We start from the raw sequence: 288,358 nt of genomic DNA, 5'->3' as shown, positions 1-288,358 counted from the left end.
GGGCACATTTACTTACCCGGTACTTTCACCAAGATCTTCCGGCGAGATCCTGGATGTATCGCTTCCCCACTGAGGTCCGCTGGAGTTCACCTTCTTCTTCCCGGTGTATGTAAGTGCATTGTCTTGCGACACAATTTAAATGTCCGAATCCGCCCAACCCTAATTTCTGTCGCATGAAAGCCGGCGTCGATGCGGCAAAATCCGATCGCGAGTGCCACAATCCCCTGTTAATGAGGCACAAAATGTTACTCGTCGTAATATCTGACGATTGTGCGGTACGCACACCCTTAGTAAATGAGCCCCATTGTAGCTAAAAGCTCAAGGGTCTTTGTGCTAACGGGCAATTGATGATGGATTCATAAGTTTGGTTGTGAGTAACTCTTAAAAGTGATGTCTTAATGGCTTACAATCTTTAAATGAAAAATCTACCATTAAAATCAAGCCAGATAAACCCAGGCACTTCCTCATAGCTCCAGTCACCATGCCTGTTGTAATCTTCTAATATGTGTTATCCATGGCCTCCTTCCTTCTAAAATCAACTTTTCTAATTATTCTAATGAGCCAGAAGGTCTCCTGGGAGTGTTACATGAGCCCCTCTGTGCAGATTCACAGGCTGTTACACTGTACAGAACACTTCCTCCTTCCCACTGACTGCTGTAATCCGATGGCAGTTGTGAGTTTTAGTACACAGTGGGAGGGGGAAAGATTACCACAGGCATAGTGCCTGAATCTATGAGTACGTTTCCCTGGTTTATCATGCTTGATTTTGATGGTGGATTTCCTTTAACAGCTGAGCAAAGATCCGAACCTAAACACTTGGAGGACCTCAGCTCAATATCATTGGTGCTGAGCAGGAGGGGTCAGCCTAGTATGAAGTTAGGTACAGTTGGAAAAATGGAAATGAAGCATGTGAAAAATCTCAGGTACATAGAACTGGAGCAAGCTGGGGTCAGACACAAGAGCTCAACAGAACAAGGTCACTTATAAGGAAAAGTCAGGAAGCAGGCCAAGGCCAGATATGCGGATACACAGGCAGAATGCATTAACAAAGTCTATTGCAGGATCTAGCACGTTGGGACCCCATATTTCTCATGCAGCTTCCTGTGAAGAAAGCATGGGCATGGCAGTTAGCATTACAGTAAGGTCACTAGTACAATAAGTTACGTGAATACTTATTTCTCCTGATAAGTTGACTCTCACCTGGTGTTTGGAAGAATCTTAGCGTATCAGCGAGCAGTTATGCTCTTAGGTATTTTTTGGGCATCGGGAGACGCTGACAGCCACGAGTTTCAGGTTTTGGTCCGTTCTCCCAGGAAGATGGACCAACAAGCCGATACAATGCAATACACGTGGAATGGGAGATCTCGTCAGTCACGGCGTTGCGACATCCAAAAGCCACTCGCAAACTGTAAGTAGACTTTTAACTGTTTTTATTGGATCACTACGCGTTTCGGCCCCGATCCGGAGCCTTCCTCAGGTGTAAAAGACATATACAGGGTATATGTCTTTTACACCCGAGGAAGCATGGGCATGGCCCCGATCTGGAGCCTTCCTCAGGTGTAAAAGACATATACCCTGTATATGTCTTTTACACCTGAGGAAGACACCGGATCGGGGCCGAAACGCGTAGTGATCCAATAAAAACAGTTAAAAGTCTACTTACAGTTTGCAAGTGGCTTTTGGATGTCGCAGCGCCGTGACTGACGAGATCTCCCATTCCACGTGTATTGCTTAGACAGGGGCTATGATACTGCACCCTTTTCTGTAGCTCACTCCTCATAATGCCCCTTTTCTAAGGCCTATTCTGTGAGTTTTGGGGTACCAGTAAGAACACTGAGACTTTTGGGTACTGCGGAAGACTGAGACTTTTGGCTACTGTGGGATACCATGCATCTCCATAGACTTGTAAGGTGCGTTTTTTCACACGTGTGACTTGCAAAAGTACAGCATGCTGAGATTTAAACGCACATTAAAAAAAATATGCGCGTGTGCTTAAAAAAACCGAAAACTCCCATTTTTTACACATACACGTTTTTTTTTTTACGCGCGCTTAAATCTCAGCATGCTCTACTTTTGCAAGTCACTCGCGTGACTTGCGTGACAAGTCTATGGAGACGCATCAAAAACGCATTGCACTCTGAGACACATGCAAGTGCAATGTGTTTTTCACGCCGCAATTGCCATAGAAAAGATAGAGCTCAGTCGTGAGTCCATTTCACGCATGTTATCTGCGAGTGAAAAACGTATTGAAATTGCATTGAAAATGCACATGAAAAACTGAGACACTGAACAAATTCTGACTGAAAACTGATTGAACACTTATGCAAAATGTGCATTTTTCACTGACCAAATACAGATCTCACCCTGATCAGACTCTGACGTGATCTGCAACACAAGTGTGGAATGGGCCTAACTGTATTGCAACACTCTGCCTCCACCACCCCTTAGGTTTTATAGTCTGATTACTATTAGCTTAGCAAAGACAACAGGCAGGGTTTTTAATATTTGCTTTATACTGACAATGCTATCATGAGAAATCCTTTAAGTTAATATGGATGTATTAATTCAGCTGTAAATGCTGGATAAAGATTGAAAATTACCTCTTCTTAATGCACTGCACAAATGAATTAAACATCCATGTCTTTAAGTTCAGCTTTCCTAACTATTCTATTCATAAAGCCTTTTAACACAATCTGAAGATGTAGAAAATAGCTTGGTAAAATGGTAAATGTCAACGTGCAGAAAATGAGTGGGATGTTTTGGTATGTTTCAGCTCAAGTCATCTTCAACTGCTCAGCACTGTCCATGCAAATAGAAACAAGCTAATCCGCCTGCTCAGATGCACAAGGAACTGGGTAATTCTGACAGATGCACTACTAGAATATCACCAAAGGCAATTGTTAACTCAGGCAAACATTCATTGTGGATTTTGTTTCAGAACTAAAAATGTACTCATCAAGTCACGACTCTATCACTTCTCCAGGGTATTTGCACACCACCTTATGATACAGTCAGGAGAAAACATTGGTACAGCAATCTCTCCTATTTTATCATCTTACAAAATAGCCATTACAGTAAGCTGCGACACCATGTTTGTGTGAGAACAGAAGAGTTACATAATCATTTCCAGGGCAGTTTAGACTTTAGGAGACATGCTTCTGCCAAAAGGAAAATTAAATATCTTTAATTTTGTTTTTACAGATTTGTGCCAATCACTTTGCTACTAACATTAACCAACCTATTTCTAACAAAAATATACAGATGCCAACAAGTGTATTTTAAAAATGTACCAATAATTACATAAAAGAGTGGGGACGATCATTGTAGTTACAGCAGTTTTCTGCATACAAATGTCCCACAACTGCCAATTTGCAACATTTGACACTTTACTCCACTATTCACTTTAGCATTTCGCCAGTTTTATGAAATTAATCCATATGTTCAAGACAGATTTAAGAAGTGTGACTTTTCCAGTATTCACAAATTTCGCCGCAAATTAATTCCATTCCCCTCAAGGTGTAGGAAATACTTAGAAATTAATTTTCAAATTTACGTGCAAATTCATTATATTTCCCACAAAGGGTCAGAAATACTTAGGAATTAGTTAAACATTTGTGGCTTTTTTTCTGTAATCTGATGCATGCACTTATACTTTATATGCTACATTTATCCAACTGTCTCTACTATGATAAATCTGACACACAAATATCTCATAAGACAGTCTAAAAAATTGGTGCAAGACGTTTCTGCCCCCCATGGTAACTCTAAGACAGATATACTTTTAAGTTTAATAAAAGCTTAACATTGCGTGTATACTTGCTTACAGCACAATGTAATCACACGAACTGAGTGGCAAATGCACAAAGAAGCATCAACAATCAAGGATTACAAATAACTTTGAAGCACATAAAATATATGAGGAAAACACCATAGGACGGTACCTGCCATATATAGCAAAAACATAAGTACGAATCCCGCTCTCCACTGAAGTGTGTAAAAACCCTTGAAATAAAAACACGTAAGTGAACTAAGTTGAGATTCCATATAGTGACATCATACATCCAACATACACATCCATAAGGACTCACAGGACAGGACACACAAACAAGGGAGGACAAACAGAAGGGGAGGGGAAGGGGAAGGCTACCAGGTCGTTCCACAGGCGTGACTTTGTCTGCAGTGGTGGCCAAGGCGAGGTACAGAGGCGTTGAGCAGAATTGTAGTCAGGGACAGGAGTCGTAGACGAAGCAGAAGGTCTGGGCAGGCAGCAAAAGAGCGTAGTCAGGAACGGAACTGGGGTCACTGGGAATCCAGAAAACAAGCACAGGGCATCAGGAGCAAAGCTTTCTCAAAGGCACAAGGCACAAAGATCCAGCGGGGTGTGCAGGGAGAAGCTGAAATAAAGGATTCTGGGAATGGCCAGCACCAATTATGGTGCACTGACCCTCTAAATCTTCGGAGGTGCCCGCCCTAGGAGACGGGGACCCTCGCGGCAGCATCCATGGCAATGTCCTTTTCCACCGTGCTCAGCAGCGGAGTATCAGCCCACCGGCACCACATGAGTACCATGGAACTTGACAGTGAGGCCACCACCTGATCCAGGAGGTTCACATTAAACTGCTGAGTACCTGTCTAGTTCTTTTACTATCACTGGGACACTGGATTCAGGGTTCGTGACATACAACAATAATTCATCTGCAAAGACTGACCACTTGTGCCCAGACCACCCAACGTCATTGGCCAGCGATCCATGACTAAGCAGATATACTTTTATATGCTTTCATCTGTCTGAAAAAAAACAGACAATAGATCCTGTACTTTTCTCTCTTTTCAAAGCATAGGCTATAAGTAATAGATTGGGTTTGTAACTGCTGGAATCACCAACAAATACGCTGTGTGAACATGTAAAATGATTATGTAGACTTATGATTTAGGAAGATTTAAAGGAGTCATGGTCATGCATGACTATCACTTCTTTAACCCCATAATGACCAGGCCCTTTTTTGCTTTTGCGTTTTAATTTTTAACTCCCCCCCTTCAAAAATCCATAACATTTATTTTTCCATGTAAAGAGCTGTGTAAGAGCTTGTTTTCGGCATAACAAATTGCACTTCATAGTGACGGTATTTAATATTCCATGGCATGTACTGGAAAGCGGGAATAATTTACAAATGCAGTGAATTTGGTGAAAAAATGCATTCGCACCATTTTATTGTGGGCTTACACTGTGTGCCTCAAAAGATATGTCTCCTTTATTCTTTGTGTCGGTACGATCATGTGGATACCAAATTTGTATAGGTTTTATAATCTTATCTTACATTTACAAAAATTAAAACCTCCTGTACAAAAAAATTGTTCATTTTGCCATGTTCTGGTACTAATAACTTTTTCATACTTCAGTTTACAGAACTGTGTTTGGTGTAATTTTTTGCAACTTTTGATGACATTTTGCAAAACGGAAAAAAAGTGACATTTTTGACTTTGGGTGATATTTTCCGTAAAGGGGTTAAACGCCTTTTATATTTATATTGATATCAGTTCTAGGAAAGTAGAATTTTATTTTACTTTTATTTTTATTGTTTACTATTTTTCAGACCGCCTAGGGTACTTTAACCCGAGTTTGTCTGATTGATCCTACCATATACTGCCATACTACAGTATGGCAGTATATGGGGATTTTCAACATTATCTATGACAATGTACAAACTGCACATTGTAATAAATGTGTTAAAATGAGACAGCCTCGGGTCTTTGTATGACCCAAGGCTGTTATAGTACCAGATCACCACTCCCCGATGCCGTCAAAGGGAACAATCATCTAAGCCAATATGGCGGCAAACATGAGCCACCGGCCTTCTAATGCCGCTTGCAGTTTTGCCGGTAGCGATCAAAGGGTTAATAGCATGGATTGCGGGTGTTACCAGTGAACTGCTATAATACTGCCCCCTATATTCAAGAATATAACTACTACAATACTGCCCCCTATGTGCAAGAATATAACTACTATAACACTGCCCCCTATGTACAAGAATATAACTACTATAACACTGCCCCCTATGTACAAGAATATAACTACTATAACACTGCCCCCTATGTACAAGAATATAACTACTATAATACTGCCCCTATGTGCAAGAATATAACTACTATAATACTGTCCCCCATGTACAAGAATATAACTACTATAATACTGCCCCCTATGTGCAAGAATATAACTATGATAATACTGCCCCTTATGTACAAGAATATAACTACTATAATACAGCCCCCTATGTACAAGGATATAATTACTATAGTAATACATTGGGGGTCATTTACTAAGGGTCCGAATCGCTATTTTTTCGTTGGGTTTTCCGAAAATTACCGATTTGCGCTGAATTGCTTCGGGTTTTTGGCGCATGCGATCGGATTGTGGCGCATCGTCGCCGGCATGCCTGCGACAGAAATCAGGGGGCATGGCTGTCAGAAAACCCGACGGATTTAGAAATAACGCGGAATTTTTTAAAAAATAAGGGTCGCTTGACACGCGCTTACCTGCACCAGAAATAGGATAGTGAACTCCGACGGACCTCGACGCAGCAGCGACACCTGGTGGACATCGGGCACACTACCTTAGTGAATAGCCGGAGGACCCGAATCCTCGACTGGATTGCGACAGGACCGGGTAAGTAAATGTGCCCCAATGTACAACACAAATATCTGCACCACCACTGCAGCAGTGGTGTGCAAATTAAAGGAAACCTACCATTTGAAATGGTAGGTGTAAGCTGCAAATACCGAGCACCAGCTCAGGGTGAGCTGGTGCTGGAGCTTATTTTCGTTATTGTCCTAAACCGCTGTATCGTGGTTTAAACACCTTTTAAGCTTCATATCTGAAGCAGCTTCGGCGCACCAAGTGCATGACCATGCGCGCGCCTAAATAGCAAGTGCCAGAGAGCCGTTGACGTCACGCCGCGCATGGTCGCGCGCTTGGTGCACCGAAGCTGCATCAGATATAAAGATTAAAAAGTGTTTAAACCGCGATACAGCTGTTGAGGACAATAACGAAAATAAGCTTGGCAATTGCAGCTTACACCTACCATTTAAAGTGCTAGGTTTCCTTTAAGGCATTACACAAAGGAATCCTGCAATCTGTAGCCCCGTCTGTTGTTGCCTGCCTTTAATTAAAACAGACAGTCCTGTGTACTAGAATATAACTATGTTACGCCTGAACGCTTAGAACACATAGAAGAAGTGGCAGAAGTCATGTGTAAGAAAACAAAGGGGGTCAGGCTGCATCAGGCCAATGTAAAATATGGACCTTTGGGGTGCAGCATACAGGGCCGGATTAAGCTTGGTGGGGGCCCCTGGGCGCAAAGTCTGGTGGAGGCCCCCACTTAATGTAACATACACATCCTCTTGCTCATTATTGACTATCCCCAGTGCCATATCCACATACAGCCGCCGAGCCCCCCAGTACCACATCTCCATACACTTCAGTCCGCTCAAAACACACAGCCCCATGTAACATACACCTCATTCACCCCCAGACACGCAGCCCCATGTAACATACACCTCATTCACCCCCAGACACGCAGCCCCATGTAACATACACCTCATTCACCCCCAGACACGCAGCCCCATGTAACATACACCTCATTCACCCCCAGACACGCAGCCCCATGTAACATACACCTCATTCACCCCAGGACACGCAGCCCCATGTAACATACACCTCATTCACCCCCAGACACGCAGCCCCATGTAACATACACCTCATTCACCCCCAGACACGCAGCCCCATGTAACATACACCTCATTCACCCCCAGACACGCAGCCCCATGTAACATACACCTCATTCACCCCCAGACACGCAGCCCCATGTAACATACACCTCATTCACCCCCAGACACGCAGCCCCATGTAACATACACCTCATTCACCCCCAGACACGCAGCCCCATGTAACATACACCTCATTCACCCCCAGACACGCAGTCCCATGTAACATACACCTCATTCACCCCCAGACACGCAGCCCCATGTAATATACACCTCATTCACCCCCAGACACACAGCCCCATGTAACATACACCTCACTCACCCCCATGTAACATACACCTCATTCACCCCCATACACGCAGCCCCATGTAACATACACCTCATTCACCCCCATACACGCAGCCCCATGTAACATACACCACATTCACCCCCAGACACGCAGTCCCATGTAACATACACCTCACTCACCCCCAGACACACAGCCCCATGTAACATACACCTCACTCACCCCCATGTAACATACACCTCATTCACCCCCATACACGCAGCCCCATGTAACATACACCTCATTCACCCCCATACACGCAGCCCCATGTAACATACACCACATTCACCCCCAGACACGCAGTCCCATGTAATATACACCTCATTCACCCCCACAGTCCCATGTAACATACACCTCACTCACCCTCAGACACGCAGTCCCATGTAATATACACCTCATTCACCCCCAGACACGCAGTCCCATGTAATATACACCTCATTCACCCCAGACACGCAGTCCCATGCAATATACACCTCATTCACCCCAGACACGCAGTCCCATGCAATATACACCTCATTCACCCCAGACACGCAGTCCCATGCAATATACACCTCATTCACCCCAGACACGCAGTCCCATGCAATATACACCTCATTCACCCCCAGACACGCAGTCCCATGCAATATACACCTCATTCACCCCCAGACACGCAGTCCCATGTAATATACACCTCACTCACCCCCAGACACACAGCCCCATGTAACATACACCTCATTTACCCCCAGACACACAGCCCCATGTAACATACACCGCATTCACCCCAGACACGCAGTCCCATGCAATATACACCTCATTCACCCCCAGACACGCAGTCCCATGCAATATACACCTCATTCACCCCCAGACACGCAGTCCCATGTAATATACACCTCACTCACCCCCAGACACACAGCCCCATGTAACATACACCTCATTTACCCCCAGACACACAGCCCCATGTAACATACACCGCATTCACCCCCAGACACGCAGTCCCATGTAATATACCTCATTCACCCCCAGACACACAGTCCCATGCAATATAAACCTAATTCACCCCCAGACACGCAGTCCCATGCAATATACACCTCATTTACCCCGAGACACACAGCCCCATGTAACATACACCGCATTCACCCCCAGACATGCAGTCCCATGTAATATACCTCATTCACCCCGACACACAGTCCCATGCAATATAAACCTAATTCAACCCCAGACACGCAGTCCCATGCAATATACACCTCATTCACCCCCAGACACGCAGTCCCATGTAATATACACTTCACTCACCCCCAGACACACAGTCCTATACACCACAGTCTTCACCAGCTATAGACATACAAGTCTTGTTCCTGTCCTGTCAGGCCCTCACCTCCATACACATGGATAACACAGTTCATTAGAAGTTTCTCTTCTCCTGTAGTCACACATGGCAGCTTGTTCCTGCTTTTCGCGCGAGGCTCCGCCCCCTCCCGTGACATCACGTGATCACATGCTCTACACTTCAGACCCCGGAGGAGGGAGGATAAAGTTACCGGAGGAGACATCTGTGTCCCGTGTGTTGCCTTTGCGCTGACTCTCTGAGGTGGAGCAATGCCCTGCAGCAGCGCTGCTGACCATTGCTCCAGCCACAGAGAGTCAGCTTACAGCTGACTGTATCTGTATAGGGCTTTCAGCAGAGCGGCCAGCGCTGAGCACACAGGGAGCTCACGCAAGCCCCTCCCTACGCCCTCAGAACGATGTGCTGCGGCACCGCCCCACTCTCCCATATCACTAACAGCGCACGGCGCGCTTAAAGTATACAAATATCTGACTGACAGTGTCAGTCTTTGTCACCTTGTGGGGGCCCCTGTGGGAGCAAGATGGTGGGGGCCCCGGGGCTTGAGCCCCGGGAGCCCCGCCTATAATCCGGCTCTGGCAGCATACCTGTGTAATTTATATCATATGCAAGAATGCTGTAGCATGCCTCCCTATCATTCCTTCCACGGGACTTCTGTTGTTACCTCGTGTAAAGCAGAAAGTATCATAAGTTACATTTAGCTAATCACAGGTGATGATCTGCTCCATCAGGTATAGAAGTGCATGAAGATTCTCCAGGCCATCACTTGTCGATGAAGAATTCACGCTCAGATGTAGTAGGCTCCTTGCAGCACATCTGTGATCCTGAAGATACTACTGTCACTTACACTATTGTTTCACCTGGATAACACTCCTAAATAGCTCCTAAATACAGTAATATAATATATACCTCTCACACCACAACTGACTACACTGTGCCCTAGCAAAAATTTACTATGATACAATCAGCTCCCCACTACATTAGAATAAATACAATCTACATAAATAAATAAATATAATTCTGTATTCACAGTATATATTATTCTGTTATATTTCCAAGAGCTGTTACAATGTGCCAGTGGTACATTGTAATAGATCATGTGTTAAATCCACATGTGCTGCCATACCGCAGTAATGCAGAGTATGGTAGGATAAATCAGACAACCCAGGGGTGTGAAAAATAGAAAAAAAAATTTAGAAAAAAAGCTAAATATTCAAATCACCCCCTTTCCTTAGAACTGATAAAAATAAACAGTAAAAATCATAAACATGTTAGGTTCCTCTGAAACTTAAAGTATTATCAAAATATAATGACGGTAATTCTCAGCTTTGAACCCACTAGTGCAAAATAGTTCAAAGATGCAAATGTGCAAATGTTCAAGATGGCACTTTTCCGACAACAAGTGATCAAAAGGCTGTACAGTCCCCAAAATGGTAGCAAATAATTTAATTGTTTTAAATGTGTTAATACACAATAAACTCTATAAAAATGTAATATCTCCGTGATCGTACTGACTCAAAGAATAAATTTGACATGTCATTTGGGACGCACAAAGTTGTAGAAACTAAGCTCAGTAGAAAATGTCGGAAAAGCATTATTCCATCAATTTTGCTGCATTTGCAATTTTTTTCCTGCTTCCCACTACACAACATAGAATATTAAATACCATCACTATGAAGTACAATTTGTTACGCAGAAAACAAGCCCAAACACAGCTCTGTACACGGAAACATGAAAAAATTGTGAATTTTTGAAGGTGAGGAGTGAAAGATGGAAATGCAAAAATGGGCCTGGGCATTAAGGGGTTAATAACAATATATCTAGTGCAAACCTAACAATAGATAGCGTCCCACAATAACAATAAAGTGCTCCCTTTAATTAGTATTTGAAAAATTAGTCCCCCAGCACTCCTAATAATAATCCAATGTAGTGTAAATTATAAATAGTGAGCCCCTCACCTGCCCCAGCAGTGTCCCCTCCTCCACGTACAATAAAAGTTTCATATAGACAGATAACTGCTGCACAATAATTTATATTATGAAATACTTCACCATGCTGCTCCCGTCTCTGTGTCTGCCGTCTCTGCAGCTCCCGCTCGGTGGCTCTGGTCCCCGCAGCCCCGTCTCCATGCTGTTCCTGTCTCCTGCGGTTCCCACGTAGATTCGGCGGCCAGCCCGTGCACCAAAGTGCAGCACATACTGCACGCTGACACTCCTCAACGCCACACAGGTCACGCAATTACGACAATTGTGTGACCTTGTAGTGGACCTTGTAGAAACCTACAGACGCAGCAGTATCATAGTATATATAAGGCTGGAAGGAGACGCAAGTCCATGAAGTCCAACCTTTAAGAATTAAATAAATGTTTTATCCCCATAACCTGTGATATTTTTTCTCTCCAGAAAGTCATCCAGGCCTCTCTTGAACATGTACATAGAGTCTGCCATAACAACCTCCTGCGGCAGAGAGTTCCACAGTCTCACTGCTCGTACAGTAAAGAACCTTTGTCTATGTTGATGGTAGAATCGCCTCTCCTCTAGGCGTAGAGGATGCCCCTTGTCCTGGTCACAGGCCGAGGTTTAAAAAGATCTTTGGAGAGATCCTTGTACTGTCCGTTCAGGTATTTGTACATTGTAATGAGGTCTCCCCTCAGTCGTCTTTTTTCTAAACTGAATAATCCCAATTTTTTTAATCTGTCAGTGTATTCTAGTTCCCCCATTCCCCTAATAATCCTGGTTGCTCTCCTCTGTACCCGTTCCAGCTCTACTATATCCTTTTTATACACTGGTGCCCAAAACTGTACACAATATTCCATGTGTGGTCTGACCAGGGATTTGTATAAGGGCAAAACTATGTCTTTATCATGAGAATCTATTCCTCTCTTGATACATTGATACAGTGCTGCGCTGCGTCTGTGTGTGTGTTAATTAATAGTGTGTTTATACAGTTGTAGAAAGCCCGGGGAAGGGGAGAGCGGCCCCGACCGGCCCTAGACCAACCGGCCCACCCAGAGAATTCCCGGTGGGTACAATGGCCAGTCTCCCCCTGCTTCCCATTCAAATTCATTCAACATGTATAGCAGCTTTTCATCTTGGATTTATACACAAAGACATTTTTCTTTTGCATAAATAAAAATAAATAGTTATTATCATTTATAAATAAAACCTCATGTGCATACTGTTTAAAAGTTTTCTATCTTGCTGAACCTTGGGGTGTTTGCTTATGTGTTTCACACTCCTACCTGATGCTGTAATTAGTAGGGTTGTGAGAAATACTGATTGTATTTAATTACTAATCCATAGCAATGCCTTGAAGCAGCAGAGTTTATTAGGTTATTTGCTTTACTGTTTCCATAAAAGGGTCATCTTCTCCTCATATTACATGTCATGTCAGGGGCATAACAACAGGGGTAGCAGTTATAGCAGCTACTAATGGGCCTGCAGTGTCAAGGGACCCAGCCACACAATAGAAAGGAGAAGGTGCACTGTTATATACACATTGGGGCTCATTTACTAAGGGTCTGTCGGACGCACTTTCTTCGGGTTACCCGACAATTTCCATTTTGTGGCGAATTGCCCTGGGATTTTGGCGCACCCGATTGGATTTTGGCGCCAAATTTGGGGAGCGGGCCATCGGACAAATCACTGTATTTAAAAATACGATTGTGTTGCAAGATCAAGCACTCATGTGCACTGGGAAGAAGCAGGTGAACTCCGGCGGACCTCGGCGCAACAGCGACAAATGCAGGGACTTGGGCGAACGATCTTCATGAATTGCGCCGTACCCAAATCCTCGTCGGACAACGCGATGCGGGATCGCGACAGGACTGGGTAAGTAAATCTGCCCCGTTATGCTGCACATTGCTCAGCATAATGGGGCACATTTACTTACCTGGTCCCTGCGCGATCCCCGATCTTGACTGTCCGACGGGGATGAACACAATCATGAAGATCGTGTGGCCGATTTCCTGCATGTGTGGCTTCCCCGATCAGGTCTGCCAGAGTTCACCTTCTTCTTCTTGGTGCATGTAAGTGCTTGGCTTGCGACACAAATTTAAATTCCGGGTGTAGCCCGAATCCGTTGGTTTGTCCAATGGCCTGCCCCTGATTTGTGTTGCGTGAAAGCCGACTAAACGACACAAAACGATTGTGTGTGACACAATCCCTGGCGCGATCCCTGAAAAGTCGTGAAAACCAACGAAAATGCGGCAGCGGGACCCTTAGTAAATAAGCCCCTGTATGTAAATGACAGTGCACATATTCACAGCAGTATAAATCAGATGAGAAAAGGGACAACGGTTTGGGAGGAGTAGGGGTCTCTCATCTCTCCTTCCTGTCATCTACTACCCTACGTGGCCTGCAGCTACTGGGCTGCATGGATTCATATCTTTGGTCTCTGATACCCCGCTTGGATAAAAAGACTGGCTGACAATGAGTACATACTGTCAAGGGTGCTCCTGTGATCCAAGTTGCAGGTGCATCTGTGTACCTCCCTGTGCCCCAGTATAGCTGTGGCGGGCTGGTTTACCTTCCCGTGGTCCTGCAATGGTTCCTGTGTTCTGGCACACGCATCCCCGACTCTTAGGGCGCAGACCGGCTCTCTGAAATTTAAAGGGCCAGCACGCTGCTAATTCTCGCTGGCCATCCACTGATTTACAAATGCCCTCCTCTTCCTGTCACCCCTGTCGTATCTTTGTGCCTTTTTGCCATAGCTTGTTACCTATGCCCTGTGCTGATATTGCCATTTCCTGTTGTGACCCCGGCTCCATTATTGACTTTGATCCCATGCTGCCTGTCCTGACCTTTCGCTATGTCCCGACTCCAATCCCGGGCTGCCTGTCTTGACCTCCTGCCTGTCCCTGACTATGATTCTGCTCTAAGACTGTACTTCACTTTGCCTGCCACGGCGGACTTTTTGCGGCTGTGGAGCGCCCTGGTGGTACCACCTTGCAGCAAGTTAAACCCGCTTTGTGAAAACCTGGCTCTAGTGAAAACCGGGTGCCACTTAGACTCCACTCCCAGTTGTCGGCTAACATCTTCGTCCACAGTGGTCCAGTGGGTCCACTACCCATGGTGCCTGACACATACATCTGTGTATGAGTGTATAATGGTGTGTATGTGTGTATGTACATGCTGTGTGTGTAAATCTGCTATATGTGTTTGTATGTATATGCTGTGTGTATATAATGTGTATGTACTATACAGTATGTGTGCAAATCTGCTGTTTATATAGTAAATGTATATAAATGATGTGTATATACTGCATGTGTGTATGAACGTATGGATGTGTACATACTGGGGCACATTTACTAAGGGACCGTACACCGTCGGGTTTCCTGACTATTTCCAATTTGCGCCGCATTTAACAGGGATTTTTTGGCACGTGCAATCGGATTTTGGCACAATCAGGCTGACTTTATTGTGACACAAATTGGGCGGGGGGCAGGGCCATCAGACAACCCAACTAATTTGCACTAAGCCCGCAAGCCGACTCTGTAAAATTTAAAGGACCAGTGTGCCGATAATTGGCTCCTGGCCAGCTGCCTTCTCTGTTAAGTCCCAGCCCCTTCCTGTGTCCCTTGCCAGATCTTTGTGTTTACGCCATTGAGAAAGCTTCCTTACTACATTCCTGAGTATTCCTGTGTACCAGTGGGTCCCAGCTCCTGAGTCCTGTGTTGCCATGTTCCTGTGTTACCAGAGTTCCTCTGTGTTACCTTTGTGTTACCTGGTGGAACCTGCCGCAGCAAGACCATCCCGCTTTGCGGCGGGCTCTGGTAAAAACCAGACGCCACTTAGATTCAGGTCTTAGGTGTCGGGTAGTACCATCTCCCGCAGTGGTATAGAGGATCCACTCATCTGGAATCCTGACAGTAAGATCCGTCCATGGATCCCGCCGAGGTTCCACTTCCCGTTCGGTCCGATCTTGCCATCATCGTGGTCCAGCAATCCTGGCAGATTGCTGCTCAACGCAAACAGCTGGGACAAGCTACTGCCATGCTGCAACAGCTGCTGGCCATCCAGCAACGGTAACAGGTTCCTGAGACTGCTCCTTCGGCTTCTGCTACCCGGTCTGTCTTCCTGCTGCTGAACTAAGGCTACGGCTGTCTATGCCCGGAAAGTATGATCCCAAGTTGTGCAGGGGCTTTATAAACCAGTGCTCCCTGCACATAGAATTCATGCCGTCTCAATTCATCACAGAGTGATCCAAGGTGGCATTCTTCATCAGCCTCCTCTCCAGGAAAGCCCTGGCCTGGGCTACTCCTCTTTGGGACAGAGGCAACCCAGTCACATCTACTCTCACAGCATTTCTGGCTGAGTTCCGGTCTGTATTTGAAGAACCTGCACGGGCTAAGACTGCGCTATTGAATATGCGCCAGACTCTCTTCCTAGGAACGTATCAGAAGACATCAGGGAAACCTCTGCCTTTATTGTTCTAGTCCAGAGCACTTAATCGGGACTTGTCCATTACGTCCCCAGTGTCCGGGAAACGCCACCCCCTAGGGTTCTTGGGAGAAGCGTCCCTAGGTGTAAACAAAGCTTCTCCACGCCTGATGATTCCAGTGCTTCTCAGAATTGGCACAAGCACCAAGATCCAGGTCTTTGCTTTCTTGGACTCTGGTTCTGCAGGAATCTTTGTGGATGCCGCTCTGATCTGCCGGCATCACATCCCAGTGCTTCGCCTCGAGAAGCCGTTGGTCATCTCGTCAGTCATTAGCCAAATCCTCTCTGATCCGGTCCAGTACTGCAGCAAGCCTCTGTTCTTGCAGGTTAGTGTGCTGCACAAGGAGAGACTGTCCTTTTATGTCCTACCACAGTCCACTTCCTCCATTATGTTGGGTCTTCCATGGTTGCAGCTCCATGCAGCTGTTCTTAACTGGAAGACGGGGGAGATCCTTTGGTGGGGTCCTGACTACCAGTCTTGTTGTGTGAAGATACCTCATCCAGTGCCAGTCTTGGTTTCTCACCGCCCTTACGACTGTCCTGTGGATCCGTTGCCAGGTATGTCCTCTCCAGAGGGCCGTGTGTACCCACTTTCAGTACTAGAAACTACAGCCATGTCGGACTACATCAAAGAGAACCTGCAGAGGGGATTCATACTTAAGCCCTCTTCTCCGGTGGGTGCAGGTTTTTCCTTTGTGACCAAAAAGGAAGGGTCACTTTGTCCATGCATAGACTACCGCGGTCTTAACAAGGTCACAGTTAAGAACTGCTATCCATTGTCGTTGATCACGGAGCTGTTTGATCGTCTTCGTGTTGCCAAGATGTTCTCCAAATTGGATCTTCGAGGGGCCTACAACCTCATTTTAATACCCGTGATGGACACTTCAAATACCTGGTGATGACGTTTGGACTCGTCTTCCAGGAATACGTAAATTACATCTTTAGAGACTTGCTTTTGGGGGGATGGGGTAGGGAAGGCGGGGGGTGGGGTAGGGGAGGCAGGGGATGGGGTACTCCTAATCACAATAAGAAAACATAAAGAGATAAAATGGCACATTTTTATGCACAAAACATTTTTATATAAAACTGGTTATCCTAAGTATAAGGGAAACATATTGTGTTTAGTAAAACGGGATGTTTATGTTTTAAGGAATTTATTATTTGTAACTAGAAGGGTACATACTGAATATGAATTACATGGAAACAGGGAAACAATATGTATAAAAAGGGTTAGGTTTGAATTTGCACTTTGTATGGCACGATTTGTTGCACTTTAAAATACACCAGGGTTGAGTAAGGTGTTCTAAATAGAAAATAAAATTGGTGTAACACAATGAAAATATGTAAGGGAGAAACACTATGAGATAAATAATTCTTTATATGTTAAATCCTCCCTTGCCTTTTTTTTCCTTGTTCCTTGTCTTTTTTAAGGGTGGGGGGATGGTGTAGTAGGGGAGGCAGGGGATGGGGTGCTTCTAATCACAATAAGGGAACATAAAGAGACAAAATGGCACATTTTCATGCACAAAAAATTCTAATATAAAATTGGTTATTCTAAGTATAAGGGAAACACACTGGGCAGATTTATCAAGCTGTCTGAAAGTCAGAATATTTCTAGTTGCCCATGGCAACCAATCACAGCTCCCCTTTAAAATATTCATGAGCACTGATAAAATGAAAGCTGAGCTGTGATTGGTTGCCATGGGCAACTAGAAATATTCTGACTTTCAGACACTTGATAAATCTGCCCCACTGTGTTTAGTAAAGTGGGTTGTTTATGTTTAAGGAATGTATTACTTGTAACTAGAAGGGTACATATGGAATATGAATTATATGGAAATATGGAAATAATATATATAAGAATGGTTAGGTTTGAATTCGCACCTTGTATGGCACTATTTTTTGCACTTTAAAACACACCAGGGTAGAGCAAGGTATTTCAAACAGGAAATAAAATTGGTGTAATAAAATGAAAATATGTAAGGGAGATACACTATAAGACAAATATATGTTAAATCTTTCCTTACTGACTATTTGTTATGTTGATATGTTTGAATTTTCACGTCCCCCCTTCCCTCGAGGCGGAGGGTGGGGTAGGGCGGGGGGGGGGGGAGAGGGGGGAAGGGGTGTTTTCCTCTCGTGCCTGGCTCTCTCTCATCCCATCACTCTGCTTACTTATCCCTCCTTACCCACCTTCCCGCATTAAAGGGAAAAAAAAATGGCAAGATTCAGTTGAAGAGTTTAGATTTAAGCGACCTTGGCAGTAAGCGGGCACGGCACCGCTCCTTTCCATATACCCCCGGAATAAAAAGTAGGTTAATAAGATCCAAAAAGGAAAACCTACACGATCCTTGAGTTCTGTGGGATTGGGTCCCCCGATTGGGTCCCCCGTTTTTTTTTCTTCTTTTTTCTTTTCTTCTTATCTTTTCCTTCCTCTCTCTTTCCCACGCCTCCTCTTGGCCTGATAATCTGTTTAGCGAATGAACGGGCAAGGCTCACAGTCATCCCTTCTGTTAGGCTCCTTGAATGTCAAGGGCCTGCACAGCCCGGGCAAGCGGTCAATATTATGGAACTATCTGAGGAGGAAAAAACTCCAGGTGATATTTTTACAAGAGACGCATCTGTGCCTCCGTAAACCATACCGATTATCCTCCACTTTATATCCCCATGCATATCACAGTTATACGTCAGACCCGAAAGCCAGAGGGACTAGCATATTGATTTCTAGCGCACTTCCTTGGGAATGGATGGATACGTACTCTGATGAAGAAGGGCGAGTGATCTCAGTCAAGGGACGCATTGCCTCCCAGATATTCACATTTACATCTGTATACCTTCCTAATAGCGGTCAGGGTAGAACTTTGAGTAATATTCTGGATAGGTTAGCTGGATTTGAGGAGGGTACTGTGATTTTGGGAGGAGACTTCTCTGGACCCAAGAGTAGACATCTCATCAGGAGTCTCACAACATTCAGCCTCTGTACTATATTAGGCGCATTATTCATGGCCACAGATATGTGGACTCCTGAAGATTGCTGCATCCAACAGAAAAGGATTATACATATTATTCTATTCCACATGACGTATATTCTAGATTGGACATGATATTTGTCAAGCATCAAGATTTGCAGTTACTCCAGGACTCAACAATTGATACTATTTCATTTTCTGACCACACCCTGATTGATATAAGGGTATCTCTTGAGGTTTCCATGCCTAAACAGTGGCAGTGGAAACTTAATTTTTCACTCCTGGAAGATTCACAAATATTGAAGGAGGTAAAACAGGATATAGAGGAACACTTCGCCCTAACCCAGGGGAGTGACCTCGATCCTTATACCAGGTGGGAGGCTCATAAAGTAGTTAGCAGGGGGGTCTTCATTAAGTATGGTTCGAGATGGAAGAAAGAAAGAGATAGACGCTAAAATGCCCTACTCGAACAAATAAAGGTACTCGAAACAGAACATAAACGTTTACCAGATGGTGACCTTAGGGTACAACTAATACAAGCCAGGGAGGAGTTAAGATCCTTTCTGCTATACAAAGCAAAAAATACACTTAAAAAATGTCGCCACTTTTTTTTTACGAAAACGGGGACATAGCTGCATATGCAGATGATTTATTATTTTTTGTATCCAACCCAAGAGTTTCTATCCCTAATCTGATGCACCAATTAAGAGAATATTTCTGTTTATCGAACTTCAAAATCAATTTTTCTAAATCTGAGGCACTGGCAGTAAATATACCCCTGAAAGAGTTAAAAAGGTTGGAGGAACTGTTCCCCTTTAGGTGGCCGAAAGAGGGTCTATCATACTTGGGAATAAAGCTAACATCTAATTTAAAAGAAATATATAAGATAAATTTCCTTCTTTTATTAAGTACCATTAAAAAGGATTGTGAAAATTGGGGTAAAGGCAGGTTTTCATGGCTGGGCCGTTGCGCTATATTTAAAATGAATATCTTACCTAGAGTTCTGTATATGTTTCAGGCCCTCCCAATATATCTCCCAGATATTTTTTTCAGGACAATAGCATCGATACAGCAAAGATTTATATGGGCGGGGAAGAAATCACGGTTAAAAAAGGAGATCTTATACAGACCAAGAGACAAGGGGGGATTGGCACTGCCGGACCTTAAATCCTATTACAGAGCCTCCCACCTAGTAAGGGTATTAGACTGGTGTAGACACACTAAAAATAAACTATGGATAACTGTGGAACAGCAACTGTCACCAGTCTCATTATCTAGTGCCCCCTGGCTTGAAAAAGAACTTCTTCCCCAATTAATGAAACATCCAACAATTGGGGCAACTTTAAGGGTATGTACCTCCCCACAGGTTAAAAACAGTCTGATCCCGACATTCTCGTCTCTTTATCCGGTACTGGATAACCCTAGATTCTCGATGGGAGTAGAAGACATAATCTTTAAGGACTGGAATGCAATGGGGGTAAATAGGGTATTTCAATTCCGCTTGGGGTCAAGATGGCGCCTGCCAGGGGAAATGTCAGAAACCTGTGGGGTGAGAACATTGACCCCTTGGAGATCTATGTTCTTGCGCTCCTACTTATCCTCATTACCGCAGTTAGAATGTTTTGAAAGTGAAAAAACTGATTTTGAAAAATTATGCACAAGTGAAGAACCTGCCCAACACTCTCTATCTAAGATTTATAGCATATTAATGAGAGAAATGAGCCAGACACTGCCCACATTTACAGCAAAATGGGAGCAGGAACTTCAAATTAACTTGACAACAGAACAATGGGAACGAGTATTCCAATTTACGTATACTTCCCTTACTAGTTCAAGACATCAAGAGGGGAACTATAAAATAATATCACAATGGTATAAAGTCCCCCTGAAGATACATGCTATATTTCCAGAGGTTAGCCCATTGTGCTGGAGATGTGGAAGTGAGGAAGGCTCATTTGTGCATGTTTTTGGGTCCTGCCCCGTACTGCAGCCATTTTGGCAAGCAATACAACACGTAATTCTTCAGAAACGAAACATTAATTCTTCATTAATTAGGCCTTCGATCTGGCCTTTGTCCTTCTGCAACATTGTGAATTACCTAAACAAATGTACGTAGGGTCATTATTACAATATCTCTTATTGGCAGCACGACTATGTATACCAATTTTCTGGAAAGAATCATTAGCGCCACCCTTGTCCCTCTGGCTTTCAAAGGTAAATGACATTATGAATATGGAAGAATTAACTAAGTCCGCAAAGGGAGCAAAAGATAAATTCGATGCCACCTGGAGTACCTGGGTGAGATTCAGGAACTCAGAAGTTTATAGGACAATGTCGACTGAAGGGGACAGTTAGGGTTTGAAGGCATGTTTGTAATAAAAGCTGATACCGATGAGGATTTTTGAGTATGGCGGGGAGGAGTGAGTGGGAGGTTGCTGCTTCTGTCTAGGTATTTATTTATTAATTTTTTTCTTGTTTTTCTCTTTTTTTCTATTTATTGCTTGTATTTTGTAAGAGTGGATATTTCTTTGTTTGTCTATTTCGCCGTGGCTTGTAACACTGTGTTGTGTATTTTTGTGGTTTTGTGTATGTATTTATAAAAAAGAGATAAATAAAAAGTAAAGTTTCAAAAAAATAAAACACCAGAACTAACTCGCTACATAAAAACAGCACCAACTGAGATCAGAAGAAAAATTACAGCACAAAAACCCAGATCAGTAAAAAGAATACAGCACAAGAACCCAGTTCAGTACATAAATGCATCACCAAAAACAGTCCAGTAAATAAATGCAGCAGCAGAGCTTCAGTGCATTACATTAGAACCAAGCTCAGTGTAATAATGATGGGCCAGATTTATGAAAAGTAAGATAGTGAAGAGTTAGACTAGACAGTCTTTGCACCATATAAGCATCTGGTGCTGGGTGATAAATCTGTCATAAGACTGTCTAGTCGTACTTTGCACATACTATTAGTTGGCTTACTTTAGGCCAGAAAATTAGAATCGATTCTGTAATGTCAGCATTATTTTTGGCGCACAGACTTTGTTGGCGCGAGGCCACACGCTTTTGTCAAACTAGTCATAGGAGAACCAGAAAACTGTCTAAAACTCTTTATGCAGTGCAGACAGTTTTTAGCGCAAATTAAGAGAGAATTCTGTCATAGACAGATACATAAATCTCCCATTGAGTATTGAGTGCATATTTTGTAGCTCATGGGTAATACCACCACTTATTGTAAATTCAGCAACTCACAGATAATAGGGCAGATTTATTAAGAAGTCTGAAAGTCAGAATATTTCTAGTTGCCAGTGGCAACCAATCACAGCTCCCCTTTAAAATATTCATGAGCACTGGTAAAATGAAAGCTGAGCTGTGATTGGTTGCCAGGGGCAACTAGAAATATTCAGACAGCTTGATAAATCTACCCCAATATGTCTTTGATTAGAGACTCTTTTATTTTCTTTTTTTACTGAAATTTCAGCTTTTTGCACCCACAATTCTTCTCTGCAGATTGAGCAACACTCAGATTTTATGGCACTTTTTTTGCCATTTTGAAAAACATACAATATTCAAATAAAAGGTCATACAGTCCTAAATATGTTAGCATCGAAAACGTCATCAAAAGTAAAAAAAAAAACACTACCCATAGCTCTGTACACAATAAGTATGAAAATGTTACTAGCACCAGAATATGGCAAAATCAAAAAAATTAATTTTTTTCAGGAGGTTTTAATTTTTGTTAATGTATGAAAACATTATAAAACCTATACAAATTTGTTATCCCTGTGATCACACTGACCCAAAGAATAAATGAGACCTGTCACTTGGGGAGCACAGTGAAAGCTGTAAAATACAAGCCCACAAGAAAACTGCCCAAATGCGCTTTTACACCATTTTTTCCCATTTCCAAGTACACAACATTGAAAATTAAATACCATCATTATGAATTGCAATTTGTTACTCAGAAAACAAGCTGTCACAGAGCTCTTTACGTGTAAAAATAAAAAAAATTAGAGTTTTGAAGGAGTTTTGAAAAATGGAAATAAAAATACTCTAAGTCGTTAGGGGGCTAAAGCTGTCGGCAATGAAGGACGGGTTAACACCCAACACCAGTGCTACCAGCCCGTGAACCCTCTCCATTCACCCGAAGCCGACTTATGACGTACTAGTACATCACGTGTCGGTAAGGGGTTAAATTCTGTTAATACAGAATTTGATAATTTCAAGTTAAATATCAGGTACTGAAGAATTTCTAGATTTTAAATTCAGGTAATGCATAAATTGACAATTTCAAGATTAAATTCTGGTAATGTGGAATTTGACAATTTCAAGTTTAAATTACCTCAATGGAAATTTACAGTACTGTGGAATTTTAATAATTTCAAGTTTAAATTTTGCTAATGTGGAATTTAATAATTTCCAGTTAAAATTCAGGTAATGAAGTATTTCACTCTCTACCAACTAATTCAGACAAAGGCACATCCAAGTTGCAGCGATCCCTGTCTGGTTCATCTTAACGCCTTATCACCGACACTAGTTTTCAGCTCAATGACCAGACTCGATTTTTCAAATCTGACATGTATCACGATAATTGGTTATAACTTCGGAACACTTTAACATATCCAGGTGATTTTGAGAATGTTTTCTCGTGACACATTGTACTTTATGTTAGTTATAAATTTAAGTGATAAGTTTTGCGTTTCGTTCTGAAAAAAAGTGAAAATTTGGCAAAAGTTTCTAAAAATTCTTCATTTACCAAGTTTGAAATGTTCTGCTTTCCAGACAGGAAATAAAACTACCCAAAAAGCTTGATAATTAACATTTTTGGAATGTCTTCTTTCTGTTGAGATGATATTTTATTCGTCCTGTCATTTTTCTACGATGTTATGAGGCGCAGAACTTTAGGTGTGATTTTTCTCATTTTCATGAAAATTGCTAAAATTCAGATTTTGAGGGACAACTCAGCTTTCAAGTGACTTTGTAAGGCCTATATGATAATAAAATCCCCAAAATTACCCCACTATAGAAACTTCACCCCTCAATGTATGTAAAGCAACTTTTATTGAGTCTATTAACCCTTTAAGTGTTTCACATGGGTTAAAACAATATGGACCCGCAATTTAGAAACTTTTGAATTTTTGGGGAAAATACATTAATTTAGGCCAAAACTGACAGTTTCATAATAAATAAAATGGTGAAACGCTCTGCAGCGTCTAGTACCCAATTTCTCCCGAGTGTACTGATACCCCATACTTGGTGGTAAACTGCTGTATTGGCGCATGGCCGAGCATAGGATCAAAGCAACGCTATTCACAGCAGATTTGTATTGTCACATTGTACAAGCTATATATTTAAATATTTTTTGTTTTTTGGTAATGCGAACATATGAGGGCTTATTATTTGCATGGTGAGATACAATATATAGATAATTCATTTTGGGGGTCTATAGCTTATTCATGAGATTTTATTAACTATTTCAAGGGTGACACAAACAAAATCATCAATTTTTATTTTGGATTTTTAGCACTTTTTTCCCCCCCTCACCGTAACGTAAAAATAATATTTTATCTTTAGTCTCTGGTTCACTACGATTACGGTGATACCTCATTTATATAGTTTTTCTTATCTTTGCTCAATTTTACTGAGCAAAACCAATACTGGAGAAAATCGCTTTGTTTTTACTATTGACAACTTTTCAGGGCCATAACTTTTGTATTTTTCTGTTTTCAGATCTGGTTGAGGGTTTATTTTTTGTGAAAAGAGTTGTTCTATTCAGTCGTATCATATTAGGGAACGTAGCTTTTTTGATCCCTTTTTAGAACATTTTTTGTGATGGTGTTTGATGAAAAATTGTATATTATGGGAAGTTTTTCGTAGTTTTTTTTTCGTCGTTCACCGAGCGGGTTCAATATTGATTTATTGTACAGATTAATACGGACGCGGTGATGCCAAATATGTACATTTTTCGTGTGTTTTTGTGTTTTATATACTGTATTTGCATTATACGTGTAACTGGGGAGATTATGGGACTTTATTTTATTTATTTATTTAATTATTATTATTATAAAAGGATTTAATCTTTTATTTTTTTACTTTCATACATTTTCCACCTTTTGGCTTGAACAAGTAATCATCCGATCACCTATTCAAGCCTCTACACTGCAATACACTTGTATTGCAGTGTATAGTGTAAGTAACTGAGCAAGCTGCGCATGGAAGGCAGAACCTGGCGAGAAGAGGAGCCGGAAGCCTCGGGTCACTCGCCGGACCCGGGGGCAGCGGCAGGAGGGATCGGATCCCCTGGTAAGCACACCTGGGGGGGGGGGGGGGTCCGATCCACGTGGGACACACTTGCACGCCGCGGTCATACTCGAGTTTTTCCGATCCCGGGTGTTAGTGCCGGGTCTGGGCTGTGATATCACAGCCCGACACCAGCACTATACTGACCCGATGTCCCGAAATCTTCTTCTGATGCGGCGCCGTAGAAAGGCGTCGCGTCAGAAGAAGTACCCTTAATGACCGCCGTAGAATTCGGTCATTAAGGGGTTAATGAACTGAAAGATGTCCAGCACACTTGCCGCAGGACAGCATCTTCAAGGCATAGAGCGCAAGCTCTGGCCACCTGTCCAATTTCCAATCAGAAATTGAAAGGCAAGGACTCATCATCCAATGATGGTGGAGGTTGAAGAGAATTGAATATGGTGGCCATGCTCATTCTCCCTCCCGAGGTGGTGCTGGTATTCCTGCTCATTCACTCATATGTCAGTTGGAAGGTACACCTTGGGACTAATGGCATTGCACAGTGCACATCGGATTTTGTCCAAAACCTTTTGGTGCAGGACTGGGCCTTCTGGGTAAAGTAGTGGTGGCTGGGAACTTCATACTGTGGGACATCCGCTGCCATCAAGTCTCAATCTCCACCAGCATTAATGGGTGGCAATGGCCAGCAATTTGGAAATGCTCCTATTCAAACTTCAGCTTTATATTAATTCTTCACTATTATATTGGAACTGTAGTGTGGACAGACATGGTGATGGTGATTGTGGTGGAAGAAGAAGTGGTGTCACATCCTCACGATGCGGGAGAGACAGGTGGCCTTGTCACTGCAGGGATGGTCGTACAGGCTGAGCCAGCCGAAACAGATGGAGCTACAGCCACAGTACACTGCCATACATGGAGCTACAGCCACAGTACACAGCCATAAATGGAGCTCCAGCCACAGTACACAGTCAAACATGGAGGTATAGCCACAGTACACAGTCATACATGGAGCTACAGCCGCAGTACACAGCCATACATGGAGCTACAGCCACAATGCACAGCCATACATGGAGCTACACCCACAGTACACAGCCATACATGGAGCTACCTGCGCAGTACACAGTCATACATGAAGCTACAGCCACAATACACAGCCATACATGGAGCTACAGCCACAGTACACAGCTATACATGGAGCTACAGGTGCAGTACACAGCCATACATCGAGCTACAGCCACAGTACACAGCTATACATGGAGCTACAGCCGCAGTACACAGCCATACATGGAGCTACACCCACAGTACACAGCCATACCTGGAGCTACACCCAGAGTACACTGTAATATAATAAGATGTTTTCCCAGCAATGATTGGAGTTAGGGTGCATTCACACTGCCATTGTGGGGACGCATACCGTATTTTCCGGGCCATTAGGCGCACCGGAATATAAGGCGCAACAGTCCGATGCGCCTTATATATGTAATAATTCCATATATAAGGCGCATCGGACTATAAGGCGCAGGGTCGGGGGCGTGGCGGAGGTCCGGGGGCGGAGCGGAGACTCGACGCGACGCGACGGGACGCCGAGAAGAGACGCGGAACGCGGGGAAGGTGAGGGGGAGGTGGAGAATAGCATACTTACATAGGTCCCCGCTACCGGAGACAGCAGATCTCCAGCGGGAACTGCAGACCACGCGGCAGAAGCTGTTCGTGCCGCGTGGTCTGCAGTTCCCGCTGGAGATCTGCTGTCTCCGGTAGCGGGGACCTATGTAAGTAGGGTCTGCTGCCCTCATATAGGGCGCACCGGACTATAAGGTGCACTTTGGATTTCCAAGGAAATCCAAGGCTTTTAAGTGCGCCTTATAGTCCGGAAAATACGGTATATGGCTGCAACCTTGGCTGAATGCTGCAGTTATGTATGGACCTTGGTTCTGGCTCTGTATCTAATGTTTGATAGAACGTGATTTACACTTCAATTAGGAGTAGTCTGGTAGTCTTTCTTGTTACATGAAGGGTGGGCCCCCCAAAAAATTTTCTCTGGTGGGCCTAAGGTACTTCAGTCTGACACTGAGTACCACGGTCACTTCCCTGTCCCTTAATTCCTGCTTTTCTCATTTTAAAACACCAGCAGTATTATTTGAGAATATCAGTGACATAATAACAACCGCACTACAATGTACACTCACCGGCCACATTATTAGGTACACCATGCTAGTAACGGGTTGGACCCCCTTTTGCCTTCAGAACTGCCTCAATTCTTCGTGGCATAGATTCAACAAGGTGCTGGAAGCATTCCTCAGAGATTTTGGTCCATATTGACATGATGGCATCACACAGTTGCCGCAGATTTGTCGGCTGCACATCCATGATGTGAATCTCCCGTTCCACCACATCCCAAAGATGCTCTATTGGATTGAGATCTGGTGACTGTGGAGGCCATTTGAGTACAGTGAACTCATTGTCATGTTCAAGAAACCAGTCTGAGATGATTCCAGCTTTATGACATCGTGCATTATCCTGCTGAAAGTAGCCATCAGATGTTGGGTACATTGTGGTCATAAAGGGATGGACATGGTCGGCAACAATACTCAGGTAGGCTGTGGCATTGCAACGATGCTCAATTGGTACCAAGGGGCCCAAAGAGTGCCAAGAAAATATTCCCCACACCATGACACCACCACCAACAGCCTGAACCGTTGATACAAGGCAGGATGGATCCATGCTTTCATGTTGTTGACGCCAAATTCTGACCCTACTATCCGAATGTCGCAGCAGAAATCGAGACTCATCAGACTAGGCAACGTTTTTCCAATCTTCTACTATACAATTTTGATGAGCTTGTGCAAATTGTAGCCTCAGTTTCCTGTTCTTAGCTGAAAGGAGTGGCACCCGGTGTGGTCTTCTGCTGCTGTAGCCCATCTGCCACAAAGTTCGATGTACTGTGCGTTCAGAGATGCTCTTCTGCCTACCTGTTGCCTTTCTATCAGCTCAAACCAGTCTGCCCATTCTCCTCTGACCTCTGGCATCAACAAGGCATTTCCGCCCACAGAACTGCCGCTCACTGGATGTTTTTTCTTTTTCGGACCATTCTCTGTAAACCCTAGAGATGGTTGTGCGTGAAAATCCCAGTAGATCAGCAGTTTCTGAAATACTCAGACCAGCCCTTCTGGCACCAACAACCATGCCACGTTCAAAGGCACTCAAATTACCTTTCTTCCCCATACTGATGCTCGGTTTGAACTGCAGGAGATTGTCTTGACCATGTCTACATGCCTAAATGCACTGAGTTGCCGCCATGTGATTGGCTGATTAGAAATTAAGTGTTAACGAGCAGTTGGACAGGTGTACCTAATAAAGTGGCTGGTGAGTGTAGTAACATATGACACAAATAGTTCCAACACTGGTAGTGTAAGTTAACACTGACACAAATAGGTTTAAGACTGAGTGATCTAAATCTGGTAGTGTAAATGTACACTATTGCTTCTAAATCTGGTAGTGTGAGGTTACAGTGATGCAAATAGGTTCAACACTGTAAGTTAACACTGATGCACTACTTCTAAGACAGCTAGTGCACAGATAAACGAAAACAAATAGGTCTAAGTTTAACAGTGTTAGTTAAAACTGATACAAATACTTTTAAGACTGGTAGTGAGAGGTAACATTGATGCAAATAGATCTACATTGGTAGTATAAGTTAACATTGAAGCAAATAGAACTTAGCTGCATGCACACAATACTTTTCCCTGTGTAAGGAGCAGTATTGTGCTGCATGTGTGTATATACGCCCCCCCCCCCTTTCGGTCGTGTGGATGCAACCTTATACTTTTATTGTAAGTTAACACTGGCCCAAATACTTCTTTATCTGGTAGCGTTGAGTGAGACTGCTGCACATATGTCTCGTAGTTTATCCAAAAATAATCTCCACCTACCTATATAATACCTTTTGAATGTCACTTAGGGATGCCCTAAGACTATATTGACACAGCAAAGAGGCTCATTCTAACGAATCTGTAAATTTGCTGCAAAAATGCCATATACTGCAATACAGTAGTATTGCAGTATATGGTACGAGCAATCTGACCATCTAGGGTTAATGCACCCTAGATGGTCTAAGAAATAGTGAAAAAAAAGAAAAAAAGTTTAAAAAATAAAGAAAATTTATAAAATATAAAAAATTCAAATCATCCCCCTTTCCCTAGAACTGATATAAAACATAATAAACAGTAAAAATCACAGACACATTAGATATCGCTGCGTCCCAAAATGCCCGATCTATCAAAATATAAAAACGGTTATGGCCGGCGGTGACCTTCGAGACGGGAAGTGGCGCCCAAATGTCCGAAATGCGACTTTTATACCTTTTTGCATCACATAAAAAACGGAATAAAAAATTATCAAAATGTCGCACAAACCTCAAAATGGTAGCAATGAAAACGTCAGAAGAGAAAAAATCCAGCTTCAACGGAACCCACGTGAGTATAAAATGTTCAAATTCATTCAGAAATGAAAATCGGCATACAAAAAACCGCTCAGTAGATGTATGTACAGGGTAGTGGGGAGTCCAACAATCACCTACGCGTTTCAGAGATACATCTCCTTAATCATGGCTAATATGGAAATGCAAACGGGAAGTAGATATTCCCATTGACCACAGTCACGTGATGTGCAACGCTGTGATGTCACACATCACGTGCGTGTTTCCATTTGATTGACAACCCTTCTAAATCAAAACGGTACATAAAAACATAACATTGTGATTAAAAACAAACAAGGCAAACATTGTGTATACAATATGGAACATACTTAATGATGGCATGCAGTTGGAAAGTACAAACTAATATTGGTAAATTTCTTCTTGTCTCTTATTCAGACCTTCGGGAACTCGTGTTTGCAGTGTAAAGATCCAGAAGGTTTCTCTATTGAGAAGTTTCCTTCTGTGGTTACCTCCCCTGACAGGTCGTGTAACTTTTTCTATGGCAGTAACGGATAACCCTGAACAGTCACCCTTGTGGATATTTTGAAAGTGCCGGGATACCATGGAGACATTGATGGAATCCTTCTTTCATGCATCGGATATGTGACGGCGTATTCTTGTTTTAAGCGAATATGTTGTACAACCAACATATTGAAGATCGCAAATAGTGCAGGTAATTAGATATATAACAAAGGTCGTGTTACAGTTAATGTACCTATGTATTTTGTACCCTTGTTGTGTGCGCACTGATTTGAACTGTTCCTTTGGTGCAGAGTAATTGCAACAAATGCATTTTTTATGGCCACATTTAAAGAAACCTGTGACCCAAAGCCACCCGTCCTGAGAACCATGCTTAGAGAGAAATAAACTAGGGGATAATTGCATACCAAGGGTCGGAGCCCTTCAAGCCACACAATTAATTTTATTGGGAAGTAAGGACCCCAAATTATCCTCCATATAAAGTATAGGAAGATGCTTGTTGACTATTTGTGTAATTTCGTGAAATTGGAGGCTATACGTGGTGGAAAATGTGATTTGTGACATGCGATTTTTGTTAAATTTGGCCTCAGTTTTGTCTTTCTCATTTTTTTCTTTCAATAACTTGTTTCTAGGGATATCCTGTACTATTTTATGTGCTCTATTTAACATCCAGTTGGGATAGTCCCTTTGCATCAGATCTCCTTTCTTTTTATCAATTTTGTTATTTAATGTATCACTGTCAGTACAATTCTGTTTTATGCAAATCATTTTGCCCACCGGAATATTTTTTATGACATGCTTCGGGTGGCACGATTTCGCGTTTAAAGTAGAATTAAGGGCTACAATTTTAGTGTAAGGTTCCACTTTAACCCATTCAGTGATAATAAGGGTAATGTCCAAATAGTGTATCTGTTGGCTAGACAGCTTGTGAGTGAACCTAAGATTCATACCGTTGTTATTGATATACTCAGAGAAACCCCTCACTTCAGACTCCGTACCCTCCCACACCAGGAGGAGGTCATCAATATAAGGACCATACCACCTGATGTGGGAGAAGAAGGGATTGTCCGAGGTGAAGAGAAATTGTGATAGGGATGTAATATTACCACTATACAAGGCACTGGTTCGGCCACACCTGGAATATGCTGTCCAGTTCTGGGCACCGGTCCATAAAAAGGATGCCCTGGAGATGGAGAGGGTTCAACGTAGAGCCAAATGATAAGGGGTATGGAGGGTCTCAGTTATGAGGAAAGATTAAAACAACTAGATTTATTTAGTCTGGAAAAGAGACGACTACGAGGGGACATGATTAATTTATTTAAATATATGAATGGTCCATACAAAAAATATGGTGGTAAGTTGTTTCAGATTAGATCAAATCAAAAGACGAGGGGGCACTGTCTCCGTTTGGAGAAATCAAGGTTTAATCACCGGAGGCGACAGGGCTTTTTTACTATGAGAACGGTCAATCTGTGGAATAGCCTGCCTCAGGCGCTGGTCACAGCAGGGACAGCGGATAGCTTCAAGAAGGGTCTAGATGCCTTTTTACACCTAAATAACATTGATGGTTATGTTATATAGGATTGTTTCCCCTAAATCCCTTCCTCATCCAATCCCTTCCCTTCCTTGGTTGAACTTGATGGACAAGTGTCTTTTTTCAACCGTAGAAACTATGTTCCTCCCAAATTGCCATGTAAATATTGGTCAGCGATGGGGAGCATCGAACCTTCACGCTGTTACCGCATGTTCCACTACATCCAGGTGAGCTGACTACCTTTTCTTGTATTTTTGTACAATGAAAACGTCGGATCATTTCGCAAAAAATTACACCTCACACAGCTCCGTGCACCAAAGTATGAAAAAGTTATTAACGTCAGAAGATGTCAAAAAATTATTTTCTTTTTTGTACACATTCGTTTAATTTTTGAAAATGTATTAAAACACAATAAAACCTATATAAATTTGGTATCACCGCAATCGTACCGAACCAAAGAATAAAGCTGAGGTGTTATTTGGAGCGCACAGTCAAAGTCGTAAAAACTGGGACCACAATTTTTCCACATTTGGAATTTTTTTCCAGCTTCGTACACGGCATGTTAAAATAAATAACATTACGGGAAAGTAAAATTTGCTACGCACAAAATAAGCTCTCACACATTTTTGAAGGTGGAGAGCGAGAAATGAGCAGAAAAACCCTGCGTCCTTAAGGGGTTAAAAATCAAGATTTATTGAGAAACAGTCAAAATCAAATTTAAAAATATCACATTAACAGGTAGGATTAACACACAAAAAACAAGTTGGGGCTCATTGGGGTTCCTCTATGCTGCTTGTAATTCTTAGTATTAGTAACTCCATTGCACATGTATAGTAATTATTGCACTAGTCCCCTCAATGAATTGATTGCTAAGAGTGTATTGCGCTTTTCCCTTTGTATTAAAAATATCATTAGTCTATTTTATAGTAAAATGAATGCACTACTTCAGGACTATACTGTTAATGTAAGTTAACATTGACCCAAATACTTCTAAAATTGGTAGTGTGCGGTGAGACTGATGCAAATAAGTCCAACATTGGTAATGTAAGTGAGCACTGACACAAATATGTCTAAGGCTGGTAGTGTAAGTTAACGCACATGTAGATACTTCTAAGGCTGGTACTGTGAGGTAACACGGAGGCAAATAGGTCCAACACTGGTATTGTAGGTAAGTAACACTAACATTGGTAGTGTAATTTAACACTACCAAATACTTCTTAACCTGGTAGTGTAAGTTTACACTGCTGCTTCTAAATCTGGTAGTGTGAGGTTGCACTGATGCAAAGAGGTCCAATACCGGTAGTGTAAATTAACACTGATGCAAATACTACTAAGACTAGTACTGTAAGGTAATATTAATGCACATAGGTCTAAGACTAGTATATTAACTTAACACTGTATGATGCAGGAACTGCAAATTGTACCGAAACTGTGCCTGTACTGAGATTAGCCTTTAAGATATTGCTAAATTATTATGGAACTTCAAACTGTACTGAGACTGCACCTTTACGATATTGCTGGATGATGCTGGAACTGCAAACTGTACTGAGACTGTTACTATAGGTTAAGTGTGTGCCTGTTCTGAGATTATGCTTTTAAGCCACTACTGTAATTGCACAATTTACTGAGTCTGTGCCTTTCAGATATTGCTAGATTATTTGGGAATTTCAAACTGTACTGAGACTGTGCCATTAAGATATTGCTGGATGATGCTGTAAATGATAAGTCTGGCCCTGCACTATAGTAGCCTATCATTAGCTTAATGCAGTTCTTCTAAAAAGGGCAATTATTTCAGTATCTACAGCAGTCTTCTCTTGCTACCTAAATGCCCTGAATAGGACAATTAGTATTTAAAAAGTCCCTGCCTATCTGACTGACCCTATAAAGAGCAGTAACCTCTCCTTAATCCGGTCTACTGTCTTTTATGGCATCTGGGTATGTGAGCCTGCTCTTATATAACAGAGTCACATGTCCTTCCTGGCCAATCAAAGCCATGACCACAGAGGACATGCCTGAAATTAGATTAGTCAACTAGCTTGCCACATCTTCTGTGAACCGTGGCAGCTGTTTAGCTTTGAGTGTTGGTTTGGACCGTTCCTCATAATAAATGATCAATTTTTTCACTGACATAAAAAAACATGGACAAAACAGGTCTAGAATATCATTTGCATAATTTGCAGTCCATTGTGAAATTGATAGCACACTTGCATGTAAAATGGATGTTTAATTGAGCCCTATTTGTTCAATTATAACTAGGTAATTGTCTCTAAGCATGGGCAGGATTTTATCATGGCTTTGAAGTCAACTTCGTGGTTATGTTCTAGTGTCTCCCAAAACAGTTCTTCAGCCTGTCTCTCTTTCATTCCTGCAATGAATTAATTATTTGACAACCTCAAACTGCATCACCAAGGTATACTGCATAAGGTGCATTCTGTAGTGCAGTAATAGTTAACACAAACTAAACAGATACAGAATGTATTATCTTCTACAGAGCCTTAATTACCGTTGTATTCTTCTCTAGAAAATTGACCTCCGTGGTTAATGTTAGGATTTCTATTTTAGCCCTCACTTAATAACTGAAATGTTTTGTGTAGTGAGTGATGGCTAGGACTCTCTGCCCACAAGCATCAAGGGTTCCATCAGGGGCTCTTTGTAGCAGGTTTTGTTGTTTTTGACAGTAAAAACACTGCTGCGTGTTAAGAGAGTCTTAGTTGACTAATTACTTTGTTTACTAAACATGAGAACTCAACAGGTAATGAACCTAAAGGTAATGCATACTGTATTGTTAAAAAATGACCTATTGTATAACCCCTTAAGGACGCAGGGTATTTTCGCTCATTTCTCGCTCTTCATCTTCAAAAATCCACAACTTTTTCATTTTTCCGTGTACAGAGCTGTGTGAGAGCTTATTTTGTGCGTAAAAATTTTACTTTCCCGTAATGTTATTTATTATTCCATGCCGTGTACTGGAAAGCCGGGAAAAAATTCCAAAGGTGGAAAAATTGGAAAAAAAAACCTGCACGTTCTTGTGGGCTCAGTTTTTTACGACTTTCACTCTGCGCTCCAAATAACACTTCTACTTTATTCTTTGGTTCGGTGCGATCGCGGTGATGCCAAATTTATATAGGTTTTATGGAGTTTTCGTACATTTTAAAAAATTAAACGAATGTGTACAAAAAAGAAAAAAAAATGTTGCCATCTTCTGACGGTAATAACTTTTTCATACTTTGGGGTACGGAGCTGATTGAGGTGTCATTTTTTTTTTGTGAAATGAGCCGACGTTTTCATTGCTATAATTTTGAGGACTGTGCGACATTTTGATAATTTTTAAACATTTTTTATGTCAAATAAAAAGGTGTAAAAGTCGCATTTCGGACATTTTCGCACCACCGGCCGTAACTGTTTTAATATTTTGATAGATTGGGCATTTTGGGATGCGGAGATACATAATGTGTCTGTGATTTTTACTGTTTATTATATTTTATATCAGTTCTAGGGAAAGGGGGGTGATTTGAACTTTTAATACTTCATGAATTTAAAACTTTTTTTTTCTGTTTTTTTCCCTACATCTTAGACCATCTAGGGTACATTAATACAATTGTATTGCAGTATATGGCATTTCTGCACTCTGTACATTACAATGAGCCACTGGCTCATTGTAATGAATATGCAGAAGCCGTTAAGCCTCAGGTCAAACGAAGACCCGAGGCTACCATGGCAACCGATCGCCGCCCCCCGATGATGTTCGGGGGAGCGGCGATCAGAGGTAAGATGGGCCCATGCGCCACCATGCTTCCAGTGCCGCTGGCGACTTTGCCGGCGGCAGACAAGCACCGACCGCGGGTGTTAGCGATGGGACTTTGCTGCGATATGCAGCAAAGCCGATCACTGTATGAAGAGGGCTCAGCCCGTGAGCCCTCTTCATACACCCTTCACAGCTCCGTGGCGGATATATACACCACGGAGCGTGAAGGGGTTTTAAAGTAAGTTTTTATATTTATCATACAGTGTCAACCTTAACTGTTTCAATGTTACCAAATATGCCAACAAAAGTAAAAAAAGAACCTGTCTTTCATAGTAGAGGAACTGTTTTAAGGCTTTATTGTTTAGTGTTTTGTTTAACTTTATTGATATTTTAAAAATATTTTTTTTTTATATTCACATATATGTTCATGTGAATACTTAAACTCAACACAAGTGTTCAGGCTCTTCTGCGTAATTTTAAAAACCTTTTTTTGTAAAAACCAGGGCATAAGAAGATAAAATAAAAGCAGATCCTGACAGAAAGAGCACACACCAGCATGTTATTGGGCTTGGTTTACAACGCTTCAACGCTTCAACCAGAGAGCCGTGATGCTCGGATGAGATCAGAAAAGGCGTCACACGTTACAACTGCAGTACAAGGGACACTTGATATTGCTAATATTTCTCCCAGTAAAAGTATTGATGTTACCAATTTTATTGTGGTTACCAGTTGATTGTGTTACAAATCTGCACTTTACATCCTACAAGAGCAGGGAAGAAAGTCAGAAGTAGGGGAAAACATTAGCTGGCCATTGGCCTATGTATAGGAGACAGGAGAATGGGATGTGCCTCGGAATATTGCACAAAGATGTGAGTGATGGGAATACCGGGGGCACAGAGAGATGGGATGGGATTTTGGCACTTAAATATTCACAACTACCCCGTTTTCGTCTCTCTCCAATTATGGAGATTTTGATCAAAGGGTGAGCTACAGCCCATACATTAGCAACCCCCAAAGCTACTTTCGATTGACCTTGGAGAAATGACCTTGGAGGCAGTAGTATTGGGTATGCAAAATTAGAAATTAAACACATGGAAAGCTAAAGGAATTACTCATGTTTTTCAATTGCAACAGGATGGCGTTTTTTTGTCCTTCCCTACTTTAATAGCCGCCTACGATGTCCATACATCCTTACAGTTTGGATATACACAGCTGCAACATTTTGTCCAACACCATGATTTCGACAAATTAAAACACAGTGCTAACTTAACAAAGTCGCATACAAACGATAAGATAAAAGGCCTGAAACCATTCCATAACATATTAGATTCTCCCTAGAGTTCTAAAAACTCTTATCCATTCAAAATGTGGCAAAGAGACCTCCGAAATCGTTCACTCACACGGAATGGTCACAGGCTATTAAAATAAACTCCACATCTTTGCAATGCACAAAGCACTTGGAATCAGCACACACGATTATGCTTAGATGGTACTATACACTGGATGGGTTTCATAAAGCATACCCTTCAAATTCGGACATATGTTGGAGATTGTGTGGTAATGAAGGGCATTTATTACACATATTCTGGAGTTGTCCAGTAATTCAAACGTTTTGGGTGGAAATCAAAGATTTTGTTGTTAATTGGGAACAAGATACTTATCTCCCCTGAACTGATGCTTCTCCAACTCAATAAAGATAATATGCCAGTTAAAAATCAATCCCTTGTTTGCAAAATACTGACGTTAGCAACTATTTGCTTGGCTAAACACTGGAAATCAGCTGCTCGCCCCACTCTTCAAGAGGCAGTGTCCTCCATAACTTTTTCATTTTTACGTGTACAGACCTGTGTGAGGGCTTATTTTGTGTGTAACAAATTTTACTTTCCCGTAATGTTGTTTATTTTAACATGAAAACTGTGAATCTGAAAAAAAATTCCAAATGTGGAAAAATTGAAAAAAACGTTCTTGTGGGCTCAGTTTTTACGACTTTGACTATGCGCTCCAAATAACACCTCAGTTTTATTCTTTGTTTCGGTGCGATCGCGGTGATACCAAATTTATAAAGGTTTTATTGTGTTTTAACCCGTTCACGACCCGTGACGTAATAAAAAAAAAGTTAAAAAAAAATTATAATAAAAAACCCTAAAAACTCAAATCAACCCCCTTTCCCTAGAACTGATATAAATATAAATAGACAGTAAAAATCATAAACACATTAGGTATCGACACGTCCGAAAATGCCCGATCTATCAAAATATGATAACGGTTTTTCACTGCGTTTAATCCTGTAACGGAAAATCGCGCCCAAAGTCGAAAATGGCACTTTTTTGCCATTTAAAAATTTTTTTAAATTCTATAAAAAGTGATCACAAGGTCGAACAGTCCTAAAATTGATAACATTGTAAACGTCATCAAAATCCGCAAAAAAAGACACCACCCATAGCTCAGTACACCAAAGTATAAAAAAGTTATTAGCGCCAGAAGATGGCAAAATCCCCCAAACAATTTTTGTACAGGAGGTTTTAATTTCTTTAAATGTATGAAAACATTATAAAACCTATACAAATTTGGTATCCCCGTAATCGCACAGACCCAAAGAATAAAGTAGACATGTCATTTGGGGCGCACAGTGAAATCCGTAAGATCCAAGCCCACAAGAAGACGGCACAAATGCGTTTTTTTACCAATTTCACTGCATTTGGAATTTTTCTTTCCTGCTTCCTAGTACATGGCATGGAATATTCAATACCATCTCTATGAAGTGCAATTTGTTACGCAGAAAATAAGCCGTCACACAGCTCTGTACATGGAAAAATAAAAAAGTTATGGATTTTTGATCATGGGGAGTAAAAAATGAAAATGAAAAAACAAAAAAGGGCCAGGTCCTGAAAGGGTTAATACATTTTCAAAATGAAACGAATGGGTACAAAAAAGAAAAATAAATTTTTGCCATCTTCTGAAGCTAATAACTTTTTCATACTTTGGCGCACGGAGCTGTGTGAGGTGTCATTTTTTGCGAAATGAGCCGACGTTTGCATTGCTACCATTTTGAGGTCTGTGTGACATTTTGATAATTTTTTATTCCATTTTTTATGTGATGTGAAGCAAAGCAACTTATGCAACCTCAGAAAAAGGAAGCTTGTATGCATAATTATCTATTTTGACGATAGAAAGGAGTCTGGGGACGCTCCTCAATAACCCTGAAGTTTTATAGAGGTTAAACAGGAGTAAGTCTGACCTGAGACAACTAAGGGAATAAGACCAACGCACGTAACCCTAATGTCTAAACAAGTAATTAAGATAGTTGGGAGGGGGGGCCGGAGTTAATCTTTTGTTTCTTATTTTTGTATTGTATTGTGTGCATTTAATCTGTGAAGTCCCCTTGAGCTGCTCACACCACCTATTCAGAAACCATAACACGCTGTGAATCTAGTCCTAGCCATGCGAATGATATCATGGAATGTCAGGGGATTACAAGCCCTGCAAAAATGTATGATGATATTAAGATACTTAGAAAAAATTGCGGACAAACATAGCGCTATTGCAGGAGACATACCCGACTGAAGATGATTTTACAAGAATGTGTAAGTTATGAGTTGGAGCAGTATATGGCTCCCCAGCCACAGAGAGAAAGGCAGGGTTGACGATACTAGTACACTATGTACGCGTGTCTATATTATACATATGTGTAATAGGTATATGCTGTATCTATGTGAGTACATATTATCTACGTGCGTAATAGGTATGTGCTGTATGTAATGTATATATTATATGCATGTGTAATAGGTATATGCTGTATCTATGTGAGTATATATTATATGCGTGTATAATAGGTATATCCTGTATGTAATGTATGTATGTGAGTATATATTATATACGTGTGTAATAGGTATGTGCTGTATGTAATTGTCAAGGAGATATTAATTGTGAATGTATAAGATTGGTTTAACTATAGGGTAATTACAAACTTTGTTTAAATATTTGGCATCTATTGAAGCGTCCAGGCAGCTTTTATGACATCCTGGAGCTTTAACAGCCTGATAACCTCTGAACTGAAGACTGGTCTGTTCAGACCCCAAAGGACATTTGGTCTCCATACCCCCCCTCTTCTGCATCAGGATTTGGAAACAAAAGAACTGTTTAAATATTCCTGGACTCTCCCCCCCCCTCATTAAAACTTTGCCCAATCCTGAATGACCCTCTGGACTAATTCATGAATGGGAGGTTCTGAAACCTGAACCAAACTGAGAAGTTATAAAACAATATGAAATCCAAGAATTGGTGTTCACATTTTGGGGGCTGCTTGACAAGCTGAGTGTGTTCCTCATTTCTCCCACCTCCAGGGATCAGGATTTACTTTAAGTTTTTAAGTTTCTGTTATTTTTCTCCCTTTTTATTTTATAACTGTTTTGCCGTGTTGTGTGTCATTTTATTTTGTAATTCTTTTGTTTTTAACATCTTTTTATGCACTGATCAACTTTTTGTAATTAAAGCTTTTCACTTTAATTTTGGTCCCTGTATGCTCTGCGAACTCATAGCCTTGTGAAGTGTGCTTAGCTGTGTGACTGCTAGAGTGCTGAGTGTGCATGTCTAGTGGTGTGACAAGGTGACTGCTTGAGAGCAAGAATTGATGTAGAGTGGGATACTTATTGGTCCCAATATAAATGCAATAAGTGGTGGCAGCGGGTCTGGTTCTGGTGCTGGAGCTGTATGAGGTGTGATTTAGGCTCAATTTGTGTCCTGAGTGAAAGGTGAGCGCAAATTTGAGTAGGCTAGATTAACCCGTACAGTTGCACCCCACGTCACGTGACGAGGCGGCGGCGTCCTTCGCCGTGACAAATTGGTGGCAGCGGTGGGATAGATTCATTTTTGTCAGAGCATTAAGTGTTGGGATTAAGTCACTAACCCCTGCACTTAAGGACTAGTGGAATCCTTGCGAGGAGTACCCTAGTTTTACACGGACCAAATCAGTGCTGTTCTAAGACACATGTGCAAACAGTTTCCCTTCCCCGTTTTTCTTTTCTATCTTTTATTTGGCAAAGGTTGCACTCAGTGATGGCAACCATCTACAAGAGACAGAGCAAGGAGGCTCTAGTCCACCTCTGTGAGCAGAGAGGTATCGACCCGGCTGACAAGTCCAAAGAGCTGCTGGTTTGTGCTTTGATGGAGCAAGATGCAGAGCAAGGATCTGGCACGGCTCAAGGGAGCCAAGAAATGGACATTAATCCTGGAAGAGTTTCCCCTGAGGCTACCCACAGCAGGAGCCCTCAGGAAGGCATGGATGTGTCTCTACAAATGGCCCTACAGCAGCTAGGTGAATGTGATCCTAGCCTGCGCCTGCAGCTTATCCTTCAATTTAATCAGGCGGCCGCAGCGCGAGAGGAGAGAGCAGCGCGAGAGAAGGAGAGAGCAGCCGCAGAGCGAGAGAAGGAGAGAGCAGCAGCAGAGAGAGAGGAGAGAGCAGCCGCAGAGCGCCAGGCTGATAGAGAATTCAGGCTGGAAATGGCGCGTATTGAAAGGGGTATCAATTCTGTGCAACCCCAATCCCAGGATGTAGACCCCAAAAGACCTCGTCAAGAACGTTTTCCAGTACTGGACAAGGATGGGGACTTGGACATTTTTCTGCGGTCGTTTGAGAAGACCTGCAGACAATACCATCTGCCCCGTGAGCAGTGGGCACAGTATTTAAGCCCAGGGCTAAGAGGCAAAGCCCTGGAAGTATTTGCTGACCTTCCTCTTGAGCTTGATGAGGACTATGACGCTATAAAAGCTGCTTTGATTAAAAAGTACAACTTAACTCCAGAGGTGTATCGCAAGAAATTCCGGAGTGTAAAGCGAGAAACAACTGACAGCTACGCTGATACAGTAGGCAACTTACGGACTACCTTTCTACAGTGGACCCGAGGACTTTCTGTCAACAGCCGTGAGGACCTGGAGGATCTCATGATAAAAGATCAGTTTCTTCACATTTGTCCTGTGGATGTACGACAGTTTGTTTGTGACAGGGAGCCTAAAACTGCGGATGAAGCTGCGCAGATTGCAGACTCCTACACCGCCAACCGGATGCCTGAAGCAAAGAGGGAAACTTCCCCCCAAAGGTCCTCCAGCTGGAAGGAAAAACAAGCCAGGACAACATCACAACCTTCTGTCTCCAAAGTGGGTGAGAACATTACACTGAGGGAGTCTATAAATCAGGGGGATATGCGCAAATGTTTTAATTGTAACAAAGTGGGACATCTGAGGTCTGCGTGCCCAGAGAGAGGGGCAACTGTCTACTCTACAGTACCAGTAGTCATGCTGCTTTCTGGTGATATGGAGAAATTACAGCATCACATGCAGACTGTGATAGTGGGTGATAGAGTCACCCAGGGATTAAGAGACTCAGGGGCAAGTTATTCTCTTGTTCGCCCTGAGATTATAAACCCTGAGGACATCATTCCAGAAAAGACTTTGCCTGTGAAGGGGATAACTGGGTGCCATCCAGGAGTGCCCGTCGCCAAGGTTTTTATGGACTGGGGTTCTGGTAGAGGTATCAGACTAGTGGGAGTGTCACAAGAATTGCCTGTGGATGTATTGTTGGGAAATGATTTGGGAAACATGACAACTGTGTATGTGCCTGATGTACAACAATCATATGAGAAAATGGGCAGAAGCCCAAGGGGACTGATCTGGGAAGGAGGACAGGATAGCAAGAGCAAGGCTATGCCTGCTCCAGAACCAGAGGTGTCCCAGTATGAGGAAGCTACGGGGGAGGGGGTGGTGAACGGGCCCCCAGAGATAACCCTGCAGTCAGCAGATATGGTGAAGGGTGTGAGAGGATGCCAGGATGGAGTGTCTGAATCTGCACCTCAAAGCTCTAAGGTCGTGAGTTTGGATCTGGTGGAGGCCATTACTCAAGGAGAGGTCCTAGAGCAGACAAGAGGTGTCAAGATGAGTAAGGCTCAGAGCATGAGCCACAAAGATGCCTCTACTCAGACTGGGGAGATGCAGTGTGTCTATGAGCTAAAGACAGCGTGTACACTAGAACCAGTGCTGAGAGAGGAGACTGGGGTCCACAGTGAGGTCGGGTTCCCAGTGATGAGTGTTGCCAGTGCAGTTTTGGGGAGCGATCAGGAAGTGGCGCAGGGGCATAGGGACTCTCATAGTATAAATGATAAAGAGAGGGACTCTAATAGCTGTACAGCGGGAAAACCAAAACACAATGTAACTGGGTACAGTAGTCCTACACTTAACTCCATTGGCATTTCATCCAGCAGGGAGAGGGTTAACCATTTCACACTTGGGAGAGGGGACACAGAACTTAGTGTTTCTGCAGCACAAAGCCATAAAGTCAGCAGGGGGTCCCAGCACAGCAGTGTACAAGTGACCAGGGGAGATAGTACTTGGCCTTATACACAGGACAAAGGACCAGATGGTTGATGTGCCCAGGTAGTCACATCTTATGGCAATGATTTTTATGGTACTGAACTTCTGCTATGTATTATTGGTAATTGGCTTGGGAAAATTTAAAATGGCGTGGGTCATTTCAAATTTGCCCAATCTTGAAAGGGGGAGGTGTCAAGGAGATATTAATTGTGAATGTATAAGATTGGTTTAACTATAGGGTAATTACAAACTTTGTTTAAATATTTGGCATCTATTGAAGCGTCCAGGCAGCTTTTATGACATCCTGGAGCTTTAACAGCCTGATAACCTCTGAACTGAAGACTGGTCTGTTCAGACCCCAAAGGACATTTGGTCTCCATACCCCCCCTCTTCTGCATCAGGATTTGGAAACAAAAGAACTGTTTAAATATTCCTGGACTCTCCCCCCCCCTCATTAAAACTTTGCCTAATCCTGAATGACCCTCTGGACTAATTCATGAATGGGAGGTTCTGAAACCTGAACCAAACTGAGAAGTTATAAAACAATATGAAATCCAAGAATTGGTGTTCACATTTTGGGGGCTGCTTGACAAGTTGAGTGTGTTCCTCATTTCTCCCACCTCCAGGGATCAGGATTTACTTTAAGTTTGTAAGTTTCTGTTATTTTTCTCCCTTTTTATTTTATAACTGTTTTGCCGTGTTGTGTGTCATTTTATTTTGTAATTCTTTTGTTTTTAACATCTTTTTATGCACTGATCAACTTTTTGTAATTAAAGCTTTTCACTTTAATTTTGGTCCCTGTATGCTCTGCGAACTCATAGCCTTGTGAAGTGTGATTAGCTGTGTGACTGCTAGAGTGCTGAGTGTGCATGTCTAGTGGTGTGACAAGGTGACTGCTTGAGAGCAAGAATTGATGTAGAGTGGGATACTTATTGGTCCCAATATAAATGCAATAAGTGGTGGCAGCGGGTCTGGTTCTGGTGCTGGAGCTGTATGAGGTGTGATTTAGGCTCAATTTGTGTCCTGAGTGAAAGGTGAGCGCAAATTTGAGTAGGCTAGATTAACCCGTACAGTTGCACCCCATGTCACGTGACGAGGCGGCGGCGTCCTCGCCGTGACAGTAATGTATGTATGTGAGTATATATTATATGCATGTGTAATAGGTATATGCTGTATCTATGTGAGTATATATTATATGTGTGTATAATAGGTTTATCCTGTATGTAATGTATGTATGTGAGTACATATTATATACGTGCATAATAGGTATGTGCTGTATGTAGGGCAGCTTCTGTATTTTATAGTGGAAAAAGCAACTCAGACTGCTGGCATGACAGAAGCTGAGAAACTTAGCAGCAGGTGTAACCTTTATATTGTAGGAGACCCCAACCTCAGTTATGCTACTATTTGTGGATTAAAAGCAGCCTCAGAAAGCAGGACATGGCTTTGCAGCCTGCACAGTACAGCATGTGTAATTCACATGCTACGCGAGCCTAGACACAGCTGGTATCACAATGTGAGGGGGAGGTTGGAGGCACTAATGGGGGTATACTATGTAGGAAGGAATTTCTCTGCCGCAAAATTCGGGAGGTAAGGAGCACAGGGGCCCGCTGAGACTCTGTCGCCCAGGGGCCTCCTTAAACCTGGAGCCGGCCCTGCCTGGCAGATGTAAGCCCTAAGGGTACTGAATCTTATAGAGATTTCCCTCCTTTTTAACGAGGATGAGAACTTCCTGAATTTACTGCAGGGTTGGTGGCAGGAGTACCTAGCGAAAAACGGAGGGCCACTGACTCACCATAATTTTTTGTATCTCGTCTGCTGTGATTGGAGAGTTCAGTGCCTGTAGTTGGGCTGCTGTTAATTTGGGAAGGGATATCTTATCTAAGAAAGTTTTACCCCGCTCTCCGCTGGTTATGGGTCCCAAGTACAAGGATTCACAAATCTCTCCCAGCATTGCATTAATCTCAGCCGGGCCAGTTTTTACTACCCCTGTCCTATTCTTCATTCTAAGGATGTGTGTCCTCCTCCCTCTTGCCAAATTGGCCAGGAGTTTACCCGACTTATCTCCATACTTATGGAGATCTGCCTTTAATTAGGATCGTACAAAACTTTCTTACCTCTCTGCCCAGTCTGAGTACTCTCTCTGCGCTTGCGTCCACCGCTCTTTGCTGTCTGGTGTTGGTTGGGATAGAAACTCAGTATATGCCTTCTGGACTTCCCCACTCCCCTTTTGAGACTGCCTATGTGTCGCCTTTTTGAGACCCCGGTAGTAGGTGTCTATACAGATGTATTACACTATGTAATGTAACACAGTTTGTTACAGCCGGGTCCTGTCAGAAGGCAGGACCCGGCTCCCGGAACAGGACCGGGCAGCCCCGGGACACTGTCAGTCCCGAGGCTGCGATAGGAGCAGCAGACCCCCCGGTAAGCGCCGTGGGGGGGGGGGTCAGATTCACGTTAAATGCCCCTAACACGCTGCGGTCAGCGCAAGAAATCTCTGATCGCGAGTGTTAGAGGCAGGTGTAGGCCTACATAACCGACACCCGCAGCTTCTGGCGCCGGCTCCGTTCAGTAATATTACTGCAAATTGCGGGAATGCACCTCCCACGATGCAGTAATATTACGTCAAATGTTAAAAATCTGTCCAAACTGTACGCAAACAGACTGGTGCCTTTTATGCCCATGCTAATATCACCCTTACAGGTGGGCTTCACTGTGGGGCACTCAGCAGTAACAAACTTGCGCAGAGTGCTGCTGGCTTCAGATGCCACATCCCACCACTCCACAAGGGGGGACGGCACCTGCCCTGGTCAGTATTGATGCAGAAAAAGCATTTGATAATGTGTGTTGGGAGTGGCTGGGCCAGGTGCTCGACAACATGGGGTTCACAGGCTCATTCCACAATTACCTGTCGGTGTTGTTTAGTGGAGCATGGGTGAGGGTGAACAACCCTGGATTTATTTCCAGACCATATGCTTTATTGAAGGGTATCCGCTCTCGCCCCTGTTATTCAATATTTCGGTGGAGCTATATTAAAATAAACTTTTAATATGAAACAAAAGGGGCTGAGGGGCTCTGGTGGTTGTTTCCAGGGTCCCCAGTGATGTATTTTCACTGGTTGTTATAATGAGCAGAGCAGGTCTTCCCTGCATTTCCTGCTGCTGTTAGTTTACACAGGCAGAGGGAGGAGGGAGGGAGCAGGGGGAAGGAGAGACATATGCTACTTATTAGAACAGCCTGAGGGGCTCTGGAAACAGCCACCAGATATATGTATATTTTTGAAACCCAGACAACCCCTTTAAGTGTAAATATAACCAGTAAACTGGTAGGGTATTAAATATAATTTTTAGCATTACCTGTTTTTCTTAAAAAAAATCTAAATTAACTACAATAAATGGTCTCAAATGTTATATGCAAAAAAGTGGAAAAGGGTCCTTTTTGTATGGGATGAACCATGCTCACAGGCTGAAAGGAAAACGTCCGCAATAGCCCAAGATAGAGGGGTATGAAGTGATCCCCTCCTCTAGTCCCACAACATGCATGCAACAATTTACTATTTTCAGCATACGATTTTGCACTTCTGCAGATGAGTTTGGAGGCAATATTACATGAGTAAGGGGGTGAATTTTAACATAAAACGGGGAATGCTAAAAGGGATATTTTGTACCCTATTTGTGAGAGTAAGAGGTTTGCTTTTGTATTACTCATATATGTTATATATAAATGTAACAGATAGACTGCAGATTCATTCCTAGTTATGTTATTCTAGGCAAGTCATACATCTTATGATATCATATCTCATGGCTTCTGTTTCCAATAATTCCCTACGGGAAAATCCAATGTGTCTTGAATACGAAGGTTCTTCAACATGTTGGTTTACTATATGTGATATTTTTACAGAGAAAGTCCAATAATACAAAACTTTTAAGACTTGAACTATCAATTCTTTAGAATTTTCCAAGTGGCTGAGATAAAACCAGAAAGAAAAAAAAATCCGTAAAGGCCAAATGCAGTTACATGGTTCTGTAAAGCAAACTAATTTAATACTTGTCACTGTTGGCTTTAATGGACTGTTCCATTAGCAGAATGTTCATTACAATACATTTTGTAGCTTCATTGTGGGTATGACTTCTTTCTTGTCTCCTAACCTAGTTATTCTGATAATTATTGAAGACCAGTGCTAAACCACCTTGCATGTGACTTTATTGTTGTGGTGAGTGTAGTATATTTCAAAGGTCATTTAACCCTTTCAGGACCTGGCCCTTTTTTGTTTTTTCATTTTCATTTTTCACTCCCTATGATCAAAAATCCATAACTTTTTTATGTTTCCATGTCCAGAGCTGTGTGACAACTTGTTTTCTGCGTAACAAATTACACTTCATAGAGATGGTATTTATTATTCCATGCTGTGTACTGGGAAGCGGGAAAAAAAATCCAAATGCAGTGAAATTGGTAAAAAAACGCATTTTGCCGTTTTCTTGTGGGCTTGGATCTTACGGATTTCACTGTGCACCCCAAATGACATGTCTACTTTATTCTTTGGGTCGGTACGATTACGGGGATAACAAATTTATATAGGTTTTATAATGTTATCATACATTTAAAAAAATTAAAACCTCCTGTACAAAAATTTTGGGGGGGATTTTGCCATCTTCTGGAGCTGTGGGTGGTGTTGTTTATTGTGGATTTTGATGCATTTACAATGTTATCAATTTTAGGACTGTACGACCTTGTGATCACTTTTTATAGAATTTTAAAAAAAATTTTAAATGACAAAAAGTGCCATTTTCGACTTTGGGCGCAATTTTCCATTACGGGATTAAACGCAGTGAAAAACCATTATCATATTTTGATAGATAGGGCCTTTTCGGACGCGGCGATACCTGATGTGTTTATGATTTTTACTGTTTATTTATATTTATATCAGTTCTAGGGATTTGAGTTTTTAGGGTTTTTTATTATAATTTTGTTTTTAATCTTTTTTTTTATTTTTATTTTTACTATTTATCAGACTCCCTGGGGTACTTTACTCCTAGGGTGTCTGTACGATCCTATCATATGCTGCCATACTACAGTATGGCAAGTATATGGGGATTTTACTCCTCATACATTACAATGTGCTGATAGCACATTGTAATGCATGAGTTAATCCAAAGTAGCCTCGGGTCTTTGTGAGACCCGACGCTACCATGGCAACGGATCGCCGCTCCCCGATGATGTCACGGGGAGCGGCGATCCTTGAAAAGATGGCGGTGCCCATGCGATGCGGCAATCAGTGGAAAAACACCCGCGAACGGTGCTGGCACCGATCACGGGTGTTACCGGTAAGCCTTTGCTGCAATATGCAGCAAAGACTTACCGGCTATGGAGAGGGCTTAGCGCGTGAGCCCTCTCCATGCACCCGCGGCCGACCCGTGATGTGCTATTACATCACGGGTCGTGAACGGGTTAAAAAAGATTTTCCAATACACAATAAAATTTGTATTAGGTAACAGCAATTAGATACAAGCAACTTGTAATATGCTTTCAAGAAGCTAAATCCCCTTTAATCCATTACCAAATTGCCTCCCTTTTCAACAGAAACAGAACAATGCTCTTATTTTTATGGCATTTTTTCTGTTCAATCAGCAGTAAAGTGGGCAGAGACTAACCTCTCCCTGTCTTTTTGCATAGTTCCTATGATGTCTTGTGTTCTCTCATGAAGTAAAATAGCAGCAGGTCCAATGACATTCCAACAAGTAAATCTACTTAGCACACACTGTACATACAGTTTCTATACGGTGGGGAGCCTGGAAGCTTTTTCCACGTGGAAAAGTATGGAACGAGCAGTAGCAATAGCAGTCAAATAGTTACATAAAGTTTAGTCTGTGCTAAATGAGCACTTAGAGTTAACATCTCTCCTGTTGGGAACATAGGGCCGCAAGTATCATATTTTCGTCTCTCTGAGGTGAATTTTAGAGACTTCTGTATGATCCTGTCTTTTTACTTGTCATACATGTTCAGTTTTTCCTATCCTGGCAGGGGAAAATTTCGGCTTCTTTTTGAGACTTTTTGTTGCAAATGTCTGAAATCCACATGGACACAAGCCACGTGAGGTGATTATACACAGGAGTCGACAGTACTGTTAATTTGGGATTTAACATGTTGCATTTTTAATGCATTTTCAAACCTATTACAACAGCTGAGGAGACTTGATTTTCCTAATTACATTACTGTTAACATTTGAATTTACAAAACGCATAGTAACGCAATGTTAACAGTAATGAAATAAGGCAAATCACCTATCCTCAGCTGTTGTACATAGTTTCAAAATGCAATTAAACCGCTACGTGTGACCTCAACCTTAGAAGTAACCAATCGGCCTCACTCACCTTAATTTTAAAAGTGCCTTTATATAACTTTGCTTGCAAAGTCCCACCAAATATCTTTCATGTTTCTACAATTATAGTATATTCGGCTGAGAAAATCTTGACTAGTTTGTAAAGGGTGAAGAATCTTTAGGGTTAATAGTGCTTCTTTTTGACCTTTTTTATTTTGGCTTTGTTTCACTATTAGGTTTTGTTATAATTTATTGAAACTTACAAAAGCAAAAATAATTATATGTGCCTCGAGCAAACATAATTTGTGTTATTGGTGGCATATATGTGTAAGGAATAATGGGTGTATTAATTGCAGTATTGAAATGTATAGGTACAAAAGTACAAATGTATGTCAAAAGTATATGCTTATAGTCATACTTTAAAAGTCTTATAGACCATGCTGGTGGTGAAATAGTATAAAATATTTTACACTTACAAGTCTTGGTATGAGAATATTTACTAAACATCTCTGGCAGTGGCTTATATTCCCTCAGAATGAAAGAACCCTTCTTTTTCTGATCATCTGCCTAGGGGAGAGTCAGGACATTCTCATACTCATTAGATAGTCAACTGCCCCCACCAAAACTGTTATATGATACAACGTTGTTTATGCTGACTTCATTCAATTTCAATATAGGATAAATAATTTAAAAAATCATAACATACAATCAAACCTATGTAATGTAATTATTTAAAGGGGTATTCCCACAAAGACAAGATTGTTAAATAATCTCAGGATAACAAAATAACACATTCTCTGATTCACTGTTATTAACCACTTCATGCTGAGGTCCTTTATTTTCTATAACTTTTTATTTTTCCATGTATGGAGCTGTATGAGGGCTTGTAACAAATTGCACTTCATAGTGATGGTATTGAATATTCCATGCCGTGTACTGGGAAGCGGGAAAAAATTCCAAAAGGCATATCCGCTTAATTTTTTGGGTTGGTGTGATCACTGGGATACCAAATTTGGTTTTATAATGTTTTCTTACATTTACAAAAATTAAAACCTCCTGTACAAAAATAAAATTCTTCATCTTGCCATCATCTGTCGCTAATAAATTTTTCATACTTCAGTGTACGGAGCTGTGGGTGGTGTAATTTTTGCGAATTTTGATGACAACTTCAATGCTACCCTTTTTAGGATTGTACAGCCTTTTGATCATTTTTAATAAAATTTTTAAAAATGGCAAAAAAGCTGCATGTGAAGAGTAAATCTACAAGCTACAGACAGATAAGGTTTTTATCCAGGGGGGGGGGGGGGAGCACAGCAGAGCTGAATGTGTATGTAATGGCTGAGATGGCATAACTGAGAATGCCATGTGTATTATGTGCATCTCATGAATCTCATCATCTCTGATCTGTCTCATCTCTCTTTTTCTATGTATCAGATACTAGGGGATTGAAATTTGAGAATTTTCTTTCATAGGTAAACCCCTTTAATTATAATGCCCAATCAGAGGTAGCAACAGTTCCATGGTTAGTTACCATTCAGATACTGAATGAGTGTGCCATTCAACAGCATTAACAGTCCATGGATAGTGAACCATATTAACAGGGCCAGAGGTCCAGTTTAAAGGCCTTGACAGTTCCAGAGGTTTAACATAGTGGTTGAGATAGGTAGTTTGGGTGAGAGACTGGGGGAATGGATCGACCATTAACTGCAGCCCTTTGACTAGGGTCACTCCCACTTTTTGCAGGATACAAAGCATTTGCTGCAGGTCATGCCTGACTTTGAGGGTAGCGACGAGTACAAGTGGGCGACGTGTGACGTTGTCGCACTGTACCCATCTATTCCACATCATTTAGGGTTGCATTACTTGTGTATACATTTGGAGAAGTACAGTACATATGGGAAAGAATTGAGGGAATTCATTTTACCAGCATTATAATTCTTACTTACCATCATAAACAAAAAAATTATGTGCAATTATTATCTCCAGATAGAAGGATCCCCCATGGGGACAAAATTCTCCCCGTTCCTCATGTATATGTCACAGTGGGAGGACCAAGTGGTCTTCTGTGCCTCAAACCCACACACCGGGAATCTATAGTATGGCTGGGTGTGGTTTTGGAGGGACACGGTGTACTCCTATAACGATTTCATGACATTTATCAATTTGAGTAGCATAAACCTTAAGGTTACCCATTGTTTTGGAGGCAAATATATCATTTTTTAGATGTTAATCTATCAGGACAAGACAAGAGGGTACAAGTTTCTTTAGACAGAAAAGACACAGCCGGTAATGCTACACTTTTAGCTACATCATGTCACGTATGGCAAAATGATACGCCAGAGAAGAAATTGTAGTGAAGACAATCAATTCATAATAGAGATGGATTTGCTGAAAAAATGTTTGTATGTAAGAAAATATAAGAAACGGGTGTCACCAGGGCCGAGAGAAGGCTATCTCACATAAAACACTCTAGTGAGAGGCAATACGAAGGGCAAAGATAAGGAAAATGACAATAAGAATAATAAACCTATAGTGTTTTCAACCATGTATAGTGATCAATTCACTGATGTCAGTGAAATAGTTAGGATATTATATTATTCTACTACAAAACATAAGTAGATCGGGTATTAAATGTGTTGCTAAGAGAGTTTATCCCCCAGTCCATTCAGCAGTCAAGATCGCAATATAGGGAAAATATACTTGGTTAGACTTTCCAGGTACGCATAATTGTGGACATAAACAATGCAAGGCTTGCTCTTACATCAAAACGGATAATACAGTCATTTCATGTCCCAATAAAATTGCCTTTCCATTATCCACATATATCAACTGCAATACTTGCAATTGTGTTTATGTCATTGAAAGCGTACAGTGTAAAATACAGTATGTAGGACACACAACCTGTCCTTTGAAGATCCATATTAGAAGGCATTTGTCAGATATAGACAAAGAAACAGTCAATGTCTCGGCAGCCTTCAGGCATTTTCGGGATTGTCACCAAAAGAAACCAATGGGCTTCCAATGGATGGCCATAGAAAAAGTATCCCTTCCCGTACGGGGTGGGGACATTAGGAGGAAACTCCTAAACCGTGAATTCTATTGGATATTTATGCTGGGAAGTCGTGCTCCATTGGGACTAAACAGAAGAAGTGATATGATCTTTACATTTGAATCTGAGATAGACAATGGGGGTTTTTTCTTGTTTTAGGAAGTACCCGCATTTATGATTATATTTCCATGGTTATGAACATATGACTAAAGGTGGTCTTTTCTATATCTACTCTGAATTATGAATGGGTTTTGTTGTATCTTGATACAAAAAATATCAAATGTTACATTAATTGTATGGAGTAGGTTTCTTTGAGGTTTTGGGGGCCCATTCACATTGTTCTATATATCCTGTTAAAAGGTATTTTGTGAATTGGTCTCTAAAACGGTTTATGCCTGTCTGTTGTATTCGGTTATCAGTGCTATAAAAAGCTATAGTAATTTTTGGTTTTTTATAATATATTCATCTTGTATCATAACCCTTACTAGATCAACATCAAATAATTGATATCAATGTAAACAATGTAATGGTAAACATGATTTTTTTCTGTTGGTGACAGGAAATGGTGTCTCCTATGGGTTGCATATTGTGTAGCCCACATATTGGGGGTCATTTACTAAGGGCCCGGTTCGTGTTTTCCCGTGTTACCCGAATATTTCCGATTTGCGCCGATTTCCCCTGAATCCGCACGTGATCGGATTGTGGTGCATCGGCACTGGCATGCACGTGACGGAAATCGGGGGGCGTGGCCGAACGAAAACCCAACGGATTCGGAAAAACTGCCGCGTTTTAAAAAAAAATGTGTCGCGGAGCTTGCACTTACCTTCACTCAGCCCGGCTCGGTGTATTGCAGTGCGTTCCGGGGAACTTCAGCACAGCAGCGCCACCTGGTGGATGTCGGAGGAACTGCCTTAATAAATCCCGGCCGGACCCGAATCCAGCACAGAGAACGCGCCGCTGGATCGTGAATAGACCGGGTAAGTAAATCTGCCCCAATATGTCCCAATATACTTGAGAATCTTTGTTTATTACATGTTGTATACTTACCAATTTGGTTAGCGTCTCCAGGAGGTGTTGCCAGGGTTGACGTCATTAATACAGTTAGTTTTAAAATGAATGTATATATACAGTTCCATAAATAAAAAATCTAATTCATAGTGCAATTAAGCAAATAGTTGATACAGTTGGAGTATTCATTAATAATAAGCACAAAAATATATGCATGTTATATTCTAAAGTATATATAAACAAATAGTAAAGGGATAAATAGTAGAAAACAATATTTACAGTAGGTTCACACTAATCAGTGTTAGGGAAATTCATTACCATATTTTATTGTATGTTATTCTGGACCTGACAATTCGTCCTTGAAACGCGTCATCCACAATAGAAAATAAAGCCTTTAAAATACATTTTGGACTTTACCTATCTTTCCAAGCCATAGGGGCAGAATAGTAGAAGGACACTTTTTGGGTTGTCGTGAGCCTTTGTCATCTGACAAAAGCTCAGGACAGGCCAAACGGATCCTGCTACCATGCTACTAGGAAGTCATGAATGCTTTTGGAAATGAAGATAAGCTCTTACTTGAATCTATGTTGAAAGTTACTCCTCATGCACCACCAAAAACAGAGCGCTATCTACTACCTTGTTTTGCATGTTAACGCCATAAAACTGAAATAAAATGCAAGTACAATGAGATGCAATTGGGTCTACAATTTAATTTCCACTTCTTTGACCCAGGCCTCAAACGTCTCCAAATTCTTTCTTTAATAAAACATACCATATATACTTGTGTATAAGCCGAGTTGTTCAGCACAAAAAATGAGCTGAAAAACGACCCCTCGGCTTATACACGAGTCTATAACAAAATCCACTTTAAAAAAATAACCCACTTAAAAAAAACGTATATACTCACCCTCTGATGTCAGCGCAGGGGGGGGCAGGGTGTATACTACTAGGGGTTGGCTGTATACCACATGGGGGCTGGCTGTATACTACTAGGGGATGGCTGTATACTACTAGAGGCTGGCTGTATACTACTTGGGGCTGGTTGTATACTGCTTGGGGCTGGTTGCATACTACTGGGGGTTGGCTGGCTGTATACTACTGGGGTGGGCTGGCTGTATACTACTGGGGTGGGCTGGCTGTATACTACATGGGGGCAGGCTGGCTGTATACTACATGGGGGCAGGCTGGCTGTATACTACATGGGGGCTGGCAGGCTGTATACTACTGGGGGCTGGCAGGCTGTATACTACTGGGGGCAGGCTGGATGTATACTATGTGGGGACAGGCTGACTGTATACTACTGGGGCAGGCTGGCTGTATACTACTGGGGGCAGGCTGCCTGTAAACTACATGGGGGCAGGCTGGTTGTATACTACATGGGGGCAGGCAGGCTGTATAATACATGGGGGCAGGCTGGCTGTATACTACATGGGGGCAGTCTGGCTGTATACTACATGGGGGCAGGCTGGCTGTATACTACATGGGGGCAGGTTGGCTGTATACTACATAGGGGCAGGCTGGCTGTATACTACATGGGGGCAGGCTGGCTGTATACTACAGGGTGCTGGCAGGCTATATACTACTGGGGGCAGGCTGGTTGTATACTACATGGGGAAAGGCTGGCTGTATACTACTGGGGGCAGGCTGGCTGTATGCTGCTAGGGGCTGGCTGGCTGGCTAGCTGTATACTACAGGGGGCTGGTGGCTGTATACTATTAGGGGCTGGCAGGCTGTATACTACTGGGAGCTGGCTGACTATATACTACTGGGGGCTTGCTGGCTATATACTGGGGGGGGGGGGCTGGCTGTATACTACATGGGGGCAGGCTGGCTGTATACTACATGGGGGCTGGCAGGCTGTATACTACTGGGGGCTGGCAGGCTGTATACTACTGGGGGCAGGCTGGATGTATACTATGTGGGGACAGGCTGACTGTATACTACTGGGGCAGGCTGGCTGTACACTACTGGGGGCAGGCTGCCTGTAAACTACATGGGGGCAGGCTGGTTGTATACTACATGGGGGCAGGCAGGCTGTATAATACATGGGGGCAGGCTGGCTGCATACTACATAGGGGCAGGCTGGCTGTATAATACATGGGGGCAGGCTGGCTGTATACTACAGGGGGCTGGCAGGCTATATACTACTGGGGGCAGGCCGGTTGTATACTACATGGGGAAAGGCTGGCTGTATACTACTGGGGGCAGGCAGGCTGTATGCTGCTAGGGGCTGGCTGGCTGGCTAGCTGTATACTACAGGGGGCTGGTGGCTGTATACTATTAGGGGCTGGCAGGCTGTATACTACTGGGAGCTGGCTGACTATATACTACTGGGGGCTTGCTGGCTATATACTGGGGGGGGCTGTGCCCAATGCATTTCCCACCCTCGGCTTATACTAGAGTCAATAGTTTTTCCCAGTTTTGTTAGTAAACTTAGGGGGTCTTGGCTTGTACTCAGGTCGGCTTATACTCGAGTATATATGGTAATTAACAAATATCATAATAGAAAAATGGGCACATAAGAACATATACCCATCCGGGCGGTGAGTGAGTGCAAGGGCTAGGAATGTAGAATTTAGCATAAAGGCCCATCTGGCTTAGGTGGGCAGGGCTTTATGTACTAAATTGTGAGGCTCTGTAGCGAAAGTGCACCACAAGACGTAAACAAAATGCCAAAATACTTTATACACCCGTGGCAGATTTGCTGAAAAAAATCATGTACATGCTGCATATTAACCCCAATGAAAAGAAGAGAACTGGTTTTCAGTTGAAAAAATCTATGTTAAAAATAAATATATAGTCATCTATATGTTATAAATAACAATACTTAATAGAAATACATTTTTTGAAAGAAAAATTCTGCTGCACTAACTCCTTGCCATCTGATGCCATTCTAGCTACTGCATCCTCAATCTTTAATTCTGTAACAAATTATTTTGTATATATACAGTAATGTGGGTTGAACATAATGGGGGTCATTTACTAAGGGCCCGATTCGCGTTTTCCCGACGTGTTACCCGAATATTTCCGATTTGCGCAGATTGTACCTGAATTGCCCCAGGATTTTGGCGCACGTGATCGGATTGTGGCGCACCGGCATGCATGCGACGGAAATCGGGGGAGCGTGGCCGAACGAAAACCCGACGGATTCGGAAAAACCGCAGCATTTAAAAAAGGAAATTGTGTCGCGGAGCTTGCACTCACCTTCATCCAGGATAGGATCATGAACTTCATTGCATTTCAGGGAACTTTAGCGCAGCAGCGCCACCTGGTGGACGTCGGAGGAACTACCTTGATGAATCCCGGCCGGACCCGAATCCAGCGCAGAGAACGTGGCCCTGCATCGCGAACAGACCGGGTAAGTTAATCTGCCCCAATGTCTGTGTTAGATTCACATGTGTTCTATGAAAGCTAACTGAAGAGAATTTACCAGCTAATTCTTGTGAAACTTCCATTGAATGCATTATGTATGCAGAACTCCACTTAATGGTGTCATTTATGCATGACTAATACATTTATTCATTTACTCTGACATGTTTCTTGTTCATACAGTACAGAAAAAACCTCTCACACATGAAAGGTGTGAAACTATCCCTGGAGCCCACTTACTGGAGAGGGGAATTATGCTTTTGCTAGGAGGACACAATTCTAGCAATCCTTTATACAACAACACTTGATATAGCCGAGTTCATGAGATGATTGAATAATTAGCTATATAAACTAGTTTGTAGCAAATACACTGGAAACACCAACATGTACATAATAAATGTCTTCCCTAATACTTTTATCTCTGCAGATATAACTGATCCATTTTGTTTACAGATACGTTTTTGCCCTAACTCACTGATTCTAAAAAAAAGTGTCCCTAAAATATATGATAGATTATCAAAGAAACCAACTCGAACATGCATAAAAATATATATTAACATAAGAACATTACTTACAGTGGGCATTGGTAAGATGAAAAATGTAAGATCAATAAATGTACACTCTGCATTACATCATGACAAAAAAAAACAGAAGTATAGATATTTTTGCTAATTTATTAAACAAGTAAAACTAAAATATCACATGGTCACATGTTGTCAATTTCCTTCTGATCCTCCCTTAGCTGGTTCTATACCTTTATTTAAAGGGCATCTACCACCAGGATGGACTGTATGCAAATGAGCCTGAGGGGCTCCAAGTTTCAAAGACTATAATGGAATCTGGTGGTAGATCTCCTTTAAGTGTTTAATTAAACTGATTGGACTTGATTAGGAAAGGCACAAACCTGTCTATATAAGACCTCACAGCTCACAGTGCATGTCAGAGCACATGAGAATCATGAGGTCAAATGAACTGTCCATGGAGCACAGAGACAGAATTGTGGTAAGGCACAGATCTAGCCAATGTTACAAAAGAATGTCTGCGGCACTCAAGGTTCCTAAGAGCACAGTGGCCTCTTAGGATGAACCAGAACTCTTCCTCGACCTGGCCGTCCAGCCAAACTAAGCAATGATGGGAGGAGAGCCTTGGTGAGAGAGGTAGTACCCCACTGTGGCTGAGCTCCAGAGATGCAGTAGGGAGATTGGACAATCACTGCAGCCCTCCACAGTTGGGGTTTTATGGCAGAGTGTGCTGACGGAAGCATCTCCTCAGTGCCGGATACATGAAAGTACACACGCTTTATGCAAAAAATCTGATGAAGGACTCCCAGATAATGAGAAATAATAAATATGAGAAATTTAACTTTTTGGTGTTAATTCTAAGCAGTATGTGTGGAAAAAAACAAGCACTGCCAAATACAGAGATATCCTGGACAAAAACCTCCTCCAAAGTGCTAGGACCCTCAGAATGGGCCAAAGGTTAACCTGTCAACAAGACAATGACCCAAATCACACAGCTAAAATAACAAAGCAGTGGCTTCAAAACTCTGTGACTATTGTTGACTGACCCAGCCAGAGCCCTAACCTAAACCTAATTAAGTATCTCTGGAGAGACTTGAAAATGTCTGTCCACCAACGTTCACCATCCACTGGATAGGATTTGCAAGGAAGAATGGCAGAGGCATTTCTGTTTTCTTCTGTCAAGATGGGGTGCAGAGATTGCATTAATGAGAAAAAAACTGTTTAGATGTTACCAACTGGCTGCAATAAAAGAGTGAAAAATTTAAAGGGGTCTGAATACTTCACGTACACACGGTAGATGTATAATAGTAAAGGCAAACCACGTGGCCATCCATTCCATATTAGTTGGAAATGCATAGGAATGTGTGCTGAAAACCGGCTGTAGCTTGGAGATGGGAAGGGTGAGAACACGTCTGTAACAACCCTTGCAATAAAATCCTTACCAAACCCATATGGAGAACATCTTTAAAAAATTAATAAAAAGCACCACAAAAATTATGATTTTTGTGCATCCATCCAAACAAAAAACACATTAAAAAGTGATCACAAATTCATTTACCCCTGCATGATACCAATAAAAGTACAACTGGTTGTGCATAAAATAAGTACTAGAACATAAAAAAATAAACTCGGTAAGATAAAGCATTCCAAAGTTATAACTGCATATCTTAACAAATGACAGATTTGAAAAATTGGGCTGTGTCCTAAAAGTGAAAATAAGCTGTGACCTTAGTTTTGAGATAAAGTCTTTTCTTAAGTTAATATATTAGGTCAGTAGTAACATGACCATATTACAGAATGTATTCATATTGCTAATACTGTAGGAAATTTTTATTTAACACATTTTTTGCAGTTCTGCTTCTATCACAGTTTTGCAAATACCTTGAGGAAAGTGAAAATATATGCAAGTTTACTGTAAGTGAAAATTGCTATCCAAATGTGGTAAAATACTATGCAATAGAAAAATATTCCAAGATTTAAATGAAAAAGACTCTAGTGTGCTGGCAATGTAAAGACAAAAAAGCTGGCTTGCTGAATGAATAGCTGCACCACTAGTAAACATTTAAACTTTCTAATGAAGGAACTTTCAGGAAAAATGTGTTTAAAGGGAGCCAACCAGCAGTGTAGACTATACAAATATGCAGACATTGTTAGGTAGAAGGCCTGGAGAGTAGTACAAAACTGATAAGGTGTAGGTCTAAGGTACATTTCCTGGACACAACCATTTACATTAAGGACAATATCATACAAACTACAATATATCAAAAACCCACAGGTCTTCCAGCATACCAAAAATGGAACAGTTTTTATCTAAAACAAATCCATTGTCCACAGCCAAGCTCTGATCTACTCAGGATCTTCTCAGATAGTGAGGAAAGAAAGCAACACATTCTATCCCTTAAGAGAAAATTCTTACAACAAGGGTATCACCCACGGATTATAGATAAACAGATCCACAGAGCTACTAGGATTCCAAGTAGCAGCTTCCTGGAATACCAACAGAAAGAGGACAAGAGCAGAGTGCCCCTAGTGGTCAAGTACAACCCCCAAATGACACCAGATCTCCAAGACATTTTCATAAGGACAACAGACTAAAGTACATATTCCCAGACCAATCCCTCCTTGCCTACAAACAGCCACCAAATATGAGGAATCTTCTGGCTGGTAAGAAGTGCCCTCTCACCACCAACAAAGACGGGCACTTTTCCCAGCAAAAACAAAAAATGCAAGACTTGCGTCCATGTTCTATTATCAAGCACAGTCCACACCCCCAACACACAAAATCCTGGGCACATTCTCCTGCACATCCTCCAATGCTGTATACATGATATTGTGCATGAGATGTTGCAGACACACCATAAGCAAGGGGATGGATACAACTGTCGAAAACACTTCTCCGAACCAGGCTACAGTAGAAAGATTTAAAGGTCCGCATACTGAAAGGTGACTTTAACCCCTTAACGCGGCAGCCCTTTTTCGTTTTTGCGCCTGTAACTTTTTTATTTTTCCATGTACTGAGCTGTGTGATGGCTTATTTTCTGCGTAACAAATTACACTTTAAAATGTTGGTATTTAATATGCCATACTGTGTACTGCGAAGGGGGAAAAAAATTCCAAATGCAGTTAAATTGGTAAAAAAATGCATTCGCGCCGTATTCTTGTGGGCTTGGATTTTACGGATTTCACTGTACGCCCCAAATGACATATCTACTTTATTCTTTGGGTCGGTACGATTACGGGGATAACAAATTTATATAGGTTTTTTAATGTTTTCATACATTTAAAAAAATTAAAACCTCCTGTACAAAAATTTGGGGGGGGGGGGGGGATTTTGCCAACTTCTGGCGCTAATAACTTTTTTATACTTTGGTGTATGGAGCTGTGGATGGTGTCATTTTTTGCTGATTTTGATGATGTTTACAATGTTATCATTTTTAGGACTGTGCAACCTTTTGTTCACTTTTTATAGAATTTTTTTTTTTTAAATGGCAAAAAAGTGGCATTTTCGGCTTTGGCACGATTTTCCGTTACGGGGTTAAACGCAGTGAAAAACTGTTATCATATTTTGATAGACCGGGTATTTTCGGACGCGCGATACCTAATGTGTTTATGATTTTTACTGTTTATTTATATTTATATCAGTTCTAGGGAAAGAGGGGTGATTTGAGGTTTTAGGGTTTTTTTATTATATATATTTTTAGCAGTATATGGGGATTTTACTCCTCATACATTACAATGTGCTAATAGAACATTGTAATGCATGGGTTAACCCGAAGTATCCTCAGGTCTTCGTGAGACCCGAGGCTACCATGGCGACGAATGGCTACCATGTCATCCTAGTACAAAATTGATTAATCCTCCGCCTCTACGTTCATCCACTCCACATTTAGGAAAAAAGGTGCAGTACCTTTCCAACCAGAGATTTTTGGTACTCACGGGGACAGTCCTTAGTCCATACCCAATGTCCTCAGCGTTGCATGCCTAGGGCATGAAAAATCCTCATACAGGGTAAGGTAGCTCGGCACGGCGTCCCTCCTGGGGATTCCTAAGGCAGCTCGCAGCCTCTGTGCTACTCCCAATTGTTCCCGCCCGGGAACTTGTTCCTCCACTACTCGTTCCACTTTCTTCGTTCCTTCTTCTAATTACTATTAGATTTGGGAAGAGAAAGGAAACAAACGATGGTGCAGTACTTTTTAGATCGTAAAAATTGTTTTAATGGAAATACTCACAAGAGTAAAGATTAAAAAGGCCTTGTAGATAAAACAAACACGCTCGGTATACCGCCCGACTCCGAGTTTCGCCTGATATGGCTTCTTCCGGGGCTTCTTCCGGGGCTACCATGTCATCCTCGCCATCTTTTTGAAGCCGCCGGATTGGTGCTGACACCGATCGCAGGTGTTACTGTAAGCCTTTGCTGCAATACGCAGCAAAGACTTACCGGCTATGGAGAGGGCTATGTCACATGTCGGTAAGGGGTTAAGGATAGCAGAGAAAGGAAAACCTAGGAGTTAAAGATGATGATGACCTTCCAGTCACTGACACAAGGCCTCAATATTGCATCTGGGTTTATGACTCATTACATGGACTGACTTCAAACCCCACAAAAGACTGACTCTAGACCCCTGCCCCCCTAGCCCCCCCCCCCATGGCCTTTCTCTGTGTAACATAACCTCCAGTTTTATTGCCCCTGCTTATTTTGTGTTTTTCTATATGTGCTATTATATTCAAGTATAAGCCAAAATTATGCTGAAAAAACCTAACATGGCTACTGGAGTCTATAAAAAAACTCACATTTCCGACACTCCACGCAGGTCCTGTTCTTGCTTTGGTTGCTCCAGCTCCTCTTTGGGTCCCTGTACCATGCACAAACAATGACGTTGGCTAACATAATTGTGTGTGCTGGCCCCGCACGGGGACCCGAACAGGAGCCAGAGCACCCGAAGCAAGAAGAGGAAAGATAAGTATAGTGATATTTTTTTTAAAGGCTTGGCATACCCAAGGCAGGGGCAGGCCGGCTATATACTGGGGGTGGGCTGGCTATGTACTGCGGGGGCAGGGGCTGGCAAGATATATATTGGGGGGGGCAGGGGCTGGCAGGCTATATACTTGAGGCTGTGACCAATGGATTTCCCACCCTAGGCTTATACTCGAGTCAATAGGTTTTTCCAGTTTTTTGTGTTAAAATGAGGTACCTAAATATATTAATGATATTTTAAAGCATTTCTAAAAATATTTTTATAGATGATGGAAAGGGAAGGTGAGAAATGTCCCACATTACACAATATTTTCAACCTGTTTAAAGGTTTAGGATTTTTATATAATGCTTATAATATACTTCAGTGTATTTGCTTTGATGTGAAATATATGCATCCTCCATAATAAAGCCATAAAACACTAGATTTCTTTTCTGACCTATTAATTTGAAATCATTGTGTGCAGGCTTCCTATGACTCTTCAAAGGCCTCCCACAGCAGTCAGGTCTCAATGATATCTTTCACTTAGTTCTTTTAATTACCTACCTCTACACCACCTGGTGATGAAAAAAATTACCAGCTAATTAATGATGACACAAGCAACAGCAAGACAGACCAGGCTGGTAAATGTCTTGTAGAATTAGCAGTATATAAAGCTGTGTTTACTCGTGGCCTTTTGAATTGCACTCTGAAAACAATTGAAAGGCTCCACCTTGATCACACATTGAGTTTACATTTACTAAACGCTCATGAAATGCATGTTAACTTAATGAGTGATTGGGGGGTGAATGTGGTCTTTCGTACTGATGTTATTTTTCTTGTCCATGGTTCAGTGATTTTCACGAATGCCTTACTCAGCCGTAGTTTTCATTGGATGTTTTCACATTTCAGTCGTTTTCCACTGATCCGTTGTCCACGAAATACATTTTGAAACCTGTCCTATTTTTTTCATGGATTTAGATCACAGAATGCAATAGAGGTTTGAATCTATGGGCCGCAAAAAAGAACGGATGACAGGTGCGTTTTTTTTTAACTGATCAGGCTGGGAAGGAAACCAAGTATTATGTTTTGCGGGTGGGATAAAAAGACAATAGAAAATTGAAGAAAAACGGGAACTACATGCACATTAGGCTACATTCACACTGCCGCATGGAGGAAGTATATACAGCCGACGTATATGCGACCGATATACGTCCCCCATAGACGGCAATGGGGGCACCGTAACGTACCACTCTGTACCCCGTGAAAAGATAGGACATGTCGCCATATATCCCTATGGAAAGGGGCAGGGGTGAGCAGCACTCACCTCCTCTTCCTCTCCCCGCGTGCTGCCGTGTGCAAGCCATACTAGGGTATGGCGGGCAACGGCAGTGTGAATATAGCCTAGTCTGTAATCTTCATTCTGGCTCTTGGCTGATGCTGTTACTTTAGATTTAGTTTTTTGGGTAATGTAGTATAATGGCTTGCAGATGCCAAAATTGAATTTTTTGTTGCTTTTAAATAGATTTTTGATTTAAATAATAAAGCCTGTTAGATCCATGTAAAGTATAGATGTAAACTTTTACTTAAGATGGTTCTACTCCTTCATTGGAGTCCAGCTGTGTTCAATTTAACTGATTAGACTCTATTGGGAAAGGCACAGACCTCACACTGAAGAAACACTGAAATACTGAAATACAGTTGCACATAAATATATATCATAATATTGCAGTAACAAATACACCACATATAGAAATATATACCAGCTGGGAAAAAACTGCACATTACTATACAGCACCAAAAAATGACTGCACTATTGATGCCCCTATAAACACCAATCACTTACATGGAAAATGATGTGGAAAATCTGCATATACTGCTATACTTTAGTATGGCATAATATGGTAGGATCAGTCAGACAACCTAAGGTTAAAGTACCCTAGGCAGTCTGAAAAATAGTAAAAAAAATAATTTCAGTATCTAAAAATTTAAATACAACCCTTTCCCTAGAACTGATATAGATTTAAATAAGCAGTAAAAACTGCGTTCAAAAATGTCAGATATAATAACGGTTATTCCCGATGTTTAACCCTGTAATGGAAAATAGCACCCAAAGTCAAAAATGCCACTTTTTTGCCATTTTGAAAAATATACAAAATTCAATAGTGTGCTCAAAAGTGATGAAAAGGCTGTACAGTCCTCAAAATGGTAGCTATGAAAAAGTCGCAAAAAATTACACCACACACATAGCTCCATACTGTGAAGTATGTCCTACTGCTGCTGATTGTTTCCCTCATGAGTATTCCTTCCCCCTTGCCCACCTGCTACTGTATGAAAACCCCCTAGACCCTACACACTTCTGGTAATGTCCCCCCTACACACTTATAATAGCCTGCACACACTTATTATACAGTAACGGCCCCCTGCACACACTTATTATACAGTAACGGCCCCTTGCACACAGTTATTATATAGTAACGGCTCCCTGCACAGTTATTAGTGGTAATAGTAGTTTAGGTATACAGGCGGTCCCCTACTTAAGAACACCTGACTTACATACGACCCCTAGTTACAAACGGACCTCTGGATGTTGGCAATTTACTGTACTTTAGCCTTAGGCTACAAAAAACAGCTATAACAGTTATCACTGGTGTCTACAATGAAGCTTTATTGTTAATCCTGGTTCTTATGACAACCCAACATTTTTAAAATCCGATTGTCACAGAGACCAAAAAAATATTTGGCTGGGGTTACAATGATAAAGTATACAGTTCCGACTTACATACAAACTCAACTTAAGAACAAACCTACAGTCCCTATCTTGTATGTAACCTGGGGACTGCCTGTAGTCCCTATTCATTAATAGCTTTAGGAAGGCCCCAGACCCCAATACACACACAAAAAAATAAACTGTAATACTTACATTTCTTCACTCCCGCGATCATACCCCTTTCCGTCCTTCATCCTCCATCTTCCTCCCGGCATCTCCTCTATGCAAGGAGTAAGGCGCGCAGTGCCGGCAGCATAGTGACGTCACACACTGCCGGCGCTGGGAGCCTTCTTCACGTCCCGTGCACTTCTGACAGAGCAGTGAAGTAAGAGAAAAAAAAAAGGTGACCGCTCACTCACGTTTGCATTCTCAATGTAGACAAGGTCCGACTTCACTCCAGCTCCTGGTGCACGGAATAAGCAGTCCTGTCGGATGACTGAGCTATGTACAAGTTGAAAAAACAAAGGTATTCCAGCACTCGATTTCTTCTTCAAAAATAAATGATTTTTATTGTATAAAATGTTAAAAAACGCAAGGTCACATCTTGCATAACATCCAAAATAGGATCTACGAGTTTCGGACTAGTGTGCTTTCGTCCTTATTCATGATCATGAATACGGACCTCTGATGCAATGTTATCACATACAGTAAAACAGAATCATCAAAGTACCACATATACACATTAGTGCCAGAAGATAAGAAAAGTTTATCTCTGAATATCAATGACTCATAGTATAAGCAAAGAGGAACAAAGGAAAAAAGCCCTTACATTGCCGCAATGAGAATCTTCGGTTGAGAATGTACTGTATGTAGAAACAGTGTAATCTATCAATTATTAACATTCACCATATCAGGTGAAATCATTTTAACTGAACAGAAACATAACATATCACTAGTGTTACAACTTGTCGGTCATCTCGACCTCTGTCAAGTACAGTCTTTATCAGTGTCCAGGATTGAGTCAGGTTAGGCAGACTCCCTACAATTAGCATCACCCACTACCGAGAGTGCGGCACTTCTGATTTAAAAAATACAAACTATTACATCCTTCATCATGTTCTGAAGGATCAAAGGAAGGATGAGGATGTTAGCGCTGACAATGTTGTCATCAGCATAGACCATATTGGTAGGATATTGGAAGTAGTGCGGCATAACACAAATGTCCCCCACGAAGGCCCACTCGCTGGTGGTGAAGTTTATGCTGTTCACTACTTCAACTGACCTGGGTTCTGAAACTTAAATTCAACTAATGCCTGAATTACGCTTTCCAGCATATGCAAAGTGGAATTCCACCTGGTTGGTACATTACAAATGAGGCTGTGTGCGGGAGGGCCAAAGTTCCTCTGTAGTGCGAATAGGCAAGCAGCAAAAATGTGACAACTGTGGCTTGTCTGCGTAATTCGCAAGGAAACACTACACCACCAGGTTGAGCACATACGCTTGGTCTGGGCCAAGGCGGCTACTAGGTTCTGCACAGTGTTGCCTAAAGGACATCTACCACTAGTTTATGGGTGGTAGACTGTCTTACATATGTACGCTTGTTACCTCCTGGGGATGATTGACCCGTTTTCAGCTAACTTTGGAGGGTCTGCATTAACCAGAAAATAAGCTTATAAAAATATGCAAATGATCCAGAGGCGCTCTTGCTCAGGCGAATTGAGCGCCTCCTGGCTCCTCCGCTCATTAATTTATTCACACCTTCCCCCTTATTTGTTATTCATGTCTCCCTGCTGCTCGCTCGGGCCAGACAGCCAGTGACGTCACCCGGCTGTCTATAAATCTCGCACATTCCACTGTGGCTGCGCAAGGTAGAAGATCTTGCACATGCACAAAATTTCTATGCAGCCAGATGATGTCACCTGTTGTCTGTCCTGACCAAGCAGCAGAGAGGGTTGAATAACAATTAAGTGGGGGACGTGAATAGATAACGTAACAAGAGTACATTGTGGGACAGACTATCACCCATAAACTGCTCGTAGATGTCCTTTAAGGTTCAGCAGCAGAAACCACTCATCTGTCTGCTCCTGGATGCCTGTCAACAGCTCAAGGACAATCTGTAGTGATTTGTCCAGACAGAATTTCAGCATGGCCGTTTCCACATGGCTGTGCTGAAATGGATGAAGAAGCAGGAGAGGAGGAAGCTGAGTAGAAATAGGAGGCAACTGGAGGCAAGGAGTCCGAACCCGAATGTCACATGGGTCACAGGTGCTCCCGGGACCCATGTCTCAGGTCGTGGGCTCACCCGTAACCCCTCTGTGTCCTAGTGCCCCGTGACACAGTATTAAGAATGAGTAAGAGAATATATTAGTTGTCACGGGTCCTCCCGCAACCTATGTCTCAGGTCACGGGCTCACCCGTGCCTCTCATTTTGCCCCCGCGCTCCAAGACATATACTTATCCATCCTCGCTCCTGCTTCCAGTCCGTCGGCTGTCCACCGTTAATTGGTGGTGGCCATTTCCCAGCAACCCTTAAAAAAACAGCCTCTCCCTGCCGGATCTTTGTGCCTCACAGCCTTAGAAAAAGCTTGTGCTATGCCTTGTGCTATTGTTCTGTATTCCCGTTGTGAAATCGGTTCTTCTATTGATTTTGATCCTGTTCTGCCTGCATTGACCTATCGCTACGTCCCCAATTCGGATTCCTTGCTGCCCATCCTGACCTCCTGCCTGTCCCCGACTACGATTCTGCCTAACGTCTGTGTACCTCGCCTTGGCTGCCACCATGAACAAAGTCGCACCTGTGAAACAACCTGGTGGTTCCATGCCGCAGCAAGTCTAACCTGCTTTACAGCAGATTGTGACCTTTAAGAAGGGACTTTCGGAACAAGTTAAAGATGCGTGTGACCTGCCATCTACTATGAGTGGTCTCATCTCTCTGGCCGCTTGGATAGATATCCGGTTTATGGAGCACTCTGGCGAACAGCATCTTGAACAGGCGCAAGTACAGGTCCAACGTTTTCTTCGCCTGGCCCCTGCCTTCCTAAAGACCCCTTCAGCCTCCTGCTGTGACCGCTGCAGATGAACCTATGCAGGTGGATAGAGCTCAGATTTCTCCCCAGGAATGTTCCAGGCGCCATCAGGAGGACCTCTGTCTATTGTGCCAGTCCAGAACATTTCCTTGGGTCTTGTCCTGTCCGTCCTCACCTAGGGTTCTTGGGAGAAACATCCCTAGGTGAGAGCACGCTAGAACATCCCTATGCTCCTCAGCTATGGCTCAGGCAGCCAGTTTCAAGTTTCTGCCTTCATGGACTCTGGTTCTGCGGGAGACTTTGTGGATGCTGCTGTGGTCACCAGGCATCACATTCCTTCTGCCTTGAGAAACCCCTTGGTCAGTGGCCAAATCCTCTCCGATCCGGTACTTCACAGAGTCAATGTTCCTGCAATTTGGAGCTCTACATAAAGAGAGACTGTCTTTCTATGTGCTGCCTCGTTCCACCTCATCCCTTTTGTTAGACATTCCCTGGTTGCAGCTCCACACACCTGTCTTTAACTGGAAGACAGGGGTGATTCTTCGTTGATTGCCAGGGGTGATTGCCAGTCTCGCTGTATGGTAGTTCCTCATCCAGTACCTGGCATGGTCTCTTCCGTGGTCCCCAAGTCTCTGGAGGGTCTCTCAGTTTCCTATCAAGACTTTGCTGATGTCTTTTCGAAGAAGCAAGCAGAGACTTTGCCATCGCACCATTCCTACGACTGCCCTATGACCTGCTGCCAGGTACGTCTCCTCCTCGGGGTCGGGTGTACCCACTCTCTGTGCCCGAAACCGCAGTAATGTTAGATTACATCAAGCTGAACCATTCATACGTAAATCCTCATCTCCGGCTGGTGCAGGGTTCAAAGTCACTGTTAAGAGTCGCTATCCTCTGCCTTTGATTACTGAGTTATTTGACCGCATACGTGGTGCCAAGGTCTTCTCCAAACTGGACCTCCGCGGGGCCTTTAACCTCATCCGTTTTTGCAAAAGTGATGAGTGGAAGACAGCCTTCACACTCGTGACGGACACTTTGAGTACCTGGTGATGCCGTTTGGACTCTGTAACGCACCTTCTTTCTTCAAGGAGATTTTCAACGACATCTTTAGGGACTTGCTCAGCTATAGTTTCATAGTTTATACGGTTGAAAAAAGACACTTGTCCATCAAGTTCAACCAAGGAAGGGTAGGGATTGGATGAGGAAGGGATTTAGGGAAAACAATTCTATATAACATAACAATCAATGTTATTTAGGTGTAAAAAGGCATCTAGACCCTTCTTGAATCTCTCCGCTGTCCCTGCTGTGACCAGCGCCTGAGGCAGGCTATTCCACAGATTGACAGTTCTAATAGTAAAAAAAGCTCTGTCGCCTCCGGTGATTAAACCTTGATTTCTCCAAACGGAGACAGTGCCCTCTCGTCTTTTGATTTAATCTGAAACAACTTACCACCATATTTTTTGTATGGACCATTCATATATTTATATAAATTAATCATGTCCCCTCATAGTCGTCTCTTTTCCAGACTAAATAAATCTAGTTGTTTTAATCTTTCCTCATAACTAAGACCCTCCATACCCCTTATCATTTTTGTGGCTCTACGTTGAACCCTCTGCAGCTCCAGGGCATCCTTTTTATGGACCGGTGCCAAGAACTGGACAGCATGTTCCAGGTGTGGCCGAACCAGTGCCTTGTATAGTGGTAATATTACATCCCTATCACGAGAGTCCATACCACTTTTGATACATGACAAGATCCTACTAGCATTAGAGGCAGCTGATTGACATTGTATGCTGTTATTCAATTTATGATCTACTAGTACCCCCAGGTCCTTCTCAACAAGGGACTCTCCCAGATTTACTCCCCCAAGGACATATTTTGCCTTTGAATTATTGGCCCCCAGGTGCATAACCTTACATTTATCCACATTAAACCTCATCCAAGTGGATGACCAAACATTCAGTTTGTCCAAGTCACCCTGCAGCCTATGAACATCCTCCATAGACTGTATTACACTACACAGTTTGGTGTCATCTGCAAAAATAGACACAGTGCTTTTAATTCCTACCTCTACATCATTAATAAATATATTAAATAGTAGTGGGCCAAGAACAGAACCCTGAGGTACACCACTCATAACTGGTGACCATTCCGAGTAGGAATCATTGACCACAACTCTCTGGATACGATCCTTCAGCCAGTTTTCAATCCCATTGCAAATGATTTCTGCCAAACCAATAGCCCTAATTTTACCCATCAGGCGTCTATGAGGAACAGTGTAAAATGCCTTTGCAAAGTCCAAGAACACAATATCCACAGCTGCTCCTCCATCGAGGCATCTGCTCACCTCTTCATAGAAGCAGATAAGGTTAGTTTGACAACTTCTATTCTTAGTAAACCCATGCTGGCTGTCACTTATTATTCTATTTGATGTCACATACTCCAGTATGTAGTCTTTTACTAACCCTTCCAATACTTTCCCCAAAAAAGGAAGTTAAGCTTACAGGCCTGTAATTGCCTGGCGAAGTTCTAGAGCCCTTTTTAAATATTGGCACCACTGCCTTGCGCCAGTCACTTGGCACCACACCAGACATAACCGAATCCCTGAAGATTTTAGACAGTGGTACAGCAATAACAGAACTGAGTTCTTTAAAAACTCTGGGGTGTAACCCATCTGGTCCAGGTGCTTTGTACACATTGATTTTATTGAGCTTAGATTGGATAATGTCTACATTTAGCCAGTCTAGTATATTACAGGGTGCATGACCCGTACTGGCACCACCCAAGTCAGAAGTTCTCTCTTCTATTGTATAATCGGAGCTAAAAAACCTATTAAGTAACTCCGCCTTCTCTTGGTCTCCAGCACCATTTTCAGAATAAAGGAGTCCAACCTGTTCTGACCCATTTTTTTGCATTGAAATACCTAAAAAATTTCAGAGCTATATTATCTCTGACCGGGGTCCACCGATAAAATCTTCCCAGTTGTCTGCGGTCCTTCAATGGCCTCGTCCAGTAGGACTACATGCAATACAGGGGTTCCTTGGCTTTGCAAATGATTACAGGCAGTTAATTCTGCACTTCTCCTACCTTGTGTCCCCCATCATGGCAATCAGTAAGAATGGTGCCAATGCCAATTCAGTGGCCTCAAGCGACTGAAGAGGCTTCCTCTAACTTAAAGTCTGTCTTTGCCTCAGCCCCAGTTCTCACATGGCCAGATAGAGAGAAGCCTTTCCACCTGGAAGTTGACGCCTCCTGTAGGTGGAGCTGGAGCAGTTCTTACCATGAAAGGGTCCAGAAAGGGGCCTGACATCGCCATGTTCAGTCTGGACCAGAATTTGGGGGTTTGGGTTCACTCATCAATATAAGCAACATGAATTTAAATGAAAATTTTCCACAGGTAAGGAAAGGAAAAGTTCCGGTGGATCATAATTTATCTCTGTTTCTCTTTTTTGCACTACTTTATTTATTTTTCTTGCTTGTAAGGTGGGGTTACAAAGGAGTGGAATTCTTTGTAAATGTACTTTGTTTATTATTTTGGTTCAGGTGTTAAAAAATAGATCAGATTATTATCTAACAAAAAAAGAGTTAACAGCATTCTTTCAACTTTTAGGTGTTGTTTATTTGTGACAGCTTAATGAGAGTTGTGTAATATGGGAAAATAGGACAGCGTGCCAATTTTTTTGCTGCAACCTTATTTAAATGCCAAGTTTTAAGCACTCCACTGTTTATAATAAACCAACGCCCTTCCCCCTGGCATCTGCAAGTAGTACTGCGATGACCAGCAATGTCTTTTACTGCTATTTGGCTGCCAGGAAATTATGCTCACATTAGTAATACAGTCACATTCCAAATAATATATTTCTTTAGTTCCTGTTTAAGGTGTATGGATTCTCCTTTATATAGATAAACAGTTACAAATAAATAAAATAAAAAAATAGAAATAAAAAAAATATATGAATGGGACATCATGGAAACAATATTTTAAATACCCTTTAACACCTTAGTGACCGGCCTGTTTCATGCATTCATTACCAATCAATTTTGTTTTTATGGCAAAAACTACATTTCCATCAATGTAGCCATATTAGGGATCTTTTCCCAAGATGATTAGTATAATTTAATGGCACATTTATTATAACAACATTTATTAACTCTCTCTAGGGAAAATGAAAAAAGCAATCCTCTTTTTGGATTTTTATTTGATTTTTATGATTTTTTTATATGAAATTTGGCAATCTCCCCCATCTGGAAAAAAATAAATAAAAGAAGATATCCTATTCTCTGCTTGCAATACTATTACGTTGATATCAAGTACCAAAAAAACCCTAAAAAATACTCACTCAGTTTGACACGACCATTGACCCGACCATTGAGTCATTTTTCCACTATAAAAAACAGATAGGTAATGAAATATAAAGTAAGGTTTATATGGAAAGAAAGGTGAACAGAAGATCTTCTGCTTACATTCAGTTTTTCATTTCTATTACACTCTCCTAAAACAGAACCGGGCCTAGTTCTGACACCAAGCAACTGTTGCAGGTTTAACTGCAGGGTTGAAGCCATCCCTTCTGATTGGGTACATCCCCAGAAGGTTCCAGAAAAGGGGACGATTAAAGCATAAATGTAAAGCTATAGTGATTTTACCAAATTATTATATTTGATTCCTCCTTGGAAAAAACAGAACGATGCCTACTTTGTGCTGCTCATCCTTTTCTTTCCAAAGTTATGGAATTTTCTGTTTGAAAAAAATCTTTCTCTCCAGAGGTGAAGTGGGCGGAGCCTAATATATGCCAGTCTATGCCCCCAGGCTGAGGCCAGTTAGCTTGCCCACAGATCCCATGATGCCTCGTGTTCTCTCTCAAAGTAATTTAGCATTAAATCAATGTACAGGCGGTCCCCTACTTAAGAACACCTGACTTACAGACGACCCCTAGTTACAAACGGACCTCTGGATGTTGGCAATTTACTGTGCTTTAGCCTTAGGCTACAATAAACAGCTATAACAGTTATCAAATGTGTCTGTAATGAAGCTTTACAGACTGTAAATGAATCCTGGTTCTTATGACAATCCAACATTTTTAAAAATCCAATTGTCACAGAGACCAAAAAAAATTTGGCTGGGGTTACATACAAATTCAACTTTAAAACAAACCTACAGACCCTATCTTGTATGTATCCCGGGGACTGTCTGTAGTTTCCTACAAGTAAATCCACTGAACACTGCACAGTGCACATGCAGAATGTATCTGGTGACAGTCTGGCAGCTTCCATTATCTGGAGCAGGGGTCCCCAAACTACGGCCGCGGGCCACATGCGGGCCGCTGACCATTTCTATGCGGCCCCCGTCGCATCGGACCGCAGACTTCGGCAGTCGGGCAGGGGCCTCCGTCCTTCCGGACAGGAAGCTCCTGCCAGCCATAGTATAGTGCTCGATGCGGCCGGAATCGGCCTCTCGAGCACTATTAATGCAGGTGGAGCGATGTGGCCGGAAGACAACCCCGGCGCACATCGCTCTTTGAACCTGCATGCGCGGCCGCGTGATGACGTCACGCGGGAGCAAGGGGTGAGTATAGCATTTTTTAATAGAAGTTAAAACATTGTGCCGGCTGGGTGGCCCTAATAATGAAACAATTCATGGTGGGTCGGGGGTCATATAACTATTTGCGGGTGGGGGTGGAACATAAAATAATTAATGGTGGATGGGGAGGGGCATATAAAATAACTAATTGTGGGTGGGGGTTCATATAAAATAACTAATGGTGGGTGGGGGTTCATATAAAATAACTAATAGTGGGTGGGGGGCATATAAAATAACTAATGGTGGGGGGGCATATAAAATAACTAATGGTGGGGTGGGGGCATATAAAATAACTAATGGTGGGTGGGGGGTCACATAAAATAACTAATGGTGGGGGGGGGCATATAAAATAACTAATGGTGGGCGGGGGGAATATAAAATAACTAATGGTGGGTGGGGGCCACATGAAATAACTAATGGTGGGGGGGGCATATAAAATAACTAATGGTGGGTGGGGGTCATATAAAATAACTAATGGTGGGTGGGGGGGCACATAAAATAACTAATGGTGGGTGGGGGGGCACATGAAATAACTAATGGTGGGTGGGGGGGCACATAAAATAACTAATGGTGGGTGGGGGGTTACATAAAATAACTAATGGTGGAGGGGCAGCATAGGAAACAATTAATTTTAAGGGACAGTCCAGTAATTAATAGGGGGGGGGGGGCAGCATATTTAATAATTTATTGACCCAATTAATTAATTCATTGGGCCAATATATAAAATAGCTCACAAGGGGGTGCAGCATATTAAATAATTAATGGGGGGGGCAGTGTATTACAGATGCGGTCACATGAACCGCTTTTTATCCGGCCCTCCAACGGTCTGAGAGAGACAATGAACGGCCCCCTATGTAAAAAGTTTCGGGACCCTTGATCTGGAGGATCAGGGGACATGTACAGCACATACAGGATGTATATGGTGACAGCCTGGCAGCTTCAATCACATTGAGGAGCAGGGAACATGTAATAAGTGGTAGAAATCATTAGTACAACAGTTACATGCAGCCTATATCCTGTGCTCTGTGAGCACTAAGGGTTAATAATAGGGTTATCTGCACAGAACTGATACTAGTGATGATAAGGTGGGGGAAGTGAGCAGCGGGAATAGTAGAGACAGACGGATAAAGTTCTGTAGAATAACAGACTGAGATGGAGGGACTGATAGGGAACAGGGAGATCTTGTAGCTCAGTATTCTGTGCATGAGACATCTGCATTCACTGTTCTGCACAATTCAAACTCTGCTTCATTCAGTGTTACATGACCTCCTCCCCTCCTGTGAATCTGCAGTGTAAACAGGATACGGTCTCATAAGGCAAATCAGCACATGGAGAGGAAGCAGCTATTGCAGAAATTAGGTAATCTGAGGGCTATAGCAAAGAAACTTCTGAATATAGGTAACAAAGGTAATAGGCAAAGTTGTTTTACATCCCAAGAGCTATTGATTTCTGAAAAAAAACCTTCACAGTTACTCTTTAAAGTACAACTGAAAAAGCATTGGGATTAGACTATAGAGGGTAGTTACACAGTTGTGGGCAGTCAGAGCAGACCTGTTATCTGAGGTAAACAGATAGGAAAAGGAAAGAAAAGCTTGAGCTGAAGGGAGTCTAGGAGAAATATAACAGGGGTAGAACTCGTAGAAGTGCAATATTGTAAGAACCTCCCACCAGGGCCAGGACAAGGCATTTTGGTGCCCTAGGCAGACTAATAAAATTGTGCCTCTCATCTCTGTAAAATCACACTAAATACTGTACGCATAAATATTTATCAGCAATGAATAACCACACATACATTTATTGGCAATAAATGTATTTCGTTTTAGATGTTTCCCTCTATGCTTGCCTGGTCTATCCTGTCTTCTTCCTGGTGGACGAGTGTAATGGCCTGCCAGACGGTTATGTTACAACTTTATCAGCTTCCAATGCCCTTCAGATGTAGGTGACGTATGGCCAACTAATCCTGCAATCTGAGTAGTTTAATAGGAAGTTGCCTTTAAAAACATGCTCTTTACCCTTAACATGATATATTGATGCCCTCTACGGTCTATATATGGTATTGCAGTTGAATTACATCTGCCTGGGAAGGAAATGTTTACATTGTGACCAATAGGTCACGTACTTGCCAACTCTCAAGCAAAGTTCATAAAACCTTGTGGCTAGAAAGTTCCAGAGAGTTTTTTCTAAGATGGAGTGATGAGCAGATGTGTTTGAAACCTGCTGTCCAGACACACAGCCTACAGATACCAGGCCTGCTCCTGCACCAGCTCTGATCCTTACAGAACCTGTATAGAACCACTGCAGACTCTAACCTCTCCAGCCTGAAGCTACCTAAACCAGCACCTTTAGGCCGAACAAAATCCAACCAGTGACCTGGGATTTGAATCAATTAGACTGTTACTTTTGGCATGTTGCCTCTGTTGAGTTGCGGTTCTGGAATAAACGAACCATGGGAGGAAATTTATCACTGGTGTATAATTGTCGCAAATTTTTGTGCAGACTTTTTGTTTTTGCAGGTTTTTTAGTGAGAACTCTAAAGCATACCCCCCAACATTTCCGGAAGAGAAAGAGTGACAAAATGGCGGCACGCGTAACCACACCCCTTATCACGCCCTGGCCACGCCCCCAATATTTATTACTAATAATCATTTTATTTATAATAATAATAATAACCATAATAATAAGAATAATAATCCTCCCCATAATAATAAAAAAATTTTTTACTCAGCTTGGGAATTGAATTCACAAGCTCTACACTCTACATACAACAGAGCTGGAGCCTCTATCCACTAAGCTATGGGCCCAGTGGTTATTGATGGGAGGATTTTCTGTGGCTAAGTCTTACTGTTACACAGTGACACAGGCTCCATGCACTGCTATATAGAGATACATCTCAGAAATTACTATTGTAATTATTGAGATCACTATTATTATTATTATTTTTATTATTATTATCATGGAGACTATCATTATTATTATAATTTTAATAATAATTATGTCAATAAAAATGTCAATAATAATTATGTCAATAATAATCTCAATTATCTCAATAATAATCTCAATAATAATAATCTCAATAATAATAATCTCAATAATAATCATCTCAATCTCAATAATAATAATATCAATACTAATAATCTCACTAATCTCAATACTAATAATATCAATAATAATAACCTTAATACTAATAATCTCAATAATCTCACACTAATAATCTCAATAATAATATCTCAATCTCAATAATAATAATAATAATAATCTCAATTATCTCAATAATAATCTCAATAGTAATAATCTCAATAATAATAATCTCAATAATAATAAACTCAATAATTTCAATAATATAAAAAATCTTAATCTCAATTATCTCAATAATAATCTCAATACTAATAATCTCAATAATAATAATATCAATAATCTCAATACTAATAATCTCAATAATAATAATCTCAATAATAGTAATAATCTCAATCATCTCAATCAATAATATCAATAATAATAATAATCTCAACAGTAATAATCTCAATACTAATAATATCAATAATCTCAATTATAATAATCTCCATAATAATAATCTCAATAATATTCTCTGAGAAGATCCCTCTCTATACATCAGTGTGTCACAATGTAACAGTGAAACTCTTAGTTACATAAAATCCTCTCATCCCTTGAAGTTATAGCCTAGTGGGTAGAGGCTCCTATTTCTATTGCAGGAGGTCTGGGGTTCAAATACCAGTCTGGGCATACATTTATTTAATTTAACCCCTTAACGCTATGATATATCCGCCATGGAGCTATGAAGGGTGTATGAAGAGGGCTCACAGGCTGAGCCCTCTTCATACAGAGATGGGCTTTGCTGCATATCGCAGCTAACACCTGTGGCCGGTTCTTGCACCGATTGCGGGGGTTAAACTTTGTTAACCTTTTCTTTGCCGCCGGCAAAGTCGCCAGCGGCACTTAAAGCATGGTGGTGCATGGGCGCCGCCATGTTAACTGTGATCGTCGCAGGTAACCCCGAATGTCATCGGGGGGGCGGCGATTGGTTGCCATGGTAGCCACGGGTCTTCATCTGACCCGAGGCTGAATGACTTCTGCCTATCCATTACAATGAGCCAGTGGCTTTCCAGAGAACTGATATAAAACATAATAAACAGTAAAAATCACAGACACATTAGGTATCACCGCATCCCAAATTGCCCGATCTATAAAAATATAAAAACGGTTATTGACGGCGGTGACTTCCGTGACAGGAAATGGCGCCCAAATGTTCGAAAAGCGACTTTTACACTTTGTTACATGACATAAAAAATGTAATAAAAAATGATCAAAATGTCGCACATTCCTCAAAATGGTAGCAATGAAAACGTCGGCTCATTTTGGAAAAAAATGACATATCACACAGCTCTGTACACCAAAGTATGAAAAAGTTATTAGCGTAAGAAGATGGCAAAAATTATTTTTTTTGTTTTTTGTACACATACGTTTAATTTTTGAAAAAGTATTAAAACACAATAAAACCTGTATAAATTTGGTATCATCGCGATACTGTAGTCCAAACCAAAGAATAAAGTAGAGGTGTTATTTGGAGCGCAGAGTGAAAGTCGTCAAAACCGAGACGGTTGGGATCTATGCTCTAAAGTCACCCAATGGTGGAAAAAATACACGACCACAGCATACATCAACTGACTTGGGTGTGCAATACCAGATATATCAACTGAGAATTTTCTAATTGCAAAACTAGACCACATAGGAAGTGGTGTATGTGGGCCCATCACTACTACAAATGGTGCAAGGAAGTGATGTACTCCATACAGGCCCTTGACATTCTTGAAATTTGACAGTACTCATTGGATCCTGGTAACTTCTAGTTAGTCACAATTTTGAACAACTTCATACCAACTGCTCAAAGTTTACAATAAATCTACATATAAACCATGTTTAGTAAATGTGGAGCATGTCTCCCTACAACAAGACCCAAATTATGATTAACCCCTTTGCGTCACAGCATTTTTTCATTCATTTTTCTCTCTGCACCTTCAAGAATCTATAACTTTTTCATTTTTCAGTGTACAGAGCTCTGTGAGGAGTTATTTTCTGCGTAACAAATTTTTATTTCTCACTGACGTTATTTTATATACCATGCCATGTCCTGGGAAGCTTTGAAAAAAATGTGGTGACATTGGAAAAAAAAACATTTACTTCACTTTCTTGTGGGCTCACTTTTTATGACTTTCACTGTACACTCCATATGATATGTTTACTTTATTCTTTGGTTTGGTATGATCACGGTGATACCAAATTTACATAGGTTTTATTGTGTTTTAATATATTTTCAAAAATCTTCTGAAGCTAATAAATTTTTCATACTGCACTGTACGGAGCTGTGTAATACATTGCTACCTTTTTGTGGACTGTGCGAAATTTTGATCACTTTTTATTACTGTTTTGATGTAAGGTGAGTAGAAAAGCGTCCATACCTTATGTCAAACCGCCCACTTCCTGAAAGTGACAGGTACCACGCCCCATTTGATTCAGAAGTACACGCCCCTTTTTTTATGGGGTTCTGTAATGTGAGGGTGCAGGGTTGTTATAATGTGTGGGTGCCTGAAGGTTGTGCAGAGTGAACCCCGTTTTATGTGCTCTGTAGCAGATTCATATTATATTGGATGTGACACATAGTTTAATTTAACTTTAATTGGGCTTGTATAACATTTATATAAAATGTTTAATCATAGATTAAAGGGTGGCTGCTGATGTGCAGAGAGGTTGTGTAGAGTGAACCCCCTTTTATGTGATCTGTAGCAGATTCATATCAAATTGGATGTCGCACATAGTTTAATTTAACTTTAATTGTATATTTATCTAATGCAGTGTTTGATTCAGTCCTATTTCCCTTTCTCCCTTTTTTCTGATACAAAAAACAAAATCCCAGATAAAAAGAAATATTACTATGTTGTAACACAGAGTTTAATATAACTTTAATACAAAGTTAAATATTGAGCAAAAATTTATACAGCAATTTATTCACACTTTATGTCACTAAAGTGGCAGAGAACATTTCATATTTTAGTTACATTAGACATGGCTGTGAGTCTAAGGACACTTGTTAAGGATTTCAAAACAGATATACATTTTTATTTAAGAATCCATGGCAGAATTCACAGGTTCACATGTGATTTTTTTCTACTTGAAACTGCGGAAACCCTCTTCATATTTGAGGGAGGTAGAATAAAATCATTTTCCAGATTTTAATCTAGATTTTTGCACAGATATTCAATGCAAATACTCAAAGTCTGAATGCCCTAAGACAAACAGTGCACACAGTAGACACAGAAGGTGTACATTCCAATGATCTTGTTCTTAATGTTTTTAAGCCAATAATTACTTCTCATCATGGCCCACAATGACTAGACATGGAGGCAGTCGGCAGCTTACCTAGCATGCAGTATATTCTAAATGTTACTGAATTGAAACAATGCTAAATTAGAAGTTGTTAGAGTGATACTGCTTTTGCAGCCCGTATTGTCAGCATCCACTGTATCTAGTCCATCTATTATATTACATACTTCATACATTACATTTCATTTCCAGTAATATTTTCTTACCTTAAAGAGATGAAGATATGAGGAGTCTTCTATTCGATCGCAATACCACTGGATAATGCAGCTAAATACTAAATTCCCTCCAGGAATTAAAAACAAAATAATGTTGCATTATCATTAGAAATATCCATGCCTTAATGTCCGTTCTTGATCCTGGATGTCATTTTGGTGTTAGTTATTTGCTAACTTGTTTTAAATTCACTATTTGCATTTGTTATAAAAATTTTAACAATATATAATATGTGTAGTAACATCATATAATTAATTGCTAAACATCAATATGCGCCTATGATATGGTTTATTTATTTATTTTATCACATAATAAAGACTTACCAATTTATCCACCCACATGAGAATCAATTTAATATTGACTATATTTATGATTTATATACCATTCTGGATAAAATGTCTACATACCTAAATGTATTGCGTTGTGTGAAGTAGCGCCATATTTATGTATTGTCATAGCGCATGTTCAACATATTTCCAGTGAAAACAATAAATCTCCCGCAATTTGATTGTATATCGCTTTTACATCTTCTATACAAGGCTTTATATAATATGATATAATTCAGTATAGTATAGGATTATATCAAATAATGCCTCTGACATGCAATTACTGACATGTTATTAACAGACGCTTCACTTCAACCCCGACCTCTTATCAGCTGAAAAAACAAGGATATAAAAGACCACACAAAGCAGAGGTATCCTTAACCCCTACGGGACTCAGCATCTTTTGGCCTAAAGGACGCGGCCCCATTTTTCAAATCTGGCCTGTGTCACTTTAAGTGGTTATAGCTTTGGAACGCTATGAGATATCCAGGGGATTTTGAGATTGTTTTCTCGTGACACATTGTACTTCAAATTAGTTTAAAAATTTGGATGAAATCTTTTGCGTTTAGTTATGAAAAAAAAAGAATCAGCGGTCAAAATTCTGAAAAAATGGATTGGATGGATGTATCACTCCTACTTTTCCTCATACTCGAGAGGGGTAACACTAATTTTTCGGCGGGACTTGGACTATCAGGAGATTCAAGTAAAGGTGGATTCCGAGGGGAAATATATTTTTGTGTATTGTATTATAGAGGGTAAATCATGGGTCATTGGTAATATATATGTTCCACCCCCATTTACCACAGGCATAATAGTAGAATTTTTCACCTTTTGTACAAAGATGGGGGGAACATACACGTTGTTAATAGGGGATTTCAACACAATTTTGGACTTAGAGGTGGACGTAGCTCAGCTGGGTCCGGCTAAGCGTTCTTATCACAAACCTCACATCCTTAAAAATCTGGTGGAGTCATTTGGTTGGTATGAGACATGGCGGGAATTAAATAAAGAAAAAAGGGGTTTTTCATATTTTTCTAAAACTCATAATGTTTTTTCACGGTTAGATATGGCACTCACTAATGCCAGCACTTTGACCCTTTGCACGACATGCACTTATGGGACTAGAGGGGTTTCCGATCATGCACCCTTAATATGTAACTTTAGTTTAGGGAAAAAGATAAATACTAGGTGGTTTAAAATCACTCCATCATGGATAAATACACTAGGAAAAAATGACTGGGTGGTAAACCAAATTAATGAATTTTTTTTGTTTAATAAGGGGATCTCTCCACTGGACTTAGTTTGGGACACGGCCAAGTCTTTTATTAGAGGTATATTCAAGGCACAAATTCACAGGTATAAGAAGGTCACACAGAAAGATACACAGGATTTGGAAAAAAAAATACAATCACTTGAGGAAAAATATATGACAGACCCCTCGGAACAAAATAGAGTTAACTGGGAAGAAGCACAAAATCTACACTCTGATCTTATCCAGGCCCAAGCAAATAAGAAAATGGGTGTTTACGCTAGAAAGGGTTATATAGAAGCCAATCTCCCCGGGAGAATGCTAGCAAATTTAATTAAAGAGGAAAAAAAACGGGTGATAATTAAATCTATAGAAGGGCCAGGTAGTGGTATTCTACATCGGCCGGAAGATATTCAGAAGGCCTTTGTAGAATATTATGAGGAACTTTTTGAGTCTAAGAGTACAATGACGGGAGAACAGTTAAGGAAATATCTTTCGCAGATTTCTTTACCGTGTCTATCAGCGGAGGAAAGAGCATTGTTGGAGGCCCCGATAACTCATGAGGAAATAAACGGACGGGATTCCGTTTGAACTTTACGAGTTATATAAAGATGAATTAATAAGCCGTCTCTTGGAAGTATGGAACCATGCGATTACTAAGAGGGAGCTTCCTCCTTCAATGAGGGAAGCCCTCATAACATTGATTCCAAAAACAGGGAAAGATAGTAACAAGCTAGAGTCATACCGGCCAATCTCCCTGATCAACACGGATAACAAGCTGTTCGCCAAACTATTGGCTGAAAGATTAAAGAGATGTGTTAGGAGTGTGGTCCACGTGGACCAGCGTGGATTTATGCCGGGCTGCTCCACGATGGACAATCTTAGGAGATTGTTTCTCAACCTCCAGTTGATCCCAGCCAATCCGGGGGAACGTACCATCCTAATGTTGGATGCTTCTAAAGCTTTCGACACTATAAAATGGGACTATCTATGGGTAACTTTGGAGGAGATAATGGGGTTCGGTGATAAGTTTATAAATCTGATAAAAACCTTGTATTCAGGCCCCTCAGCCAGGATCCTGGTGAATGGGGAAGTCTCTAGGGTACTGAAACTAGGTCGAGGTTCTAGGCAGGGTTGCCCCCTCTCCCCGTTATTGTTTGCTATAGCTTTGGAACCCCTGGCATGTCAAATTCGACAATTCGAAATCGGCATGTCTGCCAGTGGACCCCCTGAAGAAGTGTATGCCTCGGGGACTCAAGACTATTGATGTAAACGGATGGGTAGAATATCTTGGGATTAAATGTTCAATAGACATAACTAGATACGTGGAGCTTAATATAATGCCAGTGATAGGGTATATCAAAAGTAAGATCAGGACGTGGAAAAAACTGCCCATTAACTTGTTGGGTAGAATTGCTCTTATTAAAATGCAACTTCTCCCCAAACTCCTTTATGTATTAGCTGCGGCTCCTATTTGGCTCCCAGTAAAAATCTTCCGGATTATAGAAAGCCTTTTTAGGGAGCTAGTATGGAGAGGTAGGCAACCACGTCTGAAACTGGAGGTTATGATGTTGCCGTACGAAAAGGGGGGTTTTACCCTCCCGGATATAAAAGCCTATTTTTTAACACAAAAAAGGGGGGTTTTACCCTCCCGGATATAAAAGCCTATTTTTTAACACAAATTAAACATATTTTGACCTGGGATTGCTCTCCTCTGGCAGACCTTCCTGGTAGTATGATTGGATCAGGGGATTATACATTTAAACTCAACATATTGGAAGCCCTAGAGGCCGGTAATTGGGATAGACAGCCTATGAGGAAAATGTACCCCACTCTATCTTTGATGATGCAAGTGTGGCGTGAGATTAAATCTTTATGGGATCTTGACGGTATTCTCCCCTTCTCCCCCATATGGAAAAATGTAAACCTAGGTACACCTGACATTATAGAACGTCCCTGGATAGAGAAGGGAGTAATCCACGTTCACCAGCTTATTAGAAATGGTAAAATAAGGCCATTTTCAGTTATAAGAGAGGAATATGAGATCCCCCCTTCATGTTTTTTTGCACATGTGCAATTGCCCATTGGTGGTCCTCTCTTAATAAGACGGTCCTGGAATGGGAGGGCTTACCCTCAATTATAAGATTAATGTGGACCTTTAATAAAAGGAAGATTAAGACCCAAAAAATATACACTTTTATAGTTACACAAAGGCACCGTAGGTTCTCCAATGGACCCAGGGAAAAATGGACGGAGGAAATGGGAATTGTAGAAGATCAGGCCTGGGTAGATACCTTGAGAGATATAAAAAAAATACTTAAAATCCCTGCACATAGGCTGACGCAATTGTCAATCCTGCATAGGACATATTATACCCCCAAAAAAAATTTCACTATTTTCAGGAGAATTGGTCCGGTGTAAACTGTGCGGGAGGGAGAACGCTGATGATGTTCATATGCTCTGGTCGTGCCCATCAATACAAAATTACTGGGAAGAAATTATTAAAGAAATTGGAAATTGCTTTGATACCCAAATCCCATTCCACTTTTCCATCTGTATTTTAGGCATTTGGCATAGGGAGGCGGATAGGGTATTTGGAAATTATGTACTTAGAAAACTGTTGTTTCTCGCCAGATTTTGTATTGTTAAAAGGTGGACGTCTCCAGATCCTCCCCCCCTTGCTCTTTGGAAACGTATTACGAACAAGATAATTCTAGCTGAGGGTTATGAAAATGGTAGAATAAACACTAACTCTAAACAGGTCTTTTTAAAAAAACTGGAAGAAATGGATAGACTCTCATTTCACAATAGAGGAAAAGAGGGTTTTAGGGGTATCATAATCTCCTGTTGAGACATGGAAAGCAATATGGAAGTAGGGAGAAGGGCCACCAAACTCTGTTTTATTATTTTTTTTTTTTATTGGTTTTTTGTTCAACAGAATCTATAAATATCAATGGTGAATATCTAGGGATACGGTTGGGCGGGGATGGGTAGGTAAAGGGGAAGGGAGAAAAAAAGGGGAAAAAAAGAGATTTGTAAAGGGGAAAATTACTGTATCATGTTTTATAATTGCTATCATTTGACTGAAAATTGTATAATAATATATAATTGTATGAATTGTAAAGTATGTGATATATAAATGCAGCTTAAAATCTAATAAAAAAATTTTTGCAAAAAAAAAAGGGGGGTTCAATTTATACTTCAATTAAGAACACTGCATTAGCTAAATATACAATTAAAGTTAAATTAAACTATGTGTGACACCCAATATAATATGAATCTGCTACAGATGACATAAAAGGGGGGTTCTCTCTGCACAACCTCTCTGCACATCAGCATCCACCCTTTAATCTATGATTAAACATTTTATATAAATGTTATACAAGCCCAATTAAAGTTAAATTAAACTATGTGTGACATCCAATGTAATATGAATCTGGTACAGATCAAATAAAAGGGGGTACACTCTGCACAGCCTCTCTGCACATCAGCATCCACTCTTTAATCTATGATTAAATGTTTTATATAAATGTTATACATTACACACATTACAACAACCCTGCACCCTCAAAGGGGCGTGTACTTCTGAATTAAAGGGGGCGTGGTACCTGTCACTTTCAGGAAGTGGGCGATTTGACATAAGGTATGGACGCTTTACTACTGAGGTGATATGGTATTTCGGTCATATGGATGCTATTTTCTGTTGTGGTTCACCCACACGAGTAACCGTTTTTATATTTTGATAGATTGGGCACTCTGGGAAGCGGCAATACCTAACATGTTTGTGCTTTTTACTGTTTATTTAGTTTGATATCAGTTCTAGAGAAAGGGGGCTAATTTAATATTTAGTTTTTAATGTTTTAATTTTTACTTATATATTGGGAGCCAGAAACTGTATACTTGGGGTTGCAGCCATATACTTGAGGGGCTGGAGCTATCTTGCTAATGCTACATACCAGACCTATGAGATTAGATCTTAGATCAACTGTAGGTCTGCAGGAGTAATAGGGCGGAATGTAGATGTGGATTCGAATATGTGGGCAAGACCATCATGGAGTTTCGACAAAGGATAGATGCTCACTTATGATACATTAGTATCAATCATGACACTTCAGTTGTCAGACTTATACATGACCATCATGGGGGTGATGAAATCTATCTTTGGTTCCATGGCATCACAAGGATCATTTGCCCAATAAGAGGTGGCATTTTGTAATGTGAAGCTAAATGGATCTTCCGTCTTAATACAGTAGCGCAAAATGGTCTAAATGAGACTTTGAGCTATGCATGCTTTTTATGAAGGTTGCACTGCAATCAATATTATTGTGTCAGAAAAATGATACACTATTAAGAATGAAACCCTCATCTTGGCTGCAAACGTGGACAAAGTCACACCTGTGGAACGACCTGGTGGTACCAGGCCGCAGTTCCAACCTGCTTTGCGGCGAGCTCTGGTAAAGACTGGGTGCCACTTAGATTCTGGTCCCAGGTGCCGGGTTATGTCCTGTGAGTCCACTACCCCTAGAGCCTGACAGTAAGATCCGGCCATGGACCCTGCCAAGGTTCCGCTATCTAAACAGGCTGATCTTACCACCGCTGTGGTCCATCAGTCCCAGCAGATTGTTACACAAGGTGAACAATTTGGACAAGTTACCGCAATGCTGCAGCAGTTTATGGCTAGTCAGCAACAGCGCCAGAATCCAACAGCGCCTTCTCCTGCTTCTCCGCTCTGCCTGCCTGCAGCTGAACCTAGGCTGAGACTTTCCATGCAATCAAAGTATGAAGGGGATCCCAAGTTGTGCAGTGGCTTTATCACCCAGTGCTCCCTGCACATTGAGCTTTCACCGACTCAGTTCCTCCCGGTCTAAGGTCGCATTTATCATCAGCCTCCTGTCCAGGAAGACCCTGGCATGGGCTACTCCGCTCTGGGACAGAAAAGACCCGGTAATTGCTGACATCACCTCTTTCTTCACTGTGTTCCGGTCCGTCTTTGAGGAACCTGCATGGTTGTCTTCAGATGAGACCGCACTGCTGAACCTGTGTCAAGGGGGTTAATCTGTGGGTGACTTTGTACTTTGGCCTCAGAGCTAGCCTGGAATGAAGCAACCCTGATTGCATCCTTTAAAAATGGACTTTCTGGACCATTTAAAGAAGCGCAGTCTGCATGAGACCTGCCATCTACTCTGAGTGGTCTCATCTCTCTGGCCACTTGAAAAGATATATACGGTTTATGGAGCGCTCTGAGGAGCAACGTCTCGAACAAGCGCAAGTCTGGGTCCGACGTTTGCCTCGCTTGGCTCCTGCCTTCTAAAGACCACTTCAGCCTCCTGCCCTGACAGCTACAGAGCAACCAATGCAGGTGGACAGAGCCCGACTTTTTCTCCAGGAACAGGTCTTCCGTGGTTGCAGCTCCACGCACCTGTGCTTAACTGAAAGACAGGTGAGATTCTTTGTTGGGGATCTGATTGCCAGTCTTGCTGTATGGTGGTTCCTCACCCAGTAACCGTCATTGTCTCTTCTGTGGTCTCCAAGTCTCTGGAGGGTTTCCCAGCTTCCTATCAAGACTTTGCAGATGTCTTTTCGAAGAAGCAAGCAGAGACTTTGCCACAGAATCGTGCCTACGACTGTCCTACTGACCTGCTGAACGTCTCCTCCTCGGGGTCGGTTGTACCCACTCTCTGCGCCCGAAACTGCAGCAATGTCGGACTACATCAAAGAGAATATGTAAATCCTCCTCTCTGGCTAGTACAGGTTTCTTCTTTGTGACCAAAAAGGATGGGTCACCCATTTGAAAATGGGTTGTTTATATAGGGTTTTTTTAGTCCTAAATATTTAAAATTTCATTCAAAACAGTAATTTTTCACAAAATAGTAAATTCTGAAAACACTGAAAAGCAATATTCGATTTTTAAGCTTTGCGACATCAAAATAAATTATCCAGACATTTCAAAAATTATAAAAATGTAAAGTAGACACATGAAATGCTATCCAGCAAATTATTTAGGTGGTAAATCTATCTGCCTGAAAGCGCGATGATTAACAATTTTGGAAATGGGAAATTTTTAAAAAAATTCATCACTCATTCATTATTTTTTTGTAAATAAACGCAAAACTTATCAGCCAAATTTACCTCTAAAATTAAGTACAACATGTGAGGAAAAAACAGGGTCACGGGTCAGCTGCGGGTGCTTGGAGAGGGCATATCACAGCAAAGACTTACTGGTAACACCCGCTGTCGACGGCTTCAAAAAGATTGGAACCATAACCAATTTAATGAGCCATTCACAGTTTCACCATAAAGAATAAAAAGTATAAAAAGTATAAAAAAGTTATTAGCACCAGAAGATGGTAAAATTAAAAAAAAAATTTTCTACACGAGTTTTTAATTTTTGTAAATGTATGAAAACATTATAAAACCCATACATATATGGTATCCCTGTGATCGCACCGACCCAAACAATAAAGTAGACATGTCATTTGTGGAGCACAGTGAAAGCCGTAAATTCAAAGCCCACAAGAAAACGCAGCAAATGCGGTTTTTCACCAATTTCACTGCATTTTGTTACGCAGAAAACAAGCCCTCAGACAGCTCTTTACGTGTGAAAAAAAAGTTATAGATTTTTGATTGTGGGGAGTGAAAAATAAAAAAACAAAAAAGAGCGAGGTCCTTAAAGGGTTAATCAATATTCCAGAGTGCCCCTTTGATTGCCCCTTTAATCAATATGCCTGAGTGTCCCTTTAATTGCCCCTTTAATCAATATGCCAGAGTGCCCCTTTGATTGCCCCATTAATAAATATGCTAGAGTTGCCTTTTGATTGCCCCTTTAATCAATATGCCAGAGTGCCCCATTAATTGACCCATGAATCAATATGTCAGAGTGCCCCTTTAATCAATATGCCCGAGTACCCCTTTGATTGCCCCTTTAATCAAAATGCCAGAGTTCCCCTTCAATCAATATGCCAGAGTGCCCTTTGATTGCCCCTTTAATGAATATGCCAGAGTGACCCTTTAATTGCCCCTTTAATCAATATGCTAGAGAGTGCCCCTTTAATTGTCCCCTGAATCAATATGCCAGAGTGCCCTTTGATTGCCCCTTTAATGAATATGCTAGAGCGTGCCCCTTTAATTGTCCCCTGAATCAATATGCCAGAAAGTGCCCCTTTAATTACCACAATTCATATCCCAGCCAGTGCCAAATTCCCCCCCCACATAAAATTCATATGCCAGCCAGTAGTGCCCCACCCAACCCCACAATTCATATGCGAGCTAGTCAGCGCCAACCCCCCCACAATTCATATGCCAGCCAGCGCCCAATCCCCCTACAATTCATATGCCCTCCAGCGCCTAATCCCTCCCCACAATTCATATGCCAGCTAGTCAGTGCCAACCCCCCCACAATTTATATGTCAGCCTGCCAGAGCCTAATCCCCCCCCCCCACAATTCATATGCCAGCCAGCACCCATTTCCCCCGCACCTACCCACCAATTCATATTCCAGCCAGTGAGCGCCCTAATCCCCCCCCTCAGAATTCATATTGAGGGAGGCTAGACAGGCAGGTGCGGAGGTTCGCAATAGTGATGGGTCGTGCGCGAACGAGGCGGCACAAAGAGACGACTCATTCGAGTGAACCACCTGAGCCGATTCACCTCTGTGAGCCAATGGCTCACTAAACCCCGTCCCTAAACCGCTCACCACGCCCCCTTTAACCAGACCCTGCGGCCCCCTATTATATATTTTAGGGGGCCTGGCTTTTCTTAGTGAGCGGAGTCTAATGAGCCAAGTCACTAAGAAGAGCCAGAATTCCCATCACTACTTTGCAAACCTGACCTCTACCTAGCGCACAGAGGCACCATGAGCCGCAAACTGCGTGGACACCAGGGTGTACGGCTCACCGCGCAGGCGGGAGGTTTCCTGTGGGGTGAGCTGACGTCCCTGAGGGAGGGAGGAGAACAGGGAAGAGAAATAATTTGTAATTTGAAAAGTGGCATTGCCCCAGGACTTGTTGGCATGGAGCCAGGTAATCTTTATCAGGGATAATACAAGGATGGAGGGGAGCAGAGATGCCATTGTAACTGTTATGTAATGCGCTATGCAATGACTACTGGGACCTGTCACCATTCTGCCTTCTGGTGACAGGTTCCCTTTAAAGATACCGGATACCTGTATATTTTTCCTTGCAGTCCCTGTAACTAATGTGACACGGGACTTGTGTATGAGTGCACTGCGATAACATCCAAATCACTGGCTTCTACAATGCTGCTCTATATAAAGCCGCTCCTAGAAGACACACATGCTATAAAAATACGGATTGAAAACACTCCCAACGCTTCAGCTTGTCCAGCCCCACACTAAACAGTGGTCGTCTGTCCCTGACGTGTACAGGGTGGCCGGGAATTCCTCCACATGAGGAGCTGTGTGCCCGCGCAGCCCTTCCCCTCCTCCTCCTCCTCCCCTCAGTGTGATGTCTGTCACTGCACGCTGCATCCTCGTACTCCCTGACAGAGGAGCTACTGCTGCCGGAGCTTCCCCGCGCTCTTCCCTCAGGTTCTTCCACAAACTCTCCGCTTCTCCCCATGTTCGGACCGGATAAACTGGGGTTTGAAATGGATTTCGGCTTTCGGAATACGGCTTCTTTGGGGGACTTTAACCCTTTCAGCGCCAGTATCCCCGCCACCAAAGTGGAGTTAACCATTTCATGCAGGTGAGCGCAGGGGGAAAGTTGTGCTGTAGTGCCCCGGGACGGTGGGGGTGGGCTACATTGTGGGCACTGTATACAGTGTATAGAGTGAATAGCCCTCAGTGTCACATATACGTAATACCCTGTATATAAGACATCTTCCAGGTCAGGCTCTGTGATGTTTACCAGGGCTTTCACATGCTTTCTTATTGTGCGATTTTTCTAGGCTCCAGTCCAAGTTTATACTTGTGCCACAAAGCAGGTAGTGATTCCTTGTAGCTGGGGAGATGCCAGGTAAAGAGGGGGCAGTGCCAGGAAGAATCAGAGAATTGCTCAATAATGTCACAAGATATGAGGAAACTTCACCAGCTCAAAGCATGTCAGAAATATGGACAACTATTTAACTGTGTCCTTTTATAACCCTGGTATAGGGCGACACGTCAGGGGTGATGCCATGCCACAATATAATGCATTTATAGTTCTGTAAAAACATTACACACAGGAACATATTGTGTGTGTCTGTTTACTTAAATGTAAATAGTAATGTACATACACTTCGATCTTTATCTTGTATCCACTCGCTTAGTGATGTGTAAAAGACGATAAAGAAACATGATTTTACCTATGAATCTTCGTGAATGATTTAGAGTGCGGGGACCTTTTTGTATCTGTAATGATATACAAAGTTACATAGCAAGACACACATCAATACAAACAAAGGCATAGCAAATACCTATGCCTACAATCTAAGCATGTATAATATGTAAAGCAATACATAGATAATATTCCATTAATTTATATGATGAATTATTTCTACATATAAAGACACACACACATATATATATGTATATACACATTGTACCTATTGGCACATATACCCTGGCTATTTATCCATGTTGTGCTTTCATGCAGCGTACTGTATGTGACAGTGCCCTTCTCACTTCCCTATCACCCTATGTCATATTAATCCAGGCTAGGATTGCCATCTCTTCCTGCTTCCTGTTGTAATCTTTAATATTGTAACATTTCGGTTTTATTCTAATGACAACATTGTGATGTGTTGGTTCCCGGTAGCAGTCCCTCCCCACACACTTCCTACATTCCAGAGATGTTTTCATCCTGCTGTTTTAAAGATCTGATTTTTATTTGCTGCTAAGTTTTTACTTGTTCTCTTTAAATATGCTGTCATGAGTCGAGATGAACTTAAAGCTACATGTGTATGTAGGAAGATTATTTAGTTGTCAGCTGTAACCCATAGCATTGCTCAAACTGATTTCACCATAATTAGAATGAGAAGGGTCCTATAGGTATCATACATTGTATTTCTATATTTTGGATGTTTTTCAGTGAATCCTGGCAATGTTATGTATGATTTGAATGTGGGAATTCTGATCAATGCCTCATGTTTGGGGAAAATATACAGGCTACCGAAGGTTGGGTTTTCCATACATAATGCATGTCTTTGGCCAGGTTGTAACTGCTTATTTTTGGGGGAATGGCTAACCTCATAGCAACTATTCATAAACTGTTGCCAGTTTATAATAATCCTAGTCAATTTACTAGGTAAAACCAGTAAACTAGTTAAGATAGGTTAATAAAAGGGAGACGTTGTGAAGGACAACCATTCTGTGTAGACTGGGAAAGCATGCACAGTGTATTACATATGGCCACATTGTACTAGAGTCACAGGAAGCATATGTATCTGTGTATAGGTACCTGTAGGAAGGATGATTGGATACCATAATACATTGAGGTATATTGAGATCGTCTAGGCACATCAGAAAAATGCACCACAGAATCAGTATAAAAAAGCAAGGCTGACCCTTGAACCTCTACTGTGAATTTCAGTTTGAAATGCTATGGATTAAGCGCCATTCAGTGGGGTTAATCTGTGTGTGGTCATCCGTTGTAGAATTTGTGGCTAGGTGTATTTGGGCATGAAATGCACAAGGACATCTGTATAAAAAGTTTTTTGCTGTCATGTTGTTGTATTGCATTTAATGTAGATATATTAAAATGTAATCTGAATAAGGCTTTAGCTAATAGGGGTAATCTCATGTTCATTGGTCACAAGGCAAGATTTCTGCTTAATCCCAAATAAGGGGAATGGGCAGGGCGCACCACCCATGAGGCGAGTTGAGATTCTCGCCTCGTGCACTGCAACCTGGTGGACAGTTTGGGAGCGGCAGCCGGCAGGACTCTAGCCGGGTAATATTGTATGCCAGGACATTCCACATTAAAATAACCTAGACCAAGGCATGTCAAATCTTGTGAGATTTGACGTAGCTAGCGCCACTGCACCAATGGAGTCAGCTGGCCGCCACTTGATCAGCTAGAGCAGAGGTCCCCAACCTTTTTTGCACCAGGGACCGGCTTTAAGTTAGACCAGTTTTCCATGGCCCGGTGGGGGTGGGGGCGGGGCTTTGGTCATATGGGGTGGGGTTATGGAGGGGTGGAGCTTAGTGCATACTTATCATATAATTATGACATTTATAATGAGAATGTGATTCAACTTACCATAGGTTCAGAATAAGTGGGAGCACCAGACTTGTTTCCCTGTATCAGTGGGAGCACTGGGCTTGTTTTCCTGCAACAAGACGGTCCCATCTAGGGGTGATAGGAGACAGTGAAACCCGAAGTGTGTTCCTTATGTTCAGTCTACTCCGTAATCTCATTTTTGCTGTTGTCATGGCAGAAATCCCAGTTACAGTGTACAGCACTGCTATATACACCAGACAGCACTGTATGGGGAGGATACTGGCGGGACCTCTGTGTACAGCGCTGCTAAGTAGCAGCATTGTACATTGAGCGTCAGTGTATACAGCGCTGCTGCTTAGCAGCGCTACACACTGAACATCGGTACCGGGAGTCGCGTCACTGAAGCCAGTCTGCTGCCCCAGCACGCCCCACATTACATGGTCTGCCGGGGGCGTGTCAGTAAGGAGAGCCTTCCGCCCCACACCATCAGGAACACACCATACTGTGCAGGAGGACCGCGTCACTAAGACCCGCCCCGTGACGTACAACAGGTACCAAGCTGTGCTGTGGAGGGCTGCATCACTATGACCCGCCCGACGCCCCACCCCGTCCTGCATAATGTTCTCTGCCGGGAGCTGTGAGCTGTCACGGCTATGGCAGAAAACATTATAAATCCACACAGAGCAAGCTCTGACCAGGCGCAGGGCCGCGGAGCTAGCTGTCAGCGGCGCCGCGGACCCAGGGTTGTACCAAGCCTGTCTTCTGCCTGAGGCGAGCCATAGAAAGATGGTGGTATGCTGTATGCATTTTATACTACATGGCAGTACGCTATATCTATTTTGTATTACATGGCAGTACGCTATATCTATTTTGGACTACATGGTGGTATGCTGTATGCATTTTATACTACATGGCAGTACGTTATATCTATTTTGTACTACATGGTGGTATGCTGTATGCGTTTTATACTACATGGCGGTATGCTGTATCTATTTTGTACTAAATGGCGGTATGCTGTATCTATTTTGTACTACATGGTGGTAAGCTGTATCTATTTTGTACAACATGGCAGTACGCTGTATCTATTTTGTACAACATGGCAGTACGCTGTATCTATTTTGTACAACATGGCAGTACGCTGTATCTATTTTGTACAACATGGCAGTACGCTGTATCTATTTTGTACAACATGGCAGTACGCTGTATCTATTTTGTACTACATGGCGGAACACTGTATGCATGTTATACTTCATGGCGGCACGCTGTATGCATGTTATACTTCATTACGGTATGCTGTATGCTATATGCTGTATACTTCATGGCGCGCTATGCTGTATCTATTTTGTACTACATGGCGGTACGCTGTATATATTGTTTAATATATTGCGTCATGCTGTTTGCATTTTATACTTCATGGCTGCATGCTGTATGCATTTTATACTTCAGGGGGGCACGCTGTATGCATTTTATACTATATGGCAGTATGCTGTATGCATTTTATACTACATGACAATCATATCTTTAGAGTGTTGTCAGTAACAGCAGCACTGTGAAAAGTGAGCTTTTATTTCAGGTTTGCAGCTCCTGCAAGGGATTTGATTTGTTTTGCCTCAAGAGCTTCCGGCTATAAGCATTATGATGCTCCATCACTCTTCCCTTGCACTGAATAACAGCTGTAGGTGTAACAGAAATATCAGACAGTGGAGGGGCATTAATTGATACATTTTATGATTATGATTTTTGGGTAAATCTAGCTCTGAATATATTACATATGGCACAATTCACATCTACAACATGGCTTTGCATTAAACACATCGTTTCAAAAAAGCATTACAGAAACAAATAGTAGAGGTGAATGGAAGATAGCATTAACAAGGATATGGCCTAACTTGTTGATTATGGGGGTCTTGGTGCCCCCCTTCGCACCCCTCAATGACTGGAGCAGCTGCTCACGCATGCACTGTCATTGACGAGTGCTGTACTCGGCAAAATCTGTCAGCTCCATAGAGATGAATGGGGCAGCCAGCGCATCCATGACCAGCTGCTCTGGTGATCAAGGGGTGCAACGGATCCCTGTTCTCGTGAACCATAAGGTTCCCATCAACAAGATCCCCACCGATCTATCCTGTGGATAGAGCATAACTTGCTTTGTGGGACAACCCCTTTAATCATACGTGACAACCCCTTTTACTATTACGTCACATTTTTGTAGGGTATATGGAAAGGGATCACAAATTGAGCCTTCTGTATACAGGGTGGGTGTGTACAGGCCACACACAAACATGGCGGCATATAGCCAATAAGTCTAATGTCAGTCGGTGGCGGATGTCTGTTGCCATGACTGAGGGGAGACTTTCAAAGGCTTCTAGGCCTGTCATGTCTCAAAGCTTTATGCAGCAAATCAGAGGCAAGGAGTTATAGGAAAGCAGTATGCTAGCAGTGTGTAAAATTTTAAAAGGACAATTTACTTATTTTACAAGAGGGGGTTATTATGGAGATCACATATATGTTAGTGGGGCAGACTGTAGTTGTGGGTGATATATTTAGTATATCAGGTGAGACACCAAATATGGGATATATATATTATTTTGTCTAGGCAGGTGGATCCAGAAAGCCCGTTACCCCTGATGAAGCCGTGTACTCACCGAAACATGTTGTGGGGGCTTTAGTAGCAAGTTTTAATCCAGCAGGGTGAACCATATCAGTGTGAATCTGAACACAGAAATTATATAGGAGGCAGTGAGGAAGTAGCTTTAGTAGTGTGTAGTGTGAATGCTCTTCCCAGGTGCATGAGACGACTGGGACAGCTGATAATCAGCATGCAGGATGGTGAAAATTTTATATGGTACCATCTCATGGCTATTGATAGGCTAACCGTGGATTAATTTCCCATCACTTCTAGTACTCCACAGTTGAAATATTCACACTGGGTCATACTATTTGGACCCTCACAGGGATACAGTGCAATAGAAATATCTCCTCAACAACCCATTTGGGCAATAAGGGAAAAAATCCTATCTGAGCTGACCAGGAGGAGCGAACTGCGCATTTCTGGATCCACCTGCCTAGCCAAAATAATATATATATCGCGTATTTGGAGTCTCACCTGATATACTAAATATATCACCCACAACTACAGTCTGTCCCACTAACATATATGTGATCTCCATAATACCTAGTCTGGTAAATCCGGAAAAGCAGTACTGGGTTATTTATACACGTGGTATGGATGCAACCCTGTGTTTTTAAATCACCCCATACAGACTTGGAGGGGATGTTAAAGGGCGTGTGGTGGACATTCCTGGCTGTGCCTGCACACTTTTTAAAAACCTGCAAACTTACCGTTTTTTATGTAAAACTTTGTCTGCGGGATACCTCAAGAGGGCTATGCATATGATATATTTCCCCCTGCATCTCTATCTTTAGTGGCAAGCGTCCATCTTCATATTGAAGAACTGTATATTATATGAGCTATCACTACCAACTGGGTTTGAAAAATGGAAAAAAAAGTTATATGGGGAAATTCTAATCCCTCCCCATGACCGTTTTATGGAATATATATTTTTTACTGTTTTACCTGTGCACCACTTCAGATTTCCTGACAAGAGGTTTTCTGGGCAGAAATCAAAATTGAGGAATGCACATAATGTACTTTAACTTATAAGACATGCTAGTCATGTGACCTAGGCTCAGTGAACACATGAATACAACCCTTGTGATTATACTATCACATGGCTGCAGACATTGCAGGCCCTTCTTCCCAGGCTATCTACCATCAATGTACAGACAAAGAGGAAAACAAGCAGCTGACATGGTCTTTAGTGTCAGTGTGTCATCTCCAGATACAAGTAGAGGAGAAGGGGGGAGGATGAACATCTCATTTTGGTAAAGAGGAAAACCCTGGGGAGGGGGAGAGGAGGGGGGATGGGGGGTGAGAGAGGGAGGGAGATGGTGGGAGAGAGAAAAAGAGGGGGGGTGGGGGGAGAGGGAGGGAGGGGGGGGGAGAGAGGGGGCGATGGGGGGAGAGAGAGGGGGCGATGGGGGGAGAGAGAGGGGGGGATGGGGGAGATGGGAGGGAGAGAGAGGGTGGAGATGGGGGGGGGGAGAGGTGGATGGATGGGGGCAAAAGTGAGGTAAGGAAACCGCACAGAAGATGACTAGCATGAATATTGTACTCAGACTTGCAGCCTGTGCTGGAGTTTATTGACTGGACTGAGGGCTTTGAATTTAAAACCTACTGTCTGTCATTTAGAGCAAATTTACACATCCTGGTGTAGAGAATTCCCCTCTGGAGCATTGGAGATAAAGACTTGTATAGAAAATGCTAGTCTTATAAATGATTAATAATATGGGTGCATAGTCCATAGTTCATAGTACAAGATCTCTAGCCAGTCTTTACATTGACTTTCTGCCGTGATTGAAAATAACCATGCATTTCCTACACCTTTGCAGATATTCAGGTTATCTTGGTGACAGTAGTCACCAAATACAACGTCTTCTTCATTTTTTTTTATTTTTTTTTTTACCATATTCTTGTTAGTTTCCAATTCTGATTAATACTCAGTGGGATAAGTCTATCCCTGGCTTTCCGTGCCTGCTTTTTTTTTGTCTTTTCTGACTTTCCTGTCATATGTATCTCATTGCAGGTGTTGAGGTGTTAAGGTCTTCAGTGAATTTATGTCCTATTTTAAACAAAAGGTTAGAAAAAAATGTCAAAACAACTCAATGCCATTTTTGACTTTGGACGCTATTTTCCGTTACGGGGTTAAACACAGTGAAAAACCGTTATTATATTTTGATAGGTCGGGCATTTTTCGGATGCGTCGATACCTAATGTGTTTATGATTTTTACTGTTTATTTATATTTATATCAGTTCTAGGGAAAGGGGGGTGATTTGAATTTTTAGGGTTTTTATTATAATTTTTTTTTTAAACTTTTTTTTATATTTACTTTTACTATTTTTCAGACTCCCTAGGGTACTTTAACCCTAGTCTGATTCATCCTATCATATACTGCCATACTACAGTATATGAGGATTTTACTCCCCATTCATTACAATGTGCAATTAGCACATTGTAATGCATGGGTTAAAATGAAGTAACCTCAAGTATTCGGAACACCCGAGGCTACCATGGCAGCGGATGATGTCACGGGGAGCGACGATCCGCAACAAGATGGCGGCGAGGTGAAAACACCCGCAATCGTGGGTGTCACCGGTAAGCCTTTGCTGCAATATGCAGCAAAGGCTTACCGGCTATGGAGAGAGCTCGGCCCGTGAGCCCGGGACCCGGCACGTGCCGTACTAGTACGGCACGCGTCGGGAAGGGGTTAACCCTAGGTTGCCTGATTGATCCTATCATATACTGCCATACTACAGTATGGCAGTATATGGGGATTTTCCTCCTCATTCATTACAATGTGCTGATAGCACATTGTAATGAATGGGTTAAAACGAGACAGCCTCGGGTCTTCGGAAGACCCAAGTCTGTCATGGAGACAGATAACCGCTCCCTGATGACGTCACGGGGAGCGACGATCTGCGGCAAGAAGCATCTTTTTGAAGTCGTCGGCAGCATTGCTTATTTACCGGCTATGGAAAGGACTCGGCTCGCGAGCCCTCTACATGCATCGGGACCCGGGAAGTACGGCGCAAGTCGGGAAGGGGTTAAGGTTCAGTTCCTCAGTTGCAGATAATACCAGCAGGCATTACAGGTATGAGGGGTAAAATTCTAGTGACAGTTCTTCTTTAAGGCCTTCTAGTTTTAGTTCTAACTTGATTCACTTGAAGCTATGGCCCTAAAAACTACAAAGGGTTATTTTTCCCAAAGAATGTTGTGTGAAGTTTTCCTTAAAGCAAAACTTGAAGAGTTGAAAAGCACATGTTCCATGACAAAAAATAGCCAAAATGGGGCACATTTGTGACCACACCTTCAGCAGGTATACACTGGCTAATCTTGCTGATGTATATATGTTTTAAAGGATTTATCATGTGAATGCAGAAATGGTAGGCAGTTTTATGAAGTGGGACTTTTCAAAATGTTGCAAATTTATGTGGCAGTCTTTTGTGTGACAAATTTACTAAAAGGTGCATATCCAATGCAGTCATTAACACTTCATGTGCCACATTTATAAATCTGACACTCTTAAAAACTGCAGTAAGATCATGCCTAATGATGAAGGTACCCCATTTGCTCCAAGTCCATTCGTCATGGTTCCTTTCCTCTAAATAATATGGCCAGTGAAAGTCGATCATAAAAAATTGTCTAAACCTACATCTTTTCCCATGTGCTTAGTCTCTGACATTGGACTGTGTGCTGGTCAGATCCCATGTGATGAACACTTTGCAATGGATGGAAGTCATTGCGTCATAGAGAAGCTGTTAAAGTTCCGGGGCTTCCAGTGATGCATTGCGCTGGGTCTGTTGTTTATGACCAGCACAGAGGTCACTTTCAACGGGCTGAGCTCTTTTATGTGCAGTGAACTTAAATCTAAAGTCTCAAAACGTGTTAAAAAGAAATACTGCATTTAATCTCTGTCTGCCCTTTTTCCAGTTAATTTTTTTCCTCTCCTCTTTCAAAATTCATAACCTTTTTATTTTTCTGTGTAAAGAGCTTGTTTTCTGCATACAAATTTAACTTTACAGTGGAACCATTTTAATATCCCATGAATTGAACTGGTAGCTGGAAAAAATTCCAAATGTGGGCTCGGTTTTTTATGGAATTCACTGTGTACACTTCACTAAATTTTCCAAGGCTTTTAACTATGTGTTAATACTGTTTAAAAAAAGTACTGTTACATCACATTAAGGGGTTCAAGAACTGCTAAACCTAAAGATTTAAAGCACATCTACCATCAGATTGACTGATGGTAAACTATCATTTCTTTCATTCCAGAAAGGTGCAATTTTGCATAAAAAGAGTTTTCAAAATTATGCAAATTCGCCTGAGGCGCTTTGGCTTATTTCACCAGTGCACCTCAAAGCACCTCGGCTTATAATTTATTCACTCCCTGTCACTCAATCAGACATTTCTGGTCCCCCCAATTGGGCCTGTTGAGATTGCAGAGAGCCAGTGATATCAGAGCGCCTCGTGCAAGTTTGCATAATTTTAAAACTCTTTTTTGGCCAAATCGCGCCATCTGAATTATAATAAAATAAGTTTCTTGCAGAAGAAATGCTAAGGAGAATGTGAGTAGGACTAGTTAACCCGATGGTAAATGGCCTTTAAGGTATGTGAGAAATTGAGAAGTGTTGTTTGGGAGAACTGCTATCTGTCATAAAGGCAGATGAAGGGTGTGTGGTAAAAGCCCTGGATTTGTCTGCAGTAACCCAAGGTTATTGCAGGTATGTGGTAAGCAGTTGTAGTCTGTTTGGTCTATGTTGTCCTAGATAGCATAGACACCTTTGTAATGTCCGTATTGGGCCTGCTTATTATGGAGTATGGGTAGGCTGGTAGTGGGACACCTACTCCATCCGGACTTCAGGTTTTTGTGTATCCGACTGGCGTGAGTCTCAGCACTCGTTGGAACTGGATTTAGACTGCAGGCCAGAAGCAGTAGGAGAGGCACTACCTGGAGAGCTGACTGCTGGTCTGTGTTCATACCGGAAAGGTAACTGAGTGCCTCCTGATATACTGCTGACAAAGAGCAGGTGCCTGGCAGCCTGGTGCACATATACACAGTACTATTGTATTAGACAGTACTCAGGCATGTAGGATGTGTTTTTGTTTATCCAATTGCTATGGCTGAATTTAAGTTGTTTGACCACAGATTGTGAATAAAACACTTTATTTGGACTTTTGGACTATAACCTGCATGTGTCCCTGCTTCCTGCACTACCTAGCATCTGCAAGAGCGATTCCCCACAGGTAGAACATAAAATATTTTAGTAAAATTCACACAGTCATTAAAAGATGCCCAGATTTTTGTAAATTGATCTTTATTTTTGTGTAAATACTTACTGATCTTTGTGGCTTTTTTTGCTGCTTAACATGTTTGAAGAAATATTGACTATGTTAAAATTATCTTCAACTCTTATCTGTGTCATTATGCATTGCACTGACGGTTGGCTTCTGTTCCTGCTGTCCCGTCTGCTACACTGAACATGTGAACAATGTGACATGTGACAATATCATGATTGGGAGAAGACAGAGTTCTGCTATGGTTTATGCAGTGTCTCATACAGCTCTGCCTGTACTGTTAACCCCTTACGAGCCGTAAAAGTACGGCGCTTGTCTGGTCCCGGTGTATGGAGAGGGCTCACGGGCTGATCCCTTTCCATATCTGGTAAGTCTTTGCTGCATATTGCAGCAAAGACTTACTGGTAACACCCGCGATCGGGGAGCGGCGATCCGTCGCTATGACAGCCAAGAAGACCCGACTGACTTGTTAACCCTATCATTACAATGTGCTATCAGCAGTGAGGAGGAAAATCCCCATATCCTAGTATATGATAGGATCAACAGACAACTTAGGGTTAAAGTACCCTAGGGAGTCTGAGAAACAGTAAAAATAAAAAAAAGTTTTAAAAAATAATAATAAAAAAACCTAAAAACCACTTTCATTAGAACTGATATAAATATTAATAAACAGTAAAAATCATAACACATTAATTTCACCGCATCCTAAAATGCCTGAACTTTCAAAATATAACATTTTTTCACTACGTTTAACCCTGTAATGGAAAATAGCGCCCAAAGTCAAAAATGGCACTTTTTTGCCTTTTTGTAAAATATAAAAAAATCTATAAAAAGTGATCAAAAGGTCGCACAGTCCTAAAAATGATAGCAATTAAAGCATCATCAAAAGTCCAAAAAATGACGCCACCCACAGCTCTGTAAAACCGAAGTATGAAAGAGTTATTGGCGCCAGCAGATGGCTAAATAAAAATAAAATTTTTGTTCTGGAGGTTTTAATTTTTGGAAATGTTTGAAAACATTATAAAACCTATACAAATATGGCATCCCTGTGATCGTACCAGCCCAAAGAATGCAGTAGACTGACATTGGGGCGCACAATGAAAGATGTAAAATCCAAGCCCGCAAGAAAACAGTGCAAATGTGGTTTTTACACCATTTTCACTGCATTTGGAATTTTTTTTTCCAAATTTTTTTTGGAATATTAAATACAGTCACTATGAAGTGCAATTTGTGCTGTCAGACAGCTCTTTACGTGTAAAACTAAAAAAGCTATAGATTTTAGGGGTTAAAGATATCTGTACTGATTTGTAGTACACAGATCAGTACAGAATCGCAAGCCTCCAGCTTTTAAAATAAAATGAGAAGTAGAGTCATGCTTCATATTAAGGGGGAAGCAACGTTTTCCTTATCCCATCCCATAAAACCAATTTGGATATTCCCAAGTGGTGTATCAATGGCTGTAAGTCTCCACACACCTGCAAGGTGGCCTTAAAGGACATCTACCACCCTTGGACAGAATCTGCTTACCTTTTAGCTACTTATATCCTTATTTTTACAAAAAAAGCGTTAAAAATTATGCAAATGACCCTGCGGTGCTCCAGACCACCTCAGGCTCATTTGCATTCATTTTAAAGCCTTTTTTTTTTTGTAAAAACAAGGGAATAAGCATCTAAAATAAGAGTGGATCCTGGCAGAAAGGCAGATACCTGCATGTAAGTGTGCTTGGTTTAAAATCCTTGATGATGGATTTCCTTTAATTGGCAAAGTCTCCTTGCCTTGATACGTTAGATTATGTTTCTCTAAATATACACAAGGGATTTCCTTTTTAGCCAGAATACTGTTATGCATACCCCCTCTTTAAATGTGCAATCATTGCATAGAAGTGACATGCTGCCTTTGCTCTTGTCAGTAAAATACAATAAGGCCTGCTATCTGATCTGAATTTTCACAATGACAATGATAAAGTAATTAAGCAATCAGCATCTGTCAGTCTTTAATTCTTTACTGACATTCTGTAAAGATGCCTCTTTGCATCTCATCATCTCAGTGTAAGTGTTATCATAACATGTCATCATCATAATAATAATCTGACAGATCTATACAACCATCTATATAACCGTTACTTATCTTTACAGACCACTGATAATAGCACTTCCAACAATTTGCTGGCTAAGGCAGGCTACTTTTATTTTGTGTGGTTATATTTCTATGATGATAAAATCCCATTTGATAGATTGAAAATGAAGCAAAATCTCACAAGATTGTGGTTCAATTGAAATGTTTAATAGGGCTGACATATGCAGCAAAATTGGTCAATTTATTTTCTTAAGAGCCCAGGCAGTACCCCTTTTGTCGCAGGAATTGAGAAACTTTACTTTTCTGCAATTTTTAACTGAAACTCGAAGGCAAATTATTAGAATTGGCAAAATGGGACTAAATACATGATTTCTATGAAGAAAAGAGGAAGGACGGCACTCACCCAATTCCTGTGAAAAACAAGTTCTTCTTTATTGGGAATCAAATCCGAACATCAAAAACCAGGGTACAGCAGGGAGGGAGTGATGCATGGTGCTCAAAGGAAGGCTACGGCCGTTTTGCGCTGTCTGCGCTTCTTCCGGCTTCCGTGTGGGGATTAAAATCTCACAGGGTTATAAGCTCCTAGGGTGGGATGAATATCCGCCCTATTACGGTAATACGGTTAGCGATAGGTTAAGCACTCTGTCACATAAACACCCGGCGCTAATCACAAGCAGCCTAAGTTATACATATTGGCTAAAACTCACCCGTGGTTTGTAAGCGCCGCACCTCTGTTCCCATTACACAGGTACACCTGTGGTATGCGGTGTCCTCCTGACTCGGCCGGTAGCTCCGCCCCCAACAGGACGCTCCACGTGGGGGGCGTCACCTGATCCTGACCCCGCCCACCGCATCCATCGGTCACATGACGTGTCGCTGCGGCAACCACTCATTATTTTTTGTAGCTGTAATCCTCTTTCCACTGTGTCAGATTTCTTTTAGCTCTCAGCTACTTTCTTAAAACTTGTGCAGGAAAAACTGACCTCATTGAGGAGCATCCTAGTTCTGTCAGTTATTTTTCATTGACCTGGTTTCATTAAGTGTCTTTCCTGGTGATCAGCACAAACACCCAATAGGACTCCCTACTTTATAGCTTCTTCCTGGTATCACCACATCTAGAAGGACAGTTTATCTTTTCTATACACATCCATCTTAGAGAACAGCTATCTCTAGCATGTACCTCTGTAAAGTGTCTTGAGAGAGCCAGCACTTCTACACTCTCATTGGCGACTTTGGATATGTGCCTCCTAATTCTTGTCTTTATTGCACCAATTATCTGGCAAATGTATTATTTCAGCATATGGTACAGTTAATGTAGGTATGTATCTTGTATGACTGTTCAGAGACACAAGAAGAAAAAATATCACTAGTCTAAATATATAAACACACTTTGCACAGACTGCCCACATTTATGGCACCTAGGAAAATGCAACCAACTGTATATACCTAAAGAATTCCTATTATCATTACAAAAGAGACTTGGAGAAAACTGGGCACCTGTTGTGGGAGCCCCTCTAGCCACAAATTTAACACTTGAAGAGACAATAGTATGTAGTCTTAATAGTCTTAAAATATGGCACACAACTAATTACCATGCACTTGAAAGGAGGTTGTACTGATTTTTGAGCTGAACCAGCTCTTTCTACATGTGAAAAATCTAGCATAGTATAAGACTGTCTTGTAATACTTTGCAACTCCTGTTACTTTGCATAGTTTACACGATGCTTGAGGATGGGGAACTGCTAGATGGCATCACACCATCCAACAATTGAGAAGTTTTCACACTACTAATTGTGATGCATGACTAACAATCCAAAACACATGTTGGTACTCAGAAACCACATGTGTTCTGGGTAAAATGCATATGTGCTTGGTGATGTGTTTTGCCCAATGCATTTGCAATGTGTTTCACTGAGGCATAGTTTTCACCCTGGAAAACATATTTGTATATTCCTTTGTCTCTTGATCAAAAAGAAGTTTTGTGATGTTTACTTAACTAAATAGAAATTTTACTACACATTTTGAGATAAATTTTTCCCTTTATCTTGCAAATTTTAGTGTTGCATAAATATATTTTCAACAGAATTTGGAATCCTAAAATACTTCCCAAAAACCTTTGATTAGTTTGAGTAGTAAAGCTTTTAAAATATGGCACTTGTTATTGTGTGTGTGTGTGTGTGTGTGTGTGGGGGGGGGGGGATTATTTGAAAAAGGATTTTCATTGCCCATATAGGAATAACTTAGCCCCTAAAATAATTGGTTCTGAAGTTGCCTTCTAAAATCTAACAATAGCTTATAAGCCTTTTAAAGTCCTAATAAAATAATGGGATCTTTAAACAAAATGATGCCAGCACAAAGCAAAATTATGGTTACAGTTAGTTAGTGACTTCTTCAGTACAATCTCTGAAATTCAGATCATTTATCATTGTGAAAATATCAAATTGTTCAAGCTTTTTGGCAGATAGTTATAGGAGAATGTTGCAAGGAATTAATGAGGTTTGGGGATTAGTGCAAGCCGCGGTGGCCCTCTGAAACCATTGACCTAATGGAGAAGAACTAGTGACTTGGAGGGCTCAAGGGCCTTACCTTTATGACTGGAAGCTCGTATCTGGAGGAAGATATTGCACGTCTGCGAGCAATCAACAATCTTGAGAGGAGTATTCTGCTTACTGAGCAAGCAATAAGCGGAATAGAAGTGGGGGATGAAGAACAAAGCCAGGAAGGCCAGGTGGGTAGCTGGGTTACTGTAAATAGAGGGGGTAGAAAGGGCTCCAAGAAAAGGAAGGCCAATTCTGACTCTGAAGATCCGAGCAAAATTGCAAAATTGTGCAATGATGTAAAGACGTCACTGTCAGAAATGGCAGCCCTAACGGATCCTGCTCTCCCTAACAGCCGGGGGAACAGATCAGTTGGTAGTAGGGTGGATGGGAGTGCAGGTAAGCCAAGGCAGCTATTGGTTGTAGGGGACTCTATAATCGGGAAGATGGATAGAATAATTTGCCTCAACGGAATGGTTTGCTGTCTCCCTGGTGCCAGGGTTCGGCATGTGGTGGAAAGGGTGGATAAATTACTGGGAGGGGCTGGGGATAACCCATCTGTAGTGGTCCATGTTGGTACCAATGACAATAAATGGTAGGAGCCTGAAGAGTTTTAAAAAATTAGGTTCAAAGCTTAAGGGAAGGACCTCCAAGCTAGTATTCTCAGGAATTCTAAATGTGCCATGCGCTACACAGAGCAGACAGCGGGAGCTCAGGGAGTTAAATGCATGGCTCAGATCCTGGCGTAGAGCAGAGGGTCACCTGAGGCTTTCAATATGAGTTACCTGAAATTACCAAAAATTACCAAAATCTGCAAAAAGGAAATAAAATCAGCCAACATACAAAATGAAAGACAGGTGGCTAAAGATGGCAAAACAAATCCCAAGAAATTTTATAAGTATATCAATGCAAAAAAAAGAGTCAGAGCAGGTTGGACCCCTTTAATCTGAAAATGGGGCATCGGTGACTGGAGACCAAGAGAAGGCGGAGATACTTAATGGGGTTTTTAGCTCAGTTTATACAATAGAAGAAAGAACTTCTGATGTGGGTGGTGCCAGTGCGGGTCATGCATCCTGTAATATACTAGACTGGCTGAATGTAGACATGATCCAATCTAAGCTCAATAATATCAATGTGTACAAGCCTCCTGGACCAGATGGGTTACACCCCAGAGTTCTTAGAGAAATCAGTTCTGTTATTGTTGTACCGTTGTTTAAAATCTGCAGGGATTCCGTAATGTCTGGTGTGGTGCCAAGTGACTGGCGCAAGGCAAATGTGGTGCCAATATATAAAAAGGGCTCTAGAACTTCGCCAGGCAATTACAGGCCTGTAAGCTTAACTTCCATTGTGGGGAAAATACTGGAAGGGTTAGTAAAAGAATATATACTGGAGTATGTGACATCAAATAAGTAAGTGACAGCCAGCATGGGTTTACTAAGAAGTTGTCAAACTAACCTTATCTGCTTCTATGAAGAGGTGAGCAGGTGCCTGGATGGAGGAGCAGCTGTGGATATTGTGTTTTCGAACTTTGCAAAGGCATTTGACACTGTCCCTCTTAGACGCCTGATGGGTAAAATAAGGTCTATTGGTTTGGCAGGAATCATTTGCAATTGGATTGAAAACTGGCTGAAGGATCATATCCAGAGAGTTGTGGTCGATGATTCCTACTCGGAATAGTCACCAGTTATGAGTGGGGTACCCCAGGGTTCTGTGCTTGGCCCACTACTATTTAATATATTTATTAATGATAAAGAGGTAGGAATTAATAGCCCTGTGTCTATTTTAGCAGATGACACCAAACTGTGTAGTGTAATACTGTCTATGGAGGATGTGTTGTATTGCCACTTGTGAATGCATGAATAAATACTGAACGAGTGCTGCTCTCCTGCTGTGTTTTTTGGATTACCTTGGCACCTTGAGTCGGGCCCATGGAGCTTGCACCCATTTGGATCCCTATCCGGTTGTTTCACCTTTGCCGCCCTCACTTCTTTTTGTTCTACATCTACGGAGGATTTTCATAGGCTGCAGGGGGACTTGGACAAACTGAGTGTTTGGTCATCCACTTGGCAAATGAGGTTCAATGTGGATAAATGTAAGGTTATGTACCTGGGGGCTAATAATCCAAAGGCAACATATGTCCTTGGGGAGTAAATCTGGGAGAGACTCTTGTTGAGAAGGAGCTGGGGGTACTAGTAGATCATATGTTAAATAACAGCATGCAATGTCAATCAGCTGCCTCTAAAGCCAGCAAGATCTTGTCATGTATCAAAAGTGGTATGGACTCTCGTGATAGGGATGTAATATTACCACTGTACAAGGCATGGGTTCGGCTCACCTGGAATAAGCCATCCAGTTCTGGGCACCGGTCCATAAAAAGGATGCCCTGGACCTGGAGAGGGTTTAACGTAGAGCCACAAAACTGATAAGGGGTATGGAGGGTCTCAGTTATGAGGAAAGATTAAAACAACTAGATCTATTTTGTCTGGAAAAGAGACGACTACGAGGGGACATGATTAATTTATATAAATATATGAATGGTCCATACAAAAAATATGGTGGTAAGTTGTTTCAGATTAAATCAAATCAAAAGACGAGGGCGCACTGTCTCCGTCTGGAGAAAATGAGGTTTAATCACCAGAGGGGACAGGGCTTTTTTACAATGAGAACCGACAATCTGTGGAATAGCCTGAATCAGGCGCTGGTCACAGCAGGGACAGCGGAGAGCTTCAAGAAGAGTCTAGATGCCTTTTTACACCTAAATAACATTGACTGTTATGTTATATAGAATTGTTTCCCCTAAATCCCTTCCTCATCCAATCCCTTCCCTTCCTTGGTTGAACTTGATGGACAAGTGTCTTTTTTCATCCGTATAAACTATGATACTTAAAGGGTCCCGTAGCCTAAACGCACTTACTGTACAGGTTCATAAAGGGCTATAATTGATCAGGCTGCAGGAATTTGGAAAGTACTAGAGGTGGACATTCTAGATTACAATCTGTGGTGTCTGGTGAGCACAGTAGCGTTCTGTTAGTACTGTATATATGTGGGCACAACTGTGTTTCAGTGCAATCATATACAGCAATTATTGTAGTGTCAGAAATTTGGCTATATTTTGGTGTGAACAGCCTGTTTACCATGCGGTAATTATTTACTGTTATTAAGTTCTAGATTTGTGATCTTTACATTTTAATAAATTATTTATTTTATCAGAACAGTTTCCTCAGGCTTTGGAGATGACATTTTATAAATGTCATCGTAGAATTTAATATTGAAAGCTGAGCTTTTTTCTTGGGGAAAAATAGAATACAAAAAGCAATAATTATTTTTTGAAGAAAAGTAATTAGTGTTGTTGATATGAGTGTTATCTACTTGTTTAGTTTGTTACAGTATGCAGACGATAATAAGACTATCCACACAGGCTAACTTCTGCAAAAGTAGATGTTATGTGTTCATAATAAACAAATCTGAGAACCTTTAGTAATGGAAATTGTGACTGTAAGAGGAAAATATCAATACTTGAAGCTGAAGAGTTATTTGATAGAATCTTTTGTACCTACTTGACTTAAAGGCTTGGAAATCCTGCAGTCAATATAATTGACTATGATGGAATAAGAAAATTCTTTAAAGTTTGTGAAAAATTGTAATCATTTTCCTAGGATTATTTCAAAATAGACTTAAGACATGTCCTATATTTTTTGCTGTATTATGGTGGTTGTAGCTTAGCTTTCAATGGAGAGGGGAAAGGTCCTCTGAAAGAGGTCCTCTTAAATTCCGTCATCAACTGACAGACCCGGAGGGTGGGATAGATGGTGAATAAGATGGAATGTTTTGTTCCTTCTTTGGTACTACCCCCAGTGGGGAAACAACCAAATTACTCATGGGGTTATTTTTAAAGGGGCCTGCCATGTGTCCTAGTTTTAGGATTAGCCCCTAAAAGGGCTATCCTCAAGTCATATAGATTCACCTACCACCTGATATACCTTTATAGGTAGATATGTGGTGGTAGGTTTCCTTTAATGATTATATTATAAATTGTTTTTAAATTGACTCTTATGACTATCAACCATTTCCAGATGTAGAAGCAATGAGAAGAAATGAGAGGGTTACTAAGCTATTGCAGAACAGGTTGTTGACATTTGAAAAGTGAAAAATGCATTAGTTCTCTTTTGTTGCGCTCATTTCTGTATGCTTGGATCAGATAATTCATTTGTTTGATTTCCTTTTTCATGGTAAAAGGGAGATTTGGATTACATCTGTTCACTGTGTAGGAGAAAACATTTCTGGGTTAATATAAGAAATGTCAGTGATAGCATTGTTTCTCCATGAACTGAATGTTTTGTAGAATACATGACTTCAACATACTGCAAGCTATCATATAGCTTTAGCTAGTTTGAGTGATTAACTACTACAACTGTGTTTTCCTGAAAATAAATAAGACGGTGGGGCACATTTACTTACCCGGTCCTGTCGTGATCAAGCGGCACATTCTCAGTTGAGGATTCGGGTCTTCCGGCGAATCACTAAGGTAGTGCGCCGATGTCCACCAGGTGTTGCTGCTGCGCTGGAGTTCGCCGGAGTTCAGTGTCTTATATAATTTTTTTTCTCTCCTTTAGAAGCACTAGGTCTTATTTTTAGTGGGTGTCTTATTTTCTCCATGAACAAGAATTCACATTTATTGTTGAGCAAAAAATCAACGTTTATTAATATACTATAATCATGTCATCGCATACATTCGCATAACCATCTGAATTCCATCAAGGAAGTCTTGTGATTCAATTTCCATGTACAACAATCTATGGTACATTTACCGATCCTGGTGTTTATGAACAAAAATCAACATTTTTTACTTAACCCCTTAGCGCTATGCGTCTGTGACTGATAGCCCCCAGTGTAACACCCGGGGTCGGAGTGGGCTCCGATTGTGGGTGTTTAACCCATTAAATTTCGTGGTCAACGCGACCGCTGCATTTAACCTGCCTTTCCCCCACGACCCCCCCAGAGTGCAGAGTATTATCATGAAAAAGCAGATGATTGCTTGTTCATGTCCCATGGTGGAAACAGTAAAAGAGTTAAAAAAAGGTTATTCATTAAAAAATAAAGTAAGAAATCAATAAAAATGCCCATAAACCCCATATAAAGAGACATATAATGCAAAAAGTAAATCATAACACAAACCCCACATACATAGTGGATGTTGTATATCTGGACTTTTCAAAGGCATTTGACACCGTGCCACATAAAAGGTTGGTATATAAAATGAGACTGCTGGGAATAGGAGAAAATATGTGTATTTGGGTAAGTAATTGGCTTAGTGATAGAAAACAGAGGGTCGTCATTAATGGCACATTCTCAGATTGGGTTGAGGTTACTAGTGGAGTGCCACAGGGGTCAGTATTGGGGCCACTTCTTTTTAATATTTTTATTAATGACCTTGTAGTGGGTTTACACAGTCAAGTTTCAATATTTGCAGATGATACTAAGCTGTGTAAAGTAATAAATACTGAGGTCGATAGTTTAGCATTACCGAGGGATTTGTGGAAGCTTGAGGAGTGGGCAGAGAAATGGTTGATGAGATTTAATGTAGATAAATGTAAAGTTATGCACTTAAGCCATGGAAACAAAAAGTATAATTATGTTCTAAACGGTCAATTACTTGGTAAAACTGGAGCTGAAAAGGACTTGGGGGTATTGGTGGATGGTAAACTTAATTTTAGTGACCAGAGCCAGGCAGCTGCTGCCAAAGCAAATAAAATTATGGGATGTATCAAGAGAGGAATAGATTCTCATGATAAAGACATAGTTTTGCCCTTATACAAATCGCTGGTCAGACCACACATGGAATATTGTGTCCAGTTTTGGGCACCAGTGTATAAAAAGGATATAGTAGAGCTGGAATGGGTGCAGAGGAGAGCAACCAGGATTATTAGGGGAATGGGGGGACTAGAATACAATGACAGATTACAAAATTCGGGATTATTCAGTTTAGAAAAAAGACGACTGAGGGGAGACCTCATTACAATGTACAAATACCTGAACGGACAGTACAAGGATCTCTCCAAAGATCTTTTTATACCTAGGCCTGTGACCAGGACAAGGGGGCATCCTCTACGCCTAGAGGAGAGGCGATTTTACCATCAACATAGACAAAGGTTCTTTACTGTAAGAGCAGTGAGACTGTGGAACTCTCTGCCGCAGGAGGTTGTTATGGCGGACTCTATGTACATGTTCAAGAGAGGCCTGGATACCTTTCTGGAGAGCAAAAATAATTCTTAAAGGTTGGACTTGATGGACTTGCGTCTTTTTCCAGCCTTATATACTATGATACTATGATGATACTATGATAGTATCACCGCGTCCGTAACAACCCGTAGAATAACAATAAATAATTATTGAACCCGCACGATGAACTGTTATAAACCCTCCAAAAATTATGATTTGTTACCTATTCAATCCCACAAAAAATGCTATAAAAAGTGATGAAAAAAACATATGTACACCAGAATGATACTGGTGCAAAGTACAACATGTCCCGCAAAAAACAAGCCATCAACCAGCTCATTAGCCAAAAAAGTAACAATGTTATGCCACTTGGAAGATGGCAATGCAAAAATGATAGAATTTTTCCACACTAGAGTTTTATTTGACAAATTTAGTAAAACGTAAGAAAAAATATTCATGTCTGGTATCTCCGTCATCGTATTGACCCAAAGACTTAAGATAACAGGCTATACGGTGAACACCGAAAAAAAAAAAAGAAAGCATCTCATCTCGCAAAACAAATGCCGTCACATGGCCCCAATAATGAAAAAGCGAAAATGTTATAGCCTTCAAAAAGGGCCAATTGGGAAACTAAAATCCTGGCAGCTGCAGGACGCTCCTTCCCTTCTGCACCTCACTGTGCGCCCATAAAACAAGTAACAGCGGCATGTGGGGGTCTCTGTACTTGGGAGAAATTGCCAAACAAATTTTAAGATGGGTTTTCTCTTTATATCTTTTGGCAATGTATAAATGTTAGAGCTAAATGAACGTATAACTATATCCATTAGACCATTCTAAATTTCACCTCCATTTTGATTCAAGAGGAGTTAAGGGGTTAACAATCTCAAGGGGTTAACAATCTTCCTAAAAGCTGTTTCTGATAGTTTGAGGGGTGCAGATTTGAAAATGGGTTGATTATATAGGGAGTTTTGATGTTAAATATGTAAAATTTCATTCAAAATTGTCAATTCTGGAAAAGCGATATTTGATTTGTAAGGCGCATGACGTCAAAATAAATTATCCAGACATTTCAAAAATTAGGGAAATGTAAAGTAAGACATATGGGAAATGTTATTCAGCAACTTATTTAGGTGGTAAATCAATCTGTCTTAAAACATGATAAATGATGAAAAGGCAGCACAAAAAAATTCAGGTGAATTTCGGCTCGTATACACGTGAGCCTTTCTCTAAAATGGTTCTTTATCTCAATTGTTGTATAAACTAACTTGTTTCTACTTTCTTGGTAACTGTGAAGTAAAATAATTCAGCTTGTATAAGGTACTAGGAAGCAGTGCCTTTACATTACCTTGCAATGATGCGGTGACTCAGTGTCACATGTTCTCCCTACCCAAATTGCATGATGTGATGGGAAGGTTGGATTCATATTGTTGAAATGAAGGCACCCAGGCACCAGAATTGAGCTCATTATATTAAAAAAAAGCACCAATACTGAGCACTACATATAAATATAGCACCAGAATGGGGCCCTGTATGGAAACACCGCCCCAGCATGGCCCCCGTTGTATGGAAACGCAGCATAAGACCTGCCCTATCCATAAGGAAACACAGTATCCAAGGTCCTACAGTTTCTTCCCATACTCCAAAACATACTGGTAGATGGTTTAGATTGTGTGCCCCATTGGGGACAAGGATCGATTTGTCATGCTTTGTGCAGTGCTGTGTAATATGTAGGCGCTATATAAATAAAGAATTATTAAAAATAAAAAATTATTATTAATTGGGCCACATACATGCAGATGTACAGTGTACCCAAAATACATGCACCTATTTAGCATTGGACAAACCCAACTACTTGGGTCATAAAATTTTACAGGAAAGAAAGTCCAAATTTAGGAAAGATGGCATGGCATGGCCTAGTGACTTCCTTCACATGTAGTAAGACCATAAAATGTTTCATTGCATGCAGTAATGTTAATTCAGAAGGAAATCTTGGGTGTGTACCGGGTGCACTGTGCAGTTTTAGCAGGATCATTCTTCTGTGTATATTTTGTCTCAAAAATTGCTTATTATTTAGAATGTTCCACAATCGAATCTTTATAGTCATAAATGTAAGCATTAGAGGGTATTTTTCATCCATGTAGTTTAGTGTGCTTGCATTTACTCTGAAAATGTGACAATCCGTCAGTAATTGTTTGTCAAGAATAGATTGCCACAGTAACATGACAGATTTTATTAGTTGAAGGAAAAAGTCATTGAAATGCCACTTTGCATTAGGTATGGTTGCTGTCTGGAAGATGTGTCCTTTTTCTTATAAATTTTTATTATTTCTCCACTGTCTGGTGATTTAAATGTACTATTTCATGTCCTGATAAACAAAGTAGTCTGGTCTCTCTGTAGTCAAGTAGAATAGAGATAGCAGCACTTTGCCCACATTCAGTCTCAATACACCTGCTTTGTTCTTTGCTTGGTCGGCCACCATGATCTGACATAATGCCCAAGCAGCAAAATGCATTAAACTGCGTTTTCATTACTGCAGCAGGTCTATTACACCTATGTTATGTATGTTATAGAATCTATCGCTTCATAAATAAGTGTAAAAAATGTGATTTGAGAATAGTACCTCCTACTCCTGCCTTCTTAATTCGGCCTTCTCAATTCTTGTTGGTGATAAGATATGAATAAGGACCTGATCATAGGGGTCAGAAACACATCACCTGTTTCTTGATGTGCACATTTTTGTATTTTTGCTTATTTTGTTAAAATGCCATAATAAACTGAATATTTTATACAATTTTTGCTGGTGCCTATGGGCTACCTATTTTTTCATAATTCATAATTGTGTATGAGTAGGTAGTATTTGTATAACAGTTAAAATATAACCTTTATTAAGTCTGCAGTAAAATAGTCAAAATTTAATAAGAACCACGCTAGTGTTGGTTGTCACCTTATTTTTATGCTCATTGAAAGGAGACGATAACTGAAAACTGTTGTACATCAGTATCATTGGCAGCCCCTATAATGATTAATGACGGGGGTATGAAAGTATAAGGGATGAATTGCAGGAAGGTGTACTCCCCAATCAGATTGGTTTTCTCTTCCTGGCTTCGGGGATTTTGCACTGATGTCCTACTGACCCATGCACTTCAGTTTATTTCCACTAATCCAATGTTGTCAGTCAACACAGAAAGAAGTATGAAAAAGCCCAATTAAAGCAAAAGTTCAGTAAGGCATCAGTGAAAACTCACTGAAGCCAGGAAGAGAAAACCAATCGGTATGTGTCCATAAGCTTTCAGTGAAAAAGTCACTGATGTGAGAAAAAGGCCAATGTGAAACCACCCTATGGGCTCATTCAGATGGCCATTTTTATGTCCGTTTGCTATTAGTTTTTTTGCAGATGGTATATGGGTCCATTGGTACTATGGTCTGTTTGCATGTCCATTATTTTTCTCCATACTGTAGAAGTCAATGGATCCGCAAAAAGAATGGACGGCACACAGATGACATTTTTTCTAAAATGTTGCTAGGCAACAAACTGGGCAGGGCAAAAAGTAGATTTGATTTGATTTAATAAAAAAATTGATGACATACGGATGTGAAAAAAACTGATGCGTATACAATACGGACTGAACATGGATGTTTCACGTATGCATTCTTTGCAGATGTGCAGCAGACATGCCTGTCTGAATAAGCCCTGTCTCAAAGAAAACAATAGAAACCATTGAGAACTCATACTGCCTATGTTGTGGTCACCTGTAAATATTCATTATTCTGTTGATATTGTTTTCAAAATCATGTTCAGAAATGGTAACAATAAAACATATATTCTTATTTTAAAGGATGATAGACAGGAACTGCTATCCCCACTGTGGATTACAGATACAGGTGTTATATTTCTTGGTGCCACACTTTTTATCATATCATAGTTTCTACGGTTGAAAAAAGACACTTGTCCATCAAGTTCAACCAAGGAAGGGAAGGGATTGGATGAGGAAGGGATTTAGGGGAAACAATTCTATATAACATAACCATCAATGTTATTTAGGTGTAAAAAGGCATCTAGACCCTTCTTGAAGCTATCCGCTGTCCCTGCTGTGACCAGCGCCTGAGGCAGGCTATTCCACAGATTGACCGTTCTCATAGTAAAAAAGCCCTGTCGCCTCCGGTGATTAAACCTTGATTTCTCCAAACGGAGACAGTGCCCCCTCGTCTTTTGATTTGATCTAATCTGAAACAACTTACCACCATATTTTTTGTATGGGCCATTCATATATTTAAATAAATTAATCATGTCCCCTCGTAGTCGTCTCTTTTCCAGACTAAATAAATCTAGTTGTTTTAATCTTTCCTCATAACTGAGACCCTCCATACCCCTTATCATTTTTGTGGCTCTACGTTGAACCCTCTCCAGCTCCAGGGCATCCTTTTTATGGACCGGTGCCCAGAACTGGACAGCATATTCCAGGTGTGGCCGAACCAGTGCCTTGTATAGTGGTAATATTACATCCCTATCATGAGAGTCCATACCACTTTTGATACATGACAAGATCCTACTGGCTTTAGAGGCAGCTGATTGACATTGTATGCTGTTATTCAATTTATGATCTACTAGTACCCCCAGGTCCTTCTCAACAAGGGACTCTCCCAGATTTACTCCCCCAAGGACATATTTTGCCTTTGGATTATTGGCCCCCAGGTGCATAATCTTACATTTATCCACATTAAACCTCATTTGCCAAGTGGATGACCAAACATTCAGTTTGTCCAAGTCACCCTGCAGCCTATGAACATCCTCCATAGACTGTATTACACTACACAGTTTGGTGTCATCTGCAAAAATAGACACAGTCCTCCTATATATCCTCCTATCACACAATAATAATGCATGCTGTATATATTTTGAGTTCAGAGTCGCAGAAGTCATGTTTGTAAAAGTCCCTTGAGGATATCAATTTATCATAGATGTGCCTTTTATTTTTTGAATTTGTATACACATGTCTATTTGTGTAACTGCCTTTTACCAGTTCATTTAGAACAAAAATTGTAGTTTATAGTTCTCTACCAATGAGGCTCTTTTAAAATATTTTTCTTATGTTTATTTCTGTCAGACATCTATATTGTATTACTTATTGTTGCGTTCAGTGAAGCACTGTTTTGTATGGCGTTATGTGCTGCGTTTGTTTTGGTCCTTCGGTTTCTATAAATTAACTGTAAGTGACTGAGCACCACTTGCTGTCTTAGATTTTTTCATATCCTGCCTAGATTTGGAACCGTTGAGCTTTCTGCTCATTAAACCCTTTGTCGGAAACATGAACCTGAAATTGTTAGCTGCATAAGTTCCTTCCATGTGGCCAGGCTTTGAGAAACAATGCATCTGTCAAGATCCATTGGAGATACAAACTAAGTGCTGGAGGCTATCTATATAGCTGTCTCTTTGTTTCTACCATCTTGTTAAATGTATATTCTTAGTTGAAGGTTAAGACACTAAATTCCTTAGCAAATATAGTTCAATATTGATATTTTGGAGTACCATTTCAGGTGCATAATCTCTTGTTCTGATAAAATATTTTAATAATATTATATAGAATAATATTAAACTGAAGCATTTTCAATTTACCAAAGTGAAAAAATTCCAACAGCCACTTGTTGACCTCTCTGGTGTACTGGTGTTGACAAAGGTGTGTTGTGGTGGAATTACCACTGGTTATGTGGTGAGCACTGTACATATTTTTTTTGTTATGTAAGATGTACAATCTTACATGTTATGTGTACCATTGCTACCAGTGTGTATTACATCTTTATAGTGAGGATTGTTACAAGCAGTTACTTTGAGAGTTGTGAAAATGTTACTGAAAAGCATTGTCTACCTTTCTTTTGTTTATTATCATTGAAATTTAATTTATTTTTACTTTTGTCAGATTTAAGTTATTTTTGTGATTATTGTAGCTTTTTCTTTAATTAATTGAGGGGTACCAACAACTTTGTCCATGTGTGTAGCTGGTTCATGAATTACCATGGGATCACACAGTCTTGATTGTCTATGAGTAAGGTACAGGAAAATGTTTTAATAAGGAGGTCTCCATTTCACTGGCCCATGTTTGGCTTACTATACAGTATATACAGTATATATTAGCTCTAGCGTGAGAAACAGTCATTTTTCTATACTACGTAGACGAGACCAGCTCACTTGCCACAAATTATATAGTGCATTCACTATTAAGTTAAAGTTAGTCTGCCTGTGAGGATGTGTAGCTATAACAGCAAGTCAGTGCATGAGTTTAAAGAAGAAAATCCATAACAACTATGATATTAAAATTTTAAATCTCCTTTATGTATTGACTTACAAAGACTGTACTCACACAGCTGCAGACACAAGGCTCTCCAGCTAGCTCCTCCTCTCTCCAGAGTTGGCAAGGAACAGCAACCTTCCCGGGTCTTTTGAGTAAAGAAATTGTTGGAAATGAAATAATAGGCAAAGTTGTCTCACAGCACAAGAGCAATTAAATTGTCAAGAAAAAAAGATCCCAGTTGCACTTTGACCACAGAACATTGTGCATGGCTAAGGATGTAAAATCTAGAATGGTAGAATCTAGAATGTCTTCTAGCTAACTTGTTTTTACTTAAACAAATAATCCTTGCCAAAAAGCTGCATATTTTGCCCTGCTCCATCAAGGTCTGTACTAACGATGGCCTAATTGTTGTCAAGTCATGCTCCCAAGATGGTTAACTCCATGACAAGGCTTCACTAGCCGACAGAGAAACAATTATGGCAATATTGTCTCATTCTGTAGGTAACTGGTAACATTTCCAACTACAGGTGATCACATTATGACACATTATGATCCCTGTGTGCTAACAGTCGAATGGTCAAGTAGAAAGGGTGAATCAGACTTTGGGCTGTTACCTCCGCCAGCTGTCAAGTTAACTGGGCTGATCTGCTTCCATTGGCTAAGTTTTCCTATAACTCCCTGGACTCTGGGTCTGCTGGCGCAGCTCCGTTCTTTGTGTTCTACGGACAAAACACTTGTCCTCTTCTTCCGCTGTCTACTTTCTCCGGTGTCCCTGCGGTGGAGGATCTGGTGCAGGACCTCAAATCAATTTGGGACCAGACCCATCAGTCTCCGAGCCATAGACCGCACCAAGACCCAAGCAGACAAAAAGCATCGGCCTCCCCCTGTCTTCTCTCCAGGTGACAAGGTGTGGCTATCTTCCAGATACGTCTGGCTGAAGATACCTAGCTACAAGCTTGGTTCCCGCTTCCTTGGTCTCCGTCTTCCTCCATCTATGCACATCCCAAACTCCTTCCATGTCTCCCTCTTGAAGCCTGTCATCTTGAACTGCTTCTCTCAGCAATCTCCCTGCTCCAGAGGCTGACTCCCCAGATGTCTATGAGGTTAAAAGGTGTTGGACATGAAGACCGTGAGAGGTAAGCGGTTCTTCTTTGTAGACTGTAAGGGGCTGGGGCCCGAAGAGGGATCATGGGAGCCAGAGGAGTGGTGCTGCACCCTCTGGCCCGCACTCACCTCTCCACGTTCTTGCTCCCGTCCCGGCTAGGCAACCGGCACTTGAAGATTTAAAGGGCCTGCGCACCACTGATTGGCTCTGGCACGTCCGGGTTTCCCATAAAGGCTGCGGCTCCCATCACTCCCTGCTGGATCTTTGAGCTAATCTGCAATAAGAGAAAGCTTCCTAGCGTGATCCTGTTCCCTGTTTTTTTTCCTGTCCCATTCTGCCTTGATCACCTGTTGTTGACCCTGGATCTTTACAGTGACCTTACATCTCTGCCGCATGCCCTGACAACCAACCTTTACTTCACTACAAGACTGTCTTCTGTATTGGTACCTTGACCTTGGCTGCCACCTGTGGAACGACCTGGTGGCATCCTGCCGCAGTAAGACCATCCCGCTTTGCGGCGGGCTCTGGTGAAGACCAGGTGCTACTTAGATTCCGGTTCCAGGTGTCGGCTAGTACCATCTCCCGCGGTGTTCCAGAGGGTCCACTGACCCGGAGCCCTAACAGACAATAAGCAGTGATCCAGAAAATCATGAGGAATTAATAATTTTATTAATCTGCTGAAATGGAAATACCCCTTTAAGCTGCCATTTTATAAGCACTCTAGTAGCATGCATATATATCTTGTATCCTTTATTTCTTTTTGCATAGTAATAACAGTAGGATTTGAAACAAAAAAACTAAACTGAAAGTCAGGAGTGATGTGGAGGCTTATTCTGTTGCTTATTGCTTATTGTATTCCAGGCTGTCTTACATGACTATTTCTCAGTCTCTGTCACATTATGTTGCGTGAACAATTTCTGAGCTCTTGATCCTATTAAGATATAACTGTATACACCTTAGTACCTTAAGATACACTAATAAGGTAAATCAAGTCTATTAGGGTTGGGAGGGTGGTAGCTGTTGCTGGGTGGCTCACCTATTCCCTAGAACAAATGCAGTTTGCAGCTCATAGATTCCTGTAAACTGAGCTTTGTTCTTTGAGAGGCAGCCACCCAGCACCAGCTAATGGGTAGATTAGCACACACCTGGTAGTGGCTCTCATAAAATCAAGTTTTTTGCACTTTGAAGGTCTCCAGTAACGTTTGTCAAATGTGCATTGAGATGACCATCTAGCTAATAGTTAGTATTGTTTCCAACGGTACTTTCTTTACCATTTGGCAGTGTCTATACCCACCCTGCACATTGCTTCTAGGATCCAAAACTTCTGTAATGTCTCCTCTTAAGGGTTGTGATAACCCCAGTTATCTTCTTATTGCTAAGACAATGCACAATAATGTTTCTACTGTGACCTGTACTAAGTTGATCCCTACCAGAATCTGTATATGTTTGTAGTTTTCATCCTTCCTTTGAAGACCACATGAAAACCACTAGGTGTTTGTGATAACCATGGTTCATCAATGTGAATTAGTGTTAGTTCCATAGTTCTTGCTGGTAATGTCAATGACATTAGACAGGCCAGTTTAATACCGACCTCCCTGATGGAAAGGTCTTCCAGGTCTAAAGAACTTAAATATTTGTGCAAGACCTCTATGTCCCACATGAGTATTTTGGAAAAATTGGTCTGGATGGAATAGCACCTCTCAATAATCTCAACAAAATATATTTTGTTTTCTGTTAGAGTTTATTATAATGTTAAGCGCAGAGCCTATGGTTTTAAGAGTATTATATGCAATACCTGATCTATTTTTAATCGGCAAGAAGTCTAATGCATTTCAAATGTTAACCGAACCTTTTTGGTTTGCCATGTATAAAACTTCTGAATTATGGATTTTTATCTGGGGCATGATTTTGGTCTCAAATACCAATTTAGTAACTTGCTTGCCTGGTGTGTTAGTTCTGGGTATCCTAACAGCCTATTAATGCTGCAATCCACATTTAGTTGTGGAAGTTCCTGTAATAGGTCCAATGGACCCTTCATGCACTCTACTGTGATCCCTAATGGGATCTTCTTGTATATGCACATTCTGCATGGTTCGGGATACCAAGGCTTAGACTGCCAAACCGGGTAAACTAGGACCAACCGTGAGATCTTCTCCTACTAAATTTTCTGTATTATGTGTGTGGAATCAAATTCGGGGGGGGGGGGGGTAAAGACATATAGATCATGAATACCTTGCCACTGAAATGAGAGTGCATCCACCCTCCAAGCCCTCAGAGACCGTATTCTCACTACAAAAACTCACTACAAAAAGGTTGTTCTGTCTGGACATTGCGCTCGTGATCTTGATTGACCTGGAACATAATGGGCAGTTAAATCTTTGTTTCTCTTTATTGCCCATTCCCATAATACTAGGGCTTCCAGGCATAATTTCATGGACCATGTTCCCCCCATTTGTTTACGTATGTTATGTCTTGTTGTCCATCTGGAGATCAATGACCTGATGGGGACTGGTATCTTTTATCACGTGGATGCACGCTAGTCTCGCTGCTCTCAACTCTAGTGTGTGTATGTGTAGTTTTTTTCTCTTCGTCTGTCCATACTCCCCTATAGCTTTTTTTTGCTGAAAAAGGCCCCCCAACCTGTGAGTGTTCCAGCCCTCCAATTCCCTTCTTACTGAGTGTGTGAGTTTCCTCTTTTGGTTCCATACTATGTCTCTCCTTAACTGAGAATCTAATCACATTTGTGATTTTCTGAACCTGGTGGGATCTAGCTTGAACCCCGGCTGATTGGCTATTAATGTGCAGATTAAGGCTGCCATCTGCCTCAATGTGATTACCGGACTTTTGCAAAACTTGTGTGCTAGGCCTTGAACCTCTACCTATTTATCTCTGGGCACGCTTATATGAAATATTCTTGTATCAATGCAAAAAACATAGAAAATCGGGGACCTGGTTGGACAGAGAACGGATTTATGGACGTTTAAATGGAAACCCATCTTTTCTAACATTTCAATTGTCTGTCAACAGGACCGGATCTAAATGGAAAATCAGTTTATCGTCTAGAGACCTTAAGTGTATTATAATTGGTTTTAGCACTCGAGTGAACGTGTATGGAGCATTCGAGAGGCCAAACACCATGACGTTCCAGTAGTATAGGTTGCTTTTCCAATGAAATTGTAGTGTTTTGGAGTTACTGATATTGTATGGAATGCATTTTCAGGTCTATTTTAATTAGATACATGTCTTTCTCTAATAAAAGCCCCAAGTCTTTTCATCCTCAACCTTTTCCAATTTGGAAATTTGCTTAGTGGCTTTACATTCAACACTGGTCTTAAAAACCCCTCTGACTTCACTACTGGGAACATGTTGCTTACCCAGCCTTTCTGACCTACCAATGCCTTTTTTCCACTATCAGTGCTAAATGTAGCCCTTCATTTAGGCTTTCGTCTGTGGTGAAACGGGGTATTCTCTTTTGGAAAGGAAATTTTTTCAAAGGCAGTTAGACCGTCTTTATAACCTGTGATACCCATTGGACTCCTCCCAGGCACTCAAATATGCCCTGAAATGGACAGTATTCAAATTTACCTGTCTGACCTCTCTGTGAGGTTCCGGGTCTGTAGGAAGTACCTCTGGCTGTAGAGATTCCGCTTTGTTTCGTAAAGTCCCTTCTATGCAGTCCTGGGTTAAATCTGCAAATGATTTCCTAACCCTGTATCTTGCCTTAACTTCTTGACTGAATACTGGAAACTCATGTGGCTTAATCTAACATCCCTGCAGCTGTTAGCCACTTTGCTCTCCTAATGTTGGTTACAAAATTAAGTGACAGCCCCACTGTAAGAACTGCTCTGCTTATGGCCTTTAAAAGTGCTATTTTTGACACCATTAACCCATGGATATTGCTGGCCATCTCTAAGCTGTCCTGCTCGCTCTGCCTTGGACAATGTTAATAGTAACCGACCAACTGTGTCCAACAATTTAAATTGTATAGTGTGTAAAATGGAATCCAGACTATCTGGAGTATTAGAGGTTCCAACAATAGACAACAGAGCTGGATCAATATCTGGTGCGATAAGCGCTTGTATGTCAGGGATACCAATATGCTTATGCAGTTCCTAGTCATCTTACTTTACTGGCATGGTCCTAAATGCAAAACTAGAAAAATCTTAGATGTCTGAGGATTCAGCTATGGCCAAACGCTGGTTAAACAATTTATTGGGAGGGGATTATCCTGTTAGCCCGACTCTTGTCATTTTTATCTCAATACATTTCCCCCTCTTAGAAGATTCAGCGGACCTAGTGACCTTCTCTGACTCCCAATCTTCTACTTCTGGAAGTTCTCCTGGAGACATATATGAAGAATTGAACGCCTTATGGGAATTTTAGTTCATTATGTTTCTTGAATAAGCCAAACTACCAGGAGCTGCAGCTTTATTAATGTTGTTAAACATGGAGAGTGTTTTTGCATCTCTGTTATTACAACCAGAGGGTATAGCTGCATAGTTGCCCTGTCCTCACCGAGGAAAGTGTCTGACATGAACACCTTCTTTCTGCTCCTTTTATGTTTAACCACTTCTTCCTCTGACGTGGAGGAAGAAGTGTAAATCTCCCTGAGCCATTTCCTAGTCGTCTGTGGCGAGTCGTCTGGAGCTACAATGATGAAATATACCAGTTTTGACTTTCAACTTAAGTACAGACCTACAGAAACTATCTTTTGCATAACACAGGGACTGTCTGTAAATTGGTCACTGATTCACTGCAGACTATAGAATTTCCATCAACATGTGAATGTAGCCTTAGGATGAATTCACATGAACGTATGCCCACCCGGCCCCCTGGAGAGGAGGAGGGGTCACCCCTCCCCTCTCCATCGAGATGCACCACGCAAGGCTGTGCACATGGGGAAAGATAGGCCATGTTCCATCTTTTCCCCGTGTCTGGAGCCACACAGGTGAGGCGCAGTATCGCTCAGTGCGCCTATTGCTGTCTATGTCTATGTTCTGTATGGATTTTAATATGAACATAAAATTATGCACTGGATCTGAGTGATTTTTCCATGGATTTACAAATTTCTAGGAAGATATTGGAATATTGGTGAGCTGATCTTTTTTCCCCTGGGGCAAATTTATTAGTCCTGTACTACTAGGTACTATAAACGCTAATAGTTAGACAGTATAAACCTATAATGTCAGATGCTGGCATAATAAATTCAGTCCTTATTTACACAGTTTACACCACCTTTTTGTTGGATAACATGTACTCCTGAATTTTGTGACACAATTTTGGTGACCGTTTAGTGTTGAAGAAATTATTATTATTCTATGTATTTTTTACTATTACTTCAGAAATTAAAACAGTTTCTCATCTGTTTATTCCTTGCATCTGTTCTTTGATTTTAAAAAACAATGGAACTAATTGTGGACATAAATAGATGTTCTGGATAAAACGGCAAGCTTTATGAAAGCACAAAGGAAGGTTCTTAGAGTCTCCATGTGTCTTTCACACACTAGTAATTTTCCAGCTCCACATCATTAGAGATCAGCAAAAGCTGACAAGCAGTAACTGAAATAAGCAGCATCTTCACAATTCATACAAACTATTATCTGACAAAAGGACAAAACAAGTGAGCACACTGAATGCCTTCGAAGCTGGGAAGGCAGTCTTAGAAACATTTACAAAATTACATGATATTAGAAGTGTCTCAAGTTCACTGTACAAGACATTTTACAGCAGAAATTGCATACAGTGGGCCTGAAATAGAAAAACTTGTGTATAGTGGTGCAACTCTACTTACTAACCAGATTATTTGTTTTATTTAACCTATGGACCTGCTAATATTAATGTTTCTATAATTTACTTATAATATACATTTGTTTTGCAGATAGACTAAAATATAAGCATCTATTGTAGATTGACAAAATGCGGCAGAAATGCATTTTTTTAACCAAAGTAATTAAAGTTCCAACAGGAAATGATAATCATATATACTATAGTATATGCAGACCCGAGTATAAACCAAGGTACCTATTTTTGCCACAAAAAACTGGGAAAAATTATTGACTTGAGTTTAAGCCTAGGGTGAAAAATGCAGATACTACTCTTTAATAAAATGTCCACAAGCAGCCTCCCCTTACAGAAGCGCGCGCCCGGAGAGCCCTCTCCATAGCCGGTAAGTCTCTGCTGCATATTGCAGCAAAGACTTACTGGTATCACCCGCGATTGGTGCTAGCATTGTGATGTCATCGGGGAGCAGCGATCCATAACCAAAGACCCAAGGCAGTCTAGTTTTAGCCCTTTCATTACAATGTGCGATCAGCACATTGTAATGAATGAGGAGGAAAATCCCCATATACTGCCATACTGTAGTATGGCAGTATATGCTAGGATCAATCAGACAACCTAGGGTTAAAGTACCCTAGGGAGTCTGAAAAATAGTAAAAATTAAAAAAAGTAAAAAAAAAAAAATTATAATAAAAAATATGTAATTCAAATGACCCTTATTTCTCTAGATCTGATAAATATAAATAAACAGAAACATCACAAACACATTAGGTAAAATCCAAGCCCACAAGAAAACGGTGCAAATGCGGTCTTTCACCATTTTCACTGCATTTAGAATTTTTTTCCCGCTTCCCAGTACACAGCACTGAATATTCAATACCATAACTATGAAGTGCAATTTGTTATGCAGAAAACAAGCCATCACACAGCTCTGTACATGGAAAAATAAAAAAGTTGTTGATTTTAAACAGAAATGTCCAGCAGAGCCCCCCTTTAATTATAAATGTCCAGCAGAGCCCCCCTTTAATTATAAATGTCCAGCAGAGCCCTCCTTTAAAGGGGTATTCCAACAAAGACAAGTTTCTTAAATGTACTCAGGATAACAAAATAGCACATTCTCTAATTCACTGTTACTAACAAAAATACAGTATTTTACAGATATAAGTCCAACTTGTCTCTATCAGTCCTGGTATGCACAATTTCAGTTGCCCCTAGACACGACCCTGTAACTTCTGACTTGGGGTCAGAGGGACGCCATCTTGGATTTCTGTGATCCTTGTAATCTAGCCCTGCCCCATGCATCTCAGGACAAAGCTCACAGACACTCACTCACTTCCTGCCAGCAAACATCACATCTGAGGAGAGAGAAGCTGCAAGCTACAAACTACAAATAAGTTATTCAGGGGAAGGGGGAGGCAAGCACATATGTGTGAGAACGGATATGTAGCAGAGCTGACAGTGTGTAATAGGCATCTCATCATCTCATCTCTGAGCTGTCTCGTCTCCCTATACTGGTGAATTTTCAGATTGTAAATAAAAGTGTATATAAACCTGTACTTTATTGATCTTTATTGTGTAAACATCACTAGGGGATTTGAGAATTTTCTTCATGGGAAAACCCATTTAAGGAAATGTCCAACAGAGCTTTCCTTTAAGGAAATGTCCAGCAGTGTCCCCTGTAAATATAATGTCCAGCAGTGCCCCCTGTAAATATAATGTCCAGCAGTGCCCCCTGTAAACATAATGTCCAGCAGTGCCCCCTGTAAATATAATGTCCAGCAGTGCCCCCTTTAATTATAATGTGCAGCACTGCCCCGATAAAATAATAACTTGCTACTCCCCTCCAGCGCTCACGCCCGGCGTCCTCTACTTTCCCAGCTTGCCTTTGCAGCTCAGCTCCGGCTTCCCGACAGTGCGGCGAGAGGCATGCCTACGCCACACGCACATTACGACACGACATCTCACCGACTGATGACATAGACATGCCTCTGCCTGTACTGCCAGGAAGCTGGAGTCGAGCGCAGAAAATGAGCCAGGGGGAGAAGAGGACGCTGGAAAACAGTGGAGGTGAGTACTAATTTCTTTTTATATATACTCGAATAATTGTGCTTATACTCGAGATATATACGCTATGTTAGACTAGTAATGGTTTTTGTACATGAATAATGGTTGAGATTATTCTCAACCGGTTTGCATTCATTTTCCCACAGAAGTTTATAAAACTGAAGCTAAGCTCAAAAGGGTAACTGTAAAGTTATAATGTGCGGGTTAATAGTTTATCTGCCAAAGACATCTGCATTCGCTGTATGAAACACATCCAGCTCTGCTACATAGACAGAGAGAGGACTGTCGCATGACCTTCTCCTCTGTGAGCAGAGAGCAGCAGCCCCTCCCTTTTCATGAAATCATCCAGTTTGTAGAATTTTTTTTTTCTATGTCGTGATGGGAAGTCCGCCTCTTCTCAGTGAGCTGGATCATTAGGCTCCGCTCACTAAGAAGAGCAGGCTCTTCTGGCTCCTTAACGGCTCTCTATCAAATGTATAATAGGGAGACCCAGACCAGTAAGTCACCCCAAACTGTTCCACTTTTAACTCGATTAGAAGCAGGGTTAGGTGAGCCAACTGCCGTCCTCCATACAGAAGATTCAGCCCGTTCCCGAATGACCCATCACTCATTCTATGGACTCCAGTGCTTATCAGCAAAGAACCCCTGTTTTCTCATGCTTGGTTTTATGGTAATTTAGTTTTTTTCCACTTGTATACAAATACAGCTATTTTTTGTAGAACAAAAGTCACAGGAAATTCTCTATAAAGGAAACCTACCAAGAGGAATCTACCTTCAGAAGTAGATCTGATGGTAGATTCCTCCTGCCTGCCTCTACACTAATCTGTAATTTTATAATCCTCTAATATAACGTAACTTGTAAAAAACTGCCATTAGTGGCATCTAGTACCTTTTTATAGATGACAATCTCTTCCATCAGGAGGACTTTATTCCAGGTTCTCCCATCCATGATGTATCACTGCTGAATTCACTGCCAGATACCTTCAGCTCCAACCAGCGTCCCTAAAACTACCACAGTCACTTAAAATATAAGGTCTCCTGGATAACAACACTGCGCTCCTAAATAATATATACCCCTTACAAAACAAGTGACCGCACGCTACCCCACATATACAACATCCCTTCATTATGTATAAATATTCTACTGGAAATATAGCCTGCACAGCACACTAATCAAAATACAACACCCCTAATTTATTAATACAGACCCCCCCAACATTTGGCATACATGATGAAAAGTATTCTATTGTATCCTATAACTAAAATTAGTATTAATATTCAGTGCTCCCCTTACCAATGTATATATAGAGCCCCCCAAATGAATATGTACTGTATATATATATATATATATATATATATATATATATATTATTTATTTTTATAAAGCCCTGCTCTAAAATATATTAAAAGCCCCGTTATTCAATCCCCCACACTATTAAATTATATACGGCTCCCATATACAGCCCCCAGCTTAGTAGTATACTGTATCCCATATACATCCTCCCCAGTATAAGAAGAGTCTGGCCCACATATAAATAAACACAGCCCCCCCCCCCCCAGTATAAAACTAATCTGGCCCCCGTAAAAAAAAAAATAAAAAAAAAAAATATATATATATATAGCCCATCCACCCCCAGTATAAGAATAATGTGACCCATATAAATATATACAGCCCCCCACCCCCAGTATAAGAATAATGTGGCCCCATATAAATATATATAGCCCCCCCACCCCCAGTATAAGAATGTGGCCCCATATAAATATATACAGCCCACCACCGCCAGTATAAGAACAATGTGGCCCCATATAAATATATACAGCTCCCCCACCCCCAGTATAAGAATAATGTGGCCCCATATAAATATATACAGCTCCCCCACCCCCAGTATAAGAATAATGTGGCCCCATATAAATATATACAGCCCTCCCACCCCCAGTATAAGAATAATGTGGCCCCATATAAATATATACAGCCCCCCCACCCCCAGTATGAGAAGAATGTGGCCCCATATAAATATATACAGCTCCCCCACCCCCAGTATAAGAATAATGTGGCCCCATATAAATATATACAGCTCCCCCACCCCCAGTATAAGAATAATGTGGCCCCATATAAATATATACAGCCCCCCCACCCCCAGTATGAGAAGAATGTGGCCCCATATAAATATATACAGCTCCCCCACCCCCAGTATAAGAATAATGTGGCCCCATACAAATATAAACAGCCCCCCCCACACCCAGTATGAGAAGACTGTGGCCCCATATAAATATATACAGCTCCCCCACTTCCAGTATCAGAAGAATGTGGCCCCATATAAATATATACAGCCCCCCACCCCCAGTATAAGAATAATGTGGCCCCATATAAATATATACAGCCTCCCCACCCCTAGTATAAGAATGTGGCCCCATATAAATATATACAGCCCCCCACCCCCATTATATAGAAGCCCCCACCCCCTATCCCATTATGAAACCCCCATTAGTATTAGCCCCTTATATATATATATATTTAATTAAAAAGTGTATATGAAAAATAATAAAACTTATACTTACCTCAAGGCAGGTTGCTCCGCACAGGCGGCGTGACGTCATCAGCCGCTGCCTGTATCCCTGCATAGGGATGTAAATCGCACCTGTGTCTTAAAGAGACAGGTGCGATTTAACTGGTGGGTGATTCATTTTCATCTCGCCTCATGGCAGATGCGGCCTGCATATTTCTAAAATAATTTTTTAAAAAAAAGTTAGATTAGGTTCCAGCATTATTAACCCCTTAATGACCGCCCTATCAGGTTTCTACGACATTAAGGGTACTTCTTCTGACGCGACGCCTTTCTACAGCGGCGCGTCAGAAGAAGATTTCGGGACCTCGGGTTAGGTTGAAGCCGGTGTCAGCCTGTGATATCACAGCCCAGAACCGGCACTAACACCCGGGATCGAAAAAACTCTGATTCCGGTTGCTTAACCCCTTACACGCCGTGGTCAAGCATGACCGCGGCGTGTAAGTGTGTCCCACGTGGATCGGACCCCCCCGGTGAGCTTATCGGGGGATTAGATCCCTCCTGCCGCTGTCCTCGGGTCCGGCTAGTGACCCAATGCTTACGGCTCCTTTTCTCGCCGGGTTCTGCCATCCTAGCAGGACCCGGCTATAAGTGAGCATTCTCAGGATGCTCAGTTACTTACACTATACACTGCAATACAAGTGTATTGCAGTGTAAAGGCTTGAACAAGTGACCGGATGATCGCTTGTTCAACCCAAAGGATGGAAAATGTAAAAAAAAAGGGAAAAAAAAACGATTAATAATAATTAAATATATAAATATTTAAATATATTTGTATAAATATATACTTGAGTATAAACCTATTTTTTCAGCACAAAAACCCTAACTCGGCTTATACTTGAGTCAAGAAAAAAAATTAGTCAAAACTCACCTTTCCGACGTCACCCGTAGGTTCTAAGCTGCATTCCCTACTATGATACGACTGAATAGAACAACTCTTTTTGCCAAAAATAGCCCTCAACCAGATCTGAAAACAGAAAAATGCAGAAGTATTGGTTTTGTTCAGTAGAATTGAGCAAAGATAAGAAAAACTATATAAATGAGGTATCACCGCAATCGTAGTGAACCAGAGAATAAAGATAAAATATTATTTTTATGTTACGGTGATCGGGGGGGAAAAAAGTGCTAAAAATCCGAAATAAAAGTTGATGATTTCGTTTATATCCCCCTTGAAATGGTTAATAAAATCACATGAATAAGCTATAGACGCCCAAAATGAATTATCTATACATTGTATCTCATCCCGTAAATAATAAGCCCTCATATGTTCACATTACCAAAAAAAATTAAAATTTATAGCTTGTACAATGTGACAATTCAAATCTGCTGTGAATAGCGCTGCTTTGATCCTATGCTCGACTGTGCGCTAATACAGCAGTTTACCACCAAATACGGGGTATCAGTACACTCAGGAGAAATTGGGCATTAGACGTTGCAGAGCGTGTCATCAATTAATTTGTTATGAAACTGTCAGTTTTGGCCTAAATTAACGTATTTTCCAAAAAAATTTCAAAAGTTTCTAAATCGCAGGTCCATGTGAAACACTTGTGAAACACTTAAAAGGTTAATAGACTCATTAGAAGTGGACTTACTTACGTTGAGGGGTGAACTTTTTATACTGGGGTAATTTATGGGGTTTTACTATTATTTAGGCTTTTCAAAGTCACTTGAAAGCTGAGTTGTCCTTCAAAATGTGAATTTTGGAAATTTTCATGAAAGTGAGAAAAATAGCACCAAAAGTTCTGAGAGGACACATTAAATATCATCTAAACATAAAGCAGACATTCCGTAAATGATAGTTATCTAGCTTTTTGGGTAGTTTTACTTCCTGTCTGGAAAGCAGAACATTTCAAACTTGGAAAATGAAGAATTCTTACAAACTTTTGTCAAATTTTCATGCAAAACTTAAGATAAGAAGCAGGCAGGAAGAATCTACCATCAGTTCTACTTCTGGTTGTAGATTTCTGGTAGGTTTCCTTTAAATTCTTTATGCTGTGGACAACCGTGGCCACATGGTTTATGCATTCATAAAAGATTTAATATTTTATATTAGAGCCTCCACAGATAAAGCCCACTTCTGACTATAGCACATATAAGTAAGTTTGTTCTGACAAACTCCATAGGGGAGGTTTTCCAATGCTTCTACACCATAAACTGATATAGAAGCACTGAAAAAAATCTCGATTTCTTGCGCAAAGCAAGAAATTGTGATTTTTTCTAAATTTTTTGGTGACTACACCTCCTTAACCCCTTCATGACTGCCATGTGGCTATATATGTCCTATTTGCACATGCCCCATGCAGAAAGAACATTTATAAACATCATGACAGTGGCCAACTTCAAACATCTATATCTCCTGAACCCTGGGATCTAGGAACACAATACAAATAAACAGGAGAATCCCCCCTTTCATGTGACATCTAGATTGTATGTGGATGCTTCTATTTCTGAGTATTCCGATTCACTCTAAGAGTGGATATCTACCTTATTGTATTTTCCGTTTGTTTGTCTTGTTTTATGTCTGCACAGTGACCTAGGGAGGGACTGTCTTATAGTTGTCCCATATTACCTAGGATACGCAAAGGCAATTTGGAAGGCTCAGTTTAGGGCTCAATGTCATTCGCAGGTCCAGAGCCCTCACTTAATTCATGAACATTTGCATGTTTTTTTTACATGCTACTATTTGAACAAGTTCTGGGTCGGAGTGTTAATATGTGGCCACATTAGGCAAAGGGCTTTGAATGTTCATCCTTTGCCTCTATTATGTAAGAAAAGAGATCAGCAAGCAATTTCTCTCTGATTGTTCTAGGTAGGGGATGGTTAATAACATGAACTTTAGTTCTCATTATTGGTTTCCAAAATTTAGCTATTGACTATATTGACTTTATCTGTTAGCTGTGAGAAGCTCCTCTTTCCGCCCTTCCCAGAAACACACTCAGGGAAAAGGCCATCATTCTATTCATTGAGGTGTCCTCACAACCCTCCCTTCTATTGTGTTTCTTGCAATGTAAGTATGTATTTTTGAATAATCCTCCATTTTGTTGATTGAGCTGTTTAGGGCTTATTTTGTAGGATGAGTTGTAATTTTATTGATATCATGCAGGGGTAAATGTGACTCTTTGATCACTTTTTATGATGTTTTTTGTTTGGTTGGATCTTTGCTCTAAAAAAATCTTTGCTGTTTTGTTTACTTATTTATATTTTTAAGGCATTCACTATAAGGCTTAAGTATTGATTATTTTTTTGTATGGGTTGTTACGGCTATAGTGATACTTTATGGGGCACATTTCCGAAGGGATTTTTCTGTTGGACTTTGCACATTCTTTCTAGTGGAAACAGCTTGCACATTATTTAAGAAGTGTCTGCATCACAAATGTGTCGGACGCAACTGCACTAGGCACCGCGCAACACATATAAGCGGGTGTTTCGATGCTCAGTCAGACCATCAGACCATGCGTCAGATTCATCATACAAAGTCTATTGCACGCACTATGTTAAAGGTGCACCACAAAAAAGTTGTTGAACTCTCTTGGGCCAGTACAGGGAAACACCAGATTCATGGTTTCTGGCGCACGTTCTTAATGAATCTGGCGCATTATACAAGGGCAAACCACTTTTAGTGAAGTTTGCACTAATCTTGGTGAATGTGCCCCAATATGTGTTCTTTGTGTGGTGATTTGGGATGCGGGGGGGGGGGGTCTGTTTATTTACTCTACATGCCTATATTCCTGTTGGTCAGTGAATTGTTTTATTTATTTTGGCAAGAATATGCCCAGCACTCGGGTACCTTAACTTTTAATAAACATTGTTTTTTAAGTTTTAATATTATATTTGATTGAAGAGCTCTCAGAGTATGCTATGCTGTTTTGGTTATTGTAGAGTGAGAGCACTAGGGTCAATCTTGGACCCTTGGATTTAACCACAGGTGTGGTATTTTATTTTTGCTTTCCACGTTATTGTTCTATCACCATGTGTTTACAGAGGGTGACAGTGTGACTGCACGACAATATAGCTCATCTGAATTCCTCAACAGCTGGCTAATCATGACAAGTTATATCATCCCCTGTCTTCAACCAGTTAACATGGCTTTACATTGCGTTTGCTTTACATTTACATTGCACTTGCATAGTATTTGCGCCACATTTGCGTTTACATTAAGTTGGTGTTTACATGGCATTTACATTGCATTTATGTTCACATTTACACAGCGTTTACATTGCATGTGTGTTTACATTGCGTTTTTGTGTTTACATTGCGTTTTTGTGTTTACACTACTTTTACATATCCATTGCTTTTGCATCCTGTTCGCATAGCAAATTGTAACATTGTGATTTTGTTAACAGAATGTAAACACAATGTTAGCTGTATATTAGCAGAATGTTAACTGTCTGACTGCACATTCTTTTGCTCCTCACTATATAGCCAGTGCCTGCCCCCCCAGTATATAGCCAGTGCCTGCCCCCCAGTTAATAGCCAGTGCCTGCCCCCCAGTTAATAGCCAGTGCCTGCCCCCCAGTTAATAGCCAGTGCTTGCCCCCCAGTATATAGCCAGTGCTTGCCCCCCAGTATATAGCCAGTGCCTGCCCCCAGTATATAGCCAGTGCCTGCCCCCAGTATATAGCCAGTGCCTGCCCCCAGTATATAGCCAGTGCCAGCCCCCAGTATATAGCCAGTGCCTGCCCCCAGTATATAGCCAGTGCCTGCTCCCCCGTATATAGCTAGTCCCTCCACCGTATATAGCTAGTGCCTGCGCCCGCCCACCTATATAGCCAGTAGCCCCCTGCCCAGCCTAAAAAAACACAAAAACTCTGTACTCGCCTTTCTGATGACCCCCGAAGGTCCTCTATCTGTGCCGATAGTGTGTGCAGATGACAGAAGAGGACTGGCAGGAGGTGATGGAAGGTGAGTACAGAGTTTTCTTTTCATTGACTTGAGTATGAGCTGAGTTAGGGGTTTTCTGCACATTTTTTGTGCTGAAAAACTCTGCGTATACTCGAGTATATACGGTATTTATATCACAACAGCACTATACCGGATGCAACACAAAATTCTCTACTGAAAGGAGTGTTCTAGTGCGCAGTCGGATTCCATGTTAAAGGTCCACCCAAAAAAAAGTTGGTGCACTCTGTTGTTCATTTTATTTGAAATTTTTTTCCTGCTTCCCACTAGGAAGTGAAATTGGTTACGCAGAAAACAAGCCCTTATACATAGAAAAAGTTATGGATTTTTAAAGAAGCGCAAAATCAAAAAAGGGCATAGGCGTGAAGGGGTTAAAGAATATGAACTTAACTGGTGGTTCTTATGATTTGATATGTCTATTTAAGGTTCCTTTTGGAAAGATGATACATTTTAAGTTATATACCCTATGCAGTGGTTATGTGTTTTGTTGTATAAATAAATTTATTTGTGATTGTTTTATAGTAATTCATGGAAAAATTTCTCTTATCCCCAAACAGGAATCTTTTGGACAGGGATACATTTTCTAAATCTGATCCATGTAAGTAGGAACTTTTTTTTTGCATGTTAGCAATATTGTTATTAGTCTGCAGAGGTTTAAAAAATTGTATTCCACATTTTAATGCAAAGTCAATTTTTGGACAGCAGCAGTATGAACAAATAATAGAGGGTGCACATAAGTTTATAAATCGTGGTTCTTCTGATCCAATTCATACTATTAAACATGCAATAAGGCAGCAGCACTCCAACCGAAAGTTTAATAATAGAAAGTATTATATAAAGGACCCTCTATTATTTCACCTTCCATTGGAGTGCTGCTGACACTACATAATATTATTCAGCATACAAGCTGCAGACTTTTTCTTTGTCAGGTTGAGGATTTATTTACAGTCTCCAAGCTTTATGTAGTGTACATGCATAATGTAATGGGTGTGAATTAGAGCACCATTTTAGTAAGTTGCCTTCAAATTCTTTTTTCATGATCCCAACATGAAAACAGGAAAATATTATATATTTATATTTTCTTAAACATCTATTCTTGGCAGGTCTTTTGTCCAGAATATTGAGTTTTGTTCCCCCTAATTTCTGCACCAACTGAAGTGATAAATTTAAATTACACTCCAGCTGTCTCTTTTTTTCTAAGCCTACTTGATCAACGGGTTGATGCCCCAAACAATCACTGTGCCACAGTAGCCACAGTATCCACCCAGCAATCACAGGGCCCCCATTATCTACATTAGCCCCAACAATCACAGTACTCCAGTAGCAACCGTGCTTCCTCAGCAGTCACAGTCCCTCCTTTAGCCACTGCCCCCCTGAAGTCACAGGGCCTCCAGTAGCCACAATGCCCCCCAAGCAGTCAAAGAGCCCCCATCAATCACCGTACCCCAGTAGCAACCTAACCAGCAGTCACCCTGCCTCCTTTAGCCACTGTCCACACCAGTCAATGGGCCCCCAGTGGCCACAGTGCCCCGGCAATCACTGTTCCCCAGTACCCACTGTCACAAAAGCAGTCACTGTGGTCCCAGTTGCCACACTGCCCCCCAGTAGCCATGTTGTCCCTCAGTTACACTGCCCTCAGTAGCCACTGTCCCCCAGTGGCCACAGAGCCCCCCAGTGGCCACAGTTCCTCCAATAGCCATGCTGGCCCCTCCAGCAGTCACAGTGTCCCCAGTAGCCACAGCCCCACAGTAGCCACAGTGCCCTCAGTAGTCACACTGCTCCAAGTAAACACAGTGCCCTCCAGTAGCCACGGTGCTCCCCAGTAGCCACATTGCCCCCACCAGGAGTAACAGTGCCCCCACTAGCCTCATTTCCCCTAAACAGTCACTATGCCCCCATCAGTCACTGCCCTCCCCTGTGCTACTGTGAGAAAAAAAACAACATTTACTCACCTTGCCACACTCCCACGAAGCAACACCAGCATCCATCTTCTTCCTTCAGCTTTCGTCCGCTGTACGATATTACTCTGTCATCACATGTTATGACATCACATGTCATCATGTGTGCTGACTTCAGAGCTGGCTAAATCAGCAGGTGCAAACTGAGGGAGGAAGATGGCTGCTGGCGCTGTTTCATTGGAGCAAGGCAAGGTGAGTATCAGATTCTGCCTCTCATTGGAAGTGCAGAAAAGGTCACAGGTCAGATTTGGCCTGCGGGCCTTGTGTTACACCCTTGTGTGACATCCGTGCTCTAGACCTTTTGAAATAGAATGGATCTGTTCAGTGATGCAGAAATAAATTCACAAACATTCTGAGTCGACACATCTTCACTGTCTTCTCAGGCAGAACATCGGCAATTTTTGTTAAAATACTTTAAAGCACTACATTCTTCTTATTTTATGTGATATTCCAGTCTCCATGCTGCCTCTTAAATACTGCACGATGTTACCTTCCGTTTGTATAACATTGATTGAAGAATGGCTCAATGCACTATATTCATGGAATGACACTAATAGAAGCTACATTTTATATAGGAATCCATCTAAAATGAATCAGAATTATTTATAAAACGTCATCCAGAAAGGTGCTCATTTGTTTTTGCTAAAATTTCAATTGTTGATATATAAATATCAATATGATAAAAAGATTGATGATGAGGAAATTTTTTCGATCATTATCGTCAATACTGTGGGGGACATGTGTCTTTATTTCTGCTAGTTTAATTGTCTAATTTTTTGCAACTTATCATTGAGACTTTTGCTGTCGTTTTTCAAGTACACCTTGGCCTGCACCTTGTGCAGTCGGCCTTATGTATTTTTATTTCTCAAATGTTCTGCGCAAATGTTTTATGCGCAAATGTGCACCTGGTCCAGGGCAGGTGCAAAAGAAGGATTTTTTTTTTCGTGGACCCTGTTTTAACATGTAAATTGGAATTATTTTATATGCCTTAAATGTTTAAAAAAAGTTTTAAATTCATAAATGTACATTTTATTGAAATTTACATTAAGGGTGAGGTCACATGTGGCGTTAACACCTGCGTTTTCAAATGCTTCACAACAATTGAGAAGAGCAGATTTGCCTAATTACACTTCTTTGAACATGGCGTTAACGCTTCATTAAGGTGTAAGTAAACATATTGTTAACACATGTATCTTGTAAACACAAAGTTGACAGCAATGTAATTAGGCAAATATCCTCTTCTCAACTGTTGTGATCCATTTTTAAAACGCATGTGTTAATATTATATGTGACTGCAACCTCATATGTCGACATCAAATTCAGGCCTCAAATCCAAAATTCAAGTAGTGTCCACTCCTGTGAATAACCATGGCTTTTGTCCATATGGATTTGAGACATTTGCAACAAAAAGACTAAAAAAAAAAAGCCAAAACTTGTGCCTGTCAGGATAGGAAAAACTAAAGATCAAAGTACAGTGTTGATGAACATGTCACTAATTATACAGACGTTCTTGAATTGTACTGCCTTAAACCAACATTTCTTTACTAAAACATAAGCAAGATTATGAGGACACATTTATTTCTCTGCATTTATATACCAATGTTTCATAATAATTTGGGTGTGAGCCAACATGGAACTTATTTCCTAAAATGTGCAGTGACAAAGAGCCATCAATGTTTATTGCACATATAAAATTTGATAGTTTATATTGTTCTCCAAATTCAAAATTCTAAATGAATGTTAATTTTTTTGCCAAATAAATAACTTAATTACTTGGTGCACCTTGTTTAACCTCTTCCTGACAAGTAGCTGTATCCCTTTTCCTGACCATGCATATTTTGTAAGTTTTAGAAATATTTCAATCTACAGGTTTTTTTTCACGTCTAGAAATTGATGCCTTTGCTGAGATAAAGAACTCTAGTTCTTTGTTAAAATTAACAGAAATGTTGAAATATTTCAAAATATGTGTGTGTAATTTGCTGTAAGAATACAAGTGTTGACCACATCATGATTACACTGTGGCTGTTTTTTTTTATAATTTGCTTTGGTTGTTATTTTTTGCCTTGTCTAGGAAAGTGCGGTCATAAAACTTTGGGGACTTTAGTAAACTTTCAGGGCTTTAGTAAAGTCAGTCAGGAACTGGTTAAATGGTTTAATTTGCTAAGAGTATGTGTCTTTTTCCTGTTACTATAAAATATTATGCAAACAACTTTTTAGAAATTTGTATTTCAAACCTTGTTTTATTTGTGGATAAAGTACTTGTTTTTTGGCGTCTGATTGTACAGATACCGCAATTATGAGGCGATTAACACAAAAGTTCACTGTTTAAGGATATCATCTCTTTTTACATTTTTTACCCACTGAAACTTGACTGATGGCATTGCCAACGAGCCAATGAATTTGAGCAACGTTGTTTTGATTCGCAATGTTCCCCTTATTCATTAGCTTGTTAGCAATGGTGTTTACCGCAGTTTTTTGACCTTGCCAGTAATCTGAGGACCAACCCAAATAATTGCTTGGCAACATTTGTGGTGATTTCAAGGTCACAGTGTTTTGGGAACATTACAAGTTCACTTCATTAACAAAGATGGTACGTATTACTATTTTAAAATATGCATTTGTGAATTACAATGAATTTGTAAACATTTGATCATTGTATTAATGTACACTATATCTGTAGCACATAATACCTACAGAAATTTATTTCCTTAGACTTTTAACAGGTTCCCTTGTAAAGGGCTATCTTCTCTCAGCATGTGCGGTTTTTTGCGTTTAGTTTTGGTTGAAGATAGTATACATAACCCAGCTGCAGTACCTTCTAGCAGACAGTCAGCTGCATAATAGATACTAACACACAGGCATTCTTTGTGTCACAAGACCGCCTTACACTACCCTGTAAAATACTTTTCTATGTTAAAACTTTTAAAACTCAAAAGACATTCTGCTATTAAACTACCTCACTTATAATATTCATCGCTTTCCTTTCTACTGTATATTGTAAGCCCCATGGGCAGAGTCCTCTCTACAGTTTGTTAATTGTATTTTATTTTTTGTATTATGATTGTAAATCCTTTAATATGTACAATGCTATGGACTTAATGTTGCTTTAAATTACATAATAATAATAACCGTGATGATAGTCATTAATGCACATGGTTCTCATTAGTCCCTCTAAGTGACATAAATTGCTTTAATTTAGATAGCATAAAGTCTCTTACAAAGAATGGGGAAAAACGAGAGATCCCCTTGTTCTCCATTATACAACCCTACGTGCTTAAGTCTGCAGAACTGGATTTACTTCTGTGCTCTCAAGAAGTTCATTATCTATAAATTGGACAGGAATAAATGGGTAGACTTAGGCACAAATCTAGGGCAAAGCTAGAAGACGTTATATTATGAAATACTCCAGCCTCCACGGTCCTTATGGCACATTAAAGACAGCATTAAAGCAGATTAGGAACAGAAAGAATGCTGTGACTCTGGACATCCTTATGTTTGTTTTGAAAGGGTGAAACAGATATCACTATTTGTTTAATGTCATTGGGCAATTGAGGTACTCATTTACTAACCAATTACTAAAAAACAAGCCTCATCTTACATACATCACCAATCTTCTCCCTCTTATTCCAAAACTGCCTAGTGCCTTGCAGGTCTCTACTCTACCTTGTTGAGTGGAATCAAAGCAATTTGTTGAGTAAAGACCATTTTTATATCTTGTATTTTATTGAGTTTTCCATATACAAACTCTGGCAAGCTCTGTGCAGTGTTGTGTAATATGTGTGCGCTATATAAATAAAGAAATATTGTATATAATAATTCTTTAATATAATAATAAAGAAATACATGTACATTTCATTCAAATTATGATATATTTTGTAAAGATGAAAGTTTGTTGTATCATGTTACAGATTTGAGATACCTGAGTGAAGTTGGTCCTCCCACCTTTTTCAAATCAAACAAAATTGGTTTCAAACGTTTGTGCTGGTTTGTGCAGCAGAAATTTTCGTTTGTGCCGCTATCATTTTTAAGATTTTAATGAAAGTTTCCAGAGGTCATCAGGTCATCAGGTCAAACAGCCCCCCCACCACCACATTGCCCAAATCAAACAAAACTGGAACCGAACAATTCTGCTTGGTCTGTGCTGCTCACATTTTTGTTTGTGCTGCTTTTGTTTTGAATATATGAACAAAAAATTAAAGATCAAAAGTTCAACCAGCCCCCCACATTAACCGAATCAAACAAAACTAGTGCTATGTTTGTGCTGGTTGGTGCAGCCAAATTTTTCGTTTGTGCCGCTATCATTTCTAATATATTCATGCTTTTTTGCATGAGAGTTCATTTCTTCCAAAGCACAATGGGGGGTCATTTACTAAGGGCCCGAACTGCGTTTTTACGTCGGGTTACCCGAATTTTACTGTTTTGCACCGATTTCCCATGAATTGCCCAGGGTTTTTGGCGCAGGTGATCGGATTGTGCCGCATCGGCGCCAGCATGCACGCGACCGAAATCGGGGGGCGTGGCCATTGGAAAACCTGTAGGATTCGGAAAAATCGCCGTATTTAAAACAAAAAATGTGTCGCATGACACGCACTTACCTGCACCCGGCCTAGCTTGGTGAACTTCCGTGCACTCCGACGGACTTCAGCGCAGCAGCGACACGTGGTGGACATCGGGGGAACTACCTTAGTGAATCGCCGGAAGACACGAATCAGCATCTGAGAACCCGCCGCTGGATCACGAATGGACCGGGTAAATAAATCTGCCCCAATGTTTTTGCTAGCTCCCCCTGGTGATCAAGCCAGGGAAGTGTCACTAGGTTTGTTTTTTACCAGTTCATCCTAAACACCATAAACACCTGAGCATACCTTAAAATGATAGTGACACAAACAAAAATTTTTGCTGCCCAAACCAGCACAAATGAAGCACTAACGTTTGACACCAGTTTTGTTTGATTTGGTTAATGCGGGGGGGGGCTGGCTGAACAAACAAAAGCAGCACAAACAAACATTTGGGCAGCACAAACCAGCACAAACCTAGCAGAATTGTACGGTCCCAATTTTGTTTGATTTGGGCAATGTGGGGGGCTGGTTGACCTCTGATGACCTCTGGAAACATTCATTAAAATCTTAAAAAACGATAGTGGCACAAACAAAAATTTCTGCTGCACAAGCCAGCACAAACGTAGCACAAACGTTTGACACCAATTTTGTTTGAATTGAACAAGGTGGGGGGCCAACTTCACTCAGGTCAGAGGTCGCACTAACATTTTTCCTAAATGGTAAAAATACTCCTCTCACCATTTTTGAGGAGTATTTTTACCCGAGGAGGAGTTTTAAAATTTCGGTAATACACCGCACACATAGCACAGCACACACTGCACACACTCGCAGCTCACAACACAGCACACACTGCACACACTCGCCCCTCACAACACAGCACACACTCGCCCCTCAACACAGCACACACTGCACACACTCGCCCCTCAACACAGCACACACTGCACACACTCACCCCTCACAACACAGCACACACTGCACACACTCGCTCCTCACAACACAGCACACACTGCACACACTCGCCCCTCAACACAGCACACACTCGCTCCTCACAACACAGCACACACTGCACACACTCGCTCCTCACAACACAGCACACACTGCACACACTCGCCCCTCACAACACAGCACACACTGCACACACTCGCCCCTCAACACAGCACACACTGCACACACTCGCCCCTCAACACAGCACACACTGCACACACTCACCCCTCACAACACAGCACACACTGCACACACTCGCTCCTCACAACACAGCACACACTGCACACACTCGCCCCTCAACACAGCACACACTGCACACACTCACCCCTCAACACAGCACACACCCGCTCCTCACAACACAGCACACACTGCACACACTCGCCCCTCACAACACAGCACACACTGCACACACTCGCTCCTCACAACACAGCACACACTGCACACACTCGCTACTCACAACACAGCACACACTGCACACACTCGCCCCTCACAACACAGCACACACTACACACTCGCTCCTCACAACACAGCACACACTGCACACACTCGCCCCTCACAACACAGCACACACTGCACACACTCGCTCCTCACAACACAGCACACACTGCACACTCGCTCCTCACAACACAGCACACACTGCACACACTCGCCCCTCACAACACAGCACACACTGCACACACTCGCCCCTCAACACAGCACACACTGCACACACTCACCCCTCAACACAGCACACACCCGCTCCTCACAACACAGCACACACTGCACACACTCGCCCCTCACAACACAGCACACACTGCACACACTCACCCCTCAACACAGCACACACCCGCTCCTCACAACACAGCACACACTGCACACACTCGCCCCTCACAACACAGCACACACTGCACACACTCGCCCCTCACAACACAGCACACACTACACACTTGCGCCTCACAACACAGCACACACTGCACACACTCGCCCCTCACAACACAGCACACACTTCACACACTCGCTCCTCACAACACAGCACACACTGCACACTCGCTCCTCACAACACAGCACACACTGCACACACTCGCCCCTCACAACACAGCACACACTGCACACACTCGCCCCTCAACACAGCACACACTGCACACACTCGCCCCTCACAACACAGCACACACTGCACACACTCGCTCCTCACAACACAGCACACACTGCACACACTCGCCCCTCACAACACAGCACACACTGCACACACTCGCCCCTCAACACAGCACACACCCGCTCCTCACAACACAGCACACACTGCACACACTCGCCCCTCACAACACAGCACACACTGCACACACTCGCTCCTCACAACACAGCACAAACTGCACACACTCGCCCCTCACAACACAGCACACACTGCAAACACTCGCCCCTCACAACACAGCACACGCTGCACACACTCGCTCCTCACACTACAGCACACGCTGCACACACTCGCTCCTCACACTACAGCACACACTGCACACACTCGCCCCTCACAACACAGCACACAGAGCACACACTCGCCCCTCACAGCACAGCAAACACTCGCCCCTCACAATACAGTACACAGAACGTTACACACTCACACTACACTCACACAGCACACTGCACACTCACACTACACTCACACATCACACAGAACACTGCACACTGACACTACATTCACACAGCACACACTACACTGCACACACTACACTGCACACACTACACTGCACATACTCACCCGGCACTGCGTCGATCACGCAGGCAGCTGCGGGCAGGGAGAGTTGGAGCAGGATGGGGAACAGCAGCTTCGTTGCCCACATGTCTCCCCCGGGGCTGGTGCTCTCACTCTGGGTCTCTCCGGGGCGCCCCTGACACTAATCACTGTGTCACGTGTCCCGCTGAGCGGTTCGGCGCTGTGATCCTCAGCCTGCGCGCTACAGGGAATAATTGCCAAGCGTAACTTTACGCATGGCAATTATTTTGGGGTTAATGGCGCCTCATCATGCGTCTATGACGCGTGGTGAGGCGTTAATGCGACCTCTGACTCAGGTATCTGAGATGTACAAATTTTTTAAGAGAAAAATAGCATAGCAGAGTTGTGTTGTCACATTTTACAGGCTATGAAACGTTTTTTGTAACATGGACATATGGGAGCTCATTATTTCCAGTATGAGATCCACTTTTTAGGTACATCATTTAGGGGGGTTCAATAGATAATATTTTATTAACTCTTCTTGGTGGGGATAAGAAAAATTATTTATTCAGGTTTAGGGTTTTTAGTTGACAGTTCACTGTACCATAAAAATAATGTGTTATCTTTAAGGTCAGTCCGATTTCTATGGCTTTTTTTATGGTTGACTTGCATAATATAAAACTCATTTGTTGAGAAATTAGCTTGTTTTTGCATTGCCTTGTTATAGGAGGCATAACATTTTTTATTTGTTTGCATGGCAAGTTGTACTTTTTATTGGTATCATGTCTGGGTAAATGTTCCTTTTATGATCACTTTTTATCCTTTTTATCTGAGGTTGGATGTGATAATATTGTAATTTTTGCTGGTTTTTAAAAATATTTTTGCGGCATTCACTGTTCAGTAACAACTTGGTTACCCTAGTAGTGATACCCAACATGTAGGGTTTTGTGGGGATTTTACCTTTTTTTTTTTAAAAATGAAAATTGTTATTTTTAAATGTGATGGGGGATAAGGTCATCTTTATTACATTTTTTTTAATTTACACTTTTTTTGACTGTTTCGCTTTGTCCCAGTGTGGGACATGAACAAGTAATCATTTAATCACTTTTTCAATTAAATTTACTGCAATGCTAATGTATTGCAGTATATTACCTTAGTCAGCCTATGCATTATGCATAAACCAGCACTTAAATGTGCCACAATGTGTGTTATTTTACAGGTTTTTATTCTAACTCTTTCCTTATAATTTTATTTTATTTTTTTACCCAACCAACCAGATGAGTACTTGGAACTGCCCCATGGACGCTTTGGTCACATGTACATCTTATTGCGCCAGGGGGTTAATGACCTAACTTTTTTTCAGGATTTTTTTGGAATGCCTTCTACAAGCTACATTTATTTATTTTTGGTCACTATAGTTCTATAGGGTCTTTTTTTAAGGAAAAAATTGTCCTACTTTTATTAAATCTTAATGTACAGTATATTTAAAAAAGAATGCAATTCTGAAATAGTTTTTTCTAATAAAAACAATCAGCATTTATTGGGGACTCTAAATAACATTTTTTTAATTGTGTTTAATATAAATTTTTTCGTTATAGATGATTAAAAATTTGGTTGTTGTTTCCTTTATTTTTATTATTTATGTACTTATATTAAGTTATTTGTTGTACAGGATAAATACTATTACCGGTATATCTTTTTTTGCCTCCGGCGGTGCAGATGTAGAAAAACAAAGTATGTGTGATTTTACAGGAGATAACTTGATCTCTTACATAACAGACAGCCAGGGGTCCCTCAGAGAGCCTCCAGCTGCCTGTGACATCATCAGCACCACAGTATCACAGCTGTGGGGTGCCGATGGGTTGCAAAAGAAGCTCACTCCCTCTGTATCCTCTCGGCCAGTTTATCTGTCATCAGCACACAAGAGACACATATGCCGATGGCACACAGGTCCATTGATTAGAAAAACTTGTTCCATATTTAAACTTGTCAGCACAAATTGACCTAATAAAATACCCCCAGCGTGTTGTCAGATCATGTTTCTTTCATGGCCCAGTGTGGTGGCATCATCCAGAAAATCTACTTGGAAGTGAGCTGTAAATTGGTTGTTAAACAAGGAGAAGAAGAGTTAAACAGTAATCACTGAAGCTCTGTTCAGGGGCCTCCTGAAACGTGGAGCCGACCCTGCTTTTCAGCATTTCTACAGTGTTTTTCTTGACTAAAATGTCACAATGGCACATAATAACATAATAACAATGGCAAGCAAAGCCTACAGCCATTTTATTTTTATGCATGCTTCCTTAGTTGTCATGGCAGCGGTCCATGCCTATGTTACCTTGGGCTGGGCAAGGCCACCAGCTGTCCGTGCTGCTGTTCTAACCCAGTTGAATTTCTGTGTTCCTTGGTATTTTGGCTGCATGCTTACCGCTGTTGTTGGCCAGGGACCCCTCTGTTCCCTGCAAAGGAGTGATGTTCTGAATTTCTTTCTTATGACTCGCTACGTTCGAACACTATGGGGCACATGTATTATCGTCTCTGCGCCTAAAAATGCCGGGATCTTTCTTTTTTTTTTTTGGTGCAGAATTGTTGTGGATCATTTATAATGAGTTTGCCCCAGAAAGAACAGATGTTTCTGACTATGCCAATTCTTCTCTTTATTTTGGCGCAAGTGGGCGTGGCCTAACTTTTCCACATTATTTGTCACATTTATGTGTGTTTTGTCAGCATTTTTAGGCGCAAATTTTGGTGCACAATAGACCAAAAAAAAAAAAATTGTCAGAGACCAAAATTAAGGGTCAGTCCATGTTAGATTTTGGTGCACATCTCGTTGATATAAGCATTTTTATGGCGCATGACTTATTTTTTCCCTCTACCCATTAATTACTTGCAGCTGTGCCCTACTTTAATACATCGGGCTGTGCTTTCCTGAGACTGATCTCCAATGCCGACAGTCATACTTGCGCCAGAAATAGTAAATCCCCCCCCTATGTTTCTGATTCTATTCTGTTGCCATGTTAAAACTTCTGACAGTTACCCTACAAGGTCTCTCATAATGATCAATATTTGTTTAAACAACACAGTAGTATGCCGAAGAACAAGTCCCAGATATCCAGAATTTTGTGTAGTTTGCCGTTATAAAAGACTATTCCTAAAGTAGCATGATGACGACTATATTCCTTCTTTACATTATATTTTAACTAAACCTGCTTAGCGCTGTAGCATTGTAATTCCAAAGAAATTCAGCAGGGATTCCATGGCTCATAACAATCCATTTTAACCAAAATGTTCAGTACATGCTCATTTGTTTCACGGTTTTAAAATATTTTCAAGCTTTACTAATATTAAGTGCATAAATACAGTCCTGTGTTTTAAGTAAAGCGTTAAATGTTATGTTGAAGGGATATTTGGTGAGGTCTTCTACCGCTACAATTAAACATGGTTGTATCTGTGACCTTTTATCAAAGCTTGACATTTCTCATGTTCAGAAAAGGAAACATTTGTTGCAGTGAACATCTATTGTAGCTCACACAGCAGGCAAAATTATAGCTGACAGGATAGTCTCGTTTTCTAGGCCAAAACTCAGGAAGGTAGTGACTCACTAGTTTTCAGGCTTGTTCTAAGTGAATGAAAGTAAGGAAAACAAATTACCCTGCAGCAAGAACATATAAAATAATGACCATGTATATCAGTAGTATACCGTCCAGACATGACTGGAAGGAAGATCATCAGTGACTATTTTTAACATCAATGCTGCCATTCACCATTAAGCAGCAATATCTGATCTTACAGGGAGTGAGGAATAACATAATAGAGATTGCATGTTATTCTTAGCACTATCTGAATATATTAATATTTATGTGCCAAGTATTGTACTGTTAATACAAGTATTTTCATTTTATCCCGTTACAGTATGTGTATTATATACACAAGGTATTGGAAACAAGGAATGGAGAGAGGTAAGATTTCTACTTTAATCTTTGCAATATAAATATAATGTTTTCAGACCCATTATGTGAAGTGTTAATTATTTCTAGATTAGGTTTTTTTTAAGGCCAGGCCTGCTTTAGCTTAGATTTTGGCTATTTTGGCTCAATCCAATGTATGTTTATGTTTTTTGTGTACAACTTGTGAGAACAGGGTCTTGTGTCTTTTGCTGGCTTTTCTGAGGCCAGGCCATAGTGGAATTAGGCCTCATCCACAGGCTTGTTTAGTGGACCATTTTGCACACACGTTCTTGTGCACAAGTCCATTTTGCCTCGGTTGACATCCAAAGTGAGCAGCACACTCATAGTGTGGTGAGACACAATGCATGCACCCTACCTCATCGCACCATGAACGTGCACAATAGAAGTCTATAAGGTCTGTGCGGCCAGCTCACAGTCCGAGAAAAAAAATGGTTGTGTACTACATGAGACCTAAAGCTGCAAATGTCATTCTCATGGAAAGATGAGTAGACATGCATACTACACATTTGGCAGGGTTCTAAAATAGATCTCTTTTATTTGCAAGAAGAGATGTGCCATTTTGATCTCTCTATTCATCTCTGTAATCTACCATATATTTACATAGAAATGATGGACAATTTTCTTTTCTACATAAATACAGAATTCCTCCAGAATGTCACTTATTGCTGAAAAATTTGTCACCCACATACTGTACCTTGTCACTTAAGTAGAAAAGATTATTAACAACTGTGTTCCACAGTTCTTAATATATACCCCTTACAGCTAACTACACGGTGACTCCCACATATATAAAAGATACCCTCCTAACCCAACTGATAAAGCTGTGCTCAAAATACAACTTACCATTCTATTCCCCCCAAAATATATCAAAGTACCCCTCATAGAGGAAATATCCTCCAGCACAGTGTGTTCACTATATAAAACTTTCAGGTTTATTGCAATCTTAAGTAAGAACAGCATACACAGTCGATGCCTTTCGAGACAAAGCTCTTAATCATAGTCTGAAAGCAGTCTCAAAGTAGTAGAAATTCTTCAATAAACTTGATTCCATAATACAATACAATACAAATCCATATATTTGAGAAAATCAAAGAAAATCAAATAACCACATTCAGCCAGTGTCGCAAAAATCTTCTTTTATCTTGCTTTTAGAATCATGAAACAAGTCATAAAGTCATAAAAAAAATTACCCTTTTACAAAATGTATAGAGTGTCCATTTCTTTATTTTGGGTTGTAATCAAACAATTCCTGGCGGAGATTACCTCTGACTCGTGGCAATGGAGACAGTTCACAAGCTGCGTTGCATCTAGCAGAGACTGCGCTCACATTATTTGTGGGGCTCGCATGATTCATGACATTTCTGAGGTCACGCCTCCTTGCATTCTGGTATCTCTCTGATAATTATACTTGCTTGTCTGGAAATGTAAGATTTTTACTTGCATAAAAACTACATAAGATACAAAATATTTTTCACATTTATCACCAAAAATTTCTAAAATATAAAGTCAGATTGTACTGTAATAACTTGAGTGAATATAAGCGATATATACTTTTTGCTGAAAAAAAATACCAGAATGCAATCATTCATTTATAAGAATAAATTGAAGTTACACTCTTCATAACGCTTTCGGTGTAAGGGATTGTATTTTAAAGATCCAGTGGACCTCACATTGTAGTCTATATTCATGAAAGTGTCTAGCTAATGATGTTTCACCAAATTTGCTTTCTTTTTTCTTTTCTGCGTTTGTCTCTATAGTCTGTCTAATGAGATTTTTTTTATAATTTTTAATGGCTGATCTATGTTCATCTAAGCGGATTTTAACTTGTCTAGTGGTCTGCCCTACATAGACTTTTTCCGCACGGACATTTAAACATGTAAATGACGTTCTGACATATAGTTGGATGGGAAATCTTATCTCCTTTTAAATTTTATAGCCTCTCTAAAGTTGGTGAAGTTATAACCAAGATGGCCGCCACAGGTAAAGTCCCTTGATCCTTTAGTTCTCAGTTCACAACCCAAGATAAAGAAATGGGCACTCTATACTTGCATTTTGTAAAAAGAGAACAGAGGACCTTCCGTTCTTTGTTTCCTTTTCACTGTACTGTGTAATTTGTTTGTTTTTTTTTAATTAGTAAAATCTGGAACTCTAAAATTGAATTTGTTTGCCTTTACAGTACGGCAGGACAGAAGTGATCGACAACACATTAAACCCGGACTTTGTAAAAAAGTTTATAATGGATTACTTCTTTGAGGAAAGACAAAATCTACGATTTGATTTGTAAGTTTTTTTTTAATTGTAAGGCATAAGCTACACAGACTATTGTATATATGGTTTGCCTATATGTCAAAAGTACCTGTTTAGTAGAGCACTAGAGCAAATACTTAGAGGAGAATATATGCTATGAAAATAGGCATTCATCTGATTGTGTTTATCTAAGAAAACTAGGGAACACATTCACAAACACCTACAAATTATGAATACCATATGGACAATAAAATACCATATTGACATTGAAACAATTTTTAAAGTAATAATTTTATTTTGTGTTGTTACACAAAGGACCACAACTTTTTTTATTATTAAGTCAATGCACCCATATTGTATCTAAGTTTAATAAGGATGAGATTTTTATTTATACTACTTTTGTATATATCTGAAAGTTTTTATTGTTTCATTTTTTTTTTACTAGCAGTAAAAGAAAAAAAATATCTTTCTTACGTTTTTTGGCAGGTTATGTGACATTTTATTTTTGGGATCATTGTAATTGTGATACCAATCATGTGTATGATTTATTATAAATTAAAACTATTTTTGTTGTAACTAAGGTGTGTGTGTTTTTTACTAACTACGGTAATTTAAAAATTACTAAAACAACATCATTGTAATAAAACATATTGACCTGCTATGATGTATTGTGCTTACCATCCTCCATCCAGACACAGAAGTGACAGTAAGGGAAATGAATAACACTTCTGAGAAGCTGGCTTGCATTGCAGACTTCAGTAAATTTGTGAGAGAAGCTGATTAAGCTGATTTTCCAGCCATATCAGCCAAATCAGTGCAAAATTCTGTGGCAATGTAGCTTTCACCAGTAGCAGTAAAAAATGCTTTTGTATTGTACCATTGTATTGAACTTTTCATTAATTCGAATGACCTTCAACCATCATGGTATCACAGAATGGGAGGTTGAAAAAACATGTTAGATCATCTAGTCTGAACTATAAATCCCACAATGTTGATTCACAAAAAAATAACCCTGATGCAAGTTGGCCCACAGTAGTTAAAATACCTTCCTGACCCCAATCAGTTAGAATAACTCCCTGGATCAAAACCAAATACCGTATATTCCGGCGTATAAGACGACCTGGTGTATAAGACGCCCCCCTACTTTCCTGTTTAAAATATAGAGTTTAAGATATATTCGCCGTACAAGACTACCCCTTTTCCAACGCATACAAAACACCGGTAAAAATTAAAAAAAAAAACAGATTTGAATTTAACATGGTCCTTTTTTCAATTTAAATTCTTATGACATGCAGGTATATAGCAGGAAAACTGTCGCTCATAAACATAAGGCATACAACAACAACATTACCATCGTCCATTTTACTGTAAATGTTACCATACTGTACCTTAAATTTTTATTTTATTAAATATTCCATGCCAAGTACTCAGAAACGGGAAAAAAAATTCCAAATGCAATGAAAATGGTGAAAAAACGCATTTGCTCCATTTTCTTGTGGGCTTGGATATTACGTTTTTCACTGAGCGCCCCAAATGACATGTCTACTTTATTCTTTGGGTTGGTACGATTACGTGGATACCAAATTTATAAAGGTTTTATAATGTTTTCATATATTTACAAAAATGAAAACCTCCTGTACAAAAATTATTTTTTTGATTTTGCCAGCTGTGGGTGGTGTCATTTTTTGCGAAATTTGATAATATTTTCAATGATATCATTTTTAGGACTGTACAACCTTTTGATCACTTTTTATAGATTTTTTAATATTTTTTGCCATTTTCGACTTTGGGCGCTATTTTCCGTTACGGGGTTAAACGCATTGAAAAACAGTTATCATATTTTGATAGATCGGGCATTTTTGGACGCGTCGAAACCTGATGTGTTTATGATTTTTACTGTTTATTTATATTTATGTCAGTTCTAGGGAAAGGGAGGTGATTTGAAATTTTAGGTTTTTTTATTATTATTTTATTTTTTTTTAACTTTTTTTCATTTTTATTTATACTATTTTTCAGACTCCCTAGGGTACTTTAACCCTAGGTTGTCTGATCGATCCTACCATATACTGCCATACTACAGTATGGCAGTATATGTGGATTTTCTTCATTCATTACAATGTGCTATCAGCACATTGTAATGAAGGGGTTAAAACGAAATAGCCTCGGGTCTTCGGAAGACCCGAGGCTACCATGGAGACGGATCGCCACGGATGACGTCACGGGGAGCGGCGATCCCAGGTAAGATGGCGGCGCCCACGCTGTGGAAATATGCAGCAAAGACTTACCGGCTATGGAGAGGGCTCAGTCCGTGAGCCCTCTCCATGCACCGGGACCCGACCACCGCCGTGAATACACGGCGGGCGGTCGGGATTACCGGCGTATAAGACGACTCCAGAGAAGACAGAAGATTTTTCTGTCTTCAAAAGTCGTCTTATACGCCGGAATATACGGTATTTACAAAATATTTTGTTCCCATAATGTACAATATTTTTTTCCTGCAGAAAGGCTTCCAGGCCCCTCTCAAAAATTTCCAAATTATTAGCCATTCCAACATCTTGGTTAGAGAGTTCAGAGAGAACATCTTTTTGTACACCCTGTGCTACTGCAAATTAAATTTGCCCCAAAAGATGGTGAAGAGTATACAGCAAGATTGGCATTTGAAGGGAAAGGGGGTAAGCTCTACAAAGAACTTTACATTTGAAATGCGTTGCAAGGCTGCTTTTTCAAGAAGGCAAATAAATTGAACATTTTTTACATTTGAAGATGCAAGATCAAAGTTGATATTTTTCCTATTACACCCCTGCACTACATGTTCCTCTAATACTGCTCTCTGTAACCATCCCAGTTTTATTACAGTCTCACATTATTGAGCTACTTATTCTCACCGTGCATTTTTATAGAAAACCAAAAAGGAGGGTTACTGTGTTTCAAATAACTTTATTATTTTGTATGTCTCTTTACTAATTTCACTTAATGATTTTAGTTTAAAGGACACCTGTCATCAGGTCTCCGTCACTATTTATGTCACCGCTACCTGTATGAGCAGCTCACAAAGAATCCATCCCAGCCTTTATCTAGTCATATCATACATTAATCATTGTAAAATCATCTTTTCTTTATTATATAAATGAGGCTGGTCACATGGTCAGAGGCAGTGATGTCACCGTTGTTACCCCTCCCCTCTCCTCCCCCTGCTCATGTCTGTGTGTAATGTATAGTAAAGCATTGCTGGTGTGTGTGCTGCATCTCCTGAGACATAGACATCAGCTACACGAGTACCTGTATGTTCTGGTATAATATAGCTGCATTCTGGAGCTGCTTTATCTCTCCTATACACACACAAGCTGCAGGGGGCGTGGCCACCAGCACCAGGAAGCACATCATTATACAGCCTCCCATCATTATACAGGCTGTCAGTCATGCACTGGGGTTGTGGCTGTGCCTCCCACTCATAAATAAGGTGGACAGCGTGAATATGCTAATGGCTCTTTGGACATTTCACAGGTCATTTGCATACAGCTTTAGGACCTCATTGCTTAGGTTTACAGGCATGTAGAGGGACAATGCAGGAATTTGAGGCAATGCTCTCTAATGGCAGTTTATGAAAATATATTTAGGTTAGGGGGTTATTTTGCATGACGGGTTCTCTTTAAGGCCATATTTATCTGGATACATTTTTTAATCAGATGGTTTAATGAGCTTGAAGGGTTTATTAACTGCAGTGCCAGTGTATTAGTCACATTTTATTTAGATTTTTCATCTATAAGAATACCCATTATATGTTTTGATGAATATTAGCTGGGAACAGCATACTGGGACCTCAAATGGTGTATTTCCAGAAGTTTTCATCCTCTTTTCCTCTCTTTCCAGTCTGAGGGAATTCTGCATGAAAACCACTGCATGCATATTGCATATTTGATGTGGATTTGCATATTTGATGCATATTTGATGTGGATTTGATGCAGATTTTCACAGTGAGGATGCACAAGAAAAGTAACCTGATCAGTATTTTATTTTCCACACTGAGCAACAATTTCTGTGCGGAAAAAATATATTGTCTACATTACATTTTCAAAATCACATTCATTTTAATGCTACTGTAATAAGCTGCAGATTTTCCAAACCAAAATCTGTACATGCAATCTGCACGGAAACTGCAACGTGTGCCTAAAGACAAAGGGGCACATTTACTTACCCGGCCCATTCGCGATCCAGCGGCGCGTTCTCTGCACAGGATTCGGGTCCGGCTGGGATTTAAGATGGTAGTTCCTCCGCCGTCCACCAGGTGGCGCTGCAGCGCCGAAAATAATCTTAACGCCCCGGAATGCACCATCCCATAGAAGGTGAAGGTGAGCGCTCCCCAAGCGACACATTTTCGGTTTTTAAATGCGGCGGTTTTTCCGAATACGTCGGGTTTTCGTTCGGCCACGCCCCCCCGATTTCTGTCGCGCGCATGCCGGCCCCGATGCGCCACAATCCGATCGCGTGCGCCAAAAACCCGGGGCAATTCATGTACAAGCGGCGCAAATCGGAAATATTCGGGTAACACGTCGGGAAAACGCGAATCGGGCCCTTAGTAAATGACCCCCAAAGATGTTGTGCCCAAAAAGCAGTTTAGAACCACGTGGTGGGAAGAAATTGCACAGTGCATTTTTACAGTTATCTTCTAGTAAAATAATAAACATTTAGGGCTAGTGTGACATATATTGAAAAAATATTTTTTTTCAAAAATATGCTTTGCTATATTCTGTGTGAGATGTATTTCTCAGTGCAGGGTTTAGCCATTTTGGCACTGGTCTCACCACTAGCACCAATCATGTGTGTTAACGCTTTAAACGCTCCTGACAAAACCGTTAGGGACATTTAAATGCAGACAGCGTGTGCAAGGCACTATTTTCTCGAAGGTTGATGAGCCCTTGAATCCCTGGGAAAATGGCAGCTCACAGGCTGTGGCGGCTCTGACTGGAACCTCACAGGGTCCACTCATCACTTATGAAGCTAAATCTGCCCTTCTGAAGCCCCATGTTACTTTTTACTGTGTGAGTCCTGTCATGTGCGGTTTAAAACCACATAGGGGCATTTCATTGTTACTGTAAGAGAAATTGCTTAATAAACTGCAGGGTGTATTTTTCATTATGTGTGTATATAAGGTGCTAAATGGAAATGTTAAAATTGCTAAAAACTTCCTACATGCTGTTATAGCTTGATGTGTAAAGTTATGAAAATTAGGTGATTTATAGGGGATTTCTATATAGGTTTTTCAAATTAGTTGATCGCTATGACAATTGTTTGAAAATGTTTCATGAAAATTTAGAAAATTCAGACAGCTACATCTCCTAAACTAGAGATAAACTAGAGAGATCCAATGCAGTGGATAGCTGAATCTAAAAATTATATATTAACAGCAACCGTGGATATTTCTTGTTCACAAACAGAATTCTGATCTGATATTCTCCTCTTTAAAATGGCACCAGAGCTGTGTTTCTAAGTGCCATGATTCAGAAGAATTTGCAGGGGCTGTTTGAAAGGGGAGTAGTGATTTTTTTGCTGAGGGGGTCGGCATGGGCTCGGGCTTGCAGGCTATATACTATGGGCTGGCTACATACCATGGTCTGGCTGGTTATATACTGGGGCAGGGGCTGGCAGGTTATATACTGGAGGCTGGCAGGCTATACACTGGGGGCTGGCAGGCTATATAATAGGGGATGGCTATATACGGGGGGCTGGCAGGCTATATACTGGGGCTAAAAGTAAGAAATAATAATGGCTAGAGATACACTGAGCTTATGTGCTCAGCTTATCTCTAACCATTATTATTTATTACTTAATTCACCCAAGATTGAACGGTTCTTTACAAGGTGCTGTAACAATTTTTATTATATTATATACTGGGACAGGCGGATAAATACTAGGGGCTGACAGGATATATACTGGGGATCTGTTGGCAGGCTATGTAAAGGGGCATGCGCTGGCAAGCTATATACTGGGGCATGCACTGGCAGGCTATATAGTGGGGCATCCTCTGGCAGCTGGCAACCTATACAATGTCGGCTGGCAGGCTATATACTGGGGTATGGGCTGGCTGGCTATATACTGGGGACTGGTAGGCTATGTACTGAGAGCTGGCTGGCTATATATTGGGGGCATGGGCTGGCAGGCTATACACTAGACTATATACTGGGGGGTGGATGGCTATATACTGGGCGGCTTCATACTAGCAGGCTATATTCTTGGGCATGGGCTGGCTATATCCTGGGGCAGGTGGCTCGCTGGATATGCTGCGGCAGTGTTTGGCTGGCTACATACATACTGGGGCATGGGCTGGCTTTATACTGGGACATGGGCTGGCTATATAATGGGGTCTGGCTGGCTATATACTTAGGTCTGGCTGGCTATATACTGGGGCAGGGGCTGGCTATACACTAGGGTAAAGGCTGGCTATATTCTGTGGCAGTGGCTGGCTAGATATACTTGGACAGGGGCTGGCTATATACTTGGACAGGGGCTGGCTATATACTTGGACAGGGGCTGGCTATATACTTGGACAGGGGCTGGCTATATACTTGGACAGGGGCTGCCTATATACTTGGACAGGGGCTGCCTATATACTGGTAAATGGGCTGCCTATATACTGGGGCAGGGGCTGGCTATATATTGGGGTGGGGCTGGCTATATATTGGGGCAGTGGCTGGCTAGATATACTGGGACAGTGGCTGGCTATATACTGGGAAATATGGTAGCTATATACTCGTATATGGGCTGGCTATATACTGGGACATGGGCTGGCTATATACTGGGGTCTGGCTGGCTAAATACTGGGGTCTGGCTGACTAAATACTGGGGTCTGGCTGACTAAATACTGGGGTCTGGCTGGCTATATACTGGGGTCTGGCTGGGTATATACTGGATCAGGGGCTGGCTATATAATGGGGCAGTGGCTGGCTAGATATACTGGGACAGTGGCTGGCTATATACTGGGACATGGGCTAGCTATATACTGGTATATAGGCTGACTATTTACTAGGTCAGGGGCTGGGTATATACCGAGGCCTGGATGGCTATATACTGGACGGAGGCAGTGGCCAATGCATTTCCCACCGTAGGCTTATACTCGAGCCGAGTCACAGTTTTTTGTGGTAAAATTAGGTACCTTGGCTTGTATTCGGGCCGGGTTATACTCAAGTATATGTGGTATATTTTTATTCATATATACCAATTATAAAAATATTAAAACTGAAAAACCTTAATTATTAGGTTTGTATTTTTTAGTGTCATCTTACTGTACTTATATCTTATACAGAAAAATGTGAAGCAATGTTGTGCATTTGCTTTTTACTTTAAAGATGTAGAGTTCTTTTGCTGGTAAGTAGCTTTAGCATTGTTTCATTACTAATTCCCTTTCTTTTACAGCTATTTATTTATTCAGGGAAGTTTATGACCTTTAGTTTCATAAACGTTACCACTAATTAAAGAAGATGAAAAAAGGATTTCAACATTATCTATAAGGGATTCAGAACTGTATCCACAGGTATACAATTAGGTCCATAAATATTTGGACAGAGGCAACATTTTTCTAATTTTGGTTCTGTACATTACCACAATGAATCTTTAACAAATCAATTCAGATGCAATTGAAACTATGGCTTTGAGATTTAATTCAGTGGGTTAAAATGTTTGTTACACACAATGGGGAAGATTTACTTACCCGGCCCATTCGCGATCGCAGCGGCGCGTTTTGTGCAGTGGATTCGGGTCTTCTGGCGATTCACAAAGGCAGTTCCTCCGACGTCCACCAGATGTCACTGCTCCGCTGAAGTTCCCCGAGGTCCACCGGAAAGCACCATCCTATACCTGGTGAAGGTAAGAGTGTGTCCCGCAACACTTTTTTTTTTTTTTTTTTAAATGTGGCGGTTTTTCCGAATCCGTTGGGTTATCGTTTTGGCGCAAATCGGAAATATTCGGGTAACACGTCGGGAAAACGTGAATCGGGCCCTTAGTAAATGACCTCCAATACCTTCCTTTTCCGAGCTCAAAAATAATAAATTGTAAATAAAATGTTAATTCCCAATACTTTGTTTTCTGGTAGAAGTCTTGAAGTCACGGACATCACCAGAAATTGTTGTGTTTTCTCCTTTTGAATGGTCTGTCAGGCTTTAACTGTTGTGGTTTTCTGTTGCTGTTTCATTGTGGGCCATTCTGTCTGAAATTTAGTTTTTAACAAATAACATGCATGCTCACTTTGGTTGAAATCCGGTGAATAACTTCAAGAGTATTCTACTTCTTTGACTCAATCCTGACTGCCCGCTGACAAAGTATTTAGGAACGGATTAAAAAATTGAAATAAATTAAAAAAAAAAAATGTGGAAATTTCCCCCAGGATTTTTTTATGATCTTAAGGGTACATATGTAATAAATAAAAATTACACACCAACAGACAATATTAAGAAGTATTTAAAAATAAGCCTTACTATTTCCCAATAAAATAATTCTCTCTCGCTACACTATTAAATCATTGCTATAGTCTCCCTGTTTGAGACTATACATACTGGGGCACATTTACTAAGAATGTAGGAAACTGCACTGCCAGTGCTCTGCCTGTATATAATGCTTGGTGCGCTTTCATTAAGAATGTGCGCCAAAAATTCTAAATCTGTCACTTCCCTTCACCTTTAACATACTGCATGTGCGACAGACTTTGCGTGTGCGAATGACTTTGCATGTAAAATCTAGCGCACGGTCTGACTGAGCACCAGAACGCCCCCTAATTTGTGTTGCATGGTGCCTAGTGCAGCTGCGCCACAAAACGGTCGTGTGTGACACATTTGTGGTGCAGACACTTCTTAAACACCTGTGCAAGCAGTTTACGCTAGAAAGAACATGCAAAGTCCAACGGAAAACTGGCACAAAGCCCTTAGTAAATGTGCCCCACTATATATAAAAACGACTGGCACATACTAGCAAATTATGTACCGCTGTATTGCTGTATCGTGTTTTAAACCGCGATACAGCGGTTTAAAACACTAACAAAAATAAGCTCCGGCACCAGCTCACCCTGAGCTGGTGCTCGGTATTTCCTTCTTATACCTGCCACTTCAAGTGGTAGGTTTCCTTTAAGGTATTGCAGAAAAAAGGTTATGGTCCTTTATGTTTTGGTCATTGTCCATCTGTATTATAAAACGCTAACCAATCATTTTGGCTGCATTTGAGCTCACTATGTCTCTAAATATTTCAAAATTCATCCGGCTAGTTCTGTCTTGTGTTACATCATCAATAAAAACTAGTAACCCAGTTACACTGGCAGCCGTGCATGCCAAAGCCATCACACTACCTCCGTCGTGATGTATAGATGATTTGGTATGCGATGGATCTGTTTCATTCCTTCACCACACTTTTTTCATTTCATTATTCTGGTAGAGGTGGATCTTGCTTTCAACTGTTCAAAGAAAGTTTAGAGCTACTCTGGCTTTTTAAAACCTTAACAACCTGGCCTTTTTTCTTTTTTTTCGGTTTTAATTTTTCACTCCCCACCTGCAAAAATATGTAACGTTTTAATTTTTCCATGCAAAGAGCTATATGAGGGTTTGTTTTCTATGTAACAAATTGCACAGTGACGGTATTTAACCCCTCAAGGACGCAGGGTTTTTCCGCTCATTTCTCGCTCTCCAACTTCAAAAATCCATAACTTTTTCATTTTTACGTGTACAGACCTGTGTGAGGGCTTATTTTGTGCGTAACAAATTTTACTTTCCCGTAATTTTATTTATTTTAACATGCCGTGTACTGCGAAGCTGAAAAAAAAATTCCAAATGTGGAAAAACTGAAAAAAAAAAAACGTTCTTGTGGGCTCAGTTTTTTCGACTTTGACTGTGCACTCAAAATAACACCTCAGCTTTATTCTTTGGTTCAGTGCGATCGCGGTGATACCAAATTTATACAGGTTTTATTGTGTTTTAATACATTTTCAAAAATTAAACGAATGTGTACAAAAAAGAAAAAAAAATTTTTGCCATCTTCTGACGCTAATAACTTTTTCATACTTTGGCGCACGGAGATGTGTGAGGTGTCATTTTTTTTGCGAAATGATGCGACGTTTTCATTGCTACCATTTTGAGGTCTGTGCAACATTTTGATCATTTTTTATTTCATTTTTTATGTGATGTAAAAAGGTGTAAAAGTCGTATTTCGGACATTTGGGCGCCATTTCCAGCCTCGGAGGTCACCACCGTCCATAACTGTTTTTATATTTTGATAGATCAGGCGTTTACCTAATATGTTTGTGATTTTTACTCTTTATTATGTTTTATATCCGTTCTAGGGAAAGGGGGGTGATTTGAACTTTTAATATTTTATTAATTTTTTTGTATTTTTTAAACTTTTTTTTTCCTTTTTTTTTTTCACAATTTTTTAGACCATCTAGGGTACATTAACCCTAGATGGTCAGATCGTTCCTACCATATACTGCAATACTTCTGTATTGCAATATATGGCATTTTTGCACACTATACATGGATATGCAGAAGCCATGTATCCTCGGGTCAAACAACCAATTGCCGCCCCCCCCCCCCCCCCGATGACGTTCGGGGGCACGGCGATCGTAACAAAGATGGCGGCGCCCGTGCGCCGCCGTCTTTTAAATGCCGCCGGTGACTTTGCCGGCGGCAACGGAGGGGTTAATAGCCGCGATCGATGCAAGCACCGACCGCAGTTATTAGCGGTGGGGGTTTTCTGCAATATGCAAAAACCCCCACCTTTGTATGAAGAGCCCTCTTCATACATCCCTTATACCTCTGCGCCGTAGAGCTATGTCGCAGAGCGTTAAGGGGTTAATATTCCATGCCGTGTACTGGGAAGTGGGAAAAAAAATTCCAAATGCAGTGAAATTAGGAAAAAAATGCATTTGCACAATTTTCTTGTGGGCTTGGATTTGATGGCTTTCAGCGTGCGCTCCAAATGACATGTGTACTTTATTCTTTTGGTCGGTGTGATCATGGGGATACCAAATTTATATGGATTTTTTAAATACATTTTTTATACATTTAAAAAAAATTAACACCTTTATTAAAATAAATTTTCTGGTGCTGATAACTTTCATACTTAAGTGTACGGCGCTGTGTGTGGTGTAATTTTTTACAACTTTTGATGATGTTTTCAATGCGACGATTTTTAGGACTGTACAGCCCTTTGATCACTTTTTATAGAATTTTTAATATTTTTCAAAATGGCAAAAAATGGCATTTTTTGACATTGGATGCTATTTTCCCGTTACGGGATTCAATGCCAGGAACAACTGTCACTATATTTTGATAGATTGGACATTTTGGGAAGCGGAGAACCTAACATGTTTATGATTTTTACTGTTTATTTATATCAGTTCTAGGGAAAGGGGGTGATTTTAATTTTAATTTTTTTTTACTATTTTTCAGACCACCCAGGGTAATTTAAGTCCAACCTAGCCTTTTTATTGTATTTTTTGTTTGTTTTTGTATTGTCTATTAATGGTAACATGAAGCAGTGGATGGAATTTTGTAGGAATTTTTAACTCAGATTTTTATAGATCTAAATATGATGTGAAATTAATTACCGTATATACCGGCGTATAAGACGACTTTTGAAGACAGAAAAATCTTCTGTCTTCTCTGGGGTCGTCTTATACGCCGGTAATCGTCTTATACGGTGGGTCCCGGTGCATGGAGAGGGCTCACGGGCTGAGCCCTCTCCATACCCGGTAAGTCTTTGCTGCATATTGCAGCAAAGGCTTACCGGTAACACCCGCGATCGGTGCTAGCACCGATCGCGGGTGTTTGCAGAGCGATGGCTGCCGGCAGCCTCAAAAAGCTGCCGGCAGCCGCAAAAAGCTGCCGGCAGCCTCAAAAAGACATCGGGTGCATACTCACCCTCCGTTGGCCCCGATGTCCGCGCGGATCGTCTTCCGCGCAGTCTTCTCTCTTCTGCTGGGCGCCGCCATGCTTTTCCCCGGGGCGGCGCCTAGTATGACGTCAGCAGCGGCGCGTCATACTAGGCGCCGTCCAGGGGAGAACAATGGCGGCGCCCACACGGACATCGGGGGAGCAGCGCTGCAGGTCGGGGCCACCGGAGGGTGAGTATATAAGTTTATTATTTTCTATTAATGCTGGGCTGGCTGGATATTACTGGGGGCAGTGCTGTATACTACTGGGGGCAGTGCTGTATACTACTGGGGGCTGTGCTGTATACTACTGGGGGCTGTGCTGTATACTACTGGGGGCAGTGCTGTATACTACTGGGGGCTGTGCTGTATACTACTGGGGGCTGTGCTGTATACTACTGGGGGCTGTGCTGTATACTACTGGGGGCAGTGCTGTATACTACTGGGGGCTGTGCTGTATACTACTGGGGGCAGTGCTGTATACTACTGGGGGCTGTGCTGTATACTACTGGGGGCTGTGCTGTATACTACTGGGGGCAGTGCTGTATACTACTGGGGGCTGTGCTGTATACTACTGGGGGCTGTGCTGTATACTACTGGGGGCTGTGCTGTATACTACTGGGGGCAGTGCTGTATACTACTGGGGGCTGTGCTGTATACTACTGGTGGCAGTGCTGTATACTACTGGGGGCAGTGCTGTATACTACTGGGGGCAGTGCTGTATACTACTGGGGGCTGTGCTGTATACTACTGGGGGCAGTGCTGTATACTACTGGGGGCAGTGCTGTATACTACTGGGGGCTGTGCTGTATACTACTGGGGGCTGTGCTGTAATGGTAATGTCGTTGTTGTATGCCTTATGTTTATGAGCGACAGTTTTCCTGCTATATACCTACATGTCATAAGAATTTACATTAAAAAAAGGACCCTGTTAAATTCAAATCTGTTTTTTTTTTAATTTTTACCGGTGTTTTGTATGCGTTGGAAAAGGGGTAGTCTTATACGGCGAATATATCTTAAACTCTATATTTTAAACAGGAAAGTAGGGGGGTCGTCTTATACACCAGGTCGTCTTATACGCCGGAATATACGGTAGATTTGGTAATAAGTTTGGGAATAAGCAATTAAAGACATCCTTTCCTATTACTATATAGAGACCTATAACTATAGAGACCTTTAAATTAACACTTTCAGGACTCAACTGCCCTTCTCCTTTTCTGTTTTTCACTCACCTCATTCCCTCACCTCATGCTATAACTTTCTTATTTTTACATTAACAGTGATGTGTGTTGGCTTGTTATGTGCAGGGCAAACTGTACTTTTTATTGGCATACGTTATTTAATATTCCATGCTATGTACTGGAAAGTGTAAAAAACCATTTGTGGCTTTTTTTTGTGGGCTACAAATGGCACCTCCCCTTTATTCTTTGCGTCAGTACAATCACAGGGACACAAAATTTATTATCGGTTTTAATAGATTTTAGTAGATTTAAAAAAAATTAAAATCTTTTGTACAAAAAATGGCCACTTTGGCAAATTCAGAGGCCCAGAACGTTTTAAAACTTTGGTGTACAGACCTAAGGTGTGATTTTTATTTGGGTATGCACTGACATTTTAATGATTAATTTTAATTTTTATATCAATTTGAGACCTAAAGAACCGTTTGATCATTTTTTATTCAAATACTTATGGATATTTTTAATACAAAAGTAGCGTTTGGCCGCTATTTTCTGTTACAGTGTTCATGATCAAGAATAATCTTTTCTATATTTTGATAGAACGGGCATTTTGAGAGGTGGCGATACATAGCATGCTTATGATTTGTACCATTTATTTATTGTTATATGGGTTCAGGACAGATTCGAGCCTTTTTGCTGCCAGCGGCAAAACTTGAAATGGCTGCCCCCCCCCCCTCCCATGCCCAATGATGCTATCTTACACACTACTAGTCATGCAGTGACACAGACATTAGTAACATCTAGTATTTAGTACCTTACAGTTGATGATCTGCTTCATTAGAGGACTTCTTTACTATTTCTCCAGGCCATGGATTTTCTCTGCTGACTCAATAGTGAAATGTCTTCAGCTCTATGCAACAAAACTCCACACTGCGCCCCTAAAAATCTCAGTCACTCACAGCATAATGGAGCATATTCCTAATGTATATTATCCTCACAACATGACTGAACACACTATTCCCCACATAAAACATCCTTTGTACTGTCACCCATATACTTTTCTCTATACAACCCCAGCAGCACCATGACATTATAATGCGTTGTGGTGGGCCACAGGGGTTCAGGCCAAGCATCAGACAGGACAAGCTTTATTTTAATAAAAGCTGTTTCAGCTTTTTAAACTGAATGTGGAAGGATGGTACAGGAGGCAAAAGCATTAACAGTCTGGTGAACTGTAAGGTGTGAATAGCTACCCCTTTGATTTCTATGAGAACAGGCTTCCCAGGTTCTGGGCGGAGACCACAACAAACTTTTGTCGGGACGCTTCATTCATACCACAGTTAGTGTGGTGCGTATAAAAGCATTATGAATCATATTGATTTCTCCTACTAAAAACTATTTAAAACTGATCTCCAAAATACAGACTCTAGTTCTGTCACATATGAGATTGGTCAATTATAAAAAATTTACTGCAGTACAGATGACTTTGCTGCACCCCTTGAAGCACCAATTTCCGCTGCAGTATGTCTGTAGATAAATTGATTCACATTATTATTTGTAAAACATTTGCAAACAATTTTTTTTAAGGCAAGACAGACTCTTCCATAAAGACAGTGGAAGAGTCAGTTGTGCATACCTAATAGTTGGCCTGTGGACAGATTCTCCAAGTGGATCTCTCTACAACATCTCCAAAGTGATCCTGGGCCTCTTGGCTGCTTCAGTTATTAGTGCTTACCTTGTCTAAGTTGTTATTTTTGGTGAACAGCCATCTACATAAAATAATAGTAATGCCATATTCCTTTAGTTTATGGAAAATGGAGATTGGAGTGCTCATTGAGATGTTTACAACTTGGACTATTTTCCTAAAATCTAACCCATGAAAAACACTTTGCTAATTTTATCCCTAAGCTGACTTGTGTGTTTCATAGTGCTTTTCACTAATTTTCTGTGCTCTGGTTATACTAAAAATAAATTGCATATAGATATACTCCATTTACTAATCAGATGTAATATGACACCAAAAATCAAAGCCCTTATGTTTTCCTTCCTTTTTTATGTTATATATTGAGGAAAAGGGTAATTGACACTAATGGAGTATTCTGCCCCATATTTCTATACAGCACCCATATAAGTTACACTCAGCACCTTCACAGACCTCAATATGAAGCCCTAAAGAATCACAAGTCCTTTTCAGTTTTTACAATTATGTTTTTCACTTCCCACCTTCCAAAAGCCATATTTTTTTTCATAAAAGACATTGGGGGATATTTATCAGGGCCTCTGCGCACCGCCAGTGGCGCAGAGGCCCTGAAATCATCGCAAATGCTAGCTTATTGCTAGCTTTTGCGATTATTTTCCCCAATCCGCCACCTTCACGCCAGTGGGGCCGAGCGGGGGGCGCGGCCGGACGGGAGTGGGCCGGCGCGGGGCGTTACTGTGAATATATGTGAATATATGTGAAAAGTTGCCGGCTGCTGGTATTTTTACGCCAGGCCCTGCCTGGCGTAGGATAAACGCTGCACTGCTGGCAGCCCGATACATCAAGAGGCAGAAGCCTCTTGATGTATCGGGCTGCGAATTTGCAGCGGCGGGGCGATCATACACTGGCGCACGAGCGCCAGCATATGATAAATATCCCCCATTGTTCTTGAATATTACACCATTCTTTGCCATTCTCATCCCATGTACTATACACATTGTGACTTTCATATCTAAAAAGTTTTCTTTCTTTGGTATGAATATGTGAAATTCATGCTTTTATGTCCCCTTTCTTTGTCTTTGAAGTTCTCTTTCTGATCTGTAATTAATTTTAAGTAGTAGACATTCCTTGTAATGGTCTATATTATGTTTTGCATTGTTATATCTTGCAGTTCAGATATTCTCTCTGTCTTTACTTTATATATTATATACTACAGTATATGTTACACTTATTTGTAAACTTTGTTAAATCAACTTTATATACTCTACTCAAAAATATAAAGGGAACACTTAAACAACACAATATAACTCCAAGTCAATCCAACTTCTGTGAAATCAAACTGTCCATTTAGGTAGGAACACTGATTGACAATCAATTTCACTTGCTGCTGCGCAAATAGAATAGGCAACAGATGGAAATTATTGGCAATTAGCAAGACACACTCAATAAAGGAGTGGTTCTGCAGGTGGTCAATTTTGAATGTTGGTGGTGCTTTCACACTGATGAGACAGACTCTACAACCCACCCAAATGCTCAGGTTGTGCTCACAGCCCTATATCGTGCAGGATGCTTGGCATTTGCCAGAGAAAACCCAGGGTTGGCAAATTCACAGAAGAAAGCGGGTTCAAACTGATCACGTGAGATACCGTGTAGAGCATCTGATTCCTGCAACATCCTTCAGCATGACCGGTTTGACAGTAGGTCAGTAATGGCTTGGAGTGGCATTTCTCAGAACCCTCCATGTGCTCACCAGAGGTAGCCTGACTGCCACTAGGTACGGAGATAAGATTCTCAGACCCATTGTGAATCCATATACTGGTGTGGTTGCCCCTGGGTTCCTCCTTATGCTGGACAATGCTAGGCCTCATGTGGCTGAAGTGTGTCAGCAGTTTCTACAAGATGAAGGCATTGAAGCTGTGGACTGGCCCGCTCGTTCCCCAGACCTGAATCTGATTGAGCACATCTGGGACATCAAGTCTGACTCCATCCACCAACGTCACATTGCACCACAGACTGTCCAGGAGTTGACAGATGCTTTAGTCCATGTATAGGAGGAGATCCCTCAAGAGACCATCTGCAATCTCATCAGGGGCATGCCGAGGTGTTGTAGGATCAGACTGTAATATGTTTTCCACTTTAATTTTGTAGGTGACTCCAAATCCAGATCTCTATGGTTAATACATTTGATTTCCATTGAGGATTTTTTTGTGTTTTTGTTATTCACGCATACAACTTTGTACAGAACAAAGAATTCAGTGAGAATATTAAATTCATTCAGATCTAGGAGCGGTTTATTGAACTGTGGCAATATATTGCTGTGCCAAGGTTAACCCCTTAATGACCGCCCTATAGGCTTTTTACGGCAGTCTTTTACTTTTTCTGACACAACGCCCTTCTACGGTGGCGCATCAGAAGAAGATTGCGGGACATTGGGTCTCAATGGTGCCTGTGTCGGGCTGCGACATCACCCCCTTTAACCGCTTACCTGGCGTGAAGAGGAGCAGCATGTAACTGTGTCCCCCGTGGATCGGAACCCCCCCGGTGAGCTTACCAATCCATCCTGCGGCAGCCCTGGGGTCCGTCGTGTGCCTCGAGGCAGATCGCCCCTTTTCAAGCCAGGTTCCACCTCCTAGCAGGACCCGGCTGTAAGTCACTGAGCATGCCTGGCTTGCTCAGTTACTTACATTGTACACTGCAATACGAATGTATTGCAGTGTAAGGGCTTGAATAACCGATCAGATGAACGCTTGTTCAAGCCCAAGTCTGGAAAATTTGAAAAATGTAGAAAAAAATCACCTTATAATAAATAAAATAAAAGTCTCCTAATCATCCCAATTACAAATAAAATCCAAATAAAGTATATAAAACACAAAAAACAGTACATATTTGGTATCTCTGCATACGTATCAATCTGTACAATAATATAAAACAATATAATAAATATAATATAAAATGGCGTAAAAAAAAAAAATTATGATCAATTACCCTCACAAAAGATGTTCTAAAAAGTGATCAACAAAAGTTACGTGCCCTTATATGTGCCCCTGAAAATTTGTCGGTAGTTAAAGTTTTGCTCTTTAAAATTGAGCAAAGATGAAAAAAAAACTATATAAATGAGGACTCACTGTAATCATAGTGAGAATAAAACCAGAGAATAAAGATAAAATTTTATTTTAATGATATGGCGAGCGGGAAAAAAAGTGCTAAAAATCCAAAATAAAAATTGATTATTTTGTTTGTATCCATTTGAAATAGTTAATAAAATCTCATGAATAAGCTATAGACCCCCAAAATGAATTATCTACACATTGTATCTCACCCCACAAAAAATAAACTTCATGTGTTTGCATTACCAAAAAAATTTCAATGTTATAGCCTGTACATTGTGACAATACAAATCAGCTCTGAATGGCGCTGCTTTCATTTTTTTGCCCGGCCATGCGCTCATACAGCAGTTTACCACCACATATGGGGTGTTGATACACTCGTGAGAAATTGGGCATCAAACTTTGCTCAACAGTTCATCATTTTTTTTCAATTATGAAAGTGGCATTTTTGGCCTAAATGAATGTATTTTCCAAAAAAAAGTTTCTAAATCGCACTTCCATTTTGTTTTAACCCATGTGAGACACTTAAAGGGTAATAGACTTAATAGAAGTTGTTTTACATAGGTTGAGGGATGTAGTTTATAAAGTGGGTTAATTTATGAGGTTTTTCTATTAATTAGGCCTTTCAAAGTCACTTGAAAGCTGAGTTGTCCCTCAAAATATGAGTTTTGGTGATTTTCATGAAAATTAGAAAAATCATACCTCAAGTTCTAAGCCTCATAACATCCTAAAAAAATGAGAGGATGTATAAAATATCATTCCAACATAAAGCAGACATTCCGGAGATGTTAGCTGTCTTGCTTTTTGGATAGTTTAACTATCTGCCTGGAAAGCAGAACATTTCAAACTTTTAAAATGAAGAATTTTTCAGAAATAGCCAGCCCCCAGTAGTATATAGCCATCCAGCCCCAGTAGTATAAAGCCAGCCTCTAGTAGTATACAGCCAGCCCCCAGCAGTGTACTGCCAGCCACCCCCAAGTAGTATACAGCCATCCAGCCCCCGTGTAGTATACAGCCAGCCAGCGGCCATGTAGTATACAGCCAGCCAGCACCATGTAGTATACAGCCTGCCCCATGTAGTATACAGCCAGCCAGCCCAATGTAGTATACAGCCAGACCCCTGTAGTATGTACCAGCCAACCATGTAGTATACAGCTAGCCAGCCCAATTTAGTATAAAGCCAGCCCCCTGTAGTATGTAGCCAGCCAACCCCCAGCAGTATACAGCCAGCCAAGCACATCCAAAAAAACAGACTTACATACTCACCCTCCAGCGCCCCATTGCTCGTTTCGGCTCCCAATCCTCGGCCCGGCTCCTGGCGGCTCCTCTTCGGTCTTCTCTCTGATGTATTAGCTGGCAGAGACGTGTCCATCTGAACTGCTGGCCAGCAGATTGCAAAGAAGCGTCTCTGCCAGCTAATACATCAAAGAAAAGACCAAAGAGGACCCGCTAGGAGCCGCAACGAGCATCGGTGGCGCAGGAGGGTGAATATGTACGTTTTTTTTTTTTATTGACTTGTATAAGCCTAGGTGAGGTTTTTCAGCACATTTTTTGTGCTGAAAAACTGGGCTTATACACAAGTATATACGATACATTTTTTTATATGTTGCAAAATGGCTAAAAGTGGCATGTTCAACTTTGGGCGCTGTTTTCCATTACCAGGTTCAATTCTTGGAATATACTTTATTATACTTTGATAGATCGGACATTTTTAGATGCGGCAATATCTAACATATTTATGATTTTTACTGTTTATTTTTATATTAGTTCTAGGGAAAGGGGGGGGTGATTAGATTTTTTAGGGTTTTTAAATTATTTATTTTACTGTACTTTAACCCTAGGTTGTCTGATTGATCCTACCATAAACTGCCATTCTATAGTATGGCAGTATATGGAGTTTTTCCTGATCACGTATTAAAATGTGCCATTGGCACATTGTAACAAATGATCATAAACTATACAGCCTTGGGTCTTACAAAGACCTATTGCTGTTTTTGGCAAAGATTGTCGCTCCATGACATCACAGGAAACAGTAATCCAGGCCAAGCATCAATCACTGCTGTAGCAAAATACACTCACCGTGTATTGGGAGGGTTCAGCCCTGAGCCCTATGCATACACCCACAGTCCACGTGTGACGTACATATACATCACACGTTTGTAAGGGGTTAAACAAAATAGGAAAAGGCAGATGATAGGTGTTCGGTGCATACACTTCACAGGAACACGGTAATGTTGTAATTCTTTGTTTATTGAATAAATGGTAACTTCGCAGCATACATGTACATACATTTACTAAATAAAATTTTTTTTACAGATTTTATGTTAAGTGCTACTCAGGACTTAAACATATCATAGATCGCTTGTATAATACACTGCACTAATCCTGTAAAAAGGCAGTGGAGTGGAGCTCAAACATAAATCTAATATATAAAGCTGGGTGTATGTATGTCCGCTAAAGAAATCTGCACCATTGGATAGTTTAACTATCTGCCTGGAAAGCAGAACATTTCAAACTTTTAAAATGAAGAATTTTTCAGAAATAGCCAGCCCCCAGTAGTATATAGCCATCCAGCCCCAGTAGTATACAGCCAGCCTCCAGTAGTATACAGCCAGCCCCCAGCAGTGTACTGCCAGCCACCCCCAAGTAGTATACAGCCATCCAGCCCCTGTGTAGTATACAGCCAGCCAGCGGCCATGTAGTATACAGCCAGCCAGCACCATGTAGTATACAGCCTGCCCCATGTAGTATACAGCCAGCCAGCCCAATGTAGTATACAGCCAGACCCCTGTAGTATGTACCAGCCAACCATGTAGTATACAGCCAGCTCAATGTAGTATACAGCCAGCCCCCTGTAGTATGTAGCCAGCCAACCCCCAGCAGTATACAGCCAGCCAAGCACATCCAAAAAAACAGACTTACATACTCACCCTTCAGCGCCCCATTGCTTGTTTCGGCTCCCAATATTCGGCCCGGCTCCTGGCGGCTCCTCTTCGGTCTTCTCTCTGTTGTATTAGCTGGCAGAGACGTGTCCATGTGATCTGCTGGCCAGCAGATTGCAAAGAAGTGTCTCTGCCAGCTAATACATCAAAGAAAAGACCAAAGAGGACCCGCTAGGAGCCGCAACGAGCATCGGGGGTTCAGGAGATTGAATATGTAAGTTTTTTTTTTTATTGACTTGTATAAGCCTAGGCGAGGTTTTTCAGCACATTTTTTTGTGCTGAAAAACTGGGCTTATACACAAGTATATACGATACATTTTTTTATATGTTGCAAAATGGCTAAAAGTGGCATGTTCAACTTTGGGCGCTGTTTTCCATTACCAGGTTCAATTCTTGGAATATACTTTATTATACTTTGATAGATCGGACATTTTTAGACGCGGCAATATCCAACATGTTTATGATTTTTACTGTTTATTTTTATATTAGTTCTAGGGAAGGGGGGGTGATTAGATTTTTTAGGGTTTTTAGATTATTTATTTTACTGTACTTTAACCCTAGGTTGTCTGATTGATCCTACCATAAACTGCCATTCTATAGTATGGCAGTATATGGAGTTTTTCCTGATCACGTATTAAAATGTGCCATTGGCACATTGTAACAAATGATCATAAACTATACAGCCTTGGGTCTTACAAAGACCTATTGCTGTTTTTGGCAAAGATTGTTGCTCCATGACATCACAGGAAACAGTAATCCAGGCCAAGCATCAATCGCTGCTGTAGCAAAATACACTCACCGTGTATTGGGAGGGTTCAGCCCTGAGCCCTATGCATACACCCACAGTCCACGTGTGACGTACATATACGTCACACGTTTGTAAGGGGTTAAACAAAATAGGAAAAGGCAGATGATAGGTGTTCGGTGCATACACTTCACAGGAACACGGTAATGTTGTAATTCTTTGTTTATTGAATAAATGGTAACTTCGCAGCATACATGTACATACATTTACTAAATACATTTTTTTTACAGATTTTATGTTAAGTGCTACTCAGGACTTAAACATATCATAGATCGCTTGTATAATACACTGCACTAATCCTGTAAAAAGGCAGTGGAGTGGAGCTCAAACATAAATCTAATATATAAAGCTGGGTGTATGTATGTCCGCTAAAGAAATCTGCACCATTGTGTTTACAATCATCAAATTTTGTACAAATTTTGTCATAGACTAGGTTTTGAATCAAAATTTTCACCCCAGACTTTCGAAAATTAATCACCATCTATAGGAGCCATTGTCTGCTGCTCCTGTGGCAGAAAGCAACCACTCACAGCTCAGTTTCTAGCAACCAATCACAGCTCAGTTTCTATTTGCCACATGTCTTTAATATGAGCTCTGAACTTTGATTGGTTACTATAGGCAATAAACATTAGACAGCTTAGGTGTGAGGTATTATGAGCTAATCTGATAAATATAAATACATAGATAGAGATACATAAATATAAAATATTGTTTGTTTATCCATTCTATTTTGTTATTGCTAAGAGCTGTTATTTACTATCACAGGCAATGCTGGGGATACAGCTAGTAAACTATATAATAAATTATGTTTAGCAATCACATAAAGACATTTCTTTAATTATTATAGAACTGATTTTTCCTGTACTTATTAATCATTGTGTATTTCACATTTCAAATACATTTTCTTTGCTTTGTTTTTAGGTATGATGTAGACTCAAAGAGCCCGAACTTAGCAAAGCATGTAAGTCAAAATTGCATTATCCATGTCATACTTCACACTATGCATATGAAATATGAGGGTAGCGTGAAGTGTCTGCTGTAACAGTAAAATGTTTATCCAATAAAATACTGCAATTAAAATAATGAAGCCTTTTGCATTGTAAAAATATTGAAGATTTTGTCCCATTTGATGAAGCCCTCCTTGTGTCATGGTTGCTTAGAATTTGAGCTGAATGTGGTATGGGTATATAACAAAAAATCTCACATTCAGAATGAAGGGGAAATATACAGTTGAACCCGATTAGTATCGTAACCCATGGTGGATAGGGGATTAATATACAAAATTTGAAACACCAATAGAAGCCCGGCTTGCGACCAATAATACCCTTTCTCTACCAGGGTTCACTTACCAAGTGGCGTTTCCTCCATCCAGAGGCTTTATAGCAGCAGTGTACCAGATCAAGATTAGATCTTCTACACTGTCACAGACATACATAAGTGTGTGCCAGTCTAGGAGATCTGGTCTCTTAGTCGGGAAGGGGATTCTCCTTTAAGGGGGAATGCTGCAGAAACAGTATTTGGAACAGTACATTGGACCACTACTGGCACAATGGAAGACCTCCAATCAGATCCTGGCCATAAAAGTCACCTGCTGTGTGCCTGCCTTTTTCCCTCTGCTACAGTGGATTCTATGAGGCTGACTGAAGGAGCATTTTCCCAGTTTTTTGTGGTAGAATTGGGTACCATGGCTTATATTTTGGTCGGCTTATACTTGAATATATATGGTATATTGTAAAGAAGTAAATGCTTCTTATCGTATAGAAGGTTAATCATTTTAATAATTAATATGCTAGCATCATCTGCTCTGATAAATATGTAAAGAAGGTTTATTGCGGGTTGTACGTTTCTGACCTTTAAGTTTATTTATGGAAACAGTTAATTAATTTACACTTTATACTTTGTTTCCATTTTAACTGACATTTAGTTATTTCCCACCTCCCCCAGTCCCAACCCACATGTCATTTTACACATATTCTCCGCAATGTTGGCCTTGCTATCATGTCATTAGAAATATCTGTTTCTGGACAGCCAGAAATAGCTAGTTGTTGCATTGAATTACAGCTAAATCCTGTATAAAACCCCTTTGGTTAGATATAGTTAACCTTTCTTCATCATGTGACACCGTAGAAGCCCTGTCTTGGCGTTGTCTCCTCCGATTTATTAAATTTTACAATATTGTGCTGGATTGTCTCTACAGTTTATTTGAACTTTTGCATTACACTAGACATCAAATAGAAGTTAAACAGAGCTGGATGGCTATTTAAAACATTATGGATTGGAATTTCTGATGTCAGTAATTACAGATATTTTTCACAAACTCTTAAAGGACCTTCAAACTTATGCATATATTTAAAAGACCTTTTTCAAATAGGTGGGAGCTCAACACCCAGGAACTCCTATGAATCAACTAATTCTAGCTGACTTTGGTGCTGGGAGCAACATATAGAATAGAACCTATAAAAAACTATTTTTATGTTAATTCAATACAATCTTGCAACATGAAAATGCAAGAAAATATAGATAATAAAAAGATTTTATTACAATAAAAACTGCCCAATTAACCCTGGTTGACCATTTGATAAAGACAAAATCCTTGACTTTAGTGATGAGCGTATTGGTTGAAATTCAGGTTCGATGGGTTCATCTGAATATCTGGAAAAATTTCCATTTGGACCAGGACTATCCCACAACCCAAACACGAACCCCATGGACTCGAACTTTAACATCCAAAAAGTTAAAGGCGGTTACAGGCCTTCAGGGATTTTAGACCTAGGTATCCTCATAGCGGTTAAAGAAGCAATGGGAAACCACAAACCCTCCTCTCGATGGGGTTAAAATCTAGCTACTGCAGAATTGGTCAACTTCAAGTTAAATTTCAGGTGCTGCAGAATTTGTTAACTTAAAGTTAAATTTTAGGTACTCCGTAAATTGTACATTTTAAAGTCTGGGAATGCAGAACTTGTCAATTTAAAATTCTGGTAATGCAATATATGTCAAATTGAAGTTACCGTATATAGGGTGGGAAATGCATTGGTCTCAGCCTCCAGTCAGTATAAAGCCGACCAGCACATTTCCCCCAGTATATAGTCTGATAGATCCTGCCCCCCCAGTATATAGCCTGCCAGCCCCTGCCCCCGCCCAGTATATAGCCTAACAGCCCTGTAGTATATAGCTAGCCAGCCCCACCTCAGTATATAGCCTGCCAGCCCCTGCAGTATATAGCTTGCCAGCCATTGCAGTATATAGCCAGCCCAGCCCCCCCAGTATTTAGCCTGCCAGCACTGCCCCAGAGTATATAACCTGCCAGCCCTACCCCCCAGTATATAGCCTACCATCCCCTGCCACCTGTAATATATAGCTGCCAGCTCCTGACCCCCATTTTAGAACCTGCCAGCCCCTGCCCCCTGTATATAGCCTGCCAGCACTGCCCCTCAGTATATAGCCTGCCAGCTCTGCCCCCCCCAGTATATAGCCTGCTAGCCCCAGTATTATATAGCCTGCCAGCCCCTGTAGACTATAGCCAGCGCCTGCCCCCTGTGGTATATAGCCTACCATCTCCTGCCCCCTATAATATATAGCCTGCCAGCTCCTGCCCCACATTAAAGAACATGCCAGCCCCTGCCCCCTGTATATAGCCTGCCAGCACTGCCCCCAGTATATAGCCTGACAGCCCTGCCCCCCAGTATATAGCCTGACAGCCCTGCCCCCCAGTATATAGCCTGACAGCCCTGCCCCCAGTATATAGCCTGCTAGCCCCAGTATTATATAGCCTGCCAGCCCCTGTAGACTATAGCCAGCTCCTGCCCCCTGTGGTATATAGCCTACCATCTCCTGACTCCTATAATATATAGCCTGCCAGCTCCTGCCCCCACATTAGAGAACATGCCAGCCCCTGCCCCCAGTTAATAGCCTGCCAGCCCCTCCTGTCTATAGCCAGCCAGCCCCTATAGTATATAGCCTGCCCATCCCCCCAGTATATAGCCTGCCAACCCCATAACATATAGCCAGCCAGCCCCTGTAGTATATAGCCTGCCCATCCCCCCAGTATATAGCCTGCCAGCCCCATAGTGTATAGCCAGCCAGCCCCTGTAGTATATAGCCTGCCCATCCCCCCCAGTATATACCCAGTCCATGCCCCCCAGTATGCCAAGCTTGTAGAATTTAAAACTGTACTCACCTTTCTGATTCCCCCCCCCCCCCCCGAAGGTCCTCCTATTGCTTCTGATGCTCCGGTGCCTAGGAGTCAAAGTGTAGTGGAAAGACCCAAAGAGGACACAAAGAGGCACCAGAAGCAAGAAGAGGACCTGAAGAGGGCTTCAGAAAAGAGAGTGAAGTGTTAATTTTTTATAGACTCGAGTATAAGTCGAGTTATATATGTGCTGAAAAACTTGGCTTATACTCAAATAGGTACATTTCAGGTACTGCAGTATTCCATTTATTCAGACACTGGCACAGCCAAGTCCCATGGGATCCTTGCCTGGTTCATCTTAATGAACGTGAGGATGTCCACATTTAATGTAGACAGCCCGATACTTTTGTTGATGATGACACCACTGGTGGTGCTGACCTGGGCAGGGCAGAACCTGCAAGGCATAGAGTGCAAGCTTTGGCCATGTGTCTAATTTTCCCATCCAGAAATTGAACAGGAAGGACCCATCCTACAGTACCAGGCGAAGTGTGACCAGACAATCTTCATGCTTGGGGGTCACAGTTTGCCTCTTGGTACTATGTACCATATCAGATGGTGGTGGAGGTTGAGGAGAATTGAGCATGGCATTCCACATTGTGGCCATGCTCACTCTCCTTGTTGCGGTGGTGCTGGTGTTCCGGTTGTGTTGGCGACTTCCTCCTCCTCTACATGCTGCCACTGTGCTCTCAATGTAAGAGGGCCACTCATCCAGCAGTGCCTGCACAATTTTCTTGCTTGTACTCATTAATTTTTATCTCATGCTCTATTATTGGAATTAAGGATGCTACACTATACTTGTAGGGTGGCCACCTAATATTTGGAACTGGTGATTACCTGGGCAAGTTGTCCTTGGTTGGAGATGTCTCCTCCTCCTCTCCCCAACTACACTCTATTGACATCCATAAGCTGCTCCAGGTGTCACCCTGCTCTGAGGAAAACTTCTCTTCCTCCTCCAAAAATGTCCCCTGGATAAAACAATGCAGTACCTGTCCACTATTCCAGCAACCCACCCTGAAAGCCATGTGTGGACTGGCCTGACAACTGTTCTTCCTCCTGTGGCACCATCATGTCCAAAAGAGCTCAATCTGCCAATGATCATATTCAGGACCAGAGCCCAGGAGAGAGATGGCTTGAACTAACTCTTTTTCTCTATGATTAGGGAGATTGACAGCTGCATAAATGGTGTGGACGGTGATGGTGACGGTGGTGCTTCTGCTGGTGGTATAGGCTGGTGGTGTCACTTCCTCCCTTTGCGGGTGTCCTGGTCCTTTGAGAGGTGCTGGTACAGGCTGAGCTAACCAAAGCAGCAAAGTTAGCCGGTGGTGTCTGCAGGCTGTTGAATTTGTCTAATCCACTACAGCCCATATTTATTTTGCAGGTTCTTGGTCACACATGAGGTGCTTAGATTTTTAAAGAGTATTCTGGGAACATGAAAGTCTGATGCAAAAACCCATAATGTTATAATTAAATGAATACAACGAAACTCCTTAAATAGTTTGCTCTTATGATTCACAAATTTATTTGGGTTTTCCAAAGTAGGCAGAGTTATCTCCAAAATGGCCAACACAGGATAGTACAACTCCCATGAGCCTAACAGACTGTCCTGCTCTTTTACCATAGTAATGATGTGTGTTAACTTCCCCTTTATCTTAGCCCCACTGAGATGGTGTCTCACCACAACACTGGCCATACTATATGAATTGCATACTTTACCGGCATACATAAACGAGCATGTGATACATTCCCTTATATCAGTATGACTTGCCATATGCTGATTGTCTCCATGAACATCAACATCCAGTCCCTTCCATGTAAAAATTTTGTCTGCCACCTGTGCAAAAAAAGGCCTTAGTAAAACAGTCCAACAATTTCATCAAGGCTTTTACCATTTACCATTTTTATCGGATGGAAAATAGTCCACTCACCTAAAAAAAATAATGAGTGTTTGCAACACCTAAAACAGGTCTAAATGTTGAACTCAATAGTTTTAATCTGTGATAGATTCATACTCACAATGATGTATCTGGTACAGCAGTAGAATAGTGTCGAGCTCTGCACTGTCATGAATTCCCCCCATAGTCTTATGTGAAAAGCACACTCTCCTTAAAATTTCTGTCTGGCATTAGACATTGGGGCAGATTTACTTACCCAGCCCATTCGCGATCCAGCGGTGCGTTCTGTGCGCTGGATTCAGGTCTTGCGGCGATTCACTAAGGCAGTTCCTCCGACGTCCACCAGATGTCGCTGCTGCGCTGAAGTTCCCCGAGGTCCGCCGGAATGCACCATCCTATACCTGGTGATGGTAAGCGCGTGTCCCGTGCCACTTTTTTTTTTTTAAATGCGGTGGTTTTTCCGAATCCATCGGGTTATTGTTCGGCCACGCCCCCTGATTTCTGTCGCGTGCATGCCGGCGCCGATGCGGCACAATCCGATCGCGTGCGCCAAAATCCCGGGGCAATACAGGGAAAATCGGCGCAAATTGGAAATATTCGGGTAACACGTCAGGAAAACGTGAATCGGGCCCTTAGTAGACCCCCGTTGTTGCTTTCTTCCACAAACACCACCCCACCTTACTACAGGTTGTGCTAGTATTGCAGCTCAGTTGTGGAAAACTTAGTGTAGCAAACTAAATGAAGCAAACAGGTTTTCCAAATCCGAGACAACTCCTTTAAATCCACCAACAATCAAAGTTAAAATAAAGTCACCTTCCCAACATACAGTGTGTCAAGACGAGGACTCCGCTGCCTCGTCACGTGACTTGGGGTGCGACTGTATGGGTTAATTTAAGATTGTGCAAATTTGAAATGACCCACGCCATTTAAAATTTTCCCAAGCCAATTACCATAATACATAACAGAAGTTCAGTACCATAAAAATCATTGCCATAAGATGTGATTACCTGGGCGCATCAACCATCTGGTATTTGGTCCTGTGTATAAGGCCAAGTAACAACACCCCTGGTCACTTGTAGACTGCTGGGACCCCTGGTGACTTTATGGCTTTGTGCTTCAGAAACACTAAGTTCTGTATCCCCTCTACCAAGTGGGAAATGCCTATAGGAAATCCACCACTGCTCACATGATGGAATCATACAAGCGCATAACCCTCTCCTTGCCGAACAAAATGCCAATGGAGTTAAGTGTAGGACTACTGTGCCCAGTTATATTGTGTTTTGGTTTTCCTTCTGTAGAGCTAATGGGGTCCCTCCCTTTACCATTTATACTACAGGGCTTAGGTTGGACCACTGACTGAACATTCTCCTGAGAGTCTCTATGCCCCTGCTCCACGTCCTAACTGCTCCTCAAAGCTGCGCTAGCAACACTCACCACTGGGAACCTGACTTCACTGTGGACCCCAGTCTTCTCTTTGAACACTGGTTCTAGTGTATACGCCGTCTTTGGTTCATGGACACAATTCATCTCCCCAGTCTGAGTAGAGGCATCTTTGTGGCTCATGCTCTGAGCCTTACTCATCTGGACACCCCCGGTCTGCTCTAAGACCTCTCCTTGAGTAATGGCCTCCGCCAGATCCACACTTAAGACCTTAGAGATTTGAGATGCAGATTCAGACACTCCATCCTGGCATCCTCTCACACCCTTCACCATATCTGCTGACTGCAGGGTTATCTCTGGGGGCGAGTTCACCCCCCCTTAGCTTCCACATACTGGGACACCTCTGGTTCTGGTGCAGACATAACCTTCCTCTTGCTATCCTGTCCTCCATCACAGATCTATTCCCTTGGGCTTCTGCCCATTTTATCATGTGATTGTTGTGCACATACACAGATGTCATTTTCCCCAAACCATTTCCCAACAATACATCCACAAGCAATTCCTGTGACACTCCCACCTCTCTGATAACTTTTTTTGAACCACTGTCCATAAAAACCTTGGCAACGGGCCCTCCTGAATAGCACCCAGTTATCCCCTTCACAGGCAAAGTCTATTCTGGAATGATGTCCGCAGGGTTTATAATCTCAGAGCAAACTAGAGAATAACTTGCCCCTGAGTCTCTTAATACCTGGGTGACTCAATCGCCAATTATCACAGTCTGCATGTGTAGTGCTGTAACTTTTCCTTATCACAAGAAAGCAGCATGACTACTGCTGTGGTAGAGCAGACAGTCGCTCCTCTATATGGGCACGCAGACCTCAGATGACCCACTTTGTTGCAATTAAAACATATGCGCATATCCCCCTTATTTATAGAATCCCTCAGTGTAAGGTTCTCACCCACTTTGGAGACAGTAGGCTGTGAGGTTGTGCTAGTTTATTTCTCCTTCCAGGTGGTGGACCTTTTGGGGGATGTTTCCCTCTTAGCTTCAGGCATCCGGTTGGTGGTATAGGAGTCTGCAATCTGCGCAGCTGCATCCACAGTTTTAGGCTTCCTGTCACAAACAAACTGTCGTACATCCTTAGGAAAAATATGCAGAAATTTATCTTTTGTCATGAGATCCTCCTGGTCCTCACGGCTGTTGACAGAAAGTCCTCGGGTCCACTGTAGAAAGGTAGTCTACAGTAAGTTGCCTACTGTATCAGCGTAGATGTCAGTTGGTCCTCGCTTTACGGTTCGGAATTTCTTGCGGTACACCTCTGGAGTTAAATTTGTACTCGCTCTGCGGCTGCTCTCTCCTTTTGCGCTTCGGCCACCTGATTAAATTGAAGTATAAGCTGCAGGCCCAGGCTAGAATTACATTCACCTAGCTGCTGTAAAGCCATTTGTAGAGACATATCCATGCCTTCCTGAGGGTAGCCTCAGGGAAAACTCTTCCAGGATTAATGTCCATATCTTGGCTCCATTGAGCTGTGCCAGATCCTTGCTCTGCATCTTGCTCCATCAAAGCACAAACCAGCAGCTCTTTGGACTTGTCAGCCGGGTTGATACCTCTCTGCTCACAGAGGTGAGCTAGAGCCTTCTTGCTATGCCTCTTGTAGATGGTTGCCATCACTGAGTGCAACCTTTGCCAAATAAAAGATAGGAAAAAAAAACAGGGAAGGGGAACAGTTTGCACGTGTGGGGAACAGCACTGATTTGGTCCGTGTAAAACTAGGGTATTCCTCCAAGGATTCCACTAGTCCTTCAGTGCAGAGGTTAGTTGCTTAATCCCAGCACTAGATGTCCTGACAAAAATGAAATGATCCCACCGCTGCCACCAATTTGTCACGGAGAGGACGCCGCTGCCTTGTCATGTGACTGGGGGTGCGACTGTATGGGTTAATTTAGCCTACTCAAACTTGCGCTCACACCTCATACAGCTCCAGCACTCCAATTATTATCCGCTGCCACCACTTATTGCATGTATACTGGGACCAATAAGTACCCACAGCTAAATCCACTATTGCTTCTCAAGCACTCACCTTGTTACATCACTAGATATGAGTTTGCAGATCATACAGGGACCAAAATTAAAGTAAAAGCTTTAATTACAAAAGGTTGTTCAGTGCGTCCAAAAAGATGTTAAAAACAAAAGAATTACAAAATAAAATGACACATAAGACGGCAAAACAGTTATAAAATAAAAAGGGAGAAAAATAACAGAAAATTTCAAATTAAAGTAAATCCTGATTCCCTGGAGGTGGGAGAAATATGGAACACCCCAGCTTGTCTTAGCAGCCCCAATAGAGTGAAACCTGTTTTCCTGAATATCACAATGTTTTATACAGTTTCTATTTGGTTCAGATCTCCCATTGATTAATTACCGGTAGTTAAAATTGTTTCTCATGATTGGACAAAGTGTTAATGATGGTGAGAGTCCAGGAATATTTAAACAGTTCTTTGTTTCTAAGTCCTGATGCAGGAAGGGGGTGGTGACCAAATGACTTTTGGGGTCTGCACAGAACAGTCTTCAGGTCAGAGTTTATCAGGCTGTAAAAACTCCAGGATGTCATAAAAACTGCCTGGACACTTGAAAAGATGCAAATCGTCATAAATTTCAATAATACTACACACTGAATATAAGTCCTTCCCTGACACAACATTCAGCACTCTCTGAATACTATTAACACAGTCCTACGTAAATGCACCCCTTCTGTCCCCACAAACCTCCTAAAATGCAGTCTCATGTAAAAACATCCCTCATATGCCTCCAGATTTAGGTTGCAGTGCCATGTAACAGTATCACCCCAGCCCCTAACATGCAGCCTCATGTAAGTACATCCCTTTTTTCCCTCTAGACTCAATAAATGACATCGCTATTGTCCATGCCACCTGCACATCCAGTCCTGTTCAGCCTCGTACACCTTCACTTTTTACTCATACTGCTCCAGTTCTGTCCTGTCCTGCCCTGCCACATGCACAATTACTTCTCTCCTCCATATACTGACCTGTCTGCAAAGATATCTGAGGCTTCTATGCACCTTGATGATGGCTATTCCCCTTACTCGCAATAGGCAACTGCACCTTTTAGATTTTGATGGAATGGCAAACTATAGGTGATACCACCTACAAAATTTTAATGCAACTGCAAACTATAAATGACAGCACCTTTAATATTCTGATGGAATGGCAAACTATACAGAAACAGCACCTTTCAGATTTTGATGGGAAGGCAAACATTACAGCAATATTACTTTTAAGATTTTAATGCAACTGTAAACTAAAATGTGACGCAACCTTTAAGATTTGAATGCAACATCAAACTATAATATGACAGCCCCTTTAAGATTTTGATGGAACAGAAAACTTTACTGCGATATTGGTGGATGATGCTGTAAATGCTGATAGTAATAAGAGTAGTGCTGCACAATAACAGTAGCCTAGTGCAGCTCTTTACAGTACCCTAAAAAGGGCAACTATTTCAGATTTATACCTGCCCTTAATCAAAGCAGCCTCCTGTCCTTACCTAATTGCATTGAAAAGTGCAATTGCTGGTATTTTAGATGTCCCTGTCTATCTGACACTATGAAGAGCAGCAACCTCTCCCTAGCTCAGTCTTCTCTGTTCAATGACATTTGCACCTGTGATACCGCTTTTTAACTTCTCATGTCCCATCTTGCCAATTACACCCATGCCAACAGAGAATATGCCTGTGGTTGCTAAGGGGCTGCAAGCTAGTTGATTAGCTCCTCAACTGTTAGGGTGCGTTCACACGTTGCAGTTAAAACTGCATCGCAATTAGCTTTGAGGTGGTTTTAGGTGAAGTTTTGTCAATTTCACAAGTGAAAGACATGAACTGAACAGGTGAATTAGATTTTTAAGGAGAAAGCTGTTCCACAAATGTTTTTCACCTGTTGATTTCATGTGTTTCACTTGTTAAAATAAGTAATACCACCTAAAACCAACCCAAAACTAATTGCGATGCAGTTTTAACTGCAACGTGTGACCGCACCCTCAATCAACTAGCTTGGAGATTTTTCCTGAACACAATCCTGAAGCACAAATCGTTCTACCTGTTCGGGGCTCATGGGTAGCGATCTGCCAAATTCAGTACAGACATGAAAATGGTGGTTGGGGTTCTTTAATCACTATTCAGTATAATCTGACGAATCTAGCATAGTGCAATGAAAAACACATACGTTATTAATTTTCTGCTCCCCCTTGCAGACCCTGCTGTGGGTTCTAGACTTCACTGGCATATTTTTAAAATTGGGTTAATGAACTATAATAACCCGATTCATTTCTGCTACATCCTAGGGCCTGGTGCATAGACACTTATGTGCTGTGGCTTCTTTTGCGTATAGGGAAGGGTCCACACAGGCATCTGCATGTTAAATGACTGTACAATTTGAAAACTGCTGAGCAAGTATGGCTTTCTTAGAAGGGTTGCCATGAGCAAGTATGGCTTAAATTGCAAAGTTGCATTTTTTTCAATTGGGTATGAACTGAACTGCTGTTCCCTGCTTCTATTGCTATTCAGTAGAAAGGGACTTTTTCTTTAAGAGCTGTTCGCCTGGAGTTGCCTTGAGGTTGCTTTAAAGCAGTGGTTCTCAACCCGTGGGTTGCGACCCCGTCGGGGGTCGAACAATCAAAACACAAGGGTCTCCTAAAGCCATCGGAGCCATGATTTTATTGAATTTTTTGGCACGAATTCAGTATTCTTGTACATGGTTTGGGGTCACCGCAACATGAGGAACTGTATTCCGGGGTCACAGCACTAGAAAGGTTGAGAACCACTGCTTTAAAGGTTAGCCCAAAAAAAGAAAATTCTCAAATTTAAATCCCCTAGTGATGTTAACACAATAAAGATCATGTTTAATCCTTTACTTTGCAATTTTACTCAGTTTTATTGCTGTTCTAGCTACTATTACTCAGTGATTGTCAGTGTAAAATTCCAGAGTGTGGGCGGGGACTCTCTAAGCAGACACATTGGGGTTCATGTGCTGCTGACTTTTGTCGGACTGGGCATCTTTTTCGGGTATTTAACAAGTGTCTGCGCTGGGATTTTTGGGCACGCAATCGTTTTTTGGCGCAGCTGCACTGGCTTCCATGCAACACAATTTATGGAGCGTGATGTTGGATGCTCTGACTGAGCGCTCGATTTAACATTCAAATTGTGTCACAAGCCCAAGCACTTACATGCATCACTGAAAAGATGATGAACTCTGTCGGACCTGAGCAGGGTAGCGACAGGATATCGGGTGCACGATCTTTGTGAATTGCGGCACAGTGCATTATAGACGGACAATGCATTTCAGTGGGTAAGTAATTGTGCCCCTATGTGTATGTTTTATACATTTTTCTGAGGAGACAAAAAACATTGGTGTTTTGGGGATTTCATTTCTTTTCAGTGATGATGTTTACTTTATGATGCTAAATAATTTAAAGGGGCTTGTACCAAGTTAGGTAGTTATAAGTTGTTACAACCCTTTTAGGATTTTATTCGGACAGTTCAGGTTACAGTGATTACAATAACCTTTTTTGGTTTATTTTAATGTATAATTTTACATAAATGTTTTACTTATTGCCATGTAAATGACATTAAAATTTAGACTTTACACTCTTACAGATATGTATTATGGGCATAAATAGAATGAATTGCAAATGCTATGGGATCCATCAGTATTGTGACCATTTCAAATTTTGCTATGGAGGTTACTATTTACACCCCACAGCTTCATATCCATCAGCGTGGCACTGTCTGCAGAAATAGTTAATATCAATGTATGCCTCACTACCTTGACCAGTTACAGACATTGGTACAAATTCATTGTGTCATACGAGTTTTCTATTTTATTACAGGATTTTCTTGGTCAGATGTTTTGTACTTTGGGTGAAATAGTTGGATCTCAAGGAAGTCGACTTGAGAAAACTGTAACGTAAGTATTTTTCAGTTGTGTCAGATAATGTCATTTATGACCTGCTAATGTTTATTCCTCAAATCATTTACTTCAAGCAATGGCTAACACCAAGGTTAAGTACACTAAAGAGATGTATTGTTCTGTAATTGTTGTGCAATGTTTTGTGAATTCACTTTCATGCAGTTTTATGTTACTTTATGTATGGCAGCAAACCAAAGAATTAGACAGTTTTGAATTTTAAAACAGAAAAAGATCTGTCACCAGGATTGTTATTCCAATAGCCTATGCTAAGCATTTGTTAGCATTCTGAATCAGTAGTTTATAATTCATATTACCTGTCTGCCAGCAACGTGTTGTGAGTCCACAGCTGTAGCCTGTGTGTGCCTGTGTCTTATATGTATTCTTTCTTTTACACCAACTCCATCCCCTGCCTGCTCAGTGCTTATGACACGAAGTGGGGAGGGAGTTGGATGAGTGTGGAAAAGAGGAGATTAACACAGGCACACATAGGCTGCAGCTGCAGCCCCTTTCATCTCAGGACTCACCACATGCTACTAGCAAGGTGCCAGGTAGGCTGTTGGAACCTATTACCTGCTAAAAATGACATTCCTGTTGATAGGTTCCCTTTAAAGTTGCTCTTTAGCCTCAGCAGTCTCTGTTGTTCTTCCTCACAACTAAGAGCCCTACATCTGGATCTGCACTTTTATATGCACAAGCTGCAAACTAGGGCTTGCAAAACTTCCCTTGTGAATCTCCAATCCAACTCCAGGCTCCATTTTTTTGGCATTTCCAAAAAGCAAGTTCTATAAAGCACAGAAGTCAGCCAGCACAAAAACAGATCTTTAAATTTTGTGCCTGTGCTGTTTTTTTTGCTTTTGCTGAAGTTGCAGATTATTAACCAACACATTTGTTAGGAAACTTAGCTTTCTAGCTTTTTCAGAAATTCACTTCAAGAAGGACAACACACTAACAAGGGAAACTTAGGAGTAAAAAGTCTACCATTTTCCCTCAAAAAATAAAGGGAACACTTAAATAGCCCATCTAAATCTGAATGAATTAAATATTCTAATTGAATACTTTGTTTTGTACATACTTGAATGTGCTGCCAACAAAATCACAAAATAATCATCAATGGAAATTAAATTTATTAACCAATTGAAACCTGAGTCACCCACAAATCAAAGTGGAAAAACACACTACAGGGTGATCCAACTTTGTCCTTAAAACAAGACAAAATGATGCTCAGTGTTGTGTGTGGCCTCCATGTGTCTGTATAAACTCCCTACAACACCTCGGCATGCTCCTGATGACGTTGCGGATGGTCTCCCGAGGTATCTCCTACTAGCTTGGACTAAAGCATCTGCCAACTCCTGCACAGTCTGTGGCGCAACGCGAGGTTGGTGGATGGAGCGAGACTTAATATCTCAGATGTACTCAATTGTCCTGCATAAGGAGGAACCCAGGGCCAACTGCACCAGCATATGGTCTCACAGGGGGCCTGAGGATTTCATCTTGGTACCTAATGGCAGTCAGACTAACTTTGGCGAGCACATGGAGGGCTGTGCGGAATTGGTCATGCTGAAGGATGTTTCAGGCAGCAGATCACTCTCCACAATTTCTCCAGACCTTGTCATGTTTGTCACATATGCTCAGTGTGAACTTGCTTTCATTTGTGAAGAGCACAGGGCACCAGGGGCGAATTTGCCAATCCTTGTGTTCTCTGGCAAATGGCAAGCGTCCTTCACGGTGTTGTGCTGTGAGCACAACCCACATCTGTGGATGTTGGGCCCTTATACAAGCTTCATAAAGTCAGTTTGTAACCGATTGTGCAGACACATGCATATTTGTGGCTGCATGAGGTAATTTTGCAGGGCTCTGACCAGGGGTGTTGCTAGGGTGGTAAAAGATTCGGGGCACGGGCCCCAATGCATGTGTACCCACTCCTGTAAATAACGACATAACTCCCAATAACAACTTTACTGAGGGTATATACAGCTACAGAAACACAGGTGAAATCCCTACGTGTTACATACAGTGACTGCTGGTGACATGTCCACTTCACTATTAGGCCCAGCATCACCAGGTCTCCTCCTTAGCCACGTTTCCTTCCTGTGGAGTTCACCACACAGACATCTTATGTCCTTCATTGTCCCGAAATCTTGGTTCTCTGAAGGTGCATTGGCATGTTGCAATTACAAATGCATCACAATCAGTTTTGAGGTGGGTTTAGGTGCAGTTTTGTTATTTTAACAAGTGAACAACATTTGTGGAACAGGTTTCCCCTTTAAACTCAGTCACCCATTCAGTTCATGTCTTTGTTAAATTAACAAAACTGCACCTAAAACCACCTCAAAACTGATTGTGATGCAGTTGTAACTGCAACGTGTGAACCACACATTCCCCCAGTAATGTCCTCCACAAAGCCCCCAGTAATGTCCCCCACATATCCCCCAGTAATGTCACCCACACATACCCCCAGTATTGTCCCCCAGTAATGTCCCACACAGTCCTCCAGTAATGTCCCCCACACAGTCCTCCAGTAATGTCCCCACACACAGTCCTCCAGTAATGTCCCCCACACCACCCCCAGTAATGTCACCCACACATCCCCCCCTGTAATGTCCCCCTGTAATGTGCCCACACAGATCCCCCTATGTTCTCCCACTCACCTTACTTGATCAGCTCTGTGCACTGCTTGCCCCTGCAGGTCATGTGATCGTGACATCATCTCAGGAGAAATCAGTGTGCAGTGTGCAGTTTCTTATCACCATCTGTGTCCTGAGGACATAGATCAGGGAGAGAGAGGGGAGGATGCCCATGCAGCTGGACAAGTGTCCTGCTGACCCAGGGAGATTCGGCGCGGGCCCTGGATCTTTTGACCTAGTGACACCCCCTGCCTCTGACAGTGCTTCTCCTGTTTCTCCTTAGCACATAGCAGTCCTACTGCTGAGTTGTTGCCCTCCTCCACCTCTCCTGTTGTACTGGCCTGTCTCCTGCTAATGACTCCAGCCTCTAGACACTAGTCTGTCAGAAAAAGCAAACCTTCTAACCACCGCTTGCATTGATGTGCCATCCTGGATGAGCTGCAATACATAAGCCACTTGTCTGCGAAGGGTCCGTCTTGAGGTCCCCATCCAGTAATGTCACCCACACATCCCCCCCAGTAATGTCCCCCGCACAGCCCCCCAGTAATGTCCCTGACACAGCCCCCAGTGATGTCTTCCACACAGCCCCCAGTGATGTCTTCCACACAGCCCCCAGTGATGTCTTCCACACAGTCCCCAGTAATGTCTTCCACACAGCCCCCAGTAATGTCTTCCACACAGTCCTCCAGTAATGTCTCCTACACAGTTCCCCAGTAATCTCCCCACATAGTCCCCCAGTAATGTCCCCCACACATCCCCCCAGTAATATCACCCACACATCCCCACAGTAATGCCCCCACACAGTCCTCCAATAATGTCACACACACAGCCCCCCAGTATTGTCCCGCTGACCCAGGGAGATTCGGTGCAGGCCCCGGATCTTTTGACCTAGCGAAGCCCCTGGCTCTGATAGTGCTCCTCCTGTTTCTCTTTAGCACATAGCAGTCCTGCTGCTGAGTTGTTGCCCTCCTACAGCCCCCTCCACCTCTCCTGGTGTACTGGCCTGTCTCTTGGTAGCGCCTCCAGACTCTGGACACTAGGCTGACAGACATAGCAAACCTTCTTACCACAGCTTGCATTGATGTGCTACCCTGGATGAGCTGCAATACATGAGCCATTTGTGTGCGAAGAGTCCATCTTATGTTACCATTAGTGTGAAAGCACCTACAACATTCAAAATTAACCAAAACATAAGCCAGAAACCATTGGTACTGAGAAGTGGTCTGTGGTCCCCACCTGTAGAGCCTCTCTTTTATTGAGTGTGTCTTGCCTGAGAAATTGATTGTCAATCAGTGTTGCTTCCTTAGTGGACACTTTGATTTCAGAGAAGTTTGATTTACTTAGACTTGTACTGTGTTGTTTAAGTGTGCCATAAATTTTTTTGAGAAATGTATATAGGGTTTATGAATAGTGGATATAAAAGTTTATAGTCTGTCTTCTAAAAATGTTAAACTTAGTAGAACCATTTCAAAATGTTTTCCACCATCAATTTCACCTGTAATTTGTACAATGCAATTGAAAAACAAAACAAAATCTTTTAGGAATGGGAAAAAAAGATAATGGGATTGTATAATCATGACATTATAGGGCTCATGTCAATGCCTGAATGCATGACAGCGAGGGACATGTATCTTTATTTTTACTTGTTTTTTTAATTTTCTTTTTGCATATTTTTGGGCCTTTTGGGGAGTATTTGCGCATTTATTCTCCGCATATGTCAGGGTGTTAGGAAGTTCACCAATGTGTGTGTCTCTTGCAGTGTTTCTAATGTATCTTTGCAAGACAGATACTTTCTTTTATTCATGCCTTCTTCACCCCCCATATTTGAGCAAATTAGAGACTTTTAGGTGCAAATTGAAGGGCAAATACTGAGATACACAAGAAAAAACAAGTGTGTCGATAGCAGACAACTTTGAAAAGAGGCAGAAGAAATGCAACGATATAGTACATGCTTCCCAGTGTGTTCTTTCCATTAAAAAGTAGAGCATGTCCTGGTCCTATCCATTTTTCATGGATCATTCATATACATTGTTCATGAGGATTTGTGAAAAATGGATGCAACAAGGATGCAACTCAGCCTTTAAAAAAAAATTCATCTGCTCAGCCTTTAAAAACTGAATAAACTTTATGTTTTCAGGGTATCTCTTGAATAATTCCCTTTAGGTCAACCCACAGATTTTCAGTTGGTCTCTGTCTGGCTGTCTATAGCTTTTAGCAAAACATTACCAGATTTTTATGTTTTTCTGTGTAAGAAAAGGCTTTCGTCTTGCCATCCTACCCCACAGCATTTAAATAGTTAACTCCCACAATCAGTGCCAGCAGCGATCACAGGTGTATAATGGTGTGTATGAAGAGGGCTCTAGGGTACTGTGCCATGATGGAGTACTATGTTATTGGTTGTTAAGGGTTGAAATGAAAGCAGTTGTGTTCTGATAACTATTTGTATTCACACATATGTATCCATATTATTTTAGTTTTGTTTTTTTATTCTGTTCCTCCATAAAGTTTCAGTTGTTTCTTAAATGGCCTTTTTTCGATTGACAGTGGAAAGTAAGGGGTAAAATGGTCCAAATGTTTTCTACAATAATCAAATCTAGTTTATGAACTGTATAATCATAAAGTTTTATAAATGAGGTTATACAGAACTGAATAAATAAATCAATCAATCCATGCCTCCAATGTAAATATGTGTTTCCATGCACCTTAAATTCTCATGGCTTATTCACATATTTGTATCATCCAACATAGTTGATATTTTGAGGTAATTATCCACTAATAACCTGCTGCCAATACAATACATTAATATTGCTCTTGTATCTAATATTTCTGTGTTTTGCTTAGTCTTCTTGGCAACATCCCTAAACACCATTTGGCAGACGTTTAATTAGGGCTTAAACAAATCTGCTTCTGTAGCTATACCCATAGTAAAATGTGAGAGTTGTTGCCTCATCACATTGGATGGCACTTTATCTCTACCTTGATTTAAGAATCAAGTTATGGTCATATATGAGGGTCTCAATTATTGTTTTTCTGCTGACTGTATTAATCTGTCTCAATTCAGAATTTAACCCTTTTGCTGTAGAATATGTGAGATTTGTATTGATGGCTTAGCAGTTGTTGCTGTTTTGTTATACATCACTTCACCTTGCTAGACTCTTACTGTACTAAATCATATTAAAAGTATCCATTGTTTCATAGTAGGAATAAAAGGATCATTAGACTGATCACTGCCATTGTATTACCATGTTGTACCATTCAGAAATGTGCACAATATTATCAGAATACTTTTTCTTCTTCATGTTTGAAGAACCTAGTCCACCCATTCCCTTTTAACTTTGTTACTTTCTTCTACACCCACTTTGTCCTTATTAAGGGGTAATTGGACATTCACATGTAATTTAATTCATATATATAAATTTCTTCAATGGGTTGTTTAAAAATGAACCTATGTAAAGATAATTTGCCCTATCATAATGGACAGCTGTCCATTGATAAGATAAGGTTTTTGAGATTTATGAGAAACAATTAGTTTTCTCCTATGAAATGGACGGGAGTCACTGCATGTCCCTCATCCATTCTGCGGTAATACACACTGTATCAAGGTAAACTCAATAGGGCCATATCCAAAAACAGTTTAATAGGAAATTATCTTCACACAGGTAGATTTTTTGTTTATATATACATATACACTATATTTATATATAAATAATATATAAAGCTGAGTGTGTGTGTATGTATGTATGTACAGTTGCTCTCTGTGACTCATGGAACATCATAGACTCTGTTTTGAGCTGAAAGTTTCACCCTGCACTTTCCAAAATCCACTTATTAACCATCATATACAGGAGTCATTGGGGCAAATTTATCAAGCAGTCTGAAAGTCAGAATATTTCCAATTGCCCATGGCAACCAATCACAGCTCCCCTTTAAAATATTCATGAGCACTGGTGAAATGAAAGCTGAGCTGTGATTGGTTGCCATGGGCAACTGGAAATATTCTGACTTTCAGACTGCTTGATAAATCTGCCCCATTGTCTGCTGCTGCTGTGGCAGTTAGAAGCTGAGCCTGATTGGTTGTTGTTCTGCCACAAGTCATTAATATGAGCTCTGATTGGTTACTATAGGCAATGAGTAAAAAACAACATATGTGTGAGGTAAGATGGATAGAGATACAGAGATAGGGGGATATTTATCAGAAATGTTTGAGGTAAAACTCCAGTTCCCCTCGGAAACCAATCAGAGATCAGCTTTAATTTTATGAACAGCAGTGCAAAAACGAAACTTGAGCTCTGATTGGATGCCATTGGCAACTAGATAAGTTCTGCTCTGACACTTCCGACAAATCTCCCCATAGACAAAGTGACGGACGGTGACAGAGTAAGTCACTGGGATGAGAGTGTCAGAGACAGTCACTGGGATGAGAGTGTCAGAGACAGTCACTGGGATGAGAGTGTCAGAGACAGTCACTGGGATGAGAGTGTCAGAGACACTCACTGGGATGAGAGTGTCAGAGACAGTCACTGGGATGAGAGTGTCAGAGACAGTCACTGGGATGAGAGTGTCAGAGACAGTCACTGGGATGAGAGTGTCAGAGACAGTCACTGGGATGAGAGTGTCAGAGACAGTCACTGGGATGAGAGTGTCAGAGACAGTCACTGGGATGAGAGTGTCAGAGACAGTCACTGGGATGAGAGTGTCAGAGACAGTCACTGAGATGAGAGTGTCAGAGACAGTCACTGGGATGAGAGTGTCAGAGACTAGAGACAGCCACTGGGATGAGAGTGTCAGAGACAGTCACTGGGATGAGAGTGTCAGAGACTAGAGACAGCCACTGGGATGAGTGTTTCAGAGACAGTCACTGGGATGAGAGTGTCAGAGACAGACAGTCACTGGAATGAGACTGCCAGAGACAGACAGTCACTGGAATGAGACTGCCAGAGACAGACAGTCACTGGAATGAGACTGCCAGAGACAGACAGTCACTGGAATGAGACTGCCAGAGACAGACAGTCACTGGAATGAGACTGCCAGAGACAGACAGTCACTGGAATGAGACTGCCAGAGACAGACAGTCACTGGAATGAGACTGCCAGAAACAAAAAGTCACTGAAAGAGACTGCCAGAGACAAGCAGTCACTGAAAGAGATTGCCAGAGACAGTCACTCAAAGAGACTGCCAGAGACAGTCACTCAAAGAGATGGTCAGAGACAGACAAGGTCAAAGACAGAGATGGTCAAAAAGGTTTATATATTTTCACCCCACCCATTCCAAAATACAGTTATTAACCCCATATACAGTAGCCATTGTCTGCTGCTGCTGTGGCAGTTAGAAGCTGAGCCATGATTGGTTGCTATTCTGCCACAGGTCATTAATATGAGCTTTGAGTTTTGATTGGTTACCATAGGCAATGAGTATAACCACTTATTTGTGGACAGACGGTTTGAGACAGTCACTGAAAGAGATGGTCAAAGACAGACAATGTCGGAGACAGATGGAGACAGTCAATGAATGAGACGGTCAGAAACGGTCACTGGATGAGACTGTCAGAGACGGTCACTGGATGAGACTGTCAGATGGTCAGCAGTTGCCTGGTATGGGGGTATAAAGCTAAATTTATTTTCCATCAATAACCCTGAACCTTTTTCACCCGCAGTTCAACCAAATAATGCACTATTTAAACATACTTTTGTTACTTTTATTTTTCTCTCTATAATGTTAATACTATTTTCCTTTGTGTTATTTTATATTATAACAAAGTTTTTCTGTGTAAACCTTCCCTGAGGTCATTAAACAGTTTTTCCCACAAATGAAAGTTCTCAAATTTCAATTCCATAGTGATGTTTGCGCAATAAAGATCATTTTACCCCATTACTTCACAATTTTACTCAGTTTTATTGCTGTTTTACCTCCCATCACTCATTGATGGTCAGTGCATAATTCCAGAGTGTGGGCGGGGACTCTATAAGCAGACACCACATGATCCCTCTAGTTCTTTGAGCTGACAATGTAGTTAGATTATCAGGGTACAGGTTTATATACACTTTCATCTGGCTTCTGAACATTGTACTAGTATCTGTCACAGAGAAAAAGAGAGATGAGACAGATCGGAGATGAGAGATGATGAGATCCATGATATGCCTATTACACACTGTCAGCCCTGCTAGATCTCTGGCCCTTTCTTGTTTTTTAATTTCCATTTCTCACTCCCCACCTTTAACACATAAAGAGCTTTGTGATGGCTTGTTTTCTGCCTAACAAATTGCACTTCATAATTATGGTATTGAATATTTCATGCCATGTGCTGGGAAGCAGGAAAAAATCCAAATGCAGTGAAAATGGTGAAAAACCGCATTTGTGCCGTTTTCTTGTGGGCTTGGATTTTACAGCTTTCTTTGTGCGCCCAAATGACATGTCTACTTTATTCTTTGGGACAGTACGATTACAGGGATACTAAATTTGTATAGGTTTTATAATTTTTTCATACATTTACAAAAATTAAAACAACCTGTACAAAAATATTTTGGCGCTAATAACTTTTTCATACTACATTTTACAGAACTGTGTGTGGTGTCATTTTTTTGTGACTTTTGATTATATTTTCAATGATATCATTTTTAGGACTGTACAACCTTTTTATCACTTTTTATAGATTTTTTTATTTTTTTTTAAATGGCAAAAAAGTGCCATTTTTGACTTTGGCCTCTATTTTCCATTACGGGGTTAAATGCAGTGAAAAAACTTTATTATATTTTGATAGATCTGGCATTTTCAGACACGTCAATACCTAATTTGTTTATGATTTTTACTATTTATTTATATTTATATCAGTTCTAGGGAAAGGGGGGTGATTTGAATTCTGTTTTTTTAATTATAATTTTTTTTAAACTTTTTTTTATTTTACTTTTTACTATTTTTCAGACTCCCTAGGGTACTTTAACTCTAGGTTGTCTAATCAATCCTATAATATACTGCCATACTACACTATGGCAGTATATGGGGATTTTCCTCCTCATTCATTACAATGTGCTTTTTGTCATTAATTTTGCAGCATTTATTTATTTTTGTCTACAGACTTTGCTGCAGACTCGAGACCCTCGTCCGCTGACTTATTTAGTCAGTGGGCGGTCGGTATCGAGTTAAAGAAAAACATGCATGACATGGGAAAAATTCATCATGTGTTCGTACCCTTAGGTCTATATGAATATTTGAGAAGAAACATTAATTATTCTATTGTAACACTTATCATAATGTCATTTAATTTCAATTTCACAAGGATCACCTTGCAGTAACCAGATAAATGTCACAGGCAAAATGGTCAAATCTACATAACTGTAAGGTGGGTGGGATTTTCAATTGTGATCCTAACTATCCATGAGAGTGGAGAAAGCCACAGCACTCGGTACGGTTCAATTCCAAGTCTTCTTTATTATAACATCATCAGGCATAAAATAGCAACGTTTCGATTCCAAATGAATCTTTCTCAAGCATGAATTACATTACAAAAGTGAGCATATATATAGAGAGAGTGGTAGTGACATCATTTCCTATGCAGCCTGAACAGCCAATAGGATTCATGGTTAGATTTTAGAAAACATAGAATATGTATATCAAAACAGCAGTGTACAATATAAAATACATAAAATATTCAATGCCCCGTAGTAATCGGTCAGCCACCTAACAAATACATTACTATAAATAACTTTACTATAAGAAGCAACAACTCGTGTCGCGGCCCCACATATGTGTGTCATTAAGGTGATTAATCCCATCCTATTATCAGCGGTCCGAGGGCTCCACGGCGCATGCGTGGCTATTGCCGTTGTTATGGTAATCGAATTACACAAGCCGACTAGTGGAGTCTCGTAGTTCAAACACCGGCTTCGGTCATGTGACCGCCACTCCTGATCAAGTGATCTCTCGACAGGCGTGTCCTAGCAGCGCTAATACATAGAGCTATACTAGCAACCTTATCCTTCAGGTACAGAAGTATGGATCTATCGAAGGTTTTTTTTTTTTTTTATATTGGGAGGTCCAAGCATTCATCTGGAACATACATTCTTTATAGATTAAGTATACTATAGCCTGTAATTTGGTACCTCGGAAGAGGCTATAGTATACTTAATCTATAAAGAATGTATGTTCCAGATGAATGCTTGGACCTCCCAATATAAAAAAAAAAAAAAAAAATTTCCCCTTTGTGGCCTTCTTTTTGGCCCTCTTTAAGAAAACCCTCTTTACCCATCAGACACGTTTATGTCTGGATCCATATGGACGGAGAATCTTCTAATATTTCACCACTTAATAACCAACTTTGTATACCCCTTCTTTTAAAGGCTGTATTTCAACTTACCTTCGATAGATCCATACTTCTGTACCTGAAGGATAAGGTTGCTAGTATAGCTCTATGTATTAGCGCTGCTAGGACACGCCTGTCGAGAGATCACTTGATCAGGAGTGGCGGTCACATGACCGAAGCCGGTGTTTGAACTACGAGACTCCACTAGTCGGCTTGTGTAATTCGATTACCATAACAACGGCAATAGCCACGCATGCGCCGTGGAGCCCTCGGACCGCTGATAATAGGATGGGATTAATCACCTTAATGACACACATATGTGGGGCCGCGACACGAGTTGTTGCTTCTTATAGTAAAGTTATTTATAGTAATGTATTTGTTAGGTGGCTGACCGATTACTACGGGGCATTGAATATTTTATGTATTTTATATTGTACACTGCTGTTTTGATATACATATTCTATGTTTTCTAAAAATCTAACCATGAATCCTATTGGCTGTTCAGGCTGCATAGGAAATGATGTCACTACCACTCTCTCTATATATATGCTCACTTTTGTAATGTAATTCATGCTTGAGAAAGATTCATTTGGAATCGAAACGTTGCTATTTTATGCCTGATGATGTTATAATAAAGAAGACTTGGAATTGAACCGTACCGAGTGCTGTGGCTTTCTCCACTCTTATGCTGTTTATGGGACTCTGAGCACCGGATCCCCAGCTGCGAGCACCAACCAAACTTTCTAGGAATATCCAGGATTGCTGTCCTTTCTCTCTTTCTTCCTAACTATCCATGAACATTCGCCCTGGCAGGACCTTAATGTTAGAACTATGGATACTAACTTAAGGTTCTGGAAGAATCTTTGTTCATGGACAGATAGAGATCACATGACCCTCCATCAGCAGTCATTTTATGGACAGGAATGTTTGGCTAATGGGGTAAAAGAAAGGAAACTTCACTCTACATATCAAGAAAGCTGTGCAGAACCTTTAATACATGTAAATTGGTAAATAAACTATATGTAATATACACATTACAAAAAAAGTGGCCAGCCCCTTTAATTAGTCAGAGTAAAGTCATCTATGATCTGTGGTATCAAGAAGTGCATAGACAAAGTATTTATCAAGCTGTTTGATGCAGCCTTGTAAAATTCATGACCTTTTCATAATCGGTTTTCTTCTGCAAATAATTGACATATCCAGCTGTTTGTCAAGACGTCCTTAGGAGAGTAGACCCATTTGGATATAATAAGTCATGTGCACTAATTTTTTTTTTAATTGTGGTTTTCTCATTTATTTATTGCTTGTCACTACAGTAGAGTAGCTAGGTTTGGGGACATATTACTGAATAGGGTTAAGGAGGAGCCATACATTAGCAACCATTGAAGCATATTTGTATATCATGCCCCAAAATTTTGCATGCCCATGGTCAAGATGTTCTTTCAAGTGATTTTTAAATTTTGAAAGTATACTGATTCTGCACTTCAATGTCAACTCCAAGAAAGTTGTATATGATCTATTATAAATGAGGTGAAGCCGCTCACAGAACCTTGTAGAAAGTATGTGCAGGCATACTTCCCACAGACAAGCATTACTGTTAAACATTTAAGGGGAGGCTCAATTTTTGCCTGTACTAGCTAAAAAATTCATGATATACCCCACCCCATCTCGCCCAAATTTACCACTATTCTGGGTATTACTAGAAAAATAGCACTCACTGCTAGTCAATCGCTACCACCTCAACTGTGAATCATTTTTATACCAGCAACCTACTATAAAAGACCTACTAACAGTAGTGTGGAATGTGACCATGTAAGATAAAAGCAGAGAGCTCTCTCTAGGTGCTTGGGAAATGATTCAGAAGGCAGATTTGGCGACATTGTTAATCAAGAAGTGTTTTAGACAAAAATACATGATCACACCAGTGCTCCTGGTACCAATACAAAATAACCCACATTTTATATTGTACCCTAAAGTATTTCACATAGATTATAAATAAAGTCTAGAGCCTTGCCCTACGCCAAGATGGTAAATAACGGTTACATGTTGGATATTCCCCTACCCAGTGTAAAAGACTGGGGTGAATATAGCCTAGCCCAGATTATAATCCAGATATACTTTGGACTAGCCCAGGTTATACCCCCGGGGCAAGAGTATACCACCATCAGTAGCATTGTAATATGCACAAAAGTTACTTATTTTTTCTATATAATATTGGGGATTCAGATCGGGTAAGTTAACTTTGTTTCCAAATACATAACCATCACTGTCAGTCTTAATTCCCACATTGAGGTTTTGCAGCAGGTGTGGATCCTAATAGGTGAGAACAAATAATGGTGATAGTCCAATATATTGAAAAAGGAAAATCCAATACAGCTTACCCCTGGAAATCCTTGTAACTGTGGATCCGATCACATTTCAGGTCTGTGACATGGAGCACAAGAAAAATTGAGGACGTTCACAAGAAAAATTGAGGAAGTTCTGGCACTTGACTAAAAAAATCTTCAATATTTTATTATGCTACATTAAAAAATAGACAACATACATGCAGACAAGCTGACTCGTTTCGGGCGAAACTAAGGACGTTTTTTTGCCCAAAATGCATCAGCTTGTCTGTAGGTATGTAGTCACTTCATATAATATTATAGATTTTTTTAGTCCAGTGCCAGAACTTTTTCAATTTTTCTTCACTATATATAATGGAGATACTTCTCCCCTTGTTTTTCTCCACTCCTGGTTTGGAGATCAAACAGTGCTTTCTTTCAAATAGCCATTCCAATCTTGCCATTCCCATTGCCATATATTGACATTTCTCCAATTATTACTTAATTATTTATTAAAAAATGTCCCTTTGTGAAGATAATTTCTCATAAACGTCAACATTTTGTCCCTTAGAAACAAGATAGTTGTCCTTGGATTCAACTATTTACAGACATGTGGTGTAAAAATGGTATTCACATTTTGTTTTTCGTAAACACTGTTTAACTTATTTGCGATGCAGTCTTTTTGCATTACATTTTTGCTCCCCAACTTCAAAAATCTAGAACTTCTGTGTACTGAGCTGTGCGAGAGATTATTTTCACGTAACAAATTGTACTTCTCAGTGACGTTATTTATTATTCCATGCCGTTTGGAAAAATGTCAAATCTGGTGAAATTGGCGAAAAAACACATTTGCATTCTTGTAGGCTCAGCTTTTACGACTTTCACTGCACACTCCAAATGACACATCTACTTCATTCTTTGGTTTGGTACAATCACATTTTATATAGGTTTTATTGTGTTTTAATACATTTAAAAAAATAGGGCAGATGTGTCATCGTATATGCGCCAAAAAAACTTTGGGAACTCAAATTTTTTAGGCGCAAAAGTGTTGCGGATCATTTATAATGCGTTTGCGCCAGAAAGAACAGATGTTTCAGACTATCCCGACTTGTCATTTTTTTTATTTGGCGCAAGTGGTCTGAATGGTCTGAAATCAAAAGAAAAACAGGCGCAGCCCATGTAAGATTTTGGCGCACCTCTCATTTGTGTTGACATTTTTATGACGCCCAACTGATTAGTTCTGTCTGCGCATTAATTACTTACAGCCGAGTGCTACTTTAATATATCGGGCTATGTTTTCCGTCGTCGGATCTCAGATGGCGACTGTCGAGGTTGCGACAGAATTAATAAATCCCCCCCAAATGTGTACGGGAAAAAAAAATTAATTTCGCCATGTTCTGACACTAATAACTGTTTATATAGGTGTATATAGTTGTGTAGGACATCACTTTTTGTGAGATAAGCTGATGTTTTCATTGCTACCATTTTAAGCACTGTGCAATCTTTAGTTCACTTTTTAGTTAATTCTTTATCTGATGTAAAATGGCATAAAAGTGGCATTTTTGGAGATTTGGGTGGCATCTTCTGTTATGGGGTTCACCGCCTGGTATAACCGGTTTTAAATGTTGACAGAATTGGGCATTTTGGAATGTGGAAAGGCCGAACATGTGTGTGATTTTTACTATTTATTTTTATATCAGTTCTAGGGAAACGGGGATCAAATGAAAAAATTTTTTTTAACTTTTGTTATTTTTTATTTTTCTAGTTTTTTAAAAACTCTCTAGCATACTTTAACTCTAGACAGTCTGATCGTTCCTACCATATACTGAAATACTACTGTATTGCAGTATATGGCGTTTTTACAGACTGGCACATTGTAACGAATCTGCAGAAACTATATGGCCTCTGGTCATAGACCCTAGGCTGTCATGCTAACCGCTCGGCTCTCCCTAATGATGTAATGGGGATGACGATTGGAAACAAGATGGCGCTGCCAGACTTTGGCAAGCAAAGGGTTAACACTCTAATTGGTGCTAACAACGATCACGGTTGTTAGCGGTGGATGTTTGCTGCAATATATGCGCCGTACTATTATGGTGTGGCGTGTGCAGAGGTTAAATCAGAGCAATGCGTGTGTAGCCTAACATCCCGTTCACATTGCGTTTACAGAAACTTGGTGTAAATATAATGTTCAAATTGCGTTTGTAATTCTGCATTGTGTAATTCTTACCCTGATGTAAACTCAGTGAAAACGTCCTGTTGACATGTTCAAGTTTCATTTACATAAACGCAGTTTACATTCATGTGATGTTCACACAATGTAAACGTACTGCAAATGAAAAGTGTGGGAATGTAGGCTAATATAGCGTTCACATAGCGTTTATGTAAATGTGTATCAACATCATGTTCAAGTTGTTTTTAAATAAACATTGTTTAAATAAAAGTTATGTTCATGCAATGTAAATGCAATGGGGCACATTTACTTACCCGGACCAGTTGCGATCCAGCGGCGGGTTCTCCGACGCTGATTCGGGTTCTGCCGGGATTCACTAAGGTCCGTGCGCCGATATTCACCAGGTGTCGCTGCTGCACCGAGGTCCGCCGAAGTTCACCTGCTTTTTTCTGGTGTATGTGAGTGTTTGATCTTGCGACACAAATGGCTTTTTAAATTCTGCGGTTTTTCCGAATCCTTCGGGTTGTCTGGTGGCCACGCCCCCCGATTTCTGTCGCGCGAAAGTCGGCGCGATTGCGCCAAAAATCGTTTGCATGCTCCACAATCCCGTGAAATACAGCGCAAAGCGGAAATACTCGGGAAAAACTCGACGGATTCGCGGCTGCGGACCCTTAGTAAATGTGCCCCATTGTGGCTCAGTCGTGGTGTGACATGGTGTGCTCACTGCACCGTGGCCATGCATAATGCTAGTCAATGGTGCCTGTGAACAGTTTTTGTGGCCAGTTCACTGCCACCCAACACAGTAGAGTGCATGAATTGAAAAAAACTGTGAAGTAATAACATTATGACCTGGAGGGATTTATTCTGGCCTAGAGTATTTCCCACCTAGGGATACAGTTTATCCCCAGTGCAGATTACCCAGGGTTAAAGTGGCCTAGGTTATATTATACCCCAGAGCAGTGGTGGCGAACCTTTTTGAGACCGAGTGCCCAAACTACAGACAAATTCTATGATTTACCGTGAAGTGCCAACATGGCATTTTAATTAGAAACTTATTGCTACCTGTTCTTCAACATATTTCAATTGTATTAGCCTTTCCTCTCTGTAGAGGAAGAATGGTTGGTCTAGCAGGAGAACCTCCAAAGATATTGCAGTTCTTTCAACAGTTCTCACTTTTCTTGCAGTTCCCATCAGCCAATCAAGTGTCGCTGTAAAATAGCGCTGAGAACAGCATTTCTTAAGTTGCCTGGGACTGCAAGAAGATTTGGTGGATTTGATCCTATTTGGTGAACTCTGTCCTGGGGTGATGGCCTGAGTGCCCACAGAAATTGCTCTGTGTGCCACCTCTGGCACCCGTGCCATAGGTTCTCCACCACTGCCCCAGAGGTTAAATTAGCATTGGCCAAATTATTAAAATTTTTATTGCATAGAAGCCATGACAAAAAACACAATAGACTGGTATCACTTTAACCAGAAAACATCTTGAAACTTCAATTTATGAAGGTGAGAAAACCGGTGAAGTGAAAACAAGGGGTATTCCTATTTCAGCAACGTATTGTTCTTTTTATGATAAAAAGTTACACAATTTTATAGTATACTTTCTGTGTCAATTTCTCACGGATTTATAGACTTCTGCTTGCTGTCATTCTATAGAAAGCTTCTATGTTTACTACTAGTGGACAGGAATCTGACCATAGTCACACAGGTCATTATATCACACCATCAACATAGACAAAGCTTCTTTACTGTAAGAGCAGTGAGACTGTGGAACTCTCTGCCGCAGGAGGTTGTTATGGTGGACTCTATGTACATGTTCAAGAGAGGCCTGGATGCCTTTCTGGAGAGGAAAAATATCACGGGTTATGGGGATAAAACATTTATTTAATTCTTTGGACTTGATGGATTTGCGTCTTTTTCCGGCCTTATATACTATCATACACGGCTCTGATTACTCTCTGATGAGAGATACTAAAGAACCATGCACCTGTGTGACCATGGTCAGATTTCTATAGACTTTAAGTAAACATAGTATTCTCTGGGCTGGGGGCGTATACTCTGACCTAGCCCCGAGTATACCCTGGTATAATCTGGGATGGAGTTATTCTGGCCTGCTACACCAGGAGAATATACATAACACTTTATGTGGTGTTTGTGATTGCTGCTGTGCAGTTATGAGAGTATAACATCACAAATTATTGTGTTAAGGGGAATACTAGTAGTTAGTAAAATAATCCTGGCAGGATGACAGAGTGTATTTGTTTATGTTCCCTTTGTACTACATGTCAAAATAAAGATATGTATTTGAATTTTTTACGACAAACTATTCATATTGTTACAGAATATGTGCATTCTTGTAGAGGCGAAAACATAGCCATTATTTTCTGGTTAATAAAGAGCAAAGTCAATACAACCTGATCATATTTTTCTATAATTTGTTTTACTTTTCACTACATGTATGAGCTAGTTAAGACGTATGATAAACATTACATTCAGTTACAGCCATGACACAGAAATAAATCCAAGCAAGTGGAGGACATGTGGTGTGTTATTGAGGACAGTGTGGTGTTTAATTGGAAATAGTTTCCATGTTTTTTTAGAGAGCTTAGAATGAGAGATAAACAGGCTTTGACAAGATTGTAAAAGCACAATTTCTAAATTAGTTATTGATTCTTGTGTGAGCATTAGTTCTGTTAGCTGTGTGTTTTCTACCAGGTAACTCCTGCTGAGAATTCTTAATAATTTTAAAAAAAAAATCATTTTACTGTGGGAAAAATATCCAGATTGATTTTTTTGTATACTATGTTATATAACAAATGGATATACATGGAGGGCTTAACCTAAAAGAACACCTGCATTACTGTGAGTTGTTCTTCTGTCATTGCCTCCCATCTCATTTGGAAATGAATCTGAATTCTCACACATTTGTAGAAGTTACGTTTGTATTTTGGGCTTTTACTCTAGGAATAGTCTGTTGTATGGAGGGTGTCTGTCTATTTCATTAGCTGCACAGAAGAGAGTGAGGGATGGAGATCCCCATGGCAGTTATGTGGTGTGTCATGACCAATTGGTTTCTTGCAATTCCTGTCAGCAACCATGGTTATATATTTCAAGCTACAATCCCAAGCCCAGTGCTAACTATGTTGTCCAGGTCTGATGTAGAAAATGAGGTTTTCTACTGGTTTTGCAGGCAAAACTATATGATCAGTGTCATATAGTTTACCATATATATGGTAATTTTCCATGAAATTAATACACCTTATTGAAGTATTGGCTGCTCTTTGTTTGCTGTTCTATTATACTGCTATTATTTACTGCTCTTCCATTCAAAATTCTGTAGAAACATGAATTTAGTCTTAAGAAAGGGATCAGATAATATACTGTCAGATGTTTCTCTTATATGAGAAAAGTCCTTTACCTAGGCATTCAGGTTTTCTCTATAGATAACAAGCTTATAAAGGTATGCCAAAATATTCAAATTAATTATTATACTTCACTGTTTCCAATATTACAGTCTAGTAAGGTCTAGTGAAACCAGGTCAAGATTGAATACACATCTGATCTAAAACTAGAATATTGAGGGCTAGAAATGAATTGTCTTATGCTATGTAAATGTGTTAGAACATGCATATCATACTAAGTTGGAATGGTTTGCCCAGGTTATTTACTTAACAATTACTGTTTTTACCAGCTAGTTTAAATTTCCTATACTGTGCCTGTGTCTATAAAGGATCTTTCTTCTTACATAGCGGAATTCCAGGAAAGAACTGTGGAACAATTATTGTCACTGCTGAAGAGCTGAACAATTGCAGAGTAAGTAGCCTGTACATTCATTTTCTGCATAACCTATCATTAGCTAGCACCCCTATTTGGGGGTATTCAGCCATGTTATACTATGTGGATTCTTGAACATTTAATGTAATGGTGGGGTGGAGAGCGACAACATTCCTGCACTGTGGAAGTCAGAAGTACTTGTTTACAAGTAAAAATTACAATGTAGTAACTCTGCAGTTTTCCACAGCTATGCAAAGGGAGTAACCCAAAACTTCAAGGAAACAAAAGTGCCAGTAACCGGTAAATCTTGCAGCAGTTTTAAATAGGAGTTTTAAAATATAATTATTATGTGTACATTCTGGGAGTAGACACTGCAGTTGAAGCTAACATGCAGCAATCGGATACCCCATAAGGGTCTTGTTTAGTTAAAATTTCTTTATATAGTAAAATATATTACAATGACCTTATGGTTAAAGGAAATCAACCAGTTGCAAAAACACAAAAAAATGCTCACCTCCGCTTCTCTTCATCTTAATCCCGGCCTTATCCTGCCCTAGTCTTGACCCGCTGGTATCACCTAGAAAAGAAATGTATAATTGGCAGCACAGAGTGTGGTGACAAGATGAAAGGCGCTTCTGGCGGCTAATTATGCCACTCCTATGCTGCGAGCATTGGAGAGTGAGGTGATGTCACATGATAGGCGTGAATTCACGCCTCTCACGTGACGTCGCCTCATTCTTCCATGATGGAGGGCGTGCATAATTAGCAGCACGGAGTGCCGGACATCTTGTCTCCGTGCTGCTAATGATACGTCTCTTTTCTAGGTGATACCGCCGTGTCAAGACTAGGGGAGGACAGGGCCGGGATCAAGATGAAGAGGAGCAGAGGTGAGTAATTCTAGATTTTTTGTGTTTTTGCAACTGGTTAATTTCCTTTAAATAACACATTCTGCTCATCCAAAGTATCTACAGTATGACACAGATCGAGGTAAGCCGATTTTTTCAATGCTTTGTATTGTTCAAAGCAGACTAACCATATGTACCACGCCTTAATGCCAGACCACATTTTTAATTTAAATGTAGCTTCTGTATTTCCAATTTGCACAGTTCCTTAAGCTTCCCTTGTTAGATAGTAGTGGGCATATGATGGCTTGTGAACACTAGCAATGCTGAACAGGATAACCAGCAGGGGTGTAACTACAGTGGTAGCAGCCATGGTAGCTGCATTGGGCCCTGCAGTGTCTGGGGGCCCCAGCATCCCACCTGACACACTTACAAATGGAGTATGTGCACCATAACGTACATATTATGCTGCACATTGGACAGCATAATATGTATATAAAATGCACATCTTCTACAGTACACAGTATGCAATGGCAGTTCAGATTAGAAATGTTGGGGGGAGACGGAGGTCGACAGAAGATTGACAGGATTAGTTTCTCTCATCTGTAATTCCTGCCAGATCTGTTTATAAATGTATATATCAGTGCATAAGTTTGTGCGCACAAGTGTGAGTATACAAATATGTATAATTTCTGAGGGGTAGGGAGCCACATTCAGAAGGCTGCTATGGGGTCATACCTCTCCTAGTTATGCCCCTGGTTATGAGAACAGAGTCAGCTAAAAATTAAGCACATCTAGGCTCTAACACTCTCCATTGCACTTCCTGCTAAATTCTGTATCGCAAAACGTAATTTCTAATATACAGAGCATCTATTGGCAATTATAAAGCTATAAATTTGCTTTTAATAGTGTCCAAACTAAAGAACTGGTGCTAGTTTAATAATTTCCCTAATGACAGACTCCATAATGATGGAATAAATTTAAATAATACAATTATATAAATAGAGCGTAATAAATAAATAATAAATAAAAGATTACTTGGAAACAACAGAAATATGTCTACACTCCTAATCAGAGTTTTATAATACATTGTACATCCTAGTTTTTTAGAGTTTTATAACTAATTTGAGGTGTTTAGTGCACTTCTTTTGTACAGCTAAGTAATATACCGAAGTAGAAATACTGCCATTCTTGATAAATGAAAGGATCTGCAGAAAATTTAGTTTCCAATATTACACCTTAGGTCTAGATGGATGTGTCAAATCCATCAGCTGTACATAATGGCAAACCTGAAAATATAACAGAATATTGTTATAAAGCACATGACCAAAACACATTGATAGCCTCAAAACGGTCATTTTGTAGAATTAACAATTTTAAAGTGGATGGTATAAACAGATGGCAGTGTAATACGGCTTTTCTCAAACAGAAATTTCCATCAGTTTCCAATGCTTGAAAAGCATTGATGGTGTTCTAGCAGTGATCTCCCACTTTTGGCTTGTGCTTCTAAGAGGCTTGTGAACATAAGTGGAGTTTAAACAAGTGGAGTTCAAAAAGGAAGAGTCCACAGAAATGTAAATAATCTTCATTTCATATCTCTTGATTTATTCACTCTTCACACTTTTGTAACTTTTCTAACACCCAATATCTCTGAAGAAGTTGAAGGTCACCTATATTATATACAGATCAGGGCCAAGGCTCTTCTTCATCTGTAACTAGGATATGGCTAGCAAGATTGGTGGTATGCTGCAGTGCACACTCTGCCGTATGTATACATTGCAGGAGCAGGAGTTCCAGGGTGAATACCACTGCGACAGATGTGCCCATATTTTTCTCCTGGAAGCTCGAGTTAGAGATCTAGAGGACGATATTGCACGTCTGCGAGCAATCATCAGTCTTGAGAGGAGTATTCTGCTTACTGAGAAAGCAATAAGTGGGATAGAAGTTCAGGGTGGAGAAGAAGGCCAGGAGGACCGGGTAGATAGCTGGGTTACTGTAAATAGAGGGGGTAGAAAAGGTCCAAGAAAAGGAAGGTCAATTCTGACCCATTCAAAATTGCAAAATAGTGCGATGATGTAAGGACGTCATTGTCAGAAATGGCAGCCCTGCCAGGGAAGCAGTCCAATTAGTAGTAGGGGATTGGTAGTGCAGGTAAGCCAAGACAGTTAGTGGTTGTAGGGGACTCTATAATCAGCAAGATGGATAGAATAATTAGTCGCCAAGTCCACCTCAATTGAATGTTTTGCTGTCTCCCCGGTGTCAGGGTTCGGCATGTGGTGGAAAGGGTGGATAAATTACTGGGAGGGGCTGTCATAGTCCATGTTAATGCCATGTTGATGCCAATGACAGAATAGATGGTAAATGGAGGAGGAGGAAGAATAGGTTCAAAGCTTAAGGGAAGGACCTCTAAGGTAGTATTCTCCAGTTACCCACGGTTTGTTTATGTACGGCCAGAAGCTTCCATCTAACGCCATCTCCCAGCGCCCTACAATACTGAGAGATAAGGATGCATGGTTGTTGCCGGACACCCCACTGGTCAGAAACTCCCTTGGGTGTGGCGGATCAGACAGACTGTGGCACGGGACATCAGCAACCCCGGAGAAGGTAAGAATAAATTTATTTTTTTAAGTTATTTCTTAAACTCGGATAACCCCTTTAAATGCATTGCTCAGATCCTGGTGTAGAGCAGAGGGATTTGGGATCCGGTCACGGCTTCTCTCACTGCGTTCCTCACTGAATTTCGGTCCGTCTTTGAGGAGCCTTCCCGGGCGTCTTCTGCTGAGACCGCATTGCTGAACCTGCATTCAGGGGACTCCTCTGTTGGAGACTGTGCGGTCCAGTTCTGTACTTTAGCCTCTGAGCTGGAATGGAACCAAGCGGCCTTGCTTGCTATGTTTAAAAGCATGGGACCTCTGTCTACGCTGAGTGATCTCCTCTCTCTGGCCACTCAGATCGACATCCGGTTTACTGAGTGCTCTGTGGAGCAATGTCTGGAACAACCGCAAGTTAGGACTCGACGTCTGCCCGTCTGGCTCCAGTCTTCCACCTCAGCTGTCTTCCATGTCTGCTGCAGAGGAACCCATGCAGGTGGAGAGAGCTCATCTGTCTTCCCTAAAGCGTTCCAGACGAAGACAGGAGAACCTTTGCCTCTATTGTGCCAGCCCAGAGCACTGTTTTACTTCATGCCCAGTCTGTCCACAGGGTCTGGGAAATGCACACACCTAGGGTTCTTGTCAAAAGCATCCCTAGGTGAGAACAAAGCTTCTCCACGTCTGAACATACCTTTCTCACTCAGCTCCGGGACAGGTTATCAGGTTCAAGTCTCAGCCTTCCTGGATTCCAGTTCTACAGGAAACTTCATGGATGCTGCCTTGGTTTCTCAGTATCATCTCCCTGTGGTCTGTCACCAGAAGCCGCTGGTCATCTCCTGTGTCAGTGGGCAGATTCTCTACGACTGGTCCAGTACCGCACTGAGCCCCTATGTCTGTAAGTGGGAGCCTTGCACAAGGAGAGATTTTCTTTATACGTTCTTACCCAGTCCAGGTAATCTGTTGTTATGGACCTCCCATGGTTGCAGCACCACGCACCTGTGCTCAATTGGCCGACTGGTGAAATTCTCCGCTGGGGGCCTGAATGGTACCTCTGTTTGGAGGTACCGTGTCCTGTCTCCACCGTGTCTTCTCCGATGTCCTCCAAGCCACTGGTGGGTTTCCCCGCTCCATATAGAGACTTTGTTGATGTCTTCTAGGAAAAGCAAGCAGAGACTTTGCCACCACACCCCTATAACTCCCCTATAGATCTATTACAAGGAACTTCTTCTCCACAGGGTCATGTGTGTCCTCTTTCTGTGCCTACATGAAGGAGACCCTCAGAGGGGATTCATACGCAAGTCCTCTTCTCCTGCTGGTGCAGGATTCTTCTTTGTGGCTGTCACTCTATCCATGCATAGACTATCACGGCCTTAGCAAGATCACTGTGAAGAGATGCTACCCTTTGCTGTTGATAACGGAACTTTTTGACCGTTAACGTGGAGGGAAAAATTCCAGTATCTGGTTATGCTGTTTGGATCCGGCTGTTTTTCAGGAGTTCGTCAATGACTCTTTCCTCGAGGACCCTCTGACAAGGGACTTCAGATGGACCCTGCCAAGTTAACTGCAGTACTTCAGTGGCCTCGCCCAGTAGGACTATGTACTATCCAGAGGTTACTGTGCTTCGCTTACTACTACCAGCAGTTAATACCGCATTTCTACCGCATCTCGTGTCACCCATTGTGGCGCTGACTAAGAAAAACGCTCTGAAGAAGCTTTCTCATCGGTTGGTGCTGGAGATGTTCTGACCCAAAAAGGGCCCAAAGGTTGAACCCTCACTTGCGACTTCTTCTCCACGACCTTCTCTGCCGCAGACAGGAATTATTCCACAGCTTAGCTTTGGAAGAATGGCTTTATCTGCTGGAGGGAGCTCGTCATTAAGTCTGTATATACACAGAGCACAAGATTCTTCTTTATCTCCAGACCGCTCAGTGTCTCAATCCTCGACAGGCTCGTTGGTCCCTTTTCTTCTCCCACTTCAACTTTATGATACACTTTTGTCCTGCAGAGAAGAATATTAAGGCCGATGCCCTCTCATGCCTCAGATGTAGTTGGGGAAGAACCTGTTCCTAGTCACATTGTTCCTCCAGAATGGCTGGTTCTTGCTGCTCCAGTGGACCTTAGGCAACTTCCTCCTGGCAAGACATACGTCTGATCTGCTGTGCGGAAGAGGATTCTGACTAGGGGACATTGTTCTCTTGTGGCTGGGCACCCTGGGGTGCAACGCTCTGTCACCCTCATTTCCTGTTTCTACTGGTGGCCAGATCTGGTCAAGGACATCCTGCACCTCCTGTGCCCAAAACAAGCATCTCGTTTTAAACCAGCTGGTCACGTGACTCACGTGACAATGGACTTTATCACCGATCTCCCGTCTTCCTCGGGTAATACCATCATCTGGGTGGTAACTGAATGGTTTTCAAGATGTCCCACTTTGTTGCTCTGCCAGGTCTGCCGTCAGCTCTACGCCTTGCCAGCTTGTTCTTCACCCACATCTTCCTGCTTCATGGACTTCCCCTGCATATTGTATTAGACCGTGGGATCCAGTTTGTTTCCCAGTACACTGGCATTCTCTGTGCAGCCAACTTTAGGTGAAATTGTACTTTTCTTCAGCGTATCACCCTCAGTTTAATGGACAAGTTGAGAGGGTCAACCCCCTAAACGCCGCAGCCCTTTTTCGTTTTTGCGTTTCCATTTTTCACTCCCCACCTTCAAAAATCTATAACTTTTTTATTTTTCCATGTACAGAGCTGTGTGATGGCTTATTTTCTGCGTAACAAATTACACTTCAAAATGGTGGTATTTAATATTCCATGCCGTGTACTGGGTAGCGGGAAAAAATTTCCAAATGCAGTGAAATTGGTAAAGAAACACATTTGTGACGTATTCTTGTGGGCTTGGATTTTACAGATTTCACTCAAAGCCCCCAATTACATGTATACTTTATTCTTTGGGTTAATATGATTATTGGGATAACACATATGTATAGGTTTTATAATGTTTTCATACATTTAAAAAAATTAAAACCTCCTGTACAAAATTTTTTTGGGGGATTTTGCCATCTTCTGACGCTAATAACTTTTTTATACTTTGGTATATAGAGCTGTGGGTGGTGTCATTTTTTGTGGATTTTGATTACCTTTACAATGTTATCCTTTTTAGGACAGTGTGACCTTTTAATCACTTTTTGTAAAATTTTTTATTTTTTGAAAAATGGCAAAAAAGTGCCATTCTCGACTTTGGGCTACCATGGCGACGGATCGCCGCTCCCCGATGACGTCACAAGGAGCGACGATCCTCAGAAAGATGGCGGCGCCCATGATGGCACTGATCGCGGATGTTACCGATAAGCCTTTGCTGCAATATGCAGCAAAGACTTTCCGGCTATGGAGAGGGCTCAGCCTGTGAGCCCTCTCCATGCAACCACACCCGGCCTGTGACATAACACTACGTCACATGTTGGTAAGGGGTTAATCAGACCCTAGGCTGCTATCTCTGCCATTTTGTCTCCGCCCGACAGGACGACTGGTCCACTCTGCTGCCATGGGCAGAGTTATCCTACAACTTCCTACACTCTGAGTCTGCCGGAGCCACTCTGTTCTTTGTTGTGTATGGAAGACATCCACGTCCACCCCTACCTCTCTCCATGTCTGGCGATGTTCCTACCATGGAATAATTGGTAGAAGACCTTATATCCATCTGGGAACAAACTCGTCAGTCTCTGCTTTGGGGGTCCGCCCGCACCAAAACTCAGGCTGATAAGATATTCTGGCCTCCTCCCATCTTCTCTCCAGGAGACAAAGTGTGGCTGTCCTCCAGGTATGTTCAGTTGAAGATCCTCAGTACAAACTGGGTCCACATTTCTTGGGTCAAACCAATGTGTTACAGTGCATTAATGCCATGGCGTATATTCTTTGCCTTCCTCCCACCATGCACATGCCAAAATACTTCCACGTCTCCTTGCTGAAACCTGTCATCCTGAATGGCTCCTGCTCCTGAGGCTGATACTACTGATGTCTTTGAGGTGAAGACGGTCAGAGGGAAGCGATTCTATCTTGTCAACTGGAAGAGGTTGAAAGGACTTGGGAGCCCGAGGACAACATCCTGGATTGTGCTCTCCAGTCTAAGAAGAGAGGGAGGCCGAAGGAGGGCGTATTGTCACGGGTGCCCCTGCGACCCATATCCCTTGTCACAGGTGCACCTGTGTGCCTTCCTGTGCCCCCAGAAGCTGCCTGCACGAGAACTCACCTCTCCTGGCTCATTCCCTGATGAATTCTCAGCCCCTTCCTGTGTCCCCTGCCGGATCTTTGTGCTCTATGGCTGAGAGAAATCTGTCTGAGAGAAATCTTGCCTTTTGCGATTATCCTGATTTTCCGTTGTGAACTCGATTTCGTTCCTGACTCTAATCCCATGCTGCCTGTTCTGACCTACCGCTACGTTCCCGACTCCGATCCTGTGCTGCCTGTGTCAACCTTCTATCTGCCTATCGTCTGTATACCTCGCCTTGGCTGCCACTGTGGACAAAGTCGCACCTGTGGAACAACCTGGTGGTACCACGGCGCAACAAGTCCAACTCGCTTTGCGATGGGCTTTGTAGAAAACTGGGTGCCTCTTAGATTTCGGTCTCAGGTGTCGGCTTATGTCATCGCCCACAGTGGTCCAGAGGGTTCACTACTCCTGGTGCCTGGCCAGGGCCGGCTCCAGGTTTTAGTGGGCCCCTGGGTGACAGAGCCCTAGTGGGCCCCTTTATGGGCTGCCCTCCAGTAGTCAAACTGCCCCCCCTCCCCTGTGTATACACACTGCCACCCCTCCCCCTGTATACACACTGCCCCCTCCTCCTGTATACACACTGCCCCCCCTACCCCTGTATGCACACTGCCCCCCGACACCTGTATACACACTGCCACCCCTCCCCCTATACACTACCCCCTCCCCCTGTATACACACTGTCCCCTCCCCCTGTATACACACTGCCCCCTCCCTCTGTATACACACTGTCTCCCCTCCTCCCCCTGTATACACACTACCCCCCTCCTCCCCTGTATACACACTGCCATCCTCCCCCTGTATACACACAGCCCCCCCTCCTCCTCCTGTATACACACTGCCCCCCCTCCTCCCACTGTATACACACTGCCCCCCTCCTCCCACTGTATACACACTGCCCTCCCTCCTCCCCCTGTATACACACAGCCCCCCCTTCCCCTCCCTGTATACACACTGCCCCCCTCCTCCCCCTGTATATACACTGCCCCCCTCCTCCCCCTGTATGCACATTGCCCCCCCTCCCCCTGAATACACACTGCCCCCCTCCTCCTGTATACACACTGCCCCCCTCCTGTATACACACTGCCCCCCTCCTGTATACACACTGCCCCCACTCCTGTATACACACTGCCCTCCTCCTGTTTATACACTGCCCCCCCTCCTGTATACACACTGCCCCCCCTCCTGTATACACACTGCCCCCCTTCCCTGTATATACACACTGCCACCCCTCCCCCTGTATACACACTGCCCCCTCCTCCTGTATACACACTGCCCCCCCCTCCTCCCACTGTATACACACTGCCCCCCTCCTCCCACTGTATACACACTGCCCCCTCCTCCCACTGTATACACACTGCCCCCCTCCTCATCCTGTATACGCACTGCCCTCCCTCCTCCCCCTGTATACACACAGCCCCCCCTTCCCCCCTGTATACACACTGCCCCCCTCCTCCCCCTGTATATACACTGCCCCCCTCCTCCCCCTGTATGCACACTGCCCCCCCTCCCCCTGAATACACACTGCCCCCCTCCTCCTGTATACACACTGCCCCCCCTCCTGTATACACACTGCCCCCCTCCTGTATACACACTGCCCCCACTCCTGTATACACACTGCCCTCCTCCTGTATATACACTGCCCCCCCTCCTGTATACACACTGCTCCCCCTCCTGTATACACACTGCCCCCCCTCCTGTATACACACTGCCCCCCCTCCTGTATACACACTGCCCCCCTCCTCATCCTGTACACGCACTGCCCCCTCCTCCCACTGTATACACACAGCCCCCGCTCCTCCCCCTGTATATTCACTGCCCCCCTCCTCCCCCTGTATATACACTGCCCCCCTCCTCCCCCTGTATACACACTGCCCCCCCTCCTCCCACTGTATACACACTGCCCCCCTCCTCCCACTGTATACACACTGCCCCCTCCTCCCACTGTATACACACTGCCCCCTCCTCATCCTGTATACGCACTGCCCTCCCTCCTCCCCCTGTATACACACAGCCCCCCCTTCCCCCCCTGTATACACACTGCCCCCCTCCTCCCCCTGTATATACACTGCCCCCCTCCTCCCCCTGTATGCACACTGCCCCCCCTCCCCCTGAATACACACTGCCCCCCTCCTCCTGTATACACACTGCCCCCCCTCCTGTATACACACTGCCCCCCTCCTGTATACACACTGCCCCCACTCCTGTATACACACTGCCCTCCTCCTGTATATACACTGCCCCCCCTCCTGTATACACACTGCCCCCCCTCCTGTATACACACTGCCCCCCCTCCTGTATACACACTGCCCCCCTCCTCATCCTGTATACGCACTGCCCTCCCTCCTCCCCCTGTATACACACAGCCCCCCCTCCTCCCCCTGTATATACACTGCCCCCCTCCTCCCCCTGTATATACACTGCCCCCCTCCTCCCCCTGTATGCACACTGCCCCCCCTCCCCCTGAATACACACTGCCCCCCTCCTCCTGTATACACACTGCCCCCCCTCCTGTATACACACTGCCCCCCTCCTGTATACACACTGCCCCCACTCCTGTATACACACTGCCCTCCTCCTGTATATACACTGCCCCCCCTCCTGTATACACACTGCCCCCCCTCCTGTATACACACTGCCCCCCCTCCCCTGTGTATACACACTGCCACCCCTCCCCCTGTATACACACTGCCCCCTCCTCCTGTATACACACTGCCCCCCCTCCTCCCACTGTATACACACTGCCCCCCTCCTCCCACTGTATACACACTGCCCCCTCCTCCCACTGTATACACACTGCCCCCCTCCTCATCCTGTATACGCACTGCCCTCCCTCCTCCCCCTGTATACACACAGCCCCCCCTTCCCCCCCTGTATACACACTGCCCCCCTCCTCCCCCTGTATATACACTGCCCCCCTCCTCCCCCTGTATGCACACTGCCCCCCCTCCCCCTGAATACACACTGCCCCCTCCTCCCCCTGTATGCACACTGCCCCCCTCCCCCTGAATACACACTGCCCCCCTCCTCCTGTATACACACTGCCCCCCCTCCTGTATACACACTGCCCCCCTCCTGTATACACACTGCCCCCACTCCTGTATACACACTGCCCTCCTCCTGTATATACACTGCCCCCCCTCCTGTATACACACTGCCCCCCCCTCCTATATACACACTGCCCCCCCTCCTGTATACACACTGCCCCCCCTCCTGTATACACACTGCCCCCCTCCTCCCCCTGTATATACACTGCCCCCTCCTCCCCCTGTATGCACACTGCCCCCACTCCCCCTGAATACACACTGCCCCCCTCCTCCCGTATACATACTGCCCCCCTCCTGTATACACACTGCCCCCCTACTGTATACACACTGCCCCCACTCCTGTATACACACTGCCCTCCTCCTGTATACACACTGCCCCCCTCCTGTATACACCCTGCCCCCCCTCCTCCTGTATACACACTGCCCCCCTCCTCTTGTATACACAAGGCCCCCCCAGTAAGTAATGTGCCCACACACAGACCCCCAAGTTCTCCCCCTTCCCTGGCCCCAGTCATGTCTCCCCCCTCACCTGATGCAGCTCTCTCCCTGTGTTTACTGCTTTCTCCAGCCGGTCATGTGACCATGACATCATCAAAGGTCCTTCATCCTCTGGGGAAAGCAGTGAATGCAAATGCTCTCATCGCGATCTGTGTCTAGAGGATACAGATCCTGATAAGAGAGGGAAGGAATCTCCTGGACAGCGGGGCAGATGTCGTGCTGACACAGGGAGATCTGGGGGCCCGAGTGGGCCCCTCCAGTACCCCGGGGCCCCGGCACTTGCCCGGGTTAGCCGGGTGCTGGCGCCGGGCCTGAGCCTGGCACATGATATTAAATAGCACAAAACAAAAACAAAGGATTTTCATTAACCCCTTAGCGCTCCGCGCCGTAGCTGTACTGCGCAGCTTCCCACTATTGGCGCTCAGCGCAGTACAGCTACTGCGCGAGCGCATACTATTTTAGAATTGTCACCACGTCGCGAGACGTGGTGACATCGGGCTGAAATTTGGGTGACAGAGGCAGGAGGAGTTCCTGTCTCCGTCACCCGACCAATCAAATTGGTCCCGCCCGCCGATCGCCGTGATTGGCCAGTCAAACCTGACTGGCCAATTACAGCGATTTTAGGCTAAAAAACGTGCTTTTAGCACTTTCCTCTTCCTCCAGCGGCACCATTTTGGTTTGGTATCGCTGGAGAGAGGAAAGAGCGTTACTGTGTGCACCAAAATACACTTTTACACTATAAATAGTGTTCTGATCCTTATCTGATCCCTATTGTTCCCTACAAATTCCCATCCTATCTGTTTTTTCCTGTGTCCTGTGTGTTCCCTGTGTGATCGCCTTGTGTGATCCCACGTGTCTTCCGTTTTTCCCTGTCTGTCCCTTCTGAACCCAAACGCACTTTTCAGTGCGCTGTGTTAGCGTTGTTCTGCACTGGACGCACTTTTCAGTGCGCCGTGTGAATAGCGCTGCACAGAATCTTTAGCAATCTTAGCGGTAGTTAGTTTGTCTTAGGGCAAGCTAGGTGCATTTGTAGCGCCTTTTTGCGCGGTGCACATAGGTTTTTTTTCGGTGCCTGGTAATATTTTTTTCCAGAACGCCGTAGGTGTACCCGTACATAGCTACTTTTTGTGTGTGCCATCTGTGCGGCTGGTCCGTGTGGCTTGGTGTGCATTATCTTTTTTTTTTGTGTGCTATCTGTGCGGCTTGTCCGTGTAGTTTAGTGCGCATTATTTTTTTTGTGTGCTATCTGTGCGGCTTGTCCGTGTAGTTTAGTGCGCATTATTTTTTGTGTGTGCCATCTGTGCGGCTTGTCCGTGTAGTTTGGTGTGCATTACCTTTTCTTTTGTGTGCTATCTGTGCGGCTTGTCCGTGTAGTTTAGTGCGCATTATTTTTTTTGTGTGCTATCTGTGCGGCTTGTCCGTGTAGTTTAGTGCGCATTATTTTTTGTGTGCCATCTGTGCGGCTGGTCCGTGTGGCTTGGTGTGCATTATCTTTTTTTTTTGTGTGCTATCTGTGCGGCTTGTCCGTGTAGTTTAGTGCACATTATTTTTTGTGTGCTATCTGTGCGGCTTGTCCGTGTAGTTTAGTGCGCATTATTTTTTGTGTGCTATCTGTGCGGCTGGTCCGTGTGGCTTGGTGTGCATTATCTTTTTTTTTTGTGTGCTATCTGTGCGGCTTGTCCGTGTAGTTTAGTGCACATTATTTTTTGTGTGTGCCATCTGTGCGGCTTGTCCGTGTAGTTTGGTGCGCATTATCTTTTTTTTTTTGTGTGCTATCTGTGCGGCTTGTCCGTGTAGTTTAGTGCACATTATTTTTTGTGTGTGCCATCTGTGCGGCTTGTCCGTGTAGTTTGGTGTGCATTATATTTTTTTTTTGTGTGCCTGCTAGACGGTTTATCCGTGTAGTTTGGTGTACATTATCTAATTTTTCTTGTTCTCTATTTTTTTTTGTGTGCAATGTCTCAGAAGACGTACACCGTGTTGGAGGCATATAACATGCTTGCCTCTGACACCGAGTCAGCTAGTGGGGATGATGGTCCCTTTTACCTATCATCATCCTCCTGCTCATCTTCCAGTGACCTGGAAGGACCCCCAAGAAGGCGCCGTAGGGTTCCAGGGACTTCTGCAATTGAAGTGCCTGGGACTTCTGCAGGAGAAGTGCCTGGGACTTCTGCAGGAGAAGTGCCTGGGACTTCTGCAGGAGAAGTGCCTGGGACTTCTGCAGGAGAAGTTTCTGGGACTTCTGCAGGAGAAGCGTCTGGGGCTTCCACTGACCCCACATGGGTAGCCCCAGATAATTATACCCCTCAGGTCCCTGACTTTTTGGGCCATCCTGGCATTAACTTTGACACGACAGGGCTCAGAGCTGTAGACTTTTTTAAGTTTTTTTTTGATGAGGAGCTGCTAAATATTATTATATTTCAGACAAATCTCTACGCTGCACAACATATTGCCCAAAACCCCACGTCCTTTTATGCACAACCCTACAGGTGGACCCCTGTCACTGCAGCAGAGATGTACAAGTATTGGGGCATAATACTCCTTATGGGGATAGTAAAGAAGCCTTCAATCAGGGACTACTGGAGCACAGATATACTGTACCACACCCCCATGTTCCGCATGGCAATGAGCAGGATGCGCTTTGAAGCCATCCATAAGTTTTTGCACTACACTGACAACACACAGTGCCCACCCAGAGGTGACCCCAGTTATGATCGGTTATTTAAGGTCAGGCCCATATTAGATCATTTTAGTGCCAAGTTTGCCCAGGCATATACTCCCGCCAAACATGTGAGCATAGACGAGTCCCTGGTACAATTCAAAGGGAGACTTCAATTCCGCCAGTACCTGCCCAATAAGAGGGCAAGATATGGTGTGAAAATGTATAAGCTGTGCGAAAGTTCATCAGGGTACACATACAAGTTCAGGGTATATGAAGGGAAGGACTCCTCTATAGTGCCCCCAGAATGCCCCCCCTTCCTGGGTGTTACAGGGAAGATAGTGTGGGATTTAGTGCACCCACTGCTGGACCAGGGCTACCACCTCTACCTGGACAATTTCTACACCAGCACCACCCTGTTCAAGTGCCTCACTTCCAGAAATACTGCGGCATGCGGCACTGTACGCAGAAATCAGAGAGGTCTCCCTAAGTCGCTGCTTGGGCAAAAACTTAAAAGGCACGAAAGCAGGGCACTATGCAGCGACTCTGTATTGTGTGTTAAGTACAAGGACAAGAGAGAGGTCCTTGTATTAACCACAATACATGAGCACACCACCACCCCTGTCCCAGTACGAGGTGCCAGTACAGAAACCCCCAAGCCAGACTGTATTTTAGATTATAACAAATACATGGGAGGGGTGGACTTGTCTGACCAGGTGCTTCAGCCGTACAATGCCATGCGGAAGTCGAGGGTGTGGTACAAGAAGCTGGCCGTGCACATCATGCAGATGGCATTGTATAATGCTTATGTGCTGCATCGATATGCTGGCCAGAGGGGAACTTTCCTGGAATTTCAAGAGATGGTAATAAAGTACTTTCTTTTTGGAGACCAGGAAGGGGGGAGTGCTAGCACATCTGGAAGTGAGGCCACATCACGTATTGTACCAGGGCAGCACTTTCCAGGAGTAGTTCCCCAAACAGCCAGCAAGGGAAGGTCACAAAAGAGGTGCAGGGTGTGCTCCAAAAATGGCATTCGGAAGGACACCATTCATCACTGTGAGACATGCCCAGAAAAACCAGGGTTATGTATGAAAGATTGCTTCCGAATTTATCATACATCCCTGGATTTTTAGAGTACCCTGTTGTTACCCTGACGCACAGCTTATACATCATGCCGCACCTTCCCTTCTAAGCCCTACCATGTGCCCAGCCTCTAGATTACTGTCCCGTATGCTTTACCCGGGAAAACATGCATCATGATTTTTAGGGTGTTTGTCTCCCATGGCAGCAGCTGGGCACAAAATGACATAATAGATATTTTTTACTATGCACTATCCATTTTGCACTTTTTCAGGGGTCCACCTGTGGGGTTAAAATGCTAACTATACCCCTAGATTAATTCATGGAGGGGTGTAGTTTCCAAAATAGGGTCAGTTCTTAGGGGTTTCTACTGTACTGGCCCCTATTGGCATCTACAAATCTTTCATGATGCCAAAAAGAAAAAAAAAAGTACAATGTCTGTGCTCCAACAAGTTATTCCCTTTTGAGCCCTGCCGTGTCACCATCCTACAGATTATTGCCTCCTATGGGGTATTGCCCTAACCGGGGTAACCCGCAGAATGATTTTTGATGTGTTTTTCCCCAGTGGCATGAGTTGGGCAAAATACTTTTGTCACTTCAATGGCATATTTGATAAATTGCAATACAACTGTTTCTCTGCACTACTCACTTTGTATTACATTTGAGCCAGCACCTTAGGGGTTAAAATACTCATACAAGCCTACATACATTCTTTGAGGGGTGCCCTTTCCAAAATGGGTTCACTACTTGGGCTTTCTATTGTACTGGTACCTCGGGGGTACCCCCCATTACCAATCTAGTGAAAACGAAGCTTGAAAACCTAAATTGTGCTTCTTTCTTCCTGACCCCTGCCGTGTGCCCAGCCTGTAAATTATTGGCACATGTGTGGTATTGCCGTACTCAGGACAACCCCCAGAATGATTTTTGGGGTGTTTGTCTAAAGTGGCATGGGTTGGGCACAGTATATGAGGCACAAAAATGACTTTTTTGAGATAAAAACACAATTTTTACTCTGCACCATTTACTTTGCATTCAATTTTGACCAGCGTGTTGGGGGTTAAAATGATCATACAAGCCTACATACATTCTTTGAGGGGTGCCCTTTCCAAAATGGGTTCACTACTTGGGAGTTTCTATTGTACTGGTACCTCGGGGGTACCCCCCATTACCAATCTAGTGAAAACGAAGCTTGAAAACCTAAATTGTGCTTCTTTCTTCCTGACCCCTGCCGTGTGCCCAGCCTGTAAATTATTGGCACATGTGTGGTATTGCCGTACTCAGGACAACCCCCAGAATGATTTTTGGGGTGTTTGTCTAAAGTGGCATGGGTTGGGCACAGTATATGAGGCACAAAAATGACTTTTTTGAGATAAAAACACAATTTTTACTCTGCACCATTTACTTTGCATTCAATTTTGACCAGCGTGTTGGGGGTTAAAATGATCATACAAGCCTACATACATTCTTTGAGGGGTGCCCTTTCCAAAATGGGTTCACTACTTGGGAGTTTCTATTGTACTGGTACCTCGGGGGTACCCCCCATTACCAATCTAGTGAAAACGAAGCTTGAAAACCTAAATTGTGCTTCTTTCTTCCTGACCCCTGCCGTGTGCCCAGCCTGTAAATTATTGGCACATGTGTGGTATTGCCGTACTCAAGACAACCCCCAGAATGATTTTTGGGGTGTTTGTCTAAAGTGGCATGGGTTGGGCACAGTATATGAGGCACAAAAATGACTTTTTTGAGATAAAAACACAATTTTTACTCTGCACCATTTACTTTGCATTCAATTTTGACCAGCGTGTCGGGGGTTAAAATGCTCACCACAACCACCGATAAATTCTTTGAGGGGTCTAGTTTCCGTAATGGTATCATTTATTGGGGGTTTCTATTGCACTGGCACCTCACGGGCCCTGCCAACATGACATGGCACTCCAAATCCAAACGTGTGAAAACGGAGCTGGAAAATCAAAATTTCACTCCTTCCGTTCTCATCCCTTCTGTGTGCCCAGCCTGTAAATTATTGGCACATGTGTGGTATTGCCGTACTCGGGACAACCCGCAGAATGATTTTTGGGGTGTTTGTCTGAAGTGGCATAGGTTGGGCACAGTATATGAGGCACTAAAATGACATTTTTGAGATAAAAACGCAATTTTTACTCTGCACCATTTACTTTGCATTTAATTTTGACCAGCGTGTCGGGGGTTAAAATGCTCACCACAACCACCGATAAATTCTTTGAGGGGTCTAGTTTCCGTAATGGTATCATTTATTGGGGGTTTCTATTGCACTGGCACCTCACGGGCCCTGCCAACATGACATGGCACTCCAAATCCAAACGTGTGAAAACGGAGCTGGAAAATCAAAATTTCACTCCTTCCGTTCTCATCCCTTCTGTGTGCCCAGCCTGTAAATTATTGGCACATGTGTGGTATTGCCGCACTCGGGACAACCCGCAGAATGATTTTTGGGGTGTTTGTCTGAAGTGGCATGGGTTGGGCACAGTATATGAGGCACTAAAATGACATTTTTGAGATAAAAACGCAATTTTTACTCTGCACCATTTACTTTGCATTCAATTTTGACCAGCGTGTCGGGGGTTAAAATGCTCACCACAACCACCGATAAATTCTTTGAGGGGTCTAGTTTCCGTAATGGTATCATTTATTGGGGGTTTCTATTGCACTGGCACCTCACGGGCCCTGCCAACATGACATGGCACTCCAAATCCAAACGTGTGAAAACGGAGCTGGAAAATCAAAATTTCACTCCTTCCGTTCTCAATTCTTCTGTGTGCCCAGCCTGTAAATTATTGGCACATGTGTGGTATTGCCGTACTCGGGACAACCCGCAGAATGATTTTTGGGGTGTTTGTCTGAAGTGGCATGGGTTGGGCACAGTATATGAGGCACTAAAATGACATTTTTGAGATAAAAACGCAATTTTTACTCTGCACCATTTACTTTGCATTCAATTTTGACCAGCGTGTCGGGGGTTAAAATGCTCACCACAACCACCGATAAATTCTTTGAGGGGTCTAGTTTCCGTAATGGTATCATTTATTGGGGGTTTCTATTGCACTGGCACCTCACGGGCCCTGCCAACATGACATGGCACTCCAAATCCAAACGTGTGAAAACGGAGCTGGAAAATCAAAATTTCACTCCTTCCGTTCTCATCCCTTCTGTGTGCCCAGCCTGTAAATTATTGGCACATGTGTGGTATTGCCGTACTCGGGACAACCCGCAGAATGATTTTTGGGGTGTTTGTCTGAAGTGGCATGGGTTGGGCACAGTATATGAGGCACTAAAATGACATTTTTGAGATAAAAACGCAATTTTTACTCTGCACCATTTACTTTGCATTCAATTTTGACCAGCGTGTCGGGGGTTAAAATGCTCACCACAACCACCGATAAATTCTTTGAGGGGTCTAGTTTCCGTAATGGTATCATTTATTGGGGGTTTCTATTGCACTGGCACCTCACGGGCCCTGCCAACATGACATGGCACTCCAAATCCAAACATGTGAAAACGGAGCTGGAAAATCAAAATTTCACTCCTTCCGTTTTCATCCCTTCTGTGTGCCCAGTCTGTAAATTATTGGCACATGTGTGGTATTGCTGTACTCAGGACAACCCGCAGAATGATTTTTGGGGTGTTTGTCTAAAGTGGCATGGGTTGGGCACAGTATATGAGGCACTAAAATGACATTTTTGAGATAAAAACGCAATTTTTACTCTGCACCATTTACTTTGCATTTAATTTTGACCAGCGTGTCGGGGGTTAAAATGCTCACCACAACCACCGATAAATTCTTTGAGGGGTCTAGTTTCCGTAATGGTATCATTTATTGGGGGTTTCTATTGCACTGGCACCTCACGGGCCCTGCCAACATGACATGGCACTCCAAATCCAAACATGTGAAAACGGAGCTGGAAAATCAAAATTTCATTCCTTCCGTTCTCATCCCTTCTGTGTGCCCAGTCTGTAAATTATTGGCACATGTGTGGTATTGCTGTACTCGGGACAACCTGCAGAATGGTTTTTGGGGTGTTTGTCTAAAGTGGCACGGGTTGGGCACAGTATATGAGGCACTAAAATGACATTTTTGAGATAAAAACGCAATTTTTACTCTGCACCATTTGCTTTGCATTTAATTTTGACCAGCGTGTCGGGGGTTAAAATGCTCACCACAACCACCGATAAATTCTTTGAGGGGTCTAGTTTCCGTAATGGTATCATTTATTGGGGGTTTCTATTGCACTGGCACCTCACGGGCCCTGCCAACATGACATGGCACTCCAAATCCAAACATGTGAAAACGGAGCTGGAAAATCAAAATTTCATTCCTTCCGTTCTCATCCCTTCTGTGTGCCCAGTCTGTAAATTATTGGCACATGTGTGGTATTGCTGTACTCGGGACAACCTGCAGAATGATTTTTGGGGTGTTTGTCTAAAGTGGCACGGGTTGGGCACAGTATATGAGGCACTAAAATGACATTTTTGAGATAAAAACGCAATTTTTACTCTGCACCATTTGCTTTGCATTTAATTTTGACCAGCGTGTCGGGGGTTAAAATGCTCACCACAACCACCGATAAATTCTTTGAGGGGTCTAGTTTCCGTAATGGTATCATTTATTGGGGGTTTCTATTGCACTGGCACCTCACGGGCCCTGCCAACATGACATGGCACTCCAAATCCAAACATGTGAAAACGGAGCTGGAAAATCAAAATTTCACTCCTTCCGTTCTCATCCCTTCTGTGCGCCCAGTCTGTAAATTATTGGCACATGTGTGGTATTGCTGTACTCGGGACAACCCGCAGAATGATTTTTGGGGTGTTTGTCTAAAGTGGCATGGGTTGGGCACAGTATATGAGGCACTAAAATGACATTTTTGAGATAAAAACACAATTTTTACTCTGCACCATTTACTTTGCATTCAATTTTGACCAGCGTGTCGGGGGTTAAAATGCTCACCACAACCACCGATAAATTCTTTGAGGGGTCTAGTTTCCGAAATGGTGACATTTTGGGGGGTTTTCTATTGTACTTTTACTTCAGGGGCTCTTCAATTACACTGTGGCACCACAAAATATTTGCAGCCAAATTGGCTTTCCAAATTCCCAGTATTGCTAACTCTGTTCTGGACATCGCTGTGCGGGGAAACAGCAGCTGACATCCACATGTCTGGGATTGCCGTACTCGGAAGAAGCAGGGCAAGAAATTAGGAATATATATTTACCTCAAATTCCTTCTGAATGTATCCGTTTTAGGGCTAAATTGGAAAGATTGAAATCAAAAATTGAAATTTCAAAATTTCCACTCCATTTTCATATGCTTCCGGAAAAATAATTAAAGGGTTAACAGACTTCTTAAATGCTGATTTGAATAGGTTGAGATGTTAGGTTCATAAAATGGTGTTACTTGTGGGGGTATATAGTACATAAGCCTTTATACGGCACTTCCAAACTGAATTGATCACCAAAAAGTTCGCATTTTTCAAATTTCAAGAAAATCTGAGAAGTTGCTACTAAAACTTCAAACCTTCTCACATCCATAAAAATAATGGAAACGTAAAACAAATTATGGATATAAAAAGAAGACCAATGGCAAAAGGTTTCTATCAAAAAAAATTTGTGGTATCACTTTTTGTCTAAAAATTATAACATTTGAAACTTTGAAAATAGTCATTTTTTTCAAATTTTTCCTAAATTTTTGAATTTTTACCCCCCAAAAAAGGAACGGATCACCGAAATGACACTACTAACATAAACTACAATGTCTCACGAGAAAACAATCTCAAAATCACAGAGATATCTTAAAGCGTTGAAAAGTTATTACCACAGGAAGAGACACTGGTCAAATTTCCAAAAAAAGTTGCGAGCCTTAACCTGCAAACAGGCTGCGTCCTTAAGGGGTTAAAAAAGGGTCTATATTAAAGGGGTTTGTCCATGATAGAAAGTTCTCAAATTTTGAGCTCCCTATTTATGTTTACACAGTAAAGATGTTCAACTCCTTACTTTGCAATTTAAGTCAGTTTTATTGCTGTTTTTGCTCCTTTCACTCATTGATAAGTGTAATTGGGCAGTCACTAGCTGAGCAGAAACTTCATAATTTCGCTGTACTATGAGATTCTTTGTGCTGAAAATGTGCTTAGATTATCAGGGTACAGGGTTTATCTACACTTTCATTTAGCTTCTGAACAGTCTACTAATATATGACACATATAAAAATAAAAATTTAGATGAAAATGAACCAGCAAATCCACTGGGATAAGGATACAAATCCTTTATTCTGGTTATCTTCATAAAACCAGCAGCAGTATCTCAGTGAATTTGCTGGTTCATTTTCTTCTAAATTTCCTGTTTGGATGTGCTGCCAGCACCTCAGCTTCTTGAACAATGCATCACCAGGTGTGCTGTATTATTTATCCATAGAAATAGAGAGATGATACAGATCAGAGTCATGATATGACTCACTCAGCTCTGCTGCTTCATCTAATCAATACAACACAGTCAGCACTACTATGTTACCTCCCCTCATATCAAGACCTTATCTTGTTTGTAGTGCTGCTGCTGATGTCTCCTCTCTGCTGAAAACAGTGTAGAAGCATGCTGCTTCTGGAACTAGGAAGTGTTTGTGTCCTTAGTGTGCTCTTTGCCTCCTACCCCTCACCCTGCTCCAGCAATGCAAGAGACGCTATAGGTAACTGCCCGACTATAGTGAGGAGTTTATGGTCGGATCCAGGGACAACCAAATTGTAATCGCAAGGACTGATAGATACAGTTTGGAATTATATCTGTGAAATGTTGTATTTCTGTTAATAACATTGAATTAGAGAATGTGTTATATTGTAATCTTGAGTCTATTTATGAATCTTGTCTTTGTAAGAATACCCCTTTATGGTATGTTTTCATTATTTTACACTCATTTTTAATCATACAACTCAACTGTTTATTGCAGTATGTTGTTCCTATTTAGGTTTAATAAAATATTTATCATGTATTATAGGATGCTGTGTTAATGCAATTTTGTGCCAATAAACTTGACAAGAAAGACTTTTTTGGAAAGTCAGACCCATTTCTAGTGTTTTACCGAAGCAATGAAGATGGAAGGTATGTTACTTGATATGTATGACTGATGCTCCTAATTATAGCAAATCAAGGCAGTTGTAGTAATGAGACCAAACAGAATCATAAGGCCCTGGAAGGTAGTTTATGTACATGTCATGGACAGTTAAGGATCACATTTTATTGACAGGAATGACTGGTTGAAAAAATAAAAGATATTTCTAAACCAAGTGGCTTTGCTTTACATTTGAGAAAGCGGTACTTTTAATAGATATTAGAGATTGCCAATTTGCGGCGGGCTCTGGGGAAAACCGAGTGCCACTTAGTCTCCAGTCCCAGGTAGTGGCTTGTGTCATCGACCGCAGTGGTTCAGAGGATCCACTACCTCTGAGCCTGACATACACTTTACACAGGGCTGTGTTTAATGTTGATTTTTAAATCAACAATAAACTTCATTGAATAGAGCAATGAGAGACAAGAGTGCCACAAGGGAGGCACATACAGGTTAGTCACGCAGGACCGCTTTAAGTAAAACTCCTCCAGTGCTCCATTACCAGCTACAATCCTGGAGTATAATATTTTTTCATAGTCCTGCTGTTACTAACGTCACACATAAAGATATGGTTGCACAGCTCTCTAGAGTATGCAGTGTTGTCAAAACTGCTGGTAATCTCCCTTTAATTTAAAAATCCTGTCTGCATAAAAAGTGTTATTTAAATATTTCACAGTGCATTTTAAATCGGATTTTGTTTAGCAGAAGCCTTCCTCCACTATAGTTCTGTGTGCAGGACGCAGCTTTCTATTCCACCCTCCAATTCCCAGCTGTATTCACTAGGAGCTACAGCAGGGTAGGACTGGCTTACTGGTGTGCTGGGGAATTCACAGGTGGGCCCCGACGTCTGTTGGCCCCACCCCCTCATTATATTAAACATGCAGTGCCTCCTGGCAGACATCTGCACAATTTTCAGTGTGCCTGCTCATAGCTGTGTCTGCTAGCAGGCACATTCAGCTATGGCTAGAGGAGGGAGAAGAAGAGGGGGAGGAGGACTTCTTGTGGCGAGCGAGAGACAGGCTCATTCAGCCAGAACAAGGTCTCTCACAGCGCGCGAGCAGTAAGGAAGGAGTAACACACTCATTTTCACTCCTCACTGAACGAGCATCGCAGCTCTTGTGCAACTATGCTGCTACCACATTGGACTAGCAGACAGTGAGCTGGCACTGCTGGCTGACCAGAGGACGTGGGCCCACTAGATTTCACAATCAACTAGCAGACTAACAGTCTGTTCTTATGTGCGTGGCGGCAGGAGCTCAGGATGGATGGAGAGCTGCTTCTCCCTCTGCTCACCCCATAATTGCTTTCAGCACAAAAAAATAGGTATTTCTTAAGACGCAGCCATTTTGTAGCTAAAGGCTCAGTCCCATTTTTTGTCTTCTGACTTGTGTCTCTTTATATGATTATAATTTTTGAACACTGTTACTTATCAAAGCGATTATGAGATTGTTTTTACTCACTTTAGTGGTAAATTGTGGCTGATAAGTTTTGTTTTTATTTTTAAAAAAAAAAGATAGAAATTGATGAATTTTTTGAAAAATTTGTCATTTTCAAAATTCTAAATCATTGCATTTTCAGACAGATTTTCCACCTCAATAAGTTGCTGAATAACATTTCCTGCATGTACGCTTTACATTTTCATAATTTTTCAAATGTCTGGATAATTTATTTTGATGTCACGCGGCTTACAAATCGATATACATATATATATTGGTTTTCTGTATTTTCAGAATTGACTATTTTCTGTTTTTGCTGAAATGTTAAATATTTAACATTAACCCCCCCCCCTATGTAATCAACACATTTTCAAATCTGCACCCCTCAAACTATCAGAAACTGCTCTTAGAAAGATTGTTAACACCTTGAGATCTTCATAGTAATAAAATCAAAATCGAGGGGAAATTTAGGATGGTCAAAATTTCAACACACATAAATATTTGAATAAAAAGTGATCAAAAGTTTCTACACTTCACAAACGGAAATCACTGAAAACGTCAGCTTGTCCAGCTCCATACATCAAAGTATAAAAAAGTAAGAGGTGTGTGAAAGTTGTAAAACGCAGCCTGTAATAAAATAATGCAACTTTTTTTGTCATTTCTACCACATTTTTTCCAGCTTGCTATTACACTGCACTGAACATTATGAGAGCTGTATAAGGCTTGTTTTCTGCATAACAAATTCTAACTCCTACTGATGGTATTTAATATTATATGCCATGTACTGGAAAGCATGAAAAAAATACAAATGCGGTGAAATAGATGAAAAAGCATAATTATGCCATTTTCTTGTGGGCTACGTATTTATGGCTTTCACTGTATGCTCCAAATTGATTTAGAATCTATTAGTTTGTTTAGCTTGAAAAAATTTTTGGGTACATAGACTTTTTTTGCAACACCCCATTTTTCTGTGGTCATGTCTCTCTTGCATACAAGATGGAAAAGTGCCTAAAAATTGTTTAATACCCTTAAAAAATGTGGCGCACAGCATTTCAGACACATTTTTACTACAGGATTCCTGTGAAGACAGCTTGATAAATCTCTGGGGTGTGGAATTATTAAGAAGTGGAATTAATGTAAATGATAATCAATGGCTCTGATTATTATTGAAGAGCAGACCTGTTAAAATTTAGGTGCAGCCGAAAAAAAAATTAAAAATATCTACCCAAACTCGAACCCCCACCAGTAACACCCACCAGTGGTATTTAAATCACTGCAGCCTTATGCACCCCCTCCAGTTAAGGGAGGGTCATTGCTCCTATTACTAGGACTGATCATGGGCATTAATGGTGGGGGGGGGGGAGGGTTGCCCAGGTATGAGGCGAACTTTGCAATTCAGATCCACTTAACACTACTGGTAATCTGTGATCAAAATTAGCTTGTGCTTATATGAACGTTTAGTTTATTTTGTAACTTGTCTGTGATAAAGCTAATATGTTTTCTTTTTTACTTAGCTTTACAATTTGCCACAAGACAGAAGTAGTAAAGAATACATTAAACCCTGTGTGGCAGGCTTTCAAGATCCCAGTCAGGGCTTTGTGCAATGGGGATTTTGACAGGTAAGAAATGTTTCTAAAGTTTGTTAATGTTTCAGGCAATGTGTTGCTACTAGCCATATATAACATAAGTACCATATATAATAAATCTAATTTTTTGTTGACAGAACAATTAAAGTGGAAGTCTATGATTGGGATAGAGATGGAAGGTAGAGTATTGACATATGTTAGATATTTTATCATTTATTTTTTACCATGTACAAAATATTAAATTACAAAAGTTTGCCCCACTTATTGCTAGATTACTTAGTTAACTTAAGACATGTAATATGTTAAAATTTGTTGCCGAAAATGACAAACAGTAATACATTATCTGTTTTTTTTGGTAACAATATATTATAAGCAAAGTAAAAAATAACTAAAATGTAAACATCAAATTTTTTTTACCATTTTTTTAATACACTAACCCTAAAATTATTTTAAAACATTTGGAGTAGAAAAATAACTCATAAGTAGAGATGAGTGAACCCAGTATTCGAGTCTGATGGGTTCGTCCGAACCCGGACACAAATCCAAACACCCACTGATCACGAGTGTTATCCATCAATTACATGTTGCAAGTGACTTTGCCGTGGCATGTATAGCATAACACCGATCGGGAGTACCGAATGTTCATATTTTGCGGACCAAAAACCTGCAATGTAAAATAAGAACCCAAACATGAAGGCATAATCATGGGTGTTAAAGGTGGGGGTTGTCCCAAACCTGAACTTGACCTTCTGACAGAAGTTCAGGAGACCACAAACCACAATGTTCGGCATGAACCCAAAAAATTGTGATTCGAGTCCACTCATAACTAGTTAAGAGGACTAGATGATCAAATGACTTAATATGGGTTACCATTGTAGAAGAAGTGTATTAAACATAAATATTGATTTTTATATTACATCAAAAAAGTTTTATTCTGTAGCGGCTGTACAGATATTCAGGATAGTGTATAAAAACAATATTTTACATTATACTTAAAGGGGTATTCTCGTTTCAGCAAATTAATGTTATTGTTTGTAATATAAAACGTTATACCATTTTCTAATATACTTTATGTATACATTTTTCACAGATTTGCTGTCATTCTATAGAAAGCTTCTCTGTTTGCTACCAGTGGACAGAAATCTGACCATGGTCACACAGGTGCACAGCTCATTAGTATCACAGAGGTTAATCAGAGCTGTGTGTTATAACGAAGCGTGCACCTGTGTGATCATGGTCAGGTTTCTGTCCATTGGTAGTAAAAATAGAAGCTTTCTATAGAAGGACAGCAAGCAGAGATCTAGAAATCTGCGAGGAATTGATACAGAAAGAATATTAGAAAATTGTATAACTTTTTATAATACAAACAATAACATAAATTTGCCATAATGGGAATACCCCTTTAATACTCCTACTGAGTTCAACGTGCCATAACTGAACAAATTCCATATAATTTCCCCCCCTTAATATGCAGTATCAATCCTTGCGAAGCTCTAATGAATTTGAGTTCTAGAACAGCACTTTTTATGTGTATTTGGGTCAGCAATTTTCTAAAAGCTGTAGATTTATCTTGGTGAAGTCTATCAACCTAATACAAGAACATAACTGAGTGTGTACAAGAAAGATGAACAGCTGTTTACTCTGCAGAGTTGGCATATTTTCCTAAAGTATCAGGAATCTAAACCTGCTAAGTAAAATATGTTCATCACTCTCACAGTAGCATCTCACATTTTAAACATTCTGTATTACATGGTTCTCTTGTTTGTTATATGTTTAAGGGGTTGTTCCACAAATTAACTTTGATCCCGACTTTAGACATCAGCGGGCGTGGGTCTCGAGTCTGCAACAACATAGTTTGACGTTGCTGCAGTTTTCTTCTGCTTCCGTGCTAATTGCGGGAGCAGTTCCAGGTTTCCAGCTGTCAGAGACCGCCTGAGACCCTAGAAGAAATCATGCGGAAGTGGCGCAATATTAAGAGGAGGAGAGACAGCACTAAGAGGAGGAAATCCAGCGGTCACAAAACCGCCTAGTTTGTAGTGGTTAATCAGAGCTGCAGGCTCTGATCAGACCCAGTCCAGCTCTGATCCAACATCTGCCTCCATAGAGGGTAATTTCCCTGTGTAACTGGGGCTCCTATAGATGTTCCAGTTACAGGTAAAAGCATGAAAGTAAAAAAAATGTTTAAAAAGAAAAAACATGGAAATGTCACCCAGGGGGTCTTTTATGATCTCATGGGGGACATATAAAGTCAAAACGCACACCAATTACATATTAATGAATATTTAAAAATACACATCAATACTTCCCAATAAAATAAGAAAAAAAAACCATAACGCTATAAAAAACATTGCCATATTGGCCCGGTTTCCCCCAGACTAAACATCAACACGACCATCACACACTAGGGAATTAATTTACAATGGTCATTTTTAGTTATTTTGACAACTGAAAAAAATATACTATACATTACAAAGAAATGTGCCTGTTCACCCAGAGAAGCATTCACCATCTGTTTTCATACTTCTGTGGTTGCCTGGAAAGGTAATATGCATACCTTGGCATCTTCTATTGATCATTGTTGCTTTCAGCTTTTTCCCTGTAAATGATTGAGTCTTTTGGGAAGGGAGGGGGGAGATGTTTTCACACACAAATACAAGGGAACATATAAAGACCTGACATATAAGTAGAATACTATCAAACACTAAACAATAATAGAAATCATCATATAGTTTATTATCAAAACATTACTACATGTGTATAATGCTTATAGGTGAGTTTACGGCTAAAAGTCTGACCTCTAAAGCACTACAGACTTTACTGCAAGATGAGATATGACATAATGTTTATCCATCAGATCCAAATAAATTATACTTGCTTTCAACAATAATATGAACTGTGGACCACTTCTCCTCTGTCCACATAACATGATCTCCAGCAAAGGGGAAATCACAGGCTTTGAATGACCAACTTCTCTTACTATGTTTGATAGGGTCGCCCCTTTGGCCTTCATCTGGACATCCTGCTGCTGGAGGGTTTCAGTCACTTTGGAATGCCCACCATTTTTGCAAAGTCAGTGAAAACTGGAAAGTTAGGCTTCTTGTTATATAGGGTTTATCAGATAATAATCACCAGATAATTAGATAATTAATCAATAATTAGTCAGATAATTAATTAATAATCAATCAGATAATTAGCACCAGGTTCCAGATTTACACTAATAACTTGCAGGTATCTGAGGTTGTATCCACCCATTCAGTTGTTCAGATGCAGATTTAGCTGTCCAAACCAGGAGGGTTGTGAAAATAGGGGAGGAATAACACTTCTCAATGATAAGTCCTCACCCATTATGATCTGAAAAAAACTTGTGAGTTTTCTAATTGTTCTCTAATTTTGATCATTGATCTTTTACAATGATCTCATTTACATTTATATTTCTGGCTCTAGAATATATACAATTTTCCAAATAAGCTTAGAATAGTGCTATTTTACTCATGTTAGGGGTGTTCCAAACTTCCTCACATGACCACGGTTTTCAAACGCTGACTTCAGGTAGCATAGTCTTTGTGGTTAGATACTAAACATTATATTCTAATTGCAAAACCTGTTGTGAAGATGTTTTTCCCCCCTTTCGTCAATATATGATTGTGTTGCACAGTTGTCCGCCCTTAGTTGTATGTGTTTTTGTAACATTTTCTATATTATTTTAGCCATGATTACATTGGTGAATTCTCAACAAGCTACAGGGAGTTGTCTAGAGGACAGTCACAGTTCAACGTGTATGAGGTGAGCTGTTAAACAAAAAGTGCTATCTGTTTCTTCTGTGAGACTGAAAATAATAAAAGTGTATCTATCCTTACAATTGTAGCTGTTTATATATCTCAAGATAAGTGGTGTGAAATTTTGAGAAACAAAGTGAAAATTTTTTCTTAAAGTTGTTCATCTCGCACCAATTATCTCAGGAAATCTCAAAACACATGGGTAGGTGAAGATGGACACATCTTGTAAAAGTCCATTTATGTCATAAAGGAGAATATGTTGATGCATTTTAAACCGTAGACTATGTACTCTGTTGCATCAGTTTTTTTTATATATGTTTTTTTTTTTTGGTAAAACATTAAAAAAATATTTAAAAAAAACAACTTTGACTATGTTCTGAAAAACTGTTGAATCTTTTGAATATAAATTGTGGTCTAGTTAGCAGCAAACAGGAATTTGACAAAACAAATTTTATTCACAGCAAAGCTTAGACATGCTTGTTTAGCAGCAAATCAGTTAATAACAAAAAAACATACGTGCTTGTTCAGAAATAACAGAAAATTATTTTCAGTCTTTTTAACACAGCTGAAAGTTAGGTCTTTGCTCCTCTCCCATGAACAATTTTAGATTTTTGTGAAAATATTCCGATTTTGATGTGCCCAGAAATTGAACTGCATGCAGCTAACACAACACTTTTTCCCTTTGGTCTCTTTAAACATGCAAGGAGCCCTACCTGGACTCCAAATTCGGCCTCCAAAACCCACATTGTAGTATGGTAGGGCTTTACCCAAACCCTGGACCCTCAAATCCACTTTGAGCAACCAGCAAACTTATGGCAACTACTTGTATTTATACCACTGAATGTAGGAGTATCCATGGCACAGCCATCCCAGCAAAAAAGTGTATAGCTATTTTCCCTGTGTTACCCATTCTCCCTAGCAGAAAACCCTTGCCCATCAGTGGGTAAATAGAGTGATGATCACACATTCCTACTTGCTGCTCCTTTTCACTTCACTAGGCTACCAAAGTGAAGTCAAGCACAGAATGGTCTTGCACTGCAGCTCTTCCAAATAGAAATTGAATGAAAAAGTGTTGCTGAGCCATAATAATGTATAGAACTTGGTAATTTCTGGTGTTGTCACGACCACCAATTTAAGAATTTCATGATAAGTCCCAATTTGGATCTTAAGGAATTACTGGACATAGCAGCACTGTATGTATATAGTAATATTTCATTTAAATAATATGTCTCTTATAGCTTACAGATATATTAGTGTTGCAGTTATTTGATTTATCATTTATTTGAGGCTCCAGGGCTCTCTCCCAAAGCGATCTGAATATCAGCCTGTATAGGAGCTGTCAATGAGCTTACATCTAATCTTCCTGTGTGTGTTTAGGCAGCTCTGAGATGGGAGGATTAACCCCTTCACTTTCAGCTTCAAAAATCCAGTCCTTGAAATTAATATTCATAGCATACTACATCCAGGGAAGGAGCAGGGAGGGTTAGCACTCAGTTGTTACAGCTGTGTAAACAAGCAGGAGAGGAAAGAGACCATCTCCAATTATGCAGTAATATCTAGCACGACAATGGAGAAATAACATTGTAACTATGGGGTACTTTGCAGCCTGTTTAGAAGTATATCATAAAAATGTTCACAACACTGCCCCAAACACAATATCAAAAATCATCTGAAATTACTTTTTAAATTGACCGATCATTCTGTTAATTGGCAATATCTGTGCTGCTCTGTATTCGGTTTAAGGTCATTCCATTCAGTTTGATATGTGCTGTACACGTAACATTGGCTCTCTCTTCTTTGGCATTACTGCTTAGCATATAATTTAATAATAGGGTAAATACATGGTTAACCCTAACTGAAGAGGGCATTTTCTCATCATTTCAAAACATACGGGCAGGTTGATGAGATTGTGAGCCCCACGGGGACAGGGACCAATTTGGCAAGCTCTGTGCAGCGCTGCTTAATCTGTAGGCGCTATACAGTGCCTACAAGTAGTATTCAACCCCCTGCAGATTTAGCAGGTTTGATAAGAAGCAAATAAGTTAGAGCCTTCAAACTTCAAACAAGAGCAGGATTTATTAACAGATGCATAAATCTTACAAACCAAAAGGTTATGTTGCTCAGTTAAATTTTAATAAATTTTAAACATAAAAGTGTGGGTCAATTATTATTCAACCCCTAGGTTTAATATTTTGTGAAATAACGTTTGTTTGCAATTACAGCTAATAATCGTCTTTTATAAGACCTGACAGGCCGGCACAGGTCTCTGGAGTTATCTTGGCCCAATCCTCCATGCAGATCTTCTCCAGGTTATCTAGCTTCTTTGGGTGTCTCATGTGGACTTTAATCTTGAGCTCCTTCCACAAGTTTTCAATTGGGTTAAGGTCAGGAGACTGACTAGTGCACTGCAACACCTTGATTTTTTCCCTCTTGAACCAGGCCTTGGTTTTATTGGCTGTGTGCTTTGGGTCGTTGTCTTGTTGGAAGATGAAATGACAACGCATCGTAAGATCCTTGATGGAGGAGCGGATGTTCTTGGCCAAAATCTTCAAGTAGGCCGTGCTATCCATCTTCCCATGGTTGCGGACCAGATGGCCAAGCTCCTTAGCTGAGAAGCAGCCCCACAGCATGATGCTGCCACCACTATGCTTCACTGTAGGGATGGTATTCTTGGGGTCGTATGCAGTGCCATCCAGTCTCCAAACGTCACGTGTGTGGTTGGTAACAAAGATCTCGATCTTGGTCTCATCAGACCAGAGAACCTTGAACCAGTCTGTCTCAGAGTCCTCCAAGTGATCACGAGCAAACTGTAAACGAGCCTTGACATGACGCTTTGAAAGTAAAGGTACCTTACGTGCTCGTCTGGAATGGAGACCATTGCGGTGGAGTACGTTACTTATGGTATTGACTGAAACCAATGTCCCCACTGCCATGAGATCTTCCCGGAGCGACTTCCTTGTTGTCCTTGGGTTAGCCTTGACTCTTCGGACAAGCCCGGCCTCGGCACGGGAGGAAACTTTCAAAGGCTGTCCAGGCCGTGAAAGGCTAACAGTAGTTCCATAAGCCTTCCACTTCTGGATGATGCTCCCAACAGTGGAGACAGGTAGGCTCAACTCCTTGGAAAGGGTTTTCTACCCCTTGCCAGCCTTGTGAACCTCCACAATCTTGTTTCTAATGGCCTTGGAATGCTCCTTTGTCTTTCCCATGTTGACCATGTATGATTGCTGCTCACAAGTTTGGGGAGGGTCTTAAATAGTCAGAAAAGGCTGGAAAAACAGATAATTAATCCAAACATGTGAAGCTCATTGTTCTTTGTGCCTAAACTACTTCTTAATACTTTAGCGGAACCAAACAGAATTCTGGTGGTTTGAGGGGTTGAATAATAATTGACCCACACTTTTATGTTTAAAATTTATTAAAATTTAACTGAGCAACATAACTTTTTGGTTTGTAAGATTTATGCATCTGTTAATGAATCCTGCTCTTGTTTGAAGTTTGAAGGCTCTAACTTATTTGCTTCTTATCAAACCTGCTAAATCTGCAGGGGGTTGAATACTACTTGTAGGCACTGTATAAATAAAGGAATTATTATTATCATTTACCTATCATTTCAGAATGAAAAAAATAGATTTTTGCATCATATATATGATGCTGTCTATCAATACGAACTGAAAACATGTTCTTTAATTGCAATATACATGTGACGTTGATGACAAATACTTTTTTTTTACTGCTTTAATTATTACAAGGTTAATTTGATCGAGTAAAAATACATGCTTAGACACTGTATTAATATGTAAATGCAATTTAATGTTTCACTCATCCTAAAAAACTTCTACTTGTATTTCAAGGTAATAAATGCTAAGAAAAAGGGAAAAAAGAAAAAGTATTTGAATTCTGGAACAGTAAGTAACATATATTTTTTTTAGGAGATAAATATTGAGTTCTTTAATTTTGATGATGTTTTTCATTGTATTTCTTTCAATAATTTGCAAAGGGAAATTTTGTAGGAATTAAGGGGATAGGTACTATTCCAAAACTTTATCGGGGTAAGTACAAGACCCTTGCATATAGTACTTAACCTGGGAAAGTTTGTGTTAAGCTGCTGGGACCATGATGCATTGGCAAAAGGACTCAAGACTTCCGGTGATGGACATGCTGATGTCCTTAATATGGGAGTGGTTATGACACAGCAGGCATGCAGACAATATTGAAAACAGACCCCCCCCCCCCATCCTCCTCAATCCACCAGAAGGCAACTGGAAATGGGGCATTTTGAGTCCTGCTGCCATGTCCTGTATAATTTTATAGACAATCTTAATAGACCTTGTGATGAGCTGCCTTTTTTACTTTGGGATGGATGGAATTCATTTAATATTTTTACAACAGTAGTGGTACACATAAGATTCAGTTTTGCAATTATTTTGACCGAAAGCTATCGATAAACTGCATGATGCTGCTTTTCTTTTTTTGGGAAATATTCTTCATGAACCATTGACCTTTATCATGAGAATGAATGTAAAATCACACTGAACTATTAGAGAAGAGGTTCTAATTTGTAGTATACATGAAGAAAAAGATTGTTCCACCACTATGTTCTAAATAATACCTATAATAACAATGCAGTTACATGACAAAAATCTGCATAACTAATCATATGCTAAATAATTGCAAGTCAAATGTAGGTATGAGATACCTGGAGGGGCCAGAAGGGTGGCATGACTAGCAGCACTCTGCTGATGGATATATCAGGAGGTTGTAGCCTTCTGGTAGATCCAGTGCATGCAGGGGGGCGGGGGGTACTTCATATGCTGGTGCACCATTCACCAGCGTATGATACACCTGCCTCATTGTTTCCCTTGTTAGTGTATGTAATTTAGCATTTTGTACTTGGTGGCTAGGTTACTTTTAAGACCTTGTGGGGTTATATTATGTTAACATTTTTTTAATAAAATAACTAAGTAATATTAATAAGTTAGAACTTAGGCTACATTCACATAGGCGTATCCATTAAGTTTCCAGTTTTGCTACTTTTTTGCTTCTGTTTTTGCTTTTGCAAAAAAAAAAGAACTGAAGGTTTAACATTGGTTAGAAGACATATACCTGGTTCCCCAGCATCATCCGTGAATAAAAACAAACAAACACATACGTGAACAAACACAAAATTAAAAACGCTTCAGAAATGTCAGCGAAAGTCACTGAAGCACAAATGTGGAAAAAACAGATGCAGCTTCACACTGGCATCACAATCTATTGTCACAGACTGACAACACTGCATGAGACAGGACAAAGATCTATGATGTAAGGAGTCTTGTCCTCAGCAGTGTTGTAGGTCCAGGACACAGTACAGTGAATGGCTCATGTTCTGACAAAAGGCAGTTGATAGAAAGCAAGGGATTGATTTTTATTTATAACTGAAATTCTCAGATCAAGGGGTTAAATTCAATGAAAATTTTAAGCACTCAGATCTTTTTTTGTTGTGTAAACTAACACTGGCACTATACCCTAATTTCCATCTTTTTTACCTAGACCAAGTTTTACAAATACCCTTTCTTTCAAACTTCTTTCCTCCATCTGAAGACACTTCAGTACTGTGCCACTGTAATCTTTTAATACCTAAATGCTCAGGCTCATTTAATGTTTAATTTCAGTTCATTAGAAGCAACGAGCAAGTATTGCATTGATAACAGTGTAACAGAGTTAATAATGTGGTGAGATTCCATTAGCAAAACAGAGAAATGGAAATTTTGAAAGAAACAGTGTTAATCTTTGGAATTAACCTAAGATACCTTCCCACACAAAAGAGTTTTCCTCTAGAGATAACACTTGCACAAGCTTTAAAGGAATCCTTTAAATGAACAGTTGATTCTTGTTATGCTAGGTCTCTTTAGATGCAGGGTGAATATGAATAAAGCACCACAAGCAATGTTGAGATAAGACTTGAATGGGTTGAAATGTAAAGTTAAGAATAGACTTGGCTTTAGGGGCCAATTCATACGTGGAGTTCCAGCCCTGGCATAAAGTAGTAGTAAGTGATATGAGTTCTAATCATTTTCATTTTACTTTTAGGTTACTTTGCTTTCTTTTCTTGTGGAAACGGAAGTTTCTTTCCTTGATTACATTAAAGGAGGGTAAGGATCTTGGTAAAGCTGTATTCAGTTAAAGCAAAATGGTTTCTAATGTTACCATTTTATTGTAATTTGTTATATCATAATTTAATATGATATATGTATTTTACTGCTAAAATGCTTAATCTTAATCCAACAGTCTTTTCATCTTAATACTCTACCATGAAAACCAATGATAAACTGTGAAACTTTGCCATTTGTTTAGTATTGTAAAAACTATAAAAACTTGACTTAATTGTACTTACCCTGGAAAAAAAACCCTAATACAGCAATGATTGTGGATAATTAAACGAGTTGTATCTCTTTGATGGGGCAATAATATAAATGCCAAAAGTGACCTCTCCAAGGATGGGGTTAATTTTTAAATTGGTTTTAAACATTGTTTTTTTTTATAATCTTGAACCATGCTTAGTGAATTTATGGCATACTTCTCTGATTGCATTGTATATATACAGCATAAAAAGCACTCTGTTAGTAATAAGAGAAATGTATAACATTATCATGTAAAGCTTTTCTAAAATTATGATTTTGCTTGATGACAGATTTGTCTAAATTAGGGGTTTCCATGTGTCCCCTGGTACAGTAGCTGTAGCCCCAGCTTTTTCGGGACAGAGACGCACCTGATCCAAGCCCCCCAAGCTTATAAATGATTAGGACAGCAATATAGTTATGAGGAGTTACAGGGTTATAGAGTAAAAATAATTTTGTAAAAGCATGAAAAATAGAGACTGAAAGACATATTGTTAAGTTTCTTAATATGGTTTAAGGGCCATAACTTTTTTTTGCATGCTACCTCCATTTTTTTTGCGGTGTTTTTTTAGGGACACCTAGAGCAAGTTAAAAAGATAATAAAAGTTTGAACTTTTTTTTTTCATTTTTATTTTGGGTTCAAATTGGAAAAAATGCTTTTTTTTGTAATTTATAGTACTTTTCAGTTACAGGAGAAATGACCACCAGTCACTGGGGATTCTAATCAGAGCTGTACTGGTTCTGATTAGACCCAGCAGCTCTGATTCTCCCTTTACACCTGGCGGTCACGTTAACCCCTCTAGACCCTCATTCAGCATGATACTGTGAGGAGCAGAGAAGGGAGAAGCAGTAACAAACCGGATCTCCCTTCTCCCTGGGTCTCTGGGTGCTTCTGACACCCAGAGACCTGGTCCTGTCCCTGCGGCTAGCGCAGGAGCAGCAGAAAACTGCAGACTCCAGACCTGAGCCCTCTGACGTCTAAAGTCAGCGGTCGGACGGAATAGAGTTAAGGAAAGTAAAAATAATCCAAACATATGAGGGTCATGTTGTAGGGTCACGCCACACCTTGTGTGGTGATCACAGGAAGTCCTGCTGCCAACTGGTTATATAACCCATGGCTTTTTATTGCGGTATGATATAGGTGCATATCATATGATATGTGTGCATCCTTATATTAAGGAGTTCCATCATTAGCCGTCATGCTAACAAACATGTATCCTTAAACAGTACATTTAATAAAGTAGAAAATATGATTGCAATTTAGGCTGATGTAAAAAGGTCTTCCTAGATAATTACATTTTTTCAATTGTTAGAGACCTCTGCAGCAGTGACATCAGATTGACAGGCTCTTAGGGTACATTCACACAGCCGTCTGGGGGATGTATATGCAGCTGCAAGTTTGCGGCCCGCATATCCGTCCCCATAAACGGTGTGCCACCATTCCGTGCCAGACACGGGGAAAAGATAGAGCATCTATCTTTCCCCATGTGTGTGGCCGTGCACCGCTGTTCTCTATGGAGGGGGGAAGGGTCACCTTCTCCTCATCACCAGCGCACAGCAGTATGACCGCCCAGCTGTGGTTTGGTGGGCATACAGCTGTGTGAATGTGCCCTTATGCTGCAACCTCAGTGGATTGGATTGGATGGAGTAGGCATTTACCATCACCATATCATCACCACCATCCCCACATACTTTGTGCAACAGTAACAGTAGATATACTAGACCACCTTAGATTATTGGAATTTATGAGTTCTTCTGTTAGATTAGTTCCTGCCATTAATTAAAAAAATATCCTGAGCAGCCCCCCTAAGCTTTTTCTATTTCATTAGGGATTCTTGAAATACTACAAGATGGCAATTTGGCTGTGGATAAGTGATAACAATCAAATTTGATACATCCACTTTAAACCAAAAAGGGGCTTTGTGCTACAGGTCTGAATATTCATCACAATGCTGGTTTTTCTGACAATGATAAAAAACATTAGAAACTTAGAATTGACTTACAATTACAAATAGGTGTATTCTTCCTACATGTTTTGATTTTGTTTGTTGGCCCTGCACTGCTCTAAAGGTATGTTACATTCAGTACAAAAACACTTGCAACCGTGAGCTAAACATAGAACAGTCAGATCATAAACATCAGTGCTGTGAAACATCCACCCACTCATCATCATGTTATTGTAGGAATTTTTCAAAGTCTTTATTTCTGCTTCTGTTTGTAAACTAGCAATATGATTGAGCACCTACTGATTTCTGAATTCACAGACATACCTGAAGAATCAAAAGTATATTTATCTTTTATAAATGCATTATTACAATGAAATACACAATAGATGTGATGAAGTGTTGCATTCACATCCAGGCTAGTTAAAGCTTTTTGCACTTAAATTGGTTTTGTAGCTTAAATGGATACCACCAGAAACCGATCTACCATTAGGACAGGAATGTTTTGTAGTGTCCACTAATGTTATAGCAAGCTCTGTTATGACTGCTGATGAAGACTTATAGACATATAGGGGGTTATTTGTCATTAATTTTGTCTGGGTTTTTTGGGCATAAAAATTTTCTTTTGACTTTTAACTGCTAAAAAGTCTCACAGGACTATTTTCGCCACATCACTATTCTGGTGTTATCAACTGCTAGTGCAACGCAGTGAAAAGCCATATTCATGACTTGCAACTTTTTATAAAAGTCACACTAAATGTTGCATAGTCTCTCCAGTCACTCTAGTCATCCCAGAGAGCTCGTAGACCATAAGAACATTTATTAAAGGGCCAAAGCCACTTTTATGAATCTGATGGGCAGCGGATCTCCGAAAACAGACATAGAACTGTCTCAAGGTGCTAGGCTATTGATAAATAACCCCCATAGACTAAGTTCAGTGTACACTAACATGACCTTTTCCACATTGATAAGTCATCTCCACTTTTATTCCTGAAGTAGTTTTAGTCATTTTTGGTAGCTGTGGTAGTACATCTGTCACGGGTGTGTCTCTGCGATTCACGTCTCAGATCGCAGAGACACACCCATGCCCCTCTCTGTGGCGGTGCGGTCCCCAGCCCTCGCTTACCTCTCCATGCTCCTGCTTCCTCCTCATCTGGACGGCACGCGATCCCGCTCCCTAGGGCACACATGCTGGCTCTCGAAGATATAAAGGACTAGGGCATCGCTGATTGGCGCAGGCCACTTACCCCCGCCAGATCCAGGAATTCGTGAATGACATCTTCAGAGATCTGCTGTATACATGTGTCATGGTCTACCTAGAGGACATCTTGGTGTTCTCCCCTGACCTCGAGACCCATGAGTTCCATACACGACAAGTTCTTGGCCTCCTCTGGGCTAATCGTCTCTATGCCAAGCTGGAGAAATGTCAGCACCAACACAGCCTTCCTTTCCTCGGCTATATAATCTCCAACAGAGGTCTCCAGATGGATCCTGCTAAACTGTTTGCAGTCTACAGTGGCCACGCCCAGAAGGTCTATGAGCCATACAGAGGTTCCTGGGTTTTGCGAACTATTATCAGCAGTTTATTCCGCATTTTTCCATTCTGGTGTCTCCCATCGTGGCACTCACCAAGAAAGGTGCCAATCCTCGTGCCTGGCCCTCAGCGGCTGAAGAGGCCTTCTCCAGGTTTAAGTCCCCATTTGCCTCAGCTCTAGTGCTCTCTAGGCCAGACATGGAGAAGCCCTTTCATCTTGAGGTTGACAAATCCTCTATAGTTGCAGGGGCTTTTCTCACCAGTCTCTAACCTGCGTTTTTTTTCTCTAAGACATTTTCCTCCACAGACAGAAATTATTCTGTTGGAGATAGAAACTGTCAGCCATCAAACTTGCTATGGAGGAATGGCGATATCTACTAGAAGGAGATCACCATCAGTTTTGTGTGGCCATAAGAACCTCCTGTATCTCCAGACAGCCAATCGCCTTAATCCCAGGCAAGCCCGTTGGTCCCTTTTTTTTCACGCTTCAATCTGTTGATCCATTTCCATCCTGCGAAAAGAATATCAAGGCTGATGCTCTTTCCTGTGCCTCTGACGTCATTGGAGAAGAGCCGGCCCTCGGCATATTATTTCTCTTGAACAACTGGTTGTTGCCGCTCCGGTGGATCTCCGGCAGCTTCTTTCTGGCAAGACGTATGTCCGACCTGCACTCCAGAAGAAGATTCTGTCTTAGGAGCATTCTTCGCATCTGGCTGGGCACCTTGGGGTGCAATGCTCTGTGGCCCTGATTTCTTGCTACTACTGTTGGCCTGACCTGGTCAAAGATGTCTGGGATTTCGTGGGATCCCTCATCTCCTGTGCCCATAATAAGCCTTCACGCCTGAAACCGGCTGGCTTGTTGCTTATGTTGCCGATACCCAGTCGCCCGTGGTCTTGCATGGCTATGGACTTTGTCACAGATCTTCTTTCGTCCTCTTGCAATACCGTCATCTGGGTGGTGACTGACCAATGTTGCAAGATGTCCCATTTTGCTTCTCTTCTAGGCCTTCCCTCTGCTTCACATCTTGCCAGTTGGTTTTTCCAGCAAATCTTCCGGCTGCATGGACTTCTTCAACACATCATGTATGACTGAGGGGTCCAATTTGTGTCCAAGTTCTAGCGTTCCTTGTGTAACCAGCTGCCAGTAAATCTGGACTTTTCCTCTGCTTACTACTGTCAGTAGAATGGTCAAGTTGAAAGGGTGAATAAGACTCGGGGCTGCTACCTCCGCCACTTTGTCTAAGCCTGTCAAGATGACTGGTCCTGTCTGCTACCATGGGCTGAATTCTCCTATAACTCCCTGGATTCTGAGTCTACTGGAGCAACGCCTTCCTTGTGGTCCTCCTCTTCCTCTGTCTACTCCCTCAGAGGTTCCTGCAGTAGAGGAACTGGTACAGGATCTCAAATCAATTTTGGAACAGACCCGTCTGTCTCTTTTCCGAGCCACAGACTGCACCAAGACCCATGCCGACTCCTCCTATCTTCTCTCTGGGTGACAAGGTGTGGCTATCTTCCAGATACGTCCGGCTCAAGATACCTAGCTACAAGCTTGGTCCCCGCTTCCTTGGTCCTTTTGAAGTCATTAAATGCATCAATCCAGTGGCTTACAAGCCTTCCTCCTACGGTGCGCAATCCGAAGTCCTTCCATGTCTCCCTCCTGAAGCCTGTCATCTTAAACCGCTTCTCTCAGCAATCTCCTCCTCCTGCTCTAGAAGCTGATACCACGGATGTCTACGAGGTTAAAGAGGTACTGGACATGAAGACCATGAGAGTTAAGCGGTTCTTCCTTGTTGACTGGAAGGGGTTCGGGCCCGAAGAGAGATCCTGGGAGCCAGAGGAGAATATTCTGGACCTCCTCCAAAGATTCCTTGGGACTAAGAAGAGGGGAAGGCCGAAGGGGGGTACTGACAGGTGTCCCTGCGATCCACGTCTTGGATCGCAGGCACACTCGTGCCTCTCTCCGTGGTGGCGTGGTGCCCTGTTCTCACTTACCTCTCCACGCTCCTGCTTCCCCCTCGTCCTGTCAACGCTTGCATGCCCAGGCTCTCGAAGATTTAAAGGGCCATCGAGGGTTTCCATATAAGCCGGCTGCTCCCATCAACCCCTGCCGGATCTTTGAGCTTCATCCATAAGAGCAAGGTTCCCATAGTGATTCCTGTTCCTTGTTTCCTGACCCTGACACTGCACTTCTGCCGCCTGCCCTGAACATCTGCCTGCTTCTGACCACAAGATTGCCTAATGTTCCTGTACCTTGACCTTGGCTGCCACCGCGGGCTAGTTGCAACTGTGGAACGACTTGTTGGCACCACGCTGCAGCAAGACCATCCTGCTTTGCAGCGGGCTCTGGTGAAGACCGAGTACCCCTTAGATTCCGGTCCCAGGTGTCGGTTAGTGTCATCGTCTGCAGTGGTCCAGGTGGTTCACTGAACCCTAGCCCTGACAACATCTTTGAATTGATGAGTAAATTTAATACGTAACTTTTATTAAGTTTAAGGTAAAATATTCATTTATTCAGTACATACACACTAGTTTAATTGGACCAACAAACAGATTCTTTACAATTGTCCTTTCTGCAACAAAGTTATGTGTTGAGCCTAGAGGATATTGACATATGGAGTGATGACCCAATGCATTTCCCATGAGAAATTATTCAGTACGGTTCATATTTGGTTCTATGTTAAATGGTTCTCTAGGCCGACAAGGTTAAGCCTTTTCCTTCCAAAGATGTATTTCATACATCCTCACAGGGTGGCACTTCTATGGCCAAGTCCATATGTGATATTTGTGGATTGCAACCAAATATTGCATGCTTTTTTTTAGCATTCTTGGGAGTGTAAACACTTGTTGATGTTGTATGTTGTGGTATATATGAATCTGTGGACTTTGTGTTATTATCTTTACATCTTTTCATTGCATTTTCAATGCTTTTTTTAAATATGTTCTGTTTGTCACAATGTTGTATGATGGTGGTATAGGATGTTAACTGTTGCGTCAAGACAAATGCAATAGCCAGGTTGTCTACTGGTTTTAGAAATATATAGGTTTTAGGGACACCTACCATCAAAGCAAATGGGCAAAGGTATATAAAAATAAAGATGTAGCACAGGTTAAAATAACTGGCTTAACCCATAAACCAGATGTGTTAACACAGCCTGTAGAGTAAGTTCATGCAGGGAACTGCCTTTTTTCTGTGATAATTAAATGCAAATACTTTCTCAAAGATGGTATAAGGAAAACATTGGGGCACATTTAATTACTTGTCCGACGAAGTTCCCCGAAAGTGCATTGTCCGTCGAGAATGCACTCTGCTGTGATTCACTAAGATTGTACGCCCGATATCCAGCACGCGTGGCTTCCTAGCTCAGGTCCGATGGATTTCACCTTGTTCGTGATGCATGTAAGTGCATGGGCTTGCGACACAATTTGAAAGTCAACTCCCGCACTCAGTCGGATCGTCTGAAAATATATTGGAAAATTGTATTATTTTTCATCATATGAGCAATACCATTATTTTGCCGAAGTGGAAATACCCCTTTAAGCCAAAACAGTATATCTATTTCAAAAGGAACTGATTCCAAACTCAGCTCTGTTTCAATGTCTTAGCATCTCATCTTACAGCTCTTTCCTTAGTGTTGCCCGGAAGTGGCTGGCTATAGGGGGCTGTGGTTATCGATATACCGTATGTGTTCTATCCTACGTCAAAATTGTCTTATTGTTTTTCCTACATAGTTCGTAGAGCACAAACAGGTCATTAAATACACTATGCCAGTGGTACAATCCTTTGCCACTTGAATTACTTTCAAATATTTTAGATACATTTATATATTTACATGCAATACATTACTTTTAAGATTTTTAAAGGTTGTCACACCTAACACATGTTTCTTTTAATATTAGATTCCATATAGCAAACCTTATAGTCTTTCCAACATAAATGCAATTTTTATAGATAAAATGGATTTAAAATATCACCTAAGTATAATTGGTCACACAATATGATGGTGTGAACAATAAATCTAACACATAAGTGAGTTGTGAGAAAGTGGTGAAAATTCTGCAGCATGTTTGAATAAAGAGAATCCATGAAAGTGGTTAGTATTGTGTCATATCAGAAACTATTATTGTGCTGTTTTATTTTATTGGTACTTTTCCTCTGTGTTTAGATCCTATTTTTAGTAACAGAATGAAAGCAATAAGAACATAACATTGTCTAGAATGTCAGGGACTATCCCTTATAGCTGTTTTCTAAATTTACAATATAAAAATAAAGTTCTCTAATGTGTGCTGGATAGAGAGCAATGTCTGACTACTTTATGCTGTTACTACACATATTGTGGATGTAAATACTGAATTTAGAAACATAGGTTGAAGATAAAAAAAATTACACTTAAAAAGCAAAATTATAAAATTATTTTACCCTCATATAGCCAAGCTGCGGAATTTGAATTAGAAGAGAGCATATGTAATAATTTAAATAATTTAGTGCATTAGAAGTCTATTAAATACTTCATTAGGTGGGGATATTTGAAAGTCTTCAGCCTCAAAAATTTCAATGCATGTGGATTTCATTACTAAAGAAAGAAAGAAAAAAGTTCCTCAGAGTCCATTATCATTAACGTTTACATACGGTAATAACCAAAATAATTACTATGGTAGATTTATATTATTCATTTGTGCTCTTTTCAAGTGAACCATTTATTGTTATTGATGTTTTATCAATGTAATAATCATTATCACACTCCCACAGGTAAATAAAATTATTTGACAGTAAAGATTTTATTATTGGGAAAGCTCAGTACTCTACGGCAGTTGTTTTGATTACTAGATGGTTACTGTATGTGAATGTTTGTTCTTAGATACATAAATCTAAAAACAAATGTAAATCTTACATTTTATTTATTTCTGCACTGCAATATACTAATTAAATGTTTAAATAATGTTTAAATAAATAAATGTATAAATAGTGTTAATGCCTAGAGATAAAGAAAATTGGTCTCAACCTCCTGGATAAAGATTACCATAGATTTCGTATAACTGTCTTTGATTTTGAGTGCATTTTAATGAATATAATAAAATAGCACACTCTTAGATGGATAAACTGTGTAACAAATTAAAATATTAGATGGAACCCACAAGAAATCAAAACAAAGATAAAATATAAAAGATAACATAAAAACACAGATATTAAGCAGAAATGTCTCTAAATGTTCTCTAAATATTCTATGCATACTGTCTTAAAAATTTTTGTAGGATACAAAAGAACAGGTGGGATGTCCAACTCTATACATGAATGGCCAGTGCAGGTTAAGTAAACTATTCAGGTCACATATGATTAATCACTTTGTTACCAGAGTGTTTAACCTTCTTCTTTACCAGGCCATTTTTTAGTTTCAGGAACGGGCCTACCGTATATACACAAGTATAAGTCAACTCTAGTATATAAATCCAGCTCAGTACGTTGGATGTTACTTTGGTTGCCTTATCGGTTTATGTGATGTTTTAGTATGACTTAAATGCAAGTTGGATTGCTGAATATTCACAGTTTGTTTCCCTTTGTTTAGTACAAGATTTATAGGCTTTCCCAATCAATAAGACATAAAGTTATACTGGTGACCCCCTTCCCCCATATCAGATGTTTAATACTGGAGAACCCCTTGAGGTGATGTATAAACCTGGAGACCCCCCCCCCCAAGACCAGTTGGATAATACTGTAATACTAGAGGATCTTGTACCCCCCCCCTCCCCTTCCCCAACCATGCTCTAATACAGGAGATCCCCCAGAGCTGACCATTAATACTGGACACCCACCAGGGCTGACCTATTGGGGTAGATTTACTTACCCGGTCCATTCGCGATCCAGCGGCGCGTTCTCTGCACTGGATTCGGGTCCGGCCGGGATTTATTAAGGCAGTTCCTCCGACGTCCACCAGGTGGCGCTGCTTCACTGAAATTCCCTGGAACGCACTGGAATACACCGAGCCAGGCTGAGTGAAGGTAAGTGCAATTTTTGCGACACATTTTTTTTAACAATGCGGCGGTTTTTCCGAATCTGTCGGGTTTTCGTTCGGCCACGCCCCATGATTTCCATCGTGTGCATGCCGGCGCCGATGCGCCACAATCCGGGGCAATTCAGGGGAAATCGGTGCAAATCGGTAATATTCGGGTAACACGTCGGGGAAACGCGAATTGGGCCCTTAGTAAATGACCCCCATTATGCTAGAGATCCCCACAGCAGGCACTTTATACAGGCGATAGTGAAGAGCAGGCACTTATACAGGTGATCCCCTGCATGACCATGTGTAAATCTACTTGTAATAATAGTCATAAAGGATTTGGTTTTTGAAAATTGTATTGCCTTCAGTGCTTTTTTATTTCATAGCTATTGTTAGCACTGAGAAAAACATATTTCTGAAATTGTATATATTAGCTAATGGACTTTTGTGAATGTATACTAAAATGACGATTTGTTATCAACAGAATGGCTTTGGCAGGGATGCTATTGAAGTATTGCTTGTCCGGTGCATGCACTGTATATGGATTGTTTGCTAATAGAAATGGTTCTGTTCCGACTTCTGGTCATAAAAATAGCTCGGTAGATTATAGTTTCCAAGCAACATCTTGGCCTCCGTACTGTTGAAAACACTTTAAGCTTTTAGAAGGATTTGTACATGATGAGGTTTGCAAATGCTTTGTGACCTTCACAGATACCACATGGGGTTATAATGACAATAGATCTTAATCTAAATGAGCCAAAGATAGAGAAAATAACTAATATACTATGTTTTTAGTTTTATAGAATAAAAGTGTATATGTAGCTCATATGCTATAAAAGTAAAGATTTTGAATAGAATGCTTATGTTATTCAGTTCTTTGCGTGATTATTGAAACATAGGGTTTTTGCTAATGGTTTTTAGCTCATATATATATATATATATATATATATATATATATATATATATATATATATCACCGGCCACTTTATTAGGTACACCATGCTAGTAACGGGTTGGACCCCCTTTTGCCTTCAGAACTGCCTCAATTTTTCGTGACATAGATTCAACAAGGTGCTGGAAGCATTCCTCAGAGATTTTGGTCCATTTTGACATGATGGCATCACACAGTTGCCGCAGATTTGTCGGCTGCACATCCATGATGCGAATCTCCCGTTCCACCACATCCCAAAGATGCTCTATTGGATTGAGATCTGGTGACTGTGGAGGCCATTTGAGTACAGTGAACTCATTGTCATGTTCAAGAAACCAGTCTGAGATGATTCCAGCTTTATGACATGGCGCATTATCCTGCTGAAAGTAGCCATCAGATGTTGGGTACATTGTGGTCATAAAGGGATGGACCTGGTCAGCAACAATACTCAGGTAGGCTGTGGCATTGCAACAATGCTCAATTGGTACCAAGGGGCCCAAAGAGTGCCAAGAAAATATTCCCCACACCATGACACCACCACCACCAGCCTGAACCGTTGATACAAAGCAGGATGGATCCATGCTTTCATGTTGTTGACGCCAAATTCTGACCCTACCATCCGAATGTCACAGCAGAAATCGAGACTCATCAGACCAGGCAACGTTTTTCTAATCTTCTACTGACCAATTTCGATGAGCTTGTGCAAATTGTAGCCTCAGTTTCCTGTTCTTAGCTGAAAGGAGTGGCACCCGGTGTGGTCTTCTGCTGCTGTAGCCCATCTGCCTCAAAGTTCGACGTACTGTGCGTTCAGAGATGCTCTTCTGCCTTCCTTGGTTGTAACGGGTGGCGATTTGAGTCACTGTTGCCTTTCTATCAGCTCGAACCAGTCTGCCTATTCTCCTCTGACCTCTGGCATCAACAAGGCATTTCCGCCCACAGAACTGCCGCTCTCTGGATGTTTTTTCTTTTTCGGACCATTCTCTGTAAACCCTAGAGATGGTTGTGCGTGAAAATCCCAGTAGATCAGCAGTTTCTGAAATACTCAGACCAGCCCTTCTGGCACCAACAACCATGCCACTTTCAAAGGCACTCAAATCACCTTTCTTCCCCATACTGAAGCTTGGTTTGAACTGCAGAAGATTGTCTTGACCATGTCTACATGCCTAAATGCACTGAGTTGCCGCCTTGGCTGATTACAAATTAAGTGTTAACGAGTAGTTGGACAGGTGTACCTAATAAAGTGGCCGGTGAGTGTATAAATATGTTGAAATTGAAATTGACTCAAGTTCAAGGTGCAGTACCTTTATTCACCACTGCAAGGTTTCAGCTCCTTAGCTCTGGAGCCTTCTCAAGCAAAAAAAACACAGGAAGTATATATACTAAATCAGATTAATTTGTGGCACAAGTATACATAAGTGGCAACATGTAATATTTACATAAATAAACAATACATGTTAGGAAAATGTTAATAATGCTGAAACACATTTATCATATATCCTCATTAAATGTGCGATCCCCAAAAACAACATGATTTGCTACATATTATACATGGTTGTGTACAAGACCCTCCCACACAGATTCACCTATATTATATATGGAAGAGCAGACAATCTCTGGTTCCCTGTTGAGCTGGTGCTGATGGCAATTTGACAGGGCCAGCAACCGGTGTGCCCGGCAAGAACTGGGGCCCCTGGTGCCGGAGTGCAAAATTTCGGCCCACGGATCAATTGTACCATTGTCACTTAAAGACACTAGTACAAATATTCCTCTTGTTACCCTGTCCCTATGCTGCGGTCGTCGGGATCGCAGAATAGAGGCACAATCCAAAACTCACCTTTTCTTGCTCCCCCAAAGCAGTGTTCCTCACTCTATGTGCCGGCTCTGAAGCTGGCACACATGATGATGTTATCACATCACGTGTGCGGCTTCAGAGACGGTGAGTACAGTGGGTGCATGCTGAAGAAAGAAGGCAGCTGTTGGCACTGCTTTGGGGGAGTGAGGAAAGGTGAGTAAATGTCTTTTTTTTCCAGAGTGTGACAGGGGAGTGGCAAGGATTACTGGGGGAGCACTGTGGCTACTAGGGGGGGAGCAGTAAGACTAATAGGGGTACTGTGGCTACTAGTGGTCAGTTGCGGGCACTGTGGCTCCCGGGTGTATATATATAGTAATTATGTTTCTGTTAATGTAGCTACATAGTACTCGTTGTTCCAGTGCTGTATTCAGTAATCTTGGTTTTGGTAATGTCCCCATATGATATGTATGGTATCGCTTATGTGCAACTTGTAAGTATTGTCACTCTACTGGTTTTATGCATTATTTAAATATTTTAGACTGGTGTGGGAGGGCACAAAATGTACTATTCTTCCTCATGTGGGGGCATTGCTGTATTCGTGTATCAATACACTTCATGCCAGAACATGAGTTCACTGAAAAGGGACCCACTGAGGATCTGTTGCCCAGGGGGCTACTTAAACCTAGAACCGGCCCTGGCTATTCCCATGACCATTTGGAGGTCTTTAGCTAGTTAGAAGTGTGACTCTTGGTCCACACAAAACAGTATTTTGATGTATCCAGTTTCCAGAGGGTTATTTTATCATTCATTGACAAGGCCAAGTGTCTGCAACGATACTAACCTTTTGAGGTTGCTGAGGACACTGGTGATGTGAACAACCATGCTTACCAGCTTACTTTTTGGGCTTGTGTAGTAGGTCCTATAGACTCGGATGAGCATGGTGCATAGTAACAGACGTCAGGGCATGCGTACTTGTACGCAGTACACAACACTAGATGTGCTTCGACTCAATTTTTGTGACAGATGGCACTGTAAGCGCTGAAAATTTTCTGAAAAAAAAATAATTAAACATTGTAAAAGGGAATATTTTGATAAATACACATCAGATACAAAATCTGAAAAAGAAGAATACAATATTTTTCTAAAAGCTATCCAATGTAACTAAATTCAAGCAGGAAATGTGGAGCATTCAATATTTGAATACTTAGTAGGCAACAAGAAGAATTCCCATGCTCAGAGGGGAGGAGATTTATGTTAATCAATCTCTCAGGTGTGAGAGGCAATTCACAATGCAATTCAAAGGGAACAGTAAACAACTACATCCACATTGTTTTCCTTGGTTACTCTGAATGTTGTTTCTACATAAAAAAAAATAATTCCCCCATCTCACTTCCCCCCTGAAAATACAGGGTCAACTTTAGTATCACTGGCTAGATTTGTAAGAAATATCTGTTACATATATTTTTGTTTTTAGATCCGGTGTGTTTTACAAGATATTCCACCACCTTGACCTTTTTGTTACACCCTGTATATATCTTTAGAAGCCTTATTTAGCCTTTGTTTATTACTTAACCTATACAAAACTGTTTTAGTGTATTGGTTTTCAGTTGGAATTAAAAAAAACTGTATTTTTTGAAGAAAAGTAATGAATTAAAATTTTGCATTGTAGGACCCAAATCAATTTCACAGTTGCCATAGACTTCACTGCATCAAATGGTAAGTCTATCAAGGTTATATTTATTTATGTGTTCCCTCACTAATACAGGTTTTCCTACTACCGTAATCACAATATGTATAGCCATCGATTTCTCTTTACACGTATGTGGGGCTTTCTGAATGGCACTCCCTATAAATCTCATAGCAGTGATTGGAGCAATGAATGATCATGCTACCTCTGTACTTGTAATCATTGAAAGGGTCAGCAGTTGGATCCTAAGTAATCCTACACTTATGCTCTATCTATAAATCGGTGATAAGATTAGTGAGAAAACCAATTTGAAGGTAAAAGATCTGGAATGCTTAACTGTACATAGCAATTGTTAGCTTTAATATCTAAGCAGGCCTTGTTCTTTCTTTAGCTTACTGTATTACAGGAATATGTTAAGGTTATTAAGCATCAGCATTTGTCCTTTGTGTAGTTACACATTTTAGATCTTAACATTTAAATGGGGTCACCAGCCATAGTGGGCAGAACAGGCAGATCAGTGACAAAGTCCATTGCCACATTAGACCAAGAACGACTGGGTATCGGCAACGGAAGTAACAGTCCAGCCGGTTTGAGACAAGAGGCTTTGTTCCTGACCATCTTTGACCAGGTCTGGCCACCAGTAGTAGCGGGAGATAAGGGCCACTCGCGACGAATGTCCCCAACACAGAATCCTCCTCCGAAGAGCTGGTCTAACATACATCTTGCCGTGTGGTAGCTGCCAAAGATCCACCGGCGCTGCAACAACAAGCTGTTAAGGAGAGATGATATGCAGAGGAACTGGCTCTTCTCCAATAACATCCGACGCATGGCACAGAGCATCAGCCAGAGAAAAACAACGTCCAAAGGGCTTGCCTGGGATTCAGGCACTGAGCTCTCTGGAAGTACAAAAGTCTCTTGTGGTCTGTGTACACACAAACGGGATGGAGAGCTCCCTCCAGTAGATAGCGCCATTCCTCCAGAGCAAGTTTGATGGCTAACAATTCTCTGTCACCAATATAATAATTTCTCTCTGCAGGAGAAAAAGTCTTTTAAAAGAAGCCGCATGTGAGGTTATATCCACCTCGAGATGAAAGGGTTTGTGTGTGTTTGGCCTAGTGAGCACAGGAGCCTAGGCAAAAGCAGACTTCAACCTGGAAAAAGCCTCTAGAACCGCAGGAGGCCAGGCACAGGGATTGGCACCCTTCTTGGTGAGTGCCACGATGGGAGACACCAGAGTGGAAAAATGCAGAATAAACTGCTGATAATAGTTCACAAAACCCAGGAACCTCTGTATAGCTCATAGACCTTCTGGGCGTGGCTATTGTAGAACTGCAGACAGTTTAGCAGGATCCATCTGGAGGCCTCTGTCGGAAATTATGTAGCCGAGGAATGGAAGGCTGCGATGGTGAAATTGACATTTCTCCAGCTCGCGTGGAGACAGTTGGCACGGAGCCAGTCAAGAACTTGATGTACATGTACCTGATGGAACTCAAGGTCTGGAAAATACACCAAGATGTCATCTAGGTAGACCACAACACATGTATACACAAGGTCTCGGAAAATGTCATTCACAAACTCCTGAATGACAGCAGGGGCATTACACAATCCAAATGGCATCACCAGATATTCAAAGTGGCCATCACAGGTGTTAAATGCCGTCTTCCACTCGTCACCTTTGCGGATCTGGATGAGATTATAAGCACCACGGAGATCCAGCTTGGAGAACACCCTGGAACCGCACAGTGGGTCAAAAAGTTCTGTAATCAACGGCATGGGGTAGCGGTTTTTAACCGTGACCTTGTTCACCCCGCGATAGTCTATGCAGAGATGCTAGGAGCCATCCTTCTTGGTAATAAAGAAGAACCCTGCGCCAGCTGGAGAAGAGCACTTGTGTATGAAACCTCTTTGCAGGTTCTCCTTGATGTACTCAGACATGACAGAAAGAGGATAGACACGGCCTCTAGGGGGGAGGCACCTGGCAGGAGATCCACAGGGCAATCATAGGGACGGTGCAGTGGCAAAGTCTCTGCTTGTTTTTTGGAAAATACATCCGTAAAGTCCCGGTAGCAAACTGTCAGACCCTCCAGAGACTTGAGAGACACAGAAGAAGTCAAGATGGGTAGTGGTGCCACCATGCTACGTGAGTGGCATTCAGGACCCCATTGCAGGATCTCCCCCATCTTCCAATTAAGGACTGGAGCATGAAGTTACAGCCATGGAAGACCCAGGAGGACAGATCAAGGGGAGCGTGGCAATACATAGAAGAACAGTTTTTCCTTGTGAAGAGCTCCATTTAGTAGACAGATAGGTTCAGTGCAGTACTGGACCGGATCGGAGAGGAGCTGTCCGAGGAGATGACAAGGGGTTGCTTGAGAGGAACCACCGGAATGTGATGCCAGGTGTCTAGAGCGGCATCCACGAAGTTCCCCCGCGGAACCAGAGTCCAAGAATGCTGAGACTTGCACAGGAGCGGTGGTACCGACACTGAGGAGCACAGGAACTATCAGGTGTGGAGAAGCTGTAGGGACGGTTCTCCCAGAAGCCCTAGGTGCTGGCGTTTCTCGGACTTTGGGGATGGACCGGACAAGCCCAGATGAAGTGCTTGGGACTGGCAGAGGTTTTCTCGACAACGTCTGGAACGTTACTTAGCTGTGAGTCATGCTCTGTTGACTTGCATAGCCTCCACTGCAATTTGTGCAGCCACAGGCTGGAGCGGCCTTTAGAAAACTTGGAGCCAAGCGAGGCAGACATGGAAGCAGGACTTGCGGTTGCTTGTGACGCAAATCTTCAGCATGCTCCATGAACCTCATGTCTATCTGAGTGGCCAGGGTGATGAGACCACTCAGAGTAGCCGGCAGGTCATGGGTGGCCAATGCGTCTTTTGACCTGTGAGGACAGTCCTTTTTTGAAAGTTGCTGACAAGGTCACATCGTTCCAGGAGACCTCGGAAGCCAGGGTGCGGAACTTGACAACATATTTGCCCACAGAAGAGTCTCCTTGGCACAAGTTCAACAGCGCCGTTTCAGCTGACGTGGCTCCTTGAACACGGACTGGAACTCAGCCAGGAATACAGTGTGGGTGGCCAGGATCGTCTCTGTCGCATAGAGGAGTAGCCCAGGCCAGGGCCTTCACGGAGAGTATACTGACAATGAATGCCACCTTAGAGCGTTTGGTGACAAACTGGGATGGTATCAATTCTATGTGCAGCAAGCACTGTGTAAGGAAGCCCCTGCACATCTTAGGGTCGCCATCATATTTGTCAGGCATTGAGAGTCTGAACCTTGGTTTTGCCACCGGTAGATGAGACGGGATGACTGGAGAAGTCGCAGGAGTAGTCACAGGTACTGCCGCAGGAGTTTTCACTGGAGCCTGATGCTGGTGCTTGGAGGTAAGCTGTTGCAGCACGGCGGCAACTTGGCCAAGCAGTTCTCCTTGAGAAGCAATCTGTTGAGACTGCTGGGCGACAACGCTGGAAATATCAGCCAGTAACTGACAAAACTCCTTGGCGGGGTCCATGGCCAGATCTTACTGTCAGGGTTCGGAGTCAGTGGACCCTCTGGACCACTGCGGGAGATGGTACTAGCTGACACCAGGGAACGGAATCTAAGTGGCTCCTGGTCTCCACCAGAACCCGCTGCAAAGTGGGATGGTCTTGCTGTGGCGGGGTGCCACCAGGTCGCTCCACAGGTGCAACTAGCCCGCGGTGGCAGCCATAGTAGTGATAAGGAATCAGAGTCCAGACTCAAGGTCAGACTCATGCACGAAGTCAGTGCTGGCGGCAGAGATGCAGAGGTCAGAGTCCAAATCCGGGGTCAGCAACGGGAGATCAGAGCAGAATGGAACAAGAACAAAGGAACACAGAACAGGAATGGGAAATGGAGCACAGGAATAACGCAGGGAGACTTTCACAAAAGCTAGGTAGCTTAAAGATCTGTCGGGGAGTCATGGGAGCCACCGGTTTAAATAAGAAACCCGGAAGTGCCAGTGCCAATTAGTGATGCGCTGGTCTTTTAAATCTTCGGGGGTCGGCCTAGCCGGGATGGGAGCCGGACCGTGGAGAGGTAAGTGCGGGCTGGGGGATGGGGCAGCGTGTGTGCCTGCGATCCGAAGCATGGATCGCAGGGACACCCGTGACACTGTCTACTGTACAGTTGGGGATCTGTTCCTTATGGAATAGATATATTGGTTTGGCTTTAATAGTAAGCTTGATATTAAGGGGTCTGCCTTACAAGGTAGAACAGAGGTGTGTTTTTCTTGACACGTCCTGGAAAACCTATTTGCGTATTTCCCACATTAAAATGATCACTTTATAATGCCATACATAAGTATGGAAATGCATATAAAAAGTCTAATGTGCTGTTTGTTGTAATTAAAAGTAATGTACTGCAAATACTTTTTTTGGAAAGTAATAGCAATTCAATGTTATGAAACAGGAAACCCTGCACAACCCACCTCTCTGCACTACATGAATCCTTATCAGCTGAATGCATATGGAATGGCACTAAAAGCAGTTGGAGAAATTATTCAGGATTATGACAGTGATAAAATGTTTCCTGCATTAGGCTTTGGAGCAAAGTTGCCGCCTGATGGAAGAGTTTGTCATGAATTTGCATTGGTAAGTTTTTGTTTTTTTTCACACCAATATATATCAATATATGTTTTTAAATAATGAACACAAAAATATCATATAAAGGTATTAGATTTAAAACTTACTGGGGCACATTTATTAATGTGTGGCGCAACATCTGTTTCCTGATGCACAATTTGCAGCGTGATGTTTTGACGTGCTGTAAGAAATAAAAATGACTTGGTCCATTCATGAAGGGGTTTAGAAGTTTGTAGAATTGCTTTCTGTTGCTCTAAATGTGCAACAAATATTTCACCAAAAAATGTGAAACTAGAAGTTCAGGAAAAATGTTGGTATACAAAAGCAAGCTTCCAGAGGCCTACCCAAGCCTAACATAGTAACTTTCACCCTCTCAGTGAAGCATTAAAAATGGGGTGCATTTGGAAAAGTGTCCCAGTCCCCCCAGAAAGTGTTTTAATGTTGGAAAATATGTATACATGTATACTTTTTTCTTTTGCACAACAGAATGGTAACCCACAAAACCCATACTGCCATGGAATAGAAGGTGTGATGGAAGCCTATTACAGGAGCTTGAAAAGTGTACAACTATATGGACCGACAAATTTTGCTCCAGTAATTAATCATGTAGCAAGGTAATATGTTTCCTTACTAGACCAATGCTAGAGAGTCAAGAAAAATGTTTAATATTTTTGGTTATATACAAAGGTGTTATGCTTTCTAATATATCATATTACTGTTGATTGTCAGACTGAAATCACTGCTGAATTCAGCTAAGGTAAAAAAAAAAGTGAACGTCCTAATAATCAGATCTAAAAATAAATGTTACATCTGCCTTTTTTCCAGCTCTACCAAATGCAGATTTTTCTTTCTGATTTTCTGCCACAGAATATACACAAAATATACATAGTTTATTACAGTAAATGCAGCTTTACAACAGATTTAGTTCCATAAACTGCAAGCTGTGGACTATGCACCACATTTATCATGCAAAGTCCAACGGAAGTGTGTTGCACGCCCCATGTTAAAGGTGCACTCTGGCGGGCCAGTGCACACACTACAAAGGTAAACTGTTTCCACAGTTTTTAGTAAATGTGTGCTTGTAGACTTTCCTGTTGCCAAACAGTCAAGCTATGAAAGCTATTGGGGCACATTTACTTACCCGGTCCAGTCGCGATCCAGCGGCGCGTTCTCTGCTCTGCATTCGGGTCCGGCCGGGATTTATGAATGTAGTTCTTCCGCCGTCCACCAGGTGGCGCTGCTGCGCTGAAAGTCATCTCATCGCGCCGGAATTCACCACCTCGGACCAAGTGAAGGTAAGCGCTCCCCAAGCGACACTTTTTCGGTTTTTAAATGCGGCGGTTTTTCCGAATACGTCGGGTTTTCGTTCGGCCACGCCCCCCGATTTCCGTCGCGCGCATGCCGGCGCCGATGCGCCACAATCCGATCGCGTGCGCCACAATCCCGGGGCAATTCAGGTACAATCGGCGCAAATCGGAAATATTCGCGTAACACGTCGGGAAAACGCGAATCGGGCCTTTAGTAAATGACCCCCATTATCTTTCACAGTTGTGTGCAAGAGGCCTTCATTCACCATAGATCCCAACTGACCCAGATTCGTCGGGAGAGTCTCAGGAGGATAGGAGATTGTCCCGCTGGACATTTTATTAAAGGGGGGCATCTGCTGTTGACATTTCAGTAAAGGGGGGCATGTGCAGTGGACTTTTCAGTAATGAGGTGCGGCTGCTGCTGGACATTTTGTTAGACTAGCGGCTGCATTTCCTACAGTAGGGCTTATTCGTGGTATTATTTGTGGTAAAAAGCATAAGGGAGAGTTCAGATGCAGAGCGCACAGAGGCCAGGCCTACACTGTCTGGGAGATCTGGTCTGGACAGTAGTCGGAGTGAATGGTTTCATGCAGTTAGTGAATGTGATTGGTTTTCCTAAAAAGACGGGTTATAAAAACACACTTTTGAAGTTCATCATTAAATTACTTTTATGAACAGTATAAGATTAAGGATATAGAGCATATAGAGTAGTACTTAAAGGGGTATTCCGGGAATATGAACGTCTGACACAAAAACCCTTGATGATATAAATAAATGAATACAACAATACTCAATGTCATTAGTCACAAAACGGAGCTAAAATAATATGATTTTATGATTTACAAAATTTATGGCCTCTCTGAAGTAGGTGGAGTTATCACCAAGATGGCCGCCACTGGAAACTACAAGTTCCATGATCCTTTAGTTCTCAGTAACCCCTCCTACCACTTATGCTCTGCTAACAGTGATGATGTAACAGGTTTTCTTGCTCTGTTACCATAGTAATGATATGTAACTGCCATCACCACAACACCGGTCATACTGGATGCACTGCAACTAACTGACTACAGCCAAACTTAGTGGTGATCACATGACCCTGCCCAGGCAGGTACAGGACATGTGATGTGGACATGTGACCAGCGGCCATCTTCTGTTCTGCGACGGACCGCGCGGAGGAAATTAACGGACTGATTAAAGGGCCAGTAGCATTTTAATTCTTCATTACAGTCTATGTCACCAGCATTTTCTGCTAAGGGGAGCAAAATTTTAAATAACAACTAATTACACATTAGCTTATATTTTGAGTGCCCACTTGTATATGAATTATGCTGATTCCTGGAATACCCCTTTAAGTCCTAACATCCAGGCACATGTTGGTTTGGATGTTGGGGGGCCCTAGTTGTGTGAACAGCCCGGGTCCAATGGAACACTTAATCCGCTACTGTGTGAGGGGTACATTTACATGGTGTATACAGCCTGTGTGTATAACGAGGGGTACATGTATATAATGTATTCAGCCTGTGTGTATAGTGAGGGGTACATGTATATGGTGTATGCAGCCTATTTGTATAGTGAGGAGCCTGTGTGCATAGTGAGGGGTATACAGCCTGTGTGTATTGTGAGTGACACATGTATATGGTGTATACACCCAGTGTGTATATTGAGGGGTACATGTACATGATGTATACAGCCTGTGTGTATAGTGAGGGGTACATGTACATGATGTATACAGCCTGTGTGTTTAGTGTGGGAGATGTATATGGTGTATACAGCCTGTGTTTATAGTGAGGGTTACATGTATATGGTGTATACAGCCTGTGTGTGTATAATGATGGGTACATGTAAATGGTGTATACAGCCTGTGTGTATAGTGAGGAGCCTGTGTGCATAGTGAGGGGTATACAGCCTGTGTATTGTGAGTGACACATGTATATGTTGTATACACCCAGTGTGTATATTGAGGGGTACATGTATATGGTGTATGCAGCTTGTGTGTATAGTGAGGGGTACAGGTACATGATGTATACAGCCTGTGTGTATAGTGAGGGGTACATGTATATGGCGTATACAGCCTGTGTGTGTATAGTGATGGGTACATGTACATGATGTATACAGCCTGTGTGTAAAGTGATGGGTGCATGTATATGGTGTATACAGCCTGTGTGTGTATAGTGAGGGGTACATGTACATGATGTATACAGCCTGTGTGTTTAGTGTGGTAGATGTATATGGTGTATACAGCCTGTGTTTATAGTGAGGATTACATGTATATGGTGTATACAACCTGTGTGTGTATAATGAGGGGTACATGTACATGGTGTATACAGCCTGTGTGTATAGTGAGGATTACATGAATATGGTGTATACAACCTGCCTGTGTATAATGAGGGGTACATATACTTGGTGTATATAGCCTGGGTGTGTATAGTGTGGGGTACATGTATATGGCGTATACAGCCTGTGTGTGTATAGTGATGGGTACATGTGCATGATGTAGTGCTTGGGACTGGTACAAAACCGGAGCCAAGCGAGGCGGACGTGGAAGCCACAACTCTTCAGCACGCTCCATGAACTGCACCTCTATCCGAGTGGCCAGGGTGATGAGACCCTTCAGAGTAGCCGGCAGATCACGGACAGCCAGTGTGTCTTTGACTTGTGAAGGCAGTCCCTTTTTGAAGGTTGCTGACAAGGCCGTGTCATTCCAGGAGAGCTCGGAAGCCAAGGTGCAGAACTTGACAGCATATTCGCCCACAGACGAGTCTCCTTGGCGGAGGTTCACCAGCGCCATCTCTGCAGAGGAGGCTCTAGCGGGTTCCTTAAACACGTACCGGAATTCAGCCAGGAAAGCAGTATGGGTGGCCGTGACTGGATCGCCTCTGTCCCATAGAGAAGTAGCCCAGGCCAGGGCCTTCCCGGAAAGTAGACTGGCAATGAATGCCACCTTGGAGCATTTGATGGCAAACTGGGATGGCATCAGCTCTATGTGCAGCGAACACTTTGTAATGAAGCCCTACACAGTTTGGGATCGCCACCATACTTGTCGGGCATCAAGAGTCTGAGCCTTGGTTCTGCTGCAGGAGGACTAGCCGGGGTGAATGGAGAAGTCGCAGGAACTGCCGTAGGAGTAGTCATAGGAGCCTGATGCTGGTGCCAAGCAGCTGTTGAAGCATGGCGGAGACTTTTGCCAAGCAGTTTGTTGAGACTGCTGGGCAACATCGCTGGAAACATCAGCCAGCAATGAACACGGCGCCTTGGCGGGGTCCATGGCCGATCTTACTTTCAGGTTTCTGGGTCAGTGGACCCTCTGGAACACCGTGGGAGGTGGTACTAGCCGACACCCGGGACCGGAGTCTAAATGGCACCTGGTCTCTCACCCACGGTCTTGCTTCGGCAGGGTGCCACCAGGTCGTTCCATGGGTGCGACTAGCCCGCGGTGGAAGCCAAGGATGGGGTACCTTAACAGAAACAGTTTCTTAGTAAGGATCAAGCGGGCAGGCAACAGAGGTCCAAATCCGGGGTCAGCAACGGGAGGTCCAAGCAGATGGGAACGGGAACGCAGGAACACAAAGCAGGAACACGGGATAAGGAACACGGAACAAGAACATTGAAACACGTAAACACGGGAATAACACATGGGAGGTTTCTCTTAGGCTGTTGGCTCAAAGATGCAGCAGGGAATCATGGGAGCCGACGGAAGTGGCCAGCGCCAATCAGTCATGCGTTGGCCCTTTAAATTCTCAAGTGCCGGTGCACACGCTCTAGCGAGTGGAGACGCGTGTGTGGCCTAGTCCTTACGGGAGCAGGCTTGTGGGAAGGCAAGTGAGGGTCAGGGAGAATCGCACTGCCATGGAGAGCTGCATGGGTGTGCCTGCAATCCTTGACTTGGATCGCACCCTCCTGTCCTTCCTCGGCATCCTTCTGTGGCCTCCTTCTGGCTCCTGTGGGGTGGTTCTTGGTGCCCAATGACGTCATCATGCTTGCTGTGTCACAGAGATGGAGACTATTGATACTATTATAGCCTGAAACATGGAGGGTGAAGGATATTTCCACACTCCAAATGACTGGCCCCTTAGATAGTGGTAACTTAATTTGGAAGGCTGCGTACATACTCACTAGTGATCAGTATAGGCCAAGGGGAGGTAAATGTCAAAAACAAAAGCTTCTTAACCCATGTTCTTAGACCATCTAATACAAAAATATTTGGATTTTTGGTGATCCCAAAGGAAAAAATATGCAGAAATTTACCAAATTACATGGAAAATAAGCTTTTACAATTGCATTCAAAATTAAGAAAAAAAAAAGCTATTTTGGATCTCACAGCATGTTGGAGAACATAACATCTCAAACACACCTTTTAAATCATTTACAGCATGGTCTTTTAGCAATGTCTGCTCTTTGCAATGCAATTTATCCTTATCTGAACTCGGCATTAGGTCATTAAGATACTAGTTGTCTACATCAGTATTGAAACCAAAACTGGAGAGGAACCTACAAAGAATAAAGATAATGAAAACAATGGATAAAATGGAAAGAGTCACATCCCTGGCTTACAAATACTGATGCAAAATATTACTATGTGAAAATGTCATTATTCTTGCTCCTGTTCCATTAACAGGTCAGAAATATTCATTTAAAGGGGTATTCCAGGAATAAGCATAATTCATATAGAAATCGGTCATTAAAATTTAAGCTAATATGTAATTAGTTGTTATTTAAAATTTTGCTCCCCTTAGCAGAAAATGCTGGTGACATACACTATGATGGAAAATGAAAATGCTACTGGCCCTTTAATTAGTCCGTTAATTTCCTCCGCACGGTCCGTTGCAGAGCAGACAAAGGACAGAAGATGGCCGCTCGTCACATGTCCACATCACATGTCCTGCACCTGCCTGGGCAGGTCATGTGATCACCACTATGTTTGGCTGTAGTCGGTTGGTTGCAGTGCATTCAGTATGGCCAGTGTTGTGGTGATGGCAGTTACACGTCATTACTATGGCAACAGAGCAAGAAAACCTGTTAGATCATCACTGGGAGCAGAGCGTAAGAGGGAGGAGGAGTTACTAAAAACTAAAGGATCATGGAACATGTAGTTTCCAGTGGCGGCCACCTTAATGATAACTCCACCTACTTCAAAGAGGTCATACATTTCGTAAATCATAAAATCAAACTATTTAAAGAGGACCTGTCACCCCGAAAAAGCCCCCCCCCCAAATGTGCCCCACATAACCCGCTCCCTAGCCCCTTTCTGCCCAGCATTTTTTTTTTTTAATCTATGATCGGAAAGGAGTTTTAAACAGATCCGACCTCTTACAAAATAAGAGGTTGGTTCCTCATATCTGGTGTGCTGCAGTTGGCGTTATTCAAAAGGGGGATCGGCCGACACTCTCCCAGCACGCCCCCTGTCACCTAGGACCCATAGGAGAAGCCGGCAGCATGTATTGCGTAATCGCTGCCGGCTCTCCACGATGCGGCCGCGCCGCCACTGTTCCACTGACAGTTGCGCGGGGCTTATTCACATGGCCGCCCGCGCTGCACTGACAGCGCTGGCGCGGCCGCATCATGGTGAGCCGGCAGCGATTACGCAATACATGCTGCCGGCTTCTCCTATAGGTCCTAGGTGACAGGGGGCGTGCTGGGGGAGTGTCGGCCGGCCCCCCTATGAATAACACAAACCGCAGCACACCAGATATGAGGATCCGACCTCTTATTTTGTAAGAGGTCGGATCTGTTTAAAACACCTTTCCAATCACAGATTTTTAAAAAATTTGCCGGGCAGAAAAGCTAGGGAGCGGGTTATGTGGGGCACATTTGGGGGGGGGGGCTTTTTCAGAGTGACAGGTCCTCTTTAAGCTCTGTTTTGTGACTAATGAAATTAAGTATTGTTGTATTCATTTATTTATATCATCATGCGTTTTTGAGTCAGACATTCATATGCCCGGAATACCCCTTTAAGATCTTTTTATTCAGTGGTGTAAAGTAACAAAAACTGTTTTCATTCCTTTCTGTAGATATGCTACTTCTATAAAGGATGGTTCCCAGTACTTTGTTTTGCTGATAATTACAGATGGAGTTATCTCTGATATGGCTCAGACAAAGGAGGCGATAGTCAATGTAAGTGATTTTCACACATTGTATAAATGCACCTGCTCGCTTCAAATATATGCATCATTTTCTGCTTTTCAACCAAGTAACGAATGAACTTTTGGCCTCAACTTTATTTTATTCAGAGTACTTTGCTGAATGATACCAATAAATACACAGTTAACATTTTGCATTATATTTCCTTTCAGTTAAAATAATTAAAGCAGAATATAAATAGGAATATGTTACATTTTTTACAGTTGAAAACATTATTTCTTTTCAAAGGCATAATAAATGTCTGTAAAAACAAAACAAAAAAAAACAGAAAACTTAGCACTAATGTATTTGAAACCATTACTCCATTATAGTATAACAAAGTGGTTCAACTTGCAATGTTATATTTGGTGCTGAAACTCTGGTGCACTAAGAGAAACAAGCCCAATGAATAGGCGACATACATTATCAGACATATAGTAAATGCCTCAGATTCATCATAAAAACCTAAGCAACTTTGACAAACTTTGGTGCATTCACGTTGTTTGCCTAAAGAATGCCACTGCTAGATACTAGTTACTAGATATTTGTTGTCTTTTATCTTTTTAACCACTTAGTGACGCGGCCTGAAAAGGCTCTTATGACCAGGAATTTTTCATGAACATTCGTAAATGGCGGTTTAAGGGCCATAACTTTTTTTTTTGCGTGCTACCTTAAAAATATTTGCACATATAGCTAGTTAAAACATAATAAAAGTTTTAAAAAAAAGAGAAAAGTCTTTTTTTGTAATATATAGTAATTTTTTTTTTAATTTTTAAATAATCTACAAATTAAAATGATTAATGAATTCCCTATTTTGTTTTGATCATTTTTATACATAATATGTATAGTCTCCGGTAAATGGGGAGACTATGGTGATGTTTATTGTAGCGGGGGATTTATTTTTTAGTCTATGGGAAAATGTTATTGTATTTTTATGAATATTTCTTAATATTCTTTTGTGTGTGTTTTTACTTTATATGTCCCCCATGAGGGGGACATTTTCACTTTTTTTTTCTAACTTTACTTTACTTGGTGGTTTTGATCAGAGCTGTATTGGGTCTAATTAGACCCAGCATCTCTGAATAACCCCTTTAGACCTGGCAGCAGCACCGCTCTGCTGCTCCATGCATCGTGCTCCGTCAGTGTAATGCCATGAGGAATGGAGAAGCAGTAACGAACCGCATCTCCCATCTCCCTAGGGCCAGAGACACCCGAAGATCGGGTCCTGCAGTAGAAAACTGCTCCGGTCCTGTGCCCGCTGACATCTATAGTCAGCAGGTGGTCCGAAAAGAGTTAAAGAGGACCTGTCACCTGTAAAAACTGCACTAGGAGCTGCTTACTAAAGTAAGCAGCTGCTAGTGCTACAACAGACGCACTGCCGATAACGCTAGCAAACACTGCCGCGCTGTATAATAGAAAATGCCGGATCACACAAGCGTATTCATGAGGGGGCGGTCCAAGGCGCCGCTTCACCCCGGACCGCACTGTTTTGGCACTGTGTTTGTACAGTCCTGGGATGGCCATATTCGCGGAACAACTACTTTATAAAATATGCAAATGAGCCTGTGACATTCTGCCCAACATCACCAGAGAACCTCTTGGCTCTCCCGTCTCATAATGTATGCATGCCACCACTCACTTGCTATAGCCCCTTACTGGCGGATACCTTATTAGATGGCGGAGCCATTACGAGTAAGTACGTTAGGGCAGTCTACCATAAATATATATGAAACGGCTTAAATGACCAGGACATTTTTAGCAAATTTTGCAAGGCAATATGTTGTTTTTTTTATCTAGTTGCATTTTTTTCGTGACATATAGAGCAAGGACTTTTTTCATTTCTAGTTTTATTCAGGATTGAATTTACTAAAAAATTTTTTTTAAAAAATATATACTTTTTAATTTTCTAATGAACTCAAAATGAACATTAGAAATTAAAGGGTTATTCAGCAAATAAATATTATTGTTTTTATGATGAAAAGTTATGCAATTTTTCCAATATGCTTCCTGTATTAATTCCTCATGGTTTTCTAGATCTATGCTTGCTGTCATTCTATAGGAAGCTTCTAGGTTTACTTCTAGTCGTCAGAAATCTGTCCATGATCACACAGGTGCACAGCTCATTAGTGTCACAGAGAGTAATCAGAGCTGTGTTGTTTAACAAGCCTTGCACCTGTGTGACCATGGACAGATTTCTGTCAACTAGAGGTAAACTATAGAAAGACAGCTAGCAGAGATCTAAAAACCATGAGGAATTGATACCGGAAGTACATATATACTCGAGTATAAGCCTATTTCAGCACAAAATGCTACAGGGGCTGACAGACTATATACTAGGAGGCTGTGACCAATGCATTTACCACCGTCGGCTTATACTCAGGTCAATAGGTTTTCCCAGTTTTTTGTGTTGAAATTAGGGGTCGGCTTATACTCGGGTCGGCTTATACTCGAGTACATGCGGTATATTGAAAAATTTTATAACTTTTCTTCATACAAACAATAACAATTATTTGCTTAAATGGGAACACCCCCTAAATTCTCTATTTTATATTGGTTGTTTTGATATATGCTATGTGTATAGGTAAATAGTAATGCATGTTTCTAAATATTTATTAATATTTTGTGTGTGTGTGTGTGTGTGTGTGTGTTTTTTTTACCTTAATTGTCTGCCGTGAGGTCATAAAAACCCCTGAAGAATATTTGCACAGGTTTTTTTTTTTTCTCTACCATTTTTTTCTATAACAAGTTTTCCCTGTAACTGAGGCATCTGTAAGAGCCCCTTTGGGGGGAAGATGTCTGGGGTAGAGCTGTACCGATCAGACACAGCAGCTCTACTTAACCCTTGCAGACGCAGCAATCAACGGACTGCCGGGTCTATAGAGCAGCAATGTCGACTTCTTTCTTCACTGCATAGCGCTACTTCAGTGCTATGCAGTGAAGAAAGGAGAAGGCAGAAGCAGGAATAAACCGCTTCTACCTTCTTCCCAGGGTGTCTGGCTGCATCTGACAGCTGGAGACCTAGTCCTGCTGTAAGAGCGAAGCTGAAAGACATTGCACCATCTAATGTCTTTCATCAGCAGTCCAAGGTACGAGGTTAATTGTTGTATTGCTAAATATTATTGTCTTGAAAAGTATTTCCTCTCATAACATATTAATAAATTGTGGTCAGTTCTGGCATCACTTACTTACCCCTAATTTAAAAACTGTCTATCTTGACATTTTCCTGATTCATGTATTTTTCGGTCATTGCTTTGCTTTAGGCAGACTGTCTAAATTATGTTCCAAAACTAGCAGATGTTACGCACTTGCTGTAAGGAAGCAGACTCTAAAATATTTATGTTTACATGTTTAAAAATAGTTGTTCTAATAAAATAGGACTGGATTCAGGATGAATATGTTGAGTGTAAAAGAGGTTGAGGTCTACATTTGATAGAAATATAAGGTCTTGAACTTATTTTTTGTGCTCAGTGTTGCATAATGGGGAGCCTAAAAATTATATATAAACTTATTAGTAAATTAGATTAAATTTGTATGTAAACCTATAAAATGATTGCAGGAATATTACATAGTACTTGGCAAATGTGCCGTTGTGTCACAAATGCTTACAAATAATATTAGTGTCCAACTATTGGAATTTAGAAGCATTCTGAAAACCTAAATATCTGTATATTGTAAATTAGTTAATGTGTCATTACAAAGAGGAAATCCACAAGATTTAAGTCAGTATGCATTATTCATAAGATGGCTTTCTATGTATAGAATGTAGATTAAAGACACTTGGGAAAGAAAATGTATACCAATAAATGCCTATTAAGGAATGAATGGATATATACCTTACCCTTTTGGTGCTTATTCTTCTGCTCTCTCTGATACGATTGGAAAGCGAATACTGAAATAAAGACATTTTGATGTGATGGATTTGATATTCATCAATCTGTTTAAAACAGGATTCTGTGTAAACAAACACTATCTAATGCTACAAATCAAAGAAATCCAGGTGTGATGCAAATAATTATTATTTTTATTGCGGCAAAATTCAGTTATATGTGACATTTCAATTGTCACTGGTCTTCTGGTATGTATGGGCGAGAAGCTGGGTGCCCATTTGTAAAGCATGTGTAAAGAGTGCCAGTCCATGGAGATAAAATGACAATGCATAACACCTACAGAAGTCAGGAAACTGTATCTTTTTATGTATAATATCATTATATTTTCTAATATTCCTCCATGTTGGACTGTTTAGAACAAAAACCAATATGGAAAAAAGCCAGATTTCCAGAAAGGATATTCATATAAAAAAATATATAATTTTAATTAATACCATGTGAAAAATGGGAACAGACATAGGGAACTTACAAGTACACTGTACTGGAGGGACACAAAACATCCGGGGGATATGGGTAATACCACACTAGAAATCACTAGTCAATGGGGCACAGTTACTTACCTGGTCCGTGAAAATCCTCGAAAGTGCATTGTCCGACCAGAATGTACTGAGCCGCGATTCACTAAGATTGTGCGCCTAATATCCTACATCTAATGCTTCCCTGCTAAGGTCCAACAGAGTTCACCTTCCTGGTGCATGTAAGTAGATTGTCTCGCAACACAAATTAAGTCTTAAATCCCGCGCTCAGTCCGAATCAGTCAGATTGTCCGACGGCCCACCCCCGATTTCTGTTGCATGAAAGCCATCACAGCTGTGACATAATCCCCGGGTAAATACCTGTCACAGCGGCGCAAATCCCGAAAACTTCCAAAATCCAATGAAAGTGCGATCTACGGACCCTTAGTAAACAAGCCCCAATATATGATATATAGTTGCAGTTGTCAAAGTTGTCACTATTAGTGCATCCAGAGTATAGTGATGTTACATACCTAAATCTTCCTCTATCTATAACTTGTGTTATTGCATAAATATCTACATACTACATTTCCATGTAATTAATACCTAAAGTACTGGTAGCCCACATCCACTCAGATGGCTGACAACCCAACTTCGTCAAATCCATAGACAACAAGGTTGCGCTTTACCTGTGCATCCAGCATCTCTTATACATATAGGGGTGGGATTAAAAATTTTAAGAACATGTTCCCTACTTTGCAAGCAAGTACAATAAAACAATTAGAACTACTAAAAAACTACTAATAAACAATTTGAATATTTCTAATTATGTTTATATCAATATTTAAATTAACCTATTTGTATCTAAAAGTTAATTTATTTACATTTTTAAACATTATAGCCTTATAGCCAAAAATGTTAAATAAACATTTAGCTAACTGTGAATAACACTGTTTCACATACCTACCTATACAGGCTATTTAGTTATAGAGCTATATGAACTGCATAGATTCAGAACCATAAGTGTTCCCAGGAAACGCATATGCGATCAGGCCGAGGCCCGCCCCCTAGTGTCGTGTTATGATTGCAACACTAGCAGAACATGTGACCTCGCCCTCAGGCATATAGCTGAAACACAGCGATTTGCTACAGGGTAAAAAATGTGACTGCTTCCAAAAACAGAGTCACACCTGACCTCAGCTGTCTAGAGATGTACAGAGTTTCGTTTCAATACCTCACACTACCTTGGTTTGGAGAGAAGCTGTATTTGGAAGGAAGCAACCTTGTTTTTCACCCCCTGTACAACCCCTCTTAAGAGTCTTGAATTCAGCAAGTATACTTTGTTTCCTTTAAAGGCTTCCAAGCTTCCAATGTCCATTATTATTGTAGGAGTAGGACCTGCAGAATTTGATGGTAAGTTATATATTCCTCCGTCTATACTATATTTATATTTCAATGAAATTTTGCATGTGTTTTGTATATTTTTGTTTTTATATCTAAGGAGGTACTTTATACAAAATTTTAAATTGTAAACCAATAAACGACATGTTTTTTCCAATGGTAATTTTGTAATTGTATAAGCATAATTGTTATGCTGCGTGCTTTATTTTTAGTGATTAGCTCTGAAGTTTGTAATATGGAACAGTTGAACAAAACCAGCATGTCTTTAAAAGCATCTAAAATGTGAAAGTGGAATTGGCCAAAAGCATGTTTACCATGTTTCCATGCAAATTCACAATTCACTGGATAATAAATGTGCAACCAAAAGATAATATGGAATAATCCCCGCCACCAGCTTTACTACCTAAAACAATCAATAGGTAGTGAAATAAATCAATACAGAGAGAGGTTTTTTTTCCTCTCTCCAAGAAAAATAGATGATGAATTTATACAGGACATACCTTTTGTGCTATAGAAAGATGAGATTTCAAAAGGCACTACTGAATGCTTTATATTGTTAGCCCTGTTGTTGCCTTTAAACTTTCATGGACTTACCGGTATTTTAACAATATTAATTGTTCACTATTTTTGTTGACAGACATGCAACTGAATTTATTGACAAATGGCTGCCAGTATTTTACTTTTTCTGTAAAATGTAAATAGCTTAACATATGGATAACTGGCAGCTTAACAGCAGTTGTTTTGGTTGAGATAGCTGCATTGTATTCATTAACTGTGAGACACACAATTATTGGAGCTTAATCTGAGACACTTGGACCACAACTTAAAGGGGTTGTCCAAATTCAGCACATATTTCATATGATTTGTGTAAGGAAAAGGTATACAATTTTCCAATATACTTTCTGTATCAATTCCTCACAGTTTTCTAGATCTCTGCTTGCTGTCCTCCTATAAAAGCTTCTGTTCTTCTGTCCAGTGGATAGAAATCTGTCCATGTGATGTAATGGACATGCAGGTGCACATGCTGTTTTTATCACACAGCTCCTATTACTCTCTGTGATAATAATGGTTCGCGCACATGCATGTCCATCACATAACATGGACAGATTTCTATCCCCTGGAAGTAAACAAAGAAGCCTCCTATAGAATGACAGCAAGCAGAGAGCTGGAAAACTGTGAGGAATTGATACAGATTTCTATCCCCTGGAAGTAAACAAAGAAGTCTCCTATAGAATGACAACAAGTAGAGAGCTGGAAAACTGTGAGGAATTGATACAGAAAGTTTATTAAAAAATTGTATAACGTTTCCTTACACAAACCATATCAAATATTTGCTGAAAGTGGACAACCGCTTTAATGTTTTCTGCTTATAGATATGTGTATGCACAAAATGACAGGCCACAAAAGATAAACCATCCGTCAGTGAATCATTAGTTGTCTGCAACTAAGGCATCTAAAAAGAGAAGACAAGACGGTCTTAATGAAATATGTTTACAACACTAATATAGATTGTGATTATACATATACAGGTCAGGGGCGTTGCTAAGGTCACAAAAGATCTGGGGCACGGGCCCCAATACATATACCCTCACTTTATAATCTCCCCCCACAGAGCATTATACCCCAGACTCTGGTTAATATTTCCCAATTATGGCCACACTCAGTGTTGAGAATGACACTTTACATCACACCCCTCTCTTGTGGCTCTGACACTTAGTAATGTGGCCTGACATGTAACAATGCCCCTCAGAAATAGATTCCCCCCACACAATATCCCAAGACACTCAGTAATAGCCCCCCCCCCGACACTCACTTTTAACCCCCCTCTCATTTACTAATTAGCACCTTACATTAACCTCACATTCACTAATAGCCCCAACAGTTGGTAAAAAGCCCCACACTCAGTATTAGCCCCTGAAACTCACTAATACCTTCCCACTCACTTATAACCCCTTACATTCAGTAATAGCCCCACTCACTAATAGCCCTCACATTTTGAAATAAGCCCCCACACTCAGTAACAGCCATCCATACTAACTATTAGCCCTCCACCCATTCAGTAATAGCCCCATCACTTATAGCCCCCACATTTTGTAATAGCCCTCCCACACTCGTTTTTAGCCCTATACACTTGCTATTAGCTCCACACACTCACTAATAGCCCCCGCACACTTACTACTAGCCCCCTAAATTTACTAATAGTCCCCACACACAGTTATAACCATCCACTCACTCATAGCCCCAGTCCACAATTTATAATAGCCCCAACCCCCACTCTCACCATATTCAGGAATAGCACTTAATTCTTTTATAGCCTTCCCCCTAACTCATGGATAGCTCCCACCCCACAGTAATGCCCCCAAAACCCCATACAAACCACTAATAGTCACTTCTCTTCCCCCGTCCTCTTCTCTGTGTGTGCGAAGAGAGAGGCGCCGTGACGTCACTACATTGCGTCACAGGCTGCGGCTGCTACAAGGAGCTGCTTGAAGCAGGAGATTCGATGCCATTGACTCCTGCAGATCCTTGTAATCCGTGGTACTGCTGTTTGTGCTCTGTAGTGGAGCCGGATGCTGCCGGCTACCTGGTCCACTACACTAATCATCTCTGTATGCATTCAGAGGATGCAAATAGAGATCATTGTGGAGAGAGCCGACAGACAGGAGACAGGGACATTCGGGGCTCTGGCCCACAAGATCCGGGGCACGTGCCCCGGATCTTTTGACCTAACGACGCCCCTGATATAGGTATAAGCTCACATTTTTGTGAAAAGTCACCTTGGGGCTGAAGATCTGGCCACCTACTTTAAAGGACACCTGTCATCAGGTCTCTGCCACTAGTCCTGTCCAATCATTGTAAAATCATCATTTCTTTATTATGTAAATGAGGCTGGTCACATGGTCAGAGGCAGTGATGTCACCCCTGTTCCCCCTCCCCTCTCCTCCCCCTGCTCATGTCTTTGTGTAATGTATAGTAAAGCATGGCTAGTGTGTGTGCTGCATCTGCTGACATTCTCCTAATACACGTGTGACATGTGTGACACAGACATCAGCTACACAAGTACCTGACAGGTTCTGCTATAACATGGCTGCCTGGAGCTGTTGTATCTCTCCTATACACACACAGGCTGCAGGGGGGGTGGCCACCAGCAAGCACATGTAGCAGCCATCACAGCTTTACACAGGCTGTCAGTCAAGCACTGGGGGTGTGGCTGTGCCTCCCACTCATAAATAAGCTGGACAGCTTGAATATGCTAATGACTCATTGGACATTTCACAGGTCATTTGCATACAGCTTTAGGACCTCATTGCTTAGGTTTACAGGCATGTAGAGGGACAATGAAGGGATATAATGCTCTCTAATGGTAGTTTATGAAAATCTATTTAGATTTGAGGGGTTATTTTGCATGACGGGTTCTCTTTAAAGATTGAGTGTATTCGCCAGGAAATAATTTCTCCCTCTCAGTCACAGAAGAAGAAGTGTCCAGGCTACTTTCCTCTTCTCACCCCACTACCTGTATCGTTGGCCCCATCCGCTCACATATTGTACAGTCCCTCTACCCAGCAGTCACTTCTCACCTCACAAAAATCTTCAACCTCTCTTCTGGTGTCTTTCCCTTTTTTTCAAGCATGCGGTTGTTACCCCGATTACTAATAAAACCCTCCCTGGACCCTTCCAGTGCTACTAGCTACCAACCAGTCTCTAATCTTTCTTTCATCTCCAAACTCCTGGAATGCCTGGTCTATTCTCAACAATCTGGTTTTCATGCTATGCACTCCACTGAAACTGCTCTTTCTAAACTCTCCAATGATTTTCTCACTGTTAAATCCAAAGATGACGATTCTTCTTGATCTCTCTGCAGCATGTGATGGACCAACAGCTCCTCCTCTCTTGGCCTAAAGGGCACTGTACTCTCTTGGTTTTCTTCCTATCTCTCTGACCGCACTTTCAGTGTCTTTTTTTTTTCTGGAACTCTCTCTTCTCCTCTTCCTCTTACCACTGGCGTTCTTCATAGCTCAGTCCTAGGTGATCTTCTCTTTATACTGCCCCCACTGAAAAAAATACTGTTTCCAGTATCATCTCTATGTTGGTGGTAACCAACTATAAACATCTGCATGTAACGTCAGCCCTGCCCTAATTCGGAACACCAGTGATTGTCTCCTTGGTGCCTCTAACATCATGTCCTCTCTTCTTGAAACTTAATCTTTCTTAGACTGAACTTCTTGTCTTTCCACCTTCTACTAACCAAGCCAACCCTGACCTCTTCATCTTAGTCTGTGGGATCACAATAACCCTGAGGCAGCAAGCCCGCTGTCTTTGGGTTGTGGTGGGCTCTGACCTATCCTGTGCTCCTCAAATTCAATTTCTTGCTTCGTCTTGCATCTCAGAAACATCTCTAGAATTTGCCCATTTCTTACAATTGAGACCTCTAAAATGCTTAATTGTTGCTCTGATTCACTCTCGTCTAGACTACTGTAACTCTCTACTACTGTAACTCTCTTCCACTCGCTAAACTCTCTCCACTCCAATCTATTCTTAATGCAGCAGCCAGGCTCGTCTTTCAGACCAAACACTACACGAATGCCTCCACTGGTTACCCATCTCCTTCCAAATACAATTTAAAATAATCGCCCTCATTCAAAAAGCTCTGCATAATTCTGAACCCCCCTTATCTCTCTTCTTTCATCTCAATCTACAGCCCAACCCGTGCTCTTCAATCTACCAGTGATCTTAGATTAATCTACAATTCATACCTCACTAACGTCTCCACGACTTCTTCTGTGCTGCACCAATTCTCTTGAATGCCCTGCCTGGACTATCAGATTAAATTGGACTTGATCAACTTGCGTCTATTTCAAGCCTTATATACTATGATACTATGAATATCCAAAGTTTCAAACCCATCTCTCTAGGCAAGCCTATAACACTTGCTAACTACATGAAACTTCAGCTCTCTTTACTTACCAATCCTGTGTCCTCCTACCATCTATTCTGTTCTATTCCCTTATGGCTGGGCCATTATACAAGCTTTTACTTCTCCCCCCCCCCTTCATCCTCATAGAATGTAAGCTCTTGCAAGCACTCCTCATGTTTCATATGAACGTTTGTGCTATGTCATGTTTTATTTTATTTATGTCACCTGTGATATGCAAAGTGCTATGGAATATGATGGTGCTATAAAAGTAAAGATTATTATTATTTTTATTATTAATCACAGCAAAAGTAGTTCACATATACTGTATATTTCTTCGGATGTTGCCAGTGAGATCTCCATGAATGAAGCCTCAGGCCAAACAGTAGTAGTCTCTGTGTCGGGTCATGCATGTAGTCTTGAACTGCAGAGAGTAGCTTCCTGTATATGCAAGAAAAACAAGGAAAGGCTGCAGCTTTCAAAGGAGAGAAAGACATGTAAATATACATGCAGAGACAAGTTTACTAAAAGAGATTTATTGAAAAATGACTTACCCCTTTAGTATTTTATACCCCAAGGAGTTCTTAAAATAAGTCAGATCTTTTATGATATAAAGTTTAGTTTATGAAAATAATATCCATTACTTTTTCATTTGAAAGCAATGATAGAATTGGATGGTGATGAAGTCCGGGTCTCATCAAGAGGACGTTATGCAGAAAGGGACATTGTGCAGGTAAAGATGCAATATTTTAATAGTTGCCAATTAAACTGATGTTTTTTGCATATTTGACAATTGGGAATTGTGATGCAGGATTTGTAATGAGAAGGTATCAGCAAGCAGTCTTGCCAGTACAGTAGAGTAAGCACAATGAAGCAAACATATTTGGTGATTTTAGCTGGAGGATGGGGCACAATTAAAAATACATTGGGGCAGATTTACTTACCCAGTCCATTCGCGATCCAATGGCGCGTTCTGTGTGGAGGATTCGGGTCTTCCGGCGATTCACTAAGGTAGTTCCCCCGATGTCCACTAGGTGTCGCTGCTGAGCTGAAGTTTGTCAGAATGCACTGAAGTTCACCAAGCCGGGCCGAGTGCAGGTAAGCGAGTGTCAAGTGACACTTTTTTTTTTTAAATGCAGCGGTTTTTCCGAATCCGTCGGGTTTTCATATGGCCACGCCCCTGATTTCTGTCGCGTGCACACCGGCGCTGATGCGCCACAATCCAATCGCGTGCGCCAAAAACCCTGGGCAATTCAGGAAAAAACGCTGCAAAACGGAAAAATTCGGGTAACCCGCTGTAAAACCGCAATTCGGGCCCTTAGTAAATGACCCCCATTATGTATATGTATTCTTTAGTGAAATTATTTCAATTTCATTGCAAATAATGTAGGAAGCATAAGTTTTCTCTTATATCCTTTTGAGACAGTTTATGAAATATTGTTCTGCCTTACATTGGTAAACAGCAGTTGATGTATCTCAATTTTTATATAGGGTATTTTTGCATCATATGTTGCACATTAGGAAAGAAAAGAACATGACTGGAGTTGGACAATTACTGTGGATATTAAAATTAATCCACAGTAATTGCTAAGCCTTACTAGGCAAGTAGTCTAGGAAACATAATGTTGAATTGAAAAGGCAGTTAAATTTGGGAGATGCATCATATAGAGCAGTGATGGCTAACCTATGGCACTGGTGCCAGAGGTGGCACTCAGAGCCCTTTCTGTGGGCACTCAGGCCATCACCAGAGATGACTCCAGGTATCTTCCTGCAGTCCCAGACAGCCCAGGACTTGCTGTGCACAGAGCTATTTTAAAGTGACAGCTCTACCTGGGACTATTTTCTGCTTTATTGGTGTCCTCAGGGGCTGGTATCAATGAAAACTGTGACAGAGAAGGGAGTATAAATCACAAATTAAACTTCTGTGTTGGCACTTTGCGATAAATAAGTGGGTCTTTGTTGAAGTTTGGGCACTCAGTTTCTAAAAGGTTTGCCATCACTGATATAGAGCCAGCCACATTTTGAAACTTGAGAAAAATGTAAATTCTCGCTCACTGTGGGTCTTAAGAGTCCACTATGTGGTTGCACTCATTGTTTGACAGCATTTTCTATGAGGTTCTACACTGTAGGTACAGAGCTAGCGCTCCCCATTCACTTATGGAGACCACCCACTGGACATTTTAACCCAGGTAGAGATTAACCCCTTGCACAGGGGCCTTTTTTCCATTTTGCATTTCAAAATTTTCCTCCTTTTAAAAGCCATAACTTTTTTATATTTCTGTATGAGGGCTTGTTTTAGCCCTAGCAAATTGTACTGTAGTGGTTTAATATTCCATACAAAGTTTTGGGAAGCTGAAAAAAACTAAAACCTTTTGTACTATAAAAAGTCTTCATTTGATTGTATTCTGATGGCAATAACTTCGCAATGCTTCAGTTTATGGAGCTGTTTAGGTGTAATATTTTTCAGGACAAATTGACGTTTTAATTTCTACCATTTTGGGAACTGTACAACTTTTGATCACTTTTTGTTCTAATTTTTTGTGTATTGTGAAATGACTAAAATGTTGATAATGGAGTTAGATATTTGAAATAGATTTTTCATTATGGGGTTTAAAATCGGTAATAATTGTTTTTATATTTTGATAATTTGACATTTTGGGACCCGAGGAAACCTAACAGGCATATGTTTGTTTAATCTTTTGTGTTCTACGTAAATTGGAGTAATTTGAACTTTTAGGTTTTATTTTCCTATGCTGTGGTTCTAGGTTCCCTAGGGTACAGATCATTACAGATTCTTCGGAATGACTGGCCTGGATGTCTCACAGAGACTATCCAGCTGTTATGGTAAAGTATTACCAGCCACCGGTGATGGCACAGGAGGTGACAATCCATTCCAGCGTGGTGGCATGGCTTTGCCCCTAGCATTTAAATGGTTACCACCAGCATCGATTTCAGGTGTTAGTGGTGGTTTTATGCTGCTTAAAGCAATCTGTGAGCCCTCTTCATAAATCCTTAATCACACTGTGACATATTGTTCTATCACATGTCATTAATATCAATAAAGAAAATATACTGAATAATTTCCTACAAGCTGATCAGCTCCTCCTGCTCTAAAATGCTGTCTTTAGACATCTTACTCAGTGTGACTGGTTCCTTTAATAATCATCTGAAATGCTGTGTACCCATGTAATTATAAAATATTATTAATACATTGTATATCATATTCATGGTATATTAATCTTCCTAAAAACTATAATGTGCTGCTCTTTTCCTTTACAGTTTGTACCTTTCCGTGATTATATCGACAGAACTGGAAACCATGTATTGAGTATGGCAAGACTTGCCAAGGATGTCTTAGCAGAGATTCCTGACCAGTTTCTCTTGTACATGAGATCTATAGGATTCAAGCCATTTCCAGCTCCACCACCATACACACCAACCGGGCACCTATTACAAACTCAGATCTGACTAAAGTACAGTTCTTCCAACTTATTGTGATATCTTTCTAGCTGCCTGGCCAGCTTCAAAGTAAGGTGCACTAAAATTGAACTTTTGACAGACCCTCTTGAGTATTTGGAAAAGCATCAGCTTTTTGGATCTAAAAGAATCTGTTTACAGACCAAAACTGTAAATATGAGTTTAAGAGTAAATAGAAAGATTTTAATACTTGTCAGGAAAAACACAAAAACTGTTTCCTATCTGAGTCTTATTTTTGTGATCATTCATTTTTATTCAAACTGTTGGGGAAGCACAAATCACACTTTTAATCCAAACCTTATTGTTCTCCCTGGCTGAGACCTTCTTATGTGGGAATGCAATTCCTTGGTGTCAATGTTTACATGTTACTAATTTTTAACTTTCAGTACTTTTGTATCTATTCTTAAACAAAAAAAAGTTTAAAATTGTAGAAAATCCAGTGTCTTCTATCTGGCAATAAATATAGCCACAGAAAGCAATATCCCTTTAAGGATCTCTTACACAAACCAAGAGTCAAGGACAAGCTCATGCACAGCCCTTTTAGAGGAAGAAGAACCCCTGAACTCTGGCACTTATTAACATTTTTCAGATGAAACATGGCTTAAACCCTTCAAATAAATGTGCGAATTAAGAGAGAATCTGAAAATAATTATTTCTCTAGAAACATAATCTAATAAACCTGATGTTGCCAGATTAATGACAAGTGATAAAAACATCTACATGCCTGAATGACTGTTTTCTTTTTTATTATTCTTTTTTTTTTGTTTTGTAATTAATGGTGCATGGTGTCTTAATCTGTACGTCAAAAAAGAGAACTCAACATACTGGGTTTTACTGTTAGCACCTAATCACATTAATGCCATAGTATATGGGCAGGTGGAAATGTGGTGATATGTTGAGAACCTGTCTTCCATTGCTCTACACGAGTAATGCTAACCCAGGACTTTTGAGCGCAGAGGTGTCGGAGAAATGTGCGAGTGATGCACGGAAGTGTAACTCTATACACAAGAACTATGTTTACTTAAATACCCAAATACGTATATATGCTTGTTCATATATAATAGTACAATGTTTTTGCATGTACAGTTTTTACAGCATATTACACAGTTTTGTGCAACTTTGTGTCAAATACAATACATTATTCTAGAACTAATGGCCTTAAACACACACCCAGTTCCTCAAAATGATTGTGAATTGCCTTTAAATGATGGAAACTATTCTATCTTCTTGTGTCAACCTTGTAACTGCTTTGTAATGTAATTTTATTTGCATAAAATATGCATAAATATTTTGTCTATTTCTATGATGTACTGTTCAAAGAAGAATTATTGTAATTAGCCCTTTCTTTTGTAAGCATGGTAACAGGTATTTTGCTGAATTAAATTATATCTGCAATTTTAGACAATATATACTTCTGTAATGCGATATATTAATTTTTTTATTATATTAAAATTATTTAAACTCTTCTGTATTAGATCCTTTTTGTACATGATGAAAATTTTAAGGATTGTAAAGCTTTAGAAAAGTTATGCTATGCTGAATGGAAATCTTAATTACTTGGTGAAGTAACATGAAATGACTTTGTAGGAGTTGAGGAGGTTAAAGGTGCAGTGTCTGTGAACCTTTTCCTAATTAAATGGATCAAATGCTGGCAGAACTACTCATTGCATGAGAGGGATGTCAGCAGTCTGCAGTGTGGGAATACACTTAGAATAGCAATCAAGTGACTGCATTGCTATTAGAAGCAGATCATTTTCCTGTACACATTTAGTGGTGATAAAGATGGATATAATTTTAGAGACTCTATAAAGAATGATACAACCTTGATGTGCTGGCACATCCATGAAGATGAAATTAGGCCTGTGTTGTTCATGAAAAGCAAATGACTGCATTAATAATATTATTCAAGTAGTGTGGGCTTATTACTGTACCATTCACAAAGTGTAGGGAAGTTATGTATCGATTAGACACGTCTACACTGTAACACCACCAAAGGCTTCTCTGGTGATGACAGTGGCTGATGCATACTGCTCTCCTTGATGTCTCCAACATGGTTGGCAGACATTATTTCTTCTCAGTTTGATGTGACTTTCATTAGGCAACAGCACTGAGGCCCACTGGTTCCTTGTCCTTGTTCAAGATAATGGGGCAGATTTACTTACCCAGTCCATTCGCGATCCAGTGGCGCTTTCTCTGCGGTGGATTCGGGTCCGGCCGGGATTTATTAAGGCAGTTCCTTTGACGTCCACCAGGTGGCGCTACTGCACTGAAGTTCCACGGAACGCACTGGAATACACCGAGCCGGGCTGAGTGAAGGTAAGTGCAAGCTCCGCGACACATTTTTTTTTTAAATGCGGCGGTTTTTCCGAATCCGTCGGGTTTTCGTTCGGCCACCCCCCCCCCCCCCGATTTCCGTCGCGTGCATGCCAGCGCCGATGCGTCACAATCCGATCGTGTGCGCCAAATCCCGGGGCAATTCAGGGGAAATCGGCGCAAATTGGAAATATTCGGGTAACACGACGGGAAACCGCGAATCGGGCCCTTATTAAATGACCCCCAATGACTCCTATGTGGAGTGGTGTGGTCAGATATCATTGAAGGTCATCTAGCGTGCAGACCACATGTATCAATGGTTTAAAATGGTCTGATATGAAACTTGGGTGAAATTTGCAACTTTTCCAATCGCCTAGCAAAGTTAGACATGCAAGAATTCTTCAGAGTAGCACCTGATATATCTTTAAAATCCAGATGTGAACGTATGAAAAAAACATTTTTTGTGCAAATCATGGTTAGAAAGTTGTAAATAAACTCCAGTCCTGACCAGACTTAGGGAACACTTTAGAACAAGTTGCTGAAGTGTTTGAGACTTCTGTGCGACTTTTTAACAAAAAGTGAAGATAATATACGCACAAATGTCCTGACTAAATATAAATGACTTCCTTTAAGTCTCATCTTTGTTGCAGTTTGTTTGTGACTTTCTGAGCTCAGTGGCCTCTTCCATCTGAGAACATCCTGCTTGAAACTGCACAATGGCGTGGTACTGTTTTACCAAGTGAGCACATTGTTAGGTATGAGACGCACCTTTCCTTTAATGCCTTGGCGTGTGCCCATACAGCACTGTACCACCACATATGGGACATTGTTATACTCAGGAGAAATTGGGTATTTAACTTTGTGGAGCTTTTTGGTATTTTATCCACTGAGAATATGTACATTTTTTGAAAAATACATTCGTTTAAAATAAAAATTTTAAAATTGCAACTGATCATGTTTTAATCCCTGTAAAACATATAAAGGGTTAACAAACTTCATAATTTATGGAATTTTACTATAAATTAGGCCTCTCAAAGTGACTTAAAATCTGAGTAGGTCCCTTAGAAATATGATAATGCATTTGTATGAAAATGTGAAAAAGCGCACCTAAAGTTCTAAGCCTCATAACATACTACAAAAATTAGAGGACGCATAAAAAAAACCTTGTCAAATAAAACAGACATCCGGTAAAAGTTAGTTATCAAGTTATTTTGCTGTTATAAATATGTGTAGAAAAAAATTGTTTCTCCAAAGGTTCACCAAATATCGTTTTTCATAAATAAACACCAAACATATCACCCAAATGTTTCAACTAACATGAAGTACTAGGTGTCATGGGAAACCAATCTCAAAATCACCTAGATATGTTAAAGTGTTCTAAAGTTATGGTTGTGTCAGGAAGGTGAAAAGTGACTTCGAAAGCAAGGGGTAAAAGTTATGCTAATGAGTGAGAAGGGCTCTGGGGGTTTTACCAGAGACCCACAGTGCTAAAGCTACACAGGCATTGAGTAGAACATGTCTCACCCTCCCCCTGATCTCTCCCTCTTCCCTCTGACTGTGTAATCTAGCAGCAGCAGAAAGTGCATGGGGAGAGGAAACCAACTCTGCTTATTGTAACAGCCTGTAAATATGCAGCATGGAGGGGCTCTGAGAACTTTCCCATGGATAACAAATATAAGAAGATTATAACAGTCACTGGATATACAGTATGAGTAAGTGTCCCTGGTATATAATGCTTGATTGTGATGGCAGATTTTCTGTAAGGCCTTATGCACATGACTGTATTTTTTGGCCGTGAGCTAGTCGCTCAAACAGCGGCCATTTCACAGTCCCCATAGACTTCTATTGTGCATGCAGGTTTCACCCAACATTTCTGTCTGTGTTACATCTAAGGTAAGTGACACACACACAAATTTGTTCTGATAAAATCATTCCATGTGTCTACTGGTCTACTGAACGCTAAGCAGCTGAACTGAACTGATATGTGATAAAGGGTTGGCCACTTTACCTTATATTTTTTGTAGTATTTGTGTTAGTATGTGGAGGAGATTATTATGTAATTTAGCAATATATCCATTGAAAATTCTGATATGTAAAGTGAGGTCTCCTGTATTTTACTTTATCAGCCAGACGTTCCTGATCATAACATGGCTGCAGAGCAAGGGTCATTTTATCTCTATGCAGTTTGTGTCATACTAAAGACAAGAATATCATCTTTCAGGTAACATCAGGCCTGTGGTTCTATGAACTAGAGAACTGGATATTTAGACAGTTTAGAAAATAGGCAGGAATTTTCAGCTTGCATTTCCAACTATGTTTTTAGCTGCCTGTATTTCTGGTTCTGTAGATTACAAATCAATATCTGATGTGACCTACAAGATGAGGTTCTTATCTTTAATATGACAAAAACATGTTTCTAGGTACTATAGAACCTCCCCCTGTAAACACTCATCTCATGTGAAAATTGGGTCTAAAGAGTCATATTTGCCTGATTTGAGGGAGATTTTTTTTATAGATAAACAGGGGAAAGAATTCTAGAAATAAAATGCAATACCCTACTGGAGGGGGCTAGTAGTTTACTGGGGTAACACCTGGTGACAGCTTCTATTGAAATTTCATACCAATTAGAAAAAAAGAGCTGTAAATTGGTTAGCATGAATTTACAGTTTAAGATTTATGGCCAGGTGAAATAATTTGCTCTATGTTTAGGAATATTCCTTGCAGTTCGGATATACTAGGATGTTACTTGATTTGAAGCCCCCTTTTCTGCCCCCTATATCTCTAATAGATTTGCCATAATGAGAAACTAATAGCAATTACATATAGAGAAAAAACATCAAGGGGTTCTCTTGTAAGCATTAGCCTTCAGCTGCTTGTTAGTGGTCCTTGACGTATATTTACTGCACACAATGCTTTCACAACTCCGTGCAGTACATGTACACCAGGGAGCCAATGTTGGTCGAGCTCATCAACCACCAGAGCTGAACCAGCATCTTGAAACAAAGGTATAGCAGCTATAACTACAACCAACTCTGTAGACCAAAAAATAAAAGTGTTATGTCACTTGGAAAATGGCTATGCAAAAATGATAGATTTTTCCCCACATTAGGTTTAATTCTATAAAATGTGTAAAATGTAAGAGAAAAAATATAGAAATTTGGTATTGTATAATGGTATTAACTCATAGAATAAAGATAATGTATAACTTATGCACATGGGGAACACCAAAAAAAATCATAAATGCCCACACGGAAAGTTAAAAATTTTCAGCAATAGGGCATAGCCGCCCAAATATATGACCAAACAGACTAAATGTAATGAAGAACCAAAACTTGTACCAGCTTATATTTGGATATTGCAGCTTTTTATAGAGGTGTTTCGGTTTATTTCTGGTAGTGCAATATGATTGTTTGAGAAATTATTTTTAACTTTATGTACAATCTACCAGCATGCTTCTTTTTTAATATGTAATATAAATAAGAAACTAAAATGACATTGTCACTCCACAGCCTTCTATGAGCATCACAGATATGCCTAGAAGAGCATGGGGACTGACATCTCTTCCCAGCTGTCTTGCAATCTGTATGCCATGCTGGCAGGGAACATATCTAGAATTCCCTAGGAGCTTTTATATTCAGTGCTCTCTGTCCTTTTTATGTGACCATGGATTTTGTAATTATGGCTGAGATTACAAATAAAAAAACATATATAATGAATTTCATGCATTACATAAAATATTAACCTCTGTCTAATGATGTTTAACAATGACACCTTTATGCTTAAGAATGCGCACATGGCTCATACTACATTAAAAACTTGTCTATGTGTCTTGCCTCGATTGTCTTATCTTAACTAGTCATGAGCTGAACCGAACTACAAAGCAAATGGCGGGGATTACTACCCATAGACCCATAGACTGAAAAAGGGCTGCTGTTCGGGATCTGGGATCGCGTTCACCAAAAAGCTCCTTTGTAGGAATTGGCTGGGCTGACTAATGAGTACTAATACATATTTTGTAAAGGTGCTCTTGTCAGTGATTAGCATGCACTAATATCTAGTGCTCCTGTCAGTAAGAAACGTGCACGAATTCCAGGATCGTAAAGGTGCTCCTGTCAGTGGATTTCATGCAGTAATACCTAGATTATAAAGGTGCTGCTGTCAGTGAATAGCATGCAGTAATACCTAGATCATAAAGGTGCTGTTGCCCATGAACAACCCATGCCCAGTAGTATACAGCCAGCCCAGCCTACCCCCTCAAGTATACAGCCAGCCCAGCCTGCCCCCTTAAGTATACAGCCAGCCCAGCCTGCCCCCAGTAGTATACAGCCAGCCCAGCCTGCCCCCTTAAGTATGCAGCCAGCCCAGCCTGCCCCCTTAAGTATACAGCCAGCCCAGCCTGCCCCCTAAAGTATACAGCCAGCCCAGCCTGCCCCCAGTAGTATACAGCCAGCCCAGCCTGCCCCCTTAAGTATGCAGCCAGCCCAGCCTGCCCCCTTAAGTATACAGCCAGCCCAGCCTGCCCCCTAAAGTATACAGCCAGCCCAGCCTGCCCCCTAAAGTATACAGCCTGCCCAGCCTGCCCCCTTAAGTATACAGTCAGCCCAGCCTGCCCCCTTAAGTATACAGCCAGCCCAGCCTGCTCCCTGTGTTCCATCTTCCTCTGTCTTCTGTCTTCCGCAGGGCGCCGCCATGTTTCCCGGGCGGCAGGTGCATAGTATGACGCGGCCGCTGCTGACGTCATACTATTCGCCTGCCGCCCGAGAAACATGGCGGCGCCCTGCGGAAGACGGAAGACAGAAGACAGAGGAAGACAGAAGACAGAAGTGGACCCGTGCGGACATCGGGTGAACCGCGCGGACATCGGGGCCACCGGAGGGTGAGTATATAAATTTATTATTTATTTTTTAAGTGCTGGGTTGCCTATTGACTCGTGTTTAAGCCGAGTTGAAGATTTTTAGCACATTTTTTGTGCTGAAAAACTCGGCTTATACAAGTATATACGGTACATGTTCTGTCTCTGCCTGCCCCAAGTTCCTGTGTTGCAAGTAGGGTGTGCAGTTTATACTGGTAGGCCCCAATAGGCCACATGTATTTGAGTCATTTGTCAATTACATGACAGAAAGTGCCTCAACTTCCATTTGATTATCTTCACCTTGCTCATCCTCAATTGATAGTGCAGAGCCATCCACCTCTCCCCTTCAAAGTATCAAAGCCATTGCAGTAACATGTCATGGAGCATACACATGGGCCCATTGCACACACAAGCTCTGGACCTGAATAGGGGCATTTCCAAATTGTTAGCCTTAAAATGCTTCCATTAAGGCTGGTGGAGATGGACAGCTTTAAAGATCTGATGGTGGTGGCTGCCTCTCTATATGAAGTTCCCAGCCACCACTTTTCCTGGTAGGCAGTCCACATCAACTGATTGTGGACCAAACAGACGTACACTGTGCAATGCTATTAGTAATCAGTAAGCACAGGCAGGGCCGTTACATCTCCTTAACTCCAAACTGGGATAATGTAGGCGGCTGGTCCCAAGGTAGGAGGTACTCTGGCTGCCATTCTGCCCCACCCAGGATTGCCAGACATATCTTGTGGCCTCGCTGTCTTGCCTCGGAGGCACATTATGCTCCATTGCCTGTGCACTGACAACTGAGTCTGCCAGATGCTCAACAGTGCTGAATACTGGGTTGCCAACCTGCTGTATCCACACTACAAGGATAGCACAGCATCCTTCATTCCAATATTAGAGCATGAGACTAAAATGAGCGAGTATAAACATACTTCGGTGCAAGCGCTACTGCCGGAGTTCGCTTCTGATATTGAGTGCTCAGTGGCAGCACAGGAATGAGGAGGAAGTCTCCAATGCTGCATAAACACTTGTGGAGGGATAGTGAGTATGGCGGAGGATTATCTGACCACATGACTCCTGATACTGAAGGATGGGTCCTCCCCATTTAATTTCTATGTGGGAAAATTAGACACTTAGGACCCTTTCACACTTGTGTTTTTCATGTGCGTGTTCTGATTTTGACTGCAGAACTTGCATTGCACTCTGTAATCTTGCATTGCACTCATTGCACAACTGTAATCAATGGTTTTTTCAGAATTGCATTCTTTTTCACACACACAATTTTTTTTATCGCTCGCTTAAATCTCAGCATGCTCTACTTTTGCAAGTCACGTGCGTGAAAAACCCACCATTCAAGTCTATGGAGATGCATCAAAAACGCTTTGCACTCTGAGACACACGCAAGTGCAATGCATTTTTCACGCATCAATTACCAAAGAAAAGATAGACCTCAGTTCCGAGTCCTTTTCACACACATTGGGGCACATTTAATTACCCGGCCCATTCGCGATCCAGTGGCGCGTTCTCTGCACAGGATTCGGGTCCGGCAGGGATTCATGAAGGTAGTTCCTCCGCCGTCCACCAGGTGGCGCTGAAAATCATCTGAATGCGCTCGAATACATCGAGCTGGACCAGGTGAAGGTAAGCGCTTCCCAAGCGACACATTTTCGGTTTTTAAATGCGGCGTTTTTTCCGAATACGTCAGGTTTTCGTTCGGCCACGCCCCCCCCCCCCCCCGATTTCCGTCGCGCGCATGCCGGCGGCCGATACGCCACAATCCGATCGCGTGCGCCAAAATCCCGGGGCAATTCAGGTACAATCTGCGCAAATCGGAAATATTCGGGTAACACGTCGGGAAAACGCGAATCGGGCCCTTAGTAAATGCGTGTGAAAACGCATTAACGAAATTAACAAAAAAACATGTGAAAAACTGAGACACTGTAAAAATTTTGGACTGAAAACTGATTGAACTCTGATGAAAAATGTCAATTTTTCACTGACCAAACCCTGATCGCACCCTAATCAGACTCTGACGGGATCTGAAACGCAAGTGTGAAAGGGGCCTTAGCCAGAGCTTTCCCTCAATGCCTTGCAGGTGGTGTCCTGCCCTGCAGCTAGTGTGCTGTCAAAGTTGCATGTTTAGCACTGCTGGTGGTGTCATCACCGACAAGAGTATCTACTTATCTACAGCCAATATGGATATCCTAATGAACAGATT

The 288,358-nt window shown here is 41.5% G+C and overlaps 2 protein-coding genes across 3 annotated transcripts; both read left to right on the top strand.

Moving 5' to 3' along the window:
• The first annotated feature begins 40,309 nt into the window (after positions 1-40,309).
• LOC140128467 (uncharacterized) lies at positions 40,310-81,978 on the top strand. Its single transcript, XM_072150173.1, has 2 exons — positions 40,310-41,930; positions 81,418-81,978. Exons 1-2 carry the CDS (start codon positions 40,365-40,367, stop codon positions 81,976-81,978), a joined length of 2,127 nt encoding a protein of 708 aa, XP_072006274.1. The 5' UTR covers positions 40,310-40,364.
• Positions 81,979-89,736: 7,758 nt separating this feature from the next.
• Positions 89,737-280,439, top strand: CPNE8 (copine 8). 2 transcript variants are annotated; one of them, XM_072147109.1, is made up of 20 exons: positions 89,737-90,089; positions 134,547-134,587; positions 147,081-147,127; positions 149,313-149,416; positions 171,941-171,980; positions 184,385-184,461; positions 203,628-203,691; positions 225,648-225,751; positions 228,709-228,813; positions 228,918-228,959; positions 232,488-232,563; positions 236,408-236,461; positions 238,626-238,687; positions 252,796-252,842; positions 257,247-257,428; positions 257,906-258,033; positions 264,735-264,837; positions 270,541-270,598; positions 276,158-276,231; positions 278,778-280,439. In XM_072147109.1, the coding sequence occupies exons 1-20, from the start codon at positions 89,962-89,964 to the stop codon at positions 278,964-278,966; spliced, it is 1,725 nt and encodes a 574-aa protein (XP_072003210.1). In that variant the 5' UTR covers positions 89,737-89,961; the 3' UTR covers positions 278,967-280,439. The 2 variants fall into 2 exon arrangements, with proteins under 2 accessions (XP_072003210.1, XP_072003212.1); XM_072147111.1 differs by lacking the exons at positions 147,081-147,127; positions 149,313-149,416 and having other exon boundaries at positions 89,999-90,089.
• Positions 280,440-288,358: the final 7,919 nt, after the last annotated feature.

The sequence above is a fragment of the Engystomops pustulosus genome, chromosome 4, assembly GCF_040894005.1.
Source record: "Engystomops pustulosus chromosome 4, aEngPut4.maternal, whole genome shotgun sequence".
NCBI classification, from domain to species: Eukaryota; Metazoa; Chordata; class Amphibia; order Anura; family Leptodactylidae; genus Engystomops; species Engystomops pustulosus.
This window is presented reverse-complemented; position numbering and strand designations above follow the sequence as displayed.

Coding starts and splice junctions, on each gene's coding strand:
- LOC140128467 (XM_072150173.1), top strand. CDS start 40,365: ATGGCAACCATCTACAAGAGACAGAGCAAGGAGGCTCTAGTCCACCTC. Junction 41,931..81,417: donor CAACTGTGTATGTGCCTGAT/GTACAACAATCA, acceptor TTGTTTAATAAG/GGGATCTCTCCACTGGACTT.
- CPNE8 (XM_072147109.1), top strand. CDS start 89,962: ATGTTCGGACCGGATAAACTGGGGTTTGAAATGGATTTCGGCTTTCGG. Junction 134,588..147,080: donor ATTTTCTAAATCTGATCCAT/GTAAGTAGGAAC, acceptor ATCCCGTTACAG/TATGTGTATTATATACACAA. Junction 232,564..236,407: donor CACAGTTCAACGTGTATGAG/GTGAGCTGTTAA, acceptor TTGTATTTCAAG/GTAATAAATGCTAAGAAAAA.